This window comes from Urocitellus parryii, chromosome 7 (genome assembly GCF_045843805.1).
Source record: "Urocitellus parryii isolate mUroPar1 chromosome 7, mUroPar1.hap1, whole genome shotgun sequence".
Taxonomy (NCBI): Eukaryota; Metazoa; Chordata; class Mammalia; order Rodentia; family Sciuridae; genus Urocitellus; species Urocitellus parryii.
Genome location: NC_135537.1, coordinates 145880985 through 146166388, shown reverse-complemented (window position 1 = coordinate 146166388; position 285404 = coordinate 145880985). Strand labels below are relative to the sequence as shown.

General features: G+C 43.6%; 8 protein-coding genes, 2 long non-coding RNA genes, 1 other non-coding gene and 1 pseudogene across 18 annotated transcripts; 5 read left to right on the top strand and 7 right to left on the bottom strand.

The window, feature by feature from the left end:
* Nucleotides 1–9673: 9673 nt before the first annotated feature.
* Nucleotides 9674–19876, bottom strand: LOC144255811 (uncharacterized). The gene is made up of 5 exons (XR_013343949.1): nt 19734–19876; nt 18715–18905; nt 18056–18106; nt 11442–16956; nt 9674–9993 (listed from the first exon to the last, which is right to left on the bottom strand). It is a non-coding gene; the product is annotated as an uncharacterized LOC144255811 (long non-coding RNA).
* Nucleotides 19877–26036: 6160 nt separating this feature from the next.
* Unc45b (unc-45 myosin chaperone B) lies at nt 26037–70303 on the bottom strand. Of its 4 annotated transcripts, none has more exons than XM_077800751.1 (21): nt 70197–70303; nt 69700–69871; nt 69167–69203; nt 67996–68171; nt 67042–67131; nt 64983–65150; nt 64240–64408; nt 61809–61979; nt 58623–58794; nt 56027–56327; nt 55236–55330; nt 54924–55065; nt 54197–54337; nt 50703–50830; nt 49803–49869; nt 48900–49013; nt 48456–48571; nt 47892–48009; nt 46979–47134; nt 44024–44179; nt 26037–26063 (listed from the first exon to the last, which is right to left on the bottom strand). In XM_077800751.1, exons 2-21 carry the CDS (start codon nt 69865–69867, stop codon nt 26052–26054), a joined length of 2697 nt encoding a protein of 898 aa, XP_077656877.1. In that variant the 5' UTR covers nt 69868–69871; nt 70197–70303; the 3' UTR covers nt 26037–26051. The 4 variants fall into 4 exon arrangements, with proteins under 4 accessions (XP_077656877.1, XP_077656876.1, XP_077656873.1 ...); XM_077800750.1 differs by lacking the exon at nt 26037–26063 and adding an exon at nt 30276–32446; XM_077800747.1 differs by lacking the exon at nt 26037–26063 and having other exon boundaries at nt 41972–44179.
* Trnam-cau (transfer RNA methionine (anticodon CAU)) lies at nt 63151–63223 on the bottom strand. Its single transcript has one exon. It is a non-coding gene; the product is annotated as a tRNA-Met (tRNA).
* A 455-nt stretch (nt 70304–70758) lies between the features above and the next one.
* Nle1 (notchless homolog 1) lies at nt 70759–83362 on the top strand. Of its 2 annotated transcripts, none has more exons than XM_026411887.2 (14): nt 70759–70877; nt 74623–74873; nt 75004–75147; nt 76057–76274; nt 77055–77134; nt 77986–78062; nt 78417–78514; nt 78853–79045; nt 79554–79689; nt 79827–79873; nt 80781–80983; nt 81974–82133; nt 82229–82299; nt 83032–83362. In XM_026411887.2, exons 2-14 carry the CDS (start codon nt 74856–74858, stop codon nt 83042–83044), a joined length of 1458 nt encoding a protein of 485 aa, XP_026267672.2. In that variant the 5' UTR covers nt 70759–70877; nt 74623–74855; the 3' UTR covers nt 83045–83362. The 2 variants fall into 2 exon arrangements, with proteins under 2 accessions (XP_026267672.2, XP_077656807.1); XM_077800681.1 differs by having other exon boundaries at nt 70759–70889.
* Nucleotides 83363–84798: 1436 nt separating this feature from the next.
* Fndc8 (fibronectin type III domain containing 8) lies at nt 84799–91410 on the bottom strand. Its single transcript, XM_026411875.1, has 4 exons — nt 91205–91410; nt 87017–87386; nt 85404–85640; nt 84799–84951 (listed from the first exon to the last, which is right to left on the bottom strand). Exons 1-4 carry the CDS (start codon nt 91408–91410, stop codon nt 84799–84801), a joined length of 966 nt encoding a protein of 321 aa, XP_026267660.1.
* Nucleotides 91411–92883: 1473 nt separating this feature from the next.
* On the top strand, nt 92884–105854 carry Rad51d (RAD51 paralog D). Its single transcript, XM_026411890.2, has 10 exons — nt 92884–93152; nt 93510–93571; nt 93690–93808; nt 98926–99007; nt 99246–99380; nt 99898–99993; nt 101118–101208; nt 101318–101388; nt 104677–104844; nt 105006–105854. Exons 1-10 carry the CDS (start codon nt 93071–93073, stop codon nt 105087–105089), a joined length of 990 nt encoding a protein of 329 aa, XP_026267675.1. The 5' UTR covers nt 92884–93070; the 3' UTR covers nt 105090–105854.
* A 7498-nt stretch (nt 105855–113352) lies between these two features.
* On the top strand, nt 113353–180785 carry Rffl (ring finger and FYVE like domain containing E3 ubiquitin protein ligase). Of its 3 annotated transcripts, none has more exons than XM_026411884.2 (7): nt 113354–113545; nt 163020–163207; nt 167649–168053; nt 171439–171522; nt 172465–172675; nt 173947–173970; nt 176957–180785. In XM_026411884.2, the coding sequence occupies exons 1-7, from the start codon at nt 113356–113358 to the stop codon at nt 177136–177138; spliced, it is 1284 nt and encodes a 427-aa protein (XP_026267669.2). In that variant the 5' UTR covers nt 113354–113355; the 3' UTR covers nt 177139–180785. The 3 variants fall into 3 exon arrangements, with proteins under 3 accessions (XP_026267670.2, XP_026267669.2, XP_026267671.1); XM_026411886.2 differs by lacking the exon at nt 113354–113545 and adding an exon at nt 133688–133813; XM_026411885.2 differs by lacking the exon at nt 171439–171522 and having other exon boundaries at nt 113353–113545.
* A 944-nt stretch (nt 180786–181729) lies between these two features.
* Lig3 (DNA ligase 3) lies at nt 181730–203493 on the bottom strand. Of its 2 annotated transcripts, XM_026411878.1 has the most exons (21): nt 203416–203493; nt 202771–202842; nt 201101–201654; nt 198113–198256; nt 195563–195760; nt 194563–194714; nt 193722–193888; nt 193516–193593; nt 192902–193070; nt 191025–191180; nt 189198–189329; nt 188457–188536; nt 187348–187435; nt 186903–186980; nt 186507–186630; nt 185776–185918; nt 185412–185486; nt 184736–184882; nt 184059–184263; nt 183616–183695; nt 181730–182567 (listed from the first exon to the last, which is right to left on the bottom strand). In XM_026411878.1, the coding sequence occupies exons 3-21, from the start codon at nt 201648–201650 to the stop codon at nt 182334–182336; spliced, it is 3000 nt and encodes a 999-aa protein (XP_026267663.1). In that variant the 5' UTR covers nt 201651–201654; nt 202771–202842; nt 203416–203493; the 3' UTR covers nt 181730–182333. The 2 variants fall into 2 exon arrangements, with proteins under 2 accessions (XP_026267663.1, XP_026267662.1); XM_026411877.2 differs by lacking the exon at nt 203416–203493 and having other exon boundaries at nt 202771–203264.
* Nucleotides 203494–203617: 124 nt separating this feature from the next.
* On the top strand, nt 203618–205989 carry LOC113198996 (uncharacterized). The gene is made up of 2 exons (XR_003302911.2): nt 203618–203707; nt 205634–205989. It is a non-coding gene; the product is annotated as an uncharacterized LOC113198996 (long non-coding RNA).
* A 4681-nt stretch (nt 205990–210670) lies between these two features.
* On the bottom strand, nt 210671–212295 carry LOC113198995 (trafficking protein particle complex subunit 4-like; annotated as a pseudogene).
* A 6564-nt stretch (nt 212296–218859) lies between these two features.
* Znf830 (zinc finger protein 830) lies at nt 218860–221086 on the bottom strand. Its single transcript, XM_026411888.2, has one exon. It carries the CDS (start codon nt 221055–221057, stop codon nt 219945–219947), a length of 1113 nt encoding a protein of 370 aa, XP_026267673.2. The 5' UTR covers nt 221058–221086; the 3' UTR covers nt 218860–219944.
* Nucleotides 221087–221223: 137 nt separating this feature from the next.
* Cct6b (chaperonin containing TCP1 subunit 6B) lies at nt 221224–255717 on the top strand. The gene is made up of 14 exons (XM_026411889.2): nt 221224–221360; nt 223310–223373; nt 223911–224045; nt 227524–227697; nt 230676–230779; nt 238469–238579; nt 238711–238870; nt 244531–244613; nt 245538–245634; nt 246577–246724; nt 252876–253009; nt 253730–253832; nt 254563–254635; nt 255143–255717. Exons 1-14 carry the CDS (start codon nt 221224–221226, stop codon nt 255213–255215), a joined length of 1596 nt encoding a protein of 531 aa, XP_026267674.2. The 3' UTR covers nt 255216–255717.
* Nucleotides 255718–285404: the final 29687 nt, after the last annotated feature.

The window sequence follows — 285404 nt, the reverse complement described above, 5'->3', positions numbered from 1 at the left end:
ATGCATTAATGTGGAATCATCTTTAAGGTATATTGTATAGTGAACATGCAACATGCCCAATAATATCCATCTTATGCTTATATATGTTTGTACTTGTGAATGCATTAAGTGTCTTTGGAAGTAAACCTAAAAGACTAGGAAGTGTTTGGGGGAAGTACAAATGGGTGCCAGAGGGAGAAAAAGACACCTTTTGCTTTTTATGAGTTTGGGTTCTGTACCATGTAGTAATTTTGAAGTGATTTTGCTATGTGTATTTTACTTGTTGTAGTGGTTTTATGAATTCCTTTCTCATTTTTTGATCAACCTGAATCCTTGGATAAACCCTTCAATGTCATAATGTTATATAGTTCTGTGTTGGGAATGAAGTGTGTCAAAATTTGAAAAAAAAATGGAAAATGCAATCATATCATAATAAATCTTTACCATATAGAATTTATAAATGCTGTTTTCATATTGGCTTCAAACTATTTAAAAAAAATAAAAGTCATAAAACATTGCATCTTAAATGAGATTCCACTTCCTTCTTTCACATCCAATTTCTCTCCTCTTCCCTCCGGGAAGAGGTCTATATGACTTTGGTAGATTCCTTTTACATCATTTGTTAGCAGTTTACACACTAAGGTGGTGCATCAGATCACACCAATTACCATCAGAAAGATCTGAAGATGGAAGGCAAGTTTCTTGGAGTTCAAGTGACTGTGACGTTTGGTTTCTATGGCAACAATATAAATTATAAAGATTCTTGGACTTTTTCTGAGAGCTCTAAGAAACAAATCCAGTGAAAAACAAATTGAGATCAAAGGTGCAACTATCCAGCTGAGAACTTCCATGGAACCAGAATGCCTTGGTGTCAGTCTTGAAGGAACCCCTCATCTCCTCTAGTCGCAGGGCAGATAGGGCTGAGGACCAAGCCAAGGACCTGAATGTAAATCCTGCTGTGTTTTATGTCAATTAAATTTACAATACCAGGTCACTAACTCCAAGGGAAGGACACTGATGTGGAAGCAGTGGGACCTTGAGGCCTGGAATAAGGACATTTGGGCAGATGCTGAGAACTTTTGTTCCTTGAACATCTTTAAATAGGAAGCCACACTTGTGCCTAAGGGGAATGGCCTTCCATTGACTGAGTGACTCTACATTTAGGCCAGATGTCTCATAGCCTGGTGTTGATCCTCCTCAGAACTCAGAGCCTTACCTCATAATTAGAGTTAGACCCTGGGGACTGGAGGTATATAGCTCAGTGGTAGAGTGCACGCATAGCATGCCCAGGGTCCCAGGTTCAATCCCCAGCAGACATAAGGAAAGTTAGATCCCAAGTAGCCGAGATGCAGAAGCAAAAGCCATCTGCAAGGAGGTAGTCTGTACATTAGTCTGTACATTCCCCTTGTTGCCCTGGGGAACAAGCATGGCAATGTGTACTAAAGACCTTAAATGAGGGAGGGTTCAATCAAGGCTTGGTCTGGCTAAAATCACTGGCACTCAGCTGGGATTCAGTGAGTTGTCTTGGGAGTGTTAACATCTTTCTAGGTTTGGCTAATAGAGGCCTGGTCTCACCTCAGACTGTGTAGTTAATACATTTTTTTTTTTTCAGAGTAGAAATTAGAAGTTTATTAAAGGACAGCAGAAAAGACTTCTCCCGGAGGAAGAAGGGGACCCAGAAGGTGGAATCCATAGTTAATACATTTGAAAGCCCTAAATTCCTTGGTACTTGGTAGAGCCTCACTACTCAAAATGCAGCCTGTGGACCAGCAGCATCTGCATCACTAGGAGAGACGTTCAATTGCAGCATCTCAAGGCAAAATCCAGACCTTCTTCTCCTTTTTAAATGTTTTTAGTTATTGACGGATCTTTTATTTATTTATCTGTTTATTCATTTAGTTAGTTATATGCAGTGCTGAGGATTAATCCCAGGGCCTCACCCACAACAGGCAAGCACTCCACCACCAGATGTTCTGGATCAGAATGTTAATAAGATTGCTATATAATTCATATGCACATTACACATTAGAATTCGAGAAGCATTGTTTCAGAAGAAGGAACCCCAAACTCAGTGAGATTGCTGAAATGGGGCAGCTATGTGTTACTTTCTTTGGGACTACGCACTATCCATAATGCCTGAGTGATCCCAGGATACCACTGCTCCGGAACAATTCAGACATGTATTGGTGAGGAGGCCTCTAGCTGGGCTGGGGAGGCTAGTGAGAGGCAGTTTCTAAATTTCCTCCACATGTTCACTGGCATTTTTATCCTCGTTACCTTAAAATGTATACTACCATATGTAGGATGGGCTTTTTATTATCACTTTGGTCCAAATGATTAGGCCTTGGCCAATAGCCTAGGCTTCTACGGACTAAAGGAAAGTTCCATAGCCGACTGCTGCCTAGGGTGACTAAGATAGATAAGAAGTCCCTCTGTAGAGCTCTGTTTTAATCCCAGCTTTGTGCTATACAGCTGAGCTTTCTTTGCCATCAGAGTTGATTGGTGTACCCAACAGAAAGTAACTCCACCTGAAAGACCCTAAAATAGGGGAAATCCTTTCCCGTGTACATGCAGTTACTGTTGCTGTGTGAGACCTGGAGGGGAGGACTTCTCTTTACCTTCCTCTGGTCACCCAGCCTAGCTTGAGGATCTAGAAGTAAAAGAGAAAAAAAATTTTTGAATTTTCACATAATAGTTGTGGCATTGGAACTGTGCCTGCAAGCCAACCCCTGATGGTGAGGCTGCCCTGAAAGGACCCATGCAGGTGGGTCCCTAGATGGTGCCCTTCTGTCTGGGCCTCAGGTGCTTTCTGGGAAAGGAGCAACCACCTAAATTTATGGAGAACATTGAAGAGTATCATTCAAAACAGGTATCAATCTGATAGAAATCAGAGACAGAAAGATTCTCAAAGAATAATGATTTTGTTGTAGGGGCTGGGTGTGGTGGTGCATACCTGTAATCCCAGCAGCTCAGGAGGCTGAGGCAGGCGGATCATGAGTTCAAAGTCAGCCTCAGCAAAAGCGAGTTGCTAAGTAACTCAGTGAAACCCTCTCTCTAAATACAAAATAACGTTGGGGATGTGGCTCAGTGGTCAAGTGTCCCTGAGTTCAATGCCTGGTACCAAAAAGAAAAAAGAAAAATAGCATTTATTTGGGAATAACAAAGTATAGCAGTGGGAGTACTTTCACCATGGCAAACTATGGGCATCTTCAAGGAGGTTGAGGGAAGGTGAAGTTTTTAAATACAAAATGAGGATTATATCTAACATTTTGAAATAATAATCTTTGATCACAAATGATTAATAACAAGACAGCTCCAGTCTGAGGTGGCACAGATGGTAGCTGAGCAGGCATCCTGGCAGAAGTACTTTTCGAATGAGGTTGTGGTGGCCTCGTCAGGTCTCAGGTTCTGGCAGAGTCTTCTGAGGTGGTTACTACCAGGCAAACATGCCTAAGAAGTCTTCCTTCAAAATCTCCCAGCTGCATTTACTTTTTGTTTCTGTTGTTAGGGTTGACACAAGTGACGCCATTTTGACTCGGTCAAATTTGATATTTCCCCCACCCAGGTGTTCACCAGGTTAACAGCATGGATCCAGGAAAGGCTGCACCTAGCCAGCCCTTCTCAAGAGTGCATATCAGTCACCCGGAGAGATCTTGTTGCGATGCAGATTCTGAGTCCATAGATTTGGGATCCAACCATTTTTAGGGGAGAGGAACTGTTCCTCACAGTGGGGTATGCAGCCCAGCAGCTGCTGCATTACCTGAAATAATTTCCCACACCTATAATAGAAAGAAGAACTGCTTTTCAAACAGTCATGGGTCAACCAATGGGGGACCAAACTGCAGGAGGTCTAGTTCTAGTCATGGTGCTTTCTGTGTGTTCCAAAGCTGTCACAGAGGGCAGCCTAAAGTTTCAAGCTAAGGACGTATCCACCATCATCTGGAGCACAGCTTTCTTGTACTCAGAGTGACAATTCCATGTCCTCACGCAGACCCTTGCAGCCGTGTCCACAGTCAGTCCTATGTACTCAGAATACTATTACTCTGGGAAAGGATTTAGGCTGCACCTATGCACCCAGAAATTGAATTCAGTTGTCTTCTCTGGCTCCTAAAATTATAGTACACATCACAGTGTCTAGTGCTCCTGCAGGAATCCAAGAGCCCACAGCTACAAGGATCCCATGGGGACTCAGAACACAAGTCCTGACAGAACAACCCCTAGCCTCAGGACTTCCCTAAGCAGAATTTTGATCAGCTCCTGCCTTGGCGTCACCTCAAAATGCCTAGGTCTGGATCCTAGTTCCTTTTGAATGATTCTGACCCATGCAGGTAGGACATCTGCCCCCACCCTCTTGCCGAGCATCCTAGTCCTCTCTGTCCCAGTGTTCCCCAGGCCTTCACAGCCCAGAGTGTCAGTGGAAGCTACCATTGCACATACAGATTCCTGGGCTGGAGAGGAAACCTCTGGAAGCTACAGACCTGATGGAAGGCATTTTCCCATTCTCCCAGTGTCTGGCAAATTCAGAACCTGACCAGACCCTGGTGGGAGAAGGGGGGGCTCTGAGGAGGGCCAAGGAGCTGGGACAATTTCCTGAGCACTTAATCTCCTTTGTCCCAACACACCACCTGTTGGAATCTTGGGAGCAGAGAGGCAATCTTATCCCTGGGGCACTGGGGGTGTTCCTAATGATGCCAGCCCAAAGGCTCGCTACAGAGGCACATAGAGGCCAATACTATGGCATCGGTTTTTGCAAAAAGAATGAGGCTTATTGTGAGGTCAGCCAGCAAGAAGTCAGAGCAGTAAGTTCAGATCTGCCTCTGGGATCAGTTGGGATTAGTGGGATTTATAGAAAGGGAGAAGGTGTTTGTTGGCTGGGTGGCGAGAAGGGGAAATGTTAGAGTTTTGGGCACAGGCCTAGCTGGTCATCCTGCCTCTTCACAGGTTGTATATTTCTTTTCCAGTCATTGGCTGCTGGGGCTGGCTTTTCTGCATAGGTCCAATTTTGAAAAGCTGGTTATAAATTTTCTTTAAGTGGATTCTGGAAAAACAACTTACACACTCTGTTACTTAGGAAATATATGTTAGGGTTTCTTCTGGCCTTAGACGCCTTCACTTTCATCCTATGGCCCTAGTGAAACCCGGGGCAGGATTCTGTGTAGCTCAGGTCACATGAAGCCAACAGTCTCACTGGACCAAATACCACAGCCTCCCTGGTCTTCTCCAGGTACTTAGAAGAGAATTTCCTTTTTTTTTTAAGGAGTAAAATATATTCTTTAATTTAGGGTTAAGATAAATTGAGCAAAGTTGATGTGTAAAGAGCTTACAGAGACCCCACTCCTGTCTGGAACTTGTTGCCCCATGGGGACCATAGTCCTTCCTTGAGTGACAGAGGGGACACTGCCATCCCTGCCCAGGAATTAGTACCAATGTGTGTCCTGAAGCTCAGATTTATGCCTCCGCCCAGCTTGCAGCCTGCCCCAGATGAAGTCTGTGGGATCCCATGGATTCAGCAAAGAGAGGATTCCAATTATGAGAAGCCTGAGAGGAAGTGGCTGCTGGGATTTGAATTTGGAGAAGAAACTGTCTTGGTTCTTCTCTGCCTTGCTCCTGACCATGGAGACCTGTGACTAAGTTCCTCTTCTTCGAGAAGATTCTCCTTGCCTCAGTGCCCTGCCGACCTGCCCACCTGTGCATGCTGCCAGGCTGGCTCTGTCCAAAGGCCAAGGCTGAAGATAGTTAGGGGGACTGATGGGCTGTAGCAGTTCAAAATGTGGATGCCAATGCCTACCAAGGACTAGCTCCCCCTCTCCTTTCCACTCTCCTCCTGAGGCCAACCTGAGCCCTCAGGAGCATTTCTTTTTTCTACATTTTGTTACATCACCAGATTCCCTCCAAGTTATGTGAACAGATTTAAACAGATGTCAAAGTGATATTGATTTAGTATGGATTCGTACTAATGAACCCTTCATACTGCCCAACCTGCATCCCTAAAATATCCACCAGCCTTACAAAAAAGTGGTTAGCACTTTTGAAACTGCTCTGGAACAGAAAAGGGAAGTAGCTCTTTATTCTAATGCCCTGCATGTCACTTGGCATGAAGTGCTTTTCTGCCTCTAGTGAGAAAATCATATCATGTTCTTCCTTTACTCTATTGAGGTGGGGGATCACATTGATTTTCACATATTAAACCTTTCATTCTAGGATAAATGTATGTATGTTTTCCCCCCTTGATAGAATTATGTATAGCATTACTGGCACAAATTATAAAAAACACATTTGCTACACTGCACTTGATTTGATAATGTTTAGTGAAGAATTTTGCACCCATGTTTATTAGACTGGCCTAATGTTCATGTGAAATAAGGAATGTCCTTTTTCAGTACCCTGGGAAATTTTATGTAAGAATGAAATTATTTGCTCCTTAGACGTTTGATAAAACTTGCTGGTGAAACCATTTGAGCCTAATGATTTCTGTGTGAAGAGATTTTTAAGTTCACATTGGAAGTATGGTCTAGAACTGGGGACCCACATTCTGGAATCCTGTTATCACCCCACATTTCCAAAAGGGAGTGTATGCCTGGGCAGAACATGGGCTCCTTCCTACCTGGGTTGACCAAGCTTCTCCACTGGTGCCTGTTCCTCCTGCTGATAACAAGCTGACACAGAGTCCTGGAGATAGCAGAGTTGTTCACAAACACTAGCAGAAACATGGTGGTTCACAGGAGTAAAGACACATTCCAAATGTAAATGTTCTTTCCCTATTCATAAAGCTTCTGCTACTTTCACCACTCATGGACTCATAGGATGCCTTGTTTATTGCCATAAAACTTTAGCTCCAAATACGAGACTCTTCTTACTGGAATGGTACACCAAGATGCAGGTCGCTAGGGTTGACAAGGGACTCCAGGAGAGTGGGGAGTTGAAGTTCCAAACCTCAGTGCTTGTGTTCCAAAGAAAGAAAAATTACAGACAGACTCAAAAAGCCATGCAGAAGAGCTTCATTATAAGTAAAAGTAGAGTAAGGCTCAAACAAAGAGCACTCCTGAGAGAGTGGGTCCTCTCCCAGCCGAGAACGACAAATGGAACAGTGCTGTCTCCAAATGGATTGGTGCTTTAGGGCTGCCCAGAGAACTGGGGCCCACCTTCAGCACTATTTGCCAATCAGGGTTCAACTCCTTCATGTCAGGTGGTAGAGTTTTGGGCCCTAGTTGGTCCTTTCCAGAACTGTCATGGTGTCCACCTAGGGAGCAGAGTGTTATTTACAAGTCAATCCTATGTTAATGTGAGAATTGGGACACCTGTGGCCATCAATTCTAGCTTTACAATGACCTCAACTGACCCTGTCAAGAGTTAAGAAATTCTTATTTGGCTCCTTTTGTTCTCTTTATTTGTATACTTGTTGTTTTCCTGCATTATCTGAGTACCCACTTGCCTTAAAATTAATTTAAAGAAAACCTTAAAAGTAACTTAAGGAAAACCCATGACCTTGCCATGATATTGGTTTGCATTTCATTTCTCACTACTCACTGCTACTTAACATCTCCCACCCTTTGAAACTGGCAGGCTGCATGGCAGATGAACAGGAGTGCCCCTGCCTTCCACAGGGACCACACAGGAAAGCAGGTAGAGGGTGGGGCAGTCACATAGGCAGATTTGGCAGGGTGCCCCACTCCTCAGCTATAGACCAGCCAGACTTAGTTAAACTTCATAAATTTCATCACTGATCTTCAACAGCCCCATGGCACATTGGGCCAATATTCTCACAGATGAGAGATTAAAGCAGAGCACAGCAGTCAAGGTGCCCCAACATGAGAAAGTAAGGGGACAGGAATGCAGGTCCCACCCCCCCTGGGTCAGGGCTCCTATCTACTGGGTGTCAAAGAACCAGGCACACATGGGCACTTCCCTGGTCAGGCACCACGCTGTGGCTTCACCAGACTAAGGTTCTAATGGAGTTGGTGTCTGCTGCAAAGCTTTAATTCAACATGTTAGCTTTAACAACAGGAAAGCATAAATTCTAACCACCAAAATATCCCCTTTACTAACAATGTTACTGTACAAAATTCTGATTTTTTTTCAGATTTAAAAAAAATGTAATCACATCATTAAATATTATTACAGCATAATATTAGAAACAACCCCAAATGCAAACATGACATTCAATTTCTCACAAAACATGTTTATTCAGATGTATCATTTCTATATCTTTCAGGGTATATCATCGCAATTCAATATATGTATACAAGTTTCATCATGCAACACTGAATCTGCCCCCCCCAGGAGGTCACTATAGTGTAATCTCCCTTTAGTTTTTTGTGATTAATATCTTTGGATAGAATTCATACTGTGGCAGAGTGAGAGAAACTGAGTGTCCTTCAAGAATGGGGACATTCTAGCATTTCAAGCAGGTATTGATGTAGGACAGAGGAGGCTGGACACTTGAGAAATGTGCAGGAACAAGGTTTATTTAAGCTGGTGTAATCCAGAGGGGCTAATGCCAAAAAATCCCTGGACCCCAGGAATGGAAGTTCTCTGGGATTTCTATTCAGTGAGTGGTTACACAACACAATGTTGTTAACACAATAGTTACTTTTTATTCCATGTTTTTAGATTGGACAGAGGTTTCACAATAAGAAAAGAGAAAGAGTAACTTTTGTACATCAACAAGCTTGATTGCAGACATAACTTTTGTTTTTTTAGTTGTAGATGGGCACAATACCTTATTTTATTTTTATGTGGTGTAAGAATCAAACCCAGTGCCTCACACCTGCTAGGTAAGTGTTCTACCACTGAGCCACAACCCCAGCCCTGCAGACCTAACTTTTACAAGAAAGAGAAACCTGACCTTTACAATAAAGAGGAGCTAAACTACAATGAGCTCTCTAGAAATCCTGATGACTTAAAAAAAAAATCTTGTTTACTAGGAGAAAGGCTTATATATTACAATTAAGGTGGGGATATCTTGGACACTACATCATTTGGAGTATTTGTGATACATCGTTACCCCCTCTGATGCTCATTATTTAACCCTTTAAATCAAAAAACATCATCTTCTAGGCTTAAAATTTTATATAATGCCATAATCTTAATTTCTCCCTCCGTGTTTCCCTCCCCCCACCTCTCTCTGTCTGTATCTCTCTCTCTCTCTCTCTCTCTCTCTCTCTCTCTCTCTCTCTCTCTCTAACAGCTGCTTCTGTAGTTGACCCAATGTTTCATTGTAAAGGGGAGACAAACATGAAAGCATTAAACAATAGCATAATCCATACTATGTCAATTAAACTTTTGAATCCACCAAGAATAGAAAAACCATCCTCCAAATAGTGAGCTTGGTTCCCAAGCCTTAATGCCCTTTCAATTTAATTAATAAGTTTAAATTTTATATAAGAAAAGTGTACATATTTTATGACCATTAAAGTGTCTAAATTCCTTTTAAGACTTAGACCTTTATGAATTTTTTTTCAATTAGTTATATATAACAGCAGAATGCATTTTGACTATTAAACACAAATGGAGGCAACTTTTCATTTCTCTGGTTAGACACAATGCACAGTCACCCCATTCCTGCAATCATACATGTACATAGATTAATAGAATCCACCTCATTCCACCATCCTTCCCACTCCCATATCCCCTCCCCTCCCACACACCCCTCTGGCAATCCAAAGTCCCTCCAATCTTCCCTTGCCCCCCCCCATTATGGGTTAGCTGTGTGTCTGGTTGTTGTCAGTCCTGTAGGAAAGACCAAGGAGAGGACTGTGTATATGACAGAAGGAAGGGGTGGCAATGCACCACAGTATGAGAGCCCTCTTACAGGATGAAACAGTCCATTCGACCTGTTGCTTAGTTTATTTTCTTCCTTTCATTGATCAGCCAGCCCTCAAGTGGCTGAAGCAGGGCTGCTGTTTCCTCAACTTTGGTGTGTGCAGGCTAGCCAGCTTCCAGAGTGACCAGAGCAGGGCTGGTGTCCTTCTGATCCTCAAGCTTCTCTGGTGTTTCCTTCTTCCTGATGGTCAGCTGAAGGGGAGCAAAAGAATGTATATGAGATTCTATTTCAGACAGTCTAAAAACAAACCAAAAAGAACAAAATATTATGTAATACACTATGTATATGTGTGTGAGTATATATATGTGTATGTGTGTGTGTGTGTGTGTGTGTGTGTGTATAATATAATCCTGGAAGATTTGAACCACATAGATTTATCTCAATGTAACTTTAAACAAATTTGAAAACAGCTTTTAATTCCATGAGCCTGACCCAACATTTCATGCTTCGGTTTATGATCTTCCATATATTATTATTTCATCAAAAAACATGATGTAAATTTCAACTCCCTACCTCACAGGTCAGTTGTCATCCAAAGGTGCACTTCTAGGTGTGTCACTTTTAGTCTGACAATATATTTCTGCATGGAAATATTGCTGAATGCCTACCTGACTCCCAAGGAGAGGTAATGCAGAACAACTTGATTTGCCCATGGTTTATTGTCAGGAGCTGCCTTGGATGCGGACTCCTTTAAGTCCTGATGCACCGGGTTCTGAACAATTATTGCATTCAGTCTGGCAGGGCAGCGCCAGGTTGCAGTAATGTGGGCATCACCCCAGCTCAGATAACAGGGCATGGCTCCAGGTATAGGCATCACCCACTGGGGTTGAGTTACACTCATCTGTTCCCTTGTATTCCGACTCCTTTGCCCTTTTTGGGATAAAATGTTCTATGGAAACTCCCCTTATGTGTCTCCTATGTAAGAATAAAGAATTCCAGTGGCTCTATGTCTTTCCATGGGCCTTTACATTCACAGAGCCACCCCCAGATTATTGAAAAGGTACTTCTGTGTGGTTGTGTGCCTTCTTTGTCATTTTCTTAAGTTATTGGAATTGTCAGATTTATGAACCACACATTAGGTCTCCAGCTATGACACATGGTGATAGCTTATCATCCTCACCATCTTTGTTTTACCAGATGCAAAACCAAGGTTGTACCTAGTTCTGGACCCTGGACAAGGTCTCCGAGTTAAAAGGGATGTGAATTCAGCTCTACCAACTCTGATGCCTTTGCCTCTCCCCACACTACCCTTTGCAAGACAAAACTAGGTAACTTATTTTTCCTTTCTTGATAAGCTCATGGAAGAAGCCAATGTCAGGCTATGTTTGGTAGATCTAGGAGGGTATTTTCCCAAGAGGGGGCTTTTCCCCAAGTCCAGGTTGGTGGAGTCTGTCCAGTCTGGCTCATACCACTGCCCAGAGCCCAAGAGCCCAGATGGCTTTCTCTGGAATCCAGAGTCCCCTTCAGAGAGGAGTGTGAGGGTGAGAGCAGCCAGAGATCCCTCTCCAGCTTGCCCCACAGGGTCAAAGTCCAGAGGAGGCCAGTAGCTCCACCCCTGCCCCCTCACCAGCAGGCTGGACCCACCTAGCCCCGCCCACTGCCTGCTCTGAGGACTGCAACCTTTGTTTAAAGTACTCACTTGTTTTCCTTGGATGAGTTCCCTGAGTTAGCACAACTCCTGCTCAAGGGCCCAGAAGGACTGGTGGGTGGTCCTGGGGGAGGAAAGGCAGGCAGCAAGCAGTGGGCACTGATGAGGCGACTGGGATGGAGACTGCCGAACTTCCCAGCTTCTGTGGTCTTGGGCAGCACAGCAGCATCTTTGGGATGGAGTCACTGGAGAGGCATCATGGAGTGGGTAGCATCTGGTGGCAACAGCAGCAACATGTAGCTGCTTCAGGCGTAGGGCATCAGGTAAGGGAGGTCCAGAGTTGAGAGTTGGCGTGGGGGTGGCAACAGCTGAGGTGTTGGCATCCAGCTGCAGTTTGGGAGATCCCTTGCTGCATACTCACAGTGGCGGTGGCAGCAGAAGAGTCCAGAAGCAGCTGTGGTGACAACAGAGGGATGTTGCCATGATCATTTCTGTCCTGCAGTGCCACAGGAGTCTGGCTGCAGTGGGTGAAGTGGGCATCCAGTGCCGAGTATCGCTGTCTTGCATCCATGATGGAGTCTGGTGGTGGCGGCAGCAACATGCTGCTTCATCCGGGATCCGGCATGGGGCACTGGAGTCAGGCATCATGGCGGGGGGTGAAGGGCATTGACGTTGAGCCCTTGGTGGGCACCATCACAGTCCAGCTGGGGTTTGAGGGTTTGGTTGCTGGACTGTGGCGGAGGCACCAGTAGAGTCCGGAAGCGGGGCTGAGGACACAGAGGCGTCCTGTGGTGAGCATCTTCATCTTGCTGGGGTATCAGGAATCCTGCTGCAGTGGCATCTGGTGACCATGTGGGGAGTCCAGTGGCTACAGTGAAGAGCTCCAGGCTGGTGGCAACAGCGAGGGCGCAGGGCAGTGAGCGTCAGAGTGGAAGGGCGATGAGAGGCTGGAATGGCCTCTGCAGTGGCTGCTCCAGGCCCTGGGTCTTGGTCCAGGCTGAGCGGCCTGTTCAGGAAGCAGCAGGTGGGAGGTGGCAATACCCAGGCAGCTGCTGAGGACCTTAGGCTGCCCACACCGGCCTCGCCTGGCACTGGCCATGAGCCCACTGGGTGGCTGCTCGCCCCATCCCCGATGTGGCCTCTGCAGGAGAACTAGGTCATCTGCCAGGTGGGGCAGCCATGGGAGGGGACCCCCAGCTTCCCAAGAGACATCCCACCTGGGCTGTGGGGAGAGAGAGCAGAGGAACTAGGACCTCTTCATCCTCAAAGTGCATTTCTGATTGGAAGCGTTTCCTCTCAGAACTGGAACACGACAAGGATGCCCTCTCTCACCTTCTACTCTGCATAGTCCCTGAAACTCTAGCCAGAGTTTAAACTATACTGCTGTCTAAACTCCACTACAGCTTAGACTGCACGACAGAGCTGTAGATGAAAGAAATTAAAGGGATAGGAATAGGGGAAGAAGAACTCAAACTATCCCTATTGGCTGATGACGTGATTCTACACATAGAGGATGCAAAAAAACTCCACCAGAAAACTTCTAATATTAACAAATTCAGCAGTGTCACAGGATATGAAATCAATATCCATAAATCAAATGCATTTCTATATATTAGTGATGAACCCTCTGAAAGGAAAACTATCCCATTCACAATAGCCTCAAAAATGAAATATTTGGGGATAAATTTAACAAAAGAGATGAAAGACCTATACAATGAAAACTAAAGAAATTGAAAAGAGTTTCAAGATGGCGGACCAGAGGGAAGCAGCATCTGTGTTGCTTTGTGATCCAGATCTCTCCTTGTAGGAATTCTGCATCTCTGAGAGTGTTAGAGGCCCCTGTACAGCTTCTCTCTACAGAAATGACCAGCGGTGTGACCCAGCGCAGGGCTCCGAGCCACAGTGTTCAAGCAGGACCCAAAGCCAAAGTTCCAGTTCACTTAAGACGTGGCCAGAGCCTTAGCAGAACCACCTACCAACACATCTGCAGACCGCTGAGACTCCGCTCCCCTCCCACGCAAGTCACTCAGGCTACCTCCCCACAGCACAAGGCCATCGGTTCCCCTGACATCACCAGACACACCAGCTCTGGAAGCACACCTACTACATCTTGGAAAGCATTCCTCACCATTTTGGGTGGGCGTGGCTATCGGAGCAGTCGCCTTTTGAGCAGGTACCTGATTTCCAATTCCTCCCTCATGGAATAAATATTGTCAAAATGGCCACACTACCAAAAGCCTTATACAGATTTAATGCGATTCCAATTAAAATCCCAATAACATTCCTCATAGAAATAGAAAAAGTAATCATGAAATTTATTTGGAAAAATGGACACAGAGAAATCCTTATTGACAAAGCAATCCTTAGCAAGAAGAGTGAAGTAGGAGACATCACAATAGCAATCCTTAAACTATACTGCAGATCTGTAGTAACAAAAACGGCATGCTATTGGCACCAAAACAGACATGTAGACCAATGGTACAAAATACAAGGTACAGAGAAAAACTCACATAAATGTAGTTATCTCATTCTTGACAAAGGTGCCAAAAACATACATTAGCTAAATGATAGCCTCTTCAACAAATGGTGCTGGGGAAACTGTAAATCCATATGTAGCAGACTGAAATTAAACCACGATCTCTCACCTTGCACAAAACTCAAAGTAGATCAAGGACCTAGGAATTAGACCAGAGACCCTGTACTTAATAGAAGAAAAAGCAGGCCCAAATTCATGTTGGATTGGGTCTTGACTTCCTTAACAAGACTCGTAAAGAGCAAGAAATAAAGAATAATGGAATGAATTCAAACTTAAAAACTTCTTCTCAGCAAAGGAAACAATAATATGAAGAGAGAGCTCACATAGTGGGAGAACATCTTTACTACACGCACATTAGATAAAAGACTAATTTCCCGGATATATAAAAAAAACTCAAAAACTTCAACACCCAAAGAATAAATATCCCAATCAATAAATGGGCTAAGGAAATGAACAGACACTTCACAGAAGAAGATACACAGTCGATCAACAAATATATGAAAATATGTTCAACTTCACCAGAAATTAGAGAAATGCAAATCAAAACTACTCTAAGACCATCTTACTCCAGCCAGAATGGCAGTTAACAAGAATACAGCAACAATAAGCGTTGGTGAGGATGTGGGTGGAAGAGGTATACTCATACATTGCTAGTGGCATTGCAAATTGGTGCAACCACTCTGGAAAGCAGTATGGAGCTTCCTCAAAAAACATGCAATGGAACCTCCATTTGACCCAGCAATTCCACTCCTCAGTCTATACTCAAAAGACTTAAAATTAGCATACTAGAGTGATGCAGCCACATCAATGTTTATAGCAGCTCAAGTCACAGTAGGTAAACTGTGGAACCAACCTAGAAGTCCTTCAAGAGCTAAATCGATAAAGAAAATGTGGTATATGTACACAATGGAATCTTAGCTTTAAAAGAGAATAAAATTATGACACTTGCAGGTAAGTGGATGGAATTGGAGAATATTATGTAAGTGAAATAAGCTAATCCCCAAAAACAACAGGCTGAATGTTCTCCCTGATAAGTGGATCCTGATCCATAATGGAGGGGGCAAGGGAAGAATGGAGGTACTTGGGGCAAAGGGGAAGGATAGGAGGGACGGGAATGGAGTAGGAAAGAGGGTGGAATGAGACAGATATCATTTCCCTAGGTACACGCAGGACTGCACATATGGTGCAGCTCTACCTCGTGTTCTACCAGAGAAATGAAAAGCTGTGCTCCATTTCTGTACAATGAACCAAAGTGAATTCTGCTGTTATGTACAACTAATTAGAGCTAATTAATTAATTTTTTTAAAGTACATTTCTGTGTCTAAGGGCAGCAGAAGATCAAGACCAAGGGTGGCACGTCTTGGGGTTCCCTCTGCCATCTCTGCCCTCCACCCTTGTCCCGCCCCAGGGATGCGCTTTGAGGGGGAAGATTCGTAGCCCCACCCCCCACTGCCTCTGTTCTCAGTGGCCACAGCCCAGGGCAGATGTGGCTGGGGAGGGTGGGTGTCCTCTCCAAAGGCTGCCCCCGCTGGCAGCGGGCCTACTCCCCCGCAGAGGCCGCAACCCAGGGAGGGGCAGGGCAAACCCGGGGTGGGGCGAGCAGCCGCCCGGTGGGCTCAAGGCGGGTGCCAGGCGCCGCCTGCGTGGGCACCATAAGGTCCTCAGAGGCTGTGTGGGCACCACTGCCTGCCGCGTCCTGCATCCTGAGCAGACAGGCCCTGCCAGGAGCAAGACCAGTGGCCTGGGACAGCCACAGCACAGGGCATCCCAGCCTCTGTCGCCCTCTGACTCTGAGGCCCGCTACCCTACGCTGTCGCCGTCGCCACAGCCAGGGCTCCACACTGTGGCCACTGGAGTCCCGACCTGGCCACCAGATATGCTGCCAACACCTCCACTGCACTGGAAGCAGAATCCCACCACTGCCCCTGGATGAGGATGCTCCTATTTGGACTCCACTTTCCCTGCAGCCACCGATTCACCTGGACTCCACAAAGTGCTTCAGGGTGCCTGGGCTCCATGACCAACGCCCTGCCCGCACATGGATGCCGCTGGTTGCTGGGATCCTCCAATGTGGAACCCTAATATGGAACCTTGAGGATGGCTGCTGTTCGCTTCCACCCTGCACCTGGACTCCTCCACAGGTGCGGCCTACACCTCCAGGCTTGGGGAGGGTGTGGGCACCCCATTTTATCTGTGCCATCTGATCATCCTGCCAGGGGATTAATTCACTCATTGGCTTTAGCTCTCATAACAGGATCATTTCCCCTCTAAACCCTCCTGCATTATTGTCTCACCCATGAGCTTTTAGTCGACACTGAGAAACTCAGCCATATCACATCTTCATCAGATAGCTTAAAAGATCTTCTTCATGACTTGCTGTAGCTTCTACATCAGCACTTGCTGCTTCACCTTGCACTTGTCTTATATGGACATGGGCCTCTTGCCTCGAACATCATGAACCAAATTCTGGCACCTTCAGACTTCTTCTGGAGCTTTCTCCCTTCTCTTGGCATCAGAAAATCTAATGTTGTGGCCTTATCTGGATGCAGTTTTGGCTTAAGGGAACGTGCCTCATTTCATCTGTTCTCCAGACTATGAAAACTTTATCCCTCCCTATCAGCTGTTTTGCTTTCTTATCATTCACATATGCCCTGGAGCAGCACTTTCATTTTCTTCATGAACATTTCCCTTGCATTCTCATTGGGACTAACTATTCAAGAGGCAGCTTTTTTTGTTGTTGTTCTTTTCTTTTCTTTCTTTTTAAAATAGTTTTAGATCAACAGCATGCCTTTCTTAGGTGGGTTTTTTTTTTTTTTTTTTGTAGTTCTAGGGATTGAACTCAGTGCCTCATACCTTCTAGGCAAGCACTCTGCCACTGAGCTACAGCCCAGCCCAAGGCACAGCTTTCTATTTGGAATGCAAAACATGGGACTCTTCCTTGTATTTCAACTGTTCAGTCCATTACAGACTTATTATCTGGTCTAACTTCAATATTGTTTCTTAGGGAATAAGAAGAAGGTGAGACATGATCTGTGGAGCAATAAGAAGACACATATTAAGTTTGCTGTCTTATATGAACAGGGTTTGTAGTGTCACATGACATCTAACCTAGTTAACGTCACAGAACACAGTAGGGAAAAAAATGCCCTGAAACCCTCACCACCTTTAGGCAGTCATCTCTGCTCCATGCACAGGGGACTCTATCACCTCCTCTAAGATGGCCTGTGTGTGTCCTCCCCACAGGACCCATGTGCTCTAAGGGGGCTCCATCTTCAGCTACTCAGTGCTGGGGGTGGCACAGCCTGGTGAATGGATGGAGCACTATTGTGTCAACATAAATGTTTGTTACTAAAATACTTACAATGCCATCCCAGACATTTAAAACAAGCACCATCACAAAAAATAAAATAGACACTTTTAGTGGGAGGAGGAGGATCGCTGTGGTGGGGCATCTGGCACAATGCGCAGGTGCTCACATGTGGGAGGTGCCCTCAAGGACTTTAGAACTAGGGCAGCGAGAAAACATTCTAGGAGAAGTGGAGGCTTCTGGTCCAATTCCTTCTTGACCCCCTGCCTCTGGCATTTGTGTGTGTGTGAATTTTATGTAGCTGCCCGGGAAGGTGGCTGACTTTGAAAGAATGGGATGGCAGCGTGGGTCACCACCTGTACCAACTGGAAGATAATGTTGTAAAGGGCCTCTCCTTCAGCTAGAACCTCCCAAGGCCCCCTGCATGGGGGGCTTCCCAGAGAGTGTCCAAGCAGGTCCCAAGCAGCAGAGCAAAGGGGGCAAAACTGTGAGGCACATGTGTGGGTAGGATTCTCCCCTTCACTTGCTGTCCAGTCTCTATCCAAAAAAGCATGGGCCATCCAGGCTGGGATTGGCTGTGCTGGAGAGGGATCCTCACAGGGCCTGGCTCTGAGGCTCCAGCCACGCCTCTCTCTTCCTTGGGTACCCAGAATCCCACCACAGCTTGCTTTGTTCCTTCTACAGAGTAAGCCCCAGACCTCTGTCCTCTGCTGGGAAACAACAGGGTAGACCCTGAGGTCTGCCCAGCCATCCTCGACAACAGCCCCCCAAGTGACCACTCTCGAGACAGGAGCCCTCCCTCTTGGCCCAAAGACCACTCACTTCTTGTCTTGAAGGTACTCCTCCTCAACATCTGGCTGGAGGCGTCCATACCTAGAGAAGACCAGGAGGCTGTGACCTCTAATATCCTGTGTCCCTCATCTCTCGAGATGCCTGGTGGACTTTACTAACTTACTGACAATAACGGGAGCTCAGGAGGGCTGGGAGAGTTTGTCTGCACTGATTCCTAAATGATAGGCCAAGTGCCTGCCAAAGGTAGGTGCTTCATATATATTTGAGCCATGAATGAACCCAACCACCTGCTGCCTGGCTACCTCAGGGCCAGGACCCTCTCAGTTGACCCCAGGGGTCCCTGTTCTGTCTACATGCAGGTTGGAACCCTCCCAGATGCAACCCACAGACTCCTTCCCAAATGTGGAAACTGCTTTTCCTGAGGACTCAGAAGAGTGAGGCAGAGAACTTCCTCTCAGGGAGGGTCAGGCCCCCAGGGGAAGGCCAGAGCCATCGCCATCCTGTGTCCCAGGACCACTCTGAGGCAAACACTCCTAGGGCTCATCCTACTTGGATTTCTAAACACCCAGGCAGAGTTCTCTGAAAAACCCTACATTCCACAGAGCTGACAGAGGTTCAGAGTGATGCCCAGCATTCCCAACACCAGGCCAGGAGATGGCCATGGGCCAGGGCTTGGAGGTGATACACACCTTTTACACAGCAGCTCCAGAGCCTTCTGGGTACTGGCCAAATCTTAGTACAAATACAAAACCCCATGGACATAGGGGGTGTTCCCCTGTTGCAGTGCAGGCACCAGGCCTTCCTCGAGCTCCCAGAGAAGTGCTGTGAGGGTTTCCACAAGATAGGACACATCCACTGATGAACCTTGGTCATCTTCTCCCTAGGATGGGCAATCAACGAGGGACAGTTCAACAGGAAAACGGTAGCCATTTACAAAAGGAATCACTGCCATACAGTCAAAACAAAATATTTTCCCTCCATCACACACACACACACACAAACCTGGTGAGATCTGGCACTTTCGAAAGGGGAATCTGAATGTGGGTTAAACTATGGACACCTGTGGTGCCCTGTCCTGTCTCACTTCTGGTCTCCTTGGGAAAAATTGCCAGAGTCATTGGGACACAGCACTGACCCAGAACCTCCACACTCAGGAAAAGCCCTGAGGCTTAAGCACCCACAGATCTGTAGACAACAAGAACTCATGGCTCTGGGCTTGCTGTCTCAACACCAGTGAGCAGACTGGGACTGTTTGTGGACTGTGGGTGCCTAGCTACCAGGGTTCCAAGTTCTGTGAGTTCCATGGCCAAGGAAGTGAGGTCACTGTCTCAGGAAGTCCTTTCCTGAGTCCCTTTCTCACACAAGATGGTTCCAATGGCCCACTGGGCTGCAGTCTTCCCATGACATAGGCACAGGTGGACCCAGTTACACCAACACACCCTGGATCAGGCCCTCAGACAGGCCCGGGTGTAGCCAGCTCCCTTGGTTTGGGGAGACAGAGCTTGGTTGAGACCCTTCCCCTTCTTGTGGGTATGTGTGTGGCCCTGAGGAAGTTATTGTGCCTTGCAGGGCGTCCATAGCTTCTCAACATGTTCCCCAGGGGTCATTTTAACATCTGCTTTAGAGGTTGTCATGCGTCTCTAATGCAGAAACATACAGAGTACATGACATAGGAAGGTAAGGGACAAAGGATGACATGCAACTTTACCATGATCTGAGTCCCACAGTGACAGAGGGAAAGTCAGCTCCTCTCTTGGCCATGGTCCCACTCTGCACCACTGGAGGGTTATTTTCAGAGACAGCCTCCCCTTTGCCATAGAATTCTAATTCCTGTGGGAAATCAAATGGCCCCAATGTCTCTTCTGATAGTGTGATGGGGCACACTACAGGGGATTTCAAACACCACAGCATCCTGTGCCCAAAGCCTGCAGCTCCCTCCTCTCTCAGGGGATCCACATCAGCATCTGGTTTCTAAGAAACAGAAATCAACAAGCCTCATGGGGTATCACTTCCAAGTTTGAGTCACGGGAAGTCTAACTTAGTCTGGCTCCACAGGCCCACAGCAGAGGGCACTGCTGAAATTCCAGAGGTTTGTGGGGAAAGTTGGTGGGGCAGCAGGCAGAGACCCAAGGACCCCATGAAATGGCAAGGAGCTGGCATTTCTGTGCCTCCATTTCTACACGCCTCCCATAGGTGAAAATGCTTGGGCTAAAAAATTCACTGATGCACAAAACATATAAGAAGCAAGGATGATGTGGAGTGGCCAAGAATTTGTTCCATAGCATGGCCACGACCACGGGAACGGACTTCTCTTTCTCCATGTCTTTAGGGAAAAGCGAAGCCACTTCCTTTTGTTTTGTGTGCAATTTAAAGCAACAGTTTCCTCCTATTCTTCCAACTAAACCTTGGAGGCAAGATCCCAGTAGGATGAACAAGAAGCATCTCAGAGGCAATAGTACTCAATAGCTGAGGCTACTGGAGCAGAGAGAAGGACAGACAATTCAGCTTTGAGGTCTGGAAAGGGAATAGGAGACCAGTCCCTGCAGGGGACACTCACTAACCTAATGCATGTTCACTGATCACCCTGTGCTCACTTTGAATGGAACACGAGGAGCTGATGTCTTTCCATCTCCTAAGGAACTTCCAGATTTAGCTAGCCATCCCAGGAGACTCAGGACCATCGTCCTTGTGCACACAGAGCTAAGTGGCTGCTCATTACCTTCCCACCAAAGGTGAGAGGGAGGTGATGCTAAGTTCTTTGAACTGATACTGAATTTTAAAATATTTTAATTGTATATGCTCTCCTGAAAATACCAATGAATTCATCAGCTTCAAATTACTATAAGAAAGAACTAAAGGGGAGAAGATATGTTAAGCAAGAATTCAACTTCCAAATGACCTAAATGCACTTGCAGCTTCTGTGCTATTTCCTGTTGCTTATAATACACAGCAGGTTTCATATGTGCTGATGGTGCCTTACAGGCTCCTGGCCTAACAGGAGAGGCTTTCCTCACACCACAGCAGCTTCACCAAGCATCTGGATTTACACAGCTGCAAATTTTGAAAAGTAACTCTAAATGATATCTCTCAAGATAAAGATGTCTGCTCAAAAACAAATATTAAAACTAGATAAAATTCTACTAGAATACAAAAATGTAGAAACTAAGATGACATAACAAAATATTTATTAAACTCTAAGCATGTTATTTATTGACCCCCAAACAAATATTCCTATAGCATTTCTAAAAGACATCATCCTTATTCTTCCTTGAATTGCTTCTATCCATCAGAAAGATGTCACTTCTTAAGGCTGGTTGATTTATTCCCTTCAAATGTGAATCTATTCAAATGGAAAAGAAATGTCTAAAATAAAAACCCAAATCTCAAAATTCCAAAAAAGTTTATAAGAAGGGAAAATGTCCTCCTTCATTCAATTCACAATGCTGAAAAAAATCCCAATAAAACCAGAAACAGCCTATGAGAAGGTTTCATAAGAATTGCAATTGGCTATACAATGATATACAGAAACCAGCTTTTTCAACACTTGAAAGTTCTCCTCAGCCACATCAGAAGCAACTAAGATATTTATTTACCACCTATTAACTCAATTTCCACAAGGAAAAAAAATACCCATCTTCCTCATGCTAAACATGATACATGAAAGAAATGCAGTGTCAAAGAACAGCTCTCTTTGGTCATCAGCTCTGCGCTTTCCAGTTCACACTGAGGTTGACTTTCATCCTGCCCACGTGGACCAGGACACTTAATTAACACACAGTCAGGGAGCCTGCCCTAGAAGGCTACTACTCCCCAGAGACTAGTACAGGTCTCCTTTGGCTTTCCTGACACTAACAGGTTATGAACATCCTTTCTTCTTAAAGAATAGGCTGATGGGGCTGGGTTTGGGTCAGTGGTAGAGTGCTTGCCTAGCATGTGTGAGGCACTGGGCTCAATCTTCAGCACCACATATAAACAAATAAAGGTCCATTGACAACTAAAAAGCAGTATTAAAAAAAAAGAATAGGCTGGTGAACACAGCACATCAGCTGTTTCATGTGAGGACTGATATCTATTAGTTATTGATCGCTGTCCCATTCCCAGGGTTACCTGCTATTAAAAGGCAAGCTCACTGGGGAAGCACTGAGGAATCCTATCCTAGCCTCCTTCTGAAAACCTCAATTGAACTCCTGCTTCAATCCTAAGCCTGCTGCTTCCCCAAACACAGTCTATTGCATGATTTTACAAAGAGGGGGAACTGATGGAAATCACTGAGGGGCTGGAACACCTGAAGAAGGTCAGCCTGGCAAGTGACTAGGTCCTCTTCTAGTCTGACCTCTTTGGAACAATTTGGAAGAAAATGATTTCTAGACAAGTCACTTGTTAACAAATTTATAGTTTCCTATTTGAAAGCACCACCAACGAAAGCTTTAGTTACCAGTCAAGGTATGCAGTTCATGGGTGTGTCATTATGAGAAGTAACCAAGAAAAGGGTTGTGGCTGAACTCGGACCATAGAGAACCCTTGGTGATCCACAGTGGCATTGGGCAGGGGGAGAGGTAGGGTCAATATGGGTAAATTAAATGCTCAGGACAATATTAAGAAGACTGTTAGATTAATTCAAACTATAATCCCCAGGCCTTTACAATAACAAACCATCCATTTAAGATCCACTCTCCCTCCTCCTGGCCATTTCCTAACAAAAGTACTAAGAGGCTCAGATCTGGCCAAAATGAAAGGCCCAGCAGGGCTTGGAGGCACACACCTGTAGTCCAAGCATTGGGGAGGATGGGACAGGAAAATATGGAGTTCAAAACGAGGCTCAGCAAATTAGAGAGGTCTTAAGCAACTTAGCTAAACTCTGTCTCTAAATAAATATATTTAAAAAAAAAAAAAAAGTCTGAGGATGTGTCTTAGTGGTTAAGAACCCCCAGGTTCAATATCTGGTATAAAAATAAATGAATGAATGACTCATCAAATTTTCAGTCCTCCAGATGGTTCTGTATTTTCAGCAGTGCCCATCAGGAACCATGGCAATAAGGTTACCTTCTAGAAAGCCAATCACATTATATATCCCCACATCCAATACTGCTCAAAAACCTGCTCCCCTGGTTTGGATTCATCTCAATGAAATGCCTGACTGTGCCAGCAATGCTCCTGTGAAATGACTGTGAAGCACTTGACAACTACTACCCTCAAGGTAGGCAAGGCTGGCATCTGGCACCTTTGGATTCAAAGGCTGGAGAGTCCAGGTTCTGGCAGGGACTGCCCTGGCTTACTCTCCCCTGAAAGTGGAGAGCCACAGGGTGGGGTGGGTGAGCTGAGCCAGTGAGGTGCATGGGCTGCAGTCCTCCAGGGACCCTGAGTTGACCTTCACAAGAGAATCACAGAGAACAGGGTGGCTGAATCAGGAAGGCTGGAGGGAGTTTTGGGGTGACTTAAAAATAAATCTCACTATGGGGAAGTGGGGCAAAGAGGAGGTGAGTCAGATGCCCCTGGGCTACCACTGGACAAAGGGGAGTGAGCAGAGGAAGGGTGTGCCACCCTGCCTGCCTCAAGGTCACCTGGGGTTATGGAGCTCAGGCAGAGGCCTTCACAGGCCCACATTCCCAGCTACTAGACCACTGGACCCTGAACCCAGATTCCTGAAGGTGACAGGAGCGGGGGCTCACCTCCTGCCAGGTACCATTCTGTATGTTCCAGCTGATACCAGCAAATCAGGTTTCAAGCTCCAACCAGGTCATCACCCCTTATAGACGCTTCCTAGACTTTTTATACCCCAAGTGAGGACCATGTGGTGCCCCATCCATGTTCTACTAACACCTCTTCTTGTTACTTGTCACAAGAGCCCAAACTGTCATTCAGTCGCTCAGTGTCTCCTGCATGCCAAGTGAGATAGAAAGGCATAAACTAATCCATGTGAAGGAATAGACAGTGGCAACCCGAGGCCAGTTCTCTACAGCAAAGATCCTTGGTCCTCTGAGAGCAAATAACCCAAAACCAGGCCTGACAGGGTAGTAGAGAGTGCAGGGAGGGCTTCGTGGAGGTGGTGATGGCCCAAGGTCTGAAATAGAAGTAGGAATTACTTCTCTGGGCCTCAGTTTCTCCAGCTCTAAAGCAGGGAGATCCTGTGTGTCACCCACCACTGCCCCTACAGAGCCGACCTGGAGTTCAAGTTAAGACAGATGTGGGGACAAGGTGCAGGGAAAGAGCTACATGGAAATGGCCAGCAGCTTTGAGCTTTTTGACTTGTTATGGGTGAGGCAGGGAGGAGGTGAGAGCTGGGAGGTGTGGAATAGGGCCAGTGGAGGCGGTGAGAAGGGAGGATTTGGGGAAGTTCAAGGCACAGACTCAAAGACAGTTGGAGGATGGAGCTGGGAGGGGTGGTGTCTCCCTGCCAGACCTGGCTCTTTCCAAGGTGTGGCCCAACCTTCTTTTCTTTCTGAATCCCGTCCCCCTCCATCCGTGCACCCCCAGCTGCTCACAGGTCATTCCTCTGCCTGACCCACACACTCCCGCTGCCTGGCCTTGCTCATGCAGCCCCCTCACTTGATCCCCTCCAGCTCCTGTTGGTCTCCCCCTCTGGACGAATTCCCCAGCCACACCCATCTCTTCATTCTTCTCTGAGCCCCCCACCCCAACTTGATGGGTCTCTCCCTTCCAAGCTCCGGGCATCAGGCCTCCCCTGCAGGGTTATGCGCACGAGGCTCTGGAGCCAGATTTTCAGAATGCCAGTCCCAGCTCTTTCAGGCAGGACCTTGGCTAACTCATAATTCATGTCCTTTCCCAGAGCCTCACCTTTACCACCAGGGAAATGGGTGATATGATTCCCTCTGTAAATATATGCAGCCTGGTTCATGGAGGTATTGATGCTCCTAGGTGGAATTCAGGGTTCCTGTAAGGGGGCGCCTTTGGGCACTTAAAGGAGTGGCCCTCATGGCTCCAAGAACAGAGTTGTTTTTTGTCCCCTGTAAAGTGACCACTATAGGGATGGTCTAGTTAGTGGCGCTGAATATGTCGGAGCCCCAGTTACCCTGTAAGTGCTGTCTCATGCTTCTCTTTCCTTCACTTGGGGAGGAGATGAACAGAACCCCAAAGACAGATATGAGACCCGGGAGCTAGTTGGGGCTCCCAGGTTCCTTGATTGCATGGGGACCAACTTACAAGTCGAGGTGGCCTTTCTGAAGGTGGTGATGGTTCCCCCCAGGAGAGCTTCAGGGGTTCTGCATGGTCAGGCTTTGGGGGATGGCATGAATTGCACAAACATCAGTGGTTGCTTGCCCTGGTTTGTATTTTCCCTTCCCTCCCTTGGTCCTCATGGTGGTGCTCTGCCTAGGGGCAGGCCCTGGAGCTGTTCTGTCCCAAGCTTGCCCCATGGTGTTCTCTGGTTTTGGGGGTCCCTCTACTTTTTTAGCAGATGCCCATTTCTGCCATGGGAGATGGAAGAACTGGGGACAAATCTGTCCTCCAAGTTGCAATTGAGGCAACTGACACTGGCAGCATTAAGGGGAATGAAACTTGGTTGTCCCATGCTGACTGGGGCTGCCAGTTCTTGGGACAAACACTGTTCGAAATCCCTGGCCTCTGAGTAGCAGCTACAGAGGCTGTTGGACTAGATGCTGCAGTGGGCCTTGCAGCCTGGCTGCCAGCAGAATGTGTACAGATGCTGGCACGGCCCCCACGGTGGGATTTCTATGTCTGTCAGCACCAAGGGCTGAGTGGCTTCGGCTGCCCCAGGCTGGGGGGCCTGCTATGATGGTGGGAATGGAGCTACCCCTGGACCTGGAGCTCCCAGGTGTCCAAACTACTGACAGCTGGTGGTGTGTGTGTGTGGGGGGCCCTCTGGGCTTCTTCCTGTCAGAAACCCCAGGTGGATAGTGGCTTCAGGGGTGAGGGGCTGCTTCCCACGGGGAGCGAGTTTCTGTACCTTTCAAGTTGGCAGACTGAGGAATCAGACCAGAAACTCTGCGTCTAACAGAAGATAAAGTTGGTCCTCATCTTCATCTCGTGGGGGCAGGCCCCAAATCCCTTAATAAGACACCTATAGCACAAGAGTTAAAACCAAGAATCAACAAATGGGAGGAATTCAAACTGAAAAATGTTTTCTCAGCAACAGAAATAATATGCGAGGTGAATAGGGAGCCTACATCCTGGGAACAAATTTTTACCCCTCAAACATCAGATAGAGCTCTGATCTCTAGAGTATACAAAGAACTCAAAAAGTTAAACAACATAAAAGCAGTTAACGCAATCAACAAATGGGTCAAGGACTTGGACAGAAACTTCTCAGAAGAGGATATACAATCAATTAACAAGTACATGAAAAAATGCTCACCATCTCTAGCAGTCAGAGAAATGCAAATTAAAACCACCCTAAGATACCATCTCACTCCAGTCAGAAAGGCAGCCATTATGAAGTCAAACAACAATAAGTGCTGGCAAGGATGGGCGGGGCGGGGGGGGGGTACACTCATACATTGCTGGTGGGACTGCAAATTGGTGCAGCCAATTTGGAAAGCACTATGGAGATTCCTTGGAAAGCTGGGAATGGAACCACCATTTGACCCAGCCATTCCCCTTCTCAGACTATACCCAAAAGACCTAAGAAGAGCATACTACAGGGTCACAGCCACATCAATGTTTATAGCAGCACAATTCACAATAGCTAGGCTGTGGAACCAACCTAGATGCCCTTCAATAGATGAATGGATTAAAAAATGTGGCATGTATACACAATGAACTATTACTCAGCACTAAAAAATAACAAGATCATGGCATTTGCAGGGAAATGGATGGCAAAGAAGGCCCAGTGTGAGAAGGTGGCTGTAGGCAGAGCGGGACAGCCATTGCCAAGGAAGAAGTGCTCATCCATGGGGAATTACGGGTAGGCCACAGAAATGAAAGTTTCCTTTGCTGTCACATCAATAGGGGGACCTCTGAGGCTGCCATCACTTCTGGAACTGGCCTGTTCAGTCACCACTGAGGACCTCAACTGGGAGAAAGAGAAAGCTCTGCAGCATATCAACTGCCTTCTGATGGGTGAGTCCCAGGCCATCTGGGACAGCTGTACCTTGTCCCCCAACCCCAGCCCATGTGTGGGCCCCCTCTACCTGGGGAGGGGCCAAGCCTCTGGCATCAGTGGGCCTCAATCAGACCTTGCCCTACCACCCCAGCACTGCCTCCCCGCCCAATGTGGGTGGGCTCTGCTCTCTCCTCCCAGAGACACCGTCCCACCTCCAAACTTTGTGTCCCCTTCTTCCACAGCCTGCCAACTGCTGCTTGGCCCTTCCTCCCAGGCCCTCTCCCAGCACATTGGCAGGCTTGGCTCTGCAGCCAGTGGCTCCCTTTGGGCCATCCTCATGAACACCATTATGACTTCACAGTCCCCCTTCCCCCACATCTGGGGCCTGCATCTGACTCCAGTAGGAACTTCCTACTCTCTCATTCCTATCCTCCCTACTCCTGCCCTCCTCTCCCATCCTTTCTCTCTATCCAATCTAATGTGACACACTTTTTTTTCTTTTGATCATTACAACATCATATATATATTTTGTATAACAATGAGGTTCTCCTTCCCTCTTCTGTGTAACTCCCCTTCTCCCTCTTTTTCCCTCCCACCTCTCTTCCCTATTTAGTGGTAGTCTTCTTCTCATGCTCTTCCTCCCTATCCCATTTTGAGTCACCCCCCTTATATCAGAGAAGACATTCGGCATTTGTTTTTTAGGGATTGCCTAACTTCACTTAGCATCATCTGCTCTAATGCCATCCATTTGCCTGCAAATGCCATGATCTTGTTATTCTTTAGTGCTGAGTAATATTCCATTGAGTGTACCTTCCCCCCCCCACCCCCAGCATCCTCGCCAGCACTTATTGTTGTTTGACTTCATAATGGCTGCCATCCCTGGGGATGAAGAGTACCCTGGGGCAGCTTGCTGTTGGGTGGGCCTGGAGCCCTCCTCTCCAGGGCTTGGAGACCTCTAGTGGAGCTCTAGGAGCTCCGGTGGCCTTTCTCTTGGAGCAGGAGCTCATACAGAAGGCCCAGGATATCTCAGCTCTGACTTGGGAACTCTGGGTGTGGAGGATTCCCTGCCTGGGCACAAAGGAAGGCAGGCGGCTATGGGCCACCAGGAGCCTGAAGTCCTATTGTGCTTCTCCAGTGATATGGGCTCCCCCTCTGATGTTCTCCATATGCAGGGCCTTCCACTTGCTCGTCCACCCTTGGCCACTGTCTCTAAGGGCACTGAGAACAATCTTCCCTGGGCAAGGCTCTAGGGTATACCATGGTGCTACAAGCTGGCAAGGAGTGGCTCTCTGCTCCTGTGCCATACAAGGCATCTGTTTGCTGAGTGGGTGGTGTAGGCTGCAGGAGTTAGTGAAAGGTGCAGCTGACAGCATCATCTTCAGGAGACCAGGCATGTGGAGGGGGGAGGTAATGTCCAGGTCTCCCAGGATCTGGGACCAGCAGCCAAGAGGCACTTTGCTCAACTGCTGATGTGCAGTTCCAGGATGGCAGCAGGACAACCTGGGAGCTGTACCCCAGGGGCTGGCCAGAGTGGCCAACCACTGTAGGTAAGGTCAGGGGACTCTGTGACTGGACTTCATTCGGGACACTTCTGGCAGGTCCATGCCCATCAGGGCCAGGGCAGGGTTGAGGGACAAAGCTTACCCTGGGAAGTGCCCATGGCAGCGGTAAGGGTCAGGGAAGATGACTGGATTCAGGGATTCCAGAGCTGAGCACAAATGGTCCTTCTTCTGCTGCCAGCGCGGCTTGAGGCGAAAGGGCAATGGCAGACCCGTGGCCAGGACCCAGCTTTTAAAGGCTGAGTAGATGATGCGGGCACGTGCAGAAAACAGTCAACACAGGGTCGCATCACAAAGGGATGCAATGTCTGTGTGCGCACCCCGCCCCCCATGCAGGCGGGATAGGCACATGATCTGTGAACTTGGTGAGTGCCTGGGTCCTGGGGCAACTGTGAAGCGCTGGCACTGGGGCTGCAGAGCCACATCCCGCTGGTCCACCAGCTGACCCAGTGAGGTTGCCCAATCATCTGGGAAGGGTTGTAGACGCTGGGTTTGAGGGTCAGCAGCTATGGCAGTGGCAGGGATCCCTCCTGTTGAGCTGGTGCAGCACCCCCTCATCCCCGCTGCGCTCCTCTCCAGAGGCATCATAATAGCTGCATAAGTGGACTGGAGTCCAGTGGACCTAGGGGGCAAGGACAGTGGAGGGCTGAGCAGCAGAGAGCTGCTCTTGGGGCCCTGGGCAGGTGGGGACTAGGGTACACAAGCAGTGTTCAACTGGCGGTACCTGCACCTCCAGTACAGGGACATGCTGCCCATGCCTCCTGGCGGTGGTGGTGGTGGGGGATGTGGTAATCTCTGACCAAGGGGGCTGTGGCTTGGGCCACAATAAGAGCACCCCAGGTGCCACCAAGGGTGGAGCAGGGCAGAGGGCAGGAGCAGGGAAAGGGCAGGGCAGGGCGGGAGGGGGCAGGGAATCACCCCCAGGCCTCTGAAGGGGGAAGCAATGACAGGTGATAGGCTGTGGGCCAGCACAGGACTGGTCCTGCAGGTGTGCAGCTGTGAGTCTTGCCAGGATCTGGCTCACTGGGCCTGGCACAGGACACTCTGTCCTCCCCTGTGGCAGTGAAAGTGTGAGCTAGCATTTGTGTCTAGTCTTGCTAGGGTCGGGGCAGGCGGTGGAGGGTTTGACCACTAGGAGCTCCTGCAATGGCAGGAATCCCTCCACCCGTGTCCTGCCCCAGAGCTGTCTGAGGGCTGTCTTCTGATCTGCAGGGGCCTGGCCAGACACAAGGGGAACTGCTGGGCAGCAAATTTCTGGGCTGAGCAGTTTCTGCAGGTGGTGGCAGCTTTGGTATCCAGGCCTGTGTGTCTTCTTGCACTTCCTCTGGGAACACTGGAGGGGACAGTCGCCGAAAATCCAGCATCTCCCTGGCTTCAGCAGGGCAGGCTGGGAGGGACAAGTACCCTGTGTACACAGTGTTTTCTCTCCATATGGAAGCCGGAAAATCCCACTGTGTGTTCACACAATCTGGTTTTATTCATGTTTGGGCTGCTTTCTTTGAATTTTGGTATCAACATTCTCCAGGTTTTTTTTTTTTAACCTCTAAATTTTCTTTTTATCTAAAAAAGTCAGGTGTAAATATATATATATAATTCAAAGCCAAGCACAAAGTTTAGTACAGCGTTGGGTAAACACAAAATGTATGTCACCAGACACAACACAGACTCATTTTTATATACAGTCTTATTTCCGTACAAACAAGCTTGATATTCCCTTTCATATATCAAAGTACAAATCTGAGTCAAAGCCTTGAAAAAGACATAATTCATTGACATTTTGCATTAGTACCCCAGATGGGGGGGAGGGGGGAACCAGAGCGCTCACCCTGAGCCCACTACCCGCATGTAAGTGGCGGAGAGTGCAAGGACCCAGAGCTGCCCCTGCCACTGACACAGTGGGTCCTGGCCATCTCCTAGCACCTTTTTCTATGTGAGATTAACAGGGATTCAGGATGAGATTCAGAACGCTGAGGGTTTGCTCCCAACCACGTTCAGGGCTTCCTCCAGGCTGCCACACCTGACAATTTCCATGGGAGAGCGACACCTTTTCCTGTCTCAAGTCTTTCTTGAGAAGAAGGAACAAGTCCTCAGAGGCTGCTAGGTGGGCCCGACCTGGGTGTCCTCTCCCCTAGAGCACAGACGAGCCCCCCACCCGCAGGTCAGGAAGGAGGGACAGTGAGCAGCTGGTACAGACGCCTCCACACCAGAGGGGCAGACGCCGTGGAAACCCCATTCCTCTGCTAGACTGGCCCTGGCCACCGCACCATTTAACACAGCACAGCAGCAGACGTGAGGCTGCGCGGTCCCCCAAGACAACCTGGCCAGCACCTCCTGATACTGCCTGTCAGCGGGCTCCATGGAACAGCCCTGAGCTCAGGAAAACCCTGCTGGGTGCCAGGACAGGGCTCCACTGCGTCCCTCTAAGGACAGTTTCAAGTGCTCTGGATTCAGGCTGAGCAGCAGACACACCACCAGGCCCCCAGCACAGGTCACCACCATGACTCTCTTAACCTCCAGAAAGAGCAGCTCTGCGAGCTGTGAGAGCCCTGAGACGGCCTGAACTCTGAGCGGCCACTGCCGCCTTCACTAAAGACCAAAACCATCTGCCTCAGCTTCAACCCGACAGCCACAGGGGAAGGCTGTGGTCAGGAGCCACGGGAGTCCTGCAGGCACACTGATCACAGAACTGCTGCCCACCTGGCTGGATGCAGGGTGCTGACTGAGCACGACCCACTCAGCTGAGCCTGAGCCAGAATTTCTGCTGGGGAAGAAAAATACGGGCTGGGAGGCAGGGGAATTGGGTGGTGATGAGGGGCCCGATCCTGCATGCCACAACCCAACCCAGTCTCTGGACTCTGACTAGGAAAGTATACCTTGAATATAACCAGACACAACTTACCCTGTTATTAATAACTAACACTGTCACCTTCAGAAAGCAGAATGACAGGTTTTTTTTAAGAAGGGAGCCCCACCCCATAGCTTAGCTGAGCAGTTAGAAAAGTTTTTCCCTCCTCCATTCTTCTTTCAAAAAAGACATGTTACCTCTGAACTCATCCTGCAGCTGAGGGAACTAAAGGACTAATCTCCGTCTGTGATTAGAAGACAGAAAATGGAAGCCAGAAAATCCAGATTGGATCATTTTTTCTGCACCTATTCTGAAGGTCAGGATAATGGGCTGAAGTTCTTTCTATTTTGAAAAATGAATTGTGTGGTAGGTAGGATCCCAGAAACTTGGCTCACGGTGTGATTGTTACCTCCTGTTGCCAGGGGGCAAAATTGTGACATATGCAGTCAAGAGGAGAAATGAAGAATGTCCATGCGCTTCTGCCCCTTTCAATGCTTTATTCACTCAAATTACTCAATATAATTTCACTCTGTAGGTTCTTAATCAAGAAAACGACAATCCTTAATACTAGGCACTGCGATAGACATAATCCATTCACGGTAAACAATTCTAGAATAATTAATTCACAGCAAACAATTCTAGATTAATTCTAAGCACTGCAAAACACACTTAATCATGACAGGCTTATGACAGACATTCCCTCTGCATGCAAGTTCAAAAGTCTCAAGCCTTACGCTTTATGTCCAGCAGATGCAAACTCACTTAGACCGCGGTGACCAAGTACAGAACCAAGGCAGGCTTTTCCTGGTGTGGAGTCGAAGACTGGTTGAGCAGAGTGTCATAGGGAGAAGCTACGACTCTCACCAAGGTCCAGGTAGAGTTTCAGAGCAGTGAGGATCACGCAGAGAATCAGGAAATGATGACAAGTGTTGGGATGTCAGTCCAGATCTTCATCAGGCTCTAGCTCAAGTGCATCCTTGTTTCAGCTGGCTGAATCCCTATTTATCAGTTCTATTATTTATACTGAATTTGGGGGCTTTTGACCCCACTTTCAGTCTTGATCAGCTACCACCAGATTTCTCCATGACATCATTTACTCTGGGGTCAGAAACATCTGGTCTGATGGTCTCTATCCTGATCTTCTTGCCTTTCCCTCGGGACGGCCTGCCAGAGGCTTCACTCTGTTTATCAGGGTGAGGGGAAGTAACTTGTTTGAGGCCATACTGGAGGGCTCTGTGGGTGTGCCTGGTGAGACTGCAGGTTTCAAACTGGAGTTTTTAAAATGAAGTTGCTTAGGCTCAGGCCTAAGTCCATCCTAATACCTCCAAAAGATTTCATGTGTATCAACTGCAAGGAAATCTATCACCTTGGCATTCAGATGTATTCATTGGGGTTTGGATTTTAATAGATTACTGCATTAATGTTTTCTATTTCTTTTCTTTCTCCTTCTCCTACCCCCTTCCTCTTCCTCTTTCTTCTTCTTTTCTTTGGTACCAGGAATTAGACTTGGGGGCACTTAACCACTGAGCCACATCCCCAGCCCTTTTTATTTCTTATTTTCATACAGAGCCTTGCTAAGTTGTTTAGGGTCTTGTTAAGTTGCTGAGGCTGGCTTTTGAATTTGCAATCTTCCTTCCTCAGCCTCCCAAGTCCCTGGGATTACAGACATGTGCTACTCCACCCAGATCTATTTCTTCTTTGATAATAAATGGTCTCTACCACTTACATCTTCAACTTTCTTGGCAAAAAAGCCTACACCTAAGTCAGTTTCTCTGGGGCGGGGGTTATAGTTCAATGGTGGAGCATTTGCCTAGCATGCATGGGGCCCTGGTTCCAATCCTAGTGCCAAAAAAAAAAAAAAAAAAAAAATCAAGTTCCTTCTCTGCTTTTTCTTTTTTCCCTGATCTTCACCTCTCAAGTCCTCACTGCCTCAATTGCTCCTTGATGCTTTTAAATTTTGCCTACAGATTAAATTTTGCCTACTTTTCTATATATTTTTTTCTCTTGGAAAAAATATATAGAGAGACCCTCATTGTTATACAAAATTACATATAAGAGGAAATGAGGGGAAAGGGAAAAAAAACAAGGGAGAGAAATGAATTACAGTAGATGGGGTAGAGAGAGGTGATGGGAGGGGAGGGGAGGGGAGAGGGGATAGTAGAGGATAGGAAAAGCAACAGAATACAACAGACACTAGTATGGCAGTTTGTAAAAACGTGGATATGTACTTGATATGATTCTGCAATCTGTATACAGGGTAAAAATGGGAGTTCATAACCCACTTGAATCAAATGTATGAAATATGATATATCAAGAGCTTTGTAATGTTTTGAACAACTAATAATAATAAATATATATATATGTAGAAATATATATATATATATATATATATATATATATATAGTCTGCAACAGCTATGATACTAGTGTTAGAAACAGAAGTTGTTTTCCATTCACTTTTTTAAAAATTTTTTTCTTACTTGTTGATAGATCTTTATTTTATTTATTTATATGTGGTGCTGAGAATCGAACCCAGTGCCTCACACATGCCAGGCAAGTGGCTACCACTGAGCCACAGCTCCAGCCCTGCCATTCACTTTTAACAAACAGGAAGACAAAGGGGAAAAGAGGTTCAGTTCAATTCTTACAAAATATAATTTTGGAGATATAAAATTTAAAATTCCTTGCTCCTCAAATGTGAAGGATGAATATTATATAGGTAAGTTCTCTGACAATAATGTATTTCAATTAGAAAGTAATGAAAACAATACTGACTTTCTCCAGTGTTTGAAATTTAAGAAGCATACCTCAGATGTACTCATGGGTTTGCTCTAAGGAAAATGGTTAGGAAGTTGGCACACACTGTCTGCTCCTTGATGTTTTTTTAGTGAGATACCACAATAATAGATGATCCCAAGCTAGCATTGGTCTATTTGTAAGCATAGGCGAAAAGAAAGAAAATTGCTAGGAAGGGTGCGCTTACCTGTGTCCTGCAAAGAAAAATGACTGAGTCCAGGTTGGAAAAGCCAATGGCTTCTGTAACTAAGGAGTGGGAAGTAAAGGCAGTTTCTTACAATGGGTTTTGTTTGTTTGTTGTAGTACTGAGGATTAAATCCAGGGCTTGCTAGGTAAGTGCTCCACACTGAGCTACATCCCCAGTCCATTTTATTTTATTTTATTGCTTTACTTTATTATATTGTATTTTATTCTATTGTTTTGTTTTAGGTATTTTTGCGTTGTTTTGTTTTATTGTATTTATTTAGTTTATATTTTATTTTATTCATTTTTTTATTTTATTTTATTTTATTTTTTTTTTTTTTTCTTTTTTTTTTTTTTATTGGTCGTTCATAACATTACATAGTTCTTAATACATCATATTACACGGTTTGATTCACGTGGATTATGAACTCCCCCTTTTACCCCGTATACAAATTGCTGTATCACATCAGTTTCCCTTCCATTGATTGACATATTGCCTTTCTAGTGTCTGATGTATTCTGATGTCTGTCCTATTCTCTACTATCCCCCCTCCCCTCCCCTCCCCTCCCCTCCCCTCCCCTCCCCTTTTCTCTCTCTACCCCTTCTACTGTAAATCATTTCTTCCATTTGTATTATCTTGTCTTACCCCTCCTTTCCTCTTGTATGACATTTTGTATATCCCTGAGGATCGCCTTCCATTTCCATGCAATTTCCCTTCTCACTCCCTTTCCCTCCCACCTCTCATCCCTGTTTAATGTAAATCTTCTTCTCAAGCTCTTCGTCCCTACCCTGTCCTTGTTTACTCCCCTTATATCAAAGGAGTCATTTGGTATTTGTTTTTTAAAGATTGACTAGCTTCACTTAGCATAATCTGCTCTAATGCCATCCATTTCCCTCCAAATTCTATGATTTTGTCATTTTTTAATGCAGAATAATACTCCATAGTATATAAATGCCACATTTTTTTTATCCATTCATCTATTGAAGGGCATCTAGGCTGGTTCCACAGTCTTGCTATCGTGAATTGAGCTGCTATGAACATCGATGTAGCAGTGTCCCTGTAGCATGCTCTTGTTAGGGCTTTAGGGAATAGACCGAGAAGGGGAATAGCTGGGTCGAATGGTGGTTCCATTCCCAGCTTTCCGAGAAATCTCCATACTGCTTTCCAAATTGGCTGCACCAATTTGCAGTCCCACCAGCAATGAACAAGAGTGCCCTTTTCCCCGCATCCTCTCCAGCACTTATTGTTGTTTGACTTCCTAATGGCTGCCAGTCTTACTGGAGTGAGATGGTATCTTAGGGTAGTTTTGATTTGCATTTCTCTGACTGCTAGCGATGGTGAGCATTTTTTCATGTACTTGTTGATTGATTGTATGTCCTCCTCTGAGAAGTGTCTGTTCAGGTCCTTGGCCCATTTATTGATTGGGTTATTTGTTATCTTATTGTCTAATTTTTTGAGTTCTTTGTATATTCTGGTTATTAGGGCTCTATCTGAAGTGTGTGGAGTAAAGATTTGTTCCCAGGATGTAGGCTCCCTGTTTATCTCTCTTATTGTTTCTTTTGCTGAGAAAAAACTTTTTAGTTTGAGTAAGTCCCATTTGTTGATTCTAGTTGTTAACTCTAGCGCTATGGGTGTCCTATTGAGGAATTTGGAGCCCGATCCCACAGCGTGTAGATCATAACCAACTTTTTCTTCTATCAGATGCCATGTCTCTGATTTAATATCAAGCTCCTTGATCCATTTTGAGTTAACTTTTGTGCACGGCGAGAGATAGGGATTCAGATTCATTTTGGTGCAAATGGATTTCCAATTTTCCCAGCACCATTTGTTGAAGATGCTATCCTTCCTCCATTGCATGCTTTTAGCCCCTTTATCAAAAATAAGATAGTTGTAGTTTTGTGGATTGGTTACTGTGTCCTCTATTCTGTACCATTGGTCCACCCGCCTGTTTTGGTACCAGTACCATGCTGTTTTTGTTACTATTGCTCTGTAGTATAGTTTGAAGTCTGGTATCGCTATACCGCCTGATTCACACTTCCTGCTTAGTATTGTTTTTGCTATTCTGGGTCTTTTATTATTCCATATGAATTTCATGATTCTTTTATCGATTTCTATAAGATATGCTGTTGGGATTTTGATTGGCATTGCATTGAACTTATATAGGACTTTTGGTAATATCGCCATTTTGATGATGTTAGTTCTGCCTATCCATGAGCAGGGTATATTTTTCCATCTTCTAAGGTCTTCTTCTATGTCTTTCTTTAGGGTTCTGTAATTTTCATTGTATAAATCTTTCACCTCTTTTGTTAGGCTGATTCCCAAGTATTTTATTTTTTGGGGGGATATTGTGAATGGAGTAGTTGTCCTCATTTCCATTTCAGAGGATTTGTCGCTCATATACAGGAATGCCTTTGATTTATGCGTGTTGATCTTATATCCTGCCACTTTGCTGAATTCATTTATTAGCTCTAATAGCTTCTTTGTGGACCCTTTTGGGTCTGCTAGGTATAGAATCATATCATCTGCAAATAGTGATAATTTAAGTTCTTCTTTTCCTATTTTTATGCCTTTAATTTCTTTCGTCTGCCTAATTGCTCTGGCCAGTGTTTCGAGGACTATGTTGAACAGAAGTGGCGAGAGAGGGCATCCCTGTCTTGTACCAGATCTTAGAGGGAATGCCTTCAATTTTTCTCCATTCAGAATGATGCTGGCCTGTGGCTTATCATAGATTGCTTTTACAATGTTGAGGTATGATCCAGTTATCCCTAATTTTTCTAGAGTTTTGAACATAAAGGGATGCTGTACTTTGTCGAAAGCTTTTTCTGCATCTATCGAGATGATCATATGGTTCTTGTTTTTAAGTCTATTGATGTGGTGGATAACATTTATTGATTTCCGTATATTGAACCAACCTTGCATACCAGGGATGAATCCTACTTGATCATGGTGTATAATTTTTTTGATATGTATTTGAATCCGATTCGCCAGAATTTTATTGAGGATTTTTGCATCAAGGTTCATTAGAGATATTGGTCTGTAGTTTTCTTTCTTTGAAGTGTCTTTGTCTGGTTTCGGAATCAGGGTGATGTTGGCCTCGTAGAATGAATTTGGAAGTTCTCCCTCTTTTTCTATTTCCTGAAATAGCTTGAAAAGTATTGGTGTTAGTTCCTCTTTAAAGGTTTTGTAAAACTCTGCTGTATACCCATCCGGTCCTGGGCTTTTCTTAGTTGGTAGTCTTTTGATGGTTTCTTCTATTTCCTCTATTGTTATTGGTCTGTTTAGGTTGTCTATATCCTCCTGGCTCAATCTGGGCAGATCATAAGACTCAAGGAATTTATCTATGCCTTCACTATCTTCTATTTTATTGGAGTATAAGGATTCAAAGTACTTTCTTATTATCTTCTGTATTTCTGAAGTGTCTGTTGTGATATTGCCTTTTTCATCCCGTATGCTAGTAATTTGGGTTCTCTCTCTTCTTCTCTTCGTTAGCATGGCTAAGGGTCTGTCAATTTTATTTATTTTTTCAAAGAACCAGCTTTTAGTTTTGTCAATTTTTTCAATTGTTTCTTTTGTTTCAATTTCATTAATTTCAGCTCTGATTTTAATTATTTCTTGCCTTCTACTTCTTTTGCTGTTGTTTTGCTCTTCTTTTTCTAGGATTTTGAGATGAAGTATGAGATCATTTATTTGTTGGTTTTTTCTTTTTTTGAGGAATGAACTCCAAGCAATGAATTTTCCTCTTAGAACTGCTTTCAATGTGTCCCATAGATTCCGATATGTTGTGTCTGTGTTTTCATTTAACTCTAGGAATTTTTTAATTTCCTCTTTGATGTCTTCTAAAACCCATTGATCACTCAGCAACCTATTGTTCATTCTCCAGGTGATGCTTGATTTTTCCTTTCTTCTTTTATCATTGATTTTCAGTTTCATTCCATTATGATCAGACAAGATGCATGGTATTATCTCTACCTCTTTGTATTGTCTAAGAGTTGCCCTGTGACATAGTATATGGTCTATTTTTGAGAAGGTTCCATGTGCTGCTGAGAAAAAAGTGTAGCAACTTGATGTTGGGTGGTATAGTCTATATATGTCAATTAAGTCTAGGTTGTTAATTGTGTTATTGAGTTCTATAGTTTCCTTATTTAACTTTTGTTTGGAAGACCTGTCCAGTGGTGAGAGAGGTGTGTTGAAGTCTCCCATGATTATTGTATGGTGGTCTATTAGACTCTTGAACTTGAGAAGAGTTTGCTTGATAAACACGGCTGCACCATTATTTGGGGCATATATATTTATGATTGTTATGTCTTGTTGGTGTATGGTTCCCTTGAGCAGTATGAAGTGTCCTTCTTTATCCCTTTTGATTAGCTTTGGCTTGAAATCTATTTTATTAGATATGAGTATGGACACTCCTGCTTGTTTCCGTGGTCCATATGAGTGATATGATTTTTCCCAACCTTTCACCTTCAGTCTATGTACATCTTTTCTTATCAAATGCGTCTCCTGTAGACAGCATATTGTTGGGTCTTGTTTTGTGATCCATTCTACTAGCCTGTGTCTCTTAATTGGTGAGTTTAAGCCATTAACATTTAGGGTTATTATTGAGATATGGTTTGTTCTTCTATCCATATTTGTTTATTGATGTTACTATACCTGATTTGTTATCCTCTTTGACTACTTTCCCCCCTTTACTGTCCTACCTCCCATTGTTGGTTATCAACGTTATTTTCCATTTCCTCTTCCTGTAATGTTTTGCCAAGGATTTTTTGAAGAGATGGTTTTCTAGCTGCGAATTCTTTTAACTTTTGTTTATCATGGAAGGTTTTCATTTCATCTTCTAATCTGAAGCTTAATTTCGCCGGATACACGATTCTTGGTTGGAATCCATTTTCTTTAAGCGTTTGAAATATGTTATTCCAGGATCTTCTAGCTTTTAGAGTCTGTGTTGAGAGATCAGCTGTTATCCTGATTGGTTTACCCCTAAATGTAATCTGCTTCCTTTCCCTTGTAGCTTTTAAAATTCTCTCCTTATTCTGTATGTTGGACATCTTCATTATAATGTGTCTAGGTGTGGATCTCTTATGATTTTGCACATTCGGCGTCCTGTAGGCTTCTAGGATTTGGGATTCTGTCTCATTCTTCAAGTCTGGGAAGTTTTCTTGTATTATTTCACTGAATAGATTGCTTAATCCTTTGGATTGGAGCTCTGTGCCTTCCTGTATCCCAATGACTCTTAAGTTTGGTCTTTTGATATTATCCCATAGCTCTTGAATGTTCTGCTCATGGTTTCTTAGTAGACTTGCTGAGCTATCTATGTTCTTTTCAAGTTGAAATATTCTGTCTTCATTGTCTGATGTTCTATCTTCTAAGTGATCAACTCTGCTGGTAGTATTCTCAATTGAGTTTTTAAGTTGGTTTATTGATTCCTGCATCTCTAGTATTTCTATTTGTTTGTTTTTTATTACCTCTATCTCCCTGTGAAATTGATCTTTTATTTCCTGGATTTGCTTGTCAATATGATCTTTCATTGTCTGATTTTGCTGTCTCATGTCTTCCTTGAGACTCCAGATCATCTGAAGCATGTATGTCCTGTGCTCTCTATCTGACATTCCATCTGTTGCAGCTATTACCTCTTCTAAAGTTGAGTTGACCTGCATTGCCTGTGGTCCTTTCTTTCCTTGTCGTTTCATACTGCTGGCGTTTCTTTCTGCTTGGTGAAATTGTTGTGTCTTTGATATTTTCCCCCTCTATTTAATTATATTGCTCTTGTATAGTTGAAAAATCACCCTTTCAGGGCAGGTAGTGGCTGTGATCCTCCTCCAATTAGTGTGATACTGGGGAGGAGAGATATTAGAAGGGGAGGGAAGAAGTCACTAAAGAGAATGAGTGTAGGCAGGTAGAATTCAAGGAAGGTGGAATAGGAAAATTGAAAGAAGTGAGAAGACAAAAGAAAAAAAAAGTGAAAAGAAAGAAAGAAGAAACGAAAAAAAATAAAAATTTAAAACCAACAAAAAAAAAAGAAAAAAAAAATTTTATTATGATAGTAAAAAAATGGAAATTAAAGTTTAAAAAATAATAGTAATACTAATAAAATAAAAAGAATTTAAAAAAATTGAAACCATTAATAGGAACGTTAAAGAACAGCAACTACATCAACAACAAAAAGTGAAAATAAAAAAAAAATACTAATAATAATCATTAAAAAAAATAATAATAATAATAAATGCAGTCATATAGCTCGATTAACTTCTCATCCAGTTGGTGTAGCTATGCCCACTGGGCCAGGCTTCTCTTCTTTATAGGTGGGAACCAATCACTGTGCCTCAGCTCTTCTTCCCAGACTGTGTGGGTCTCTAATCCTGAGTGCCTAGGGCCTTCTCTTGTGGTTCCTCAAGCCAGGCCCCGCTCACCTGTGACACTCACCACAATACTGACTACACGCCAGGTCTGCTGCTCCTGGGAGCCCTGTTTTCATGGGTGCCTGGGCACACCCTTTCTGTTTGCCTCCCTCAGACCCTAAGTTTGTAGGGCTTGGGGCTGAGGGCCCCCAGCGAATTTGTTTGCCCTCAGGTAGCAGCAACTCCCCTGATAGCTGGTGCAAGGGACCTGTTGTCAGCACTGGTGATAGCAATAGCTGGGAGTCCTGCGCCGCTAGTCCTGCGTCACTCCTGATTCCCTGGGTCTGGCTGTGGTGCTTAGTTGGCTTTTACCTCTTTGAGTTCAGGCGGGCCGACTAGTTATTTCAGTGGGATCATTAGTGTTGAGTCCATGAAGCAGGCGAACCTGAGCTAGAATGCAGCCAATTCGGGCTCGGTGTGTTCTGAGAAGGCTAGACCGTTCGCCCGGGGTCCACTTCAGCTCAACCGTGCCTAGTGGTCCTGAGCGAACAGTATTTTGACAGTTTACTTCTCCCTATGCCCGTGCAGCTGAAGGGGTTAGAGACTTGATCTCTCCGCGTCCGCCGCCATGTTGGATCATTTAGATTTTAAATTGTCACTCATCTTATCAGCTGTTCCATTTTACTCGGTTAAGAGTCTGTTCTAAGGTGCTCCGCGGAAAGCGGTGGCGGCAGCGGCGGTGGCTACAGCGGCGGCGGTGGTGGTGGCGGCAAAGCTGTGGCCTTCGGGACCCCCGTGGAGGGGGTGCGGGCTGGGGGAGGGGAGGCAGCGCCTCGGGGCCCGCGCGGGCCGGGTACTGGGCACGCGAGAGAGCGGGTGGGGTGGGGGAAAGAGATTGAGATCTAGATTTAGGGAGTGAGCGTGGGAGGAGAGATGGCGGGGGAGAAGCGAAGCGGAGAGGCGGAGAGGGGAGTGAGAAGGGGCCCAGGGAGCCCGGCAGCTCGGGGGCTGCAGCCTTACTGCTCGAGCTGAAGTCGTGGCGGATTCACTCCATCTAGGCCCTTTTCTTGACACGGTGCTGAATCCTTGTCGACAGATGTCCTTTGATGATCTTTACTTCTTCTTTTAAGAAGCAGCAACATACGCTGCGGCGGCGGTGGCGCAGAGCACAGAGCGGCTCACTCATTCCCAGCCGCCATCTTCTTCCCCTTTATTTTATTTTATTATTGAGACAAGTTCTCACTAATTTCCCCAGGCTGGCCTCAAATTTGTAATTCCCCTGCCTCGGACTTCTTACTTCTTACTTCTTACTCACTGGGATTACAGGTGTGCACCAACACCAGGCAGGTAATAATCTCACAAAAGTGAAAATGAATAAGACTTTGGCCCTATCTCTGAGAGATTTTTCTAAAGTACTTAATACACCCACTCAGTCCTAAATGTGGGGAAAGGAGAAGATATACAGGTCAAATCACACCATTTATTACTAAAAAATGTTGTATATATTTTCAAAAGGACCACACCTCAGTGACTGCCATTCTCTGTCAGAATAAGAAGGAGAAGACGAGAATGGTTTCTGCTGTGCAAGCTCACGTAAGCGCTGGGGAAGGTGTACGTGAGGGTTGTTAGTACAGAGAAGATCTGAAGGCTCAGTTCTCCTGATGTTTGTACCTGTTCTCTAGGAGGTGAATCATGTTAAAATTTGACCCAATCCTAATGGTGCAACTTTCCAGCAATCTGTGTCTTTTTCAGGTGATTTTCCAAAGATGTGTATAATTATATTTATTGTACCAAAATAATTCTAATTTTCATCAAGAGCCATAAATCTCAATGCCCTACCTTCTACCCAATGCTGATTATCAGAAACGTTGGCCTTTCAATAAATGTGGATGGAACTGGGACCTACTGGAGCGCAGCACTCCATCACAGAGGTCTCAGCCATGCTGGGAAGGCAATATTCATAGAGAAAGTCACATCTACAAGCACCCTGCTTGTGTCATTCTTCTGTGCCTAGGCCTGACATTAAGAGCACGTTCTTTGATCATAACATTCTTCTGTGGTGACACTTCTCTTCCATTCTTTAGGAACCCTGATCCATCCATGTCAATTGGACAGGAATGAAACTCCTTTTCATCCCAGACTCATTGATATGACCTGAGCCTGGCAATGAGCAGTCACCCCTGCATAGGATTGGCTCACGGACGGAAATACAACCCAAGCTGGACATCCTACTCGTTGCTGGGAATTTTGCTGGGTTACTGAAAATGGTCCTTTTCTTCTCTACTGTAGTGAACCATAACAACTATGTAAGTCTGGAGCTGCTGGAGACTTAGTATTCCTCCTGCACGAAGAGAGCCTCACAGAGAATGAGGTCAAACCCCAGAGGAAATCAAGACAAGATATGGGGTGGGGAGATGAAAGGGAGAAAAAGACCCCCCCCCAGAGAATAATATTGGTGACAACTTTGAACCACTGGATCTAACAACCATGTCAGGCCTTTCCTTGGGCGGCCAAGATAAATTTAATTTTTGCTTAAAGTATGTTGAGTTTTATTTATATTCACTGTGTCCATCTTGCTTGGAAGACTTTGCCAAGCAAATCTCAAGGATGATGCCCCTGTGCCCGACATAAACTACACTTCCATCAACGTGGGGTGAAGGGAAGGGGAACAGGGCTGGGACAGGGCACTGCAGGTGAAAAAGCACTTCTGGAAAGCCTGATCCAACAGTGTGGGGAGAGGGTATGAAAACCAGCACAAGCCAGAATCCAAATACAACAGCATTAATCCTCATAGTCACACGTCTGTTAGTTCCTACCTACTGCACAATTCATTTTCCAAAATAGAACTTCAGCCCATTATCCTGACCTTCAGAATGGGTACAGAAAAAAATTATCCAATCTGTCTTCTAATTACAGATGGAGATTATTCCAGGAACTTCTACATCATGACACACGTAAGGAGGCAGGGAGCAAGAGAGCCAGAAACACCCAAACTTTCTTAGGACAAGTGGGAACAACTCAGAAAACAAACATTTTCCACTATGTTGAAAATTAATTGTCACTGCTATGATCCACAAATGAACTGACACTCTGGGAGTACCCAGCGCAGGACTTGACACAATACAGAACAAGCCTCAGCACCCCTGGGGCCCTTGTCTATGACACTGGCTTAATGAAGCCATAATCCATGCACTTGATGAGACACTCCCTGGCTGTCTGAACCACAGCCGCCTTCTTCTCGTCCGGCTCCTGTTTGCCTACCACGGTCAGTATCTCCAGCAGCTCACTCTCCACCAACTTCTTGGCCAGTTCAGCATCGGCTGCCAGCAGGTTGTAGGCGATGACCAGGCCCCGGTGTTGGACTGACAGCTGGTCATGCAGGCAAAGCCGCTGCAGGATCTCCAACCACTGGGATGTCTGGAGAGGGCCGAAAAGGAGAGGAAGGAGTCAAGGAATCAGGAGGGAGACAGAGAGAGGAGATTTGGGGACAAGATAAGTAGAAAGCATTGGCCACACTTACAGCCAAGTAACTAAGCTATGGCCACATATCTGGAAATATAGAGGATTAACATCCTCCATCTATTCACATCTTAAGCAACTTGAGAGTAAAGAGATAGGCCCACTGCATGTCTGAGCACAATGGGGATGTGGAGTGTTCAGAAATGAGAATTCTTGGGCTGGGGATATAGCTCCGTTGGTAAAGGGCTTGCCTTCCAAGCACAAGGCCCTGGGTTCAATTCCTAGCACCACAAAAAAAAAAAAAAAAGAAAAGAAAAGAAAGAAAGTAAAGAAATCAGATTTCTCACTCTGGGTTCATGGGCAATGCCTGCTTCTGCCAAGCCAAGTGCCTTTCACACTACAGCTCCATGCAGGGAGGCATGGCTTTGCCTAGAATCAACACCAGAGTCTGAAGTGAATCCTCTCCTCCATTCTTCCTCAATCCACCATCCACAGAAATGAAGATGTCCAATTACTGTGCATGGGGGAGCAGGGCTCTAGGTCACTCTGATCACCCTAGGAGACAGTGATAAAGCTGAGAGTAGAACCAGGAGACTGACTCCTTTAGCCTTCAATAGACACACCCCAGGCAGCAGAGCAAAATAGGCATCGCATTGGCATGGGTTCTGCAGTCAGAGAACCAGTGTTCCCATCCTAGCTCAGCATTTATACCATCTACATGGCCTTGGTTAGGCTATTCACCCTCTCTAAGCTTCAGGAGCCTCCCCTGTCTTCTGCTCCACCTTCCTCTAGTAATGAGTAATGAGATGATTCATGGAAAGAGCTTAGCATGGGGGCTCAACAAGCCCTGGTGACCTGACACCAATCCAGAGGTTTTCCCCTGGGCTCCCTCATGCCTTCATCCACCCTTCGTCTGCAGGGATCCCTGCCTGCATGTGCTGCTCTCAGATAGGGAGATGGAGGCAGAGAGAGGAAAAGACAAGTACTGCCTTTCAGGCTTCTAAGCACATTTTTTGACACACTACACTAGGTCTTCTGCCCCAGGAAAGAAAATGAAAACCATCTAACTGTGGAAGGTTCAAGGACCGTTTCTATGCTGATGAACATCTTCTAATGGGTCCCTCTGGAATGTCACTGGGTGACCAGGGGAAAGGATGACAGAAATTCAATCAGGATCCCAGGCAGGAGGATCTGCAGCCTGGCTTCCCTGGGCACAGCCCAGCTGCTGTGAGACCATAGAGATGCCCAGCATTCAAAAGGCCCCAGAGTTGTACCAAAGATGGGCCTGGGAAGTCTCATGAGTCTCCCAGCATGTCCATGATGGGACAAGAAGATGGCCAAGAATACTGAGACCCTCGAGAAGAATGAAGAAGTGCCAGGGGTAGACTGGCAATCCCGAAGGACTCCAGTCCTTCCTAACTAATTGTGCTCTTGGGCTCGTTACGTTCTGTACCTCAGTTTCCTCGTCCAGAAATTAAAGGTAATAATAATACTCACTTCACAGAGTTGTTGGGAGGAATAAATGATGCATCTATGTAAAGGTCAGAGTGACACCTGGCATACAGTAAGTGCCAGGAAACAGACAGCATTCATGGGTATTCCACAGGTGTTCCAGCAGAAGCTTCTCTAATGCAATGGCTTTGAAGTGTGGTCCACAGACCAGAAGCTTCCCAACCCAATCAACTGAATCAGAACACCTGGGGAAACTGTTTTCACAAGCTCTCCAGGTGATTTTGACACACATTACAGTTTTGAGAGGTTTGCTGTAGGGAAAGAGTCTGAAACCCAAAGACCATGCCAATGAGCTACCTCCAGCAGAGAACCTCTGGTGCCACGAGAGCTTAAGCCCTTTAGAACAGAGAGAAACACACACACACACACACACACACACACACCTGCACCCATGCACGCACACACATACACACATACCTTAAATCATCTATTTGAAACACCTGCCTCACCCAGACGTGAGTACACTTGACATGAGACGTTCACGTTTTTCACCACCAGTGGGCCTGAGTGCACAGGCTCAGTTTGGCCAAACAAGGAGAGCTGCATTTTGCACCCATCTTTATGTCCACATCAATCCCATCACACCTGCTGTGGTGGCCCCACTCCCATCTTAGGAGCTGCTCATCATAGCCACTGTGGGGAAGCCTTTTCACCAAACCATAAGCTCCCTGCAGCAGCCCAACCACTCCCACGCTTCTCTGGGGAGCTCAGGAGCCCAGCAGCAGTGAGCATTGCTGGTATTATTGTGATTTTTTTTTTTTCAGTACTGGGGATCTAACCCAGGGCCTTGCACATGCTGAGTGAGTGCTCTACGCTGAGCTATATCCCCAGTCCATTTATTTTTATTAATTTGGAGACAGAGTCTTACAAAGTTGCCAGTGCTGACCTTGAACTTGTAATCATCCTGCTGAGGCAGCAGGCTGAGGCCTCCTGGGTCACTGGGATTCTAGGTGTGCACCATGGTGCCCAGCTGTATTGTTGTGTTCTTAAGTAATGAGTTGTATATACCATGGAAGATAATGGATGAAACACAGAGGGGATTTAAGCCAGCACACTCAGGAGGTGCACATAATGACCAGAAGAAGCCAAGGGATACAGACCTCCTCTCCTAAGGCAGGAGGAATAGAAATGGGGACTGGCAGGGATTGCCCTGTGGAATGGCCTCCCCAGAGGATCATCTGGGACAGCGTGGGGAGATTCTCTGGTGCATGCCCAGCCTCTTCCTGTCCCAGGACCCACACTCACCACTTGGGTCATCTTGATGCACAGTTTCTTGTGTGCTGCCGTCAGCATGGCCAGGGCTCCAGCGGCCGCATTCTGCACCTTGTCATCATCTTCCCCACAGAGCAGGACCACCAGCTTCAGCCGGTCATTCCCATCCGCCAGGAACCTCTCCTGAACCTGTGGGAGGCAGCTGCAGGGTTCAGAGACAAATGCCCCCCACCTGCGCCTCCTGGGGTGAGGCAGAGGAAGAGGGAAGGGGGCTTGCATCTGAAGTTCTCTGACCCAGGATCCCTGGGAGTTTTCCTCCTCCTTCCATCAGCTTGCCCATGCCACCTCCCCCTGGAAGCCTTCCCTGATTGGTTGGGTGAAATTCCTCCAATTAAAAGGTCAAAGAGAATAAGGGATCCCCCACACACACCCAGCAGGCTGCACCACCTCTGCATTCAACTTGGCACCAGCAAAAGAGGCAGGCAGGACTGCTGGAGGGGCTGATGCCCAAGGAACCTGCTTCATTTCCCCTTGGGAAAGCTTGCAATGATTCTCCCGAGGACTGGGCCTTCCAGGTTTGCTACACAATGAAGTCCCATGTCTAGCCTCTCTGTATGGCTAATAGGCCCTGGTTTCATATCCTGCTTTGTTATAATGATATTCAGGACTAAGAAGACTGGGAAAATAGTACCTTGCACCTCATCCCGCACAAGCTTTGGAGTCAAAAACCCAGCCTGGAATAACAGGATGTTGTGAACATGTTTTTCTCAGGGTGTCTACAGGGAGAGGGGCTGTAATGTAGGAAAGATTTAGATATTCCTGGGTTCTCTGGTCAAAACGCTAGTTTAGTCCCATCCTAGGAGCCCCTGATCTCACACCAGGCCTGGCTGCTGGCCTGACCCTCCCCGCCTGGGTCTGCCCCCACTGCCCCGAGCCCAGTCCTCACTTCCTTGTTGACCACCATGTTGCACATGCACTCTGTGGCCGCCTGCCGCAGCTGGTCATGATTCTCAAACATGTAGTTCTCGATGTCCGGCAAGGCCTTCTCCTTGAAGATCTTCTGTCTGGGACAAGAGGGTGGAGAAAGAGAGGCCCTGAGTGCTTGGTAGTGAGCATGCGGGGATTTGGCCACACCAGGGCCATTCCTCCATCCTAATGGTGTCCCTCCCACACCATCAGCCAGCTGGGTGGCATGCAACCTGCTGCTCCTGGCTCAAGGAGGGGCACCAGTGGGTATAAACTAAATGGCCTCGCATCCTGGGCACGGCTGCGCCCTGGGAGGAACACACCACCCCACTGGAGATCCCTTTTGCTAGTCCTTGGGCTTCGCACAGTCTCTGTGTGGTCTTTCTGTCCTCCAATGCAAACCCCCTCCCGCTGTGGTTTCTACCCAGTGCCTCTGATGCTGTCATCTGAGCTCAGCAGCTTGAGCACATGACCTGTGAAATTCCAACCCAAATTTCTGGGGCACCTCTCCCCACCCCTGCCCTTTCCACCCCACCCCACTCACCGGAGTTTGTCACTCCGCCCAGACAGGTTTGTGAGGCCCAGGAGAGCCTCGTAGTTCTGCAGCCCGTCCCTCTGCGTGTCCAGGAGACCCACAAGGGGCCGCACCACCTCATAGACCTGTGGGGAGGGGTCGCGGATCAGGTGGGGCGAGGGCCACATCTCCCTCCATTCTCTACATTTGTAGGTGGCCAGCCTTAAATTTCCAAAGCACTTTCCTGTGTTGTCGGACCTCATCTGCACAATGATCCTCAGAGGCAGGAATGTTGCCTTTACTTTGCAATATTTCTGAGGAAACAGTCCTGTTTGTCACAGGCACAGCCAGGCCAGGCATCCAGGTGAATCATCACCCGCCCTGAAACAGCACCAGGTCCCTCTCCCAGGTTGGGGTGATGAGAGCAGGAGAGACTCCTCCCTCTGCCCCACCCCACCCATCCCAAATACCCACCCGCTCTCCAGGGAAGGCGATGTCCGGGTTAGAGACAGCCGCGATCTTGGCCAGAGCATGGGCCGCCTTCACCTTGCCCACATCCGTGCCCTCCAAAGCCAGCGGGATCAGGGCCTGCAAGAAGGGGCACAGTCACCTAGGCCACAGATCCAGAGCCCTCTCCCATCTTCCCACCCCAGCTGCTGTCTCTCTGTCCCATCAGAGTTTCACAGAGACTCTGCGACATCATCAGCCCTTGAGCATCATGGAAAACAACTACTCAGCCATAGATGCACTCCCCTGGGTCCCAATCATCAAGGTCTTCAACCCCACTTCTGCCCACCCATCCACAGGTTCCTTCAATTTTTGGAGAAATAATAAATGGATTCCTTACTGTCTAAGCCACACCTAATCATAACAGCAGCCACTTATTGAGCACCTACTGTGAGCTTTGCATGTATTTTATGTAATCCTGGTGACATTCTGAAATGTGAGTGTGTGGGTCCTGCCTCCATTTTACAGAGGAAGAAATTGTGGCTCAGTGAGAGTAAGCATCTGCCCCAGGTTACACAGCAAGACTCAACTCTAGTCTACAGGAAAGTCCACAGTCTCCATCTTTGTACCAGGCTTCCTTCCAATAGCAAGGAAGATAAAGACACTCCAGAGTACATCCATGGCACCAGCCAATCAAGCAGATATTGGTTTGGGGCCATGAGCACAAACAGTGCGAATAACTGAGTTGCCATATTCAAGGAGGTTGGGTTGGGTTAGGGATACAGGATTCTCCAGCCAAGCTAGGGGTACATGAGCACACCCACATAAGTACACATGAACACACACACACACAAACACATGCACAGTCTGTATGCTCCTGTGAAGCAGATCACCTTCTAGGAAAGCAAAGGCTTTATCCTGACCCTTTACCTTGCCACCACCTTGAGCCACAATGGTGCCTCGGTCCTTTGGGTTGTCACAGAGCGCCAGGAACACCCTGCAGGGCCGAGAATAAAGGAGAGCATTTGAACTGCCAGCAGCCTCTCCCATCGCAGACCAGCAGCCAGAGCCCAGGAAGCCCCAGGATGGACAGGGAAAGCCCGGAGAGTGCACCCCGTGTGCTCCTGCCCCACAATGCACGATGAGCCACCTTGGGGAGACGCTGTGATGATGTTAAGTGGCACGGAAGAAAGTGAGGCCAAGCAAGGCTGCAAAGAGCCACCCCATTCCTGTTTATGGGCACTGCCAGGGGCTCCTTGGTGCCCCTCGCCACCCAAGAGGAACTCCACCTCCACGGTCTCCTAATTCCCTTGAGCACGGTTCCCTCCTGGGCCTCCATGCTCTAGAGAAATCTCCTCTGTCCTTGGTGTCTCTGCAGATGCTGTTTCCAGGCCTGCAGCCTTTCCCTCCCCCGCATTAGAGTGGCTCCTTTTCTTCCATCAGGGCTCAGCTGTCACCTCCACCAGGCCTTCCTGGTTGCTGAGCCCTGGCCCACCAGTCTGGCTGCTTGGGTGCCATTGTCCATGTCCCCACCCACGGTGCCTCCCCACAGGGCACCTGTTGCACTGGACCTGAACATGCCCAGTAGTCTGTACTTTGTGCCTTTGATTTCTGGGAACAAGGCAACCAGAATGGATACCTTTTGGACACAAGCTTCCACCTGTCACATCTGCCCCATCATGTCATTTTCATTGTTGGTCCCCTTCAGTCTCTAGGACACCCAGTGGCTCACTCAGTCCCTCATGTAGGCCCCCATCATTTCTATCTCCCCGTCCAGCCTCCTGCCCTCCAGTCCCCTCAGGCCCAGCCCCTGGCCCCCTGCAGTGGCACCTGGCCAGCAGCTCCTTGGTCTGGTCAGTGAGGATGGCACTGTCTGCTTTCACCATGCAGGAGAGAGCGGAGATGACACCTGCCTTGAGGAGCCTCTTCACCCGCATGTCCACAAAGTCCTTCTTGTCCTGGGGGATGGGAGAGTCGGCAATGGAGAAGGGGCCTGGGCACCAGGCAGATCTGTGCTGGAACTTCAGATGGTATGTTTCTGACTTCTTAGGGTAGGCTCACTAATGGCCCTCCCAGATGACCACAGCCCAATCCCTAGAACCTGAGAATGGGTAACCTCACATGTCAAAAGGGACTTTGCCAAGATGATCAAGTGAAGGAACTGGGAAAGGGGAGATAATCCTGGATAATGTAGGTAGGCCCCAAATAATCATGATGTAACCACAGCACAGTAAGCTCAGGGTTAATACTAGGAGGTGTGAAAAGAGAAAAAGTTGGAATAATTCAAGGTCACAACCAAAGAATGTAGGTGGCCTCTAGAAGTTGAAAGAGTCAAGGAATAAGATTCTCCCCTAGAGACTCCAGAAGGAGCCAACCCTGCAGACCCCTGGATGTCAGCCCAGGGGGACAGATGCTCTGACTTCCGGCCTCCAGAGCTGTAAGATAACAGATGTGTTTTTCAGGCCACTGTGTTTGTGGCGAGGTGTTAGAGAAGCAAAAGGAAGTAACGGACTTCTCTAGGTTCCCTTTGCCGAAACAACGACCATCAGGTAAGAACTTCTTCTCTGCTTTGCCCAACCTGCTCCCAGCACAGAGCCTGCGGAGCTGATGCTGTAAGAAAGTCAACGTCAAAGACTCAACTCTCTCTTTCTCAGAGGAGTGAAGTGAAAAGGGGATGACCCCAAGCACTGGATGACACATACAGTGACTTTCTTGCAAAAGGTTGGCTTTCCATTGGGGGACGGGGAGGGGGATATAGACAGGAGTAAATGGGGACAGCAGTTGAAGCTGACAGCCATGGAGTGGGCTTTGCTGGAAACCCAAAGTCAACCCCAGGTTGGTCCTCGGAATGGGGATTGGCGGGGAAGAGACAGTCATCATGTGCCACCTCTAGGCACAGGGGACCTTCATAGCAGCAGAACACGCTGTGCACCCTTGCCTGGGTGAAGTGTACCTGCAACTTTTAAAAACAGTTCAGAGAATGGGAGGCCATGTATTGCAAAATACACAAAGTATCTTGTTCTCAAGTCTTTTATATAAAATAGCATAATATTGTCACATAACCAACCCACATCACACCATATGCTTTTAATTTTTCTTGGTGTGTTATAATTATACAGAACAGTGGGATTCACTGTGACACATTCATACATGCACATGGCATAATTTGGTCAATTTAGTTCCCTAGAACCTTCCCTTTCCCTCCCTTCCTTCTTCCTCCTGGTCCCCTTCTTCCCTAACTAGTCTCCCTTCTATTTTCATGAGATTCCCCCCTCTTTTCCTCCTTTTTTTCTCTCTACTTTCCACAAATGAAAGAAAACATATGACCTTTGACAAAATAAGTTTGGCTTATTTTGCTTAACATAATGCTCTCAAGTTCCATCCATTTTCCTGCAAATGACATGATTTTGTTCTTCTTTATGGCTGAAGAAACTCCTTTACATGTATATACATTTTCTTTATCCATTCATCTGTTGACAGACACCTAGGCTGGGGTCCATAACTTGGCTATTGTGAATTGTGTTGCTGTAAACCTGGGTATGCATGTATCCCAAGAGTATGCTGACTTTAAATTTTTTTGATAAATCCCAAGGAGTGTTATCACTGGGTCATATGGTAGTCCTGTTCTTAGCTTTTTAAGGAACATCATACTGATCTTCACAGTGATTGTGCTAATTTACAATCCCACACACAGGGTGAGTGTTCCTCCCCCCCCAAAAAAAATTATTTTTCCAAAATCAGACAAAATGATTACTACATTCTGATTATAACTATAGGAAGAAAAAAATCCCACTATTATGTATATGTTCATTGTGCCAATAAAAATTTAAATAGAGTTTAATTTTTTAAAAAAAGAAAAAAGATGCACAGAAAAACAACAGTCTCTGGTGGGTAGCACAACATACCTAAATGCCAACAGTGGTCACAGGGACACATTATGAGGAGTGGTTATTTTCTCTATTGCACACTTTCGTTGGTTTTGTAGTGGCACCCCCCTCCTCCACAAAAAAAGAATCTTACCTAAGCTTCTCCAGAAATCTTCACCATAATTGATTTTAAGACTATAAGCAAAAGAGTGTCTACAAAAAAGTTCAATGTAGTTAAACTTCCTAATTTCCTGTTGCTCTATTTTACTTGGTGACTGGCCAGGAAGAAATCGGCACTCCACATGCTGGACGTCCCTTTACTAGTTTTTCACAAACATGTATCCAGTATAGTAGTTTGTAGAAATGTGTTTGCAAAGTGTGATTTAAAAAAAAAAAAAAGACAAATTCTTTATCAAGGCCTCTGGCCTTGAGCTGGGCTTCACAGAGTTGTCTACATTTTTGAAATAAGAGAAGTTACCAATTGGGCTCCATGGTAACAGCTGGCAGGGGGAGGGAAGAAAGGGGAGAAGAAGCTCTCCCCTTCTCAGGTGTTGTCGTTGAAGGGTTAACTTGCCCAGAACAGGAAAGAAAAAGCTGCTTTTATGTGAACTTATGCAGTCTGTGAACTTCTGAGCCCCTCCCCTTCCATTCTGGGTATAAAATTCTACAACTACTTGAACTTGGGGTTCAGGGAATTAATTGATTACAGCAAAAGCTGTGCCCTCTGAACCTGGCTGCAGCCAAATAAAACTGTTTCCTGCTATCTTCCTACGACAGTCTTGCAACCTAGGATTATCATTTTGATCATTTTAAAAATCTAAATTATTTTATTGGCTGGGAATATTTTTTCATATGTACTTATATGCAAATAACATGTAAATCATTTTCTTGTATTAGGCTCCCAAGGAGATTTGTGACACCTGGGCTCATGCTGACCCCCCATTCCTCCTCTCAATATTCATCAACACCCATCCCCAAATCCAGATATCCCAGAAAATCAAATCCTTATAAGTCTTGGTAGTATGATATAAATCTGTCTCATATCTATGAAATCAACAACATAAAATCAATCCCCAGGACCTTCCCTTGCCCTCCCCTCCTCCTTCCTCGTGGCCCCCTTCCTCTCCTTACTGGTCTCTCTCCTATTTTCATGAGATCCCACCTACTTTCCCCCTTTTATTCCCTCTCTAGATTCCACATATGAAAACCATGTTCATCAGGGCTCTGTGTCAAATTAAACTCTAAAACTTGTTTTTTCTCCCAAGACAGAAAACAAAGGAAAAGCATGAGCGCCATCTGCTGGACAAACTTACCATTATCATCCTCAGTTGATCAGTATTTTATCCCCAGTCCTCCCAAACACAGTCCACACAGCTGCCTGCACCCCAGGGTTTTCCCATTCCACCTGTTTGGGAGGTCTGGAGACACAGTCCCCCTCCAGGGGCATCCTGTACCCACCTTGGGGTGCTCTTCAGGCACGTGCTGCTTGGAGAACTTGGCCAGCTGCACCAGCTCGGGGATGACCTCCTTGACATCATAGCTGTTGGTGCAGTTCACCAGGGTGGTGGCCACCGAGTACAGAATGGTCTTGTCACTGGTCTTTAGACACCGGGTTAGGGGGAAAGGCAGAAAGGAACTTTGGAACCGGACTCTGCTTCCAAGACAGCTCCCTGACATGGCGGGCAAATTGGTTTGGAAGGAGTGTGGCTGGTGGGGCTCTGCTTGGAGAAGTACAGGTGGCACAGGAGGGGAACCGGCTCTGCTCTTAGAGGGTGGCAGAAGTGCTCCTGAACCCCAGCAGCACCACAACAGTAGGCCAGTGGCTTCTCACCCAGCACCTTGCTTGGTGCCTTTCAAAAGCCCAGCGCACTCACATCCCACTACCTGGAGTGGGCACTTGGGTGGGAGCTGGAGTTCTGCTCTGGCTCTACTGGAAATCCTTCCCGCACTTCCAGAGGGAGTGAAGCACTGCCCCAAGTCCCTCGGGACCTCCTCACTCATGGCCATGGGCAAACATGCCATCTTCCGGTTAATACTCCCTCTGCCAGGAAGGCACGTGGATTCACTTTCAGCCAGGTAAGATGAGAGCCAGAAAGAGGGAAATGGCCAACCAGATTACAGGAGGGCTGGAGGGCCCTGAATCCGGTAGGCCCTGAATCCGGTTGGAGGTCAGGGCCACACTTGCCTTTGCCAGCTCAAACATGGCCTGCAGAGCCGGGATGTCCTGGACGAAGTCGTCCTTCACATCAGCATCCAGGGTGAGGTAGGCCAGGCCCTCCACCGCCCAGCGTCGGGTGCGGGTGTCTATGGCTGCATTGCACAGCCACCTGGAAGTGGGGAGCAAGAGCTGCTGGGGAAGGTGACAGGCTCCAGTAAAGAGTGAAGCGACCTCAGGGTGGTGGAGAGCAGGTGAGGGACCTTTCACCACCCACCAGAGTGCAGCCCAGAGGGCCCTACACAGAAGCCCATGAGGAGGGGCTGGAAATGACCCTCTTACTTGCGACATTGCTTGGCCAGCTTCTCTGTGGACCCTTCAGCAAACTGCCTGAGACCATAGTCTGTGCCCCCTGCAGAGCCGAGCTTGCAGAGGCCCTGTGGAGGGGCAGACACATTCGGGATCAGGGACATGGTTTGGGGACAGGCCTTGCTCTAATAAGTCGCTGTGGCCAGAAAACCTCACAGGTAGTTTGAAAAATCCACATGAGAGGATGGTAACCATGTGCAACTGCAGTGGGCAGCCTAGTTAGGGCACAAAAAACTGCAGGAAAGTCATGTCATATGAGGGACCAATTCAAATGTGTGAAATTTAACCCAAGGAAAATTAAACTCTTGTAGGAAAAAAAAAATCTTCCATATAAAGAAATTCACTACATCAGAGGCAAAGATCAGTTTTTAAAAAAATTATGTGAATAAAATACTGCATCAATGACTCCAATCGTTGGGGTAATTGTTCACAAGATAAAGAAGAAATCCATGGAAGTAATTTCAGTAAAATGAAAATGGAAGAAAGAAAACAGGCTTAACTGCCACACACATGCTGGTTAAAGAAACTGGCTTTTTAGAGTTCATTCTGAAAATGTTTTCTGGAAAAAACTCAGGAGGAAAACATGGCCAGGGTTAAATGCAGGGCCCACCATTCTGAATCTCTGTCCCCATGTCACTCTGCTCTGCAGGGGCCCATAGGGGTGTGGTGTCTCCTCTAGAATGGAGAGCACCCCCATTCTTCCTGGGGTGCTCGGTGCTCAGCACGGTGGCTGGTCCTGGGCAGGTGGTGCCCAGCCTACTCACCACCAGCGTTCGGATCTTGATCTTCTCATTCTTGGTGGTCTTGTAGATGCTTTTGAGCAATGACACACCATTGGTGATGATGAAGGTGGCGCGGCTGAGCTTGGTGGAGGCGTGGATGAGGGCCTCCACGGCCACCAGCTGGTCAGCCTCGCGCTCTGAGCCACACAGTGCCACCATCATCTCCATAACGCCTTTCATTCCCAGTAGCTGATTGCCCAGGTCAAAGGGCCCCTGAAGGATCCCAGACACGGTCTGAATGGCATTCACATTCTTGTCCATGTCCTGGGGGTCAAACTTGCCCCTAAAACAGAGAGTGAGGATTGTCAAGATAACAGGTCCAAGAGGATGGAAAGAGTGAGATGTGGAGGCAGAAAGATTTGGATTGGCATCCTGATTCTACCACTCATATGCTGTGTGACATTGGGCAATTTGCAGAACCTCTCGAGCTTCCGATTCTTGATCTGTAAACTGAGGATAGCAGTGGTTGTACTAAGGAAGCTGCACTGGGTAGAGGGAGGCATCAGGCTGCAATGCAGTCACCACAAAGCCTCAGCCGGGGAAGACTCTGGGGTTGGGACAACCAGTAAAATGATTTTAACCTGGCGTGAGGGACAAGTCAGCAGATGCTGGCTGCCCTGGGAAGGGTGAGACAGTCCTCAGCTGAGGCAGGTCCTACAGACAAGCAAAAGCTGTGGCCTCCAGCCCAGAGTCCACAGCACAGCACAGCATCTGGAGGGACAGATGGCACCCACGGCCACAGGGGGCAGAGGACCTAGCAAGGTGCCCGTGCACTGGGCGGCTTGGCATCACATCTCAGCCCCTTCCTCTGTCAAGTGAGGGGGTGGAACTCAACTTGGGATCTCATGGGGGGCTCTGGAGTGAGCGGGAAAAGCTGAAGCTCTATAGGAAAAGCCAAGGTCACTGTGAGGAGCTCTAGGAGAACCAAAGTCGGGGGTCAGCAGAAGCCATAGGAGAGAGCAGGGGCTGGCAGATCCAGGGGCAGAGAAGCATTTTTGTATTTTAAAGGGTTTTTTAGAAAAATAAATAGGGCTGAGGTTGTGGCTCAGAGATAGAGCACTCACCTAGCAAGCAAGCGTGAGGCACTGGGTTCAATCCTCAGCACCATGTAAAAATAAAATTAAAATAGTGTCCACCTATAATTAAAGAATGAATATTAAAAAAATAGATAATCCAGGCATGGGGGTGAGTGCCTATAATCCCAGCTGCTTGGGAGGCTGAGGCAGAAAGTTCAAGACCAGCCTCAGCGATTTAGCTGTATGGAAATAAATAAAAAAGAAATGAAACGGGCTGGAAATATATAGACTAATGGTAGAGCCCCGCCCCCTGGGTTTCATCTCCAGTACTGCAAAAATAATCATAGTAATAATAATATTTTTAAAATAATTAAAAAGAGAAATATATGTCTGTTCTTCTCCGGCCATTTACAGAAGCAGTTTGCAGACCCTGGGAAGAGAGAAAGGAGAAGCGCAGTAAAGGCAGCGTCTTCGCCACCTGAGCCTCACCTGGCTCAGTCCTGGCTTCCTGACCACACCCCCATGACTGAGCCATAGGTGTGTCCCAGAAATCTGAGCAGTCTACCAGGAAAATCACTGCAACAGTCCAAAGGTCACATGGCAGTAGGAGGAGAAGGGAGAGGACACATAAGGACAGACGGAGACCCAGACAGAGCATCTGAGATGAGGGAGCAGCAGGGAGAAGACCCAGCACACTCGACTTCAGAGGGCCTGACCCTGCCTCGTCTCTAAAGCCGCCCATTCTTAAAGTCTCCTCAGAGCCGGTCTTCCACCTGACAGCCCATGGGTGTTCCTCCCAACCACAGGAGACTGAGGTGGATTTAAAATATGCCCAGTGTTTTGTTGTTTTCAGTGCTGAGGATTGAACCCAAGGCCTCATGCATGCTAGGTAGGCCGCCCTACCATGGAGCCACGTCCCCAGCCCATGTCCAGAAATATACTGACACCCCTCCCTTCCAAAGGTGGAATGTAATTCTCTTCCCTTAACCCATCTTGTGGCATTATCCCAGACATAGAATACCTATGAAAACTTTAAGATAGTATATAATACCATTATGCAATATATAATATTAATATTATAATGTCACAATTATGATATTTATTAATATAATCTAGATATAAGCTGTAGATAGTGATTTCCACCTATTTTAATTCACCTGTATCAATTTTGTGGCGAGATCTGCAGAATCGACAACCTGGGACTGAATCTGGGTCAAGGCCAGATTGAGCACTTGCTCCTAATGACTAGAACGTTCGAGTGATGGTGTGCGTCTGCTGAAGCTGGTGTGTGAGAGACACTGCTCTCCTCCCTGCTCTACCCTGGATCATCACTCAGGGAAGCAGCTGCCACGGTGAGAACTCTTCTGCAGCTTGTGGAGAAGTCCACATGGGGAGGAAGTGAGGCCTCCCACCAATAGGCAGCACCAGCATGCCAATCAGGTGAGTGCGCCATCTTGGAAGTCCAGTCAAGCCTTTGGATGGCTGCAGCCCAGGCCAACATACGATTGTAACTTCAAGAGAGACCCTGAGCCAGAACACCCCCACACACACAGGAGACTCACGTGATATACTCCTCACAGATCTTTCGGAAATGATCCCGCTCTGGATCACATCGCAGGTCATCGTATAGCTTGTTAATGAGGATGGAGGCCAGCATGCGGGTGTTGTCGGTCAGGGGCAGGCAGGAGGGCAGATCTGGAACCTGCCCCACTACCTTCAGAATCTTCCTCAGGCCTGCAGGGGGACAGGGGCAAGAGTGAGATTCCTGCTGGGCTCTGTCCTCAGGAACACACCCCTGACTAAGCAATGTCCTGTCTCTGGCTTCACTCCAACCCTGTCTTTAGACAGGAGAGCCTAGGGCATTGGAGTGGGGACAAGAGACCCAGGTCCTCCACCTGGCTCTGCCCCTACCTTGAGTGATCTACCATTCTCTGTGGGCCTCCATTTTCACCTTTTCAAAATCATGATGAGTTGATCTCAGAGGACTCTACCAGTGCTAACATTCTGTGAGTAGACATGCAGTCTTCCTCGCATACTATTTTATCTTCTCTTTTCTCTAGGCCACAGTTTCTAAAATTGTGAAAATGGACATAATACTACCTACCTTATAGAGCTTGAGGACTCAATAAGAAAATAATAAGTAGAAATAGCCTGGTGCCCATCTGAAACATAATTGTCACTCAATAAAGTCCATTATGAATTTAGGCAATAATAAATATATTTCTTATTATTATCATCTTTGGGTGGTTTTTTTTTTTTGTACCAGGGATTGATCTTAAAAGTACTCAATCACTGAGCCACATCCCCAGCCCTATTTTGTATTTTATTTTGTATTTTATTTACTCACTGAGTTGCTTAGCACCTCACTGTTGCTGAAGCTGGCTTGGAACTCGTGACACCCCTGTCTCAGCCTCCCAAGCTGCTGGAAATACAGGTGTGCATCACTGTGCCCACTGGGTAGAGATTCTTAAGTGACTTCCTCCATCAGACTAGTTTAATAGTCACGTAGTTGTGGAATAAGTGAAGGATTAAATGTGTACCATTTAGGTCCTGCCTTCAGAGCAGTATGGAAAGAACATACAACACTAAAGGAAGATATGATACTGGATGGTTACACCACGGATCGGACAGTTAGCTTCAAGAAGACTTGCAAGTTAGTTTGAGCATCTGCTGTATGCCAAAGTGTACCTGATTTTATCCTAACTGTAACCTCCTGGTTAGGAATCATTATTCCCATCTTTCAGAGCAGAAAGTCAAGAGAATCCAAGGCAGTCGCCCAAAATCAAGGAGCTGGCAAGAGACAGAGAGAGGACACTCTCCCTGCGATCTCTGATGTCAAACAGTATCCCCGCCTTTAACCAATAGGCTATGCTGCCTCTGGGACAACAAACAGCTTGATCCCAGGGTCAGGCTTCAGAGGTGGCTGGGAGTTGGCCAGCCCTTGGGTGGTACATGAATGTGGAAAGAACACACAGGGTAAATATGGGAAGTATGAAACTCTGAGTGTTAAGAAGGAATTTAAACGCTTAGCTGCAATTTTGTGCTCTGTGTATTTTATCTCTTTAAGGAAAACTTCAGTTTCATCCCCATTACTCCTCTTGGCTCTTCACATCTGATGTGAGCTGGGTGTTCTGCAGTTCAACTTGGACACTCTCTACCTGGGGTTAACACTGACCCAGAGGCTGAGGGCTCAGGCCTACGATCTGCCTCCACTTCAGATGCTGTTCCGGGTTTCCCACAACTTACTTCTGTGCAAACTGGCTACAAATAATGTCTCCTACAGTCTCCTCCCTAAGTTCTAAAACTTACTAGAAGAGCTCACAGAAATCAGGAAAATAATTTGCCTACTATATTTTCAGTTTTATTATGAAAGCTGCAATCAGGAAGAGCCAGATGGAAGACACACACAGGGGGAGGTCTGGGGAAGGGGTATGGCACCCCCCCAGCCCTCTCCAGGGGCACTATCCTCCCAGCACCTCCAAGTCTTCGCCAAGCCGGAATCTCTCAGAACCCTTCAGTTAGAGCCTTTTATATGGAGACTCCATGATGTAGACATGATCAATCAAGACACTGGCCATCAGTGATTAACTCCACCTCTGGCCCTCTCCCCTCACCTTGAAGAGGTCAGAGGTGGGATAGGGGTTGAGGAATGGGACAGAAAGTCCCAAGCCTCTAATCACACAGTTGGCTCCCCTGGCAACCTGTGCTCCTTGTCCTGAGTCTATCCAGATCTCAAGCCACTAGCCATCTCATTAGCACAAGAGGACACTTATCACTTTGAAGATTCTAACTGGTTTAGGAAACAGGTGCAGATGCCTGTTTATTTATAACATATATTTATTATGTCACAACCAAACTCAAAAAAAAAAAGTGCTTGGCAGGACTGAAAGGGGCCCAAAGAAGCAACCCAACCTGGCTCCCAAAGACACCTGCTCCACTTCCCGTCACCTCCCCAATCTCATCTCCTGGCTTCCATCCTGCCTGGGCCTTGAGCACCTCATTCCCCTTCTATTAGAACCCCAAACACCTCCTTGACAGTCTTCACCCCTCCCCTGGCCAAGAGCTCACTTCAGGTTTGATCTAAGGGAAGCTTTGCTCCGCCCCAGTTGGCATTACACATGGAGCTCAACGCTGCAGCTTTGAATTAGGGTATCAGAATTTTTAAATCCACTGTATTGTAACCTGAATGCTATTCATTCTGGTGCTCTTCAATAAAAGAACAGAATTAAAAAACATTGCTCCCCACCTTGCCCCACCCTACAAACCATGTGGTTGACCCTAGATCCCAGTGCAGAGAGAAGTGACTGCTGATGTCCCACTTAAATATATGCAGAGAAGACCAGAACTGGGGGAAAACAGCATAGAGGGCCAGCCTCAAGCACTACAGCGACTTGTGATCTGTAAGGTCTAAGCAATTGCATGTGCTCTTCACTGAGATCTATGAAAATCAAACGAGACAAGTGTAATATTGAAAGATAAATTTCACCCCCAGAGAGGTTGACTTGAACCTTTTAGAACCAGGCCTACTCTCTAGGTCATAAAACCCGTGAGAGAATGAGAGCAGATTAGAAAGCCACAGGTATGATTCCTGAGCAATTAAAGAAGCCGGTTAAGGGGAGAAGTGAACCTGGATCTGATGAATTTAGTCACCATCTGCTAGAAAACCTCTCCTGCTTTCTGCTCCATGCCAGGTGCTCTGGTGTTTACCCAAAAGGCCATGTGAGCCCCAGACCCTCCCATCTCCTCACCATTGTCCACCACATAGATGGTGCGAGAGTTGTCATGAATGGCGAGGTCCTTCCTGGGAACATTCTTATTGAGCAGGTTCAGCGCCTGGTCCCTGCCCTGACCAGACACCTTCTTACTGACCAGCATGTCAAGCAGGTGACTGGTGATCTGCTTCAGGTCCTTCTTGGTGTCTGAGGAACAAGAGGATAGAGGTCAATAGCAAGGAGTAGAATGTCTCAGATCGTATCAGGAATGGTAGAAGCTTCTAGAAGGACTCTGGGGATATTAAATCCACTGCTTTCTGGATGTGTGAATGTCCCAGGAGACTATAATGTTGTCTATATCACCCCCAAAAAATATAAAGAAATCCCTCGTCAACACCCCCAGGGTTCTTAGCCACTCTGAACATTGTTTTCCACAACAGCCCTTAAGTAGCTCAGGTTCTTAGAGAGTTCTTCACTTCCTGGCAATGACTGGCAGAGATCCAGGGGCACCGTATATAGTTGTTAATAGAGTGATTTAATAAAATGCTTTCTAGAAAGGAAATTTATAGTCCTTACAGGCGTTGGACTCCCCCCTCCCAGACTCAGATGTCCTGGGAGCCTGAATTCCAGCTTCGGCCTGTGATGCCAGGACTTCCCTGCCCACTGTGGACGTTAAAAGGCAAATGCGGAGCCAGGCATGGTGGTGCACACACCTGTAATCCCAGTGACTGGAGAGGCTGAGGCAGGAGGATCCCAAGTTCAAGGCCAACCTCAGCAACTTAGCAAGGCCCAAGTAACAGTGAGATCTTATCTTAAAAAATAAAAAAGGGACTGGGGATGTGGCTCAAGTGGTATCGTGCTCGCCTAGCATGCGAGAGGCACTGGGTTCGATTCTCAGCACCACATAAAAATAAAATAAAGATATTGTGTTCACCTGAAACTAAAAAATAAATATAAAAAAAATAAAATAAAAATAAAAAGGGCTGTAATGTAGATCAGTGGTAGCTTTACCTGAGTTTAAATCCCAATTCAAAAAAAAAAGGAATTTTAAATGGTATGCAATATTAATATAATACTAAAGGAAGATAAAATCATGAAACTATACAAAGCAGAATTCCAATTTTGTTAAATAGATATTTATAAGAATTTTTATATTTATATGGATAGAAACAGGACAGACACATACGGTGATGATAATAGTGGTTACTGAATGAGTAACAGGTATTTTTTTCTCATCCTTACATATTTCTATATTTCCCCAAGTTTCTCTAATAAGCCTCTTTTAAATTGGGATAAAATATACATAACATAAAACTTACTATTTTAAGTGTACTCTTCAGTAGTCATATTTGTATGTGTGTGTATATGTGTGTGGGGGGGGGGATGCTGGGGATCAAACCCAGGGCCTTGTGCATATGAGGCAAGAACTCTACCAACTGAGCTATATCCCCAGCCCACTCCAGTGCCATCTTTTATACTCACATTGTTGGGCAAATGCAATTATTCATCCACAGAAAGTTTTTCACCTGACAAAACCGAAACTTTTATATTCATTAAACAATGACTCCCTGTTGCCCCTTCCCTAGTCCCTCCAACCAACTTTCGACTTCCTGTCTATGAATTTGACTCCAGGAGGTACATCTTGTAACTGGATTCACATGGTATTTGCCCTTTTGCAACTGGCTTATTTCAATTAGTATAATGCCTTCATGGTTCCTCTGTGTTGTAGCATGTCACAGCTGACTTCCTTGTTAAGGTTGAATAATATTCCATGGCATGTGTTTGTCATATTTTGCTTCTCTAGTCATCTACAAGAGAGATTTTTTTTTAAGTGATACTAGAAATTGAACCCTGGGATGCTCTACCACTGAGCCAAATCCCCAGCCCTTTCTATTATTCTTTATTTTAAGAAAGGATCTTGCTACATTGCTGAAGCTGATCTCAAACTTGCAATTCTCCTGCCTCCACCTCCTGAGTTGCTGGGATTACAGGCGTACACCATCATGCTCTGTTGACACTTGTTTTTATTTTCCACCTTTTTGGTTACTGTAAATACTGTTGTTATGCCTCTCATGCTTTTATAATCAGAAAACACATATAAAAATAAAACCAGGGCCAAGCAACTTAGTAAGATCTTATTTTAAAAAATAAAAAGGGCGTGGAGGCAGATCTGTGACCCCAGCCATTCAAGATGCTGAGGCAGGAGAATTGCAAGTTCAAGGCCAGCCTCATCAATGTAGCAAGGCTTTAATTAATCAACTAAGAGAGATCCTGTCTCAAAATTTAAAAAAAATGAAAAGGACTGTGGATGTAGATCAGCGGTAAAGTGCCCTGGTTCAATCCCCAGTACCAATAAATAAATAGATAAATTAATAAATAACCAGGCCACCTCCACACACAGGAAATGCTCAGTCTGGTGACGGACTATCCCTTTGAAACCACTTAGACCAAAGAGAACATCTCCTACCTAGAACCAGGGCCTCTTCCTTCCCTCGATGCTCCCGCTTGTCCTCCCCAGACAGGGAGTCAATGATGGCCTGGAGCAGGTTGCAGACGGCCAGAGCCATCTCCTCGTTCTCCACAGACATGAGGCCACAGATCCGGTCTATGCCAACTGCGTGCAGAATCGCTGTGGCCTAGACCCCCAACAAGAACCACAGTCAGCTGCACCATCTGTCCTTCCCGGCTACCATGCACATGAGGGGGTGGGTAAGATCCACTCCCATCCCACTCCATGCCATAGGGAAACGAGCACAGGCAGCCACGCTTTCATGAGACTCACAGCCTGGGAAACCTCTTTCCAGAGGTTAAGAAGGGCACCCCCCAAAACAGCAGGCCCATACCACACAGGGATATAGAGCCCTTGCAACAAAGCAAGACCATATTGAGATGTGGTGTGAGTGTAAAATACACATTGGGTTCAAAGACAGTATTTAAAAGTCTGAACTAGCCTACCCTTGCCTTCAGCTCCTTCATTTGAATCACTCCTGATACCTTTGTTTTATGAAACCCTTTTCCAGCTCAATCGGAAAAGGCCTGAAACACTCTTTTGAAACAGGAACCATACAACCAAGGTTGGCTGACAGGAAAATGCTCTAGAATTTTTATCAGGTTCCCTTTATGCCAGTCATAGCCCTGGGCATGTGTCACCCTCCATGTCCCTGTACTGGCAGCCATCTGCCCTGGGCACACCAGTCCCAGAGTCCTCACCCTCGCTCGGTGGCCACTGCACATGCCTGACAGAGTCCGCACTGCAGCCAGCACCAGCTCAGGCCGCTTAGTGTCCAGGAGCTGCAGCAGCAGGGCCACTCCATTGTTCTGGAAGATCCTCTCAGCCCCTGCGTCCTCCCTGCCCAGCACAATGAGGTTGTTGGCAGCCTGAGGGAAGAAAGAGACAGGGAGGGTCAAGAGGAAGGGATGATTGCTGAGGCTTTGTTCAGGGGCCAAGTACAGGGCTTGGTGCCAGCAGTGGGTCTCAGAACATTGTATTCTCTTATAACCCTGCTCCTGGAAACACCACCCAAAAACAAAAGTCCAAAGAAGTCAGGGTAGGTTGTGGCTCAGTGGTAGAATGCCTGCCTAGCATGTGTGAGGCAATGGGTTCGATTCTCAGCACTGCATATAAATAAATGAATAAAATAAAGGTTCATCAACATCCAAAACAAAAAAAGTCAACGTAACCTGCATAAACGCCAACTTGAGAAATATATTGCAGCCATTAAAGTTATAGATAAGTTTTGGGAATATAGCTCAGTGGTCGAGCTATATTAGCATACACAAGGCCCTGTCTATGATGCCCAGCTCTAGAAGAGAGGGGACCCACAAAATGAAAACAAAAACCAATCTGGGCGTGATTGCACACACCTGTAATCCCAGTGAATCAGGAGGCAGAGGCAGGAGGATTTTGGCTTCAAAGTCAGCCTCAGCATCTCAGTGAGGCTCTAAGCAACTTAGCAAGACCCTGTATCTAAATAAAATACCTTTTTAAAAAGGGGCTGGGAATGTGGTTCAGGAGTTAAGCACCCTTAGGTTCAATCCCTAATACAAAAAAAAAAAAAAAAAAGGAACCAAAGCAAGAAAAACACTTAATAAAATTATAGATAAAAATGATTCCAAGGGCTGGGATTGTAGCTCAGAGCACTTGGCTGGCATGTGTGGGGCACTGGGTTTGGTCCTCAGCACCACATCAAAATTAAATAAATAAAAATGGGGGTATTGTGTCCATATGCAATTAAAAATATATATATATACATATTTTTTTTTTAAAAAAAGACTCCAAGCTGGTTGTGGTGATGCACACGTGTAATTCCAGTTACTCAAGAGGTCAAAGAGGATCACAAATTCAAGGCCAGCTTGCACATCTTAAAGAGACCCCCTCTCCAATAAAATAAAAAGATCCACAGATGTAACTCAGTGGTAGAGAACCCCTGAGTTCAATCTCCAATACAGGGGGGGGGGGGGAATATTTGCATATCATGTGGATACTCTGACTATAAAACTAACATCTCCCACCCCCAGGCACTGTCTATCAAGTTCTTGAATGTGGAACATTCAAATGTTCAATTTCTTTTTTCCAAAGGAGGAATAGAAGGGAACATGAAAAAAATACTGCACCACTTTTGGTTAAGATGTATCAGTACATATTTTTTTATTTTTATGTTTAGATGTTGATGAACCTCTATTTTATTCATTTATTTATATGTGGTGCTGAGAATTGAACCCAGAGCCTCACACATGCTAGGCAAGTGCTCTACCACAGAGCCACAAACCCAGCCTCCGTACCAGTACATATTTTAATGTTTCAGAATGACTTTCAATATTTCTAAATGAAATAAAATATCATTTGATTTTCTCATTGTTTCTCAGTTCTGAAATTACAGTGAGGCAAGTGAGGCATTACCCTTGGGTGCAAAATTTAAAGAGGCACCCCAAAGCTAGTAATCCAGGTAAATAATATGTTGTGTTATGTTCTTGAAAATCAAAATCAATGCCAAAAAAAAAAAAAAATCTCTGATGAATAAAATATCAGAATCTTAAAGACAGGATCTAACCCTGCTGCATGACTCTCCATACTGATTCACTCTGTTTAAGGCACTGTTTTCTAACGTGCTTGACTTTAGGCTAATTTTCCCCGTTCTTCAAGGACCAGCGCTCTCACTCCTTTACTACTGAACAGCCTTTAAGTGCAGAGATCCTGAGAAACCCAGCAGCCTGAGCCGCGGGTCCGAGAGCGCCCTCTGCTGACTGACTGGCACCGCCTGTCACTCACCTTTTCCAGCTTATCAGCATCACTGTTTTGGTCCAAGAGGATCTCAAACATGTTCTGTACCCTGGAGTCTGTGGAGAACTGAACGCGGAGCTGAAGAGAGAGGAGGTATTTATGAGGGAGGCAGAATTGGGTCACATTATTTCGATCTATTCGTCTCAGTAAATATTAGAATTTTACTCTGGAAATAAGCCAATCCCCAAAAACCAAAAGGCCAAATGTTTTCTCTGACATGCTGGTGCTAACTCAGAATAAAGGAACGGGGTGGGGAGGTGCGGGGGAGAGGAAGTATTCTGAATTAGACAAAGGGGAATGAAGGGAATGGAGGGGGAATGGGAAAAGGAAAGATAATAGAATGAATCGGACATTACTATCCTATGCGCATATATGATCACATGACCAATGTAATTCTACATCATGTACAATCAGAAGAATGAGAAGCTATACTCAGTATATGTACGTCAAAATACATTTTACCATCATGCGTAACTAATAAGAACAAATTTTAAAAAGTTTATTTTGGGCCCTGGCACATTCATTTATTCATTCAACAAAAGTTAACTGAATAACAACTGTGTGCCAGCCACTGTTCTAGAAGTTGGGGATACAATGATGAACAAAGTCTTTGCCCCTTAATGCTCACAATCTATTTCCATTCTTTAGCCCATTTGGTCATCATAATAGTCTTGGAAGAGAAGGAAACAACAGCCCAACTTTAGAATAAACAATTCCCTTAGATATTTAAATGCTAAGTGATCATAGTTTTTTTTAAAAGCTTCCATCTGGAGTTCAGAAGACCCTTGTTCTAGCCCTGGCTGTCTTGTGTCCTCAGACAGCATCACAATACGCACAGGTGCCCCTTGCTGTCTCCAGCTCAAAGCATGGAGGTAGGGCTGGCTCTGTCCTGAGGTCCTGCTTCCCTCGTACCCCAGGTTTAAGGGAAGAGGTAAGGGCTACCTTCTCCTGGATGCTGGTGTTGAGCCTCCTCAGCGTCTCCTGGAAGTTCTGGTTTCGTGGCTCAAGGGTGGCACAGCGCTGCACATCCTTGAAGGCCTGGTCCAACTTTCCCAGGTGCTCTAGTGCCTGGCATCGCCGATACAGAGCCTTGATGTCTGAGGAGTTGATGTCGATGGCTAGAGAGAGGAGAGGGCAGAGTCTCAGGACACCAGCTGCGGACCACTTCTTCCACCCCAGCCCCAAATGCAGAATCCTGTCTTCCTTGGAGGTTATCCACCCATGTGGACTATCTGTCCCATACCATCTTTTTGTTAGGGAGACAGTAAGATCCACAGAGTCTTAAGACTGGAAGAGAGCTTTAGAGTCATCTCACTCAGGTCTTGATGCTCCAGTCTCCTCAGGGTTCGTCTGATTGGCGGTTGCATATCTCCTGCAACTGGGAGCTCCCTCCTTCTCAAGACAGCCAGGCAGCTCTGTTAGAGAACCCTTCCCTCTTCCTACCCAAAATGTACTCCCTTTAACTTTGTCCTTTTATCCTAAGTCTGGCTCTGGAACCCCTGAGATGAAATCCAACACTGGTTCCTTGTGACAACCTTTAGGTGTTTGAAGGCAGCCTGTCTGTCCACCTGGGAGTTGCCTTCCTGGGGCTAAATATTGCTGCTTCCTTCAATTGTTTCCGGTTGGTTCCCTCTTTCCCTTTGTGCGTGTGAATGTATGTATGTTTGAGTGTATTACTGGAGATTGAATCCAGGGGTGCTCTACCCCTGAGCTACACCCCCAGATCTTTTTTTGTTTTCTTCTCTTTCTTTCTTTCTTTCTTTCTTTTTTTTTTTTTTTTTTGATACCAGGTAATGAACTCAGGTGCACTCGACCACTGAGCCACATCCCCAACCCTGTTTTGAATCATATTTAGAGACAGGGTCTCACTGAGTTGCTTTGTGCCTCAGCAATGGCTTTGAACTCGTAATCCTCCTGCCTCAGCCTCCCAAGCCGCTGGGATTACAGATGTGCGCAACCATGCCTGACTAGTTCTATCACTTCTGAACTCACTCTAGACTATCACTGTTTCTTCAAGGAAAAAAAAAAAAAAAGAAAAAAAAAAGTGTAACCAAATCAAAACCCAGTACAGACCATGCTGAGAGAGGCAGAGTCAGGGGTGGGAGGGACTCACCTCTTGAGGCATCTGAAGCTGCTTGGACGTAGCTCTCCTGAGAAATGGGGGAGGGGAAGGAGACAATTGATAGGGACCCAAGACAAAGACCACCAGAGAGTGTCCTGGCAGAGACAGAAGAAGGTTTGCTGGGCAGCCCCAGGTATGGGAAAGTGGACAGGGTTTGGCAGGATGCAGACTCGAATTTGAATCTGGATTCTGTGACCACCTGGGAGAGCTAGGACAAATTCATGAAGCCCCCTGAGTCCTGAGTTTCATGTCTGCAACGGGAGACGACAGCAACAGCTACCTCAGAGGGCTGTTCTCAAGTCTCCATGAAATTGCATCTGAGAAGCCCCTGGCGTTAGGCTGATCGTGAATTGGGTGAAAGTCTCTCTCCAGAGAATTGGGTTGGGCAGTTAGAGTTACCCTTCTCCACCCCGCGGTGTCCAGGTGAGATGGCCAATTCCTATCAGGAAAGGGACTATCCTCCAGCCCTGCCTCCCAGCCCCAAGACCCCCCAGCCCAGCTCCCACCCCAGACTCTGCACAGACCATCTTCAGGCCACAGGCTGCCCGATTCCGATAGAGCGTGGCCAGCAGAGACTTGTCCTTGGTCAGCTTCAGGGCCTGGCTGTAGCTCTTCGTCGCCGCCTTGTAATCCTGGCACTGGAAGTGCCGGTTCCCCTCCTCCTTCAGCTGTGCCGCTTCCACCTCGGCCATCTGTCTGGACAGGGGCAGCTCTATCTGGTCAGTCCCTCACTCCTGACCCAGGGCAGGGCTCTTGGCCTGAGGTCCAGGGCCCCAGGTCACCACCAGGGTGGAGGGCGGGCATTCTGCATGGAAGGGGCCTACCCGAGCACCCGCAAAATAATCACCCCTGAAGGACATTATAACATTTGCTCAGAGCCTGACCCCTTGAGAGGGTATCTGAGTCCCAGTGCCTCTCAGTCCAGTTGGGTGAAGCCAAGGGCTAAAGGCCTGCACCGTCATCTGCCAGCAGGCCTGAGTGTTCCCAGCACTCTCTCCCTGGAGTCTCCCGGGCAGCTCACCCTCTCAGCAGGCCACTTGCTCCTGGGATGCTGCTCTGGAGTTCTGCCCACCTCGGCCAACAGCTTCGGTCTGCCCCTCCCAGCCCTGACCCAGGAGACTTTATCACTCCAGCCAGTGGCTTCAGACCATATTTGGACACAGGGGCAGGTGTCCCTGGAGTCTGTCATTGATACTCAGGGTCCACCCCCTCCCCAGACTGGACAGTCATGACCACGTGGAGGTGCTGACTGTCCTCTGCCCCTTGAGCATCAGACTCAGGGGCAGTCCTGGGAGCCTCAGACACTCGTACCACAAAGAACAAGAGAAAGATCCAGAAAGGATGGGAACCCCCCAGCAGACCCCCTCCCCAGGCACAGCCGTAATGCCCCATCTCCACCTCCTTCCCAGATAAACATCCTCCCCCTCTCTACCACCGCCACTGCTATTTTGGGAGCAGAGTGACAGCTGAGGGGCTGATGGACTTGGACACAGAGCAGCTGCCCAGGTCCCTGACCAACTGGAGACTTCCAGAAATGCCTTTCTGGCGGGAGGGGGAGGGCAGACTGGAGGAAAGTTCCTTTTCCTCTTCCACTTTTACTTATTGCAACACCTCCACCTGGCTCTCCTGCGTTCACCTGTTGAAATGTCCTCGATTTGCAGAAAGAGGAGCCTGACCTACCAGCTAGGTGTCGTGTGCCCGGGTAACTATTTGGGTGTGAATGTTTTCACCCGTCCCTCCACTATGTCCTGGGAACATATTCAGCCTACCTCTCTGGTCAGATTGGGAGCTCCCTGAGGGCTCTGTTTCTTCCCCATGAGACTGAAATCAAGGGCCAGGGCTGGATCAGAATGCAAATTCCCTGAGACCAAGAACTATGACTCCCTCAGCCCAGGTCACAGGGAATTCTCCCAGGACAAGAGGAGGCTCCTCAGCAGAAGCAGGCTTCTGGAGACAAGCTGCATCCACCATCGCAGAGGGGGAGATCCTGGGGCTCAACTGTTATTCCTTCACTCGGGGAGGGCTGCCAAGGCAAATTTACTTAGATGTTCCCACTTGGACTGAGAATCTTTCTGCCCTCCCAAGCCCCCAAACTGGGGCTGAGCGCTCGCTTCTGGAGGGAAGGGACAGCAGCTCAAAAAGATTGCAAACCCCCCACCCAACCAGAGAGACAGGCAGAGTCACGTCCTCTGCATGGGCGAATGGGCATTGTCTGCCGGGCTGTGCTCTCACATCCCTATTCCACCCTCACCTCCCATAATTTTCCAACTTGCCCAAAAGACACTGAAGAAAAAAGATAGGTGGAATCACCCATGTCAGATCCTGCTCCTCATCCTGTGACCTTGGACACTTAGACACAGCTAAGTGTGCCTTGGACAGGCTCTACTTCCCTGCTAAACATGAGGCTCAACCCCACTCCATGGTTGATTTATTTTTTATTATTATTATTATTATTATTTGTGTGTGTGTGGTGGTGGGGATCAAACCCAAGGCCTTGTGCATTCGAGGAAAGCACTCTACCAACTGAGCTATATCCCCAGGCCCTGATTTTGGTTTTGTCCTCAGTTTTGTTTTTGTTGTGATAAAGGGTCTCACTGTGTTGCTCAGCTGGCTTAGAACTCCTGGGCTCCAGTGATCTTCCTGCTTCAGCCTCCCAAGTACAAGTGTGTGCCACTGCGCCCAGCTTAACATGTATTTGTTGAATGAACAAATGAATGGATGGATGAATCCCCTGCCTTCTTGGTATTCTAAGCCCTGGACCCCCTTTGTGGGGCAAACAATGAGGTAATACGATAAGGAGCTTGCCATTGGCAGAGAACTTTGGTTCTGTGATTTTAGGGCTAAGGGACCCTAAATTCAAATCCTGATCAGTAATTTATTCTTCAAGCATTTCCTATGTGCCAGGAACTGTGGATGGTAAGGGAAGCAGAGAACACTCACAAGGGCAAGGATTTGTGCCACTTATTCTCTTACATATTCCCAGTGTCTATAACAATGTGTGGTACATACTAAGTGCTCAGTGGTATTTATTAAATTAATTAGTGAAGTAATTCCATGGAACTCTGATTTCTTTCTCTTTATTTATTTATTTATTTATTGGTACTGGGGATTAACCCAGGGGTGCTCTACCACTAAACTACATCCCCAGCCCTTTTAATTTTTTTTGTTTTATTTTGAGACAGGGTCTTGCTAAGTTGCTAAGGCTGGCCTCAAACTTGTGATCCTTCTGCCTCGGTCTCCTGAGTTGTTAGGAGTACCCCACCATGTCCAGCTGGATCTGTGATTTCTAAATGTGAGGAATACTAAGATGTTTTCAAAAAACGCAAAACAGGCCAGGTTTGGCAGCTCACGCCCATAATCCCAGCAACTTAAGGTAGGAAAAGGTAGGAGGATCACAAGTTCAAAGCCAGTCTCAGCAATTTAGCAAGGCCCTGAGCAACTTAGCAAGACCCTGTCTTAAAATAAAACATAAAAAGGGCTGGGAATGCGGCTCAATAGTTAAGCACCCCTGGGTTCAATGCCTAATACCAAATAAATAAATAAAATAAAAATGCTAAACAGGGAACTATGATGTTTCAGAGAAGGTTTTCCTGAATAAGTGATAAATTAGTTTAATGCATGTAGAGTTCTAAGAACAAGGTCTGGCAGAGAATACATGCTCAATACATTTGCTGGATGGATAAATGATTGAATATTTAAGGCCAGACCTGAAGAATGAGGAACTGTCTCTGTATTAGTCTACTCAGACAGCCATAACAGAATACCACCATCTGGGAGGCCCAAACAGAAGACATTGATTTTTCTCACAGCTGTGGGCTTGAGAAGCCTATGTTCAAGGTGCCACCTGGGTTGGACTCTGGTGAGGCCTCTCTCCTCTGCTTGCAGACAGTCGTCTTCTTGGATTCTTTAGTGCTTCCATGTCCTCGAATGTTTGCGCAGGAAGAGACGGCGGCGCCCGATTTGCAGCGGCTGCTAGTGGGGAGAGGTGGAGAGACCAGGGATGGAGGGTAGAGTGCGTGTTCTGGACTCTCTTCTCTTCTTATAGGCACCAGTTCAATCTGACTCGGGCCCTGCCCTTATGACCTCACTTAACCTTTATTTCCTCCCTAGAGAGCCTATGTTTTTTGACACATGCATTTCAAAGGACACAATTCTGTCCATAATATTCACAGACAGGAAAAATAAAAATAACCTGCAACTACAAGAGCACTAGTACAGGAAGAGCCATGCTTTGGACAAGTTCAGAAACAAGACAGAAGGCTCTGATCTTAGAGGGGGGTGGCTGAGACAGTGAGGCTGTGTGGGCCATAAGGAGTGTGGTTCGTTCCTGCATGTAAGGGGAACATTGAAGGGTTTGGGATGAAGAGTCAGTAATAGAGCAGCTTTTTGGTTTGAAAGATGGCCCTGGCTGCAGCAGGGAAGGGATAGAGATGGGGAGGCAGGTCCAGAGGCTGTGGTGGTAGTCCACGCCGGAAGCAATGGTGAGCTGGGTACAGTGGTGCATTCCTATAATTCCAGCAGCTCAGGAAAATGAGGCAGCAGGATCGAAGGTTCAATGCCAGCCTCAGCAACTTAGAATCTGAGCAACTCAGCAAGACCCTGTCTATAAATAAATTATACAAAGGGCTGGGATATGGGTAGGGGTAAAGTGTTCAGGGGTTCAATCCTCAGTACCAAAAAAAGAAAGAAAGAAGTGAAGGTGTGTTACTCAGTGTGGCAGGGTGGCTGGAGTGAATAAGGTTGTGAGGCAGAAGTGACTTAGGAGTTTGAGACTGCCAGAGGAGCCAGGGACAGGAGAGTGGCTGGAGAAGACCCCAAGTGACCCAATAAGAGAGCTCATGTTCATTATTCTTTGCTTAGAAATGTAAGAGAAAAGGGATGTTGTGAAGATTAAATGAGTTATATATATAAAGCACTTTGAACAATGCCTGACACAGTGTTATCATTACTGTCATTATTATTGCTGTACAGCGCTGGTAACTGTAGATGGTTTGCGCCCCCATCCCCACCCCCCACCTCACCCCCCACCCCACCCCCAATTCTTTGCAGTGCTGGAGATCAAACTCGGGGCCTCATGGTGTGCGAGGCAGGTCACTCCACCACTGAGCTACATCCCAGCCCTTTTTATTTTTTATTTCGAGTATGGATCTAGCTAAGTGCCCAAGGCTAGCCCCTAACTGTCATCCTCCTGCCTCAGCCTTTCAAGTAGTTGGAATTATAGGTTTGCACCATCATGTCCAGCTGAGATTATTTGCTTTTGTGCTCATCAATTATTACTTGACTCCATCCATTTTTAAAAAGAATAATAGTTTCTGACTTCGTAAGCCACCCCTGCCAGGTGCGCTGACTGGAACTCAGCCCACTCAGCCTCTGCCGTTTTCTGTCTCTGTGATTTGGAGGTAAGTCACTAACTTCCCAACTCCTCGGTTTGCTCATTTATAAAATAGGGCAAGAATCCCTGTCGCGAAGAGTCTAAAAAGGTTGACTATACCCAGGAAGGCACCGCGGGGACAAATATGGAAAGGCTGTTGATCAGAGGAAGTCCAGAGCCCCGGCTAGGAAGGGCCCGACTCTTCTCCTCCGAACCCCAGAGGGCGCTGTGGCCGTCGGCGGCCACGCGCGGCACCGCGGCGGCGCTCTGTCCCTGCCGGAATCTTTCTCCTCCACGTGGGGACGCAGGATGGCGGCCGCAGTGGTGGTGGGTGTGCTCAGATGGGGCGGGGGCTCCGTGGCTCGGCGCCGGGCGGGGTCCCCGAGGCCGGTGGGAGGCCAAGCCGGGGCCAGCGATCGGGCTGCGAAGCTCACCGACACCCCGCTTGTTCGCGCAGGACGAGACGGCGGCGCCGGATGTGCAGCGGCTGCTAGTGCAGTTCCAGGATGAGGGCGGGCAGCTGCTGGGCTCCCCGTTCGACGTGCCCGTGGACATCACTCCCGACAAGCTGCAGCTGGTGTGCAACGCGCTGCTGGCGCAGGTGAGCGGCCCGGCTTCTCCTCCCCAGGGTGGGCCCAGTGGAGGACCAGGAGATCGAGGATCTGGGGTTCAGGGGCCCCTCCGCTAGCCGACAGTGGATGGCCTGCCTTGCGAGAGGCCCCACCCGCCTCCGCGTGAGGGCAGAAGGTGGGATCCGTGTGAAAGCGCTTTACCCCTTTCACATCGTGTTCACCTGCGCAGAGGCTGCATTTTGAACGCGTTGGGTGCCAAATCTCCTTGATTCCATGTCACAGTCCCTTTAAGAAGGGACATATTAATATCCCCAGGTGATAGATATGGAATTGGAATGCAAGTCTGAACCAGTGTTCAGACTCAAACCCAGTGTTCTTAACCTTTCAATCAGTGTTTATGAAGTGCTGCTCTCTGTTGGGGTGGGGTGGTGCCTAAAAATGCAGCTCTTGGCCCCTATCCCACTTACTAAACCAGACCAGGCAAACAGTCCGCATTTTAAATCAGCTTTTCAGATGCTTCTTAACACAGGTATAGACTAGTGGGATTGTTTGGAAGATACCAAATAATGCTATGAGGTGACCCTAACCCTGAATCTTGCTGTTCTTTTTGCAGAACACCAGATAACCTGAATTAATCACTAGCAATAGGACATTGAACTAATTATTTAGTTGCTCTGAGCCTATTTTTTTAATCCATCAAGTGAGGATAGTAATGTCATTTCCCAGGGTGGTTGTGATATGCAGATTATGTGAATGTCCTAAGATTGCTCTTCAAGGATTAAAACATCCTGCTCTATGGGGACTGATAGGGGTATCCCAAGCAGAGTGGCTGTAAAGAAGGCAACCTCACCTCCCACCGCTCACTGGGGAGTGTCCAGGACAGAGGTAGACCCTGTATGTCCTGCATAGTAGAGTTGCCCTTCACCATTGTTTTGCAGGAGGATCCCCTGCCCCTGGCTTTCTTTGTCCATGATGCTGAAATCACCTCCTCGCTGGGGAAGACACTGGAGTCCCAGGCAGTGGAGACAGAGAAGATCCTAGACATCATCTACCAGCCACAGGCCATCTTCAGGGTCCGAGCCGTGACCCGCTGCACCAGCTCCTTGGAGGGTCACAGTGAAGCAGTCATTTCTGTGGCCTTTAGCCCCACAGGAAAGTAAGGATAGCTGTAGAATTGTGGTTGGGGTCTGGGGATGCCGTCTCTAACTGGGGTGGGGAGAGTGCCCCAGAGTTAAGATTGGTGTTGCCTACCATAGACTTGAGCTCTGCACCCAGTTTGCAAGAAAGGGACTTCCCTATTGAGGTCTGTTTTCCAAGGGCTAAGGATACCTGCCTTGGAAGAGTCTTTCATGGACCTGATGTCAGAGCATGAGAGCTTCAGGTTCATCCCTTCTGAGCTATGTGACTTGAATGAGTCCCTTCACCTTTCTGAATTCATTTATTTCCCCTGAAACTGGGATTCATTTCTTCTCAGAGCCCTCTAAGGATATGAAAAGCTTCCAAAGCTAGTTACAGCCAGGTGTAATGGCTTATGCCTTTAATCCTAGCAATGTTGGAGGCTGAGGCAGGAAAATTGCACGTTCAAGGCCAGCCTCAGCAACTGAGACACTGCTCAAAATTTTAAAAAGGGCTTGGAATGTAGCTCAATAGTAGAATGCTCACCTAGCATGCTCAAGGCCCCGGGTTTGACCCCCAGCACTGGGAACGGGGGAAGAAAAGGCAGGTTATCACTGTGGTCCTTCCTATCAGGAAGGAGGTAAAGTGGCCTCCTGGGGTTTTCTCCCAAATGGCATCATTGCCATATTTCTCCTCCTCAGGGAGAGGAAGGAGTCCTATCCCAGATTTTGTTCACAAATGGTTGGATAGACAACAGAAATGCACATGTGCAGCATCTGGGGTGCACTGCCACAGTCAAGGGGCCTCTTCTCTTCCGCAGGTACTTGGCCAGTGGCTCCGGAGACACCACTGTGCGCTTCTGGGATCTCAGCACAGAGACACCACATTTCACATGCAAGGGTCAGTATATATGTAGCCACTTGGGGTCTTAAGGTGGCTGACTTTCCAGCTCTTTTTAGTTTGTGGGGAAGCTCAGAGCCAGTGCTAACCCCCCTACCATTTCTAGTTCCCTCTTCCTAGATAGAGACTGTGTCCTTGAGACTAGCCAGCCACTTAAAACAGGTAGAGACTGGACCAAAATCAACATGACCTTGTGGAGAGGAGCTGACTACCCCTTAGCAAGGAGAGCCTGGCTTAAATCCAACCTCTGCCATAGTTTTCTTAGACTTTAGCATACATCAGAATCACCTTCAGGGCTTGTCAAAATACAGATTGCTGAGTTTTTGTTTTGGTAGATCTGGGGTAAGGCCTGTGAATTTGCATTTCCAACAAGTTCCAGATGATGCTGGTGGTGCTAGTCTGGGAACCACACTAGGAGAGTGAGTGCTGTACCATATACTAGGATGATTTTATATGATTTTTATATGTTATATGCTAGGAATATACTGGGATGGTTTTATAGGTTGCAGGTCATGCTGCATGCCTAAGCTTCTGTCTTCACATCTGGAAAAGGATAATTCTTGTCTTGCTCCCTATATTAGAATTAAAAGGGATGTTGTGTGTGGAAACCCTTTATACCACGTGTCCCATAAGGAATTATTAGAAAGTGATGGTATGATATGCGCAGCAATATGCACAGCTCCAGCACTTGGGCTGCGTTCTCCCTCAGCCTAGGATCCTCGTCTCCCCTTTTCTTGGCATTGGTTTTTTGGGCAGTTGGTTTAGGAGTGCTTGCAGTGTGCTGTGCATTGTTAGGCACTGAGGATGAAGATGGATGTGGGCCCTCCTTTCTGTCTCCCTTGCTTTCTTAGGACACAGACACTGGGTCCTTAGCATATCCTGGTCCCCAGATGGCAAGAAGCTAGCCTCAGGCTGCAAGAATGGCCAGGTAGGTGGTGTCAAGATAACTAAGCAGCCAGGTGTGGTGAGGTAGTCCACACCTGTAATCCTAGCAGCTTTGGGAGACTGAGGCAGAAGTATCACAAGTTCAAGGCCAGCCTCAGCAACTTAGTGAGATCTTGCCTCAAAAAACAAAAAGGGCTGGGGATGTATCTCAGTAGTAAAGCACCCCTGGGTTAAATTTCCAGTACAAAAAAAAAAGAAAACAAAAACTAAGGACTTAGGGCCAGTTCAGAATAGGGTCCTGGGATTTTCAGGAAGGGTTAGGTGTAGGGGTAGTAAGTAACCAGGGGACCTTTGGGATAGGTTGGAAAGGATTATTCATTGAGTTTCTGTTCTTCAGATTCTCCTCTGGGACCCAAGCACAGGGAAGCAGGTGGGCAGGACCCTTGCCGGCCACAGCAAGTGGATTACGGGCTTGAGCTGGGAGCCCCTCCATGCGTAAGTGACACTAACTGAGCTGGGACAAATTAGCCAGGATCAAAGCTACCCCCTTTCCTGTTTGATGCAGAGACACTTTCCTGAAGGGTGTGATGGGCATCTGGACGTCAGTAACAGCTTGACAGGGGGTGGAGCCTCTAGATCTAGACCCACCTTGCCACTTGCAAGGAGTCTGCTCGTGGTTGGGCTTGGGAACTGTCTTGCAGAACAGCCAGATCTTGGGGTCAGGAAGCTATCAGGAGATTGTCCCTGGCCTTTGAGTTGGGAATGGGAGGTGCTATGGGCAGAACGGCATTGCCAGGTCAGAAATAAGAGCCCATTTCCCTTCCCCTTGGTAGGAACCCTGAGTGCCGCTACGTGGCCAGCAGCTCCAAGGATGGCAGTGTGCGGGTCTGGGACACAACTGCAGGCCGCTGTGAGCGAATCCTCACTGGGCACACGCAGTCAGTCACCTGTCTCCGGTGGGGAGGAGATGGGCTTCTGTACTCTGCTTCCCAGGACCGTACCATCAAAGTCTGGAGGGCCCATGATGTAAGAACTGAGAGGGTACAGAAGCCATTCTGGCAAATTTGGGGGCACACAGTGCTGGAACTGGGAGCACACTTGGCCTCAGCAAGTCCAGCGTTTCCTGAATGTGCTGAGAGTCCAGTCAGGAGGGTGCTGCTGCAACAAGGGGCCCTGAGGTTGGTGCTGCTTTATTATGGGGATTCCAGCACCTCCTTTCCCCCCATTAGCCTAGTCTAGCTCTGGAAAGTCCTTCTGTGGGAAGCCTGGTTAGCTTTTTAAAACCTACTGTATCCCAAAGCTATTTGACTGGAGCCCTTTTATTCTGGTGGACTTCTCTTCCATGAAACAGGCCAGTCCTCTCATTTCATATATAAACAGAAACTTGAGCCCATGGGTGGTTTGATTAAGATCATAGTAAATGGGTGCTGAAGTCTCAGGGTCCTGATTCCTATCCCATGCTGGTCTCTTGGGGCTGATCTTCCAAGGTAGAAGTGTGTTATATGTGTGTCTGATCCATCTCCCTCCACCCTAGGGTGTGCTGTGCCGGACTCTTCAAGGCCATGGCCACTGGGTGAATACCATGGCACTCAGCACTGACTATGCCCTGCGCACAGGAGCCTTTGAGCCTGCCGAGGCCACAGTTAATGCCCAAGACCTGCAGGGGTCCTGTGAGTGAGAGGAGGAGGGGAGAGGGCTGCCGGAGAAGGAGCCAGTTCTCCAGCATCATGGGGATGTTGCTGTTTGTACTGGATTTTCTAATCAGCCTTGCTCCCCATCTTCTTTCTCCTGTGGTACCTGGACACAGTGCAGGAGCTGAAGGAAAGGGCCCTGAGCCGGTACAACCTCGTGCGGGTGAGTGTGTGCCAGCCACGTGCTTCCCCAGCTCTGTGTATTTTTCTCAGCTGGTCACTGAAACACTCTCTCAGACACTAGGGCCTCTGTTCCCTTCTAGTCTCTTCTATCCCCAGTTCACAGAGTACCTATTCTGAAAAGTTGTTTTTTTGTTCATTTCTTTGAGATAAGGGCTCGCCAGGTTGCACAGGCCAGCTTTGAATTTGCAATCTTCCTGCTTCAGTCTCCGTTCTGGATAGCTGGGAATAGAACTGCACCACTGAAAACCTGTTCTTAATAATCCTCATTTGTGATCCTTAAATGTTTAATGACTGGGGATCATTTTATTTTGTGTGTGTGTGTTTAAGGGCCACATTCACATGGTCTAAGGTTCAAAGTTTATAAAAAGGTATTTTGTAAAACATCACTCATCTCTTGCACAGCCAACCATTCCTTATGGAAGTATCCATTGCTACCAGTGTCTTGTATCTGATTTATATATATATATACACACACACACACACACACACACACACACATACATACACACACACATATATGTGTGTGTGTGTGTGTATATATATATATATATTTAGTTGTAGGTGGACAAATACCTTCATGTGGTGCTAAGAATCGAACCCAGTGCCTCACACTGCGAGGCAACTGCTCTACTGCTGAGCCACAACCCCAGCCCGTTCCTCTTTTTAATATACCAATCTGTACCTGCTTTGTCATATAATTTTATATCATAGAAATGATTCCGTGAACATACAGGATTTCATTTTCCTTTTGGGTGAATTGACTTGCCTGGAGTCACGTGTGAACAAGTAGCCTCATTGCTCCTAGTTAGCCCTAGCCTGTGTCCCTGGTGTGTGCTGTCAGTGTCTGACCGTATCCAATATGGTGTACTTTCTGCCCCCCTCCCCAGGGCCAGGGCCCAGAGAGGCTGGTGTCTGGCTCAGACGACTTCACCTTATTCCTGTGGTCCCCAGCAGAGGACAAGAAGCCCCTCGCACGGATGACGGGACACCAAGCCCTCATCAACCAGGTGCTCTTTTCTCCTGACTCCCGCATTGTGGCCAGTGCCTCCTTCGACAAGTCCATCAAGCTGTGGGACGGCAGGACTGGCAGGTGAGTTGGGGGGCAGTGTGCCGCTGGACGCAGTGGCTATAGAAGGTGCTTGATGTTGCCTCAGCAATTGTCTAGATTTCTGTGTTTCTGCCTCTTTTTCAGTATTGTTACAAGGATCAATGAGATAGTATATTTGGGACCAGCACTAAGTAGGCACTAAAAATGCTAGATCCCTTCACATCAAAGTAAAGAAATGACCTTAGAGCTTGCCAGAGGGCCAAGGGTGTGGCAGCCCTCGAGAAAGTGGAACCCTAGGTAGGACTGTGGTGCAGTCGTTATGTTGCCCTCAAAGTGTGATACCTGGGCCAGTGGCATTGGCGTCTCCTGGGAGCATAATGGAAAATGCAGACTCATCAGGTGATACTGCTGCCAGTTAAAAGTGTCAGAAGCTGTAGTGTAAGGGGTTATAATGTCTTGGGGTTAATTAGGTCAGAGGCAAGGCAAAGACATGCATCAGGGACAGGAAAAAGGGGAACCCTTGTTGGGGCTGAAGGGAAACTGAGTGTCAGTTGTTGTGTATTTTCACACAACACCTCTGGGTAATAAGTTGTTTAATTCCTTTTTCAAATAAACTGAGTCTCAGGCCTAATGGCTTGTCCAAACTGTCACAGATAGACTATATTGACTTGAAAGTTCCAGGTGGGCCTGGCCCACAGTTACTCCAGGCCACCTGTCAGCGAGCAGCTGCTATGCTGGGGGATGTCAGGCAGATGGGCTAGGCAGGTGGCCACACTGATTCTAAGGCACTCGAAGCCATGCAGGTAGGAAGCCTGGCACCAGACACCCCAGAGCAATTCATTTAGGGAAGTTTTACAAAATAGTAATGACCGGCAATGATTAAAATGGCCTGGCACGGAGGCCAGGCAGCACAGTTCTGTAAAAATTCCCAGGTAATTCTAGCAGACAGCCAAGGCTGAGAACCACTGCTGTGGGAATGGGGGGCACTTCATACCTGTTTCATAATCTCCATCATTATCTTCCCTGGCCCAGGTACCTGGCTTCCCTGCGTGGCCATGTGGCTGCTGTTTATCAGATTGCATGGTCAGCTGACAGCCGCTTGCTGGTCAGTGGTAGCAGTGACAGCACCCTGAAGGTGTGGGACGTGAAGGCCCAGAAGCTGGCCACAGACCTGCCAGGCCATGCTGATGAGGTGGGCTGACACTGCAGGCAGGAGGGGGCTGGGATTGCACCCTAGCCCTTCTCCCCTCACCGTTCCACTGTCCTTCCCCTCCTCTTCATGTTTAGGTTTATGCTGTTGACTGGAGTCCAGATGGCCAGAGAGTGGCAAGTGGCGGGAAGGACAAGTGCCTCCGGATGTGAGTGTGGGGAGGTGGTGTTTGAGGTGTTCCTCTTACCCTTGAGTGGGTTAGTCCCTCTTTGCATTCTTTCCCTTGTGGCATGGCATTCTCAGGGACCATTCTGGTACTCAGAGTTTGCGGTGGTGTGTAAAGCCAGGTCCTCAGTGGGCACGTGGAGGGCTGCAGGACTTAGGGAATTTGTGAAGCCCTGACAGCACTCAGGCTGCTTTCTAGCAGTGTGTGCAGGTCGCCAGCACAAGGCACTCAATCTTTGTTAGAGTCCTGAGACCTGAGTGCAGATCCTGGTTCTGCTTTTTGGTGTGAAATCACAGGAAACTTAATCTGGTTCTTGGGAATTTTTGAACCTTCATAGAGGATCACGGAGGAGGACAAACACACTCTGACACTGAAGCACTTGCAAAGGATTGTCACTGGTAGTGGGCATCAGAGTCCAGGTCCCAGGTGGAGTCCTGGCTGAGGCAGGCAGGGGACACATAGCCTGGGTTTGCATGGCTAGAGGAGGTACAGTGCCAGGTTTTGATGACTCTCAGGTCATCAAAAGATCATCCCGGGCTGGGGTTGTGGTTCAGTGGTAGAGCGCTCGCCTCACACATGCAAGGCCCTGGGTTTGATCCTAGCACCACATACAAATAATAAAGTTTAAAAAAAAAAAAAAAAAGATCATCCCCCACAGTGGGCTCCTGGGATTGTGCAGAGGCATCCCAGCCTGATTCCTTCTCTTCCCCACAGATGGAGGAGATGAAGTCTCACAGTTCTGACTCCCACCTGAACTTGGCTTCTGCCTGCTGCCTGCCCTGCCAGAGAACAAAGACCAGGATGGGAGTGCACACCCCCTCCTCACCAGCAGAGGCCTCCTGTCCTTGACAGACCCTGGTGGGGTCTCCCCACGGGTCCTTTGCCTGCTCTAGGCACTCTTAGGTCCCTTGCTGGTGCTGGCAGCAGTGGAGAGGCCAGGCTGTATATGAGGCCTCCGTTGTTACCCCCGCCTCTTTTTCCAAGTGTCAGCTATGTTCAGGGTCAGACCCCAGATTCTATGGCCAAATAAATAATTTATATATTGTGTGTTCAGGTTACAGTTCCTTGTCCTAGAATCCTAGGGCTCAGCCGTGAACCGTGCTAAATCTCTGACCCCCTTCCTTGTTCTGGGTGATAGCAAAACCATTCTGACCAGGAATTGCCCCTCCTCTCCCCCATGCATAAGGGAGAGGCCAGTGTGACCGTGGCCAGAGGACAGGTTAAAGCAGTGCTGTCCATGGCAGGCACTGGCCACATGTGTCTGTGTGCACTGGCCAGGGTAGAGTACAGCTAGAAAACAGATGCCTCTTGCTTCTCCTGCAGCAATTGTGTTCTGTGCCTCAGAAGGCCATGGGCAAGCGGGAGGACTCCCTCTCTGACAGGGTGGCAGTGGGGCCATACTGTGAACACTCTTAACATTTGTGGGCATGGGTGTTAGGATGACTGCCCTGTGAGAACCTTCAAATATGAAAGGAATCCCCACCAAGACCTCCTTAGGCCCTTGACGAAGACCTTGCCCTGCATGCATCCCGCCTCCATTTCTAATACCTCATTCCACCCCACCCCACCCTCACCCCCGTCCCAGCCCTGCCTGTGCTTTTGAGACTGCACAGCACCTTACTGGATCTCAGCCTGCACCTTGCACATCTCTCCCTCGGCATGAGGGCAGAAAGAGCTGCCAGTTGCTGCGCTCCTTCCTAGTGCAGGTACTTGTTCTGCTGTGCTCCAAGTAATCCTGCACCTGTATCTGAAAGGTTCTCTGTTCCTCATACTTTTAATGAGCTACCGAGTCCAGGAAGCTTACAGGATTTGCCCCTGCCCTCACATCAAATAAGGGGAAGAGCCATGGTTCAATCAGACCCTGCTCCAAAGCCGGTGTTCTTTGCACTGTGTCCCTCCAGAGCTCAAATCTAGCACATGGTCCATGGGCTGCCACCGCACCTGTCCAGGGTCACTCTCTGTGAAGATGTTTTAGTCTTTGAGTACCAGTCCTCCCTCCTCCCCCACCACAGGCAGTGGCAGAACCAAACCGCAAGGGATGGTGGTCCTGTTTTCCACCTCCCCCCCAACCTATCTGGATTCTTGCTCCTAACAAAAGCTTGAGGGTGGGTGGCAGCTAGCCCAGCTGAGGCTATCTGCAGCATGAAGAAAAACTTAGGGGTGCTGGATGACCTGCAGTTCTTTAATGAGGAATCTGGACCCAGCCCAGATCTGGGGAAGGAGGGAGCCTAGCAGCTGTGGGCAGTGGCTGAGCCTGGCCTGGCTTAGCTCAGACTGAGATGTCTCCAGGTGAATGGGGCTCCCCTAGGCTTGGCCATGGCCCAGGGGTAGGGTTCCAGTACCACTGCCTCCAGGCCCTGGCCGGCAGGGTAGTCAGTGGTTCTCTGGCATGGTGATGGTGGTACGGTACATCTCATGGTCTGGTTCCTAAGGGCCCTGGGCTGAGGCTGATCCCCAGTGAGGGGTGTCCGGGGCCCTCTACTAGTAAGGAAATAGGTATTCCAAATCCTCCAGCCTCCGCATGTCCTCCAGCCCAATGGACACAGTTCTCCGCTGGGGTTCCTTGCGCTGCACAGTGATCTGGATGGGATTGTTCTCAGGAAAGCTGTTAAAGTCACTGGCCACAGTTGCAAACTAAAGTGAAACAAGAAAGTCCCTTAGATTCCTTCCCAGACCCAAGCCTGGCTTCCTCTCTCTGCTCCCTTTTTGCCTGCTAAGTGTGATCTTAGCCTCATCCAACCCAGTCACAACATACGACACAGGTCCAAAGAGGTCTGACACCAAGGTGTACCTCCCCAGCTGTCAGACCTCCCCTGGACCCATGCCCACCCCAGGCCTTCCCTCCTTCCTGCAGTTCCTGGACTAAGTTAAGGAATCCAAAACCAAAGGCTTTGGAGAAGGAACATTGTGGTGAATGCATTCATTTGCATTCCTAGCAGGCTTAATCCTGACAGCTCCCAGAAGAACACACTCTGGCATTTTTTCCAGACAGAAGAAAAACTAGCAAGGACATTGGGGTGGGGGGTGGGGGGGCCAACCTCCACAGCCCTGGTTCCAGCCCCCAGACCCCTCTTCCCAGGGCTCACTTTGTATGGCTTGCACCATTTCCCCACCCCAGCCGTGTTGGCTGCACGGACGGTGAGGCAGTAACTCGTGTTAGGCTTCAGCTCCATCAGCTTGACGGTGGTGCCCAAGATCTTATTGAAGATCCAGGGACGATTCTTTGCCTTGGGTGGCTCTTCGTCTTTTTTCTTGCTCACCTCCTGTAAAAGGACCTGGTAGAAACTGACCTGCTGCTTGCCCAAAGTATAGGTCCAGGAAATCTAGGGGAAAGAAAACCCGAAGCTCCCTTAGACCTGGCCTGAGCTTCTGTGGATCAGAAGTCTTCTTTCCATCCCCAGTTCCTGCTGGAGTTCAGGCAGGTCTGAAGGAAGGTGTGAGAAACACAACACTGCATGTGGCCCTACAGCATGGGCCACTCTCCCTGGGCAGCCTCACCCACCTTATTCCATATTTCTAGACTGTCTGTATGAGTTGAGAGAGACCTCAGAAATCATCTTGTCCACCTCTTGCATTGCAGGTGGCATTACAGATCCAGAGATGGCAAATTACTGGCCCATGGTCACATAGTAATTAAATGACAGCCAAGGTTCAAACCCATTGCTCCAGAACCCATACCCTCCACTACAGCAATGGTTGCAAGCCTAGGTCGGCATCTCGTGGAGTTTGCTAATACTTCACGTTCCAGAGCCTGCTGTCTCCTTTCTGGTCTCCCATTTCCAATTTCTTCATCTAGGCCAGTGGTTCTTAAACTTAGGTGTGCATTAGAATACCCTGGAGGACTTATTATAACAAACTGCTGGCCTTCATCCCCACTGTTACTGGTTCAGTAGGCCACACTGGTTCTGATTCAAGTGAAGATGAGAATTTAAATTTCTGTCAAATCACCGCATGAGGCTGAGGCTAGCCACACTTTGAAAAACGCTGCTGTAGGCCATGAGACTTCCAGACTTATCTTCTAAATTGCTTACAGAAAAATATATAAACTAGCCTAATGTTGGAGAACCTCCAGAAAATGAGCCCATGCTCATTTCCCCCACCGTTGCACTCCATTTTTCCTGCACACTCCAGGACAGTGCTGCTTGGCTTGTGGTCCGTGAACTGCAGCATCAGCATCGCCTGGGATTTGTCAGCGGTGCAGATTCCCAGGCCCCTCCCAGCCCCTGTAGGGATGAGACCAGAATCTTGGTTTTGATAAGTTGATAGTGCTCTGTAGGAACACCGGTGAGAAGCCCTGACTTAGGAGCTGGGATCAACGAAAGCAGCTGCCCATTCCTCCCATACTTTCCTACCTACAGCCTTTGCTTGGGTTAGTCCCTCTGTGGAATGCCTCTTCTCCACCTCAAGCTCTACCTCCCAGCCCGAGTGTTACCAAAAGCCACCAAGCTTATTCCTGCAGCTGGAAGTAATGTTTCTTTCCCTCTGAATTTCTGGTGGCACTTGATCTGAATCTTCCCTACAGTCCTGAACCCCTTCTGCCTTTCACTGAAGTTCTATACAGACAAGCCCCTCCCTTGCTCCCTAAACCATGAACTTGAGGTCAGGACACAGGTGGTAGGCAGCTTCCCAATCCACACGGAGCTGAACTCAGCACCAGCATAGCAAGCCTCTGCCACAGGCATGGACTCAGAGAACGTACCACGGCTGTGGAATCGCTGACCGTGTGTTCACAGATGAAAGGGGCCTCCGGCAGGTTCATGATCACAGAGGATTCCGAACGTGTTGAGGAGGTGTCTGTGTCCAGGGCGGGGTTGTCAAGGTCCAACAGGCCGCCAGGAGCCATTTGAGTCTTAGATGCATGGGGGCAGAGGGCCAGGTCCCCCTTTTCTGGGTTCTTGACCAGTGAGGAGAAGCTGAGTTTGTTCAGCTCACCCTCCAGCATTCCTGCAAAGAAGCTGCTGTTGGGCTGGGTCACAGCCAGTTTGACGGGGTTCAAGGAACTGGATGAGATGGGGGTTATGCTGGTGTCATCAGAGCTGTATTCAGATTCTTCCACTGTCAGAGGCTTCCTAGAGCAAGAGGGAGACAGGTGAGTCAGATGAAGGAAGCCAGTGCATCCAGCCTGAGGGCCTGCCTTACCAACATCCCAGCTACTTCTGAACACCTGGGAATACCCTCACTGCAGCAGTGCACCAGATCCAGTTTCTTTCACTAAAAATGTCTGGCCCCCCATTTGGGATGCAATAGGGAAAGCTGCATCTTTAATAAGATCTTTAACTCGATACAGTCAGGCACACCTGTAATAGCAGCCACTCCGGAGGCTGAGGCAGGAGAATTGCAAATTCAAGGCCAACCTCAGTAACTTAGTGAGCTCCCCTATCTCAAAATAACAGGACTGAGGATATAGCTCAGTGTTTAAGTGCCCCTGAGTTTAATCCCTAGATTGAAACAAACAAACAAACAAAAAAAAGATATTTAGAGGATTCTCATGCAGGTGTTGTGAAAACCACAATTTGAGAAACTGCTAAAACTTGAAGTCCTCCCTTCAAAGTGAGGACAAGAACCCCAGAGAATGACGACAGCGATCTACTGGAGTGGGGAAAAATCCACAAATATCTAATAAAAAATAGAGTTTCGGTGGGTGTAGTGGCACAGGCCTGCAATACTAGTGGCTTGGGAGGCTAAGGCAGGAACATCACAAGTTCAAAGCCAGCCTCAGCAACACAGTGAAGCCCTGAGCAACTTAGCGAGACCCTGTGTCAAATTTAAAAATAAGCTGAGCGTGGTGGCACATGCCTGTGATCCCAGCAGCTCAGAAAGCTTAAGCAGGAGGATCCCAAGTTAGCAAAAGTAAGGTGCCTAAGCGGATCAGTGAGGCCCTGTCTCTAAAGAAAACACAAAATAAGGCTGGGGATGTGGCTCAGTAGTCGAGTACCCCTGAGATCAATCCCTGGTACTCCCCCCCCCCCGCCAAAAAAAAGGAGGAAAAATAATAATTAAAAGTAAAATGGGCTAGGAAGGTGAATCAGTGGTTAAACAACTCTGGATTCAATCCCTGGTACCAAAAAAAAAAAAGTTTTAATAGTATTTATCTAATATTGTTTAATATTCAAAGTAATTTACATTTAGTAACATCTAATGATATTTATCATGTAAAATTAAGTCTAGATTATGTTCAATACACATTGATTGAATGCTCAAAAGCGTTCTCTATTATGATTTTTTTTAAATCATGGAGTATTGCTGTGTACGGTGGTGCATGCCTGTAACCTCAGCAACTTGAGGCAGGAGAATCACAAGTTCAAAGCCAACCTCAGCAACTTAGCAAGACACTGAATAGCTTAGCCAGATCCTGTCTCAAAATAAAAAGAGCAGATGATATAGCTCAGTGGTAAATTACCTCTAGGCTCAGTACTCAGTATCAGAAAAAGAAAAAGGAATATTTTAGATATATACAATAAATAACATATTGAACTTTCATTTACCCCTCACCCAGCCTCAGAAATAAAACCTGCAGCATTTTGCCTTGTCTATAGCTCAGTGGTAGAGAGCTCCCATGTGCAAGTCCTGGGTTTGATCCCTAGCACCACAATAAGCAAATAAAACTATCAGAATTATTAAAGCCCCCAGATGCTTCCCCCTTACCACACTCATATTCCCATTGTAGAGTACATTTTAAAAGTTTTCTATTATTTACTACATGCCTTTATGGGTCTATCACATACAGATATTATCCCTCAGCAAGATCTATTAATTTTCATGTTTTTCAGCTTTATGTAGATTAAACATACTATTCAGAACATATCTGCAGCTTTTTTTTTTCACTCAATGTTCTGTTTTGATTCATGTCTTTTGATACATGCAGCTCCGCTTCAGTCATTTTAACTTTTATGGTTTTCCATAACATGGACATTTGTATCATTGACAGTTTTTTGCTATTACTAAACAACCAACTTTATATACGATTCAGTTTTCTACTAAAAAAGGGCACCAATCCAAAAACTTTGGCTTTCAAATATTTCTTTTTACCTTAACCCAAAGTAAAAAAAAAAATACATATTAAATGGCTACTTAGTATACATACACATAACTAAAACGTTTCACAGAGCTGTGTGATGTGCTCTGGAATCCCTGGTTGCATTTGAATTCATTTTTATCATACTGGTCTCCACCAACTAGAATGACTTTCGGAGCTGTTAATGGGTCAGAACTCACAGTTTATGTGTCCTTGACTCCAGGTCAGTCTCCTACTTGATGGAGATTGATTGGCCATATTTTTCCTCCCCAAGCTCCAATTTATCAACCCCCTGAGAAACTGTGATTAGGCCAACACCCTCACCCTTTCTATTTCTTGATAAACATTTGGAATAAATGATTCCCCCCAACAAGGTAGGCTGAAGAGTCTAGATGCGATATCATTTATATTTCAGATTGTCCTAATATGTATTTCAGATTCATTTATTGGAAATGCTGGTGGTAACATGAACAGAGAAGGCCCACTAAGGTGTCAGTCTGGATGTGTCCTCTTTTCACAACAGTCTAGCTGGATGGGTGTTAGCCCCATTTTACATCTGAGAGCCCAAGTGTCTCTGATATTAATGAACTTATCTGAAGCCATATATCTAAGTTGTAGAGTGTGGATTTCAACTCAACCCAAGACCTTTTTCCACTACACCATTAATTTTCTCCAAGCATTGGGTACTTTAACCAGATCTTACTTACAGGACCTTAGGAAATGGATACCGCATCCCTCCCATATCATCAAGACCAACTACATAGTGTGTGCAAATTGAAGAGTGGAGCCCCTCGTCCGAAAAATTACTAAGGATTTTTAGACAGTGACAGCAAAGCATTGAACTAAGTACAACCCTCTTCTGAAGTGGGGCTGCATGTGACTTGATAGGTCATATCCATGAAACTGCCTTGCTTACAGTTCCCTTAGCCCACATCACCCTGCGCCATGCCCTTCCCTGGAGATTCTGCTCAAATACCACTTTCTCCAAGAAGCCTCCCCTTCTCTGCACCCTCTCCCAAGAGGGTGATACCTTTGGTTCCTCTAGGTGTCCTATCCTAGCACCAGACAGTGCTGTATCATTCTCATTATTGTCTGAGGCTCCTGCACTCTCCCCACCCTGCCACATATTAAGCTAGCTGCTCCTTGAATGCAGGGAATTCTGCCCTACATTCCCAGAACTTAATATTGGGCCAGACATCCTGCCAGCAGAAAGAGTTTTGAGGCATGAAGTAGAGGAAAATCAGACTCTGAGAGTAATAGTGAACCTCAATGGAAGGAAGGAAGGCTATGGGGAGTATCATCAGGCAGATGAAGGCATCAGAGGGGGAAGATTAGGCCATGGGGTGCATGCAGGGGGGAGGCAGGGGAAGGGTAAGGACTCTATGCAGACAAAGCAGGATGAGAAGGACCATCAACAAAACTCTTGTCTAATCCAGGAAGGCCTCATGGAGGGGGCAGCCCACATGCTCTGAGAACAGACTTGGGGGCAGAGGAACACACAGACAGGTCCAAGCTGCACACATGCTCTTCCCTGAGAGTCCAAGGAGGGTTGAGACAGGTCAAGGAAGTCAGGTTTCTTCACATCTCTCTTCCCATCCGCATCTCCAGCCTTAGAAAGAAGGGAAAGGCCGAGCACGGTGGCGCACACCTGTAACCCCAGTGGGTCAGGAGACTGAGGCAGGAGGATTGAGAGTTCAAAGCCAGCCTCAGCAACTTGGCGAGGCCCTAGGCAAATCAGCAAGACCCTGTCTCTAAATAAAATACAAAAAAAAGGGCTGGGGATATGGCTCAGTGATTAAGTGCCCCTGGGTTAAATCCCCAGGACCAAAAAAAAAAAAAAAAAAAGAAGGGAGGACCATACTGGTATCTTACATGAGATTGTTATCTGACTCCAAGAAGTTAGCCAAACTGCCTTTTGAAGAAAGTGGGAGTCCTTTGGTAGCAACAGCCCTGTTCATAAAATTGGGGTTTGGAAAAGGCTTCGGTAGTTGATCGAGCGCATTCATCACGTTGAGGTTTTCCTTCTTCAGTAGGGCTTCCTCCCCATCCCCCACTTTAAAAAGTGTCTCTGATGCCATCTGGTTTGGGGGAACCACAGCCATCAGTATGCAGGATAGCCCAGCTAATAGGAAGTAGAGAGAAACTGGAGGACAGTAGGCCCACCCTTAGTTTGAGTGGGATGGGGCTGCAGTGAGCTGACTTCACAATCATCACGGAGTGTAACAATTAGGGGCCAGCCTTGCCCTTGATCTGAGGCTCTCACTACAGCTGGCCAGACCTAGAGCCTGCGTCAGGAGTGGGGTAGTTAGGAACAAAGCTCTCTAACACACCGTAGTCACAGTAGCCCTGGCCTCTGAGAACCTCAATGTGTTTAACACCTGTGCCTTTCAGAGCTGCTGTGGAAGGAGAAAAAGGATGGTGAGAGAAAGGCACTTGGGCACAGGAGGAGGCAGCACCCAGGAGGGCCACCAGGGTGGGAGACTTTGCCTATAGGTGCTGAGGCCCGATCTATATCCTGACACACAGGCCAAGCAGGATGTTGCATAGGCACTAGGAAAGCCCAGGTGCTTTCTAAGAGCTTAGAACTCGCGCATAACCTGGTTTTACTGCCAGAAGTCCAAACGTGCTACACCCTCACTTTCAAGTGACTTGGCGTTGAGTGACAATGGTAGCCATTGCAGAGGGATTCCAAAACAAAGCCAGACATTAGCTCCACTCTCAAGAAAACCACCTCTACAGAAGGAAAACATTTCTGTCACTTCTGGGGGCAGGGGGCAGGGCTCTTAGAAACAGCACTGGCTTTGCATCTAGATGTACACTTAGTGTGAGTCCAGCCCTGTACCAACTAGCTGTGTATAACCTTTGCTAAGTGACTTTTCTGAGCCTCAGTTTCCTCACCTATAAAATGTGGATACAAATAACACCTCCCTCATAGATTTGTGAAACTGTTTTATTTCTTCCAGTGGATGTGGCAGACCAAAGGCCATTTCAAAATACCAAATTATATTTTTGTGTCTCATATGTACTTGAGGTTACACAGACAACCCACCCCTTCCACCCCCACACACACAGGAAAGAATTTTGGGAAAATACAGAGAAGCAGGTGACTTCGATGCACTTTGCTGCATCTTAGCACCTGTTATGTAATCTGTAAGGATCTGATTGATGTCTTTGATTCCTTTTCCTTGTCAGTCTCCCTCAATCATATGTAAACTCCTTGAGGGGATGGGATTGTCTACTTTGCTTAACTTTGTGTCCCCAGCGTTTGAAACAGAAGCTGGCGTTCAACCTTCTTTAGAAGGTTGGCGTGTGTGTTGGGGAAAAAGTTGGGAGCCGAATGCAGCTGAATGTGGGAGGCTCCTAGCGCCCAGAGTCGAGTGGCAGGCAGAGTCCCGCTGCTCATGGGAGCAGGAACCGGGCGCCCGAGTCCGGCTAGGTTCGCCGCCGTGGATCTGCCCGTGCTGCCAGCAGATGGCGCTGTAGGCCAAGCTCACGTCGCGCGCGAGCCCGGAATCCGGAAGCGAAGGAGAGCCGGCCCGGGGCGCCGGGAGTCCCAGGCGATCCTCGAGGGCCGGTGGGCCTCCCCCTGCTTTCCTGCTGCCTTGCCTCCTCCTTGCAGTCGGCGCGCCAGGGCCCTCTCCCGAAAGCGGATGCGAAGCGGCGTCTGGAGAGGGTCCCGCGGTACCCACGTGACGAACAGTGCCGGAGCTCGTCGGACCGTCCCCGGCCTGCAGGGACATGGGCGTGCTCAGAGCTGGACTGTGCCCGGGCCTCACCCAGGAGATGGTCCAGCTTCTGAAGAGCCGCGGCATCAAGACAGGTGACCGTGTGGGCGCGTGTCCGGCAGCCGCGCGCCCAGCACACAGCCTGGGCACAGCCTCGGGACCCGCGTCCCCTGCCATACCCGCGTCCCCTGCCATACCCGCAGGGGGTGCTGCCCTCTCACTGAAGGGCCACTCCCCAGACACTTCTGGAAAGGTTGGGAGTGCGGGAGCCAAACCCGGGCCCCGGGGAGGAGCCCTACTGTGTGCCAGGCCCAATGGCTGAGACTTCACGCAGGCCTCCTGAGACTGCCTGCGCGGAGGCAGAGTGCACCCCGGAATCACAGAGCAGGGAAACCAACGCGGGAAGCCCGGGCTGCCCGGGCGACAATCACCTGCCCGTGTTTTGTTTATAGTGGTGGACCTGGCTGCGGCAGACCTGGAGGAGGTAGCTCAGAAGTGTAGCTTGTCATACAAGGTGAGCTCGAGATCTCCACGCCCCTTAAGCCTCGGGAGCAGTGAGTTCCAGTGAGGACCTGGGAAGCCCCGTGGGTGGCTCGGTACTGAGTGGTCTGAGTGCCTACCCCTTTTGGCAGGCCCTGGTTGCCCTGAGGCGGGTGTTGCTGGCTCAGTTCTCAGCTTTCCCCTCCAATGGCGCAGATCTCTACGAGGAAATGAAGACCTCCACTGCCATCCTGTCCACCGGCATTGGAAGGTTTGTACATGTATTTGGATAAAAAAGCGAGAGATAGAAGAACGTTCAGTGCTTGGATCAAGAGAGAGCAGGGTTTTTGAAGGCTGGAGTGGGAGCAGTATATAGACAGATGTGAAGGAGAGGCATTGGGACTTCTGAGTTCTTTTATCTTAGAACAAGGTTATAGGGTTTCTCAGCCTTAACACTATTGATACTCTAGAACAGGTAATTATTGATTGGGGTGGGGGCTGTGCTGTGCTTTGGAATATGTCTAGCAGTATGCCTGACCTCTACCCACCAGATGCCAGTAGTACCTCCCCTCCCTGCAGTTGTGACAATCAAAAATGTCTCCAGACATGGCTAAATGTCCCTTGCGTGGAAAATTACCCCTGGTAAGAACTGCTGTCAAACAATACAAGATGTCTGCAGTATCAGCTGGGCACAGTGGCCCAGGTTTGTAATCCCAGCTACTTGGGAGGCAGAGGTGGAAGATTCACAAGTTCAAAGCCAGCTGGGCAAGTTAGAGATTGTTAGTTCCCCTTGCATTAGCCTAAGAAGAGCAAGTAGCAGAGATAAGGCTCAAGTCCACGGGTATCTGACCCAGAACCTGGTGCCTTTGCCACACTCTGCAGTCATAGAGAACAGGGGAACTCACCAGAAGGAGCAGTTACATTGTGCCATGTCTTTTAGGTTAGGAAAGACTTGGAAGACAACAGGCGCTTTCTGGCCAAGTAAGTCTGACCTCTCTTCTGGCCTGTTTGTGCAGAGCTTGATGAATAGCTCTGCCACCACAAAGGCCTTTGGATTGGTCTGGCCGGCCCTTACTGTTTCCATAACACATTCTGTTGGCAAGGTTCATACAGCATGGTGCTTGCTCTCACTGGTTTGGGGTATGAGTTTGTAATCCAAACTAGTGGGTGCCAGACACATGCAGAGAATACATATGCGAGTGAGGCAAGGCTCCTGCTCTTAGGAGTATGGCGTATAGTGTGTATAGGAGGAAAACATGAATAGAAGACATGTGGATGCACACAGGGAAGCAGTCCCACGGAGGGAGTGATTAACAGGAAGCAGATTGGCCTCTGGGCTTCAGAAGCTTTTAAACCAACATACACAGAGGGAGCAGTCAAATGGCAAGCTGATAGGTTACTAGCAGGTGCAGATCAGAGTGCTGGAAGACCCTGGAGAAGCAGGGTCTTGGCCTTGAGGAATAGATGGACTTTCCCCGAGTGCTTAGCAATTCCTGATACATTATGTCATTTGTTCTTCACAACCACTATTGAGTGAGTGCATTGCCTTTAAAATCATCATTTTAACTGGGCTCGGTGATGCACATCAGTAATCCCAGCTACTTGGGAGGCTGAGGCAGGAAAATTTGCAAGCTCAAAGTCAGCCTGGCAACTTAGGGAGACCCTGTTTCAAAATAAAAAGGGGTGTAGCTCTGTGGAAAAGAGCACCTGGGTTTAATACCCTGTACCCCCCCCCAAAAAAAAATCATTTTCTTGATGAATAAATTGTGACTCGGGTTAAATGATTTGCTGAAGATCTTACTTTACCAGACTGGGCACTTGATGTCCTGTCTAACAGCCTAACTGATCTGCTGTATTGCCTTCTTCGAGGTGGGAGGGCATTGTGAAAGTAGAGTTCCAGGCAGTGGGGTAGAGCTGTGCAGGGTAGATGAACTGAGAAAGATCAAGCAGGGGTCTGGTGGTGCCGATGCAGGGTGTATGAGTCTGATCCAGGACAAGTGAGATTTGGCAACATACTGAAGAAGAATTATACTAACAGGTAGGATACAGATATGAAGAATCAAAGGTGACCTCCTCCCAGTGCACCGTGGGCAGTTAATGGACATAACTTTAAAACTTGGCTGCGGGGAGGGAATTCTTATGTCAGAAGTTTGAGAAATGCCTGATTGATTCCAGTTAAGCAGGTTTCTTTGTTGTAAGTGTTCTCAGAGCCTTTGTGCTGTGGGCAGTGTGAATCTTGGCAGAGTAATAGAGAAGGTAATGTACCTTGGAAAAACTAGATTCATCAGAGAGAAGGTGGTTCCATTCAAGCAAGAGCTTTGTCTGTTCATCTCTGTACCCCCTCATTTTATAATAAGGCCTTCAGGAAATATGAGGGATTCAGGTGATGTTTGAATGAATAATTGAAAGAGTGATTGAAAGGTAATTCAGAGGAAAAGATAGAGGATAAACCCCAGCAATCACTGGCATTCTAGGCAGTGGTGGCCAGGGGTTCTTTTTCATGCTGCTGTGCTGCTAGAGGGATATGGAATATATTGGTAGGAAGGTCCTCTACATAATTGGAGGAAACATGGAAAGGAACACAGGTGGATTTGGGAATAGCTCATGTAGGCTGAACAAGGCAACCAAGGATGTGGTTGGTTCTTGACTAGAGTTAAGCCCACTGATTGAATCCTGGCTGCACATTAGAATTGCCTGCGTGACTCAAAAAGAAACTCATGCTTAGGTCTCACTTCTACAAATTCTAACTTAATTGATCTAAGCCAGTGATTCCTAAACTTGTCTGTGCATTAGAATCCCCTGGGGAACTTATCAACATCCCAAAGCACAAGCCTCCCCCGAGACCAGTAGGATTCCCTGGGGGTGGGACCCAGGCATCAGTGTTTTTTATTTTTGTTTTTGAAACTCCCACCTGACTCTAGTGGGCGGATAAGTTTGAGGAACTGCTGATAGAGGCATCTTTTTAAAAACTTCCCTGGAGCCAGGTGTGGTGGCACACAATGTAGTCCCAGTGATTTGGAAGGCTGAGGCAGGAGGATGACAAGTTTGAGGCCAGCCTCAGAAATTTAGCATGGCCCTAAAGCAACTTTAGCAAATGTCTTGCTAAAGTGGGACAATTACAAAAGTGCTGCCTGGCATGTCAAAAAACAAAAAAGGGCTGGGCGTGTAGCTCAGTGGTTAAGTGCCCATATTCAATCCCCTGTTATCCGCCTCTACCAAAAGAAGAATGCAAACAACCAATAATGAAAAAAAAAAAAAAAAAAAAAAACCCCGGGCTGGGGATATAGCTCACTTGGTAGAGTGCTTGCCTAGCATGTGCATGGCCCTGGGTTCAATTCCCAGCACCACCAAAAAAAAAAAAAAAAAAAACCACAACATAACACTTCCCTGGAAGATAAGTGTGGTGGTATGCCCCTGTAGTCCCAGCTACCCCAGAGGCTTAGGTAGTAAGATGCTTGAGCCCCCAACTTTGAGACCCGTAAGCAACATGGCAAGACCCCATCTCAAACAAAAACAAAACCTTTCCCTATAATGAGAAGGATTGAGAATGACTAGTAAAATGCATCAAAATCACCTGGAGTTCTTATTGAAACCTAGATGTGGGTCCACTGCCAGAATATTTGATCAGTAGGTCAAGATAGGGGAAACGGGATCTTGCATTTCTAGCCATTCTGGAGTGTGGCAGATACTGCTGATCTGGTGACCACACTGGAATAAAACTGGAGCTTCCCAGATCTTAGTGGGAGGGATGGGGTCCAGGAGTGGTGGAGCTTGGATGTGTATTAAACAGGTGATTGTTAAACAGAGACGGTGTGAGCACAGTTATTCCAAGAAGCCATAAGGCTGGAGTGTTAACCAGAGGTTTTGACTGGCAGGAACCTTCGGTCCCTGGGTTTGAAATAGATGGGACAATTACTAGAGTGCTGCCTGACACGTTGCAGGTTGCAGGTCGCAGGTAGGTCATGGGAAGTCTTTAAGAACCATTTTCAGAGGCCTGGAGTCTGTGAAGATGATTGCAGCATCAGAAAAGTGATGCATGTGGTACAGGCTGTGACTCAGATGAAGCTTCAGCCCCATACCAGGCAGGGCAAGTAGGGTGATCTGTTTTATGGTGGTTGAGGGACAGAACCTGGCTTGGGAATTGTCTGCTTCTTAAAGTTTATCCTAAGGCTTGCAGAGCCTGAGTGTTGACTATACAGGAACTAAATAAAATAATAGCCTTGTTCTATTATCATTTCTCTAGTAACCTTTATTGTGTGCCTCTCAGGTCTGGGGCATGTGCTAATGTTGGTGATGCAGCAGGCACAAGGCCTGGTCCTTGCCCCAGGGTGCTCTTACCAGAAGAGGGAGACAGACAAACAAGCAGATAATTACAAACTCCTAGAGCAAATAATGGAGTTCAGCAAGGTTTCGGAGTACAACATCACATAAAAATCAATTGTGTTTATTTATATTCTCAATGAACATGTGGAAACTGAAATTAAAAACAATATCATTTAGAGTTGCACCAAAGAAAATGAAATACTTAGGTATGAGTCAAAAGATTGTGTAGGATTTGCCTGTGAGAAATTAAAAATTGAGGATGAGAGAGATAAAAAATGAATGACTCAAGTTGGGGTTGTGGCTCAGGTAGAGCACTTGCCTGGTATGTGTGGGGCACTGGGTCCAATTCTCAGCACCACATATAAGTAAATAAAATGGAGATCCATCGCCAACTAAAAAAAATTTTTCTTTAATTATTTTGACAAAGATACAGAAGCAAGAAGGAAAGATAGCCTTTTAAACAAATTATACTAGAGCTATTGGACATAAAAAATCTAAATTTCATACTTGATATAAAAATTGACTAAAAATGAGCCAGGCATGGTGGCAGACACCTGTAATCCCAGTGACTCGGGAGGCTGAGGCAGGAGGATTATGAGTTCAAAGCCAGACTCAGCAACTTAGTGAGGCTCTAAGCAACCTAGCAAGACCCCATCTAAATAAAAAGGGCTGTGGATGTGGTTCCTTGATTAAGCATCCTTGGGTTCAGTCCCTGGTACCAAAAAAGAAAAAAGGGGGGAAAAAAAGACTAAAGATGGATTATGAATTTAAATGTAAAACATAAATTTATTTAGCTTTTAGAAAAATCTTGGGGATCTGAGGCTAGGCAAAAGCCTTAGACTTGACACTAGGAGTATAATCCATTAAAAAAATTCACACAGCACTGTCAAAAAAAATGATAAATTGGACCTAATAAAAATTAAAAGCTTTTGCTCTGCTAGAGAGAGGAGCTCCTAGCCAGAGATGACTGGGACATCTCTGAACAGAACCAGTGCTTGGAAGGAAGGTCTTTTCTTCTCTTTTTTTCCCCCCCAACCTCATGATTGATTTCTCTTCTGCCATCAGCTTGGACAAACTGCTTGATGCTGGTCTGTATACAGGAGAAGTGACTGAAATTGTAGGAGGCCCAGGTAGTGGCAAAACCCAGGTATGTGTGAGGCAGTAGCCAGGAAGACTGGTAGAGGTGGGTGCCTAGTCCTGGATCTGTGTGGAGCTTCCACCAGTGTCTTTATGGGTTCAGGAGTCAAAAGAGGCAAGATGGGTGATGAGAGGTGGGCTTGGACTTAGGTGGTTTGTGCCTCCGAAATCTGGACAAAATGAGCTTTGTTTCTAGACCTTCCCTCTCTGAGGGCTCAGGTTCACCTGATGGCCCATTCTCTCTTAAGGTATGTCTTTGTGTGGCTGCAAATGTGGCCCATGGCCTGCAGCAAAACGTCCTATACATTGATTCTAATGGAGGGCTGACAGCTTCCCGCCTCCTCCAGCTACTTCAGCCTAGGACCCAGGATGAAGAGGAACAGGTAAGGGGCAGGACGGTTGGGTTCCTGTGAGACTCTTGACTAGAAGACCCTATTGTCCCTTACACTGCAAAAATGTGGGCTATTTCAGTGAACAGTCACTTCTTGCTTTGAAATTTGAGGTTCTGTTGATACTTCCTATGTCCCCCAAGCTTGCCCTGTTAGTGTCATCTTCCCAGCTTGCATGCCACTGGGACAGTTCTTCCAGGAATCCCTCCCAGCTCCTTGCATATTCTAATCAGAGCTGGCAATCACCCAACATCTGTTTCCAGCCCATTTCTTGCCCATGGCAGATATCATCAATCAGTTGTATCTCTTTCCCACCAAGTTGCAAATATGTTATAGTTCAATACCCAGGCAGATCTAGCCCCTTGGACAAAACCCAGTTGCCATTCTGGACCTGAGTGTTTGTGTCTGAGTGCCTCTTCCCCTTCTCAGCCTTATAATTCCTCTTCATCACCTTCCTCAGCCCCCTGATCCATCTATCCCAAGCCTCTACATTTCTCTCCCATCCCTACAGGCAAGAGCTCTCCAGAGGATCCAGGTGGTGCATGCATTTGACATCTTTCAGATGCTGGATGTGCTGCAGGACCTCCGAGGCACTGTGACCCAACAGGTGAGGCTTCTGTCCTGCCCTTCCCTGCTTTACTCAGCTCTCCAGGTGCCGTCTGTATGTGGGCAGGTATCCTATTACAGACTCTCTTTGGGAATGCATATGTACAATCTGATGACGTCAGCTGTGTGTGCCACTCCCAAAGTGGAATTCCTTAGTATTTATTTCATATGCCTTATTGTTTACATATTCCCCATCCCTGCTAAACAGTAATTTCCTTGAATACAAGGATTATGTTGTATTCGTCTCTTCATCTCTGCATTCCTCACTAAAACCAATTAGGAATGATTTCAGCTGCAAGTAATAGAGATTGTTTGACAGACTTGAACTTTGAGGACATCTAATTATCTCACATGAGTTATGGAGGTTGGCCACTCCAGAACATCAGGGCACGAGGCTGTGTTTCTGATTCTCTTGTTCATCCCCTCATGATTGCTAAGTGGCTGCTATACCCTCAAGTGTCTTCTCTTCACACATCCACATCCACATTCAGGCCAGTGTTGTAGAAACAGAATCAGAATATAAGAATAAGGGAGAAGAGAAAGGAATCCTGGAACACAACCTAGGCCCAAGGAACCAGGAGGATGTTAATGCTTGTGGTTTGAAAGATGGCATCAGAGCTCTTCTTAAAGAGCTGTCTTTATTTGGAACCACTTTAGCTATGGGAAAGGAGGCTTTGGAGGAATGATCTAGAAAGAGGCAATAAAATAAAGAGAAAGCAAACTCTTCAATGAAAGAAGTTGGGAATTTGGGGTGGAAGTGAGTAGGAGAGAGATGAGGAGTGAGTCAAAAAAGGAGAAGGTCCTAAGAGGATGGTTGGTGGGAGACAGGATGTGAGAGAACCCAGAGCTGACCACAGTCCTCTGAATGGGAATTTATGAAGGAGCATTTGCCACATCCTGTGATTTAAACCCCCTCTGCCCACCCAAGTCTTCAGTGAAGTCTGTTAGGCACCCAGCTGGGTCGGGGAAAGCGTTGCTGGAATTCTGTGATGCCCGTGCAGCTTACTTGGAATGGAGAGCTTGTTTCTGACTAGCTTCTGATGGATGTGCAAGCTTGTCCTGCAACGGGTGCCCTGCCCAAGAGGCCACTGGTTCATAGTGGCTGCTTCCCCCAAATCCCTCCAGGTGAGGTGTTCTTCGGGGACTGTGAAGGTGGTGATTGTGGACTCGGTCACTGCAGTGGTCTCCCCACTTCTGGGAGGTCAGCAGAGAGATGGTGAGTGCTGTGGCAGAGCTTGAGGGGAGCGGACGGACCCTCATCTCCTGACTCTGGAGTCTGGCCCCGGGCCAGCCCTATCCCTTGTCCTCTGCTTCTCCTCCCTCAGGCTTGGCCTTGATGATGCAGCTGGCCCGAGAGCTGAAGACCCTGGCCCGGGAGCTCAGCATGGCAGTGGTGGTGAGGAAGAGGCTCAGCCTACAAACTTAATTTCCAGTTACAGCTAACTCTTCATTTCCCTTAAATGGCAGCTCTGAACCCAGAGTAAACCCTTTAGGAAAGGGATATAGCCCAATTTCCCCAGGTCAGCTGGAGCTCTGGACTGAAAGGGAAGAAACTGAACCATTAGTAGCCAGGAGGATTAGGAACCAATTTGTTTTTCTTTTTCTTTTTTTAAGTCATGTTTATTGAGGTATAATTTACATAGAGTAGCTCTTCCTTGTTTGAAGTTTGACTAATAAATACAGTTGTATCCAATCTTGTTATCCTACCCAAAGGTCCCTTGATCCCGGACAACCTCGTAATTTTTCTGTCCCTATGGTTTTCCCTTCTCCAGTTTTTCCTATAAATGGATCATTTTGTTGTTAAAGTAACTTTTTCTGCTTAGGAAGTAGTTTGTTTTTTGTTTTCATTCTTTCTTCCTTTCATTTTTTTTTTATTATTACTGGGAATTGATCTCAGGGGCACTCTACCACTGAGGCACATCCCATCCTTTTTCTGTTTTATTTATTTATTTATTTCGAGATTAGGGTCTTGCTAAGTTATTGAGGCTGGCCTCAAACTTGCCATCCTTCTGCCTCAGCCTCCCAGGTCACTGGTATTACAGGCATACACCATTATGCCTGGCTAGAAGCAGTTTTTAAAGTCTTCATGCTTCTCATAGGAAGATTTAAAAAGTAATTAAATATAAAATTCAAACTTGTAATCAATCTCCATATCCACAGAAACTTAATTATATTTTATCTCCATAAAATCTTTTTTCTTTGCATATATATTTATACTTTTTTGGGGGGTGAGGGGGTTTCCAGGAATTGAATTCAGGGGCATTCAACCACTGAGCCACATCCCCAGCCCAATTGTGTATTTTATTAGAGAGAGGGTCTCATTAAGTTGCTGAGCACCTCACCCTTGCCGAGGCTGGCTTTGAACTCACGATCTTCCTGTCTCAGCCTCCCAAGCTGCTGGGATTACAGGTGTGCATTGCTGCTCCCGGCTATAGTTATACTTTTAACTAACCTTCTAACTAAAGTAAACTTGTTTAAGAAACCATAAAAAATAACCATTTCAGTCCATCTCCCTTGTTCTTACATAGATCTTTAAGACTGGCATTTTTAGCAGGTTTTTCTTTTTCTTTTTTTTTTTGAGATGGATTCTCACTGTGGTGGCCTTCAACTCACATTCTTCCTAGGAGCTATGCATGTTTTTCCCAGTTTTTAAAATTATGTTAAGATAAGTGGTATAAAATACATTTGTAATGTACCCTTATCACTGTCCATCTCCATGGCTGTTTTCATCTTATAAAACTGAAATTCTGTGCCCATGAAAAATAACTCATGGGCCAGGCACGGTGGCACACACCTGTAATCCCAGTGGCTTGGGAGGCTGAGGCAAGAAGGTCGCAAGTTCCAGGCTAGCCTCAGCCACTTAGCGAGGCCCTAAGCAACCTAGTGATACCCTGTCTCTAAATAAAATTTTTAAAAAGCCTGAGGATATGGCTCAGTGGTTAAGCACCTCTGTGTTCAATCTACAGTACCCCCCCACCAAATAAATAAATAAATGTCTAGAGGCAATATTTCCACATTTTGTGGAAGGTTATACTAATTTGTATTCTCACTGGCAGTGTAGAAGGATCTGTTTTCCTATCCTTTTATTCAAGTACAAGTTCTTGGGGCCTTGCTTTCCTGGCTTTTGGATGTCTGTAAGCACCTTCTGTGTGCCAGACTCCGGAATAGGCAGTAGGGATTCAGTGATGAACAAGCCCTAGCCTCTAGGGGCTATCACACTTGCATGCCTCTATGGGAGCCGATCCACCAGATTAGGACTCCTATTCAAAAACTTGTGCTGTGCATGCCTATAATCCCAGTGACTCGGGAGGCTAAGGAAGGAGGATTGCAAGTTTGAGGCCAGCCTCAGCAATTTAGTGAGGCCCTAAGCAACTTATTGAGATCCTATCTCAAAATAAAAAATGCTGGACCCCCCTTATTAAAATATTTTATTTTATTTATATTTGTTTTTTTATGTGGTACTGAGGATAGAACCCAGGGCCTCAAACATATTATGCAAGCGCCACAACCCCCGCCCCATGTCTAGCCCTTTTTAAATTTTATTGTGAGATAAGGTCTCATTAAGTTGTCTAGGCTAGGCTGGAACTTCTGATCCTCCTGCCTCAGCCTCACAAGTAACTGGGATTACAGATGTGGACCACTACCCCTTGTTTTCATATCAGTCCTTTTAGCTATTCTTTCATGTTATTCGAAAATATTTCTGAGGTCACATTTTAAAGGCTTGATGGTTAATGATAAGAAAGGTATGATCTAGCATGTAAATATTTGCTTATGATCCCACTTAGATATAAATGAATAATATCAAGACTATTATAAATAGTTCTGTGAATAAACAGGGTTTCTGTCCCCCATCAGAGCACACGTGACCAATACAGGCCAAACTATTATTTCCCGAACATATACAAATACATTTATACTTTGCTTTGGGCCGCAGAAACTGTAGTTGAGGTGAAAAGTCAGTTTTAAAACAGGAATTCAACAGCTTTTTCATGCTTGCATTGTGCTTGTAACTTTCTTGTTCATGTGTCTGTTTAGTCAGTCACAGATCATTGTACATCCAGTATTTGAATCATCTTGTATGAATTCGGGTATGAAATATATTTGCACATTAACTTAAAAAAAAAGGGGCTGGAAATGTGATGTGACTCAGTGATTAAGTGCCCCTGGTATCAAACCAGACGACTCTCTCAGGGCAGGGGGCATAGCTCAGTGGTAGAATGCTTGCCTAGCATGCCTGATGCCCTGGATTCAATACCCAGTACCACCAAAAAAAAAAAAAAAAAAAAAAAAAAAGAACTCCTCTTGCCCCCATAAACACACAGGTATATTACAAAGGGCTGGGTGGACATGGTCTCTGGATGCCCATTTGCTGGGTTGGGGATATAGTGGCTGCAAGCCCACCAGTAACTTCCCTATGGGAAAGTGTGACTAGCACTGCTTTTTCCCAAACAGGTGCCACATTGCCTTCTAGTTGGGGGTTAGGCTTGAGGCTTTAAGGTTTTAGCAGAGAGAGCTGGGTCCAGGTCAGGAGCCCTATGATCTAGTCCCAGACCTGCCATGAAGTTATAGAGCCTTGGGGGAGTCACCTGTCTACACCAGGCCTCACTTTTCCCATCTGTAAATTGAAGCAGTAGGAGCAGATGTCCTCTGTACTAGCATTATGGATCTATAAGCCTTTCTGCAGGTGACCAACCACATGACCCGGGACAGGGACAGTGGTAAGTTCAAACCTGCTCTTGGACGTTCCTGGAGCTTTGTGCCCAGCACCCGAATTCTTCTGGACATCATTGAGGGTACAGGAGCATCAGGCAGCAGCCAGCGCACAGTGTGTCTGACCAAGTCTCCACGTCAGGTGAGCCAGCCCCAAGGGAGCGCCAGTGATCTTGGGCCCTGGAGGGAGGTTTCCATGCCCACAAGTGTCTTACTGAATTCTCTGATGCTGAAACTGTGGAATAGGTCTACCCACATGGGTTGCTTAACTCAACTTACCCTTCCCTCTGTCTCTTCTTCCAGCCAACAGGGTTCCAGGAAGTGGTGGACATTGGGACCTGGGAGACTCCAGAGCAGAGCCCAGTGTTTCAGGGAGAGCAGACATGACTGATGCTGTTGATTGGGACAGGAGGAGGCATCACAGTCCCCTACCTTTCCTTCTTAGTAATGTTGCTTTTACTGCCAGCCTGCACCTGGGACTGCAGAAGTTCTCAGACTGGCCCGAAGAACCGGCTCAATTTCCTGAGCTTCAATCTCTATGGAGGCTCTTAGAGCCAAAGGCCAAGAGGAAGCTGCCATGGAGGATGCACAGGTCCATGCTGGTGCCACATTTCCTCCCTTTGCATCCGCTTTCTATATTTCCAATGGAAGCTGAGTTCACCCTGGACATCACTGCAGAGGCCATACTAGTAAATGGAAGAATACTCCTGTGTATCACCATCAGATCTTGTGCTCAGTCCTAGCACAATGATGGGGCCAGAGAGCCACTAGCTTGCCTCCCTCTCTTCCTCTTTTGTTTGCCTCTGTTTTTCCATCTGTAGGATGGGCTTCCTTTCCCCTCAGCTGCCTCTGAGTTACTGGATGGAAATAACCTCATAAATGCAAAAATAATTCTTCATCTAGGTCCTGCTCTTAAAAGTATATGTAAAAGACAATTCCCTGAGCTCCAGAACCACCCCCCCAAGGTTGTTTTTCAGTTTCTCCCAGTAAAGTCCCCAAAGAATGATTATTCCTTTGCTCCTGCTGATTTGGTTTCACACACCTGCATGCATCACCATGACTAGAATGTGAGCTTGCTGCTGTCCCAGGGATATAATTTAACAAGAAGGAAGGCAATGACCTGCTCCTGGTGAATCCAGCCACTTGTTTAATATGCATGGTGCCCTGTGGGGCCCTTCCACAGTATAGAGTAACCAGAGGTGCTGAACCGTGGCCTTGCCCACAAACAGACAGGAGAATTTGCACAATAAATACAGCCAGCTGAGAAAATTGATGCTAGTGTAAATAATACATGGCAAACCTAGTCCTTTATGCAGAAATTCATTGCTGGTGGTTCCAAGATGCAATATAATTACACCTCTTCCTGCCAGCTGTACCACAGTCTTGTTCCTTAGTGTATGAAATAAAGCCGCCCCCCCCTCATCTGATACCACTACCGTGGCCATTCGTCTGAGAGCTATAACCCTGTCTGGGAGGGGAGGATCATGCCAGGGGAAGGAAAACAAAAGGTGAAGTAGAGAAATGATCAGGATTGTGTACTCATCACATTTTTTTTAAAGGTTACTCTTCTTGATTAGAGAACCTGTTGTGTAATCAGTTGTATCCTGGGTGCAGGAAAAGTGGGTCAGAGTTACACTTAGAAGATACAACATTTATGGGTGATGACTGAAATGGGTAGTAACAAGCACGGAGGATGAGCAATGAGCAGCAGGCTTGCACAGGGGTGTCTGAGTGAGGACAGGATTGGTGAGTCTAAACCCTGATTCTTGATCCCACAGAAGACCCTAGGACAAAATCAATCTTCAGAATCTACACCATTTTGGTTGGCACTTTCCTGGAGTCATACTAAGAAGCACTGCATTAAGCTAGGAATGGCATAGCTCTGCCCTTCATGGTACCATTTGGGCATCCAGAACCCACGGCAGATATCATCAGCCATCACAGCCACTCTTTTCTGTAGAACTTGGAGTACTTTGCAGTTTTTCCTCAGTGCAGCACTACAGACAGATGCTACTTGTCAGTTCAAGGTGGCCTGGTTGCCCCCTCTGTCCTGGGCAGACTTGTCCTGTTCCCTGTGTGAGTTTAGGTACTTCCTACCTGACTGAGAACCCTCGAAAAGTGCAGTTTGAGGGGCATATAAAGATCACCTGGCCCATCGTGTCATTTATAAAAGAACTTGGGGCTTAAAGGAAAAGTGGCAGTCCCAGGGCAGAACAAGGGCTTGCAGAACAAGGGCTTGCAGAACAAGGACTCTTAGTTCCTAGGTCAGGACTGTTGCTATCCCCACGGGGCCTTGCAGTTTCCAGCCTCGTAGTTGTGTTTCTGCTGGGGCATGGCTGCAGCTGAGCTGCACAGCCTTTGCCCAGGTGCTCACACTAGCCATGGGAGAGTGTTCTATTCCTGGCTACTCCAGACCACCAGGCAGCATTGCTGCAGGCACCTGGGTGGCCTGCTTTATCCCTTTGGCTCTTGTTCCTAGACCAGGCCTTTGTCTTGCCTGCATGCTGCTCCACTCTCCATCCTGGCTGTACCACACTGCAGGCTCTTAAAAGGCCTCCAGCAAGTGGGTTCTCCTGCCAGGGAGTCTTTTGTTCCCTTGGCTTATGTGCATGCCTTTGCCTGTCCCTCACAGTGCCTGATGCATACCCATCCTGACATCCTCCCTTATGTCCCAATCATGGGCTAGATTTTCATAATAGCTCCCCTGTACTAGTCACCTGTACTTTCTGTTCATGTGTCTGCCCAGGAGCCCAAGCTCCACTCCAAGAGCTCCCTGTCAATTTTTCTCTTATTTTTCCATTTTATGGGTGCTTGTGAAATGAGTGGGATTGAACACATTTTAAAGATGGCCAAGGAGGAATGCAGGAATGTCTTCTGGATCTAAGTAGTCATTAAGTTCCCATAGTCACTTTTTACAGCCCTCTACAGGAGACTGGTATGTCCTTTATTTGAAATAAGATGGAATTAATGTTAAGTTCCTACTGTGTGCTAGCACTGATGGCATGGCACTTGAACTAAAGACTGTCAGGCAGAAGTCCCCTGCCTACCACCTCTTTTTGGTGCTGGGGATTAAATTCTCATGCATGCTAGGCAAGTGCTCTCCCACTGAACTAACATCCCACTCCTCTGTGTATTATTGAGGCCAGTTGGCACTGCAAGTTTTAAAACCTGGCTTAAAGATGCATCAACAAGGTCACTCATCTCTGATAATGTGAAGTCCAGGATTGGTAGCAGAGGGCCTTTCTGCTCTGTTCTTGTTTTGTATTTTGTCTTAAAGCTTGTTGCCCTCATCAAAAGAACTTGCCCTCTGGATTGATACCGCTCTGAGCATCAATCCAGGTATGACAAAATCTACAAGCAGGAAAGGGATCACCTACTTTTGTCCTTTGAAGAACAAGGAAAATGCAGAAGTTCCTTCTAACCAAAGCTGACTTACTCTGTATCTGATCAGTCAAATTGCTTCATACACCCATGTCTAATTCAGTAACTGGCAGAGGAAGTGGGGCTGCTGTGATTGGTTGAGATCAGCCAGGAAATAGCCCTGGAGCTGGGGCTGGGGGTGGGTTTTCCTGAAGCAAATGCTGTGGTCTACTGGAAAGGGGGGAGAGTGTAGAGGAATCAGACATTGGGTGGGCCTGCCATAGTCTAGAGGGCAAGTTCATCCAGGCTCCCTTATGTTTGTTCAGGCCCTGTACTCATGGTGACATTAGAACAGCTGTGTGACACAGGGAATCTTTCTATCTTACAGATGGTAAATGAGAGCTCCGTGAGGTAAAGCCAATAAGTGATAGCACAGGACTCCAAACTTGAATCTATCTGATGCCTAACCCACTTCTTCCCAATTTCACATTGCCTTCAGCTATAAATATGCAAGTGTTTTAACAAAATTCTTTTTCATATTTTGCCATGGTAGCAGCAAAGGCTGCATATATCCCAACCTCTTTCAGCTTAGCTCACCATAAAACTCTGGATCAGAGATCTACTTTATCAGCTTTTTCTGATTTTCCCTAGGGAAGAGAGTGACAAACACTCAGAGAAGGCAGATATCATTAGTATTAAAGAGAAGTGGAGGTTTAGGGGGAAATAAAGCTGAATAAAAAACAATGGGGCTTTGCATCCCTGAGACATGAGCCAGGAGGAGATAAGGGATTTAGATGCATATCCCTCTAGGTTTTTGCCGTGTTCTAACATGGAACTGTCTGGGTAGAGTTACAACTGCAATTTTGTGTGTGGAAAATGGGCATTAGAGGAGGCTCTTGTGGTACTGAGGGTTAAATCCAGGGCCTCATTCATGCTAGGTAAGCAGTCTACCACTGAGCTGTATCCCCAGCCCCTCGCCCTTTATTTTCTTTTTAGAGTTAGGTATATAATGAATCAAAGGGGACCCTGGGGGCTGAGGATGAAGCTCTGTGGTAGAGTACTTGCCTAGCATGTTTAAGGCCTTTGGTTCAATTCTCAACACAGCAGGACAAATTAAAAAAAAAAAGTTTTCTGAATGCTTTTCAACATTTTTTCTTATCTACTGCACTGGTTAGATTAACTTCCAGTATTCTGTAGGTAGAAGCAACAATAGCCATCATCCTTGTCTTGTTCCTGACTTTAGAAGGCCCTTTCCAATATTTTATCATTGAGTTAGAACTTGGAGGGTAGTTGGCTCTGGTAGAATTCTTGCCCAGCATGCATGAGGCCCTGGGTTCCCTCCCTGGCACCATACCACCCCCCAACCCCCCTACCCCCATAAAACTAAACAAAACCCAAACACCTCTAGTGTTTCTCACCAATCTTGGAACAGGTGCTTTAGCTGCAGCACATATGGACTCCTTGAGTAACGCTCAAGTCCCTTTTCTTCCCTGGCATCTTTTATTTATGAGCACAGTGAGGGGCACAGGGGTACAGGGGATTGAGCCCAGGGGCACTTAACCACTGACCCACATCCCCAGTCCCTTTTTTGTATTTTATTTAGAGACAGAGTCTCACTTAGTTGCTTAGGGCCTCGTTAAATTGCTAAGGCTGGCTTTGAATTCACAACCCTCCTGCCTTAGCCTCCTGACCAGCTAGGATTACAGGCATGTGCCACCGTGCCGTGCCCAGCTTCCCTGGATCCTTCATAGTCTCTGGACATTATAGCCTCAGTTTATGTTTGTTTTACCAGAAGACAAAGGACCAGTGCTGAAAAGGATACAAAGTCAAGGAACATTTTTTTTTTTCTTTTTTGGTAATGGGAATTAAACCCAGGGGTGCTTTACTACTAAGCAACATCCCCAACCTTTTTTAAAATTTTGAGACTGTCTCATTCAGTTTCTGAGGGTCTCACTAAAGTGTTGAGGCTGGCCTTGAACTTGGCAGTCCTTCTGCCTCAGACTCCTGAGTCACTGGGATTATTGGTGTGTGCCACCATGCCCAGCTAAGGAGCAGGATTTTTAACATTTCAACTAAGTTGGTCTTAGCTCTGATATTTACTTGTTTTATGACAGTGGATGAGTGACATGGACTTTTGAAGACAGTTTCATCCACTGAGGAATGGGAAAAGTAATGCCTATTTCATAGACTTGTTTTAGGGTCATGTATCATAGGTAATATCATATTACCAGGTGTATCATAGGCACTCAATCTTGTATCATTGGGAGGCTCATGATGCCTTAGAGATACTGGTGAGAGCTTCTGTCCAGGAAGGGCAGCTTCATGGTGGTGTGACTGGTGCAGTCATCTTGGACACCTTGCTCAGAAGGGCCCAGCCCTTAGTTTAAATCTGTGTTATGGCCATCTTGTAATTTTGAATTTCTGACCAAGGGTTCTCATTTTATACTGTGCTTGCAAACAATGTGGCCAGTCTTTTTTCAGGAATGGCTTCAGTTTGGATCCTTCTTTTTGGGAGCTCTACTACCACTGATTTCCTAGGGAATAACTCCCTTAGAATTAATACATAATTTACCCATAAATAAATTAGGGCTAGCATCCTGTGTATGTTTAAGTGTTCCATTCTGGCATAACCTCTTCAGCCTGTCTCAGAAAGGAATACTTTGTATTTTACAGAATATATGAGGTCCTGAGAAATTCCACTGGGGTGCCTAGTGAAGTAGAACGATGATACAGGATTTAGGAATCAGGGAAAGATCTAGGTTCAAAACCCTGCTAAGCCCTTCCTGGCTGAGTTCCTTGGACAAGATAATGTCTCTGTCCTACTGGTAAAATCTATGTTGCAGGGGAATTACATTTTCCTTATTGGTAAAATATATATCTCAGGGGAATTAAACAGGTAATTCATGTAAAATGACCTTTCAGCAGAGAATCTGGCACATAGTAGGTGTTCAATCACTATTAATTTTTCCAGTTCTTTCCAGAACTAACAAAAATCAGGGAACTAGGACTTATAAGCCTTTTTGCTACTAATAAAAGAAATAATAAGATTTATTTTTTTACTACTGTTTGGGGAAAGGCATGTGCTTCATAAATATGTATTGGAAAGTACTTAGCAAATGAGTAGAAATAATAAAAATATGTCAAAGTAAACAGCTCCTATAAATATGTCACTTGGTAGACAAATTAGTGTTTTATTACTACTAAATACTATTGCTCACCGAAAAGGATTTCAGATTACTTGCACAATGGGTACATTATGGAGTGCCTCTGTGGAAAGGCACGATAAAGATGAAAAATAGTGATGGTGATAATGCCTAAGGTGGAGAAAAGAGGAGTATGGGTAAATGCAGCTCCGAGGCCTCATCGCTTCAATGATATGCACATTATTTAGCAGTATTCCAATGATTTAGCCATAATATGGACCAGAGGGCCCAGAGAAAGATTTCCATGGGATGTCATGAATCCAGACTCCAAATTACTGGGTCCAATTAGTGGATTAAATGCACTCCCTTTCAGAACTCAGCACTCAGTTTATAAACCAAGTTTACAAAAAGGATATCCCTGACTGTCATTTTACCCTTATTTTGGACTTATTATATTTTCTCTGGGTATGATTCATATGCAGAGAAGAGGTGTTGTGGAGAACACTACACCTCTGTCACTGCTCAGGAATCCATTTCAGAAACAAGAGAGGATGGACAATGTCGGCATCTCAAGGGAAAAGGAACCAGAGAGGGAAAAGAGGGACTTTATTCTCTTTTTGTGGGGAAGAATAAACCTCTGGAAAGAAACAGAGAAGACAGGGAATTGCATCAAGGAAAGTTACAAAAATAGCCAGGTAGGAAAAAATATGGGCACATTTAATTTAGGTATAGAAAACTTCTAGATCTTTCTGTGCATTCCAGGTGAAGGAAAAGAAGTGGTTTCACATTCCAGCTTATCTGTATGGTTTTGGGTAAATTACTTAATATGATAACATGAAATAATAGCACTCAGTTTACTTTTTTTTTTTTTTGCACTGGGAGTTGAACGCAGGGATGCTTTACCACTGAGCAACATCTCCAGCCCCTTTTATTTTTTATTTTGAGAAAGGGTCTCACTAGTTGCCCAAATTGGTTTCGAATTTGCAATTCTGCCTCAGCCCATGGAGTAGCTGGGATTGCATATAAGAGCCACCACGCTGGGTTTCCTGGGCTGTTTTGAGGATTGGAAATAAAGATATTTATAAAATGATAAAGCCTGATGTATATTTATTTTTATATCAATTTTTCTTATGATATTCCTTATTTTAAAATACAAGGAGCTGGGGATATAGTTTAGAAATGGCAAGGCTCTGGGTTTGATCCCCAACACAACAAAAATAAATAAAAAAATGAATAAATAAATACAAGGAAATTGTGTCATTAGACATCAGGCAAAAGAAGGATTAGCATTTATTTATTTTCATACCTAGGCATCTTTTTAGCTCAGGTTGGCTAAGGACCCCCTATGCTATCCTCGTGCATTATAGTTTACTAAATGCTAGGGCATCAGGTCATTTAATTCGCAGGGCAACCTGCATTCCTGGGATGGGGAAGAGTTCAGAAAGGTTAAGTGCCTTGCTGAAGGTACTCAGCGGATGAATGGCCCAGGTGGTTCCTTGGCGGGGTCATCTGCAGTCTACCACAGCCTTTCTCAGCAGTTTCCCAACCTTCCTAAGGCGAAAGCACTAATCCCAGGGGTTTAGACTGGGAGATGCTACAGGAGGGAGGTGCCAGAGCGCGAGCGGACAAGGACGGGTCCTGATGTCCCAGAGCTCGGGATTCCCACATCTCCCAGCTGTGGGACCTCGACCGGGCCGGGTTTCTTCCGCGGGGGACTGGGGAATCATCGCCCGCCCCAAAGCACTGGGTGCGGAACGCCAAGCTACCGAAGTGAGGCCACTTCCAAACTCTATGAAACGAATTCAAAGAAGTTAAGGGACTCGCTCAAGGTCATCACACCGGGGCTAGGCCCAGCCGAGACTCAGACCCTGACCCTTCGCTCGGGCGTCAGACTTGTGCGGCTCAGGTAACAAGGCGCCCCAGACGCCCTGCTTTCTGCGCACCCAAGCTTCACCGGCTCCTGCCGGCCCCGCCTGCCGAGCCTCGGCTCCGCCAGGGGGCGCGCGCGGAGAGCGCGCTCTAGCCGCCGCGCGCCTCGCTCCTCTCTATGGTGGAGCGGCAGGGCGGAGGCGCGCTCCCGGGCGGGGGCGGGGCGATCCGGGGGCGGAGCCGCGCGAGGGGCGGGAGCGGCCGCGCCGAGCCGCCAGGGGATGGGTTGGGGGGGGCGACTTCCTGGGGCCGCCCGTGAGGATGTCGCGACCGCCCCCCTGTGCCCCTCAGCCCCGGAGACGCCGCCTCGGCGAAGCCCGCACCCCCCCTGTCTGAGGTGTCTGGGCCCGGATCCGGCCTCTCCCCTCCCCTCCTTAACCCAGGTGCGGGCCGGGCAGGCGGCCGCGGCAGGTGAGGAGGCGGCGGCGGCGCTGGGGTCCGCGGGACGCAGGGCCTGGGGTGGGGTCTGGCGGGAGGACGGGGGCCGCTCCTTGGCCTCCGGTACCCTAGAGTGTGGGCTGGGGTCGCCTCCTCCGTGTGGGGCGCGGCCTGGGGCTCTCCCTGCCCTGCAGGGATGGGGAAGCACCTTCATCGCTGGAAGTCTCTGCGTTCGGGGTAGCTCACACCTGTCCCATTGAAAGTGCCCTCAAAGCATTTCACCCCCGGGGACGGTGTGTCCTCCGCTTTACCCAAGCGCCTTAGAGACTGGCAGGTCCAGCTGGTTTGTGGGGCAGGACGCCTCTTTGTAAGGCAGAGGAAACTGAGGCAGGTTTGCGGCGGCCTGCTCTCCCCTCTATAAGAGCTAGCTTGTCCCCTCCCTAGTTGAGGAGCCCCGAGGGCTGCTTGGATGAAGGAGGAGGCTGAAGGAGAGAGGCTTGGAGTTTGGAGGTATGATGGAGAAGTTTGGGAATGCAACTCTTATCCCACAGGGTCCGCAGTTCCTTCTCCTGGGAGTCGTCCTCTCCAGGATGTGTGAAAGGTCGCCACTGTGCGGCACTGGGCAAGGCAGAGAGGGAAGTGGGGCCTCTCTCCAGCTGGCTGCCCGGGAGACATTTGACTAGGCATGGGGAAGTCTGGCTGGACCAGGGGAGCCCAGAGCCTCCGCGGATCTGCCTGCTCAGAGCTTGATTTTAGGCTGGCAGAAGAGACAACAGCATATTTTCTTCTTGTTGGTCTGTCATTTGTTATAGGGGGGAAACCCGTGTAGTCAAGGAAGAGTGCCTGGTGCACGCCTGTAATCTCAGCTGCTTAGGAGGCAGAGGCAGGAGGATGGCAAGTTTGAGGCCAGTCTCAGCAGCTTAGTGAGACCTTGTCTCAAATTAAAAAAATTAAAAGGGCTGAGAATGTACCTCAGTGATAAAGTGACCCTGGGTTCAATCTCCAGAACCAAAAAAACCCCCCAAAACAAAAAGTACCACACTCTTCCCAGTCTACTACAGGAACGAATTATTGTTAGCTTGGAAATAGGGCTTTGCCCATAACTGTCACTTTGCACCCTGGTTACAGGGCAGAGTGACAGATGAACAAACATTGTAGGGTGCATATAGCATTTTAAGAAAGCAGTAAGTTCCTTTACATCCTTTGGACTGGTGGTTTAAAGAGCAGAGATTTCCTGTTACCACTGTTACTACAACTGAGAGCCCTGTAGTTCTCTCAGTGATGGTTAGTGTATTGAAACGAAGGCAAGGCTGTTCATGTATTGTACCATTTTTCTAGGAACTCAAATAGTCAGGGGACATGGGCCTAGGCAGAGTTTGTATACAGAGATCTAGAACTGAAAGCTGGCCATATTTCTTTTTCTGGTAAGGGGATTTCAGGTTTGACAACTTTACCCTTTTCCCTGATTGCATTCTCTTTCACATTCAAGGAAACATATGATGAAAAGCATTTCGTAAATTTTATTGCATATTTCTTAATTCCGGACTTCAGAGTACAATTCATAAGTTAGGGTTTATTTAGAGGTATTATTTTCTTAAGTTTGAAAATGTTTGTATATTGGGCATAACAGTTGCAGATTGATGTGTCAGGACTAATAACTTGATTGTGCATGAATATATGTCATTTAGGATATACACACATTTTAATGTCTACCTAATTATGAAGAACAGCTCATTAAAACTTCTCATATTGATCAGCTGTTATCCTGTTTACATTGGGATCGAGGATTGTAAATCTTCTAAATTGACCACTTTAGCCAACTGTTAAAATAATGAGCACAAAGAGAGAGCTGTTCTCAGAAAGCTCAACAATTTGTTTTCAAACTTTCTCTTGGCCCAGTCAGTTGACATAACTCTGCCTAGTGCCATTTAATAAGAATACTGTTCCTATTAGTGCAAAAGGCATTTTCATTGACCAGTGTGTAAGATGAGGAAACATCAACAAAAACAAAGAAAAGGACACCTTTTCTTTTCTAATTACATGTGCACTGTGATGTTTAATACAGCCAGCCACTCCTGTCTGTATTGGTGTCACCCAGTACTTTGTGAAAACACCTACAGAAACTTAAGGAATGTTGGACTAATTCCACCTTGATTTTTATTCTTGTAATAGAATTTTTAATACTGTTGCTGTTTTAATGACAGAGACTTTTATACCAAACTTGTACTGACAGTAATGTTTATGTTTGGAGAGCACAAGATTTAACCTCTGTACTTTGGAAATTCATAACCTCTGCAATACAGAGTTAAGGTGTAATTTAGAGTTTAACGAGAACAGATGGTTTAGATTGCCTTTGGTGAAGTCTCAAGGGAAGAGCTGTTTTGTTTTTATTATTGTTGTTTGGTAATGACTACTAGTTTGGTGTAGTTACTGATTGATGGTGGTTATTGTTATTATTGTGGTACTGGGGATCTAACCCAGGGCCTCCTTCATAAATGAACACATTCTACCACTGAGAGATATCTGCAGCTCCATGTTTGGTTACTGGTTATTGACAATGTTATTTGATGTTTGTATAAAAAAGATTTTTCAATTATAAGGACAGTTTTTTCATATACAAACACACAGTCTCCCATTCTTAAATAGAGAAAAGTTCTGATATAGGGAAAAGTTCATTTTATTTTGTGACCTTATAGTCCTAGAGTTTTAAAATCCTAAAAATAGTTGAGCCCTTAGTAGAATATCCTTTTATATCTCAGATAAAAGCCATCTCAGGTAAGTAATCATTGGCCTCAGGTGTAAATATACCTCCTTTCTTCCTGCTCCCAGGATTTAACAGCTGCCACGGTTGGGACATCGGTCTTATCTAATCCTGTTATGCCAGTCTAAACCCATGATCCTTTCTCTTCATTAGATTGTCATGAAGTTCTTCCTTTACTTTTCTTATTCAGCCTGAATATCCCACATTTTTGATGCATTTGAGTCTGATTACATCTGAAGTGGAGCTAAGCAGTTAAGAATACTACATGTACTACATGTTTTAAAACATTTTCTTCTTTTAAAGCAAGCATAAAACCTTTCTTCTGGGAGAGGACCAGCTCTTTAAATCTGATAGTAAAAAAGAGCTGGTTTTTCCAGCTTTCTACCAATAGGAAGTCTTCATTTACTTTTTCTTACTTTCTGGTTTTGCCAGTGCACCAACTAGTCACTAGTAGTGAATTATGACCCAGTGGCATAGGAGGATCCTGAAGTTTCCTGATTCATCAAAGGAGGGTCACATTGTATTTAGAGCAGCTTTAGATTTTTAGCTTTTATTGCAAGGAGTTACCTAAGGCCAGCCACTCCTTGCAAGATTCTCTACCTGGCATTTTGGAATTGAGTCACCCAGGCGTTCTTTTAAAATGCAGATTTCCCAGCCCCACCTCCTGGACATTTTGGTTGAGTAGGTAAGTGATGAACAGGAATCTCTATTTAAAAAACTTCCCTCACATTATTTCCAAAAAGCTCCTCGTGCTTTTGATATGCAGCCTAATTTGGGAACTGTTGCATTTTCTTTTTAACTGTATTTCCTGTGCAACAAGCCTTATGGAACTTTGAAAATTGGGGTTCACTTCTGTTTTTTAAAATTATTGAAATTGTATGCTCTGAAACTCTTTTTAAATTGGTAGTTCCTCTAATAGCATCATGCTGTCCATGACGTTTGATTTGCTAGAATAACCTATTTCCTAGTCCTGACAAATAACAAAGAGCTTTTATAACTTTTATGTTAATTGCTTTACAGCAAAGCACCTCTGCTGTATTATCTGTCAGGAGTCATGAGGGAGAGTTTCTGGTGAAAGTAGCTTTCTTTATCTCATGAGTGGACAAATGAGTGATAATGTGGAAACAACTGGAGGTCTGAATTGGTAGCCGAATCTAGTTTTGATCAATGATGGGAGATGCCTGGGAATTCTCTATGTAAGAATTTAAAATAAGCCAACCAAATGAAGAAAAATATGCATACTAAAGTTAAGATAGCAGATGTTTTTCGTACATTGTAGGCCACTCAGTTTCTCTTCCACTTTTTCTGTAGGATTTTTATTTTGTAGGTTTAAGATGTCTTTCTAAATCTAGCCTTTATATCTCTTTCCAGGAATATCTACTCAGCTCTTGTAGAAAGTGTACTAGAGTAGAAAGTGAACTAGAGAATATGGGTAAGAAAAATGAGTCATAGGACAATTAGCAATGTTTAAATTTTTTTTTTTCAGAATGAGTGGAGTGTTGGCACGTGCCCAGAGTTACTATCTGCAAGAATAAATTAATAACGTTATCCAAATTCTGCTGTATGTATTTGGATGGTAGCCCAAGAGCTCTGATTAGGCTATAAGGCTTTGAGGGTGGTCCTATTAAGTAGTACCTGACATCCATTTTTTATCTTCCTTTCTCCCTTTTTGGTCTTCTTTTTTATTCTTTCCTTCTGTGTCTCTCTCTTTCAAGGTGTCCTTCCTGACTTGCCAATCACGCCATAATAATATAGGCTGGGCCCCTAGAACTTGAGGCTAAAAGAGGTTGCTGGTTGCTAACACCTGTCTTCCAGCTAAATGAATAGGCTCTTTTGTGTGCAGGATGTTAAAGAAGCTGATTAGTACAATACTGGCTTTAAGGGCCTAATAATGATACAGCATGTGTAAATCATGGAGTGATTTAAAGCCATTTTAAAAATTAGTTTCTTTATACCGTTTATTTATTTTTTATATTGGATTGTCGAATTTTTGCACCTAAACTATGAATCTGTTTATTGCCTAAACAGACTAATTTCTGTCATATTGATTGGGAATCATTTATATTCTAAAGAAGTTTCTACCCTTAAGGGCCTTTGTATTGTTCGGTAAATGTCTAGTGTGTAATACAATTAAAGTTTTGTTCACTGTGCTGCTGACATAATTAGTTTAATTTCTTCTCCTTTATATATTCCTGTTGGCAGCTGGAAAATTAAAATACTAGATGTTGCATAAAAGTGCTTTTTTGAGGGGTGATTTTACTGTCAGTTGAATGGACTTAGGCCCCAGGGTACATTTTTTAAGATGTCTTATTCAACTTTCCTGTAATAGTCTCTTTCTTTCTATAGAATTAATATATTAAGCCACATAATTGGCTGTTTAAGCATTCAGAAGAGACAATGTTTGGCCTTTTACCCCTCGATTATATTTTTTCCTCCATCTCTTTTGAGGAAATGTGTGTAATTTTTGGCAACTCCTAAGTACATTGCAGTTCCATGAGCAAGTGAACTTTTGCAAAGACTGGAGAATGGGGTGGTTTTCTCTGATAAGCTGTATTATTTAATTCCCTCCCCAAATGGTTGGTCTTTTTTTGGTAGATCATAGCATTTACAAACCTGATATGAAAGTAGAAAGGCTGTGATACTTGGTAAATCCTTTCATAATTTTTCTGTATGTTTCATAAAAATGACTTTAGTCTTCAGCAGCGGAACTTGTTCTCAAGGAGACTTTACATTTAATTATTCTAATCTCCACTTAATTTCCTACAGGATTCTTGGAGGGCTTCTCAGCAGGCTGCTACTTTCATGGTTATGACCTATACAATTTTTTTAAAAAATATTTATGTTAAGGTTACTAACCTTTTTTTTTTTTTTTCTTTTTTAAATGAAAGTGACCTTGGTCTGGTAATAATATCTCCTTGGTGCTCTCCATGAAGAAGTACAGGCAAAACCTCCCAGCTCTCTCCGAAACTGTTTTCAACTGCTACTCTACATGTGCTTGAGCACATTTGCATTTTTTATTTTGTTGAGCTGGTGTTACTTTACTTTTTAAAGCTGCTTCTCTCTGCAGCTACAGACAGGTTGGTTAAGCCTTAGTCTCCTAGTTTAACATTCACATAGCTTTTCTAAAATTACAACCAAAGATAGGGAATAATCAGGGATCTCCAGCACAGCCATTTGTTACTAGTTTTAAGAGTAGGGAAAGCCCACCCCCACTTGAACTACTAGGAGCCAGTATAATTTGCTGAAACATTTTAACAGTATCCATCCTCTTTAAAGAAATGCTGCCTAGTCATTCTGAAATTTACCGGAAGTTAGGCCAACTGGAGGCTCTGCTGGCACAGGCTTCTGAGTGGTTAAATGCAATTCATTAGTAATCAGCACCATTGTTTATTTGCAACTGCTGGATTATGTTAAAAGATTCCAAAGGAAAAAAGTATTTTCTTAAGTAAATGGAATGTCCTCCGCTTCCACCCCACCTCCTTCTTTTACTCTTCTTTTACATTGCTTTACAAAATCTCTTGAGTCTTGGTACTTACAACACAGACTTGGTGGCACATGGATTAATATATTTTATCCTAAAACGTATAGGAAAGCATGTGTCTGCCACTGTATTTTTCTGCAAATCTTCTCATGCTTTTTCACTTTCATAATAATTAATATTTCTGTTTTAGAAATAACCAAGCTTGTGTTTTCTCTCTCTCTCTCTCTCTCTCTCTCTTTCTCTTTTTAATTTTAGTTGTAGATGGACATAGTACCTTTATTTTAATGTGGTGCTGAGGATGGAACCCAGTGTCTCACACATGCTAGACAAGTGCTCTACCATTGAGCTACAACCCCAGCTCCTTTGTCCTCTTTTGGCTTCCCATCTTCTAGGTCTTGGGTCAGTGGGTACATAGCCAATTGCCATTAGATTGGATTATTACTATATTTAACCATGCTAATTATTATTTTACACAGTGTGGAAGATCAACTAATGCATACTCTTTATTTGAAAATTCTGAACAAAGGGGTGCTCTAATTTGGGGAAAGAGGACAGTGTTTACTAGGGGGATAGCAAGGGCGATCTACTGAAGTTTAGCTAGTTTGAGGATTATTTAGTCAAAGGCAGAATTGTTTTTGAAAATAAGCAGTCATTGTTTGGGCAAATGGAAAGGACTAAAATTATATGCAAAGGGGGATAAAAAGGAATAATTTGAGGGATAAGTAATTTCCCAGTCCACAATGGAAGATTCTTAAGTCTTTCAGGTGTTACCATTTTGACCCCAAACTGGGTCCTTTTTCCCTCTGAATTGTGAAACCTGTAACATGACAGCACAAATTGAGCCTGGAAGGTAGTTTATTTCTAGCCAAGCAGGAAGAGGGGCTCCACAGATTAGTTTCTCAATCTATTGGGGGTTGGGAGGTTATAGATAAAGGATAGAAAATAATAATAAGGGGAGGAATATTCAGGTGTTTTCTGAGAATAGGTGGAGATTATTCTGGAATTCAGGGGCCACTTCTCTTCCCTCCTTTTATGGTTCTTTTCAATCTTTGTCCACTTCACTGAGTGAAGTTAGAGGTTGTTTGTTGTCACTCTGGAGCCATTTTAGAGCTAATTGGTTTTTTCTAGCCCACCTGAAGAGGGACTTCTGACCTTCGAGCACCTTGTTCTCAGAGATAATCAAGAGAGGCTGGAAATGTAGCTCAGTGGTACAGTGCTTGCTGGCATGAGCAAGGTTCTGGGTGCCATCCCACCTGCACTGAAAAAGTAATATTAGAGTGGAACAGAAACTAAGCTATTTCTGTGTTTTGGGTTAAGATTAGATTCAGGTACCATTCTTGGTCATTTCATCATATACCATGGAAGAGTTTACATAATCATTCTAGACAGAGCTGAAGTGTACCTTAGCCAGTGTTTACCGAGTGGGGGAGGAGAGGGCTGTATCAGAATATTCCTGGAGAGCTTGACAAAGGGCCTTCTGCCTTCCCAGTCCACCCTTGGCCATGTGGTTGGACTGAGTCCTCCAGATGACACTGAACCATCATCCTCAGTGTTTTTCAACTCTTGGGACTGTTGTAGACCGACAGCTTAAGGAATAGTGACTGTGAACCCACCGATTAATGGGGAACATAAAAATGAAAGTAGTTCTATTTCTCTTCCAGATGGTCTTTATCAGATTCCTAAATTGCATTTACTTGTTAAAATATTTTATAGAGAATACCAGCATATCTCTTGTATTACCAAAATTAATATTAAGAATAAAAATATGTTGACAATTATATCTAATTTGATTTTTATATGCGATTTAGGCTACAGTGTTATTTGTGAAAATGCTTGCAAATAGCAGTCTGAAATATTTTTTTTCTCAATTTTTATTTTTAGAAATAACACACAGATAAACCTCTAGGTTTGGGGGATATTAACTCGGTGGCAGAGCTCTTGCTCACCATGTGGGAAACCTGAGTTTGATCCCAGCACCTCAAAAAGCCCTCTAGTTTTGTTTGGAAAGGATTAGCACAAAATTCAAGAGTTCTGAACATGATGTCAAGAAAGCAGTTTTTGATGCCATAGTATGTAATTCAGTGTTGATGTGTGTTTTAGTATTATTTGGTCTTCTCAGTCAAGCATCACTTTCTTTTTTTGGTATGGGGGATTGAACCCAGGAACATTCAACCACTGAGCCATATCCCCTGCCCTTAAAAAAAAAAAAAAATAGTTTTTAGTTGTAGTTGGACACAATATCTTTATTTTATTCATTTATTTTTATGTGGTGCTGAGGATGGAACCTAGGGTCTTGCACGTGCCAGGCGCTGGGCCACAACCCCAGCCCCTCCTCTGCCCTTTTTTATTTTGAGACAGAGTCTTAGGGCCATGCTAAGTTAATGAAGTTAGCCTGGAACCTGTGATCCTCCTGTCTCCTGAGTCACTGGGGAATGTGCCAGCACACCCAACTGAGGCACTTTGGTTTCTATTTGTTTTCCAGAGGTCTTTTATAAGTAGTCTAGGAAGAAGCATTATTAATTTATGTCTGTGACATCAAAACTCTTGTTGATTTGGGGCTAGGGGAGAAAATAATTTCTCCATGCATGTTTTTCATCCTGGTTTGATTGCTTGGTTGGATGAAATGTCAAACTTGATAGATTATTGGAGTGTTATTTTGGTAGTTAAACAATAATGAAGCTGTTTGGACATTTGCAGGGAACACTGCTTCCTGTGTCTGGACTTTGCACCAGAGAAAGTTTCAATTGTCCAGAAGCAATGCTGGTTAGAAAATGCAGCTTCTGTGGCTCCTAACACAGCTGTCTAAACCCCTGGCTATATTGGGGCCTTTGGACAAGCATTGTTTAACACTTCTGGAAACAATTTATGTTTCTGATCACAACAATTTCTATGGTTCTTCCCTAAATAGATTAGGAAACTAGAAGGGGGAGAAAGGCATTGGGTGTATCTAGGTTATTTAAGTCAAGTGTTTTTTTCTTTAAGCATTTCTACAATAAACCCTCTCATACCAAAGAAGGGGCTGTTTATGGACTGTTGTTGGCCCCTGGGGCCTTTTTTTCCTAGTTAATGACTAGTCAGTGGGAGAGCTTGTGGTCAGATCCGTGCCAGCCTGTAGAGGGCTTTGGTTACCATAACCTTGATTAGGAAAGAGGGGTGGGGCACGAGTGAGGGCACAGATGTTTTTGAAAGTCTCTGCCTGCCACAAGAAATCTTGAATTTTCACTGGTGAAAATTCAGTGGTAAATGTTATAAAATTGTCTTTAAACAGTCCCCTTTGCTATTGAAATAATATGTTGGCCACAGGAGCTTGGGCAGTGTTGGGCATGCTCAGCAGGATTTACTTTACTCATTCCATTGGGTAAAATGAGACTTTTTTTCTGAACGAAATTGTGAGCATTCTTTAGTAGGAGTTAGGGGAAGGCACAGTCTTGTATAAAAGTAAGAGAATTTTGTGTAAGACTCTTCAAGACTGACATTTCTTTTGCTATGTGATATTTCTCTGTGTATCCTTTACCTCTATAAACAGTATGAATACAATGGACTGGGACTGTGGCTCAGTGGTAGAAAGCTTACCCAGCATGCACAAGGCCCTAGATTCAATCTATGGTACCTTGTACATACAGTACTAATATTATTGTGTGCTTTTTGTGTGCCAGGGGTTTATACTGTATTAACCCATTAAATTCTCTCAACAACCTAATGATTGTTAATGTAGGTACTATTATTTGTGTTCCACAGATGTGAAAATGTTAAAGAGCAGGCCTAAGGCAGTACAGCATTGAAACCCAAAAGTCCTTCTATTAAAGGCTCAGCTCTCAGTCATGAGGCTACAGTTGCCTCCTGCTCCATCTTCTCATCTCATAGGATTTTTTTTGGAGGAGGTCTTTATGAATAAGTTCTTTTTTATATAATATAGGCTTAAAGCTATGCTTTTACATGAGCCTCCTTATGTGGAATGGGATTTTAAAATATTACCAATATTGGTTTCTTACACTAGTTCTGTTAGTTCTGAAGAATTGTTTTGCAGTTTATTCATAATTCTAAAATTATAAATGTATTTGATACATAAGCCAGCCACCTTTAAAATCATATCTGACTATCTAAAGCTTTGGGTTAGAGAATAGTTCATTGGTATTTTGTTTTCATTTTTCTGAGTACCAGTGTTGTGCCTTCCTGTTTGTCAACAGGCCTTCCTGAGGAATCAATGACTGTAAGATCCATAGTGTTAGTGACCCACAGGACCTCATGTTGTAAGGGATGTTAGTGGAATAAATGGTGCTAGACCATTTTCAGTAGGAAGCCCTGATCAGTATAGAAAGTAAAACTTGGCTATCTGCGCATACCACAGTCCTTGAAGGGCATTATGGGTTTATTGCCACTTTGGAACTATTAGAAATAAAGCCATTGTGAATGGTTTGTGTACAGGTGAGTGTATGGTCACAAGTTTTAATTTCCCTGGGTTAAGTGTCAGGAATGTAGTTCCTGGGTCTATGGTAAGTGCATGTTTTTAGATTTCTCAAGAAATTAACAAAGTCTTTTTGAGTGGCTGTACTATTTTACAGTCCCACCAGCAATGGATGAGATCTGGTTTCTTTGTATTCTCACTTTTGGTATTGTTATTTTTAAGTTTTTATCTGTTCTAATGGGTTATATTTTGGGGTTGGCCAACAAAGGTGGATTTTGAGTGTGGTTCTGCCTCTGCAGTGTGGCCAGGGGTCTGTTATCTTGCTTTTTAGCCCAGGGGCTTCCTGGAGAGTAGGGGCTAAGTCTATACCCAGTAGTACCTAGCATAGCACTGCAGACAGCACAGTTATGCCAGTAAGCTGTGATTTCCTGCTTTGCATGTCTTAATTCCTTACAAATTTGCAACCATGACCATAGCGTCTTGTTCAGATTATTTTATTTGTCAAGTGGTCTTTGGAACCTTATTCCTGACAATATTGATAGCTTACACTGCTCATTTAAAAATACTAAAATAGACTATCTCTGGGGATGGCTCACATTCTCCCTGGAAGGAATATTCCTTGCTTTACCCCAGAGGCATCTCTCTTGAGATTGCCCCCATTCTCCCTTGAATTTGTATCTGTTTCCTAAATAAACCTCTGTCTAGGTCTTTGGGGGAAAAATACCAAGATAGCACAAGAATGTACATATGTAGCAAAAGCTAAACCTTCATCTGTCCCAGAAGTAACTACTATTAAATTTTTAAAAAAATATTTTTTGTAGTTGTTATAGACTTAAGCAAGTGCTCTACCTCTGAGCCCCAGCCCCAGCTAGACTTTTAATTTTGTATTTCTGCTTGTGTCATGTATGTGTAAATATGCATGTCAGTGTGCATATCTATCATATATATGTATATAAATGTATATTCCTCACCTATTCACAGTGCTTTTTTTTCCCTAAAAGTTTATTGTGGGAAATTTTCCATGTGAATTTTAAAATTTTATTTGATTTATTTGTTTAATTGGAGGGAGCGGGACCAGGGATTGAACTCAGGATCACTCGACCACTGAGCCACATCCTTAGCCCTATTTTTTTGTTTGTTCTATTTAGTTATAAATGACAGTAGAATGCATTTATTAAAAATATTTATTTTTTTAGTTGGACACAATATCTTTTTTCTTTTTTTTTTTTGATGCTGGGGATCAAACCCAGGGCCTTGTGCATGCAAGGCAAGCACTCTACCAACTGAGCTATATCCCCAGCCCCACAATACCTTTATTTATCCATTTTTATGTGATGCTGAGGATCGAACTCAGGTCCTTGAACCCAGGTCCTTGAACGTGCTAAGCAAGCGCTCTACTGCTGAGCCTCAACCCCAGCCCCAGTAGAATACATTTTGACACAATGTACACAAATGGAGCATAACTTTTCATTCTTCTGGCTATACATGATGCTGAGGCACACCAATAGTGTAATCATCCAGGTATATAGGTAATAATGTCTGTCTCATTCTACCATTCTTCCCATCTCCAACACCCCATCTCTCCCATCACTCCCTTCTGCACAATCCAGAGTTCCTCCATTCTTCCTCCCGGCTCTCCCACTGTGGATCAGTATCCACTTAACAGAGAAAACATTTGGCCTTTGGTTTTTTGGGATTGGCTTATTTCACTTAGCATGATATTCTCTCTTATATTTATTTTTTTAGTAATAGATGGACACAATATCTTTATTTTGTTTTTATGTGGTGCTGAGGATCAAACCCAGTGCCTCATGCATGGTAGGTGAGCGCTCTACCTCTGAGCCACAACCCCAGCCCATCATGATATTCTCTAGTTCAATCCATTTACCTGCAAATGCCATAATTTCATTTTTCTTTAAGGCTGAGTAATATTCCATTGTGTATATGTACCACATTTTCTTTATCCATTTATCTGTAAAAGGCACCTAGGTGGATTCCATAGTTTAGCTGTTGTGAATTGAGCTACTATAAACATTGATGTGGCTGTGTCATTGTAGTATGCTGATTTTAAGACCTTTGGATATAAACTGAGGAGTGAAATAGCTAGATCAAAGGGTGGCTCCATTCCCACTGCTTTCCAGAGTGGTTGCACCAATTTGCAGTCCCACCATCAGTGTATGAGTATACCTTTCCCCCCATATCCTCAATAACATTTATTATTGCTTGCATTTTTTTTTTTTTTGGTGGTGGTGCTGGGGATTGAATCTAGGGCCTTGTGCATTATGGTTCTTCCCTTTAACCATTGTGGTTTGTTCTTTTAGAAAAGGGATGTGTGAAGTATCTCTTATTATTTTTTTTTGTTAATTTGAATTTTAAATTTATTTTTTAACTTTTACATAAAAACATAAAAGTTGTACATATGTATAGGATGCCATGTGAGTTTTCAACATACTGTGTAATGTTTAAATCAGCTTAAATATGTCTGTCTTCTTGCTAGGCCTGGTGGTAAGCTTCTGTAATCCAAGCAACTGGGGAGACTGAGGCAGGAGGATTGCTAGTTTGAGGCTAGCCTCAGTAACTTAGACCCTGCCTCAAAATAAAAAATTACAAAATGGACTGGCAATGTAACTCAATAGCAAAGTGCCCCTGTTCAATCCCCAGTATAAATAAATAAATAAATACATACATACATACATATAAACATACTTTTTTTTTTAAAGAGAGAATTTTTTTGTAATATTTATTTTTTAGTTTTTGGCAGACACAACGTCTTTTGTTTGTATGTGGTGCTGAGGATGGAACCCGGGCCACACACATGCCAGGCGAGCACACTACTGCTTGAGCCACATCCCCAGCCCAAGAATTTTTTAATATTTATTTTTTAGTTTTCCGTGGACACATCTTTATTTTATTTTTATGTGGTGCTGAGGATCGAACCCAGTTCCCCACGCATGCCAGGCGAGCTCATTACCGCTTGAGCCACATCCCCAGCCCCAATTACCATTTCTTTGTGGTGAAAACATTCAAACTCTTTTATTCCAGCTTCTGAAATACACAGTACAGTATGGCATGGTGGTGCACGCTTGTAATCCCTGCCACTCTGACCTAGGGTTCACTAAGTTACTGAAGTAGAGGAGGATCGCAAGTTTGAGGCCAGCTTTAGAAATTTAGTGAGACCCTGTCAAAATAAGATTTTAAAAGGACCTGGGAGAGCATTTGCTTAGCATGTGTGAGGCTCTGGGTTTGAACTCCAATACTGCAAAACACACACAGTACAATCTCATTATCTGTAGTCACCCTACTTGCAATCAAATAGCAAAATCTCTTTAGTCCTATCTCTTCCTCCTCTTTTTCTTCTCTTTCTCCTCCTCCTTCGTTTTTTACCTCCCTGGTTCCAGGCGTGCTTTATCAATGAGCTATATCTCTAGTCCTTGATCTTTTAAATTTTTAAAATTTTGAGATAGAGGCTGGGGTTGTGGCTCAGTGGTAGAGTGCTCGCCTAGCACATGCAAGGCCCTGGGTTCAATCCTCAGCATCACATATTGTATCCAACTACAACTAAACGTAAATATTTAAAAAAAAAATCTGACATAGGGTTCACTAAGTTACTGAGGCTGGCCTCGAACTTGCAGTTCTCCTACCTCAGCCTCCCTAGTGGCTGGGATTATGTGTACTACTGTGCCTGGCTCTCTTCTTTCTTTCTTTTTTTTTTTTTTTTTTTAGTTTAGATGGACACATTTTCTTTATTTATTTTTATGTGGTGCTGAGGATCGAACCTAGTGCCTCACACGTGCAAGGCAAGTGCTCTACCACTGAGCTATAGCCCCAGCCCTGGCTTTCTTATTTCTAACAAACTATACTTGAGTACCCAGTGATCATCCTCTCTCTCCGTATCTCTCTCCTTCTCTCTCTACCCTTGAAAGACTTGAAAAAAAAAATGTTTTATTCCTTGTTACATGGGTTTGGGATGAAGTAAGTCTGTAACTTTATTTGCAAGTAGATCAGTAGAATTCTGGATGTTGAAATGTGTTCATCCGCTTTGTCATACATACTGAGTCTGAGGTTATGAAGTGATCTCTTGCAGAATCAGGGAGCAAACAGGTGTTGTGAGCACAGTGGTCTCTAGAGAATGTGCAGGCCTTTGGGTATTTGTCTACTCATCAGCTGCTTAGTCAGATGGAGTGTTTTCTTAAGTGCTACTGAAATGCATAGTTCAGTCTTTATTTTGAATTCTCTCCTTCTATTGTCTTTCTCTCTTTCATTACTTTAATTACCTTGATGGGACATTCAAGTTCTGCAGTCTTATCCTTTTATTTCCATAGCCTACAGAAGTCAGTTTGAAGATGAACTGTGGGTGAACAGGTAATCTTCTCTACTTGGCTAGAAATCACCCTTCACAATGTTGACAAAGGCCCCCTAGATTTGGGGGATGAGACAAAGGTAACTTAATCCTATGACATTTTTAGTGGAAATCAGGGTGAACGTTTGGAATGTTTGACTTATTGGAAGCAAGGCATGTGTGTAAAAAGGAGGAGAAGAATCCAGAGGTATATAGTAAAGAATTATTAAGAATTCAGGAAAACTTCAAAGCTGAATTACAGAATCTTTATTCTGAGAGGAAGGTGACTGGGGCAGGTAAGTAATAGGACACGAGCCTACGTCACTTCATTTGAAGCTGTTAACAGTTGTTTAGGTGATGGAGTTTGATGATGGGGGCCTTTTCCCTGCCCTTTCTCTGTATTAGCAGCTCAGGAAGAAAACTAAGAAATAGCCTTGGGTAGAAAATTACACCCATCAGGGCTGGGAATGTGGCTCAGGCGGTAGCACGCTCGTCTGGCATGCGTGCGGCCCGGGTTCAATCCTCAGCACCACATACCAACAAAGATGTTGTGTCCGCCTAGAACTAAAAAAAATACATATTAAAAATTCTCTCTCTTAAAAATAAATAAATAAATAAAAATTAAAAAAAAAAAAAGAAAATTACACCCATCAAATAGTTCCAAGATTTCCCTTGCCAGTTTTCTGAAATAAATAGCAAGATAGCAATTTGATCACATCGCTGACTTCCTTTCTCTCAGCCTTGTCATTGGGTCTTCAGACTCTTGTCTTGACAGTTTTGGATTTCTCCCTTTCCTGCCTGTTTGCTGCTTTTTCAATTATTGACATACAGGAACCTACTATTTCATTGTGCCTGAGGTAGGCAATCGATAGGCTCTTGATATTGGATACCTTTCTTGAGATATGAAGTATTATACCATAGTGGATAATAAAGTGCTCACAATTACATTATAGAACAGATTCTGGTAACTGTACCAGCGGGGAAAGACTTGGTTGGCATACCATCATGCCACTTGGGGGTTGTTTTGCAGCAGAGTGCTGTGAAGCAGGTTGAGCATCGCCAGTTCCCGTATCTGAACGTGGAAGTGGCTCGTTAAAGATTAAAGGGACTGCCTGGTCCTTCTGGCCCCAAGATGGAATGATCTCTGCCATGGCGACAGCCTTTGTCTCCCAGGAGAGGCCATTTTATACAGCAGGTTTGTGCTTCCAAACGTTACAGTGAGCCTGTGCTGGCTGATGCTGTGGTGATAAGTTGACATTTGGGCACTCTCGAGACACATGAGCTATAGAGCATCCATGGTTTGAATTTCTGGCAAAACTGCCTCATCAGGAAGTCAAAAGCCTCAACTTTCAACCTGTACCTTTGGGGGAGGTTTTTGCCTTTGTTTCATTTGACTGTTCTGTTGAGTCAAGTGAACTTTTTCACAGCTATAAAAATTCCATTAAGCCCCTTGTATTGCATCCCAGGTATGAAAATGTCTCTGTGTAACAAGATTGTGGGTGACAGCTGAAGTCCTTAATAGTAGTTAGGATAATTGCCTCTGGAGACTTGAAGAAAATAATGGTCCAACCAACAAAATAACAGTTCAATTATTATATTCTTTGTGGTTCTTGTGGGTGAGGGGACTGATGTCTAGGACCTGCTCAGTGTGACTACTGTTCTGCTTTGGTGGTCTTTGGGAAAAAAAGTGATTTTGCCCTGAGTAGCACTTAGGGAAAATAGCTGTCACCTATCTCTCAAAGTACACCCCAAGGCTCTTTTCTGCATCAGAATCCTGTGTGGGGGAGAGACACTTATTTAAAATTCAGATTCTGGGGTCTCCTTGCACTTCTGTTAATTCAGAGCATCTAAAGGACTGAGATGGTAAGCGATCATTTTCACTAAGCACCCTTTTGATTTCTAAGTACCCCTACAGTTGATTTTTGACTATCCTAAAATTTACTTCATTTTTCGTGTTTAAATTTTTATGATTTATTAGATGATAGATGTTTGGTTGGCACCCATATTATTTTTCTTAAATAGTAGGTACTTCAGTTTAAAAAAAAAAAAAAAAGGTAATATGATTCCTGAACACAAAAGATTAGATTTTGGCAGTGTCTTTAATTAGCAATAGTGTGAGACAGCCACTGATTCCTGGAAATTTAGATTTACTAATTAACTTTCTTGATCAGAAAAAGGAAGTGGACTTAAGATTAATTTTGATAAAAAGAAGAAATGCTCAGTATCATTTAAGATGCAGGGGGTGGAAAGTAGACAGAAGGTATGGAGAGGAAAGAATATAAAGGAGAAAAGATTTCTTTTCACCACTTTCACTGTGATATTTGAGTTTTCTTGACGTGATGGAAAACATTTGTTGGACTTTGATGTGTGCTTATTACTAGTCATTCTCAAACTGAATCAGATTGTAAAGCTCAGTGGAAGCCAAGAAGTAGAATGACAGGAGCTCTTGATTTACTTGAAATCTGTTAATTAGGTACAATTTTACTATCAGAAAATATTATCAATATAGATTTCTACATTCCAACATAAAAATAAAACTGCATACAATTTGTAAAAAATTGTAGATCCATTCTTTTAGTTGATCTATGTTTTTTGTACATTTCTATTTGTTGTTTGTTAACACATGATAGAAGACAAGAACCAGTAATAAAGTAGTATGTAAACAATAAAAATTGTGAAAATTTACTGAATTTTAAATAACAGAGTCATATTTGAATATATCCTTGTTGTTTAAGAAAAGTTCAAATACCAGGAAAGCTAAACACGGCTCCTTGATCCTTGTCCCCATTGCAGTTCCGCCTGGTTGTGTTATCCTCTGTTCTTTTTGTATATTTGTTAATTTTCTGAGGATTTGAAAGTTACAGAATCCTGAGAAATGAATACTTCTTTTTGACACTTGCTTATTGTTTATAATGCTAAGATCTATCAGAGGAAAAAATAAATGTGGGCTATAAATGATTTTACATTTTTCTATTCAAGTAAAACAGTGGGTGTGGATACATACAAATTTTATGTGTGGTGAAATTTTATGTACGTGGCATGTGTGTGTACCCGCGTGCCACTTATTTATAAATAAATAACGTAGGGCTAGGAATGTAGTAGCTCAGTGGTAGAGTTTATACTACCAAACCCTATTAATAATTTTGGGTATAAATTACTTGAGTTTAAATTTTTTTTTCTTTTTAGTTGTAGATGGACACAATATCTTTATTTAATTTATTTTTATGTGGCGCCGAGGATTGAACCCAGTGTCGCACACATGCAAGGCAGGCACTCTATCATTGAGCTACAGCCCCAACCCTAAAATAATGTTTTGAAAGAACTTAATCACATACTGCAGTTATTTTTCTTATTTTTACATAATCTCATATTCTCATTATTTTCATATAACCTCATAAAACTTGAATCGTCTGAAGCCATAGTTCAAATTTAGTGTCTTTCATAAGCTCCAGATGTGTATCTTCAGCCTTTCCGGTCTAAAAGAAGGAACTAGGATGGAGTATGGCTGTATTTTGGGGAAACTGATAAAAACTATCAGAATTCCAGAGCTTCAGAGGCTCTCCTCACCTGCTGAATGGTATTTGTCTTATCAGTTATGGAGTTCTGATGCTTCTGGTTCTTGATTGCTTTCCTCCTATTTCATATTACTTCTTGGACACTCTACAATCTGGATATTCTCTCCCTTATTTAGAGTTCACTAATGTTGAATGGGCCAGAAGCTTTTCTAACAATACCATGTTTTTTCCAAATGAGGTTCTGTATTTGTATCCTAAGAGTTGTTTCATATTAGAATGTTTGTGACTTATCATCAACTACAGAAATATTTTTAAAAGTGTGGTTCACGAGATAATTGTTGTCAGCTGCTATAAAGATGCTTTTATCATTTGAAAAGGACTAATTAACACACTGAAGACAAAGTTTCTTTAAACAGCCATTTTCTGAATAGGAAGCACTGAAGTTGAGGGGAAAAAGGGGGGGAAACATTTTATAATATTTTATAAAAGCCCAGAGTGGTTATCCTACTTGAATAATGTAGTTAAGGAGAATTCTGTGAGTTGGATAAAAGACTTTTTTTTTTTTAAACTTAGTCCCGTGAAAAGGAATGAAAGTATCTGCTTGAACATTTTAATTAACCTAACATTTATTGAATGACAAGTTGGCTTGGCAGCTACATCCAGAGTTCATGTCCTGTGAGACCTACTGTGAAAGACAAGAAGGCTAGGTACAGCAGCCTCAAATGCCCTGGCTAAGAAATAGCTGATGGGACATGGAACTCTTGCATTTTTTAAACAGGGGACAGAAGGATATGATATGAACTTTACTTTTTCTCCTTTCAAGTTAAAACAACAAGGACTTGATCTTTTGTTTTCTTTGCATAACACCAGTGCTAGTTCCAACCTATCGGGCAAATTCAATAATAATGATGAGTCAGTCATTCTAGGATTAATTTTTTAATAAGTAGGCTAATAAATAAGAATTGACATACATTTAGGGATTTTTCTCTTAAGAGCAAGTTGGTTAAGTGATTTTCACAGCCTCCTATATTTTATTTTAGCACAGAGAATGTGGCAGCTAATTAAAAAAAAGGAAGAATCCTGCTGTAGTTCTGTCTTAATGAGAGAGTCGAGTTGTCTAAGGAAACAGAAACCAGAGCAGGCCTAGATGGAAAAAAGAATAGTGAGCCTGGGTAGAGCTGACAAAAATTCACCCTAATGACTTGACCAGCAAGTGGTGAAATGACTGGGCCATTTCCTCTGAAGCCACCAGCCCAGGTGATTCAGTTTGTAAATGCAGAGTGACTTCTTTACCTTCCTAGGGAACTCTTTAGAGCTGTGAACCTCCCACCTGCGGCAATCTTGCTGTGCCCAGTTCAAGGCTGTGTTCAGATGAAATTTCAGAAACGGCCTTGGAGGCTTTCTTTCATAGTAAGGGCTCCAGGAGCTTCCGAGTTACTACCAGCAGTAGGGGAATGAGGTTTACCTCTCCCCAATAATCAGCCCTTGATTGTTTTAAATCAGTGGGGTGCCTTTTCTTTTCTAGGTTGCAGTTGATTGCAGTTGGCTCAGGCTGAGTTGTTTGGGTAATAGGAGTTTTGCCTAGCGTGAGTCAGCACTGCCCTGGGTAAACTGCCTGCTCTGTTGCAATCTTGCTTACCAAAGATACGTCCCCAGGCGGCACCATTCACTCTGCCTGAAAGCTGCTGCTGTTGGTTCCTGAGATGATCTCATCTGAACATGGCTCCAGCAACCTCGGTGGCAGGAATTGGAGGCAGCTTGCTGTGTGCCGTGGCAGTATTTTGAAACAGGAAAAATCAGGTAACCCTAGATTGTTTTCTCGGTTTCCTTAAGTTAGACTAAACTGGGGGAAGAAACTGAGGAAGTCCTTAGTCTTCAGAAGTGAGTCAATGCTTTATCAATTTGGGTGTGTTAAAGTTAGCCCTTCAAACTCCTTGAAGGGGTCCTTGAGAGGAAACATTTCCTTTCATTTGGGATCTGGATGTGGTTTTAGGACTCATTAGAACATTGTTTATGTAAGCCTTTGAGAAACCATGTTAGGTTTGCAACTTCATCCATCTTTTGCTCTTATTTTAAAACTTTTTTTCTGTTATTTTTGTATCTTGTGAGAAACAGTTTGGTCAGACTAAACCATTGTGAATAGAAGAGAGGTACACATTTGAGTACCTTCCTCCTAACTGTGAATGTTGAATTGATGGAATACTGAACTGTGTTACCTGTGAGTATGTGCCCATCTTCCTTTGTGAGGGATTGTGAAGAGCCTCCCCTTATATTCTGTTCAGGTTCCTGCCCTTTTCCCTCCTGTTTTCACCTTTAAACTCTTCAGCTAGAGTCAAAACTCTCATATCTTTGAGGCACTCGTCCGTATAGTTACTCGAAGTGGTCTGTGTAATCTCACCTTTGCACCTGTGGGCCTTCTCTGAAACATCTTTCCCCAGCGACCCTGGCCAGCTGGTTTCTGCCTAGAAGTCACTTCCACAAAGCTGCTGCTTATTTACCGGGTCTGTTGAGTACCAGGAGAATCTGGTTTTTACTTCAGGCACAGGGTAGGGATGCTGGGAATGAGGGTTTGTTTTAGAATTGTATTCATCGGTACTCTGCACATATTAGGTTCTCAGTAAGGACGGAGAGAGGAAGAGCTCCTCTCTTTCTCAATGAGCTTTTTGTCCTTTTTGTTTCCACCATGAGCACCCTACTGTGGCTTTTCTGCAGATCATCAGTGAACTAATTATCAAACCATTGTCCCTGTTTCAGCCTCCATCTTAATTTCTGCCTAGCATTTAACACTGTTGAACTATTTTACCTCACCAGTCCTTTTCATTTTTCCTCTCCTGAGTTTCCAGTGTCCTTCTGTTATTTTTTCTCATTCTCTTTTGATAATCCAGCGAATGTTGAGATGCTCTAAGTCTTTGCCCTTCTTCTTCCCTCCAAGAATCTCAAAGATGCCCATAACTTCAGCTACCCCTAGTATGTTTTAGTAGCCCAGTGATCCCTCTTATCCATCTGGATTCTTTTTTTTTTTTTAGAGAGAGAGAGAGAGAGAGAGAATTTTTAATATTTATTTATTTATTTTTTAGTTCTCGGCGGACACAATATCTTTGTTGGTATGTGGTGCTGAGGATCGAACCCGGGCCGCACGCATTCCAGGCGAGCGCGCTACCGCTTGAGCCACATCCCCAGCCCCTCCATCTGGATTCTTATTGCCAACTGGGCAATCTCAACAAGCTTTGTCCAATCTGACAACTATCAGGGTGTTCAAAAGGCATCTTAAATTCAGCATGCACACACCTGAATGCATTTTCTCACCTGCTGCCTCACATGCTCTGTGTATATTGCTGTAGGTTTGAACTCTTAATTATATCTACCGAGTCTTCCTGTTCGCTCTTTTTATGTTCACATCCTCTAAATATGATAAACCCATGATTGCTAAACCTTGTTGATATTGGTTTGATGTGTGGCTTTTCTTCATCTTCACTGTCATTGCTTCAGTTTACCTGAGATCAAAAAACTGGACATTTTGTTTAAACAGCTCAGTGGCTTAAAATTTTTGTGAACATTTTGTCAGGCCCTGTACTCTTCAAAGATCACAGAGACTGCCGTTCTCCAAGATCTTATAGACCAAAGATTTCACATTTTATTTATTTTGCCTCCAGGAATTTGATGTTTGCAACTCTTGGTTCAGACTCTTATCAAATGTACTTTGGTTACTCCACTTTAAATCTTTCTCTGCTCCTATCTTCTTCATATTGTTGCCCAAGTTATCTTCCTAAAGGCCAAATCTAATCTTTACTCTTGTCTTTTCAGGATGCCATTGGTTCTCAGTTTTCTGTGTAGCTTTATTTGTAAAACGCTTTAAATTTGACCCTGTCCTGCCAGTCACTGTTCTCTCCTTCTCTCAGCCAATGCTCTCCTCTCTGTCTTCACTAAACTTCTCTTATCCCATTCCTAGATATCTCTTCAGCACTCCATTCCTTTTCCTAACGGTCTCCCTTTCTCTGATTGAGAAATTCTTATCCCCTAGAAGTCATAGTTAATATATTAAGTGAGCTCCGACCTCCCAAGTATAGTTATTCTGCCTGATTTGACTCCAACAGCATTGTCTCTTTTGCTTTAGATTGTTGAGTTCCTTGACTGAATTTGGTTCTGAGTGTGGAGACTGGCACCATCAGAAACAGTGTCTGAAGTGGGTTACCAAGGTCAAACCACTGTTCTAGGTTTTGAAAGGTTGAAAAATTCATATACTCTGCTTAAACAGATGGTTTTGGCTCCCGTTGGTGACTTTGAGCCCATGGCTACCTATTCAGTATGTGTTTTAGTCAGCTTTTTAAATACTATGACTCAAAGATCTGATCAGAACCATTTTAGGAGAGGAGAAGTTTATGTAGGGGCTCACAGTTTCAGAGGTCTCAATCCACAGACAGCAGACTCCTTTCCTCAGCCTCAGGGCTGGAGGTCAGGCAGAACATCATGGCAGAAGAGTGTGGCAGAGGGAAGCAGCTCATATTATTATCAGAAAGCAGAGAGATACTCCACTTGCCACTCAATTAATCCTATCAGGTGATTAATTCACTGATTGGGTTAAGGCTCTTATAACCCAGTCATTTCATCTCTGAACATTTTTGCATTGTCTCACATGCAAAAAGGCTTTTGGGGGACACTTCACATCCAAACCATAACAGTGTGTGTTACCTGAAACCCTCAGGTAACAATTTTAAGTTAGTGTGAAGATTTAAGGGACTTGCTGAAGTCTTATCCTAACATTTTTATAGTGCTTTACAAAAATTATTTCCATATATTATGTTGGGGTAGGCTTTATTATCCCTATTTTACCAGTGTCTAATTCTATTTAGAAGCATATGTTGAGGTAAGACTCAGGAAAGAATGTATTCTTGCAATGCATTATATAACCAGTTGGATTCTTTGTAGTTAAATACACCCTATCTGGTTCTACATAAATTGGACCTTTGCTGAAGAGGCAAGTGCTACAGATCTTGCCTTTTACAAGGCCACCTTATTATCAAGGTAGATGAAGGAGGTACCAGAGTTTATCTGACCTATGGAAAGGCCCCAGTTATGATTAGAGACCTTGATTGAAATTAATGGTGTGCCTACTCCAACCTCTCAGGCTTTTCTCTCCCTTCTTTTTTATCCCTTTTTTCCCCTCTTAAGTTGACAGTGCTAAGGATTGAATCTTGGGCCTCAAGTACTACTCAAGTGCTCTACCACTGAGTCATACTCCTGTCTCATTGGACTTCTATTGTACTTACAATATTTGGAATATGTAAAAACTGACTGCTGTTCTGCAGTGGCACATCAGCTTGATGAGTGAAGGGAATCAGAATGAAAAAAAAAGTAAATTGTTAAGAGCAGAAAAGGGCTCATAGCAATTCTAGTGAGTGATTAAGTTTGTAGAACACTTAATAACTTTTGGGGTGCTGCCATATTTGGGACTATGTGAAATGAGATTATAAAAAGATGAACCATTGGGGCTAGGAAATAATCTCTGTTAGAAACATTTTGACACTCAATTTTGGTTCTTTTATAGTTGAGAGGATAATCAAAGATGATTAAAAGGTTGGGAAATAGGCCCTATCAGTGTAAGTTTAAAAGAGGAGAAAGATTTTAGCCTAGAGAAGAAGCTAAGGGATAGCTTGATTATCATTTTCAAGCATGAGAATGGTTGCCAGAGGGATTTTGATTAATTATTCTTCATCAACTTCAAAGATGTAAGAAGAAATGGGCTTAAATTGAAGGAGGAGTAATTTTGATGAATATAAGGAAGATGTTTTTGGTCATCAAAGTTAGGAAACATTTGAATGCTAGAGAGAGTTTTGAATTTCTGACAGTTACAGTTATCTAGTAAAAAAATTACCCAAAAGTGTGGGTGCGTGCATGTACATGCTAGGAAAGTGCTCTACATCCCCAGCCCCAGAAGTTTTTGTTGGAGTAAAATGACAACCATTTTGTTTTTCATGATTCTGTGGGTTACTAGTTCAGGGAAGGAGGACACATTGCTTTCCTCCAAGTGATGATGATTGGACTGGAGGATTCAGTCCACGGCTTCACTCATATGTTTGGGGCCTTGATGCTAGCTTTTGGCGGGGACTTCTTGGTTCTCCATGTAGTCTGTCTCTTTCATGGCCTCCCATTGTTTATTAATCTAGATCAGGCTCCTTGTACATAGTGACTGGGCCATAATGGAAGCTGCAGGGTCTTTTTCTAGTCTGGGAGCCATTCATTATCACTTCTGAACCATTCTTTGGTCAAAGTTGGTCACAAGTATAGCCCAGATTCAAGAGGTGGGGCCATGAACTTTACCTCTGTAAGGGTAGAACGTTTAAGTCACCCCACAAAAGGACTTGGTTGTCCTTTTGGGACAAATTATGGTTGGGATTATTGCTGCTAATTTTAGAAACTATTTGCCACACTGGCCATAGAGATTTTTCATGAGAGAATAATCATATATGTCTTTTGAATGGGCCATTGGGCATATGATTTGCAAATTTGGCTGCATATCAGAGTCATGTGGGAGCTTTTTACAATCTTAGATTCCTAGGCACCAGACATGTGACTCAGCATCTCCTGGGGCTTTTGGCTCATGAGAGACACTCTCTGTCCTTTCTCTCAGGTAACCACCAGTGAAATGAGTATGGAGGTGGGGGACAGGTCCAGATAGATATGTTATGTATGACAGAAATGGTAGGTGCCTTAAAAAGGCCTGCTGGTCTCCTGCTTTCAGGACTTGGTTGATCCCTCTGCTTGGCCTGTTCTTCCCTCCAGGCTGCCTATTAGAAGTCATATCTCTCTCAGTCAGCACATCATCAGAGCAGTGTTTCTTTTTGGTTCCAGTGATTGAACCCAGGGCATTTAACCACTGAGCCATAGCCCAGCCCTTTTTTTTGAGACAGGGTTTCACTGAGTTGCTTAGGGCCTTGCTGAGTTGCTGAGGCTGGTCTCAAACTTGCAATCCTCCTGCCTCCCAGACTCCTGAGTTGCTGGGATTACAGGTGTGTACCCCTGTGCTTGGTTGAGTAGTGTTTCTTGATGCCTCACTTTTTTTCTCATGGTTCCTAATGATTTTTCTTCATAGCCTTTTTTAGTCTATAATTAAATATTTGTGTTATTGACTCACATATAATCGACAAAAGTATGTCTGCTTTGCTTTCCTGTATCTTTGCCTCAAAAAAGGTACTCGGTATTTGTTGAATGAATGAAGTGGTATTTGAATTTACTTTCAAAGAGTGATTAGAGTTTTGGACAGACAGAGCAAATGAATGAGGAATTCAGTGTTTTGAACTGGAAAGTGGGAATCATATTGCTCATATACTTTCAGAAGATGGGAGGAACTGGTTTTGAAAAAGTGTCTGGTTTTGAGTACACTTGGTATTGCTAAAGTTGAGGGGTGAATATCTAGCAGGCATTTAGAAATAAGGTACTGAAACTGAAGGGAGAGACTGATGCCAGAGATTTAGATTTGGGAGTTACCTGACTGAATACTAAGAAATCTATTCTTCCAGCAAATAAAGTGTTCCCTCACTGTGTGCCAGACAATTATGTTATAGGGAAGGTGAACCAAAGGCTGACTGACTTAAGGAGCCCTCCTTCTGATAGGAACCACAAGTGTGAGGCCTTGAGGATAATAAATACCTTTTTTCTTTTTTTTTTTTTTTTGAGGAATAATAAAAACATGACAGAAGACTGAGTGAGGTCAAAGAGAGGGAGAGCGGTGTGAAGTAAGTGGTGAGGCAGGGGAGGCCACATCATGTGGAGCTTTTGTGGACCATATAGGAAGCCTAGTATTTACTCAAAAGAATGATAGACTTTTGAAACCATAGAAAACTTTGAAACAGGAAAGTAACAAGCAGAAATTTATTTTTTAAAATAAAAGTTTATCATAGCTACTGTCTTGAGGATAGAGAGTGGCAAAGGAGGAACCAATGAAGAAGTGCTTACTTTCCTTCTTAAAAGATGGAGGCAGATAGGTTAGGGTATGGCAGTGGACATAGAATAGATGATGGATATATTTAAAGACTAAAACCAGTAAAATTCACTAGAGAAGGAAAGGAAGAGTAGGGAGACAAAACCCTAGAGCATATTTAGGGAGCAAAAGGAGAAGCCAGGAAAGGAGGACAGGGAGAAAGATTGGTCCTTGAAGTCAAAGGATAGTCCAACTACTGCATTTTCTGTGGAAGACAGAAGAAGGATCCAGTAAGAGATTCAGGAAGAAATGTCAGTAGGTCATCATCATGAGGAGGAGGTCATGAAGTTTGAGGACTTAGGAAAAGCTATGCATTTCTCCATCTGTTCATTGGTGACCTGGAGAAGAGTTTCTGTAGAGTGAAGTGGAGTTAATGAATGAGTGTATGAAGAGGAAGTGAAGGCAGAGTGCCAGCTGCTTTCTTAGAGACTGGGAATGAAGTAAAAGGGACACAACAGAGCTTACTTTGCATAAACTTGTACAAAGAGGCCTGAGTGTGAAGGTTAGCTTTTAAAAACCAGGGCGCCAACATTTACTTAAGCAGCTCTCTATGCTTGTCACTGTGCTAGATGCTGTACCCAGTCTATTCTATTTACTTTTTGTCTTTAAAAAATTTGCAAAATAAGCCAGGCATGGTGGCTCATGCCTGTAATCCTAGCTTCTCGGGAGGCTAAGGCAGGAAGATTACCAGTTCAAAGCTAACCTCAGCAACAGTGAGGTGCTAAACAACTCAGTGAAACCCTGTCTCTAAATAAAGTACAAAATAGGACTCGGGATGTGGCTCAGTGATCCAGTGCCCCTGAGTTCAATCCCTCATACCCCCTCACCCCCCCAAAAAAGTCTGCAAAATAGTTCTGTACTATTTTACTAAACAGTATATAATTTCCAAATTTTAGGGATGCATAAGGCTTTCCTTTGGGGTAGAAAAAGGAAATATTAGAACTCAAGTTTTTCTACAGCTTTACCTTACCCTTTGAAATTCCTTTTTAGTTTATGATTTAGATAGAACATAGTATATTTGTATAGGAGTACATGTCCAATTGCTGTTAAATATACAGTTCTGTTTTGTTTTGCTGCTGATCAAAAATGGAGGACTTTACTGAGGGATTTTTTAAAATATAGGGAGAGAAAATGAGGCAGAGGGTAGAGTGGAAAGTGAACTAGCCTGTAGTCTGTCTACACACCTCTCATCCTACTTTATAGATAAGAAACAGGACTAGAGGGCTGGAGATGTGGCTCAGCGGTAGCGCGCTCGCCTGGCATGCGTGCGGCCCGGGTTCGATCCTCAGCACCACATACCAACGAAGATGTTGTGTCCGCCGAGAACTAAAAAATAAATATTAAAAAAAAAAAATTCTCTCTCTCTCTCTCTCTCTCCCTCTCTCCCTCTCTCCTCTCTCACTCTCTCTTTAAAAAAAAAAAAAAAAAGAAACAGGACTAGAAATTTTTAATTTACCTGAGATCACACAACTAATTAAGTGATACAATTAGAATTTGACTCCAGGTCTGTTTCACTCAAAAAATTTACCACCTTACCCTTTTCCTTCTTCATTTTCTTAAATGCTTTCTTATATTTTTCCATTTAATTCTCAATGATTCTGTAAGAAACATTAAAATACCCATTTTGCAATTGAGGAATCTGAGGCACAGACAAAATGATTACTATTCTATGGCACCAGTTGGACTTCTGATTTGTTCTTTTTTCACTTTACCATAGTGCTTCTCAAAAGTAGGTGGAATCAGGGGGCTGGGGTTGTAGCTCAGAAGTAGAGTGCTGGCCTAGCATATGTGAGGCACTGGGTTCAGTCCTCAGCACCACATGAAAATAAATAAAGGTATTGTGTCCACCTACAACTTAAAAAAAAAAAAAAAAAAGAAAAAGTAGATGGAATCAGATTGAATTGGTAAAATGAGGGGATTTCTAGTTTTATGACACAGAAGGATGAAAGAGGAGAATATAGTGGTTGGAGGTTACTTAGAGTAGAACATCGTATTAGTTCCCATTTGGGCCACTTAATCTGTTGTTAAGCGTTTGCATGAATGAAAAGACTATGAGCTCTGACTCTAGGCCTCATACTCCCTAACCCTGCATAGAATTGCTCTTTGAAAAGTTCTATGGGACATCAACCAGAGATGGATAAAAGTTTTTCAGAGCTAGTGATGGCTTGCCCCCAATTATATAATTTACTTGAGAACCCAGTTAAATAAAGTTTCTGAATTTTCTGTAATATGCAGGAATATAAAGGTGGGAGGAGTGGAGAAGAGTTCAGTAATCTGAAAAAGTTCAGAGAGTTCAGTGCAGGAATGGTGGATTGCAGTGGATTGTGTTGTTAAATGAAAGTTGTGTTTGAAATTTGTTCTTGTAATAAATATTTATTGTATTTCGGTTTGCTGAAAGGTATAGTGGAATATGGAGGGGAAGGAATGCAAAAATGTGTAAGATGAAATCTTTGACCTCTAGAAGGTTAGAGAGGGAGAGGTGGAGGATGGAGGAGTATGGGAAAGAATACAAACTAGGGGAGTGGCATTTAGGTGGGGCTGGCTAGAGGGATGCCAAACGAGGTTCTCAGGAGGACTCCTCAGTTTTGGTCAGTATGTTCTAGGTTTGTTCTTGGGTTATATATAAAATGTATTTTGTTGGGTGACTGGGAATGATGAGTCTTGGAGGCAGCATTGCATTTGGGGTTGAGTGATTGAGCTCAGAACAGAATACAAATTTATTATTTTATTTATTTATTTATTTTTTTTATTGTTGGTTCAAAACATTACATAGTACTTGATATATCATATTTCACACTTTGATTCAAGTGGGTTATGAACTCCCATTTTTACCCCGTATACAGATTGCAGAATCACATCAGTTACACTTCCATTGATTTACATATTGCCATACTAGTGTCTGTTGTATTCTGCTGCCTTTCCTATCCTCTACTATCCCCCCTCCCCTCCCCCTCCCCTCCCCTCCCCTCTTCTCTCTCTACCCCCTCTACTGTAATTCATTTCTCCCCCTTGTATTATTTTTCCCTTTCCCCTCACTTCCTCTTGTATGTAATTTTGTATAACCCTGAGGGTCTCCTTCCATTTCCATGCAATTTCCCTTCTCTCTCCCTTTCCCTCCCACCTCTCATCCCTGTTTAATGTTAATCTTCTTCTCATGCTCTTCGTCCCTACTCTGTTCTTAGTTACTCTCCTTATATCAAAGAAGACATTTGGCATTTGTTTTTTAGGGATTGGCTAGCTTCACTTAGCATAATCTGCTCTAATGCCATCCATTTCCCTCCAAATTCTATGATTTTGTCATTTTTTAATGCAGAGTAATACTCCATTGTGTATAAATGCCACATTTTTTTTTATCCATTCGTCTATTGAAGGGCATCTAGGTTGCTTCCACAGTCTTGCTATTGTGAATTGTGCTGCTATGAACATCGATGTAGCAGTGTCCCTGTAGCATACTCTTTTTAGGTCTTTAGGGAATAGACCGAGAAGCGAAATAGCTGGGTCAAATGGTGGTTTCCATTCCCAGCTTTCCAAGAAATCTCCATACTGCTTTCCAAATTGGCTGCATCAATTTGCAGTCCCACCAACAATTTACAAGTGTACCCTTTTCCCCACATCCTCGCCAGCACTTGTTGTTGTTTGACTTCATAATGGCTGCCAATCTTACTGGAGTGAGATGGTATCTTAGGGTGGTTTTGATTTGCATTTCTCTGACTGCTAGCGATGGTGAGCATTTTTTCATGTACTTGTTGATTGATTGTATGTCCTCCTCTGAGAAGTGTCTGTTCAGGTCCTTGGCCCATTTGTTGATTGGGTTATTTGTTATCTTATTGTCTAATTTTTTGAGTTCTTTGTATACTCTGGATATTAGGGCTCTATCTGAAGTGTGAGGAGTAAAGATTTGTTCCCTATTTACCTCTCTTATTGTTTCTTTTGCTGAGAAAAAACTTTTTAGTTTGAGTAAGTCCCATTTGTTGATTCTAGTTATTAACTCTTGTGCTATGGGTGTCCTATTGAGGAATTTGGAGCCCGACCCCACAGTATGTAGATCATAGCCAACTTTTTCTTCTATCAGATGCCGTGTCTCTGATTTGATATCAAGCTCCTTGATCCATTTTGAGTTAACTTTTGTGCATGGCGAGAGAAAGGGATTCAGTTTCATTTTGTTGCATATGGATTTCCAGTTTTCCCAGCACCATTTGTTGAAGATGCTATCCTTCCTCCATTGCATGCTTTTAGACCCTTTATCAAATATAAGATAGTTGTAGTTTTGTGGATTGGTTTCTGTGTCCTCTATTCTGTACCATTGGTCCACCTGCCTGTTTTGGTACCAGTACCATGCTGTTTTTGTTACTATTGCTCTGTAGTATAGCTTGAAGTCTGGTATCATCGCTATACCACCTGATTCACACTTCCTGCTTAGCATTGTTTTTGCTATTTTGGGTCTTTTATTTTTCCATATGAATTTCATGATTGCTTTCTCTATTTCTACAAGAAATGCCGTTGGGATTTTGATTGGCATTGTATTAAACCTATAGAGAACTTTTGGTAATATCGCCATTTTGATGATGTTAGTTCTGCCTATCCATGAACAGGGTATATTTTTCCATCTTCTAAGATCATTTTCTATTTCTCTCTTTAGGGTTCTGTAGTTTTCATTGTATAAGTCTTTCACCTCTTTTGTTAGGTTGATTCCCAAGTATTTTATTTTTTTTTGAGGATATTGTGAATAGAGTGGTTGTCCTCATTTGCCAATTTATTATTTTAAAGTGAAAATTTCCTTTCCTGTTAACAGGATTCTAGGGTTTGCTAGGATATTGCTCTTTGATATCAAGAGATCTGGGAAATCAAATTTAATAACATTAAGCTTGCTTGGTAAGCATGGATTAATAAAATAAGATGATTTGTGGGGCAGTTACAAAAAAGCTCAGATTATTGATTGCTTACTATATGCTGGGTATTATAAGTATTTTGGGTACAGTAGAACATTTAATTTTCGCAGTGACCCTCCTGAAAAGTAGGCTCAATCATTCTTAACTTACAAGTGAGGAAACTAAGCCTCTGTTCAAACTGGTAAGAGGCTGAACCAAGATTTGAACCAAGTTCCTGTCTAAGAGCTCATACTCCTAGTTATCACTATGTGCTATTTTGCTGTTTCCATTTAAGTTTCATGAAATAAACTTGTTCTACTCCAGAGATAATGATGTGCCACCTAACTCTAGTATTTCTTTGCCTCGGGCAGTTCCAGAGTCCAAAGGTGCACCACGGCTTTTTCCTAGATTTTTTACAAAGTTTTTGGTGACTACTCTTTGATATAGTGACATTCTTTGCTTAAATGTATTAATACTGTTATTCAAGCCTTTTTGTTTTTTCTTTTAGTTTGATCGTCTTTTCTCTTTAGAGAGACTTTATGTATCTGCACATGTTAATTTTATGTTGATTTCATTATCATTTTCGGTCAAGTGTTTTTGTTTTTTTAAATACTGTGGATTGACCTCAGGGGCTCTCTACTACTGAGCTACATCATCTCTAGCCCTTTGTATTTTTTGAGACAAGGTCTCCCTAAGTTGCCATGACTGGCCTATAACAGGTGATCCTTCTGCCTCAGGTGTGAGCCACTGTGCCAGTTACGGGCCAAGTTTTTTTTTTTTTTTTTTTAGTTTCTTCTATCATGTTAGCTTCTCCCACTCCTCTTCCACTGGATTAAAATTCAGATTCTTAGGCTGGTTTCTGAATTCTCTCTGGCTCCAGTCCAGCTCTCTGATTTAGCTATGACTCTCTGAATTGCTAGCAATTATTAATACCCTCCCTCCCTTGATGTTTGCCTATGTCTCAAATCAAATCCAGTTACTCATTGTACTTAGACATCCTTGATTTCCTCCTTGGGTGCCTTTGTTTCCGTTTTGCTTTTGTCTTACAGTTCATTCTTGGTATGAAGCCTCCATTGTCTGATCCATTACTGGGAGTAATCATATCCTCAGAGTCTTGTAACAGAGGATTCTACTTACTCTGCCTTTATAGCACAGTACACTTTCTGCCATGCATTTCAATGGTTTGTGTACTTGCCTTTATTTCTCCTACCAGACCATAACCTCACTGAGTAAGAATTGTGTGTTGACCTTTGTATTTGCCCTGGTGTATATAGTTCAGTTTCCTTCACATAGTAGGCGTTCAGTATTTGTCAGATGAATGAAGGATGGATGAACAGAATTTCAGATTTAAATTTCTGTGATTTAGATTTTCCCTCTTTTTCTTTCTCTCTCATTCCCTTTTCCTTGTTTTCTATTAAACTTGCTATGTTTTCCCATGCACTGACTCACTGCACTTCTTTCCTCCCCTTTCTTTACCCAGATTTTGCCTCATTCTTTCCCCATTAACAGCCACTGTGTGGGTGTGCCACGTGTTGCTGGTCAGATCTCCTGTACCTTTCTCTTCTCCCTGTGAATCATATGACTAGCGTGGGAATTGATGATTACAGTAAGACCTTAATAAAAAGACCATGTATGAAGCACAGCCCTTATGGTTTGTTAGTATATTGCTTCCAAGTGGGGAATTTTCTGATTCTGTGTTTCAAGGGAAAGGGGGAAAAAATTCTTGCATAGTAGATAAAGGCATATAATATTTGCATTGTGGGATGTCAGAGGCATCTATTTGACCAGAGAAATAATTCAGGAAGCTATAGTAGCTTCCACTGTTAATATTGAATCCTGAAATTTTTTCTACAGCTGGAAAAAACATTAGAGGTTAGTGTAGTCCAACCTTCCTCTTCCAGAGGAAACAGGCAATATGACTTGTCCATAAAAGCTGGGATATTTGTTGATGAGTGTTTATTCCTAATACTGAATGTGGCTGGAAAACCACCAGCTCTTTGAGAGCAGTGGAAGTTAGGCTTAAATAAGTGAGAGGCTTCAGCCTTGAAGCTGCTGAGGGCCGCAGAAATACCAAGAGCAAACTGTTAGCAGGGTAGCTGGTAGATTTGGGCTAGTGCATACCAGGAGGACCCTTTGAAGATTCTCAGTTTCTCCCTTCTGGGGTTTGTTCAGTGATGACCAGCTGATAGAAATCTATTCCTTCTGCATTTGAAAAGGGGCCAGTATTTAATTATAAAAGCATTTTCCAACTTTTTGCTCCTTTTCCCAGCCCTTGTATTCCAAATTTTATTTCAGACTTCATTTCCTTATTTCAGCACTGTTTATATTTGTTTTCCCCCACTTTGGGTGGTGTCGGTAATTGAACCAGTGGTGCGCTGAGCTGTGTTCACAGCCCTTTGATTTTTTTTTTTTTTTTTTTTTGAGACAAGAGTCTTGCTAGATTGTCTAAGCTGGCCTCATCTCCTGCTTCGGCCTCCTGAGTGGCTAGGATTAGAGTCAGGCTTGTGTTAAGTTTTTATTGTTTACTTTAGGACAAATGTCAGTATGAAATATGGGAGATCCAGAAAGTGTCTTAGAGGCTCGTGCTTGTTTTTGATGTTTGTTAGGCGAATCTTTTACCTAATTTGTAGAGTAATGGATTTTATTATCAATTGAAATACCATCCAGTAAGCCATTTGTCAGCACATATGAATAGGTTACCTGTTTGTCGAAGATCTAACACTGTTGGCCTAGGAGCAGTGGTGTAAAGAGATCAGACAGCCCCAAACAGGAAGTCCAGTGCAAACCAGGATGTGCTTTTCTTTTTTTTTTTTAAAATATTTATTTATTTATGTATTTTTAGTTTTAGGTGGATACATTAGTTTGTTTTTATGTTGTGCAGAGGATCTAACCCAGTGCCTCATACATGCTAGGGGAGCACTCTACCACTGAGCCACCACCCCAGCCCCAAGGATATGCTTTTCCTTACTGTAACTTGTGTGCCTGTGTTTTGAAACTTGCTGTGGTTAAAAAAGTCAGGCTGTTAATATTGGTGCTTGACTGAATAAATCTGTTTTTGGTTTGTGAAGAAACTAACATAATAGTCCTTTATGACCTTTGCCTTGATGCATGTGCACATCTTAATTCTAGGGACCAGGTTATTCTTTCTTCCTGGGGCATGGTTGTTTTTCCCAGCTTACACCATACTCATGTGGTTTATGAACTGGAAGCAGAAAATTGACTGCTGGTCTGTTACTTTGGGTAGGTGTAGGACTCAATCTGTGCTTAGCTATTTATTCTTTTTAATAACAATAGGAAATTTTAGCCTGCAATTCACCAGCCTTTTAAATAATAGTTTAATTTTGTTAGGTTCCAGGATTTCTAGCACACTTTTTTGAGTGTTTTCTGACCATGGTAGTTTACAAATTACTTTACAAATTACAGAATGGGGGTTGTGAAGGTTTTATTAATCTTTGAATTGAAAATTTCATTGAATACTGGAGGCTGCATCAAATGCTAGCTGCTCAGTTGGCAAGTCTCTGGAGAAGCGGTTAAATAAGTAATTTGTTTAGGGTCACTCTGTTGGTAAACAATCTCAGAGACTTTTGTTTTTCCAAATTCTCGTTGCTTTTTATTTTGAAATCTGCTTTATTACCTTCATTAGGAGACTAGGTTGGCTAAGGGATAACCACCTGCAGGGAGTCACCTTGGGATCTTGGCGGATTATTGCAGTCCTGTGAGTTTATTTCTAAACTGGTTCATTCTCTGGTCTCTAACCATACTTGCTGCAGGTATAGGTCTTGATAATGTTTTTTGTGCGTTTCATATCCCAGCCATATCACAAAGAAGATTGCCTATCCTTCCAGTTTGTAAATCCAGGAGCAAAGGGATAAAGAAAAATGGGTGAAAAAAAGGCACATCTGATCAGCAGGGATGGTCTGGGGACTTTGCAAGTGAAAATAGCAAGAAACTATTTGATATTTACATGAGTGTTTTTTCCTTGAATCTATGGAGAAGTGGTAAAAATATACAATATTTTACACTTTGTTGTGGGACAGAGGCAAAGAGGAAAACTGAAGCCCAAATTAAGCATAGGTTTTCTTTGCAAGGAGAGAATACAAAGGTTTGTTGTGGTTTTGGTGGCATTCTATGAAATTGAAATCCATTTATTTCTGCTTCTTGGGATAAATATTGGGCATATTACATCCTGGCAGGAGCATAAAATGTTCAGGAAGTCAGCATTATTTTTCAGATTGAGATTAAATATCGAACCAAGCTAAAGGCCTGTGGGAGGAGGTGGTACTTCATCTGAATTCATCCTCCATTTATCACAGAATCCCATTTTGGCCTCAGTGCAGTGTGAGCAGTTATGGTGCACCAGGTGGGGGCCAAAGGTGTACAGTCCATTCTTTGGATGTGGCGGGGAAGAAGGGTTGAGGAGCTATGGGAGAAATTCTGAATTGTGTTGACTGCCTGGGAGGTGGATGACAAACTGAAACTCGTTAGTAGTGAGGTAGACTTGGGAGGAAATTCTATGAGGAGGATAAACCACTTCTCACCACTTCTAAGAGACATTCTTCAAGGGAATATAAGTTTGTGTGTGTGTGTGTGTGTGTGTGTGTGTGTGTAATTTTGAGCTAATGGGAAAGGCCTGGGATCAGTCATTTAGTTCTTGGAGGATGGTTGGAGAACCAAATTGAATATGATTAAAAATATTGGTGTGTTTAAAGAAAAAAGGTACAGATAGAGCAGGTAAATTTGAAGAACCTTAAAAAGTACTTTCTTTTAAAATTATTTATAGTTAACTTGTATTGAACACTTGTTAAGTCTTAGACTATGGGGTAAATACTTGACATGCAGTATTTTTAAAAAAATTTATTTCTTTTTATGTGGTGCTAAAAATCGAACCCACTGCCTCATACATCCAAGCAAGCACTGTACCACTGAGACACAACCCCAGGATGCAGTATTTTATTCTTTAAAAAAAAATTTTATTTTTTAGCTTTTAGGTGGATACAGTCTCTTTATTTTTTTATGTGGTGCTGAGGATCGAACCCAGTGCCTCAGATGTGCTAGGCAAGTGCTCTACTACTTGAGCCACAACTCCAGCCCAGTATTTTATTCTTTTCAGTTATAATTGAAATATAACAGGTTCTATTGTTTTAAGAAAATTTAAGTTATACTGAGGTTTAGTAAACACTAGGATTTAGAGTCCTATTCATTCTTCATTACAGTGTTTGACCTCGTTAACTTTTGTGCAGTTCATTTTGGAAAGGCAGATTGCTTAACTTTGATCCTACTTGATCCTGGTCCTGAAGTGCTACTTTTTCCCAGGGCACGGGAAGGCTAAACCCTCTGCTGTAGTCTCTGGCAGTGGCTGCTTTTTAAAAAAATCCTAGTTGCCCATTAGTCACTGTGATATTATCTTGTGAAAGTAGCTTCTTCAGGCAGAAGGTTCTGACAGGCATGTTTGATGCATCCTTTTTCCTGCACAGGACTACTGGGGGGATCAGAGTCTCTGTTCTCAAAGAGTTTTGTTATCCGTTTTGATGGAAAGAATATTCTAATAGAAAAAGGACTCTATGGTAATTAAACTGCAGGTTTGTTTATTCTGTTTTCAGCATTGGTAGGAGATTTTACTCGAACTGCTTTCTTTCCTGATTGACTTTGCCCTTTGGGATAGAATGCCTGGGCTGAAATAAATGTGTAGGTTTCTCTGCTGCAGTGTTCAATCTGTCATCTTTCCTAAATGCCACACTAAGAAGCAGCCATTTAATTGGTCAGACCCCGGGGATGATATTTTGGCACAACTCCATTGGTTAGAATTACTTTTCCCTGAACTTCATAGCAGATGCTGAGCTCCCTCTGCAGATATTTGTCATGGACTAGTTGAAACCAGGGAGTTTCCAAGAACATTTATAACTTGTGATTATTATGTATGTTTTTCAGTTGTTTACAGCAGTCCCCACTTCAGGAAAAGAGCTCACTTACTGCTAGTAGAAAGTGTAGTCTCTTTCCTTTTCCTTTATTTATAATGTTATTTTAACACTTCATGCTCCAAGGCCTCTGGTATCGTATTTCTTATATCCTTTGGTTGCTTCTCCCTCTGTCTTGGTGAGTCAGGAATGACAGATAGGCTAAGCTCCACCCTGACCTGGTGTATTTAGTAGGGTTGGTTTCTGTGATTTCTAGCATTTCTTTTCTCTGATGTTTTCATATTCATTTATATTCTTTGTGATTCCCATCACAGTGTCAGGACAATATGATTGGGAAGGCATTGAAACCAGCTGTGCCTTTTGATGCAAGAAAGGGATGGAAGAAGTGATGGCCAGTTCTTTCTAGGCTTTTCCTTTCTGGTTTTCTACTGTTGTAATAACTGACAACTTTAACATTTTTTCTGTTACATTTTAGGCCAAACTTGCCATTCTTTTATTGTTATCCAGTAATCTTAGCAGACATTTTCAAAATTATTGTCAGTATGCCTGAAGTGGGCATGTTACATACTGTTAGGTCTTTACTTAAAGGCGTTGCTATGGTTATATGTATTTTAAACCCTTAGTTTGCTAATCATTTTAGAATCATATTGTGGAGTTTTCAAGCATGAATTTCTGCCCCTCCACCCCCACTCTTCACTCTATTGCTGTTACCTTTATTTAGTTCAGTGAATACATGGTGATTATACTTAGCTGTCATTAAGGCTGAGAATAAATACTCATTCTTGTTTCCTATTTCACCTTCCACAGTGTAACTCTAGGAGAAAAATATTTCAAAAAGAATATATAGATCATTAGCTATGGTTAGATGTAGTGCTGCTAGAATGCTCATCCCCCAGACTGTAATCACCGTGAGAGATGTAGCACTTGCTAGTTGTTGGTCCTCCTGGATTTGCAGTAGTGTTGGCAGAGCATAGTGCTGAGCTGATACTCCAGGGAGTGAATTAGAGTTACAGGGAGATGTGTGGGATGCTATGAGAGCACATATGGGTCAGAGAAGGTCTCCTTGAGCTAGTGCTCCAGGATGAGTATACTTGAAGGGGATTCCTAAGGCCAAAATAAGCTTGGCATCTGAGGTACTGAAAGAATGGGGTATAGCTCAATGTAAGGCAGGGAAACTAAGGCCCTGAGTGCTGAAGATTTACTTTCCTTGTAATTTAGTAGTTACTCTCAGTACAGTTGAGACAATTTTTAAAAGACCCCTTCTTGGCTGGGGAGGTGATTAATTCAGTGGTAGAGCACTTACCCTTGAGTATGCACAAGGCCTGGGTTTGATCTCCAGCAAAGCAAAAAAACAAACTATAAAAACCTACACAACTAGATTAAAGATGGGCAAGAATAGAAACTGAGATGGATCTTAGCTAAGAAGTTGAAAATTGGCTTATTAATTAATTAATTAATTAATTTTGGTACCAGGGATTAAACTCAGAGGCACTTACCACTGAGCCACATCCCAGCCCATTTCTGTATTTTATTTAGAGACAGGGTCTCACTGAGTTGCTTTGTGCCTCACTTTTTGCTGAGGCTGGCTTTGAACTTGTGATCCTCCTGCCTCAGCCTCCTGAGCCACTGGGATTACAGGTGTGTACCACTGTGCCCTGCTTATCCTTAAGTTGTAGAAAGAGAAATGCAGATGATCCACAGATGTATAAATGAAAATTTTAGCTTTCTAAGGATGGTTTTTCTGTTTATTACACTATTATACTTTTTTTTATTCTTTTCAGTACTTGGGGATTGAGCCCATGGGCACTCTACCACTGAACTCCATCCCCAGTCTTTTTTTTTTTTCCATTTTGAAATAGGGATAAGTTGCTGAGGCTGGCCTTGAACTTGTGATCCTCCTGCTTTAGCTTCACAAATCGGAGGGATTACAGTTATCTAGTGCACTTTATAAAGTGCTCAAGTGTGGAATGCTTGGCTTGGTGAGTAGCTACCCCTTTTTGGTGTCTTTAGAAGTGGGGAGGAACTAGTATTAAATACTTGCTCCCTGTAAGCAAGCCATATTAGGTGATTTTCATTATCTTCTCTCACAGCAAAGCCCTTGAATTACTATTGCTAATTGTGGGCAGTATGGAAAGTGCAAGTAGCTTACTCTTTCTATATGATCCCCAAATAGTCAAAGACCTTGTACTCACAATCTTCAACCTCTAGCTTTGTGACTCTGATCCAGTTAATAAACCTCAGGGCCCCAAGTCAGTGTTCACAAAATAAGCATTTTAATTCTGATTTTTGTAGGATTATTATGTTAAATGAGATGTTAGATGCAGACATAACTCATTTGGCATATATTAGATGTTTTGGAGTGTTTTCACTTTGTTCTTACAAAATAAAATTTTCTAGGATCATCTGAAAAGAGAAGTTTAAGGAACCTTAAATATGAATAGCTCCTCTAATTTTCCCTTTGCTGCTTGAAGGAACAGCACAGAAGATTATCTCACTCCTACAGATTCAGTACTTTATATTAAAATATAATTTGAGGAGTGGATAAGAGGAGCCCCTAGGCCTAGTGTCTTTAAAGTCACTGACATTGATGTTCATGGAGGTTCTGGAAGCTGGCTTGGAGAGAGGCAGACATTAATTCATATTAACTTCGGGCCTTATTAGAATGCCTGCATTTTCGTCACTGTCCTCTCTTTAATGGAAGGTTGAAAAACCCAGTAAAAGTATGATCATCTCTGTACTCAGCACCTCTTACAGAAGATGTGCTGCCAGGTGTAGGGAAGTCTATTCCTGTTATTCTGAAGCTCAGAGAGAGAACTCATTCAATTTGTCTCACTCAGCATGAAAGCCAGGATTTAAGGTAAAGTCTGACTGGTTCTAAAACCAAAGTAAAACATGTTTGGGAACAACTTTTCACCTCCAAACTGTTTTGTCTTCTAAAAATTTATCCTTCAAATAAAATTCTTATCTAGGAAATATGTACTATCCATTACCCACATCCATAGGACTGCCTTGGAGAATGGAAGACATCTGTTAGGATTTAAAGTCCTTGGAAGTGTTTTCCTCTGCTGAGTTCCAGCCTTGTGAAACATGCTTTGTTTATGTCTGGCCCAGGTACCACTTCAGCAGGGCTGTTTATTTTGATTGAGCTTTGGGTTCTAAAGTTCCACTGTCCACTTGTCTCTTCTGTGACTTAGGTGTTCTGAATTCTTTATTCCTAAATAAATATTTCAGAAAGAATCTCAGTATCAGAGAGAACATGCTACATTGTCCCACACCCAGCCAATGAGACCAGTTGGTAATATGGTTCACTCTGCAGGTTGCTTACTTACAAGTACAACAGTAGTCACCCTATTTTATGCTTATTGTATTGTCACCAGCATTTTAAATCTTCCCCAATTGGGGTGGCCACTGAAGGTGGGTTTACTGGAAAATTCTAGTTGCAACTCTGAGATTCTGTTTTAAATTTAACAGTGTCAAGGGAGTTCAAGTTTCTTGCCTGACCAACTTATTTTTAAAGGCAGACAGCCTTCCAAGTTGAGAGATGATTTTAAATTTCAGGTGAGTTCTCCAGAAACAGATGATTCTATATCATGTAGGTGGCATGAGCTTTTTTTTTTTTTTGGTACTTGGGATTGAATTTTTTTTTTTTTTTTTTTTTTGGTACAGGGCCACTCTACCACTGAACTACACCTTGAGTCCTTTATTTTTATCTTGAGATAGAGCCTTGTTAAGTTGCCCAGACTAACCTCAAATTTGTGATCCTCCTAGCTCAGCCTCAGAAGTCACTGGGATTATGGGTGTGTGTCATCATGCGCAGCATGTCATCACCTTTGTCAGGGCCCTTCTCACCCTCCCCCCACCTCCTAGTGCCTTGGGTGGTAGGAAACAAGCTCTTCGTGACCAGAGAGAGACTGTGGGCTTTCCAGTCGAGTCACTTTTAAATATATGGGCTGTTGCCATTTTAAAATTATAACTTGTGGTTTAATAATTTTTTGATGTACTATTTATCAAATGTTTACTAATGTTGAAGTATTTTGAGTTATTTCTTATTCTTACAGTTATCCTCCTAGATGGGTATAGAGATGAGGTGAGGTATATGTATATATTCTACACACACACACACACACACACACACACACACGTATATAGGTGAGGAAACAGATGCAAAAAGTTAGGTAACCTAAGGTTAGCTGCCCTTCATTTTTCATTAAGAATTTTCCCTTCTTACAGTCATTTTATAACTATATTGAGAAAATGCTTTTGATCCCAAGGAAAGAACTAGTACTTGAATGTTCTCAGACCTTAGTCTGTTCATTCCACAAATTATTTGGGTGCTTACAATAAAGTGGCACTGGGCTGGTTGCCCCAGGTTTTTTTTTTTTTTTTTTTTTTTTTTTAAATGATGATGATAAACAAGGTTCTTGCCCTGGGAGGTAGACTGTGAGCCAAAAATATGATTACAGATTATGATAGTTCTGAAGGAAAGCAACAGACATGAGCAAGTATGTGGAACTGGAGAGGACTTCCCAAGAGACGTGGTGCTTGAGTTGAGATCAGAGCATGGGAAGGCGCAGTAGAGGCAGGAAAGAAAGCATAGAGACCCACCCACAGCTTGAGGAGCTGAAGATTCACTATGGCTGGAAGCTTTGTGAGAAAAGGAGCACAGCAAAGTCTTAACCATGTGAAGAGTGGGGCTTTTCATTCTAAAATGCAACAGGGCTCTATTAAAGAACTGCAAGTATCTATGTGGGAAGGAAGGGAGAACTGGAGAGCAAAAGGAATTGAAGCTACTTAAGAGACTATTCTTTCCTCCTAGAAGCCACTCTAGAGTCTGGAAATGTAGTAGGACACAAAGTCCCTGCTCTCAGGGAGTTTCTAGTCTAGTAAGAAAAGGCAGTTAGCAAGCAAGTGGATAATACCAGCTAGTACCAAGTGTTTGCAATACATGAGATTAGAAAGTGACATTGAAGCTGAGGGTTGGATGACAAGAAGGAGCTAAGCAGGTAGAGTTCTGGGGAAAATAGTCCAGGCAGAAAGAATAACAGCAAACCCAAAGGACCTAAGGAATGAAACATAAGTAAGTAGCAGATGAAACATGAGTTAGCCCACTGTCACGGTGGGGAGATGAAAAGAGGAATCCAAATCTGGAGCTTTAGAAAGGTATGGAAAGCCACCTGAGGTGGAATGTGGGCACCCAGGGCAGTTGCCAACATTTGAGGACAGAGTTGGAAGACCCAAGTTGATGGTATTCATTTACACTTCTATCAGCAATGTTTGAGTTCTAGCTGCCCTACATCCTTACCATTGCTTGCTGGAATCTCTCTTCTTTTCACCCATTTTTATGGGTGGTGGTAACGCATACTGGATGTAATTTGTATTTGTCTTATGATAAGGAAGAGTTTTTAAAACACAGCAGATCCTGGAACATGCCTGTATGCTGATAGGAAAGCTCTAGTAGAGCCGGAGAGCCAGATCCCAGAGGGGGATGGGTTGCAGGGTAGACAGATGACTTCTTTTTTTTGGTACTAAGGGGAATGAACCCAGGGGTGCTTAACCACTGAGCCATATCCCCAACCTTTTTTATTTTGAGACAGGGTCTCACTAAGGTACCCAGGGCCTTGCTAAATTGCTGAAGCTGGCTTTGAACTTATGATCCTCCTACCTCACCCTCCTGAGTCATAGGTGTGTGCCACCATGCCTGGTTAACTTTTTTTTCTTTTTTTAAATCAAAGTATTTCCCTTGTAGCCTATTTAGCATAGATTTCAGGGTCTATGGGACCTAAGTTTAGATCTTAGCTTGGCTAACTTCTGGCTGTGACATTTAACAAGTTCTTTAAGCCTTGGCTTTACCTGAAAGCAAGAACTAATCAACCTTGTCAGAATCACATGAGAACACTAGGTAAAGGACCTAGCTCAGTGCCTGGCAGATAAGAAGCATTCTTCTAGTGAATACTTTCTCCTTCTCAAAATATGTAATTACTTATCAGTTATTTCAGGGAGGCTTAGCTAAGCCATATTGATAGGCCTTTCACAGCGTTTCTGTTCAAAGCCTTTGCAATTATACTTTAATTGCTTTTTAAGGATAATATACAAGATGAAGCTAAGCCCATTCTGAATTAATGATCTGTAAGGTGGGATACTTTCCTTTATATACTTATAGCATAGATGCTTTTAAACATTCCAGAAATACATTAGTGACAATAAATAGGTGTGCCATCCTCAATAAACTGGTGATGATTCTGTAAGATTTGCTGTACAGCCATTTCTGACTTTACATGTCAAAGAATATTTCTTTGAGGTTTGGGGGCATTTTAGTTAGTTATTTTTCAGGGATTTTGGTATAGTCTTACATGCTGTGTTTACCGTACGTCTGTTAGTTCCAGGATTTAGCTGACTTTGCATCTGTGTAACACCTTTTGTTTGCAGAACTACTTTTGTGCACAGGGTTGAACAGATTGTATAAAAATTTGGGGACTTTATTGCCTTAGTTTTTGATGGTTAGAAAGGTGGTTTGGAGTTACATTGCAAACTAGGACGACCCTTCTATTCTCTTCTCCCTTTCTTAGGAAAGCCAGTAACAGCCACTGATCCACTTTAAATTATTGGCCATGGGCAGGTGAACAAGTAGAGAAGTGTTTTAAAATTATTTAGGGATCTGGGACTTAATAGGAAGCAATCACATTATCTACCCTCTTGCCTCTAACTGAACCTGCCTGCAAGAGGTCATTTATCTTACTCTGTTATTAAGTATAATTTTCCCATTTAGCAGGGCTAAGTCTCCCAAGAAATACCAGCATACCTATCAGATCGTCAAAATCCTATGTACTGGCTAGCCATTCTTGCCTCTCAACACAGGGTTCTTCCACAAGGAATAGTAAATTTTTCTTATCTCCCCCACCCCCCACCCCGCATCTGATCCTACAACTCCTATCTTTCTCCCATTAGGCAGAGTGGAAGAGGAGAACTTGAAATTTCAGACAAGGACAGCAGGAGAGCAGTCAAACTGTTCTTGAGGATTAAATTACCAAGTCCATCTTTTCAGAAGAGGGGGAAGAAAGCCTGGGAAGGAATTTTCAAGCACTCAGTGAAGACATGATACTGATTTTCTTTTAAGATCAGGAAGAGCTTTGCAGGTCAGAGAGTGAAGTTTTTCAAAGTGTAGCACTTACCACACCTCACTATTGTCTCCACTTCAGTCCTTTAGCTACATCAGATGCTGTGTGCATGTCTATTTAGTGCTGAAGGGTGAAAAGAATATTCCCAAGAAAAAAATGTTTAGCTTGCGTGTCACTGTCTACATTACAGCCTCCTGTGCCCTGAAATTATCCTGAATGCAGTTGTTATTTAGGCTTAGAGCTTGCCAGTTTGGCAGGAGAGTACTTGTATATGATCACATTAGCAAATGTTTCTTTTTTGGTATTCAAATATCTGTCAAAAATAATAAAATCCTTGTCTACTGACTTCAGTGACCATGTTCTATTAGACCTAGGTGGTCTGAGGTATTTTTAGCACTGAGACTCTTGACATTAGCCTCCTTCTTCCTGTAGTCATCCCCTTTCCCACATATACATACCTAGATTAAGAGACTTTGTTCTCCACCCGAACATGGGACCTTTGGGATCACAGAAAGGCAAATTTCATGTCTTCTTTTTTAAAATATTGTTTAGTTATCAATGGGTGTTTATTTTATTTATTTATATGTGGTGCTGAGAATCAAACCCAGTGCCTCACACATGCTAGGCAAACATTCTACCACTGAGCCGTAAACCCTGCCCCCAGGTTTCACGTCTTCTCACAGAACCCAGTAACCAGATATCTGGACAGGCTGATGGATTTTTTTTTTTTTTTTTTTTTGGCGGCGGGGGTGGGGGTGGTGGTGCCATCAGGATGGCACAGTGAAGCTACAGTATCTTTCTGGGGCTACAGACCTCTTGGGTAAGATCTTGTCCAATTGCTTTTTGTATCCTTGATGTTGGTGCTTCCCAAGTGCTTGCTAAAGCATGTGGATTTCAATAACATACAGCCTTCAGGTTGCCCCCACCCTACTGTTTGTGCTTTACCAAGTGTGTCTGCTCATTTTGTGGCAGAGCTTTTACTTCTTAGGAAAATTACAATGTGTACATTCCTTATGTAGAAGAAACATCTTTTCTTTCTTCTTCTTGTCTTTTTTTTTTTTTTGGTGTGGATCAAACCCAGGGCCTTGTGCTTGCTAGGAGAGAGCTCTGCCACTGAACTATAACCAAAAGAGTTTATTTTCTTCTATAGCTAAGTGTATTTCCTCTTTCCTTTTTATTTCATTCTTTTATCTTTCTGTTGCTAATGCTGTGAACTTCTCTTTGGTTTCATCTGCCTTTACCTCTCTGCTCCTCTCTGGTGAAAGAGGTAACCCTTCTCCTGCCCAAGAGTAGTCTACCTCTTAGTCTAATCACCTGATTGCTTTTCTTCCTTCTCTTGGCCCTTTAGCCCTTCATTGATTCCCAGCTTCCCTTCTTTACAGTCTCTTTGTCTTGTGGGTTTCCTCTGCAGTCTCTGAATATGTCTACATTTATCTTGGTGATCCTCAGTGCTCTTTAGTTAACTGCCTTCTCTCATGATCAAGTTTCTTGAAAGAATAATTTATTTTTAGAATCTTGCAAGTCTCACTTCTCATTTCCTTTCCAGTCTGTGGTTATCAGTTGGTTTTCTTTTCTTTTTGCTACTGGGAAGTGAATGCAGGGGTGCTCTATTAGTGAGCTACATACCCAGTCTATTTTATTTAATTTATTTTTTGTTGGGAGCTGTTACTTGGGATTGAATTCGGGGGCACTCAACCACTGAGCCACATCCCCAGCCCTATTTCATATTTTATTTGGAGACGGGGCCTCACTGAGTTGCTTTTCCTAAGGCTGGCTTTAAACTCGCGATCCTTCTGCCTTAGCCTCCTGAGCTGCTGGGAGGGCGCCTCTCACACTCCCAGTCCATTTTATTTTATTTTTTAGTTTTTTTTATTTTATTTTTGAGTTATAGTTGGACACAATACCTCAGCTCATCATCTCAGCCTTGCACCTGCTGTCCTCCACACAACAGATGCCTCCTCCTGAGAGCATTATCCCAGTAAATAAATTCACTGGTTTTCTTGTTGTGAATTAAGAGACCCTTGCATTTGTCCTGTACTCCTTTTTCTCTCCTTTTCCTATTTCATTCAATTAATTGACACATCCTGCTAATTCTGTCAGAGATCTGTCTGTCCCTTTCTTTTAAGTTTGCATTCTCATATCTTGCCTGTACTACTCTAGCAGTTTCCTGCTCCTAACCTTCTCCTTGCTGATCTGTCCTCTACACTGACTAGTACTATACGTGCACTCTCATGTGCAAATAACATCATAAAACCTCGCTGCCTAAAGACCCCAGCTGTGTCCCATTACATATAAGGTAAAGACCAGATTCCTTACCTTGGAATATGAGGTCTTCCCTGTTTATTTAACTTGTGTGCCCTTATCTATCCCACCCCATCTTACTCCCACCCTTGACCAACCAAGCATTTTGTAGTTTCTCTAATGACATGGTGCATGCCTTTTTTTTTTTTTTTCTTACAAGTTTCTTCTATTCCTTACTTCCTGGTAAATTCCTGCCTATTCTCACATCAAGATGTGGTACCTCACTTGAGAAGTCTCTCTGGTCTTGCCTCTGCCCCTATAGAGCTATCCTTCCATCATTGTAGCCCTCCACCCTCAGGTATAAGCTTTCCTTAAAAAGCAGGGACCACCCTGAAATTTCAATTTTTGGTTTTGCAGTTTTAATTCTCTGACCCAGCTATGGGCTTCTTGAGCGTAGGTACTAATTAAGCCTTACTCACCTAACACTGGGAAGGGTAGGTAGTTTGCTTCAGTAAAGGTTACAGGCATATGTGAATGTGAAGAGCTTTTAGTAAAAATTGGTGAATCACCTACAATCTTGTTCCCTTTCAGGAGACAAGCCCAGAAAGCCAAGAGATAATTGTGGTGAAACCTCAAGATTTACTTTATATCTTACCTTCCCAGATAAGTTGTAATTAAAGGAATCCTTATAATGCAGATAGCAACAACTAATGTTTATTTAGTGCTTTATGTCCTGTGGAATGTCCAGAGGAGAAACATGAAGTAGGGAAGGGTGCAGCCTACTAGAGGAAGACTACAGCCCGTGAGCAGTGAAGCAGGGCTTGGGCCCCAGACCTTCTGATTCCAGAGCCTGTGTTCTTATCATTACACGCTGTCTCCAATGTGTCTACCAACATGTGATTTAAAGAATTAACAAAGTTCCTTTTTTCAGAGGGATACTCTCCTCCATTGTCCTCATTCTCTTGTCAACAAAGAGTTCATTTACTTTATCACACACACAGGCACACACAGTGTGATGAACTTTTTGCTTCATTATTCCCTGTGAACTCGTAATTTCAAGGAAGGCAGATGAGGTCTTTGTCTTCTGGGAACTTAGAATCTTCAGACAAGCAATACTGAATCTGAGAGAAATGTTTTTGATGTGCAGGAAATTGAATGAGTATGTGGTTAGTGAAGATTTAAATATTGTATGTGACTCATTTGTTCAGCAGTCCTTGTTGAGCCACCTGTCTAAGAACTGTAAGACTGTTACATTCCCTTTTCTCATAAGGGTTGCAGGCAAGTAGTCATAGACAGGTATTAATAAGACATGTCTACCAAAGAGAATGACTTGTATTGCAGGTGTATTGAGGCCTAAGGTTAACCTGGGGACCTAGAGGTTACTTCCTCTAACTGGCCTTGTTCTTTCTTCTACAAATCGACCAAGGGGTGCCTCCTAGTTCCTTCCAGCTTATCATGTCTTTTACTATGAAGGTGCCTTTGTTAAAACCATGAGTCAGGCAACAGAACATAAAGTATCATTATTTTATGTGAACTAATTATTCAATAATAAAGCTAAATGTTTCATTTATTATCTCTGTAAGCAAAGAGTTCAGGCTCAGAATGTCCATAATGACTGTCTTCCTCTGCTGTGGAAAACACCCATAAGTCACAGCTATGCTTCGTATTCTAGTGGGCTCTCTTAGTATCTTTATAGGTGATCTGATATTTGAGAGATTAGATTCTCTTTTTGATCATAAAAATCATCAATCCTCTTGCCCCCAGTACCAGTATTTGATGTGTAAAGCAGGAATAATAATCCAAAACTTCTTAAACCCTCAGAGGCACTGATTCAGCAAGGAAGCAAACATTCGTTGAACATCTGCTTCAGGCACAGGGCTGGTAGGGTACAGTACAAATGGGAATGAGAAGTAGTCCCTGCCCTTAAAGAATTTATGACTTCGGGGTAGAGAAGAAATTACCTGTGTAAGAAACTGTTATAAGTGCTGTCCTAGTAGTTTACCTGGAATTAGGGGCACATATGTAAGAGTAGCTGGTTTTATAGACTGGCAAGAGGGGAAATGAGAGGACAACATGGCGTAAGGAAGAGGACCTGAGATTTAGAGTCAGAAAACCTAGGGTTTTAGAATCTAAGCACTCTACTCAGATTAGCTTTCTCTCTGATTTAGCTCTCTGTATTTGATTCTTTGGGCCTGAGTTGCTTTATCTATGTATTTTTTTCATTTTCTTTTTGTTACCCAGGGATTGAAAGCCACTGAGCCATATCTCCTGCCCCCAACCCTTTATTTTTTTCTTGAGACATGGTCTCACTAAGTTGCTTAGGGCCTCGATAAGTTGCTGAGGCTGGCTTTGAACTTAGATCCTTTTGCCTCAGCCTCCCAACCTGTTGAAATTACAGGCATGTGCCACTGCATCATGTTTTTTTTTTTTTTTTTTTTTTTGAGACAGGGTCTTGCTGTTTCCCAGGCTGTTCTGGGTTCAAGCAGTCCTCCTCTCTCAGCCTCCTAAGTAGCTGGGACTAGAGAGGTATGTGCCACCATGCCCTTGCCTCATGTACATAATAGGAATTAACAGTAGAGCTGAGTATAGTGGCATACACCTATAATCCCACTTACCTGGGAGGCTGAGGCAGAAGGATCACAAGTTCAAGGCCAATCTCAGCAATTTAGCAAGGCTCTGAGCAACAGTAAGATCCTGTCTCCAAATAAAAAATGCCAGGGAAGTGGCTTAGTGGTTAAGCATGCCTGGGTTCAATTCCTGGGACACATCCTCCCTTCTACTTGGAAGGTGTGGTTCCAGCGTCCCTGCTCACCTGCACTCTTGGGGATGGAATCTGCAGTACTGGTGTGTCTTAACCTGGACCTTTCCTCTCTTCCTCCCTTGCACCAGATTTTATCATGTGGGCAACCTGCTGCAACTGGTTCTGCCTGGATGGACAGCCTGAGGAGGTCCCACCAGCCCCCGGAGCCAGGACACAAGCCTATTCCAACCCTGGGTACAGCTCCTTCCCATCCCCAACAGGCTTGGAACCAAGCTGCAAGGCCTGTGGGGCCCACTTTGCAAACACAGCCAGGAAGGTGAGTGCTGCCTTCTCAGTCTGCTCTGTCCACAGCCTTAGGACCACAGGCAAGGCCATTGGCCTTGCTCTGAATGCCTGCCACCTGACCTCTACTAATGTGGTGCTAGGGACCCTGGCCCATCCCTTTTTTAAGGATGTTCAAGAACGACTACTGAAGTAAAAGCCAAGCATCTCAGCATAGATTTGGAACCAATTGACTTGAATTCAGATAACAGCTTTGTCAATTACTAATTGTATGACTTAACCTCTCTTGAGATTCAGTTTCCCCTTCTGTGAAGTGGGGATGACAATGGTAGCCATGTCCTAGAGTTAGAATAAAATAAGCTATGAAGAGCCCCCCAGCATGATGCTCGGAATATAACAGGTCCCAGTGTTGTTTGCTCCATTAGCTGCGATTGTACAAGGCCTGACTGCAGGTTAACCTGTTCTTTTTATCAAAGGCAATGTCAAGGATGTCTCAGGTGCATCCAGACCATAGTAGACAGAGGCTGGAGCTTGTTTACTGTAACAGATTTTCTTTTGAAATGCTTGGGAGCCGTGCTTCCCAGATCATCGAGCAGGAAATGGAATCATTGGCTGTGTGAAGGTGTGGGTGTGGGCTGTCCCTTTTCCAGTGCCCAGCAGTAACAAGTTTTTTCTTCTGCAGAATGAGAGATTTGCAGCCCAGAGAGGGTGATAGGATATGAAGTTAAAATGGTGGTAATGGGAAATTGAGAGAAATATTATTTTTGAAACCACCCAGTGTATGTAAGAGTTAGTTTTAAGATTTAGATTTTTAATTTCCTTTAGATTTTTAGGTGTGTTTTTAAATTTAGATTGTTGGTTTCATTTAATCCTCATAGTAACTATATATACGTTTTGGAGTCCACCAAGTCTCATATTATATATGATAAACTAAGGCTTACAGTTGAAAATATTAAAACTGTACCTGTCAACTTTCTGACAAATAGCCAAAGAAAAAAAACACACACACACACAAAAAAAAACTTTTTTCTTTATTTAGCCAGTGCCCAAGAGCACATGACTATTAAGTGGCAGAGCTGATTCCAACACAGGTCCTGGATTCCAAAGCTCCCTCTCAGGAGACATTTAGCATGAGTTGATGATAAGTGACAGACCTCTGCTAGGGAAACAGACAAATAGAGGCCATCCCTGCTCACCAGGGAGCTTGCAATTGGACAGGGAAGTTGGGGCAACAAATACCACACAATGAGACCTGCCAGAGAAAAGCCACTATGGCAAGAAAAGCTTTGTGGGGGGAGACGAATCCCAATTTGGATGATGAAAAATGATTATTGGTAAGTTGTTTTCTTGCTGCAAAAGTACAAATTAATTTTGTGCAATTCACAATGAATTTTGTGGATAGTAAAGATGTTTTTTCCTACAAGAATTTTTCATTTGTAATTTCATGCTTAAGTGGATCAGCATTCTTATCTTAAGTGCTTGGCATTTAATAGCCAGAGGCTTTTAAAATGTCTTTTCTAGAAGTGGTTGAATTGCATTGATTACATAGATCCTGGTGTCTTTTTTTTTTTCCCCCCCATTACGGTCAGTATTTTCTGCATGCCTATTGGGTGCAAAGTATAGATAACATTTAGGACTTTTTAAGAAAATATAATTAAGAAGAACTCCCTGCATTCCCCAATTCCCAGTCTTTGAAAGAAGTGGCAGGCTGTAATTTTTTCATAAGCCATTTATCCCATCAGCATATAACACTTGCCTATAGTTAGCAATGGCCCTGGCAATTTTGGATTGTGTTTTGGCACCCAGCCTCTTTAGTTGTACCATTTTGAAGAGGAGGGAGAAGTTGTGCTTGGAAACACGGGAGTGGTATACATATCTCAAGAGTGGAAAGAAGTGGTTCTTAGGTGTTGGGAAGAGCTGAGATGAGGCAGAAGGGAAAGAGAATAAAAGATGACTCTGTACCTTTAGCTTTATGTGAATTATCATATAATGTCCCAGTGGTCCTTAGACTGGTAGAGTGAAAAAGTGAGCCTGAGCAGTGCCAGGAAACACAGGCAAGGAGGGGATAGAGAAGGGAAGCAGATTGATTGTTGAGGATGAGAAAGCAAAGTACCCTACTTGGTATCCCTGAAGGGTAGTGCCTACCTGAGGTGTCACTGCCAGCTCTTGATGCTGGGTGTCTGAATGTACTCTGGGTATTTCTGCAGGCATGTTGCTGTCCCTCATTCATCTTTCCCGCTACCTTGTTAATTGACTGGTTTGAACCATTTGCTAGAATTTACATATAGGGATTCCTTTGCTGTTCTGCCCACATTGGTTTATAGCTTTTTTCCCCCTCTGCCTTTGCTCTCTCTGCCACCACACTCAACTCTGGGAATTTAGCCTTGAGCGCTATCCTCCTCCTCTAGAGTATTGAGCAGATGTTCACTTACTTCAGAGTCCCTGGTGGCAGGGGTACAAAGAAGCCAAGTTGCTCTCTTTCCATTTTGATCTTTCATCCAACAAGCCACACACATTTGAAGAATAGAATTCTTTGGATCTGGCTGATTGAGCCACATAGGCTATATAATTGTGTCAAGCTAGAGCTTGTCAGACTGCACTGACTTAAGTAATGTTCATGTCAGGACCACAGCTTTAAGACATTGACGCCTCTTCATTTCACTGTCAGCCATCCTAAACATTCCATTTTAACATGGGAAAATTTTAGATATGAATGAACCCCAAATACTCCACCTGTGTGACTGCTGGTCCTGTAAGAACATTATGATGTTAGCACAGCCATGTGTTCTTTTCTGCCACTCTCTGCAGTTCATCGTCTGGTTATAACTGTGGGGAGAATGAAGGAGCTGGTGTGTGTCCTTTTGCAATACCTTCTAAGTCTTAATAGCCCAAACTGGATGATTAATATGTCCTTTTCCCTTTATGGTAGGAATGATGCTTACACAAACACTAGCTGCAGCTGCCTTAACTATGTGGACTAGCTTCAGCCCCACATAAGGTTCCTATGACCTTGATTATGAGATTCTTAAGTCTCTTGGGCATTCTTACATGGGTTGCATAGCTTCCTATATTTAGAAAAGAGGAAGCAGAAACATGCAGGTTAATGCTTAAGTCATCACAGAATGAAAGTGTTTAACTTCTTTAGAGGATCAGTGAGGGCGCCCAAGAGGACAAACCCAGGGTGCTGGGAGGGAATTTCCTCTCCTGGGAGGGTGACCTGCCCTTGGCTGGAACTGAGCTCAGCCAGGTGTCACTGTGCTGGCGCAGCCTGCAGCTTGAGCAGCAAGGCTTTGCTTCCTGTGGGTCCAGCAAACTCTGGCGTGCTGTTTGTGGTTGTGGGAGGAGCTGCCCCCAGGCCGTGCCAGTTTGTTTGTCAGGTGCTGTCGCCAAGACACTCTGTGTTTTCACAAAGGAGAGTGCCCTAGTGTCTGGGGCCTCTCATTGTATCTAAATATTTGTCTTGGAAGTGACCTTATACACCACCTATCTCCCAGCACTCTGAGTGGCCTTGCTAGATTAGTGGAAGCTGGCACCAGCCTCTGGATGGGGCGCTGGCTTGGGTGTTTGGAGGTGGAAAGCCAGGCTCATGACTCAGTACTGCTGGCTGTCTGGATGGTTCTGAGTGTGGCAGCAGGGCAGGGTGAGAGGGACATAATCATGGGCACTGGACTCAGACCCCAACTGTGAACCTCAGCCCTGCCTTTCCTGCCTAACCTTGAACAGAATACTCAGTTTCCCTTCTTGTTGCTTTGCAAATCACGAAAGAACCCTGATACCTACTTTGCGGGGTGCTTTGAGAATTCAGTGACAAGCTAGGTATAGCTCTAGCACATAATAGCACCTCCATAAATTGAATTAATACTAATTGACAGTAGCAACACCTGCCACCTTAACTTTCACACATTTACCTTCTTTCCTTAGCAATAAAGTAGAAAGAATGACAGTTTAGGACTTGAATCCTGGCTTTTATCATTAGCCAATATTTCCTAGAAATGATAACTAAAATCACTAGCACTTATTGGAAACTCATTACATGTCAGATATACTTAAATGCAATAAGTTCTGATATTACCCCATTTTATAGATGTGGAAACTAAGTGCCAGAGAGGCAAAGTTATATACCCAAGGTGATAATCATGAAAAATGGGGAAGGAGGTTTAATAAAAATGCAGAGTATTTGAATTCCAAAGGTGGTAGTTTTAATTAAAAGCTTCAGGTACCCTGTCAGTAAAACTAATTAAGAAGCTTTAAATAAAATTCTAAATGCCAAGTGTCCTGTACATGAATACATAGATATATACAGGTATCTTTGAGTGGCTTTTCATCTGGGTTCTGCAAAGTAGCTTGTGCCCTTGGATATAGGAGACAGCTTGTAACAAAGTGACTTGAAGGATCCTGCCAGGTGTGGTGGTCCTGCCAGATCTGTCTTATTGCCTCAAGCTGACACATTTTCCTCTGCCTCTTGTTCTAAGCAGCAGACCTGTTTGGACTGTAAGAAAAATTTCTGCATGACCTGTTCAAGCCAAGAGGGGAATGGGCCCCGCCTCTGCCTTCTCTGCCAACGGTTCCGAGCCACAGCCTTTCAGCGGGAAGAGCTCATGAAGATGAAGGTGAAGGACCTGAGGGACTACCTCAGCCTCCATGACATCTCTACTGAAATGTGCCGGGAGAAAGAAGAGCTGGTATTCTTGGTGCTTGGCCAGCAGCCTGTAATCTCCGAGGAGGACAGGACTCATGTCCCAACCTTGTCCCCGGACTTTCCTGAGCAGCAGGCCTTCCTGACCCAGCCTCATGCCAGCACAGTACCTCCTACCTCACCCAGCCTCCCTTCTTCACCTACACAAGCCACCTCTGTTCCTCCTGCTCAGGAAAGTCAGCAGGTATGAGCCCGTATATGGTCCTGCCTCTCTGTTTACTGATGCAGGAAATATTGATTTCTGGACATCAGACTTGTGTTTGGGGTTTCTTCAGGGATGATGTGCATGGCACCATGTTTTGTGGTTTTTGTTTTTAATAGATATTATCCTAGTCAGACATTTAAAAAAATCATTGTTCCACAGATATTTTGAAGAACTATTCATTAGTTCACCATTAGCTCTGTAAATTTAGTTCTATTCATATTTGCGCTCCAATTTACCTTTGGTCTTCTATAGCCAGATTGGGGACTCATTCCATGGTAACCATCACAAGGCATATAGGAGAAAAGGACTCTAAGCAGGGAAGGAGGAGTTTCCTTGCTACTTTCCTGGTCACTGTGGTGTCCTTATCTCATGGGCCTGGAAATGGTAAGTTAAGGGTAGCACATTGACTGAACTGTGAGCTGGGCATGGGGAGTGCAGAAATGAGTGATCTCTATCCTCAACCAGCCCCTGAAAGAGAGAGGAGGATAGACCAATTCTTGGATTCTAGTGCAGCCAGTGGACTTAATTAATCCTAGTGTTAGGAGTAGTGGTGTCACACAGATCTACAGAAGTACTTTAGTGACCCTGATATCTATATGGGCAGTGGGAGATCAGGACTTAAATCTGGCTTCCACATTCTTTTTTTTTTTTTTGGCTGGGGATTGCTAGGTATTGAACCTAGGGTCTTGTGTTTGCTAAGCATGCACTCTATCACTGAAGTATCTCCCAGCCCCCTATCCACTTTTGTTCCTGACTCCTTGGTCACCTTGGAAAAACTTGCAACAATGACATGGGATCAGCAATCCCAATCCCCTTTTGATTTTGCCAGGATGGAGGAAGGCTTGAGTAGTGTGAAACCATGTCTAAAGAGCTTTGAGCTTCAGGACTGGTATGGTGCTAGCACTGTCCTTTCTCACATGTGACATAAAGTTGCCTCTTGTTATGATCACCTCCTTTGCCAAGACTGGGCACTCTTATTCAGCTCTTGACAGGCACTGAGGCATAAAGGCCAATGTGATCGCATAATTTAACTGCAGTAAAATCGTTTAACTCTCTAGTTGGCTTGAGCATGTTTTTCTCCCCAGCTGGACTTTAACTCTTTCCAAAGCTTTTGGTATGCTAGACAGGTTTCACCTCTTGCAATATGTTCCTCTTTTTACTCAGGTTTTGGAGCACTTCTCTCTGTTTAAGGGAAACAAGGAGAGGAACTTGAGGAATTATTTTTTTAGCGAGGGTGGGGAGTTACTGGGGATTGAACCCATGGGTATTTAACCACTGAGCCACATCTCCATTTTTTATTTTTTATTTTGAGACAGGGTCTTGCTGAGTTGCTTAGGGCCTCACTAGGTTGCTGAGACTGGCTTTGAACTTCAGATCCTCATGTCTCAGCCTCTTGAGTAGCTGGAATTACAGGTGACACCACTACACCCAGCTTCAGGTGGATATCTATTTTTTTATTTTTTAAAATTTTATTTTATTTTTATTTTTTGATATCAGGAATTGAAACCCAGGGGCACTCAACCACTGAACAAATCCCCAGAGTTAGTTACTTTGGTAGATTTTTTAATGAAATATTATAAGGTTTTTGTCATTAACCAGAAATTTCCAGATGGCATCCACAGGTCACAACTGCATACTGGTTGTTATTGAGTACTTTTCCAGAGGACCTGAGTGTCAACTCACTTTCCTTGTCCTGATGAAGTCTACATTCTACATTTAGCAAGCAGGGCAGACAGGCATGGCCAAGTTAGGCACCCTATGCAAGGCTATTAGTTGAGTCTACAAGTGAGCTGTGCTCAGAATGCAAATCTTCTCATATTATTTGCTCCACTAGGGTTCTGTCCTTTACATTTAGTGCCGTAGTGACAGTTGCTAGGGAAGGAAAAGTCTGCAATAAACAGTGGACAGATATGAGTCGTGGATTTTGATTTAGCCAGTGGGCAACGTGGCAATACAGGAGCATGCTTTGTGGCATGAGGTCCAGTTTCTCTTTCTAGGAAACAAAGGACATACAAAAGCTGTCCACCAAGGAACAGGCTAGACTCTGAAACAGACTCAAGAGAATGATGGACACCATGTCTACATAAGTTAAGAGAGCTGGAGATGTAGCCAGGCATGGTAGCACACACCTGTAAATGCAGTGGCTGAGGCAGGAGGATCGAAGTTCAAAGCCAGCCTCAGCAACTTAGTAAGGTGCAAAGCAACTCAGTGAGACCCTGTCTCTAAATAAAATACAAAGTAGGACTGGGAATGTGGCTCAGTGGCCAAGTGCCCCTGAATTCAGTACCCAGAAAAAGAAAACTGGAGCTGTGGATGTTGTTTGGGATTCATCCCTATACACATGTAGGTTCTTATCGTCACCTGGCATATTGAATTGTTTTCATTTCCACAGTAGTTTGACTCTTTTGATAAGTGGCTAGGCCAGTGGGTGAATTTGGTTTCCCAAATTTTCCCTTTGTTGGTACTCTGAGGGTCTGATTGAAAGGCTCTGAGCTCATACCAGACCCATTTCCTGGAAGCAGCAGGGAGTGAAGAGGATCTAGTTAGGGATTTGTGGTATAAATAGTGATGGAACAGAAAGCTCAGAGCTGTAACTACTGTTTGGCAAACCCTCCCCTAGAGTAGCACCTAGGAGGCTCTTTTTGGGGAGCTAGAATTCTGAGTATTATGAAACTCTGCAAGCCTAGGCATTTGTCTTCTGTAGTCTTAGGTTGGTAGATTTGTAGATTCATTAAACGATGTTTGAACAGGTTTTGAGACACTCTTAGTATGCCCTGCTGGTTGAAGCACATTTTGAAGATGCGAGAGCAGTGACCAGGCTGGAGACAAGGACTAGAGTGGTGAGGATCTAGGCACTGTTCCCTCAGGTTCCATTGAGGAAGCCAGGGAGATTTAGTATGAAGGAGGAAGAGATTTTATGAGCCGTTTGGAAAAACAGTGGCCATTGTTCTGAGGGACAGAACAAGGGGCATTGGGTGAAAGTTGTGGAGAGGGAAATTTTGGATCAGTGTCAGGAGCAAACTTGGTGGTAGGGAGAGAGCAGTTCAGCAGTGGGATGGACACAGTGATTATGTTCAGGCTGATAGTAAATTGTGAGTGGGGGCCATTGCCATCTTGGTCGTGGGTAGAATTCACTAACACATTCTTATTCTGGAGGGCAGCTGTGTGTCTACAGAAATCTGTATAGTTTTCTCTGAGTGACAGGTTTGGTGTAGAGAACAGGCATTTGTGACACTGTTGTGGGAAGTTTGGTCTCTGGGGGATATGGGAATACATTTTGGACATGTGAGCTGGAAAGAGTCTCATGCTATGCAAATTTCCTGGACATCTCTGTGGATGTGATGGCACCTTTCTCTTCCCACAGGCCAATGGCCATGTGTCTCAGGACCAAGAGGAGCCTGTCTACCTGGAGAGCACAGCCAGAGCACCTACCGAGGATGAGACCCAGGTGGGGCCTCTACTCCGGTCTGCACCTTTGCCTTTGCTCTTTCACTGGTATTCTTGGGATGCTCTTAAGAGCCTTTTAGCCGACTCCGAGGTGGAGAGAGAAGAAACCAGTCTGTGATATGATGGTCCTCAGGTTTTGTTCTCAGGGGAGTTTAGTGCTAGCATTCCATATGAACCTTTGGTGCTGTCAGTATGTGAGTAAGCAGGGATGAGGTCACAGTGGAGACTGGAGCCTTGTGGCCCATTATGTTCCCGGTCTTTTGACTTTCTAAGAGCTGCCAGAGGGTAGGCTATAGGTGCTACTGTAAAAACCTAGTTGTTCTTTTCTTTTGCGTTCTCACACAGTAGCCATTGTCAGGAGGAGAGGGTCAGATAATGAGGAGTTAAGGCCAAGGCCAGTCCAGACAGCACAGCTGTCAGGGCCAAGAACCATGATTGAGGATGTGTATGGCCTCTTCCAGAGGCAAGCAGTTCTCTCCCAGGCAGAGAGACAGGCGAGCACCATGCTTGGGGGTTTCATGCGCTGCCACATTTGATCTTCATACGAACCTTGTATGGTAGCACTGCTTTATCTATTTTGTGGAGGGGCATACAGGCCCAGAGGAGAGAAGCAGCTTGCCAGGAATTATTTAACATTTAGATAGCAGAGGGGTCAGATCAGAATTAGGGCCGTCTGACTCAAGACCGTGCTCCCTGTATATGTTATACTTCATAGTTGTTTTGTGGCTACCTGCACCTGGGCACAGATCTGTGAGTCAGGAAGAGACTCTAGTTCAGTTTGCAGTGCAAAGGCCCATCCCAGGCATTCCTTTGTCTCTGTTGTTCCTACTCTTCTTGAGGTCCATCACCAAAATGCAGTGCAATGAGTGAGTTGGGGTCCTTGAAGAAAGGTGCTTGGAGGAAGTAAGAGCTGAACCCCTCCATCTCATCTTTGCCATTTCAGTCCATTGACTCTGAGGACAGCTTTGTCCCAGGCCGGCGGGCCTCTCTGTCTGACCTGACCCACCTGGAAGACATTGAAGGCCTGACGGTGCGGCAGCTGAAAGAGATCCTGGCTCGAAACTTTGTCAACTACAAGGGCTGCTGTGAGAAGTGGGAGCTGATGGAGAGAGTGACACGGCTGTACAAGGATCAGAAAGGACTCCAGCACTTGGGTGAGGGCTGTCTGGGTGGCAGCTACACAGAGCTCTAGGGTGTTTGCTATCACCCCAAAACATGATGGCATGACCTGATTCAGTTGCATGCTTTTAAGCTGAGGAGGAAGGCCACTTAAATTTGTACCATCTAATCATAGCTGTCACCTGTGGTTAAGTGCCAAGACTTGGTTCATATTGTACACACTTGTTTCATCCTCAAAGCAACCTGAGCAGGGAGGGGGATTATTGGCATTACCCCCTTATTGTGGAGCTCAGGTTTGAATGGAGGATTTTCTAGTCTAAGCCCATGCCTTTCCTGCCATACGTTGCCTCCTCCATACTCACCCCTACTCCAGCAACACATGCATATTTGGGAGATTAGGAAGTGAATCTCAGCAACCACAGTGGGAGAACATATCTGTTCTGCCAGCACTTGGGCCATACCTTTTGTTCATTTCCCAAAGCATTTGACATGACATCATTTTCAGGAGTTATCTAGTACAATATCTTAGTATGTGGTTGAGTCTGGGGAAATATTTAATGCCACACTGATTTCATGGTAGGTATTTTTTTAATACCTACCTACAGAAGAGAAAGGTGTTTGGCTGTTTTGAAGTCAATATTTCCCCCCAATTTTTCACCATCAAACCCTCACCTTCCTTCCCATTCCCAGCTGATACAGTTCCTACAGAGCTTTATTTGATTCCTTGCATAACAGTGGTTGAAGCCAGATGTCAGGCTCTCTTCTAATAAATTCAAATGGCAAAAATTCATCAGAGTTAAGAGACATCTAAGTACTCACCTGGTTGCAGACTGAGACCTACTGACATGGTGTCTCAGTTTTCTCTGAGATTCTCTCAAGTCTCCCTAGAGTTGCAAGGACCTGGGGAGTAGAATAATGACTGCATGTGAGAACTTTATCCAGAACCCATGACTGAATGAAACAGCCAGATTCTTGGTTCTTTTTTTTTTTTTTTTTTTTACTTGAATGCTGAATTCAAAGGCAATAGGAAAGGATGCGGCATATTTAGAGTGTCCTTCAGGGGGTTTTGCTCCTGCAGACTAATGGAGGACCTTCTTCTAAGAGTAGAGCAGATGCACCAGCAGGAGCTCTGTGGGAGTTCTCAGCATGCAGTGAAGGAGGAGGGCAAGTGTCTGTGCAGACTTTTGACAGGCCTGGTTCCCAGCAGGGAAGTGGCTAGAGTCAGAAATGACATGAGGGTGGTGGGCGACTTCCCTTGTGCCATCACACCATCACATATTTAGACATCTTTCTCTTTCCTTTTCAGTGTGTGGTGCTGAGGACCAAAACGGTATGTAGTTGTTTCTTTTTGGAAATGGGCTTAGGCTCCTACTGATTCTGTCCTCCTCCCATCTTCAACCCTAATCCCTTTTGACATTCTTAAAAATTATGAGCATATGGGTTTCCAAAGAGAGGGTGTGTGGAAATTCACTGGGGTTTCTCAGCATCTTTAGAAATGCTCATCCTCCTGTCCTCTGGGAAGAAAGCAGAGTGACAGTGTGCCCAGGGGCAGATTGATCTTCACAGCTCTGGGCTGCCTTTTTGCCACAGTCCTGCTCAGTTTGTTTTTTCCTAATTCTGTGTTTCCACTCAGTTGTGGTCTAGGTGGGAAAGTCACTTGAGATGTGTACCAGCTTCTGGTACCAACCAAAGAGAAAGGGTGGTGAACTGAAGGAGCTATTTGTATGGGGCTGGGCAGTAGTCAGCTGCTGTGGAAAGAGCAGGATTGGAGTCACCTGGAGTGCTCTCTGAGCACAAGGTGCATCTCCCACCTCAACTGCTGTAACCCACCGGTGTGTTGAGGTCCACCAGTGGTAGGGCTCCAGGATACACTCTTGACAATCCAGGAAGTATTCTAAACTGTGTTACATCATTTTGAAAGCCTCAAAATGAGTTGTGAGTTCCTTCCCAAGAAAACAGTCTCAGAGTAGTGTTGTGGTCTGCAAAGCATTTTAAACCTTTTTCAGAGCACTGCCCAAATTTGTTAATTAGTAAAATGGCCTTTTGCTCAGAATGGAGCAGGGAGTTGAGCTTTTCTGTTTCCTGAACTGTCTGGAGGCTGGGTTCGTCCCTCACTTGGTGCCTGCCTTTTTTTTTTCCCCCTGTTCCCTGGGAGAATGCTGAGGACTGGGTTGATGAATTTATTGTTGCTCCTGAAAAAAGGAAAAAGTAACTGAAGTTCTACAAAGTGATCCTGTAGATCTTGAGATTTGTAGGCCTTCCAAACCTTCCCTGTTAGGGCAACAGCCCCTCAAGAGAAATAAATAGGTTTTACTCCCATTCACAGCTACCTACCTCCTAGGGGAGATCTTTCTTGACTTTATGACTTGTTCAGAGAAGAGAAAAAGAAACTTTAGAAGCAATAGATTGAGAGACTGCCCCTGTGGAATGGTGAAGCCCCATATAACAGTGACTGGTATGAAACTACTTCTCTGTTTATGGTGACCCAGTTCAGGTGCAGTTTAAGACATGCTAGAAATAGCCGGAGTTTTGAACATGAAGATTTTTTTGTTTATGCAGCTGAACTAGTATACTGGACATGCTTACCATATCCTACCACTGGCACAAGGCAGTTAGCATTTGCTGAGAACTCTGTGCACTGGGCAGTTAATACTGTCTCAGTAGTCTCTACCCACAGAGCACTTATCCAGAAGGCTATACTGGCAATGAGCAGCTGTGGGACCCGCCTGCCTGGGTTTGAATCTTGGCTCATCCAGTTAGTAGCTGTGTGCTCTTGGGCAGTCACTTAACTCTAGCCTCAGTTGCCTTATGTATAAAATGAGAAAAGTAAGTTTACCTACTTCATAGTTCCTGTGAGGATTCAGTGGGTTAATACATGCAAAGTTCTTTGGAGCCTGTTGCACATTAGACATTTGGTCAAGGTGAGCTTCTTCGATTCCCTTGGGAGACATTTTTTTATAAGACATTTCGAGAATATCTACTGAGTGACTTGTGATTTGGGGTTTCAAAGATGAATACGAAGCCTCAGCACATAGCAAATGCTAAGTATATGATTGTGGAAATTGAGTATGTTAAATTAAATCTACTTAAGTCTCCTTGGGGGAGACTGATAAGTAGGCAAACCAAAAATAGAATACAATGTGAATAGCAGTCAGGGGGCCAGAAGAAAATTTTGTGGGACTGGCACAGAGTGGGGAGTGGTAAACTGCTGAGCTCCTGCATCAGGAATTCTCCTCAGAAAGCTAGTTTATGGGATAGCACAGGAGGCCCCCATGATCTTTAACTTCCTTAAATTGGGAATGTGTTTATAGGTAAGCCTCATGGTTCCTAATGCACCATTCATTACAATTCTGCTTATGTCTAAACTTCCTGAACCAGTTTTGTCTTTTTTTTAAAGAGAGAGAGAGAGAGAGAGAGAATGCGAGTGCACTAGAGAGAGAAGAAAGAGAGAGCAAGGGAGAGCGAAAGCAAGGGAGGGAGACAGAGAGAGAGAGAGCAAGAGAGGGGGCTCCGGCAGGAGGGAGTTTTTTTTTTTTTTTTAGAGAGTGAGAGAGGAGAGAGAGAGAATTTTTAATATTTATTTTTAGTTCTCGGTGGACACAACATCTTTGTTGGTATGTGGTGCTGAGGATCGAACCCTGGCCGCACGCATGCCAGGCGAGCGCGCTACCGCTTGAGCCACATCCCCAGCCCCCCAGTTTTGTCTTTTCTGCATATTCTACCTCAGGAGCTAATGAGTCCAAGTACCCCTCACTCACCATATTACACCCTCAGTTGTCTCATTTTGTAGGGTGGGGGATACCAGGGATTGAACTCAGAGTCACTTGACCACTAAGTCACATCCCTAGACCTGTTTTGCATTTTATTTAGAGACAGTGTCTCACTGAGTTGCTTAGTGCCTCACTTTTGCTGAAGCTGGCTTTGAATTTGTGATCCTCCTATCTCAGCCTCCTGAGCTAATGGGGTTACAGGCATGTGCCACCAGCCCGGCTTATCTAATTTCTTTTAAGCTTTGAGGACTTTGCCCTAGTTTCCATGCTCTGGCTGTATTTTTTCCACAGTACTATCTTCAAATCTATAGTCTTGGGAGGAGGTATGGATTAAACAAGCAACTGGGATTAGTTGCTAAGTTTTCTGGAAGGAGCTCTATTTTGAGGGAAGTGTGTGAATTTGGGGGATTTCATTTTGCCAATTTTCTCCCACCTCTGTCCTCTGACTTCCCAAACACACTGAAATAATTTCTGAGACAATCTGAGACAATGGATACTCTGTTCACTTTTTCCTCTGCCCATTTCCTGCACTGTGTGTTTGTACAGGGGGAGCAATGCCGTCTGGACTGGAGGAGAACCTGTGTAAGATCTGCATGGACTCACCCATTGACTGTGTTCTGCTGGAGTGTGGCCACATGGTAACCTGTACCAAATGTGGCAAGCGCATGAATGAATGTCCCATCTGCCGGCAATATGTGATCCGAGCTGTTCACGTCTTCCGGTCCTAAGGGCTGGCACCGGCTTCTTCAGTGCCTTACAGGGATATAGCCCAGGGTATCTGGGCTCAGGGTTGGTCAGCTTGCAGAGGGGCAGGCTAACAGGAAATTTTGTAGTGTTCCCAAGACCAGGGCAAGCAAAGATGCCATGTTATACCTCGGCATGCTTGTCTTGCCATAGGGGTGCACCTCTTGGCTGGCAGAGCCCCCGAGGCCAGTGGGAACTGGTACAAATCACATGGGTGAGTGCCTGCATTAGTGATCTTGGGTGATGGTAGTAACTGATGAACAGAGGACTTTCCAGAACTTGGACCATGTCTTCCTTCCTGAGAACCTAGACACATTTTCACCCTTCCTCCTGTATCCCACCAGTCAGAAGTCCTCCTAGATCCAGCACATTTGGATTTAAACTTCTGGTCTCTCTGGCTTTCTGTGCTTTAACATACCTGTCTTTTGCTATACTGCCTAAAATCCGTTTGTTTCTTTGGACCAAAAATGTGTTAGTTTATGTGGTTAAGACCAACAGTGGTACTTAGGACAGAATTTGGATCAGTAAACTTACCTCTGGTGAGAAAATTCTATAGGAAAATGTTATAGAAAATTTTCGATTTGTGAAGTCACTTCCTTAAGGGTTGGGATTGGGAGCTATCAATCTCCTAACCTGATCTAGGGAGCCAACAAAACATCTGACTCCCAAACAGCTGGGAAATCTAGTCTAGTCTTTGTGTGCAAGGGATGGTGCATGGATACTCTATTGCTTCCTCTTTGGGGGCTTGACCTTGCAACATCCTGAACTTCAGATTATGAGGAAGGGGACGCATTTGGTGGAGGCAGTGGCTTTCTTCTTAACTTTGGCTTCTGATCCTCTTCCTACAGACAGGACTGTTAACCATTTCAATGAAATTTCTCCCTTTCCCACTGAGGTTTTAAACTTGGTCTCACCCAAGGCATAGACAGGCTCAGGCAAAGATCGTTGCTCTCCTCTAGCCAGACTTCTCATGAAGTTCCTGGAAAAATACATGTAAGAGCACCTAACTAAACAGCTGGAAGTCCCTGCTTTAATTTCCTTTCTCATTCTGTAGATTTGGGAACAGCATTATCTGGACCATTTATGAAGGGCCATGTAATGAGTAGGTAATGTTTTTGAGCCCTCCGACTGTTTTTTATACCCCTGAATGAGCTGGAGAAGCACAAAAGAGCACAGAACACGCCTGCTGTCAGAACTGTGTGCGCCCATTACCAACAGATAAAACACACTCGGAATACCCAAGGGCCTTGGCAGAATCTCCCCTCTCCCAATATGCTGCAGCTGAGGTCCGAGACTAGAACCAATCAATTGTGATTCTGGAAGGCAGAGGAAAACTTCTAAGGGGACCTATTATCTTAGAAAGTTTTTTTTATCATCAACCACTAAACACCTTAAGAGGTGTAGTTGGCAATGTTATTCTGGGCCACTCGACTCAACCTTATACCAAGTCAGAATAATCGGGCCACAGTTGGCATCAGATTTTCCTGTCAAGACTCTGCCTTTCACCTTTCTGCTGAATAGTTAGTACTGTAGTTTATAATGCCTACCAGTTTATCAAAGGGATTGATTCAGCTTCCTCAATTCCACTGTGAAACAGATCTGTGTATGCAACTCAGTTAGATCTAGCAATAACTTCAAGGCTCTCCCTCCTTTCTCTGCTGAGGCCTCATCTCCCCTACCTCCCAACTTTCCTCCTAGATAGACAGGAACTGAAAATAACATACTGGTGGCTGGTTGGTGACCTCAGTAAGAATTGGAACTGGTGCCACTCAGTTTTAAAAATAAGAACTTGCCTTTAAATCTCATCTTTTGGTGAAGGTTTCCATTGGGGAAAAAAGATGTCAAACAACCGATTTGTTTTTGTATTGTCTTTATTATTACACCAAATAAAAGTTGGGAATTCTAAGATCCCATTCCAGTTCATATTTAACCCAGGTAGAAAACCTGCTATTTTATCCTTGAGCCTCCCCTTTTGTCCCTCATGGATCCTTGGTCTTAATTATCACAGCAACATCTAATTCCTCTAGTTATTCTGTGGATTTTGCTGTGATTGCTGAGATTTCAGTCAAGACTTGTTTTAAAAGACTTGGACAGCTGACTGGTTCATAATACCTTGGAATAGTTGGATCCAAACTAATAAGAATAAGCTGTACAGGAATTAGTGCTCAATATATATTGTATAAATTTGTTGAAATCTCTTGGATGTGAATGTTACTTCAAGTGGCTTATATTAAGATTCTCAGACTCACTTGGGTGTTAAAGCAAACCCAAATGTGTATTTTTTGTTACAGAGCTCTGCTTTATAATTTTGTAATAAAGTTTCAACATAGATGCCTGTTGGATCTGGTGTGAGGATGCCAGAGGTCTGCTAGATTATTGACAAACTGATAAACTACAGGTAAATCCAAGGCTATGTGCACAAGGTATGCTCTTGAGAGATTATTTTTTGAAATGTTGGGCCATGGGACCTTGGTCAGTATCCCTGCTCAGAAGCAGTATGTGGAAGAGGCCATAAAACAGCTGGGAAAGGAGAAGAAGCTGTGGTAGGGAAAGGATGAATCCCTAGACTAAACGTGAAGAAGCACCAAATGAGTTCAGATATTTACAGTAATCTAGTTAGTATTGCTAAGCATTCAAGATCTAGGTAGAAAGGAATTGAGGACAGCCAGTGTAGCCAGTAAAAGTCTTCAGGTTACCCTGGCAGGTGTATGGTAGCTTTTGGGTACAGTCGTGGTATGGCTGAAACGGCTCAGAAAAGATGGGCCCAGCTTCAAGGGTAGACTGTGTGTGCATAGTCCTGCACATTCTTTCCTAACCAACTGCCCAGGGGGAGGAGAGTGCAGCCCTTGGGAGAGTAGGGTGATGTGGATACATGTCCTGTGGTTGAAGACAGAAGAGGAGGGAGACTGGCTCAGAGGAAGGTTTGAGGCTGAGGCACATCATTTGGTAACAGTGCTGTGGACGGTACCCAGTGGTGACTTCTACCTGTTGCCAGCCAGCAGCATCTAAAGAACAGCTGAAAAGGGGGCAGGTGGCCAGTGGCCTGGGGAGGTTTAACATGGTGATGATTAGGGTCAGGTAGAAATAAAGGATATAAGATTGTATATACAGTTTAATCTGTGCAGCAACGAAAAAGATGCACCCAAGACTGGAAGGAAACATACAAAAGACTGATGAAGGTAAATTGAAGCTGATATCCAGGAAGGCAGAGAAGGGTCAAGGGCTGAGCTTGTGGCTAAGATCATGGCCTGTGGCTGGGAGGCTGCCCCGAGGATGAAAAGTCAGTGCCTTTGGCAGAACTCGGAGGGAAGCTTTGTTCTGTCCTTGCCCACTTGCTTGGCCTGAGGCTGGAAATCTATGCAGGCCATTGCTCAGAGCAGCAGCTTTGTGTCCATAGGACAGACTAGGGTGTCTTAGTCCCAATACTGAAGCCAGACTGAAGGGTGCCAGTTCAAAAACATGAGGTGTCCTTTCCTAGCAAGGACAGCACCTGCACCACCTCCCTGCCTTCCAGGTGGAAATCAAGGTCACATCCAAGCTGGCCTGTAAGAGGCCTGACTGGCAGCCTCCCATACCTTAGCTGAGTACATGGGGCAGGGGGGTGTGGCCCTCTATCTTACAAGTTCAGATGCTCATGTGTTTAAAAGGGTAAATCCAATTCAGGAGGTAGACAAACAAGCCTGCTAATGCAATAAGGAAAAAGAGCTCATTCTCATGAGGTGGCAAGACTGAGACAGAAGCCACACAGAATATATAACCACACAGAATCCTGATAAGCCTGCAGTCAGAGCAAGGAGAGTTTAAACAGGCAGGCATAGTTGTGGGTTCTGCAGTTAAAAGCCCTCCTGGCCACACAAACCAAAGGTGACATTCCCAACTCTACATATTGTGTGCCACATTCTGACATGTATCTAAGGTCACTGACAGCCACCCTGTGATTTAGGAGCAATGAATTTCCCCATTCTATAGGAATTGGTGCTCAGATGGTTAACTTGCTAAGGTTATAGCTATTAAATTTCAGGACTGTCTATACCTGTCCATTGTGGTGGTCACTACTGACTTGTGGCCATTTGAATTAAAAGAACTTCAGTTCCTAAGTTATGCTAGCCACTTTTTTTGGAGGGTGGGTACTGGGGATTGAACTCAGATGCTTTACCACTGAGCCACATCATGACCCTTATTATTTTTTGAGACAAGGTCTCACTAAGTTAGGACCTCACTGAGTTAAGGCTGGCCTTGAACTTGTGATTCTCCTGCCTTAGCCTTCCGAGTCACTAGGATTTTAGGTGTGCACCACTGCACCCAACACTTGTCACATTTCAAATGTTCAACAATCATACGTAGATTCAGAGGATATTTCCATTTTATCCATTGCTGCAAAAACAGCTACTGGTACCACTCTTCTATACAAACTGTTTTCCTTTTGTTCTTCAAACAAATCAGTCACAGGTGGCACAGGAGCTGGCAGGTCTTTGTAAGCAGGGCATGTAGACTTGTACTGAGGTGTGGATTTGTATTCTTAAAAGGCATTTATTTCCAGATTTTGAGGAGGCAGGTTGATCTTTTTGGAGCCTCTATAACCCCACCCTAGTAGCCCAAATAACCTCCCTCTCCCCATACACAGGCCTCATTTCCATCCAATCCTAGTCCCTCCCCTGTAATAGAGAACACGGAGAATAAAGTCATCAAAATTAATTTTGTTCTCTTTCAAAAGATAGTTAAGTTTTGCCAAATGTAAGATGCATTTCTTGGGGTGGTCTTTTAAATACAGCTTTAAAGGAATGGAAGTAAAATGAGGCAGCGAGAAGTCTGCCGCCAGCTTTAGTAGCCCAGCTTCACTCCTTGACCACTAAGGAAACTAAGGGAATGGTGGGGGAAGGACAGATGCTGCAGGATGTTTCATTTATAAAAATAACTCAGCTTTTTGAAGAAAACAAAAATGACAAAGCCAGCACCCAGATTTGAGATCTGCTTAAACAGCAAGAGAAACTGACTTGTGCCCACAGCAAATAATTCCTGCTCCAGAAGAGACCATGAAGACTTGGCAGATTTTGGAAGACTGCTGCCTGAAGACGAAAGGACAACCCCCTGTTCCTCCACCTACCTGCCTCCAGGCTAAGGCTGGTAGAGTAGTGTGGTAAGGGAGCAGATGTCCCAAGGGGGCAGGAAGACCTGAGTCCTAGCAGGGAGCTACCAGCCTCCGTTTTCGTATACATGCCCAAATCCACTCTGGGGAGACCAGCTGGGCCTCAGGGTTCTTGTCCCTGCTACCCAGCACGTGTGTGGCTGAGGCAATGTCAAATTCCTGCACTAGGTCCCCATCAAATGCCACAAAGTAGCGTCTGAGACGGCTGAAGTCTGGGGTGGAGGGTGGCAAGTGGAGCCGCACCCCAGTGAAGATGTCCAGCAGCACCTGCAAACACAGAGGGGTCAGGGAGGGGTTGGCGTGGCGTGCAGGTGGGTCTTTACCCAGTTTAGTATAATACAGTTCACTTAGGACAAGAGCCAGAGATGGAGGAAGCCTAGAGTTTAGGACTTAAGTAGAAAGTGCGTCCTGGAGAAAAGACACTGGTGTCAATCCCCCCCCATCCTCCAGTCACTCTGGATGACACAGGCCTGACATTCCTCCCTTCCCTGTCAGGTGGTGATGAGGAGGAGATGGGTTCCAACATTTGGGACCTAGATATGGGAAAAGGATGTGTCTCCAGGAGCCAACCAGTGGCTGTGACTCAATGACCTCCCCTTAAGATCACAGTCCACTGCACAGGTGGGTAGACTGCAGGGTCAGTAGTCTTGCTCATTACTATGCATAGGTTCAAGGGCTTCAAGGAAGGGAGAAGGAAATGGTTTCTACTAGTCTGCTGGGAACTGGGTTCAGGCTATGAGTTGTCAAGACTTCTGTGCTTCTCTTGGGTGGGGCACAATCATTCTAGGGATTAGCTTTACTTCTCCCTCCACCCCTTGGGCCAGCAGTTCCTCAGGGTTGAGCCAGTGCTAACCCAGCTCCTGGCCTCAGCAGGCGAGGCGCTCAACAGATGTTGCCAAACAAGACTGACAGCATAAAGGGAAAAGTCATCAAAGCAGTGCACTCTCCCTCCTTGCTGGCTGGACCTGCTCCCCCAACCACAGACTCACACGCTGCACCCCACACCCAGACTGGGCTTTCTCCCCTTTAATGTAAATTTGACTGGGGACTGGCAGCTGGGCTCTATCTCCTGCCTGCTGGCACAGCTCTCCTTCCTCTCTGCCGGCTGGCTGGCCGCCTCTGCAAGGTAACAAGAGGGCACAGGGTGGAGTAGCAGCACGCTGGCCTGCCTGAGGGAGGAGCAGCTGTGGGAGGGGAAGGACTTAACAAGCCTCCCCCAACTCCTCTGCTCATCTTTCAAAGTTCATGTGCACAAGGCTGGAAACGCTGGGCCCTGGGCCAAACTGGCCTGCCTCTGCATTGTCATTGCACTCACCTTTGCTTGGTATGGCATCTCATCAGTAGCTTTCCTCTTCTCCCCAACTTTCACTGAAGACTTTGTGGTAGGCTTATTGCCTGCAGGACAAAGTTGTGGATGAGAATTAGGAGAGGAAGAACTGCTGATCATGGTTCCTAAAGTTGGGCCAGATCCTTCCCCTGCCATGAGCATGGGTGAGAGGGAAGAGTTATCAGCCCAACGCTTTAGCTCAAAAGTGGCTTAGTCCCCAGTCACACCAGCTCTCTGGTGCACTATCATTCAGGTTTGCTGAGCTGATAAGGGGTGCCTAGTAGAGCAGCTTCTGATCCATGGCTGGACACACACCAGGAATGTGGTCATTGTCAGCGCAGTGGATACATGATCACATGTTCTCAGAGCTGGAATGTGAGATTGGGTCCCTGCCCCTATGCCCCCCAGACCCCCTTCTTTATCCTGGCTACCTTTGCTGTTGGGGATCCTCAGCTTCCCTTCAGCCTTCTGGGCACTGGGAAACGGTTTGTTGGGGGAGGCTCTGGGGACCTTGCGGGATGCAGCAGACCCAGAAGTGCCCTCGTTCTCGCCATTGCTGCCTCCTGTAGTGGAGCTTCCCTCATCTCCAGCCACCACAGTGAAGTCGGCCTTCTCCTTGGACAGCTGATACAGTTCCTGAGAAGGAGAAGGTCAGGTGCTATCACTCCCTTCCCCAGACATGCCTCAGAGGGTGCTGTGTGGTCTGTTTTAGGCACGCGTGGCTGGGGAAACAGGTGAGAAAGACAAAGAGCAAGGAGAAAAGGAGGTGGCTTCCTTGGTGCTTTTCCAACATGGAGCCTTCATCCGAGTAACTGGTGCAAATCCCTGTTCTCTTGACTCCAGCTCTTAATCAGCAAAGGACTTGGGCAAGGCCTCATGAGGCAGCTAGACCAAAGGCCTTTCAGGGGATCCTGAAGAAAGTGAGACCGTCTACCTGGAGCTGGTGGGAAGGGCCCTCATGCCAGTTTGATCTCCCTTTACTTGCCCTCCTTGCTATATCAGTGGAATAGGGTCAAGAGGAAGACAGGACATGTCAATAGGCCAGATGCCCAAGGTTCTAAGACTGAGATGGGGTTGGAGGACAAATATGCAGCCTGAGAGCTGGCACCTTGAGTTGGGGGAGGTTAGTGGCAGATTTCCAGTCCTTGTCATCTCGGATTCGGGTACAGCGGGGAAATCGGATGGATATCCCATCAGCGGTGTGAGCCTCAGATTTGGAGAATTCTGCCCCTGTGATCTCCCATACAGCAGCTTTCTGTCAAGAGCAAGGCAGAAAGGTCAGGTCATCTCTAGTTGAGAAGGAAACACCTCCCATCAGCCAGAAGCAAAACAGAATGAGTCAAAACACAGAGGCTCTGGCTTGCAGCTAGGAGACCTGGGTGCTAGTCCTGCCTCTTCTGTGAATCCATTATTTAGAAATTAGGCCAGGGCTGGGGATGTGGCTCAAGCTGTAGCGCGCTCGCCTGGCATGCGTGCGGCCCGGGTTCGATCCTCAGCACCACATACAAACAAAGATGTTGTGTCCACCGAAAACTAGAGATTAGGCCAGGTCCCATTAGAACAGACCCTCTGTGACAGGGGGTGGGTATTCTATTATCTTCTCCACTGAAGACAATTCCTCAGCGGTGGCCAGTCATCCCTAGGCTTCTCACTTGGCTGAATAATCCAGATCCCCATCTCAAGGTGACTTTCTGTGAGGTTTGGATAACTTCTCTGTGGCCCTAGAGAACTAACTTGCAAACTGATTCTGTAGGCTAGAAGACCCCAAGCCACTGGGCTGATACCTTTGGGTCTGGAACGATGAAGTCAGGATAGTAGATCTTGTTTATCTTCAGCCAGGAGGGTATTTTGCTGGGATCCTGGAGGAAGAAAGATGCTGTTCTGGGCTGTTCCTAAGCTGCAACAAGGCTTAAACCCCTCTTTTGGTAATGAAATTGTGAGATGTGACCAACTCCTCACCCATGTAATCCTCCCTGCTCAAAGGGAGTGAGGCCTCCAGGACATGCAGGCCACTGTCTACAAGGCGGGCACTCCAAACAGCACTCTCCTTACTGGGGAGGAGATAAATGATATCTGCAGTCCTCAAAGCGCAGCGTCTGCCTCATAACAGCCCATCAGAAGCCAGGATCAACAGGGTCCCTTGCTCACCTTGCTGATCTTCACCATGTCCAGTTCCTTCTGTAGGCGGGCAAGGGTTGCATCGTCATGGCCTCCTGCACACTTGGTGACTGTGCACCACTTCTGGCTGCTAGGGTCATAGCAACCCATGAGGAAGATCGACATCATGCCACCTGCAGGGTAAGGGCAGGGAATATGGGCTGAGTGTGAATAGCAGAAAACCACCTCTGCCAACCCCACAAGTCCCATGAGAGGCAACCTTGTGGAGAGGAAGCAGTCCCCTTGGCATCAGGGTGCCAGAGTTCACCTCTTCTTAGCTGTGTAATTGAACCCAGGGCCCTGAGTTTCCTAGGCAAGTGTTCCACCATTGAGCTACCTGCTCTAAGTTAGTGATTTTTCAATCTGTATGAACTCAAATTTCCTCTATAAAAAGTTAGGGGTAATCACACCCAACTTGCTGGGCCCTAGCGAACTGAATAGTGCCTGTCATACAGTAAATCACCTAAAAAGTATTAATCCCTTAGAAGCCAGCTTCCTTCCAGTTAGGAGATTTTCCCTGAAAAGGAAAAACTGGCCCTGATGAAATAGCTTGTGGTAAGCCTCCTTGTGCCAGGACAGCTCAGGGGATTCTTGCTAGAGTTCACTGTGCCAAGTCCATAGCTCCCAGGCCCATGCTGGCAGATCAAGCCAGGAAAAAGGCCAGCCTCTCTGACATGGCACTTTCCAAGAGTACCACTACAGGGACCAGCAGCCACCCTGACCTTTGCTTCCTTGTCCATAGAAGGCCCCAAGAACCACCAGGTCAGCTGTATCAGCCATGGCCCCCTCATTCAAATAGTCTTTCTTCACTTTCAGCCAGTGCCGCTTTCCAGGCTCATATGTACCCTGAAGGGACACGAAAGAGAACACAAAGTACAATGGAAACTCCCTGAGGCAGGGGTTTAGCTCTTCACTGCTGCATACCAGCCCACACCGGAAGGGCCCTGGACTCCAGGCTCCTCAGGAGATGTATAAAACCCATTCTCCTAATCCAGAACACACCTGTCAAGCCCCAGAAAGGATCCCCCTCAGCTTCCACCCCCACCTCTTCAGATGGCACTGCCATCTGTCCAGGACAGGAAAGGCTCAAGGGAAAGCAACAGGTGTGATGACCTTACCTTCACATCCTTCAGCACCAGCCCTTCCAAGCCCTCCCGGATCACCCGGTTTATCATGTCAGCCAAGTCTGAAGCTTTCTGAGGGACAGCAGGAGAGATGTTGAAGATGGTGTGAGAAGGGGATGGCACAGGAGTGCATCGACGGCATGCTAGTCGAGTACCCACTGGAAACGCCCTAACTTGAATACTAGGGACAAGTGATTTGTAAACCAGGGAGACTCTCAACCAGAGAACGGCAGTGGCTTGGAGGCACAGGGTGCTTACCTAGGAAGGACTTCCATGCCCTGTCCTCCTGGGTAACGAACAGACAACAGACACAAAGGCAAACACATCAGCCACCCCCAGAAGGACAAGTAAGACTCAGTCTGTCACACTTGTTGTGCAAGGGGTTCTGTGTCCTGCTTTTAAGCCACATGACCCTGTCTAGAGTAGGTTCTTCACTTACTGTGACTTGCTTCATTTCTGAGAACATGATCCGGTTGGGAATTTCAACCATGTTGTCATGAAGAAACTTCCGCCGCTCACACAGAGGCCTAAAGGGGACAGGAAAGCTGAAGGAGGGATCTTCCCACCCCTAGCAGCCGTTCTGAGGAGGGAAGGAGCACAATGCTAAAACTGCTGCTGCATGAGAGGGTCTGACGTGAACTAAAGCCCTCATGTGTGACAGTTCTGCTGCCATAAGCTGCAGGGCTCCATCCTGACCGAAGATGGACAACTGTGAGCAGGGGTATGGAGCCAGTTAGCCAGTTCATAGCTGTAGTTCCTGTTTCTACTTTATGGAGCCAAGGGAGATCTGGCCTCTAGCCCAGATTATATAAAATATGGTCTCATTTGAAAAATGACTCCCACTTGGGTATTTTTTTGCCTTGCTTCACCCTAACCCCAAGGCTGGCAGGTCCTTGGGTCAGCAGGCTGTCGGGCCTCAGGATGCTGGTTTCTTGGGCCCAAGCCTTTAAAGGCAGCTAAGTCAGGACTGCTAGCTCTTCCCAAGACAGTCCCACCCACAGCCAACCCTACCATCAATAGGGAGTTTCCTACTGTCAGTCTCTCCTGAAATCAAAACCTCTGAGCAGAAAAGCACTTGCATTATGCCCTGAGGGGTGTCACTGGAGAATAAACTGAAACCCTGCTATATTCACCATCTCTGTCTCTCAACAGTCCATCTTGCTTTAGCAGACTGAGATTTCTTTGGGATTTGGGTTTCCTCTGAGATTTAAGCTTACAGAGGTAAGTCTTCCTTACAATGGATGGGGAATTGATTTGTAACAACTATGCTACCTCTCAGTTCCCTCCTGCTCTTGCCCCTACCAAGCTCATGGATACAAAGGCACATATGCTAGCCACTTCCTATCCCCTCCTTCCCAATGAACCCCCTACATTCTTACCTAGGAAATTAAAATAGGTTCCTGGGTTTAAGGATACTAGCCAGGCCTCGGGGTATACTTTAGTAACAGAGTACATGCTTAGCATGCACAAGAAACTGTGTTAGATCCTCAGCACCAAACAAACAAACAAACAAACAAACAAACAAAAAAACTAAATCAGTCAACTCACCTGTCCATCAAGCTGACATCATTAAAGTAGATACAATCAAAAACAAACAGGCAGACATTAGCATCTTGGAAAGCAGCTTTCTGTAAAGACAAAAAGAGGGCATAAAAAATGGGGAGATGGGGAGTACCAATCCACTTCTGAAGGCTTCCTGAAGCACCTGATAATTCTATTTCTGCCCAGAAGAACCTGGGCCATAAGGGCAAACAGCAGATGGGGATCACTATAGTTGGGATTGTAAATGTTCACCAGAAGCTCATGTGATAAAGGCTTGGTCCCAGGAAGGTATTAGTAAGAGACAGTAGAATTTTGTGGGAGGTGCTTTGATCATTGTGGGTATGTCCCCAAGGGGGATCATGGGACTCTGGCCCCTTCTTCTTTCTTTGTTCCCTGGCTTGTGATCCATGTGGTTTTGCTCTACCATGAAGAGGTCCAAAGCAATGGACTCCTCAGATCTTGGCCTGGAACCTCAGGAACAATGAGCCAAAATAAAAGTTTTCTCTTTATAAATTAGCTCAAGTATTTTATTACAGTTATGGAAAGCTGAATGACAGAACTGAATGAAAATCAATTACAAATTAGCTCCTAATAGTCTTTTTATGGAGTAAGAAATACTAAACCTAAGACTAAATAAATTCAGAACACGGTTCAGAAGCAAAAAATAAGCCCTATGCTAAGTAACTTATTACTCCCTTTGGAGACAGACAGCACATGCATTTTTGCACAAATGACTTAACCCAGTACCTTGTGCACTCCTAGGGTCCCAAAGGGCAGTGGTTTGCCTGTCTTGTTGTCAATTAGGAGCACCTCAGAGTCCAAAATCATGCTGTGGCCTCCAGGAAAAGCCTTGGGGATGTAGTCCTTAAAATGGGCCACCTGGAAGTGGAAAAGTATCTTTGATGAGGGATGAACAGGCGGCAAAACCCCGAAGCCAAGCCATAGAGATCAAAGCCAGAGCAACAACATGCTCTGTGCAAAACAGCTAATGTGCAAAACTGTCAGCCACCTGGACAAGATGTGGCTGCTTTAGTACCTCTGTCCAGACCCGGCAGAAGTCAGCCCATGCTGACACTGTCTATGGGCTGTAGAGAAGGCTCAGATTTGGAAGAAACAAAATGAGCATTTTGGGGAGGAGGTGGAGGTAGACAAATGTGGGGGGTGGGGGAGGAAAGAAAAACAGGTGGGCAGAGATTAGAGCCTATTTTAGAAGACAGATGGTTATTAGGCTTAGAATTGGGATGGGGAGAATAGACTGGTTAGAAAGAAATGAACTCCCTCCAGAGCAGGAAGGAAAATGTGAGCAGAATCTTCCCTAAGTAGGAGCTCTACTCCCAGAGCCATCTAGAGATTAAGAGAGTATGCCTGGAATTGGATTTGTCTTGATAAAGGCAGAACCTTAATCTTCAACAACTCTAGTCAGAGAGAAGTGCCATCAGAACTCAAGGTATTTTCTGTCAAGTGATAACAGCAATGAGAACCTGAAAGCACATCTCTGGCTCTACTCCCCACCTGGGCAGGGCACATGGCTGCCCCTACCCAGAATGCTTGGAGCAGGATCAGGAAAGGCTTGCCCATCTGTCCCACTCCCTGTCAATAATCCGCCCTTTAAGAACCCACAACACAGGAAAAGCAAAGGATGAGTGAATCTGGTATGGGAAAGGGCTGGAAAGAGATGCTCAGTTGTCTTCCTGGGTCACATGAGGTGTCCATCTTACACCAACCTCACCAGGGCACTTCCTGAGCACCTGCACAGAGTCCCACAGGACATGTGACCCTGTACTAAAGTGTCACATGAGGCCACTGCTCAGCTTTCCTTTCAAACACCTAAAACAAGTAGCCTGACTGCTTGGTTCCAGTGCTCCAGCAGGAAGGCAGGGCTAAAGGGAGTACACGGAGTGTAGAACGCATCCCCTTGACCCCTGGGGGCTCTGGAAAACTGAGTCAAAGCTTGAAAGAAGAGGGTAGCAAGGTCAGGTCACTCCAGCTGCTTTTCCCTAGAGACACCTACAATGACTTGCCCCTAGGAACTGAAAAGGGCTCAGGAATGAGATTTTATCGCCTCCCCCAATTAGGGCAGGCATCTGGGCTCCCAGCTGTCCCCATGGTATTGTGATTATAGCAGAATGTAAGCTTCATGAAGGCCAAAGCTTTTATCTGCTTTTTTGTCACTGATATTTGCATACTAACTACAATAATACAGATGCATTTGGTAAATATTTGTTGAAAGAATGAATGTTATACATGAACTTTAATTTAGCTTGAAGCACACAGGATTCAAAAAAATGCAAAAGACTTGCACAGCCACTGAGCAAATAAGCTCTATATCACAACATCATGGGAGAGAGTTATCACTGTCCCAGGAAGCTCTGTCTTGACTAACCAATGTCTGGACTCTGGCTGTCCCTGCTGAGCAGTCCTTCATTATTGAGACTCCAAAAATGAATTTATCCACTCATTAAACAAACAAAAAGTCTTTATTGTGAACTCTAGCTGGGAGACTATGGAAAGCTGGCCTTGAGATTCTTAGCAGCAGGAAAGGAAAAGACAGTCCCAACAGAAAGCGATCAATACCTTGTGAGGCAGGACGGGCTTGAGACTGCGGCTAAAGTAGCTGAAGTAGTCCCCATTCTTATGCACCTGGACTCGCTCGCCATCATACTTGATCTCAGAGAACATGCCGTTGGGACACTTCTTCATTGCATACTCGATGGACTTGCAGGCCTCAGCCTTGGGGTGGGAAAAACAAAGCCTGGAGATTTTCAATGATGTACAGCTTAGGAAGACAGCCAGAGAGCCCAGAATAGGGCTGTCAGCCAGGATCTGGGTTCTGGGACTGACTGTCCATGGTGCACGCTCAGGGCAAGGACAGAGCTGAGAATAAAAAAGGCTGGGCAGGGGCTGGGATTGTGGCTCAGTGGCACAGTGCTCACTTAGCATGTGCAGGGCCCTGGGTTCGATCCTCAGCACCACATAAAAATAAATGAATGGAATAAAGGTTTGTGTCCAACTACAACTTAAAAAAAAAATAAGAATAAAGAAAGGAACAATACTTATTCTATAGAACTGTTTAAAAAAATGTATTCTGAGCATCAAATCATTACCAGCATTGACACAGGAGCTTGCGTTTTGAGGAAGATGAATGCCATTTATTGCAGACAAAATTCCGCTGAAATAATATTTTTTTAAATCAATAATTGAGGCTCCTGCAGGGCCTCTAGCTTGTTAATACATCAGTTATCTCAGCACAGGAGGCAGGCAGAGGTCAGAGTAGAGACTGTAGGTGCCAATGAGGCTGGCAGGGTGATAGTGATCAGGGATCCCTAGTACAGGACCATCCAGACAGAGGTGTGCTTACTCTCACACCTGTACCAGCCTAACCCAAACAACAGTTACTGTTTTGGGGATTCTTATCAGGTCACATACATAATCTCACTTCATCTTTGATGTGGCATCTTACATGATAGATAGCATTTTCATTTTATGGATGAGAAAATTAAAGGTCAAAGAGGTTAAGTAGTCATTTAAGGTTACACAGCTAGTACACAGCAGGAGTGAGATTTTAATTTAGGCTCAACTCCAAAGCTTGTGTGTTCAGCCACTAAGCTATATAACTCATGCCATTCTTCAAATGACAGGCTGTACAACACACTCCAGAAGAATTCCTATAGAAGTCAAAAGGCCACTACTTCAGGTGACTGGGGGTCCCTGTGGAGATGTCACTGTTGGAGTGCCAGCTGTTCCACACTCCTAGTAGGGAGAGGACATTTCTTTATTCCAAACAAAGAATTCTAAGGCAAAATTTCAAAATAACACATAAGAAAGTTCCCAAAAAAGCACCATACACTGCTGGAAGACCCAAAGGGCCTCGTGGTAGGCATGGCAGCATTCGCGGGGTCCTGCTGCACAGGAAAACCAATGCCACAGAGGAGATCCCCATTCTCAGGATAGGAGCAAATGTGCAAGCTGATCTTTGTGGGAGTTAGTCTTTCTTCCTTAAGCTTCCTCTCCCTTCCCAAGTTACCCTATCATAGGGAGCCTGGTTCTGCTGCCTACTCCAAGCCACCCCGCATCAGGTCAAAGGACCTCCTCAGGGTTCCTGAACACAGCCCCATGTTCAAGTATGACAGATAAGCTATTTTAGATAGGTGCTTCAAGTCTCACATGTAATTCCCACAAAGAAACTAAAAGACTAAGAAACTAAAAGACTAAGAAACTCGCTGAACACTCCACAGCTGCTTGGTAGTAGAGTGGGAACTGGGTTCTGGCCAGTACACCCCATCACCTGTCTCCTCCTGTGTCTTCACTTCTAGAGAGCAACACTCTACTGTCTCTCCTCTCTTCCTTCCCCAAATCCTCTCACCCTGCAACCAGTCTCAACAGTCATCCCTACCAGATCCCACCCCAAGGGATGTGCAACGTGCACAGCAGGGCAGGGCAACACTCCTCACCAGCATGGGCTGCACAGGCGTCATCAGCGAGGCCTGGACACTCAGAGCCCGTCTCTGTCCTGGATCCTTCTCCACCTCCTGCTCATTGCGAAGGACCCGCTCCACTACATCCTGCAGGTTGCGTGAAGCTTTGAAGGCTTCATAGGCATTGGGGTCGAGGGCATCTAACCTGTCAAGGGAGTAAGGAACCAAGACGTCTGCATTTGACACTATGGCTTTGGATAGCAGTCTGTTCTCAGAGGGGAGAGACCCTCATCTGTCAATATGCAGTTGTGTTCAAGTATCTTGAGGATTCACAGTAGGAGAAAAATCTGACAATTCAGTCTTTTGAGACCTTTATCTATCAGGATGCAGTCTTAGCAGAAGAGGGGGCTGGAATGGGCAAAAGCTGCATTCTGTGCTTACTAAACATGCTCCATACTTTCAATCAAAACAACTCTTGCAAAAGGTATTGTTACCTCCACTTCACATAAGAAAATGGAGGTGGAGACAGGATTAAGTAACCTAGGAGGCAACAAAGTGGAATGAGGATTCAAATCCAGAGGAGGACTCCAGAGTCCTGATACCAGCTGGGAACAAAGGAAGCTTAGGCTGTCCCAGGAGACGATACTTACACATGTTTTGCACCTGAGTTCATCTTCAGATCATGTTTGATCAACCTGATGATGCACTTAAGGTCATTGGCCGTACACCTAAGGGAATGAGGCCTATTCAGTTTGATCTCTGAAGAGCTCTGCACCCCAAACCTTTTTTCCCAAGTAACTCCCTCTCCCTGAGCTCATCCCCATTGGGTCTGACTTGCTTGGGGCAGCTCCCCCACCTGGAGGCGATGTCCTGCAGGGCCTGCTGCTGCTCATCCTCCTTGGTGAGCTTCGAGAGCCGCAAGAGGAATTCATCCACTTCCTGGATGGTGAGGAGGCTCTTGGCAGCTGGAGGGAAAGACTTGCTCTGCTCAAAGAAGACTCTGATCGTCTCTGACACGTCACCCTGTCTCCAAAAACCAAAATGCCACTGCTACAACCCCAGGGTGGCCAGGTGTATCCCCTAAAACCTCAGGACTAAAGAGGAGTCAAGAAATTTCACAGTTCCTGTCCCCAACTCAACATATTTACTTCACTTCTCAGAGACTATCTCATCAACAGTTCTAAAAGGGGTGCATCTCTCCACATAAAATATGCCCACCTGGCTTAGCTGAGAAGAGAGCACTATTCCAAGCCCAGTCAACTTGATTCCTGCTATGAATTTGAGCTAAGAGGTAAATGCAGTCATCATATAGTGAGGATTCTTGGAAGTTTACATATGTGAACTGGCGGCTGGGGCTGGAGTCACGAACAGATCAATGATGAATGATAAGCCCGTGGGGGAAGAAAGCAAAAAGAGTCCAGAATGAGGGCCCCACAAGAGACAGAGCACAGTCTCAAGTCCTGACTTCTGAGATAAGGCCTTTTGTGGCTAAGCAGTGGTATGGGTTCAGTCCTCAGAAACTTATGACATTAACAGCTGCAGCCTCACATTCAGCTTCCCCTGTACCGGAAGCTTGCTCAAATAGATTTCAGTTTCCTAAAACAGTATGTGCCTAACCATTTAAAAAAAAAATGGCTGCAGGTGCCTGGCTTGGTGAACCCCACCTGGAATGCAGTCTCCCTCCCCCTCCCTCTGACCTGCTCCAGGTCCCGTGCCATATCATCTGGGTTACAGTTAAAAATGCGGCTGAAAAGCTTCACAATCTGCTTATCATTCAAGTTGTAAACACTCTTAATGACACCCGGCAGCAGCAGCTTCACTGTTAGGTACACATCACCCCGGAAACCATCTGGAGAGAAAAAAAGGAACCCTTCTTGAGAAATAGAGCTTAAAACAATGGATGAACTCAAGGAAGCAGAGGTTTAAAAAGAAATATCACTGTGCTCCCACAGTACCCTGTGCAGATCACTAGTTCAGAGGCCAGAATTCAGTGGTTGGCTGTTTTTGCACCTGTCCCATCTTTAGCTCCTGGATGAATTCTCACAGGGAAGAGCCATGACTTTGACTTCATGTCCCCAGTGACGAGCACACTTACAGAAGCTCAGTGACATGAATGTTACATGAATGAAAGAAACAGAGTTGGAAGATTCTATTCCAAGCTGTGCACGTAGTTCACAAAAACTTAAATATGCAGGATAGTAAATTTTCCTACTGGTTGAATGAGATGAATTTTTCTGCCTTCCTAGGGACAGGATAAGAGCAGAAGAAGAAAGATGCCACAGTCTCTGAAAATTGGCTACAAAATTTGAGGGGTCTGGTGGCAAATGCAAATGTGAGGTCCGTTGTTCAAAACTGTTAAAGATTTTTTTTTTTTTTTGTACTGGGGAATTGAGTTCAGGGGTACTTGACCACTGAGCAACATCCCCAGCCCATTTTTGTATTTTATTTAGAGACAGGGTCTCACTGAGTTGCTTAGTGCCTTGCTTTTGCTGAAACTGGCTTTGAACTTGCAGCCTCCCAATCCCTGGGATTACAGGTATGCACCACTGCACCTAGCCAAACTTTTAGGAATTTTAAGACAGTAATAACAGAGTACTAAACCAAGCATGGGACCCTGTGCAATGACTTGTATGGCAGAGCCAGCCAAGGCTCTGAGCTTTCCAGGGAAAAGCCCATTCAGGATGCTCCTGGCCCCACCTCCTGCTGAGCCTTTCCGCAAGAAGTCCTGGATGATCTGGGTCTTCGTGTTGTAGCTAGGATTATCAGCCACCATGGCACACAGCTTCCTGAACTCCCGTAGCAGACAATCCTTGTGCTTGGGGTCACATTTGCTTGAGGACAGACTTGTCTTGCGGGTGGGGCTTGAGGGGGCTTGATTAGAGTTGTTGGGCTTGGCTGTTGAAGAAACAACAAAGATGATTCATTTTGCCTTTCTGGGAAAGGAGGAAACTCACAGGTATTCTGTTGGTGCTTTATACACAGTTTCACTCAGTCCCTTCAAAGAGCTCCCTGGGGTAGACATCACTGTATCCACTAAAGGTCATTTCCCCAAATCTCAGAGCTATTAATGGTCAAGGAGCAATGGCACCCTCCCTCCGGAGCTGTGAATGCTTCAGAGAGGAACACAGGCTGTGCCAAGACTGACCAGGAGGATCTCATCAACTGTAAAGCCGAAAAAAGAAAAGATGGGGGCTGGGGATGTGGCTCAAGCCGTAGCGCGCTCGCCTGGCATGCATGCGGCCCGAGTTCGATCCTCAGCACCACATACAAACAAAGATGTTGTGTCCACCGATAACTAAAAAAAATAAATATTAAAAAAAATTCTTTCTCTCTCTCCTTACACTCTCTCTTTAAAAATAAATTCACATTAAAAAAAAAAAAAAAAAAAGAAAAGCTGGGTTGAGAAAGGGGGAAGAAATCAAGTGACTTGTTAGTCAATGTGAAGTTACTGCTCTCATAGATTATCAGAGCTGGAAGGAACCTTCAAGATTATCTAGTGCAAATCCTTAGTGATGAGAGGACCCAGGCCCAAGAAGAGCAGATGACTTCCAGGATCTCCTACCTCCATGGTGGCAGAGCCAGGACAAGGATGCCACCAAGAAAGTCGGGTCCCAGTGGTGTACTCCCAACATTCCCTCCCCTCACCACTCCAGCCCGTTCTTTCTGTTTGTCAAATTAAAAGGTTGCTTATGAGTAGGACTTTCCTCCAGATACCTAAAAATAATACTGAACAACTCTTTAGTGATTCCTTCTCACTTCCTTGTGCTCATTTACAAAGCAAAAGCAAGGCCATCAGCAAGCTGTCTGCTGACATAAGCTTCTTGTCTGGGCTTGTAAATTATAAATCTGTCATTGTCTCTGACCCGGACTCTAAATCGGATTTTAGAGAACAAAATCTCAAAAGCATTGATGTTCAGCAAGGTTGCAAGCATAAGGACACCCCATTCCTCTCAACTCCTTCCAAATTCAAAAAAAAAAAAAAAAAAAACAAACAGGGCCCTTCCAGGTTCATGTTGTCCTTATCTTCACCTGGATTCTTCTCTATTTCTGTCTTTGGCCTAGTACAAATCTAAGGTTTTAAAATACTAAAAATCCTACAGTTAGGCACCATTTTTACAACGTTATCTCTTATAGTCCTCAGGAGAACACTGGAGTAGATCAGGCAGATGCTGCCACTCTCAATTCACAGAAGCTCAGATAGGTAAAGACTCGCTCAGGGCTTCACGCTAAAGACTTGCTCAGAGCTCCAAGCTGTCAAGCAACAGGGCTGGAACCAGGCTCCAACACTCCAGCTTCAGGTCCAGGCTTCTTTTAATCACATCAAGCCTCTTTTAATTCCCAAAGAGCTTTATTATTTTCTCTGAGTCAATTACAAGAATGTCTCAAAACAATAAAAAAAGTATAGGATTTGAGTGAAAGAACACTGGGACTACAGCCAGACTTCAATGCACATACTCTATCATGAACCTAAACTTCAGCTTTCTCGTTCATAAAGTAGGCCTTATAAGAACATTTCCTACAATTAACTGAAGACGAGATAAAAGCCCCTAGGCCAAAGCTACCTGTTTTTGAAGGCCAACAAACAATCCTGATCTTCTCATTCTAGCAAGATCTTCCTGAATCCTTGGTCCAGGAAACAGTACTTCTATGTTATATAAAGAAACCACATGTATGTGATTATATGTGTATATAGGGTAAAGAGAAAGAAAAAAAATAAACACTTTACTGTTCACCTGTCCTGCTATAATCCAACCCTTGTGAGATGGGATTTGAATACAGAGCCCTCTGATTCCAAAGAGCACATGCCTCCTGACGAGGCTGCAGCTTCCAAACAGAAGCTAATACCCTTAGATCCTTTGTTCCTTCTCCCTCGTACTACAAACATTTCAACCCTTTGACAAAGAGATGTAAGAAATAAGAGAAATTAAGGGATATGGTCTGTACAGGGTATCTCCCTTCTTCTACCATACTTTCCTCTCCAGTTCAGGCAAGTTTAGGAAGATAATTTCTCAAAGTCTTTTCATTACAAAAATATAAGGAAGTAAAGGGGCAGGTTATAAAAATCTGCCTGAACCAGGAAGTAACTTCACATAGAAAAAGTTTTAACAAAACAAACCTCTTCCTGACACAAGAGATTAAAGTATACAAAGACAGGCCACACACGTGGAGCCCCAAGGGAAGCAAATTATTGAGACAAAAAAGCAAAATTTTCAACAAGTCAAATAAGAGGACCTTAACTTATCTTACCTGAAAAGCCAGAAAACTTTCGGGGATTGGTGTTGGTGACAAGTGACGCTCCTTTCCCTGGGGATGCCACCTGGCCAGTTGTTGTCAACTTAGCTTGCACAACAGCTTTCTTCTTTGGTGTGCCTGCTGCCTTAGAAGACAGATCTATAGAACGCCCCCCAAAAAAAGAAAAATATCCTCCAGTGAAAAGTCTCATAAAAATTCCAAATTATTAACTTCTTTTAGAGGCTTGCTTGGTAAGCCACTCCCATGAGCCCCAACATGGCCTAGTGGCAGGCAGGTCTTCTTGAATGGAGGTGGTAAGATACCAGGTGAAGGGAAAGGAAAGGGAGAGGATTCTGGGGACAAAAGACCCACTTAACCATTTACCTCTATGAGTAACTTAATTTTTTGTGTGTGTGTGTGGTGCTGGGGATTGAACCCAGGGTCTTATGCAAGTGAGGTAAGCCCTCTACCAACTCAGCTATATCCCCAGTCCAGAGTAACTTAAAATTTTCATCAACTTTCTTCACCTCTTATCCCACATATAATAATCTTCAGAACTAAGAGGACTTGAGAGAATCAACAGTTGCATTTTTTTTTTTTAAATGAACCCAGGGCCCTGTGCATGCAAGGCAAGCATTCAACCAACTGAGCTATATCCCCAGCCAAGCAGTTGCATTTTGATAGATAAAATTGGGGGATAGCTCCATAGAATAGCCCCAATTTACAGATGAATAAAAAAGTACAATGAAGACAGATCAGAGCATGCTGGTTTGGCATAGGAAGGAAATTTCCAGCTGTTGGCTCATCTGAGGTCAGCTGATGGTTTACCTGTGTTTCGTTTCTTCTAAATGAGAGATGGGTAAAGGTAACAAAGGCTGAGGCCAATGGCTGACACAGGACAGAGTGGATGGGGAACTTGAGAATGAAGCATGTGGGAAACAGTTTCCTCTCCTATAAGTCCTTTATTTTTCCTCTCAAAAAGGATAGATTCTCTTTTTAAAGCCATTTACAAGTCTCCCTACAGCAACAAGAACTGTGATTAACTGAAGATATGAATATTAAACTGGGCAGAGTGACACAGACCTGCAATCTCAGCAATTTAGGAGGCTGAGGCAGGAGCACACCAAGTTTGAGATCAGCCTGGGTAACTTAGCGAGAACCTGTCTTAATATTTAAAAAAAAGGGGAATGGGGTGGGGCCAGGGGTGTAACTCAGTGTTAAGAATACCAATGGGTTCAATACCCAGTACTGCCCAAAAAAAAAAAAAAAAAAAAAGGATCACTTTACAGATGCTGAAAATCAAAGAGGACTGACTAATTGAACTTGAAAGTACTGGTGTAAGATTTCTAAATATGCAATATGCAAATATGCATGAATGTGTGTACATGTGAATAGGCACATGTATCTATAAATACCTGTGTGTTTACGTGTATGTACACATAGGTATTTTCTAGCTCTATCTGTCCCAAAGGCTTAAAAGCTAAGCTACCCCATGATGATGAGAACATGTAGCATCCAGATTTTTGTGTATGGGAGGTACCGGGGATTGAACCCAGGGGTGCTCTACCACTGAGGCACATCCCCAAACCTCTTTGCCAGGCAGAGCTCTACCACTGAGCTACATCCCCAGTGCCCTTAACCTAGTTTTTTTTTTTTTTTTTTTTGAGAGTGAGGGGGGGGAGAGAGAGAGAGAGAGAGAGAGAGAGAGAGAGAGAGAGAATTTTTAATATTTATTTATTTTTTTTTTAGTTCTCGGCGGACGCAACATCTTTGTTGGTATGTGGTGCTGAGGATCGAACCCGGGCCGCACGCATGCCAGGCAAGCGCGCCACCGCTGAGCCACATCTCCAGCCCCACTTAACCTAGTTTTTAAATTTTGAGACAGGGCTCATTAAATTGCCAAGTCTGGCCTCAAACTCCTGCATCAGTCTCCCATGTTGATGGGATTACAGGTGTGAGCTACCATACCCAGCTTTAGATTTGAGTTTCTAATATCATTCTCCACTAACAGGAACCTGGACTCAAGAGAAACGGCATAAGATACACACAAGATTCTGTGACTGGGGTAGGGCACACACAAGAGAAGACTAAGGGTTTCTTATTATGCTGAGAATGAAATATTTAAAACAAGTAAAAAGAAAAAAACATAAAGGTGAACAGGATACAGAAAGCAGCTGGAAGGGGCTGTTAAGTGGCAAAATTAAGTACAGCAATGAATTATAAGTCACAGGGAAAAAATATTATGGTCCTGGAAGATAATATTTCTGTTCTTAAGATACATGAACTAAAATATTTAAAAGTGTGGCAGCACCTGCCTGTAATCCCAGCAATTTAGGAGGCTGAGGAAGGAGGATCACCAATTTCATGTCAGCCTCAGCAATTTACTTGTCTCATAAATACATCCAACTCAGTGGTAGAGCATCCCTGCCTGCAATCTCCATAACCACACACACACACACAAAGGTAAAAGGTCATGATGTATGCAACTTACTTAAATGGCTGGGGGTGGGGGTGGATAAAAACTAAAAAATGTGCATGTGTAAAGAGAGGACATGAACACAAATGATAAAGGAAATAAACTCAGCAGTAGGTAAACCTGGTTACAGAGGGAAAGTGTTCTTTGCACTATTTTTATTCTTATACTCTTGTGAGTTTGAAATTATTTTCAAATAAAATGTTTAAAAGCTTAAAGAAAAAAAGGAACAAAAAAAAGGGCTTGCTGGGGGTGGTGGCACACACCTGTAATCCCAGCAGCTTGGTAGGCTGAGGCAGGAGGATCTCAGTTCAAAGCCAGCCTCAGCCAAAAGCAAGGCACAAAGCAACTCAGTGAGACTGTCTCTAAATAGCATACAAAACAGAGCTGGGGATGTGGCTCAGTGGTTGAGTGCCCTTGAGTTCAATCCACAGTACCCCTCTCGAAGGAAAACAAAAAAAATGGGCTCTCCTCCCCTCCCTTTTTCCATTAGCCCCAGTGTGATGAGAAAGCCCTACTCCTTATCCCACCTGCAATGTGCTGGGTGATCTGTTCCTTCTCGTTGTCTTCCAGCTCTTCCCAGCCTTCCAGCTCTGTGAGGTCTTCAATTTTTTTTGTGGTGGCCCGAGCCCGCTCCAGCTTCTCAAACATGCACTTAATATGGTACCATTCTTTCATGTCACCCCCAGACTCGGAGAAGGGATTGGGCACCACCTTGCCTATGCGGCACACGCCCTTCACAATCTTCTCCTTGCATTTTTTGCAGCCGGCTGTGCTGCGCTTGGCGTAGTCCACACAGAACCGTTGCTCGGCCATCTCACAGGGGCTACTGCAGAGTCCCACATGCGACTCTGGCAAGAAAACAAGGCAGGTGGCACGTGGTCTTAGATGGGCTCCCTGGAATGACAGAACAGGCTTTCTTCGCTGGAGGAGGCAACGCCCACGTAGCAGATCTGTTTCCAAGCACTGGCTGAATTTCCTTATGTCAGGCCAGTGATATTGTTCTCGGAACAGGCACAGTTCTCTTCGGCCAAGTGCACACAAGTTTTTTGGGAAGAGGATCTTAAAGGCCAAAGTCATATAGCTACATGAAAGGACAGGAGACAACAAAATGTGAGATGTAAACGAGAAGCCAGGCTTCTAATTTCCCAAAGACCACAATCTCATACAGTCCATGCTGACTAATCACTTTCCAAAGGATTAAAGACTCATTGCCTAAGTGAAGCAGAGTTCCAGTACGGGAAAATCCAGTTTCCAAAAAGGTGTTCAATTATCTAATGTACATAAATACATCTAGTAAATCACAATGAAGAGAATCTAAATAACAAATTTTTTTTTCTCAGGCCATCAACAATCTGATACTCATAATGGATGATGACCTTTAAGCATTACAAAATCCTTAAGTTTCTTTTTAATCACCAAGAAAAATGAAATAATGTTCATGAAGTTTTAATTAGAAGTGTAACACATATGCCATCCCCAGAAAACAAAACCACTATATAGATTCGTGATCTAAACAGAAGCCCTCGTTTGAGAGGCTAAGAATTTAGCAGAGCCTAGAACCAGACGGTTCAGGTTCAAATCCTAGCTAAGCCACTTATTAGCTGTGTGTTCTTGGTGGATTACTTAACCTCTCTGTAGCTGTTTTCTTATTTACAAAACATGTCTAATAATAGTAACTAAATCAAGGGGTTTCTGTTCCAAGACTAAAGCCTTTAGAATAGGGCACACAGCAAGGACTCAATAATGTTGGCTCCTACTAGTCAGTGCAGCAGTTAGTTAATCTTTAAACTGAGGATCCCTATGTGCAATTAACCTGTTAAATTCAGCAACTTGAATCAGGGAATGCTGCAGCAACTAGATGGTCAGAATGGAATGAACTGATAAGTCAAGCCATGTGGTTTATCAACTGTGATTCATTCAGACCTTTTTATATTTGTACTTAAATAACTTTATTGTTCTAATTTTAAATACACTGGGAATTATTTTCAGTCTGCACAGTGCTATGAAGTGAAATTACTACTGCATTATAATAAAAGCGGGCCTTACAGCAGTGCAACACGGTGCAGAGAAAAGCAGGTGGACTGAGGAATCAGGGATGGGAGGGCCAGTGCGTCCAGCTTAGAACTGTTACCCTGGCGGAATCTCTGAACTTCTGAGTCTTAGTTTTCTTACTTCTAAAACGGAAAATAAGACCTACCTCGAAGGGTGGTTGGGGAAATTACAAAGAATCCATGGACGGGCTGATGGTAATGGTGGAGTTCTGAACTCTCTGAAAATGCATACAAAATATGTATATTTGACAATGTACGTTTTTGGAGCGAGAACATCAGTAAGTTTCGTGAGATTCACAAAGAACTGCATAACCCCCTGAAGTTGAAGAACCGTCGCGGAGGTGAGCAAGGCCAGGAGGCTCACAAGAGCAGCTCAGGAAAGCTGGACCTCCACGCGATCCTTACAAGAGCAGCCCGCGGCCCCCAGGGGAAGCAAAGGAGAATAATGAAAGGGCCCGATCTGGAACCGGATCGGAGCGCCGAGGCCTGGCCGCAGCCGCCGTCCCGGGGCCTCTGAGGAGCTCTCCGGGCAGGACGGCCGCCGGCCGCGAGAGGCTCCCAAATCCATCCAGGCGCGGGCAGTGGGCGGCCCCTGGGGGTCCCGGGGCGCCGCGGGCTCCCGTGGGCTCCCGGGGGGCCGCCACGTCACGGAGGGTGTGCCCCCAGGCTCCGCAGGCGGGCGGGCGGGGGAGGAGCCGGTGGCGGCTCCCGGGCCGCACTGCGCTGGGGCCCCGGCTCTGGCCCCGGCCCGCTTCCCTCCCCACAGCGCGCCCAGCCGCGCCGCCCCTCACCTGCCTCCCCGGCTCCAGCGACCACCACTCGCCTCCGGACCCGGCGCCCACAGGCCGCAGGCAGCCCACTGGCGGTTGGAGAGCCTGTCTCTTTAAATACGGGTCCTTGAGCTGGCGGCAGTACGCAGGCGCAACGACCGAGGCCGTAGCTACGTGACCCGGCCCCGCCCCCGGTCCCGCCACGTGCTTGGTGTGGATTCGGCTCGGTCGGGTTGGTGATGAGTGGAGGTAGTGGGATCCCCAGCCCCGCGAGGACGCCCCCAGATTGCCAGGGATCGTCTAGTCCTTAAAGGTACTGGTTGAGAAACTGTACTGCAGTGAACTTGGCAAAGGTGGCGTCATCCAGGCTTTTTCCGTATTTCCTCTGTGCGGTGTCACGCCCTGCCACTGTGCAGTAACTTCCTGGATTGAAAAGAGACACCGGATAGGTGGAAGGTAGCTGTCGTGTGAAGAAGCAGTGGGGGAGAGTAGCCCTTTGGTTAGGTATGGTTCAAAGTGTATTTTTTTTTAAATATCTTTTAGTTGTCAATGGATCTTTATTATTTTTTAGTCTATATGTGATGCTGAGAATCGAACCCAGTGCCTCACACTCTACCACTAAGCTACAACCCCAGCCCTCAAAGTGTACTTTCACTTCTAAACCTCAAGTCCGCTTTATGACAGCTTGACTTGGCTATTTTTACAAAAGAGCGACAGAGAAGGCAAGTAACCTTGTTCAGGGTCCAGAAAGGGCAAACAGCTGGATCTTATTACATAAACAAAGAACGGATATCTAAGGGAATTCTTTATTTTTTCTCTTTTTGGTAGTGGTCGTTGAACCCAGGGGCTTCCTACAATTGAGCTATACCCCAACCTTTTTAATTTTTTAAGACAGGGGGTCTCATTAAGTTGATGGGACTGACATCCAGCTTGTGATCCTCCTGCCTCAACCTCCCAAGTCTCTGGGATTATTGGCATGCACCACCACCCAAGAGGATTCTTTGCTTTGTGACAGTTTGACCTTCATTCTGTAGGGGAAGGTGAATCATGAATGAACCTAGGGAATACTAATTACTGTTAGTCGGAAGTGACTGAGGCAAGGGAACCAAATAGAAGGCTATGTGGGGGGGTGGGCAGAATTGCAATGTATGCAGTCAAGAGGAGAAATTAAGAATGTACATGAGCTTCTGCCCTTTTCAGTGCTTTATTCACTCAGACTACTCAATACAATTTCACTCTATAGGTTCTTAAACAAGAAAACAACAATCCTTAATGCTAGGCACTGCAATAGACATAATCAATTCACAGCAAACAATTCTAGATTAATTTTAAGCACTGCAAAACACTTAATCATGATAGGCTAGTCATTTCCTCTGCATGCTAAGTTCAAAAATCTCAAGCCTTAGGCTTTATGTCCAGCTGATGCACACTCACTTTGGCCCGGGGTGACTAGCTTTGGAACCAAGGCAGGCTGTTCCTGGCATGGAATGGACGACTAGTTGAGGAGAGGGTTGTAGGGAGAAGTTGTGGCTCTCACCAGGGTCCAGACCAGGCAGTAGAGTTTGAGAGTGGGTGAGGATCAGGAAACCACGTCAGTTGATGGGATGTTAGGTCCTCACCAGGCTTTCCAGCTCGAGTGCATTCTTGTTTCAGCTGGCTGAATCCCTGTTCATCAGCTCTATTATTTATACTAAATTCTGGGACTTTTGACCCCCCTTTCAGTCCACTGGAATTTTTCATGACATCATTTACCCTGGGGTCAGAAACATCTGGTCTGGTGGTGGTCTCCACCCTGATCCTCTCTCGCCTTTCCCTATCTGGCAAGGTCAGCCTGCCAGGGGCTTCACCAGGGTGAGGGGAAGTAACTTGTTTGAGGTCTTACTGGAGGGCTCTGTGGGTGTGCCTGGTGAGACTGCTGGCTTTAAACTGGAGTTTTTAAAATGGAGTTGCTTAGGCTCAGGCCTAAGGTCATCCTCCCAAAGGCCCTTGTGGTATTACATGTGAGAGATGAGAGTGTCCTGATGAAGTGCTCATATATCTGTTATGAAATAAGGATGACTTGAGTGACCTTATAGAGGCCATCACCTGAACTAAAAAATTAAGAAAGGAGGAGGAAGTTCATCCAATAAAGGGATCAGTTTTGTTTTGGGTGTGTTAAATTTGGTTAACCAAGGCTAATGTAGATTCCAGTGTATAAATTGGACTAAAGCTTCTCTGTCTTTTCTATGATATGTGGCAGAATAAGAGTCTTCAGAATTGGAAGGCCCCGGAGGCTTACATCCTAACTCCAGTGATCCTGAACGTCTCTACCACTGCATTGACTACATTTTGATTTGAAACACTTAACTGGTATCCATCTTTTCCCCTAATCCTGTGCTGTCCAGTACTGTAATAATGACTAGCCACGTATGGCTTTTGAACACTTGAAATGTGGCTAATGCAACTTGAGAGAGGCTATTAAGTGAAAGCTACACACCAATAAATAAATACCCCCGCCCAAGAATGTCAGATCTCACTAATAATATCTGTATGCTAATTACATGTTGAAATAATTTTTGAAATGTTGGGTTAAATAAAATATATTATTAAAATTAATCTCAGCTGTTTTACTTTTTTTGACAATGTGGCAACTAGAAAATATGAAACTGCATGCACTATTTTCCTATTAGATGGCAAAGCCCTACATTTAAAACCTATTTGCAGAGGGTGGCATCTGTGCCTTGTGCTTCTTTTTAGCCTCCCTGATGGTGCCGGGCACATAGTACACAGAAAGTAAAAAGATCCCTTACAAGGATGTTTATTAAGTTGTGTCTTTGACAATAATTACAGACTTGGCTTCTTATTATTGTTTTGCTTCATTAGAGCTCCATGGCACCCCAATGATCTCTGACTCAGGTCCCCTCCTATGAAATGGAACTAGGTGTGAAGGCTGGCAATTGAATCTCTTTAGAAAGATGGGAACTGGCTGGGTGTGGTGGCACATGCCTGAAATCCCAGCAGCTTGGGAGGCTGAGACAGGAGGATCGTGAGTTCAAAGCTAGCCTCAGCAACTGCGAGGCGCTAAGCAACTCAGTGAGACCCTGTCTCTAAATAAAATACAAAATAGGGCTGGGGATGTGGCTCAGTGGTCTAGTACCCCTGAGTTCAATCCCTGGTACTAAAAAAAAGAAAAGGTGGGAATTGCTCTCCCAAGGAGAATGTCAAGTGTGGTGGGGAAAACAACTTTATAGCTTTGTAGTTACAGATTCACATTCTACCTCAACTTGTGTGACCTTCATCTGTCTTGTTCTCTGGGCCTTTAGTTTTCTTGATGAAGTGGCGATAGTTTTACATTTTACATTTAGGTCTGTATTCCATTTTGAGTTAATTTTTAGGAAGAGTGTATAGTCTGTTATTTTGATTCTTTTCTTTTTTTCTTTTTTGCATGTGTATGCCTATGTTATTCAAGCACCATTTTTGAAGTTGAGGGTACCTGAGAGATTAAACTCAGGGCCACCCAGCCACTGAGCCACATCCCCAGCCCTATTTTGTATTTTAGAGACAGGGTCTCACTGAGTTGCTCAGCACTTCACCATTGCTGAGGCTGGCTTTGAACTCGGGATTCTCCAGTCTCAGCCTCCTGAGCTGCTGCGTGTGCCACCACACATGGCTACAAACACCAATTTTTGAAAAACTTATATGCTTTTTTGTTCCTTTGTCAAAGATCATTTTAGTATATTTATGGGTCTACTTCTGGGATCTGTTTTTTTTTTTTTTTTAATGTATTTTGGTGAGGTTTTTTGGTACTGGGAATTGAACCCAGGGGTGCTTAACCCCTGAGTTACATCCCCAGCCCTTTTTATTTTGAGACAAGGTTTTACTCAGTTGCTTAGGACCTCAATAAATTGTCCAGGCTGGCCTTGAACGTTGTGATCTTCCTGCCTCTGCTTGCCAAGTTGCTGGGATCACAGCACTACTGCACCCAGCTTGGGCTCTGTTTTTTTCCTCCCACTGATCTATTTGTTTCATCAGTACCACAGTATTTTGATCACTTCAGCTTTATAATAAATCTTTATATCAGGTGGTGTTGGTCTACCAACATTGTTATTCTTCAATGTTATGTTGACTATTAAGGGTCTTTTACTTCAAATAAACTATATAATCATTTCATAAAGCTAATATTCACAAATAACTTACTGGGATTTTTCTTGTGATTGCACTGAATCCTCAGCTCAAGTGAGGAAGAACTGATATCTTGACAGTTTTGTATTGAATCTCCTATTTATAAACATTGAATATCTCCGTTTATTTTGTTCTTTGATTTCTTCAAAGTTTTGTAGTATTCTTTATATAGATCTTGTACATATTTTGCTAGATTTATACTTAAATATTTCATTTTGGGTAGAGTGAAATAAGGATAAAATAACTTTTGTGATTGTTTATGACAATTAAATGAGATGACAATACTGACTTGCAAACTGTTTAGCCCGTAGAGGTATTACAGTAAATGTACATTCTCCTCCACCTTCCAGCCTGGGTACATTCGTCCCACTCAGAGTTTACTCTCTTTTGTGGATTAATCAGTCAAGTGTTCATTGAATGCCTACTCTGTATTGGGCACAATTCTCCAACCTGGAATACAGCAAACATTCCTACCCTGATGAAGCTAACAGGCTAGTGTGGGACATAGCAAACAAATTAGGAAAGTACATAGGCTGTAAGGTATGGATGGGTACTGAGCAGAAGAAGGGAGCTAAAGAGGATCAGAGGTGTGGGACAATGAGGGGAGAGTTGCAGTTTTAAATAAAGATCAGGAAGGATTCACCAACTAAGAAGAGTATTAATGAAAAAAACTGGGAGTGGGGCTGGGGATGTGGCTCAAGCGGTAGCGTGCTCGCCTGGCATGCGTGCGGCCCGGGTTCGATCCTCAGCACCACATACCAACAAAGATGTTGTGTCCGCCGAAAACTAAAAAATAAATATTAAAAATTCTCTCTCTCTCCTCTCTCACTCTCTCTAAAAAAAAAAAAAAAAGAAAAAAACTAGGAGTGGTGGTACATGCCTGTAATACCAGCAACTTGGGAAGCTGAGGCAGGAGCATCACAAGTTTGAAACCAACCTCAGCAATATTTATCTCAAAATAAAGAATAAAAAGGCACAAATGGTGATAGTTTTCCTTTTTACATTTAGGTCTGTGTATACTTTGGGTACAATCAGTGACTCGAAAAATTATGCTCTGTGTAATATGAAATGAGTTACATTCTGCCATCATGTATAACGAATTAGAGTAAATAAATAATTTAATTTAAAAAAGAATAAAAAGGATAGGGTATGTAGCTCAGTGGTAGAGTGAGCCTGGGTCTAATCCCCAGTACAAAAAAAAAAAAAAAAAAAAGTGAATGAAAGTGAGAGCCATATGGAGATCTAGGGTAGAGGGAGTATCAAGGAAAGACTTAGAAGGCCAGAATGTGCTTATTACATTGGGAGAACAACTAAAGTGGCTCAAGTTAAGGATGAGGTCAACAAAGAGACAGCTCCTGCAGAGGCCTAAACCATTATAAAAACACTAGCTTTTAGTCCAGGTGAAATGGGAAGCTAATGGACTGCACTGCACCGATAAATGATATGATCTGGCTTAGTAACACTATCACTCTGGCTGCTGTATCCAGAAATCGGGAGATGAGTTAGGTAACTACTGTGAAAAATGAGGACAGCTTTGGGAGAAATGAGGGCAGCTTTGGTGGCAGGAGTGAAAGTAGTGAGAAATAACTGAGGCTTATGGACCCATACTAGGGGGTCAGGGGTGTCCTGGAACCCACTGAATTTTTATACAAATGTGTACATATGCATTTTGGAGGGGAAAACTTCTATTGGAATCTCAAAGCAAAACTATGGTGGTGAATAATCAGGATACCCCATGCCTATTTCTAGCTATTCAAAAATCACAGGGCAGGGGATAGAGCTCCTTTGGCAGAGTGCCTGCCTTGCATGCACAAGGCCCTCAGTTCAATCCCCAGCACCACAAAAAACAAAATGAAACAAAAATCCATGATCAGCTCCTTTCTTCAGACCATAGTCATAAGTCCTCCAGGGCATTGATCTTGTTTGTGTCTCAGAGCTAACACCATTCTTAAGACTATCATTCCTGACTTCCAGTTTAGATTCGTTAGAGTTAAGAAGAAATAAAAATCACAGGGAGATGGGTAGATTCTCTATATTTTCTATGCTAGAAGCTGGAAGCTGGGAAGCCACAGGCAGGAATAGGGGAAAGGTTTCTTACCTTCCTAGAGAGGATAGGCACTCGTGAAGTTAGTTTCCTCTCAGTGAATTCCCTTCTTTAATAAGCTCTGCTCTATGAATCACATAAATCTCAGCAGTGAAAGCCAATTTTATGGTTTGGTTTGCTTAATAGTCGCACAATTAAAGTAAGTTGTAAAAAATGGTGGTGGTGTTTACCAGGATAAATATTTAAAAGGGAACAGCTGTAGGAGGATATAATAATTAAAATCAGTCCCTGGTTTTTCATCTTAGTACAGGCTGCAGAGGTTGGTTCTTAATCAGAGGTGTTTCCTGGCCTCTCCTTTGAAAACCTTGTGCTACAGCTGCCAGGCTCAGGTAGGAAGGAGCAAAGCTTTGGGAGTAGCTGTGCATGGCAGAGCTGGGAGGGGGCACAGTTTGGGGGCAGGACTGAGAGGAGAGTTAAGGTGTGGGGAAGATGGTGTTGTCACTTTCCTTGAGCTCCTGAATTGGGTTTTCTAGTGTGAAGAAGAAAGTTAATGCTTTTCAGAGGACAATGTGGTTTTTATAAAGAGTTGAGCCTATTTGGGAAGCAAATTTCAGTTCTGTATCCTGCATAGGACACAGAGCTGGTTGACAGGTAGTATTGGTGATTGTCAGTTTTCCAGCTTTGGTTTTGGGGGCAGAGGTTGAAGACAGCTTTTTTTCTCTTAAGATAGCTTTTTTTTTTTTTTTTTTTTTTTAAGAAACTAGGGATTGAACCTAGGGGTGCTTTACCATGAGCTACATCCTCATCACCCCCAACCCCTTTTTTTTTGGAATCAAAGGGATTTATGGGTCTACCTTTTCCATAAATAAATCCATACAGAGTTGGGAATTAGGACCATGTTATATACAGAAAGGAAGACAGCATGGCATTCAGGCTCAGGGATAGTACACATCATCAGGTGTGGCATCCTCCCAAGTACACTCAAGGCTCCTGGGATCCCCATTGGAATGGAAACAGTAGAACTCATGCTGCAGGATCTATCAGAATTTGGGGGTCCCAGGAAGGTTTAGCCTATGATCCAGTTCCAAAAGTCCCAGGCTTCTCTGCCACCTCCAAAGCTAGCTTCAGGTTCTGATCAAACAGCTCACCCCTGATGCACACTTCCAGGGAGTAGAATGGATTATTGAGGGCAAAATCTCAGTAAATTTCATAAATTTTTCAAAGAACAGAATCTATTCCAGTTTGCCCAGGTTCTGCCACAACCTTGATCCCTGTCAGTGTCTAGAAGAAGTGCAGTTTGAATGTGCCTGAGCTTCCCTGTTCAGGAGACAGCTGGGAGCTAGTGGCAAGGAGCAAGTGGAATATGGAGGCCAGCATGAGCTTCTCTGATTGGAGGTGGGGCCAGGTTGACCAAATTGAAGAGACACCAGCTAATTAGCAGGGTGCTCCAGCACCTCTTTTTCATTGGCCATGTACTGCCCTTCATGTCCACACCTCTGAAGGCCAGCACTGTTTGGCCCATGTTAGGAAGATTTGACAAAGGCAAGGCCATTTTGAAACATATCCTTCATCTTAGAACAAGAGTCACCTCACAATCATTGTGAGTCAGCTTGACCTTCAACCTCAGGCAATACTTGATCATCATGCAAAGAAAGGAAATTGCTATCTGGGACTGGAATTCTGAAAACACCTGGTTTGACATGGAACAGTGACCACCTCAAATAATGGAGTTGACCATAAGGACCCTTCCCTTCCCTGACAACCCCCTCCCAACAGCCTAACCACAAAAATTCACCCACTCCCTCATCCGTCTATAACTACCCCAGGCTGTAAGCAGAAGAAGGGGCTCAGTCTCTGGGCCCCCTCTGCAGGTTTGTCCCTCATAAACCTGTTACTGTTGAGCTGCCTCTCCTCTCTCTTGATTTCCTTCATTTCTTTCCTTACAGCCCACCTGGATGCTGTCTTGCTGTCTGAAGGCAACCAGCACATGCTCTTGTGTAGCTCGATAGCAGATCCAGAGGGTACCTGAATGTAGCACAGCCCGTGGCTAGCAGTTGTCCAGTTGGTAAATCAGGCCACCAGCTTTGTTCATCTCATACATGCTAAAAATCACCATTGCAACAGGTGCTGCTCAAGAACTCGGATCCAGCCTCCTCTCCATGTCCCCACAACCCCCATCCCTTTTCATTTTTTGAGACAGGCTCAGTTGCTAAGGCTGGTCTCAACTTGTGATCCTCCTGCCTCAGCTTTCCAAATCGCTGGGATTACAGGTGTGCGCCACCACGCCCTTTCTGCCACTCTGACCCCTTTCTTATTCCAAAACCCCTTTCCTTCTCTCTCTTTTGTTGGGCAGTCCTGCCCACGCCCTCTGGCTCAAGGCTACTGACCCCTGGGCAGCTCTTTGTGTCTCCCTCACCTGCCTACACTTGGCCTTGATATCACCCACTGGGAGGATCCTTAGGGAGTGCCCAGACAGCGTAATACTCAGGCTCTTAGTATAACCTGGACAGGTGGCTATTGCATACAAAGTAAGTGGCCAGAAGTGGGACTCCAGCCTTAGGCATTTTCTTTTTTCAGAGTCTTTTCCTTAAGCAAATATGGTGTTCTCAAAACCAGGTTGACCTAAGGTTGCCTTGTTAAAAAGTGGTTTGGGGCTGGGGATGTGGCTCAAGCGGTAATGCGCTCACCTGGCATGCGCGGGGCGCTGGGTTCGATCCTCATCACCACATAAAAATAAAACAAAGATGTTGTGTCCACCGAAAACCGAAAAATAAATATCAAAAAAATAAATAAATAAAAAGTGGTTGTATTGGTCCATTTTCCATTATTATAATGAAATACCTGAAGCTGGGTAACTTTATAAAGAAGGGAGGTTTACTTAGCTCACAGTTCTGGAGTTCAAAGGCATGGTCCGGGGAATAGCTTGGCTTTGGGAAGGATGGCATTACAGGAGCACGTGCAGAAGTGAGAGACCACATTGCAGAACAGAAAGCCAGAGAATGACTCAGGGTTCAGGCTCAGGCTTTTATAATAGCTTATCTTCAAAGAACTAACACAGGGGTTCCATAAGAACTACCTTAGTCCCTTCTCAGGGTAGGCCTCAGTGACCTGAGGACTCCCACCAAGCCTTACCTCCCATCATCACCACATTGAAGACCAAAGTCTCAACCTTTGGGGGACAAAGCATATCTGAATCATAGCAGTGGTGGATCATGGGCACTGTGTAATGATTGTTCCTCACTGGAGTGTCTGGGAACTGAAGTTACCATTCTTCCTCCCATCAGAGGACAAAGGAGTAAACTTTATTGTTGTTGAGATGGAGTTAAGGCAGGATAAGAGTGCATGGAGAGAAACAGTGTGGTTAAGAAACTTTTAAAAATATGGCTTCCTGGGCTGGGGATGTGGCTCAAGCGGTAGCGCGCTCGCCTGGCATGCGTGCGGCCCGGGTTTGATCCTCAGCACCACATACCAACAAAGTTATTGTGTCCGCCGAGAACTAAAAAATAAATATTAAAAAAAAATATGGCTTCCTAGCCCAGCCACGGTTTCTGAGAAGCACTGAGTTCCCTTAAACTTTAGCAACTTGCTAAGGGAAACAACTTCCTTTTTTTGCCCCCAGTACCAGGGGATTGAACCCAGGGCTTTGCACATGCTAGGCAAGCACCTTACCAGAGTTACATCCCCAGTCCTTTTTTTTTTTGAGAGAGGGTTTCACTAAATTCCCCTAGCTGGCCTTGAACTTTCTATCTTCCTGCCTTAGCCTCCCAAGTAGCTGTGATTATAGGCATTATATGCTACCATGCCTGGCTTCTGTAATTTTAATTCTTGCTATTTTGGAGATCATCTTCCATTTTATACATTTCATTTTTACATATAGAAAGATGTCTCTAGGGGCTGGGGATGTGGCTCAAGCGGTAGCGCGCTTGCCTGGCATGCGCGGGGCGCTGGGTTCGATCCTCAGCACTACATAAAAATATAATAAAGATGTTGTGTCCACCGAAAACTAAAAAATAAATATTAAACAGTTCTCTCTCTCTCTCTAAAAAAAAAGTAGCGATTAAAAAAAAAAAAAAAGGAAAGAAAGATGTCTCTGGGAAGCTGGGAAGCTGGGGATATAGCTCAATGGTGGAGCAAGAGGCCCTGAGTTTGATTCCTAGTACTGCAAACAAACAAAAAGCTATAACTGGGAATTAAGCTACATCTACTCTTTTAGCAATTAATTTGCTAAGTGAACTTGGACAAATCATAGACATCTAGAATAATCATTAGGTAGTAAAAGTTGCTTTACTTCTCTGGGGTATGTTGAGACTTCAAAACTAAAGTGAAGAAAAAAGTATTCTCACTATGCAAACACATTAATATTAAATAATAAGGATGCATGGTGATAGTGGGAAGTATAGGAGCTTTTGGATTGTTTCCTTTAGCAAGTTGCTTCACTTCTTAGCCTCAGTTTTCTCATCTGTAAAATGAAGAGATGTACTTTACAGATTGTTGTGAGATTAGAGATGGCATAGGTCAAGCCTTAGCATAAGGCCAGACACATGGTAGATATCTCACAAATGGTAGCTATTATTAATAATCTGACCACCAGGCTTGCTTGATTGAAATTGCCTTACAATTTACAAAACAACTGACAACTAGCACACACACAGGGAGAACAATGCCAGGTGCAGAAACACACACTTGTAATTCCTGGGATTCAGGAGGCTGAGGCAGAAGGATTGTAAATTCAAGGTCAGCCTGAGCAACTCAGCAAGACCCTGTCTCAAATTAAAAAAAAAAAAAAAAAAAGATTGGGGGTGTGTCTCAATGGTAGGGTGCCCCGAGGCTCAATCCCCATTATGGTGTAGTGGGGTAGGAGGAAGAAAAAGAAAATAATCAACCACCCAGTGTGGTCCTTACCATTCCCTAAAGGTGACTGCTGACTCCCCAGTGTGCACAAATCCTGCCAAATGCTGTTAGCAAAATGGTGGTGCAGCCAGATGGAACTCGGTTCCTCCTCTGAGATGGAGAGTGCTTTAGTGAAGGATGGCTGAGTGCAGATTCACTGGAATGGCTTTGACTGCCAAGTGATGGAAGGAGGGAGCCAAATGCAATGGGAAGGCTGAGAGCAGCTGGGAGGCAGTGTGTACTTGCCGACTCTTTGATCTTTCCCTGCTTCTGAAACATTTTATTCCTCTATTCTCCACTTAAGAGTCCTCTAGGCAATCAGGGCTGCCCACAGATCTCGCTGACATATGGACATCCCCTTTTGCTTGTTTGGTGTCAGGAGGAATTCCTATTAGCTGCTAACTGCGGAGGTGGCCCACTGCACTCTAGAGGTTGTTGTGTAAACCTCCTTGAGCTGCTCATGTGCTCAGAACAGGTAAAGATTTCATGTGTCAAGCAAGTAAGGGAGACACAGAGCGGGAAGAGGCTTCTTAAACACAAGCCTCTTTTATTTTGGTTGCCACTTCTGTGAGTCAGGTTGGTCTTCTCACTACTTTACCAAGCAACATCCAGCTATGTGGGTATTATTCATTCAACAGATATTTATTGAGCCCCATTATGTGCCTGCAATAATTTTAGGTTGTGACCAGGACAGACAAGCTCCCTGTCCTTGTGGAGTTTACATTCTTGTGGGGAAAGACATTAACTCGTGTACAAATAAGCTAATTTAAGATAGTAAACAGTTTAATGAACTTATAATATGGTAGTGACAGGAGGTGGGGGATGACTGTTTATCTCAGAAAGGGACATTGAGACAAAGACCGTCATGCTACCTGAAGTCAAGTTCCAAGTAGAGAAGGACATTGACACAAGATCCGAAATGGCACTTCAGAGGACTAGAAAGCTAGCCAATGAGAATAAAGAGGAAGATTACAGCAGATCCATTTGGAGAGGCAGCACAAAGTGAGGGCCACAGAGCACCTTCAGCCCACATGGTGTTTTTGAGATTTCACTAAAAACAAAAACATTCTTGACTTGCAATTTCTTTGAAAATTAAAAAAACAACAAACTTAGCCATATTCTGGGATGGGAACATTTGCTTCAAAATAGAACAATTATGTTCTGTCTTCTTCTGTCCTCAATGGGGCTATTATCAATTTGGAAATGATATTTACCAATCCTGGAGTACCATGTAGGTTTAATGAAGGATTGATTTTTTTTCCTTCTCAGTAATGGAAGCATATGATGACTTGGAGTGACTTAATTTGGGTTCTTAAAACAATCCTAATTTGTCAAAAGATTGTTGCTAAAGGTGGGAGGACAGGGCAATAATGAATGAGGCAAGTGACTAGGGCCAGTGGAGACAGAAATGGACAGATTCTGTATATATTTCAGTGGTAGAGCTGACAGATTTGGGGGATAAAAAGGAATGGATGACTTTAAGGGTTTGCCTTGAGCATCTGGGTGGGTAGTGGCATCATTTTTCTGAGTCAGAGGACTAGAGAGAATAGTTTGGGAAAGAAAATCAAAGCTGTTTGTGGTTTACTAAATTAAGAAAAACTATTAAACATCTGAGTGGAATGTTAGATAGGCAGTTAAATGATCCAGGAGGTTAGGAGAAGATCACTTTGGGGAGAAAACTGGGAGTCTTCAGTACATAGGTGATACCTGCACTCATGGAAATGGATGAGATCACTGACGGTGGAAATGTAGGTAGAAAATAGAATGTAGTCAGTTCTGGGATCTTTTTTCCTATTTAGATTTAAATCTTCTAAATTCCTGAGGACACACAGGCTAATAAAACATTTAGTATTAAAAACAATCTGGTTGGAGCTAGGCTTGGTGGCACAAGCCTCCTGCCCCAGATTTGGGAAGCTGGGGTAGGAGGACTCCAAGTTTGAGGCCAGCCTCAGCAAATTCAACAAGGATTCACCACGGCACTAATGATGGTCAGGGCACTGGGATCAAATTTTGAGGACTTTTTCTAAAAGCCCTAGGTGGGGTTCAAATGCATAGTAACACTCAGCTGATATTCCTTAAGGCCTTCTTTGTGTAACAATTAAGGACTCAACATTCACTGGGTGTACCTGTTGATCCCAGCATTGCAGGAGGCTGAGATAGGGGGAATGAAAGTTCAAGGTCAGCCTGAGTAATTCTGTGAGACTTGTCTCATAAATAAAACTTTAAAAAGGACTAAAGAGGGGCTGAGAATGTAGCTCAAGCAGTAGTGCGCTCGCCTGGTATGCGTGCGGCCAGGGTTCGATCCTCGGCACCACATACAAACAAAGATGTTGTATCCGCCAAAAACTAAAAAATAAATATTAAAAATTCTCTCTCTCTTTAAAAAAAAAAAAAAAAAAAAAAGGACTGGAGATGTCGCTCAGTGACAAAGCATCCCTTGGTTCAATGCCCCCATGGGGGTGGGGGACAGCATCTAAGGATAAAACGTTAACTTAGAGAGAAAGTCTAAATTCTTTATAGATGTCATTGAAGGCCTTTCCACATTGTTCACAAACTACATTTCCAGTGCTAACTCTCACTGTTGCCAGGAATGAACCCTCTGCTCCAGTTATATCAGTCTGCTTATTACCTCCCGTTTTATTTTTTTCACTTGGATAACATTCTCTTTAATCTGTGCTGTCACAAAATGGCTAAATACTTGAAAAGTGGCCATTCTAAACTGTGATTGCTGATAACACTCAGATTTTAGAAAACAAGCAAAGAGGGATTCCCAACTCTGGGGCCCCTTCTCTTTGAAGAAGTCTCTCTTTTGCAGTAAACCCACTTTTTGCTTGGAAAAAAAAAAAAGAAAAAAGAAAAGAAAGAAAAGTAACATTAGTAACCTTTAAATACTGATTACATATTGAAATGTTAATTTTTGAGAGAGAGAGAATTTTTTAATATTTATTTTTTAGTTTTCTGCAGACACAACATCTTTGTTTGTATGTGGTGCTGAGGATCAAACCCAGGCTGCATGCACGCCAGGCGAGCGCACTACGGCTTAAGCCACATCCCCAGCCCCGAATGTTAATATTTTTGATAAATCAAATAAATTATTAAATCTAAATCCACTTGTTTCTTTTTAAATTGGCTATTGTAAAAATTAAAATATATGTGGCTTGCATTATTTATTGGGTATTACTCTATTAATTAACCAAGGTAGAAGTGGGCTCACAATTCAACCCATTTTTGTACTTCTTTCATGCTGAAATAATAAAAGTGATGAATGAGGGCTGAGGTTGTGGCTCATCTGCAGAGCATTCGCCTTGCATGTGTGAGGTTTGATCCTCAGCACCACATAAAAGTAATAAGTGAAATAAAGGTATTGTGTCCAAATACAACTAAAGTGATGAATGACAGAAAAGTCTAAGTGTGGGTTCATAGATTTGAGGCAGGTGTACCCTTAGACAAACTGAAAGTGCTATCACTGACCAACTGGCAGCTCAAGAAAGCAAAGATTTTTTGTGCCAGAGATGGAAAGAGTACTAATAACTTGTGCTTCTGCTCAACAAGTGTTAGACAACAACTTCTAGGCATCTACACTAATAAAAAAATCTATCCTTTGAATCCATCTTTCTCTCTTCTTCTACATCTAGTCACTAAAACAACTCTTCTTGTAAATTTCTTTTAAGAATTATTTTTTCAGTCCATATCTAATCAGTCTTAGTTATTACCTTGCTTTTGAAGATGCATTATTCAAGTAGTCTCCCAGCTTCTTTCTTCCATGTTCATTTCATTCTATATACTGCAACTAGAATGACATCTGATATTTCTTTGCAGATTAATTCTTTGCTTAAAATACCTCCATTGATTTCCACATTGCCAACAGGAAGAATTATTTAGAATTCAAGGCTTTGCAAACTTTCTTCGTACTTCTATCTATAAAATCTTCGCTTTAGGGAAGCTCATATATTGAGTTAATATATGTAAAGCACTTAGAATCCTGCCTGGCCTGTGCTAAGAACTGTTAAGTCTTACATATTATTTGAATATGCTGTCTGAGTATGCATTTCTGACTCCAGAACACTAATTCCCTTTTCCTGTTTAAATACCAAATCTCCAAAGGAAGGAATAACTAAATCTATTAAAGATCAACAAGGGTAATTGTTACTATTAGGAAAACTTAAAAAACTTTAAATGTCCTCTCCATAATTAACAAAACCCATAAAAATGAATCCTAATTTATCACAAAATCAAAATTCAGACTGGATAAGATGGAAATAAAGGTAATAAGTATTTCTTTCATTCAAGAAACAGGAAATTTATGGAATGTTTTAGCGCAAAAGTAATTCTGAAAACAACATAAATGGATTCTAGATTAAGGGCACTCTCCAATTTTGGCATATTATTAGAATAACTTAGGAACTTCAAAATACAGCTGTCTCTGCTGGGGTTAGAGTGTTTTGTCTAATAGGCACTAGATTTGATCCCTACTCATGCAGAAAGAAGAAGAAGAAAAATAGTTGTCTGGACTCCATCCCAACCAGGTTTACTCAGATATTTGACTTTCTTTCATTCTTTTTTTTTTTTTTTTTTTAAGCTTTATAGGTGATTCATGTGTACACTTTTAAAAGTATCAAAGGTGATTCTCATATACATCCACATATGACAATGACTGGTCTAATCAAAGGGAAAGTTTGCTTTAAGAAGGTGGAACATGTTTGGTATACATTTTTCTCAATGTTCTTCTAAAATTTTTTTGAAAATAGAATATCCAGAGAACTGAGTAACCCAGAATAACTTTTGTGTTTGAGTAGTGAGCTTAAAACAAGACAAAATAAAAAATTCCAACCTTTTGATATAGGATTCAGAAAAATATATACATCTCAAATAGCAGAGTACTCATGTAAACACTTGTCTGTTTATCAGACTTATATCAACTTATAAATTTCAAAATAATTACGTAGGTAAATATATATTTAACTGTACACAATATTTACAACTTACAGATTTTCAACTCAAAAGTAAACACTTAAGCCTTAAAATGTATGAAAGAGTTGGCACTTTGTTATATAACACTTCAAAAATTTCAAAAGCAACTTTACCTCAAAAATACATTACACCAACCTTCCAAAGTGCTACTGTTCCTGGCTCATTTTATCTCAAAAATGGACACGAGTATCCAAATCTCTAGGAAAGGAGTAACAGATGTATTGTTATACTGAAAGCATTTTTACTGCTGAAAAAAACTTTACAATAGCTACAACAATAGTGGAGCAAGCCTATAGAATCCCAGCTACTCCGCAGGTTGAGGCAGGAGGATCTCCAAGTTCGAGGCCAGTCTGGGCAAGTCAGGGAGACCCTGTCTCAAATTAAAAAAAAAAGGGGGGGGGCAGGGAGCTGGGGCTGGGACTTAACTGTAGAGCTTCACCGGATCCAATTCCCAGTAAGGTAAGAAACAAAACCACAAGAAACCTTATAACAAAGCCCCTTTCACCCTCCAATCCTGAGATAACAAATCCTGTAGTTCTCCCTCATCGTCGCTGTCAGCATTCTCCTCTTCCTTTTTTTGCAGTTCTTTTATAGTCAAAACCTCTTTAAGTTTATTTTTAATCTCATCCTGGCGATTCCGCAGCTTTTCCACCCGACGGTAACATTCTATCTGCTCATCAATCTCCCCAATCTGGCGGTCCAACCGTCCCTCCTCATCCTCTTCAGCGACTATAGCTTCGGAAATAGTGTTGACCTGCCTCATGGCTTTTTGAAATTCGTCCCACTCTTTGTCCATTTGGTCCTTTGGAGCATCAACCTTTCGTACCTTTGCATCTACTTCAGGGTCGTCAAAAAATCCTTCTGGTAATGCTTCCGCGGTATTCTCTCTCCTTTCCACCACTTTTTCATGTATTTCTGCTTTCTCAATTGACCCTGAATGAGGAATTAAGGGGGCCTTGGGAGGATTGGTATTAAAGGAATCGTTTGGTAGCACACTACTTGTTGCTTCCCGCGAGGAAGAAAGTGAGTGTTCTTTGCCGTGTGTGCTAGGCGGCAGCTTGCTATCCCCTCTTTTTCCTTCTCCGCCTCCCTCCTCTTCCTCCTCCTCCTCCTCCTCATCTTCATAATCAGGGAGTAAACCGAGTCCCGAAGGTTTACTGGGTGTCGATCTAGCGGACTCTTTTCCTGTTTTGTCAAAGTTGGTGGACAAAGCGGACGTGGAGGGCTGTACCTGAGGAACCCAGGCCTTCGCTCTCTTGGCGTCTTGATTATCGGCATCCGACGCTTTCCTCTTGACGGAAAGAGACGCAGCGTTTGCAGATGGACCCTGGGCGGCTCCCTTCGCACCTTTCAGCTCGGCCACTTTCTCTCGGTGCTGCTTTCCCAAGACGTGAGTCTGCCACAGGAGCTCGCTCTTTACCGGGGTGTTACAAAGGGCACAGCTCAACTGCCCCAAGCGGTTGTACTTCGCGAACGGAGATTCTATCCTTTTCCGGTTAGTGCTCAGACGCTGCTTCTCCTTCATCAATCGTCTGAGTTCTTCTTGATTTACTACTCGCTTCCCGGCCGGAGGCCGAGCGGAGGCGGAGGACGCCATTTTTGCGACTAGATCCCTGGCGATTCTGGCTTCCGTCCCGGCGAGGCTTGATTGCGTCACTTCCTGATGTAGCGACGATTGGTCACAGCGCAGGAGAGGGCGTGGCGCCAGAATTTTACCTCAGAACCAGCTAGAAGGCTGTTTTTCCCCGCTCAACCGTTAGGCTATGGCAGCGATCAAAGCTATAAACTCCAAGGCTGAGGTGGCGCGGGCCCAGGCGGCCTTGGCTGTCAACATATGCGCCGCCCGAGGGTTGCAGGATGTGCTGCGGACCAACTTGGGTCCTAAGGGCACCATGAAAATGTGAGACGGCGGTTAGGACACCAGGCGGTTTTGGGGTGATGGGACGTCCTCTGATGCATAAGTTCCGCGAAGACACTGGAGCGATCAACTTGTAGGCCTGGCTCCCTTTTTGTCATTTCTGCCCTGAGAATATCTCTAGCCTGGTGGTCAGGAGGAGAAAAGCCTCCCCCGAGGAAAGAGCCCCCCCCCCCCCAGTGAAGCCGTGACACCCGCTCTCCCATTTTCGTTAAGGTTTCTGAGGGATTAGAGAGCCAGTTCATTTGTCTCATTGTAAATGGAAGGCGTTTAACACCTCTTTCTTCCTTCCTCGCGTGCTGGGGATCGAACCCAGAGCTTGGTGTACCTAGGCAAATCCTGTCACCGAGTTACATCTTCAGCCCCAACTCCTCTGCTTTTTAAAACTGTATGCCCTTAATCTGTAAATTCGACTCCACCCCCCACTGCCAGCCCTGCTTCGTGGTGCAGGGGTCTTGTGCATGCTTGGCACAGGCTCTATCACGGAGCTAAATTTTTAGCCCCAGGATAGATAGACTTTTTGCATGGCAAGCAATGTGTTGTCATGGAAAGGGTACAGGATTTGGAGCCAGGCAGGCATAGGTTCAAATCCAAATTAATCTTCTAGCTCTGAGTACTTAGGCAAGTTCCTTGAATGCTCTGTGCCTATAATTGTTCATTATTTTAGTATTTATTTAGCACCATTTTTTTTTCTTTACACAAGTGGAGAAGAGACTGGTGAGAGCAAAAGGGTATAAGAGAAACATCCTGACAGCAAGGAGAAAACTAATATTAATAGTAGAAGAAGGCACTTATGCACTAGATGCTGGGAAAACAGATGACAAAGATAGTTTTAGTTCTTAAGGAAATCTGGTAGAGACAGATGTGCTAATTATATATAGATGCATATGATTATACTGAGGAAAGGGACTAATTACTGATGGCAGAAGGAAAAGCCTCTCAAATAACAGATGATGGGGCTGGGGTTGTGGCTCAAGTGGTAGCACGTCTGCCTAGCATGCGTGAGGCACTGGGTTGGATCCTCAGCATCACATAAAAATAAAATAAAGGTATTGTGTCCACCTAAAACTAAAATAAATAAATATTTTAAAAAGATAACAGATGATGTTTGATCATAGTCTTGAAAGAAGAATGAGTTCACCAGTTGGAGAAGGGAGTACAAGTCCTCCTAAGTAGAATAATTTCAGGAATAAGAAAGCCCAACAATGTAAACATAACAAACAAAACAAAAACAATTTAAGGGGAAGTAAAAGACTTGGTTTGTAGGTAGGTGGTAGATGAGGAAGAAAGATAGACAAGCCAGATTGGGAAAGGTCAAGTTTGTCATTGCTAAATTAGTTTGGATTTTACCTTGAAGGTGATGGAGAGCATACAAATTACTGAGGGATTTTTGAGTCACATTGCCTTTTAGAAAAATAAATGTATAGCATGGAAGGTAAATTCAAATTTGGAGGTAATCAGGATTCTGTTTAAGCAGTCCAGGGTAGAATGATAATGACAGTGGAAATGGGGAGGGGGGTTATGACTCAGAGATATTTAGATCGTAGAATTGACAGAGCTTGGTGATCTAGCTTGGTGATGAATGAAGGGAACTAAGTTGAAGGAGTGAATGATTGATGACATTTACCAAAAATAAAAACCTGCAGGAAAGTTTGCAAACAAGTGCTTTGTTTCTCATACTCTTTGACCCAAGTTTCTAAATACTCAAGTACTCTCTGAATATTCCATTTGTTCTGAATTCACCATAAGTTCATCTTGGGAGAAAGGATCCTGTGAGCAGCAAGTGGTGATAGTTACTGTGGTATTCCCCCATGGCATAATGGAGTTTTCAAAGCCCTGTTTCCTTTATTAAGGAAAGTGGAACGACAAGTGCTAGGAATGTTGTGTTTGACTCTTGACATGTGAAGTTAATATTATTACTGTTCTTTGAACAGGCTTGTTTCTGGTGCCGGTGACATCAAACTCACCAAAGATGGCAATGTACTGCTTCATGAGATGGTGAGCTGATGCTGTTGACTTTAATAAACCTTAATAAGCCTCAAGTAAGAACATGGTACAGTTTGTATACATTTAAGCCAAGGCTGTCAGCTAAATACTGCAGTCTTGAGGTATGCCTGTTGGATTAAACCTCAATAATTTTTTTTTTTTGCTGTTTCAAGCAATAACTTAGGGATATTTACAAATTAATAACAAACTTAAGGCACTGTGTTATATTCTTTGTAATCATGGAAGAATGAAAATTCCTTTGCAATTTTCATAAATATTCATCTTTGAGATTGAAGGATTTAATCTTCTTTTGTAAATATCATTGCATTCTGAAAAAAGGAGTGTTGTAAAATGTTCAAACCTCATTAGTTCTCAATTTTTAAATTTTGGACTTGACATTTACTAAGTATTTGATAATATAAAACTTGTAAACTTGTAGGATCAAGCTTATTTCATTTCTTAATTATACTGTTGACCCTTAGGTTATCTTTTGTGGCCTTCTCTATCTCATTCCCCTTTCTTTTTAAACCTGTTGCTTACTTTTTCCAGCAAATTCAACACCCAACAGCTTCCTTGATAGCAAAAGTTGCAACAGCACAGGATGACATCACAGGAGATGGTACTACTTCAAATGTTCTAATTATTGGAGAGCTATTAAAACAAGCTGATGTTTACATTTCTGAGGTATTACTATTTCACAGAATTCACTATTTTGAATGAAGTTTTTAAAAAATAAAATGGTTTAATTTTAGAGAGGGTACTGGTTAATTTTAATCAAGATATTCTTGGATAATTATAAATGGAAATAGCAATGAACTTCACCCCCCAATAAATAAATGCCTTTTATTGGAATAATATGCCTCTTTTAAAAATGAAATGGTTAAGATCTATAGAAAGATAAAAAATTACCCATGTACCCAGGAGTAATAGCTTAAGAAAGAAAATGCCACTAATAAAAGTTGAAACCAAATTACACACCTTTAAAAAAATAACTGGAGGGAAAACCTTATTGAAAGTTTCCCATCTTGTGAATTTACCTACCTTTTTAGATTTATTTTCCTTTATAAACCATCTATTCAGATTCCTCCATTAAGTAGTCTCAGAAACATCATGCACATTTCTAGCTCTGTGTCTTTGTTTGATCTCTATTCTTTTCTTAGTATTACCTACCTGTTTCCTATAATTATTTGAATTTTTTCTCTTATTCAGAGACCTTTCAGCAAAGCATTACCCAGTTAAAGTGCTGAAATTATTGCTTCTTTGTGTTTTATTCAGTATTGAGAATTGTCTATTAATTCAGTACCTGCAACTTATCTCAGTTAGGATGCTTTGGCCGGTAAGCAGTAGAAATTAACTAAAACTCACTTAAACAATGAAGAAATTATTAAGCTCCCATAATAGAACATTAAGAGATAAGGACGGGGGGCTGGGGATGTGGCTCAAGCGGTAGCGAGCTCGCCTGGCATGCGTGCAGCCCAGGTTCGATCCTCAGCACCACATATAAATAAAGATATTGTGTATGCCGAAAACTGAAAAAATATTAAAAAAAAAAAAGAGATAAGGACGGATCCAAGTTGAGTTGATTAAAAAGTTTATTCAGTCATCAAGAACCTGGGACCTTTCTGTCTCTTAGCTCTTCCATTCATGGTACTGTTTCATCCTAAGGCTTGTTTTTATCTTGAGTGTAAGACTGTCAGAGGAAATCAGGGTTACTTGCTTCTTGGTAATACTCAATAGGGGACACAACTTCTTTTTTTGTGGTTGGGCCAACTTTAGTCTTATGCTCATTCTAAACCAATAACCATTTTAAGGGGAATTGACTTAAATTAATCAGGATCCACTCCTTGACCTGGGAAGAGGGACACCCAAACAATATAAGGTTTGGTTTATTTGAGAGATTGGTAGATAATGACATAATAATGAAACTGGCAGTTGGTGATAGAGCTAGGCACAGGATATGGCAGAAACACTGATTAGGAAAGGATTTCCTAAACTAAACTGTTGTAGTCAGAAAGCAACTCACTGGAGGAAGTAAGTCCTGAGCTAAATTTTAGGATGGAATGAGCCAGATGAAAGAGTAAGGAGCAAGGAGAATGGCATTCCAGACAGAAGGAACAACATAGCGTTTTATAGAGCAGCCAGCAGTTTGGTATTGCTGGAGTTTATAATGATTTGGATGGTAGCAGAGAAGAGGCTGGAGGAGGTGGGAGCCAGATCACAGAGGGTGGTATGTTAACCAGGAAACTTGCACTTTATTCTGATTTGAATAGACTAAACATGTCAACATAGTAACATCTGATGTGGTCATATTGGCATTTTTAATGTTTGGGGACAATTTTAAGGGAGTCATGACAAGAGAGGTTCTAGTAGTCCAGATGAGCAATTGTGATGTCCTGGACTGAGGAAATTTTTGAAAATGGTAATAGCGAGGCTCTAGAGTCAAGTCTCTTGGGTTTAAATCCTGGCTCCACTTTTATAAAAAAATGTTTATTGGTACACTGTAGTTTTACATGTTAGTGGGATTTGCTATTACATATTCATTCACACACGCATACATGTAATTTGGTCAATTTCATTCCCTGGTACATTGCTCCACTTAACTAATTTGCTAATCTTAGGCAAATTACATTATTCCCTTAAAATTTGGTCACTCACCTGTGTGTAGTGGGAGTAATAAATATCCACTTCATACTGTTGTTGAGAGAGTTAAACTAATTAATTCATGTAAAGCTCTTAGGATAGTGCCCAGCACAAATGTTCAATTAAATGTCAACTTTTAAATATTATAGGAGTGACATAAAGGAATCGTGGGAATAAATTAGAAATTGTACCAGCCTTCACAAAATTTATTAACTATTTTTTTAAAAAATATTTTTGTTATAGATGGACGCAATACCTTTATTTATTTATTTTATATGTGGTGCTGAGGATCAAATCTGGTGCCTTACACATGCTATAGACAGGTGTTCTACTACTGAGCTGCAACCCCAGCCCCTATTTATTATTTTTCAGAGTAAATAATACGGTTTAAAATTGTTTTGTCAGAATTTCAGATCTACAGAAAAGTTGCAAGAATGTTAACAAAGAATTCTTATATATGTTTTACCCATATTCTCTAATTGTTATAATTTCTCCATTCTTGGCCTTGCTCTGAGATATTATATATATATATATATATATATATATATATATATATATATATATATATATAATATCACACACACACATATATATATATAATTTTGTATATATAATTATATATAACATTATAATAGAGGAAATCATATATATCACTGTACATATCATACATATCATATTGTACTATATATCAGAGGAAATAATATATATCATTGTATGTATCTTTTTCTAAATGATTTGAGAATAAGCTGCAGATATGATCTATTTCAGAATTAGTCGGTGTACATTTTTATAATCAAGGATTCTCTTATATAACCACAGTGTAATTACATAAAACAGGAAATTAATATTAACATTGACTCATTCAAGTAGTACCATTATCTAATCTGCAGATTTTATTCAAATTTCACCACTGCTTCCAATAGTGACCTTTATAGAAAAAGAAAATCTAGGATCATGCATTGCATTCGGTTGTCATGTTCCTTTAGTCTCTTGTAAGCTGAAATAATTCTTGAGCTTCCTTTTATGCTTCATGACATTGCTACTTTTAAGGAATATAGGCCAGTTATTTTATACAAAGTCCCTTAATTGGATTTGTCTCTTTCCTCACAACTATACTCAGGTTATTAATTTTTGGCAGGAAAATCACAGAAGTACTGTTGTGCTCTTCTGAATGCATCCTATCAGAAGGCGCATGATGTCTGTCTATCTCATTACTGTGATGTTAACTTTGATCACTGGGTGAAGGTGTTGTTAGCACTTTTTTCTAAATGCTTAGCATTAAAAGGAGCCTTTTTTGTTATTGCTATTGTTGGAGCTCATTTAGAAGGGCACCACATGACAATGTAGTCATAATTTTTGGAAATAGAAAGAGCGACTTTATCTTTTATAAATTGCTCATTTACATTTAGTGGCATTAATGTGGCTGACATTACTTTTTTGGAATATATTAATAAGAGAGGATAGTTACTTTTGACTTTCAATGATTTACTTCATAATTTTAAATTTCATGTTGATGTAATAGGGCCTGCACCCTAGAATAATAGCAGAAGGATTTGAAGCTGCAAAGATAAAAGCACTTGATGTTTTGGAGGAAGTTAAAGTAAAAAAGGAGATGAAAAGAGAAATCCTCTTAGATGTGGCTAGAACATCTCTACGGACGAAAGTTCATGCAGAACTGGCTAATGTGTTAACAGAGGTATGTGATTAAACTTTTTGTATTAAGAATGAGTCTAGCCTAACACATGATGATATTTTCTTTTTCCTAGAAGACAGCCAAGATTTGCATGTGATTCTTTTGAATGTACAACAAAATAAGGAGATAAACACTTACAGGCTTATGTATAGACATTAATTGGTCAGAATAGTTTTCCAAAAGTGAAAGTTGGGAGGGAGTTGGCCTCCTGTAGATTATCTCCTATGGGTAGTATACTAGTCTAAACCTAGAGGTCCATATTTTGTTATATGGAGTGATACATGAGGAAGTTGTTTTTGCAGTGTGCCTTGTAGTTAAGGTTACTACTTTTACAAAGCATGATTGAGCTGATATATAATATTTACATTTGGGAAATGTGTGTTTGTTTTCTTTTCTTCTAAAGGAGGAGCATATGTAATATACAGACAAGATTGGTTGGATATTTTAAGAAGGCTTTTATCAGGTGGTTATCATTTGATGACATCATTATTGTTCCCCAGCTTTGCAGTTTCTAAAACTTGACAGTATTAAATGTATCAGAAATGATGAATTCATAGTAACCAAACTCATATTTGTATCTCCAAAAGAAAATGGTGCTTCTGCACAGCAAAGGAAATACAAAGCAGAATGCTATCTTACTAATTTGAGAAATACAAATGCCAAATGGACTGAAACACCTGAGTTGCCTCTGCTTAATTCTCCTTCCCAATAGGAAAAGTGTGGGAAATTGGATTAAAATCAGACAATTTCTTGCTGAGCAGAGTCAGAAGAAGCAGCTACATTTTCTGCTGTTGGAATACTCAAGTGGTTCAAGATCTATGCTATTTAGGGCAGTCATTTTCCTTCTTTCTTTTTTCCTCTTTCCACATTTTTATTGGTGCATTATAGTTGTATAAATGATGGAATTTATTGTTACATATTCGTACATGCACACAATATAATTATATAATTGGCCAATATCACTCCCCAGCACTTCTTCCTTCCTCCTTTCCTCCCACCTTCCTCTCATCCCTTCTTCCCTTTCCTCTATTGATCTCCCTTTGATTTTCATGAGATCCCCGCCCCCATCTTTTTCTTTTTCCTCTCTAGCTTCCACATATGAGAGAAAACATGATCCTTGACTTCAGTTTAACCTATGTTGCTTTATGAAACAGTGTCTAGTTTCATTCATTTTCCTGCAAATGATATAATTTCATTTTTCTTTATGGCTGAATAAAACTCCATTAGTATATTTCCACATTTTCTTTATTCATACATCTGTTGATGGACACTGTAGCTGTTGTGAATTGTGCTGCTCTACACATGGGTATGCATGTCTCACTATAGTATGCTGACTTTAATTCTTTAGGGTAAATACTAAGGAGTTGTATAGTTGGGTCATGTGGTACTTCCATGCCTAGTTTTTTTGAGGAAACTCCATACTGATTTTCATAGTGATTGTAATAATTTACAATCCCATTAACAGTGGAAAAGTATTCATTTTTCTCCACATCCTCTCCTTCATTTATTATTATTTGTATTCTTGATGACTGCCATTCTGACTGGCAAAAGATGAAATCTCAGTGGAGTTTTGATTTCCATTTCCCTAATTGCTAATGATGTTGAACATTTTTTCATATATTTGTTGATCATTTGTATTTCTTATTTTGAGAAGTGTTTGTTTAATTCATTTACCCATTTATTAATTGGGTTATTTCGGGGGGAGATTGTTAAGTTTTTGAGTTTTTAAATATATTCTAGGGCTGGGGATGTGGCTCAAGGGGTGGCGCACTCGCCTGGCATGCGCAGGGTGCTGAGTTTGATCCTCAACACCACATAAAAATAAAATAAAGATATTGTGTCCACCTCAAACTAAAAAATAAATGTTTTAAAAATATATTCTAGATATTAATTCTCTGTCAGAGGAGTAGCTAGCAAAGATTTTCAGTCATTCTAGAAGTTCTCTCTTCTCATTCTTAATAGTTTCCTTTGCTGTGCAGAAGCACCATTTTCTTTTGGAGATATAAAACCACTTATGTTCTTACTACTCAGTGACCTTTGTCTTATTCTCTAGTAAGTGCCACAATTAAGTATTATGTTACTGCAGGTAAAATTTTCTAAGATATAGTGGGTTTTTTGTTTTATTTTAGGGTGGTTATACCTTAGCTCTTAATTTTCATAATTAGTTTTTTTTCATATTATTTTCTGAGCTAACCATAATATATGTTGTGTTTTGGAGCTGGGGTTGTGGCTGAGTGGTAGAGTGCTTGCCTAGCGTGTGTGAGGCCCTGGGTTCGATCCTCAGCAGCACCTAAAAATAAATAAAATAAAGTATTGGGTCCAGCTACAGCTAAAAAAATAAATATTTTTTTAAAAAGATATGTTGTGTTCTGCTTTTAAAATTGCACAGCCCTGGGGAAATATAGCAAAATAAATGAGACAAGTTTTCCTGGCATGTCAATTTTACTTTACTATTTGGGTGGAAGCATTATTTTCACATTGAAATAAATGTGTGGCATGACCTGGAAACTTTTCATGGAAAAACATGAGACTGAAAAATGACATGTTATTATAGGCAGCAAATTTGAGCTCTTAGATTGCATTTCCTCCTTTTCTATTAAGGTACCCTTTGGTGGAAGAGGTTATATAGTGTTAGTGAGGCAGAAATAGCAGAAATTGACATTAACAGAGACCTGAATTCTAGTCCTGGCTCTGCTACTATTATTTTAAAACTGTAATTTCTTAGGTTTTCTCAGTTTTCTTATCTATGTAATAAAGGATTTGGACCTGATGATCTGTGTAGTTCCTTTAGACTCTAAAGTATCCATGGATATTATTTTTTGTCAGTGTCTACAATAAAGTGCTATTTGTTGGCTTTGCCTTATATTTTGAAACCTGAGAAGCCCTTTCTGTGTTTGGTGATTGATTCTGGGGGCCAGGGTTTTTTTTTTTTTTTTTTAATAGTCCAAATAACCAACTATCCTCATTCACTTCTCTTTCAGGCTGTGGTGGATTCCGTATTGGCTGTTAGAAGACCAGGTTATCCTATTGATCTCTTCATGGTGGAAATAGTGGAGATGAAGCATAAAGCAGGAACAGATACACAGTAAATTTTGACAATACATAGGTTTAGAATATTTGATTTTCTTCAAATATTCTTTCATTAATTTCACTAGTTGTTTTACCTCAACAGTAGTCTATTCATTCAACATGCATTAACTGGTTTATGCCTTTCACTACCATGAGCCAGTTACTTTTTACTTTGATAATTATTTTGAAGAAGTCTGGTTATTCGTCTTGCACATTTTTTGTGGAAAGAGTCTTGATTATTCATGCAGTTTTCTTGGGACAAGTTAGGGGTTTTTCTACTTCTTTTTTAACCACTTTATTAAGTAATATTTTTCCAGTAATTCATCCATTTTGTCTAAATCTTTAAATATTTGACATAAATGTTCATAAAAATCCTAATTGCAAGATCTATAATGATATCCTTATTTTTCCTGGTGTTGTTTTATTTTTCCTTTTTGATAATTTTTTCCAGAGATTGGTTTGGGTTTTGCTTCATAGTATCTTTCTCCTTATTATTTAATTTCTTTTACTTTTTTGGAGAGATTTTCTTCTTCTATACTGTGTATTTTTTCCTCCCTGCCCCTTCTTTCTTTCTTTCTTTTTTTTTTTTTTTTGAGACAGTGTCTCACTATGTTTTCCAGTCTGGTCCAGAACTCCTGGGCTCAGTAATTTCTTCTGCCTCATCCTTCTGAGTAGCTGGGACTTCAGGTGCTTGCCACTGTACCCAGTTCTTGCTTTTCTTTTATTGAGATAGCTACTTAGGTTATTAATTTTCAGCTTTCTATTCTTATAATGTAGTATTTAAGGTGTTAAATTGTCCTGAAAATATTACTTAGCTGCATTCCTTAAATTTTGAAGTGTGGTTTTATAATTTTTATTCTGTTTAAAATATTTTCTAATGTCCATGAGGTGTGTGTGTGTGTGTGTGTGTGTGTGTGTGTGTGTATGTGTTTCAGTATTGGGGACTGAACACAGGGCTTTGCATGTACTCTACCATTGAGCTACATCTCCAGCCTTCTTTTTAATTTGATTTGGAGACAGGGTCTCATAAAGTTGCTTAGACTGACCTCAAATTCTCTATCCTCCTGCCTCAGCCTCTTGAGTAGCTGGGATTACAGGCTTGAACCATTGCATCTGGCACTATGATTCTTAATTTCAAAATATTAGGGACATTTTTTAAAATTGATTTCTAGATTAACTATATTATGGTGAGAAACTATGTTCTATGAGATTTCACTGCTTTTGAGGGGGCAGGGGTACTAAGGATTGAACTCAGGGGCACTCAACCACTGAGCCACATCCCCAGCCCTATTTTGTATTTTATTTAGAGACAGGGTCTCACTGAGTTGCTTAGTACCTCACTGTTGCTGAGGCTGGCTTTGAACTGTCGATACTCCTGTTTCAGCCTCCCGAGCTGCTGGGATTACAAACATTTGCCACTGTCCAATTTCATTGCTTTGAAATTTGTTTGACTATGCATTATGGCTAAGTTTATAAATAGTCAATTTTTGTTAATATTACATGTACTTAAAAAAATGTATGCTGCAGTTGTTAGGTACAAGTTTATGTATGTCCAGTTAGATCAAGGGAATCAAGTTTGTTAATACTTCCATTTAGACCTTCTTATCCTTATTGGTATTTATCTGCTTATTCTGTCAATTACTGAAAGACATATGTTAGTATCTTTCAATGTTACTGTAGATTTGTTTGTATTTTTAGTTTTTTAAAATTTTTTGGTTGTTGTAGAGGGAGATGATATCTTATGTTTTTATTTTTATGTGGTGCTGAGGATTAAAACCAATGCCTCACACATGCTAGGCAAGCTCTCTACCACTGAGCTACAACCCCAACCCTGTATTTTTAGTTTTGACTGTTTTGCTTTATATATTTTGAGACTTGTCTTGGCTTGGGAATGTTACTCAGTAGTATAATACTTGCCTAGTATGTGTGAGGCCCTGGGTTTGATCCCTGGCCAAAAGTACCAAACCAAAACAAAAGACTGTCTTATTAGCTGCATACAGTTTTTAAAGCATTATATTTTTGCAGTGCATTGAACATTTTTAACAATATGAAGTGACCATCTTCTCTCTAGTAATGGCTTAAAAGTATAATTTATCTGATATTGATATAGCTGTCACACCAGCTTTTTTTAAATTAGTATTTGCCTGTCATTTTTAATGTTTTGCTTTCAATCTTTCTCTGTTATATTCTACATGATTTTTTACAATTTTTACTTCTTATAATGATGTGATATAATACAGTGTCTACATGATGAGATGAAGAGAAATGAATGATTTAGGCATTGTGATGTAGTGTTAAGCTACATATAAGCTACCATACCTTCTGATGATACTTAAGAAGGAGGATCATCTTCTTCTGGTAGATCATAGAGCCATGACAATATCAATGGTCAGTGATCCTTGACAACTAAAAGAACTCTTGCTGAAATTTTTTGGAAGAACATTATAATCAAAAGTTGTTGTTTCTTTCTTTTTGTCTCATCAAGGTGGTGCTTCGGAAGCTAATAATTCAGTGACCATATAAGTAGCTTTAATGTTGCATTCCAGCTGAGGACTGTCTTCCATAATTTTGTCCTTTAATGTCTGTGCCATTTAACATACTGGCAAATTTGGGTAATGTCCACATTGGTGATTCTGCTTCCCTTTCTCCTCCTCCTTCTTCCTCCTCTACTTTTTCTTCCTCATCACCCTCCTCTTCCTCTTCACTTCTTCCTCTTCCTCCTCTTCCTCCACTTTCTCCTTCTCATTGTCCAGGCTGGCCTCATCCTCCTCAGTAGCTGAAACTACAGGCATGGCCACCACATCTGACTCTTCCTCTTTCTTTGTAGATGACTCAACAAACTTCTTTGTCTTCCTCTTTCTTTGTAGATGACTCAACAAACTCTTCTAATCCCTCATTTGTTAATGCTAAACAGTGGTTGACAGCAGGTATCTGAGGCCATGGGTAATTGAAACTGAGGAAAATGAAACTTCAGATAAGGGGACTATTGTACTTCACTTCTGCTTAAAGTTCATTCTGTATAGATTTCCTTTAGTGAAAGTTTGCTGGAGGCGTATTGTTAGTTTTTTTTTTTTTTTTTCCAGAAAATGCCTTTATTTCATCTTCATTCTTTGTATTTTACTTTTTTGTATATCGAACTAGATTCACAGGTACAGATGGTCCCTAACAGTTCAACTTATGATTTTTAAAATTTATAATGCTGTGAAAGTGATATGAATTCAGTGAACATTTAGGAGAGTAAAGGACCAATACTCTACAGTGTACTGTGGAGTAAACTATAATGTTGAGAAGGTTGGGAAAAGTAAATGTCATTTTTGTCTTACAATGATTTCAACTTTTATGATTTTATTGAGATAAAACTTTGTTGTAAGTTGAGGAGCATTTTCATTGAGCTGATTGAAGGATTGTTATACTGTATTCTGACTTCCATGATTGTTCTTAAGAAATTAGCAGTTTTTAATGAAATTTTTAATTGCCTAGATGATGCAGAGATATTTCTCTTTGGTATTCTACACTTTTACTATGATGTGCGTACATGTGAATTTCTTTTTGTTTATTCTGCTTGGTATTTTCTGGGCTTCTTGAGTTTATGAATTGATGTATTTTATTTGGTTCACATCCATTACCTCCTGAAATATTTATTCTGCCCTGTTACCTGTTATTTTTCTTCAGTTAAACATATGCTTGATGTTCTTACTCTGTCTTCCATTTACTTTCTTTCTTTTGTGTTACATTACATATCCAGTAGTTGGCTAATTTGTAGTTATTTATTTTGTAGTGACTTATTCAATTATTTTCTGTTGAGCAGTGGCTAATCTTTAAATCAATCTTTTGATTAGGAGAAATTTTAGATGAAGTATAATCACTGAAAAGTAACACAATGAAAAGTGTTCCCATCATAATGGTATAGCTTGATGAATTTTATAATATATCTGTATAATTAGGATTCATAAAAGAAACAGATCTCCAAGAACCTTCCCTTGGTATGTTCCCTTTCAGCCTTTATTTGTCAAGAGTAACCTGAATTTCTGTGACATAGATTAATATTACTTGTTTTATACTTGTCTAAGGGGAATCATAAAGCAAGTGCTTTTTTGTATCTGACTTTTTTTTATTCAGTATTGTTTTCACTCATCTGAACTGTTCCATGTTCATTCTCATTTCTCTGTAGTATTTTATTGTTACTCTTGCAATCCATTCATTCTGCTATTGATGAGTAGTTAGGGAGTTTTCAATTTTGACCTTTATGAGTAGTGCTTCTGTAAACATTATAGCATCCTTTTGTTAGACATGTGGATGCGTGTCTGTTGCTCCCTTGGGGGAAAAAAATGTTTTGTTTTGTTTTTTTGAGCCGAGGTCTTGCTTTGTTACCCAGGTTAATCTTGAACTCATGAACTCAAGTGATCCTCCAGCTTGCGCTTTCTGAGTGTTGGAATTGTAGGCATGTGCCATTATGCCTAGCTTGTTTGTAAAAAATTTAACGGTGGTGTGTACATGTGTGTATTTCTTTTTGTACTTACTTATAGAAGTTATACTTTGTTCTTCCTTGAATCTGCTTGTCACTTTCTTATGATTTTCCCTGGAGATCTTTCCAAAATTACCTTTAAATAAACTCCTTAAAGCATAGAATTTATATCTGATAATATCTTAAATTTTGGTTTGTTTCAGGTGTTAATTATATTTTTCTAGTTCTTGCTCATCATGCTTTGTTTCCATATGTGCCATTCATTGCACTTGAAAGAAGTATTTTTAAAAATAATTTCAGAGGCTGGGAGCAGTGGTTCATGCTTTTAATCCCAGCAGCTCGAAGGCTGAGACAGGAGGATCTCTGGTTCAAAGCCAGCCTCAGCAATGGCGAGGCACTAAGCAAGTCAGTGAGACTCTGTCTCTAAATAAAATACAAAACAGGGCTGGGGATGTGGCTCAATTGTTGAGTGCCACTGAGTTCAATCCCCAGTACCAAAAAAAGAAAGAAAGAATTTGAGACCTAGGATGAAGGTGCCTTTCTGGAGAGAGGATTTGCATTCGCTTATGTCGGGAGCCCAGGGACTACTTAAAATTTACAGCTTGAGACTTTTTTGGCATATTCATTTGATATGAATTCTTAATGCCAGTTCATGTGAAGACTGATTATTTCTAGCTCATCCTTCTGTATGACCCTGAGTATGTAGCCTTTTGGGATCTAAGCTCAATGTGAAGATCTCTTATTAGACTTACCACTTTGGATGATCACTGGGCTTTTAATTTTGTCCTATTTTTATTGTGAAGTTATTGGAACTAAAGTTTATATTTGTCTGGCATGTCAAATAACTTTAGAATAAAAATACCTGCAGTTCCTGTTTTGTTTTTAGTTTTGGTCTTGTAATCTACTATCTTGTACATGTTCATTGTTGTTAAGTTTTGGTTTATAATACAGCATTATTTAGTATTTGGTCATAGGGTTGGTCCAAATTAGCCTACTGTTACTGAAGATAGCAAGTTCTTGATTTATATTTCAGAAGGATATCTGTAGTTGTGTGGAGAATACACTTTAGAGCAAGTTGGAAGGTGGCGGAGAGGAAGAAACAGGAGAGCAATTAGGAATTTGTTAATATAGTTCAGGTTAAAAATGAAAATGGTTTAGATCAGGGCATATTTTAGAAGGAAGAGGCAATAGGATTTGGCAATGGTTCTGCGTGGAATGAGATAGAAATAAAAGTCAAGGGGTTTTTGCATGATCAGCTGGAAAAGTAGATACACTATATCTTGGGATGGAGAAGAGTGAGAGGAACAAGTTTGAGGAAATAAATGAATTCATTTTGGGGAATGTTATGTTTGAGATGCCTGTTAAATATCCTGTGGAGATGTTGAGTAGGTAGTTGGTGTGATGTTTGGAATTCAGGATTGGACTGGAAATATGTATTTGAGAATCATCAATATATAGATGACTTAAAGCCATGAGAGTAAATGAGATCACCTGGGAGGTGAATAAAAATAGAGAAAAGAGGAAATTTAAAGATTGAGGCTTGGGAATTCTAATGCCCAGAGTTTGAAAAGATGAAGATTCATAAAGGAGGCTGAGAAGCAGTGGTCACTGAAGTGGGATACCCAAGAGAGTAGTGCCCCAGAAACCAAAAGCAGAAAGTGTATTAAGGAGAGAAAGAGCAGCTTTGTTGTATGTTGCTGAAAGTTTAAGTATATTGTTATAAACTGAAAATTGATTGTTATATTTGGAAAACAGTTTTTGGTTTCTTTAATGAGAGCTGTTTCTAAAGAGGTAGAGATGAAAGTCAGATTGAAGGTGGGCTCGAGAGAGAATAGAGTTCGGGAAGAAGTGGAAATGCAAATGTGGACCAACCAGAGGAGTTTAGCTTCAAAGTGGAGCAAAGAAATAGAAGAAAATACTGGAATGGAGCTCATGGAGAAGTTTTTGTTTTGTTTTATAGATGGGCTTTATCATAGCAAATTTGTATGCTGATAAGGATGTTCTGATAGGAAAGAAGAATTGATATAGGAGACAATGCCGGAACAGAGAGGGGAATAGAGTTCAGTAAATAAGCAGAGAGATTAACCTTACAGAGGAGGATGAATACTTCATTCATAGCAGTAGGATTGCTAAAGGTAGTGACGGAACAATGTTTCTGTTTTCTCAAAGAAACAAGATCACTTGATGAGAGTGATGAGACAGGAAGCATGAAGGTGGCTTAAAAAGTGGAGAACATTGAATGTTTAGTTTCTTCCTAAATAAAACATCTTCTCACTCAGGAGTTGTAGTAATCTAGTTGTATTAAACATTTGAAAACTTCCTTATAAGTACTTTGAATTATTTAAAAATAATTTCTTTAAGGTGGGACAAATATTGGTTTTCTAAAAGATTCTTAAGTAGAAATGCCATCCCCTAAGTGTGTGTAAATCAGTTTTACAAGTTATAAAGATGTATACTTTAGAAAGAATATTTGGCAAACAGAAAAAAAGTGCCCCACTAAATTCCTACCATGAAAGCCTAGGGGGTTATATTTTTCCTTTTTAATGTCAAGATCCTTATTTCTTTATAAGTATAGTTACATTCATGCTTTAAATGCAAATTGTCATTCAGTGATTATCAACTATCCTGTAAATATTTTTCCACTTTATTATTATTTTGGTGCTGGGGACTGAATCTATGGATCCTTTACCACTGAGCTACATCCCCAGCCATTTTAAGTTTTTATTTTGAGATAGGTTCTCTCTGTGTTGCCCAAGCTGGCCTCAAACTTGGGATCCTCCTGCTTCAGCCTCCTGAGTTACTGGGATTAAGGTGTGCATCACTATGCCCAACTCTGTTACATAGTATTTGTGACCATCAAATAGTTGGGTCATTATTTGCTGAGCAATATACTATTGTTAGATATTTAGGTTAACAGTTTTAGTTGTTTCATGTAATTATTTTGAACAGATTTTTCCTAAGAGCTTCATTTTATACCTTCCTTTCATTACTTGATCAGTGGTGTCATGTTTTTGAGCTGTAGAATTTAGAGAATAATTCTGGTTTGACTTTTCATTGTGAGTTCACAGTCATACTATGTTAAAATAGATTCTCTTTTCTGATTTTACTAATTACATGTTAGATTTTGAAATTTTCACAAAGAAACAATGTGCGCCTTGGCTGTTTTGTTATAAATTTGAGTATAATTTATGTCAAATTTTAGAGTGTATATTCAAAGTAAGAAACTGCATATTTTAATAGGTTGATCCGAGGATTAGTTTTGGATCATGGTGCCCGTCATCCAGATATGAAGAAGCAAGTAAGAGATGCATTTATTCTTACTTGCAATGTGTCACTAGAATATGAAAAAACGTAAGTGATAATTTCTCTTTATAAATTTTTAAACTGTTTTTTCTAAAAGTGTTTTAAAATCTCTTCCCTCCTAGATTTCTTCTGTTTCCTTCTTTCCCTCTGTCTTTATCTTGTTTTTATTAATCTTTTAGAGAGGTGAACTCTGGTTTCTTTTACAAGACTGCAGAAGAGAAAGAGAAATTGGTAAAAGCTGAAAGGAAATTTATTGAAGATAGAGTACAAAAAATAATAGACCTGAAAGAGAAAGTCTGTTCTGAGACCAATAAAGGATTTGTTGTCATTAATCAAAAGGTGAGAAAAAAACATTTAGATTTTAATTATTTGTAAGTTTTTTTCAGTATTTCTCAAAGTGTGCTTTATGGACCCTGAGGGTTCCAAGGACCCTTACAGGGACTCTGATGTTAAAACTATTTTCATATTAATAATCCTTTCACATTGTGCTGATATTTACAATGATGGTGCAAAAGCAATGGTAGATAAAACTGCCAGCACCTTAGTACAAATGAAGGCAGCAGCCCCAACCATCCTGGCAGTCCTCATCGTCTTTATGCCACACCACCACACACTTTCAGAAAAAAGAAAGACAGTTTCATTTATGAATGTTTTGATCAAACGGTAACACTAGTAAGTTTTATTAAATTTTGATCCTTAATGCATTCTTTTATAAATCTTGTGTGATAAAATATGAAATACACAAATAGAACTTCTACTAAAATACCAAAATGGGATGGCTGTCTTGAAGTAAACCCTTGAATGATTGATCTGTGAGCTAAACTAGTTACTTTTATTCATTTTTACTTGAAAGAATGACTGATAGACAAACTATATATTATTTAGATTTGGGTATTTGGAAGATTTTTCTGAGAAATGAATGAAGCAGTTTTATCATTTCAAGGAAAATACCTGACAGTGTTTGTTGCCAGTGGTAACATATGAGTCTAATGTAGTTAATCAATATATTTTTTTAATATTTATTTTATAGTTGGAAACAATACCTTTATTTCTTTTTTTTAATTTTTTTTATTGTTGGTTGTTCAAAACATTACATAGTTCTTGATATATCATATTTCACACTTTGATTCAAGTGGGTTATGAACTCCCATTTTTACCCCATATACAGATTGCAGATTCACATCAGTTACACTTCCATTGATTTACATATTGACATACTCAAGTCTGTTGTATTCTGCTGCCTTTCCTATCCTCTACTATCCCCCCTCCCCTCCCCTCCCCTCTCCTCTTCTCTCTCTACCCCCTCTACTGTAATTCATTCCTCCCCCTTGTATTATTTTTCCCTTTCCCCTCACTTCCTCTTGTATGTAATTTTGTATAACCCTGTGGGTCTCCTTCCATTTCCATGCAATTTCCCTTCTCTCTCCCTTTCCCTCCCACCTCTCATCCTTGTTTAATGTTAGTCTTCTTCTCGTGCTCTTCTTCCCTATTCTGTTCTTAGTTACTCTCCTTATATCTTTTTTTTTTTTTAAAGAGAGAGTGAGAGAGGGGAGAGAGAGAGAGAGAGAGAGAGAGAGAGAGAGAGAGAATTTTTAATATTTATTTTTTAGTTCTCGGCGGACACAACATCTTTGTTGGTATGTGGTGCTGAGGATCGAACCCGGGACGCACGCATGCCAGGCGAGCGCGCTACCGCTTGAGCCACATCCCCAGCCCTACTCTCCTTATATCAAAGAAGACATTTGGCATTTGTTTTTTAGGGCTTGGCTAGCTTCACTTAGCATAATCTGCTCTAATGCCATCCATTTCCCTCCAAATTCTATGATTTTGTCATTTTTTAATGCAGAGTAATACTCCATTGTGTATAAATGCCACATTTTTTTTTATCCATTCGTCTATTGAAGGGCATCTAGGTTGCTTCCACAGTCTTGCTATTGTGAATTGTGCTGCTATGAACATCGATGTAGCAGTGTCCCTGTAGCATGCTCTTTTTAGGTCTTTAGGGAATAGACCAAGAAGGGCAATAGCTGGGTCAAATGGTGGTTCCCTTCCCAGCTTTCCAAGAAATCTCCATACTGCTTTCCAAATTGGCTGCACCAATTTGCAGTCCCACCAACAATGTACAAGTGTACCCTTTTCCCCACATCCTCGCCAGCACTTGTTGTTGTTTGACTTCATAATGGCTGCCAATCTTACTGGGGTGAGATGGTATCTTAGGGTGGTTTTGATTTGCATTTCTCTGACTGCTAGAGATGGTGAGAATTTTTCCATGTACTTGTTGGATTGATTGTATGTCCTCCTCTGAGAAGTGTCTGTTCAGGTCCTTGGCCCATTTGTTGATTGGGTTATTTGTTATCTTATTGTCTAATTTTTTGAGTTCTTTATATACTCTGGATATTAGGGCTCTATCTGAAGTGTGAGGAGTAAAGATTTGTTCCCAGGATGTAGGCTCCCTATTTACCTCTCTTATTGTTTCTTTTGCTGAGAAAAAACTTTTTAGTTTGAGTAGGTCCCATTTGTTGATTCTAGATGTTAACTCTGTGCTATGGGTGTCCTATTGAGGAATTTGGAACCAGACCCCACAGTATGTAGGTCATAACCTACTTTTTCTTCTATCAGATGCCGTGTCTCTGATTTGATATCAAGCTCCTTGATCCATTTTGAGTTAACTTTTGTGCATGGCGAGAGAAAGGGATTCAGTTTCATTTTGTTGCATATGGATTTCCAGTTTTCCCAGCACCATTTGTTGAAGATGCTATCCTTCCTCCATTGCATGCTTTTAGCCCCTTTATCAAATATAAGATAGTTGTAGTTTTGTGGATTGGTTTCTGTGTCCTCTATTCTGTACCATTGGTCCACCCGCCTGTTTTGGTACCAGTACCATGCTGTTTTTGTTACTATTGCTCTGTAGTATAGTTTGAAGTCTGGTATCGCTATACCACCTGATTCACACTTCCTTCTTAGCATTGTTTTTGCTATTCTGGGTCTTTTATTTTTCCAAATGAATTTCATGATTGCTTTCTCTATTTCTACAAGAAATGCTGTTGGGATTTTGATTGGCATTGCATTAAACCTATAGAGAACTTTTGGTAATATCGCCATTTTGATGATGTTAGTTCTGCCTATCCATGAACAGGGTATATTTTTCCATCTTCTAAGATCATTTTCTAGTTCTCTCTTTAGGGTTCTGTAGTTTTCATTGTATAAGTCTTTCACCTCTTTTGTTAGGTTGATTCCCAAGTATTTTATTATTTTTGAGGATATTGTGAATGGAGTGGTTGTCCTCATTTCCATTTCAGAGGATTTGTCGCTGATATACAGGAATGCCTTTGATTTATGCGTGTTGATTTTATATCCTGCCACTTTGCTGAATTCATTTATTAGCTCTAATAGTTTCTTTGTAGACCCTTTTGGGTCTGCTAGGTATAGAATCATGTCATCTGCAAATAGTGATAATTTAAGTTCTTCTTTTCCTATTTTTATGGCTTTAATTTCTTTCGTCTAATTGCTCTGGCCAATGTTTCGAGAACTATGTTGAACAGAAGTGGTGAGAGAGGGCATCCCTGTCTTGTTCCAGATTTTAGAGGGAATGCCTTCAATTTTTCTCCATTCAGAATGATGCTAGCCTGAGGCTTAGCATAGATTGCTTTTACAATGTTGAGGTATGTTCCTGTTATCCCTAGTTTTTCTAGAGTTTTGAACGTAAAGGGATGCTGTACTTTCTCGAATGCTTTTTCCGCATCTATCGAGATCATCATATGGTTCTTATTTTTAAGTCTATTGATGTGGTGAATAACATTTATTGATTTCCGTATATTGAACCAGCCTTGCATCCCAGGGATGAATCCTACTTGATCATGGTGCACGATCTTTTTGATGTGTTTTTGTATCCGACAATACCTTTATTTCACTCATTCATTTTTTACGTGGTACTGAGGATCGAACCCAGGGTCCTGCACACACGAGACGAGTGCTCTACCGCTGAGCCACAACCCCAGCCCCAAGTTAATCAATATTTAATAAATGACTAAACATGCAGGATTTTTCAAAATCACACATAGATAAATAATGCATTTTAAAGTATAAGACCAATGTTTGAGCATAGTGATGCAGGCCTGTAATTCCAGTGACTTAGGAGACTTGAGGCAGAAGGATTGCAAATTTGAGGCCAGCCTTGGCAACATAGTGAGACTGTGTCTCAAAATAAAAATTAAAAAGATTGGGGATGTAGCTTTGAGGGAGAACACCTGTGGGTTCAATATCCCATATCAAAAAAAAAAAAAGACCAATGGATTTTAATGTGAGAGAGTCTGAAAAGTTTATTCATAGTGGTTCCTTTATTCCATATTGAAACCAAATTTTCAGATACTATTACATGTTGAGTTTTGGTATACATGTTGTTTTAGTTCGTTTTTTCACTGCTGTGACCAAAATACCTGACAAGAACAATTAGAGGAAGAAAAGTTTATTTGGGGCCTCATAGTTTCAGAGGTCTCTGTTTATAGATGGCCCATTCTATTCCTCAGGGCCTGAGATGAGGCACAACATCATAGCAGATGATTATGGTGGAGGAAAGCAGCTCAGGACCTCACACCAGGAAGCAGAGAGAAACTCAATTCACCAGATAAGAAAAATGTACCTCAAAAGAAGACCCCCAATGACCCACTTCCTCTAGCCACACTCTACCTGCGTTCACTTACCACTTAGTTAATCCCCTAATCAATTCAGCTCTAAACACTTGCATTGTGTCATATGTGAGCTTTTGGGGGATATCTCACATCTAAACTATAACACATACAGTATCAGAGAAGAATACCCAGTTGTCTGAAAAGGCTTTTAGGGATTGAACCCAAGGGCATATAAGTACTGAGCCATATTCCCATCTCCATCCCCTTTTATTTATTGATTGATTGATTGAGACAAGGTCTCACTAAGTTGCTTAGAGCCTCACTAAATTACTAAGGGCTTCCCTATTTTGCTGATATTGGCCTTAAACTTGTGATCCTCCTGCCTCAACCTCTTGAGTCATTAGGATAACAGGCATGTGCAGCTGAAAAGTCTTTAAAAATATTTCTACACCCAGCTGAAAAGTCTTATAATTTCTCTTTCCAATTTTTATCTATGTGGGGCCAGAGTTCTTTATGTATCTGAACCAAAACAGCATATTATACCAAACCGAATGCAGAAACAAATATGAGAATCTACCTGTCTTTTATTTAGACAGACATTAAAGAGATTTGCAAAAATGTAAATCATTCTCATGTAAATCATTTTGGAAAGTATAGTAAATTTTTATTAAAAAGTATTATTTATGTTAACATAAAATAGATATATTATTTTAATGGTTAACAAATATTTTTAAATTTCTTAATTTTAACATTTATAATAAGATAAACAGATATAGCTCATATAAACAAAAGCTCTTTGGGTTCTTAATTTTTAAGAGTATAGGCCTGGGGATGTGGCTCAAGCGGTAGCGCGCTCACCTGGCATGCGTGCGGCCCAGGTTCGATCCTCAGCACCGAATACAAACAAAGATGTTGTGTCCGCAGAGAGCTAAAAAATAAATATTAAAATTCTCTCTTTCTCTCTCTCTCTCTGTTTAAAATAAAAAATTCTCTCTCTCTCCCTATCTCTAAAAAAAAAAAAAAAAAAAAAAACCAGGCTCCTTGCTGAGGACAACAGGGCCTTGTTGTACCTTCATGCAGTCACCGGAGCCCACCACTTGCAGGATAAAGCCCAAGTTCACAGCTGCTTGTTCAAAGGCCCTTTGACCTCTGAGGAGCCTTCCTTCTTGGCCACCTTTCCTGCTTTCCTCACCTCATTAAAAAAAAAAAAATAAGAGTATAAAATGATACTGAGATCAAAAAGTTTGAGAAATGCTCGTTTAAAATATGTTTATGCCTAGGAGAGTAGCTCAGTGATAGAGTGCTTGCCTAGCATGGGTTTGATATACAGCACAGAAAAAAGTTTACAATTTTTGTGTTATTTAATTATAGGGAATTGATCCATTTTCCTTAGATGTTCTTGCAAAACATGGAATAGTAGCTCTTCGTAGAGCCAAAAGAAGAAATATGGAAAGGTAAGCTTGTGCATTGTACATCTCAACTTCTTTAAACAAACTGAAGTTATTCCATGTTTAATCCTTTTAGTTTATAAGTAAACATTGTTGAACAAAATAGTAGTGCATGAATTCCAAATTTTGTTCTTAATTCTAATAAACAGTTGAAATTGTAAAATTAGGGTCAAGTACAAGGAAGGTTTTCATATTTTTAAGAGAGATTTTAAAAACAATGCAATGTAATGGGATGTGATCTCACTTACATGTGGAGTCTAATAATGTTGCAGTCATAGAAGTAGAGAGAAAATAGTAACAAAGGCACACACCTGTAATCCTAGCAACTCAGGAGTTTAAAGTAGAAGAATTTCAAGTTCGAGGCCAATCTCAGCGACTTAGTGAGGTCTTAAGCAACTTAGTGAGACCTGTTTCAAAATAAAGAATTGAAAGGGCTGGGGATGGTAACTCAGTGATAAAGCACCACCCCTGGATTAAATCCCCAGTATGGTAGGGTGGGGTAGATAGAAGAATGGTAGTTTACCAGAGGCTGGGAAGTTTGGGGGTTTAGAAGATATAGGTCAAAGTATACAAATTTCTGTTAGGAAGAATAAATTCAAGGATCTTGTACAACATAGTGACTGTAGTTAATAATATACGTATTATTGAAAATGCTAAGACTAGATTTTTAAGTGTTGTCACCATAAAATGATAACTATGAAAGTTAATGCATCTGTTAATTAGCTAGATTTAGCCATTTTGCTGTGTGTATGTGTATAAAATTTCAAAATATCATGTTGTATGTTTTAAATATATTTATTTGTCAACTAAAAAGTAAAAAACTGCCCCAAATAATATAACACAGCAACTATATAGTCTTCTATGTTAGAACCTTTCATCTTTAAGAAGTTAGCCTTTATGTTTTCCATAACCAAAACTATGTAATTTCAGACTCTCTCTTGCTTGTGGTGGAGTGGCTGTGAATTCTCTTGAAGACCTAAATGCAGAATGCTTGGGACATGCTGGTCTTGTATATGAGTACACACTAGTGAGTATTTTTGTGAATAATTGTTATAGGGCTGGGGTTGTAGCTCAATGGTGGAGCGCTTGCCTAGCATGTGTGAGGCACTGGGTTCAATCCTCAGCACCAATAAATAAGTAAAATAAAGGTATTGTGTCCATCTACCACTAAAATAATATTTAAAAATAGTTGTTATAAAGTGAATACTAAGGGCTGGGGATGTGGCTCAAGCTGTAGCGCGCTCGCCTGGCATGCGTGCGACCCGGGTTCGATCCTCAGCACCACATACCAACAAAGATGTTGTGTCTGCCGAGAACTAAAAAATAAATATTAAAAATTCTCTTTCTCTCTCCTCTCTCACTCTCTCTTTAAAAAAAAATAAAGTGAATACTAAGCCTTTTTAAAAAATACTAACTTTTTAATTCATATTTTGCATTTTGAAATCTGACGATTCCATAGGACAGACTTTGCAGTTTATTTACCTAAATATTTTTAAGAGTTTAAATACAATTTATTTATTTATTTATTTATTTTTGCGGGGGTACTGTGAATTAAACTCAGGGGTACTCGACCACTGAACCACATTCCCAGCCCTGTTTTGTATTTTATTTAGAGATAGGTTCTCACACAGTTGTTTAGTGCCTCGCAGTTGCTAAGACTGGCTTTGAACTTGCGGTTCTCCTGTCTCAGCCTCCAAGCTCCTGGGATTACAGGCGTGTGCCACCGTGCTCAGCCACAACTTACTTTTAAATATATTTTTAGTTATGCTTAAGAAAAATTCACATGAAGAATAGATTCTAATATAAAATAAGTCTTGATTTCATAGTGACATTGAATATTAAAGTTATATCTGTGTGTGTGTCAGGGGGAGGGGGGTGCTGAGGATGGAACCTAGGGTCTCACACATGCTCCACAAGCATTCTACCCCTGAGCTACATCCCCAGCCTGAAATTCTGTGTCATTCTTTAGGGTGAAGAAAAGTTCACTTTTATTGAGGACTGTGTTAACCCTCGCTCTGTCACCTTGTTGGTCAAAGGACCAAATAAGCATACTCTTACACAAATCAAGGATGCCCTAAGAGATGGACTTCGTGCTGTCAAAAATGCCATTGAAGATGGTAAGGTCTTTTTGTGATGGATATGGACCTCACATATTTTTTAATTAGTAGTAAATCTGTCATGATATATGTGGTATTTTAAAAGAAAAGAGTTGTTACTATTTTTTCATTTCACTTTGGAAATTGTTTGGGTTGTAAATATTTTTACAATTTTTACAATATTTTTGTGTTGTTTGGGTTGTAAATATTTTTCCTGCTGGGCACAGTGGTGCATGCCTGTAATCCCAGCAGCTCAGGAGGCTGAGGCAGGAGGATCTTGAGTTCAAAGCCAGCCTCAGCAAAAGTGAGGTGCTAAGCCACTCAGTGAGACCCTGTCTCTAAAAAAAAATACAAAATAGGGCTGGGGATGTGGCTCAGTGGTTGAGTGCCCCTGAGTTCAATCCCCAGTATGCAACGCCCCCCCCAAAAAAACCCACAGATTTTTCCTTTGAAATATTCTTAATATTCTGCTGTCCTCCCTAATTAGTTTATGAAATGAAAAAGTACTTGACTTAATGATATAATGTCACTATTTTTAGAAGTCTAATTGTATTTTATTAATTTTTTTGTAGTTGTAGCTGGAAAGTATGCCTTTATTTATTTTTATGTGATGCTGAGAATCAAACCCAGTGCCTCACACATGCTAGGCAAGTGCTCTGCCACTGACCTACAGCCCCAGCCTTAGAAGTTTATTTTTAAAAGCATGAAAATTTTTATAGTTAGAATTCATTCTGTTACTTCAGATGTGGTATTATTTTATGAAAAAATTAGGAAGGAATATTAGCATTTATTATTTATTAATAATTTATAACCAACTTTCTTCTGAAAAGGATTTGGGGTAGATAACTTTATTTAAAGTAGGATGATAGGCACATGAAAAGATGTTCAACATCACCAGTCATTAGGGAGATGAAAATCAAAACCACAAAGAGGTACTCTTTCTCAACCTCTAAGATGGGTATAATAAAAAAGCTGGACAAGATTGTGTTGACAGAATGTAGAGAAACTGGAAACTGAATGCATTGCTAATGGAAAGTGTTGGAAGATATGTAGTTCCTCAAAAAACTAAACATGTAGTTACTGACCGAACAAGTCTTAGGGATATATGAAAACATGTTCACACAAAAACTCCCACACAAATGTTCATGGCAGAATTATTCAAAATAGCTAAACATGGAAACAATCCAAATGTGCATTGGCTGATAAATGAATAAAAAATGTGGTAATTTCATGATAAGAGTATTATAAAGTACTGATATATATTACAACATGGATGAACCTTGAAAACATTGCTAGGTCAAAGAATCCAGATACAAAAGTCCTCCTATATGCTTTCATTTATGTGAAATGTCCAAGAAAGACAAATGCATATAGACAAAAAGGAGATTAATGATTGCTAAGGACTGGGAAGGGGAGAAGAGTGATTGCTAACGGGCACAGGGATTTTTTTTGGGGGGGGAGGGATGCTGAAATGTTCTGAAATTAGTGGTGATGATTGCAGTCTTTTTTTTTTTTTAATATTTTTTAGTTGTCAATGGACCTTTATTTTATTTATTTATATGTGGTGCTGAGAAACGAACCCAGTACCTCACACATGCTAGGCAAATGCTTTACCATTGAGCCACCACCCCAGCCTGATTGCAATGTCATATATATATATATATATATATATATATATATATATATATATATATATTTTTTTTTTTTTTTTTGGCACCAGGGATTGAACTCAAGGGCACTTAACAACTGAGCCACATCCCCAGCCCTTTTTTTGTATTTTATTTAGAGACAGGGTCTCACTGAGTTGCTTTGGGCCTTGCTAAGTTGGTGAGGCTGTGATCTTCTGCCTCAGCTTACTATGCCGCTGGGATTTAGGCATGCGCCACCACGCCCGGCAATATATTTTTTAAAATACTGAAAAGTACACTCTAAGAGGTTGAATTTTATGGCATGTAAGAAAGATAAGAAACATAAATAATGGTTAGATTTGTTTGATAAGCAGAAACAGATATGAAATAATGTAAAATTAAAGTTTAAGTGGAAAGTTAGAACCTAGAGAAAAGAATATAAATAATAGCAAATATAATAATGTTAATATTTAACCACTATGAATCACTATTAATATTTAAGTTCCCAGAATATACATAGATTTCATTACTAAAAAAAGAGAAAATATATTAGTTCCTAATTGGAAATAATATAGGGCTTTATATATGGGTCACTGGCTGCTTTTTATAGTCAGAAAAATTTTGTTGCTATTTTGGGGATTGAACCTAGGGGCACTTTAGCACTGAGCTACATCTATAACCCTTTTTATTATTTTAGTTTAAGACAGGGTCTTACTAAGTTGCTCAGGCTGACTTCAAATGTGGAGATACTTCTGCTTTAGCCTCCCAAGTCACTAGGATTACAGGCATGCACCAGCATACCCAATTTTTGTAGTTACTTTTGATAGACTCTTGAAGCCTTTGGTAGTTACATTCAATTCTTAGAATTTAGAATACATAGATGGATGAATAAACTAGTATTTTTCTTTATCACTTCAACCACTTATTTTTTAAAGAATTTTATTAAGATATAATTGACATAAGGTATCGCACATATTTAAAGTGAACACCCCTGATCATCATCTCAATTGAGATAATAAACATATCCATCACCCCAAAAAGGTTCCTCAGTGCCTATTGATAATTCCTCCCTCTGCTTCTCCCCATGCCACCCCATCTCCAGGCATTCACTGGTCTGCTTTCTGTCATTACAGATGAATTTGCCTTCTGTAATACTTTATATGAATGCAATAATATAGTATGTTCTCTTGTTTTATTTATTTTTAAATTTTTTTTTTTAGTTGTTGACAGACCTTTATTTTATTCATTTATTTATATGCGGTGCTGAGAATCTAACCCAGTGCCTTACATATGCAAGGCAGGTGCTCTACCATTGAGACACAACCCCAGCCCCTGTTCTTTTGTTTTATTATAGCTTCTGTTTTAAAATATTTTTTTTAGATGTTGATGGGCCTTAATTTTATTCATTTATTTATATGCGGTGCTGAGAATCGAACCCAGTGCCTCACACATGCTAGGCAAATGATCTACCACTGAGCTATAACCCCAGCCCTTAGTATAACTTCTTTGATACTGATTAATTATTTTGAAATATTTTATCTTTCTGTAATTGATTCTGTTTTATTGTTAAATAGGATTCCTTTGTGTGAATATACTATAATTTATCCATTCACCTGTTAATGGAATTTAGTTAGTTCCAGTTCTTGGCTATTACAAATATAGCTGCGATGAATAAGTCTTTTACGGATATGTGTGTTCATTTTTCTTGGATAAATGCCTAGGAATCCAATGGCTATGATAGGTATTTATTTAATTTTTTAGAAATTGACAAACTGTTTTGTAACCTTTACATTACACCCATCATCATTGTATGAACATTCCTGTTATTCTCATCAATACTTGATATGATAGGCTGTTTTGGCCTTTTGAATATTAAGCAAACAAACAAATTAGGGTTTTAATGTGCATTTCCCAATGATTATTGATGTTGAACATCTTTTTATGTGCTTGTTATCCATGTATCCTTTATAAGGTTTCTGTTCTATTTTTTGTCCTTTTTGAAAATTAGATTGTTTTCTTATTGTTGAGTTTAAAAGTTCTTTTATGTTATAGATTCAAGTACTTTGTCAGATATATGATCTGTAGAGTTTTATCCTTCTCTTCCCATAGCTTGTTATTCTCTAAAGAGTGTGTTTCAAACGGAAGTTCTTAATTTTGAGGAGGTCTAAGATCAGTTTTCTTTCTTTCACAGATTATACTTGTGGTGTGGTATCTAAGAAATATTTACCTAACCTAGGGTCACAAAATTTCTCTTATTTTTTTCTTTTTAAAGTGTTATTGTCTTAAGGTTTACATTTGGTCTTTGCTTACTTGCTTGCTTGATTTCTTTCTTTCTTTCATGGTGCTTCATGGGAGAGCAGCACGTCACAGCCAAATACTTTTATTATAACATTAAATGACTAAAACTGCTTATTCTGTAAACATACCGGTTTTCTGTGTCTTCAGTTCATCTTAATCTATTTAGTTCCCAGCATCTTTTGAAAGCCTCTTTTGAATGTGGAGTTATTCATTTCAGAGAATAGCTCTGCTGCCTTCCTAATGGCAGTGGGGAAGGTGTTTAACAGACACTGCTTTGTAGCAGAGATCCGTGGCTGCCTTTCTTTTTTTTTTTTTTTTTAAAGAGAGAGAGAGAGAGAGAGAGAGAGAGAGAGAGAGAGAGAGAGAGAGAGAGAGAGAATTTTTAATATTTATTTTTTAGTTCTCGGCGGACACAACATCTTTGTTGGTATGTGGTGCTGAGGATCGAACCCGGGCCGCACGCATACCAGGCGAGCGCGCTACCGCTTGAGCCACATCCCCAGCCCTGCCTTTCTTTTTTAAACATTTATTTTTTAGTTGTAGTTGGACACAATACCTTTATTTTATTTATTTATTGTTACATGGTGCTAGGATGGAACCCAGGGCCTTGCATGTGCTAGGCGAGTGCTCTACCGCTGAGCCCGAACCCCAGCCCTCCATGGCTGCCTTTTGATGACAAATTGTCAGTCTTCATCAGGACTAAAATATTATCAATCAATCTATCTATCTATCGATCTATCCATCTATCTATGTCGGAGTGGCCTTCATTTCAGAGGTGTCAGTCCTAGGTGGCCAACTCCATTGCTGTGGGCCAGAGATGAGGCACAGCACATTGTGGTGGAAGGGTATGGTAGAGGAAAGCAGTTCAGGACACGACAATCAGGAAGCAATAGGTCTGTGATTCATTTCAAGTTAATTTTTGTATATAGTTCAGGATATGGATCCATGCTCATTTTTTTCACGTATAAGTGTTAAATTGTTTTAGCCCCATTTCTTGAAAAGAACATGTTTCACCACAAGATTCCCTTTGCATCTTTATTAAAAATCAGTTGTCCAGCTGGGTGAGGTGATCTGTAATCCCAGTGACTGGGGAGGTTGAGGTAGGGGGATCTGGAGTTAGAGGCCTCAAAGTAAAAAAAAAAATACAAAAAGGCTTGGGATGTGGCTTAGTGGTTAAGTGCCACCCACATGAGGAACTTGTACACTTTTCCTACAGGTGATTATATCTAAGGATATTTGATCAAAGAAGAATATTCTGACCTCCAGGTACAGAGTAGTCGCCAAGAAACTTGGTTGCCATAGATTTGATCTCCAAAAATATTTTTAAACATTTTCCAAATCAACAAAATTTTAACAGTGGTTCATCTACTTAGGATGCCACCCCACTGCTGCCCCCCAAATCTGGCCACATCACCTATATTATGGATGTATTTTCACAAGACTAATAGTGAATTACTTTTATATTTGGTGTTAAACTCCTGAGAGGTGAGGATTGCCCACAGTTCCTCTGAATGTGAATTTCTTTGTTGTCCATAAAGAAATCCTTACCTGTGCCTCACTTATTGACTCATCCTGCCATTTTTTTCTGTGACAAATGTTAAGAGTATGGATGGCTCCAAGCTGAAGTATCCCTCTGGAGACAACGGTAGTTTGGGTTCTGCTCTAATGCAAAAAACAAATACTTCATTGAGTCTCAAGAATTTCAATCCCAAAACTCTGCCCAAAGTATCTTCGCCTAAAAAGTTTTCAAATCAGATATTATAATTACCTGCTACTATAAATTATGAATAGCTACCTTTTCCATGAAGTCATAGAAGAATAAGGTGAAAGTGAAAAAAAAATCTACAATTTATTTGCCAGAAAATAAAAAATGAAATTAGATGTTTATAGCCATTTATCTATACCATGCTTAATTATTATTTTTTAAAAATATTAGTTATTGATGGACCTTTATTTTATTTATTTATATATGGTGCTTAGAATCAAATCCAGTGCTCACCCATGCTAGACAAGTGCTCTACCAGTAAGCTACAACTCCAGCGCTACCCTGCTTAATTATTTAACCTCATAATGCTTTGTAGGACAACTAATTGCTCAGCTGTGTGATTTATTTGACTTCTATATATACTTAAAAATATTGTAGGGGTAGGCAAGGTAATAGATCATGTTTGCATGGCTGATTGCGTTTTCCTCTTCCTCTCTTTTCCTATATGGTGTATCTTGCCAATCATTTTTTCCTTGGATAGGTTGTGTGGTTCCAGGGGCTGGTGCAGTTGAAGTGGCAATAGCTGAAGCTCTTGTTAAGCACAAGCACAGTGTAAAGGGAAGAGCTCGTCTTGGAGTCCAAGCTTTTGCTGATGCCTTACTCATTATTCCCAAGGTACAACCATTCTACTGGCCAAATAATAACTGGTTAGATCTAAAGATGTTTAATTGCATATTGTCCATACTGTTGAACAGTTAGCAGAGGAGAAAGACAGGTACTGATTTGTAAATCCTCACACAGTTTTATATATTTTACAACTCAAGCAGGGAAACTTTTGGGATAATAGCTCAGATCCTTTTAGGAGTTTCATGAAATAGCCTGATTATATTCTTGGTAGCTTTATCAGCCATTTGTTGGGGACCACCTTGACATGAACCTGTTTTGGAGTGCGGGTGTCTCTCTCTGTGTTACCACAGGTCATGGCTGTCCTCCTGAAGATGAGGGGCAAAAAGGGGCTGCAAATATGCTTTCTTTGGCAAGTGGCTAGGAGAAATTGAGGGACATGTGGCTAGCGGACTAGAGAAAGAATACTATTCTCATTTTTTCCACATTTAAAAGAATTTTTCAAGAAAGGAAATTAATGGGATGAGGGAACTCGAGTGTCCTCAGAATTTAGTATGAGGTGCATAGGGGAAATGCTTAAATAAATAAAAACACTACTAAATAGACAATATTTTGATGTATTTTAAGGATGGAATTCTCCAAAAGGAAATGATTACTGTATTGTGGATATATTTTCAAAAGACTAATAGTGAATTACTTTTATATTTGGTGTTAAAATATATATGTAAAGGTATTTAACACATGTATTTATTATTATTTTTATTCATAAAGGTTCTGGCTCAGAATTCTGGTTATGACTTGCAGGAAACACTAGTAAAAATTCAGGCTGAGCATTCAGAATCAAAGCAACTGGTTGGCATAGATTTGAATACAGGTAAGAAACTGAAGAAAAATTAATTGCTTAATAAAGAAAGAAGATATTCTTCATTGATCCAGATCTTATAGTAAGGGTGGGTGTTTGGGTGAATTTATTACTTAAATATTGGATGCCTCTAGTTTACTTTTAGATCTCTTAAAACATCCAGAGTCATGAGGTTGTACTGTTTAAATCTAGGAAACTGGATGAGGTCACCTTGGGGGTAAGTGCAGAAAAAGAAGAGAAGAATAATGGATTGAACCTTTGAGTACTCCAACATTAAGAGCTCAGGGAAAAGGAACCATTAGTACAAAAGAAAGAAAAATAGGAGAGTGTGGTGTCCTGGAGGACAAAATACAAGAGGGTGTTATCAGCTGTGTTAAATTCTGCTGCTGGATGAGGCCTGGAAATTGACCACTGGATTTAACATCATGGAGGTCATTGATGACTCGGACAAAAGTAGTATTAAATATTGTTAGACTATACCAATCAACACTGATTGATTACAGCATAGTATTTAAATGTTTTATTTGAAGCTGGGGTTGTAGCTCGGTGGTAGAGCACTTGCATATCACTTGCCTATACTGAACCATGAGCAAGGCTCTGAGTTCAATCCCCAGCACTGTTTTTTTAAAAAAAGAATAATATATATATATATATATATATATATATATATATATATATATATATATATATATAGTGTGTGTGTGTGTGTGTGTGTGTGTGTGTGTGTATGTTTACTTTGCAGGGGAGTCAATGGTACCAGCAGATACAGGAGTTTGGGATAATTATTGTGTGAAAAAACAACTTCTTCACTCTTGGTAAGTTGGTAGTAACATAAAGAGAAGTATCATTAAGTGTATAATTGATAACATTAAAATATTTCTATTATTTTTGTGACCATAAAGTGGAAAAATTGTCAAGCATTTGAGAAGGTATGACCCAGTTATTAAAACTAGCTTCTATAATTTTACATTCCCTTTTATATTTTGGTTGTAGCAGTATTAGCTGTAGGAAAGGTTAATCTCACTTTCTGAGGGGGAAAGGAAAGAGCAAACTTCTCTGAAATAGTACCATCTGCATTGTTTGGAAAATCAAACCATGTGCTTAACAATAAGCCTAGTTTTTCAGGAATATAAATCAGTCTTCCACCTTATCAGCGAAGGAGTTGAATTGTGATAACAAAGCATGATTTGTATTTATAATAGCTTTGCCTTGTAAAATCTCACACTAACATAATTGAAGGAAAAAGTGCTTCATAGCTGCAGGTTTCTGGGGAAGGATAAGCACAGGGTAGAGGCTTTACTCACTCTCATCTCTTCCCTTAGCACAGTGATTGCCACCAACATTCTCCTGGTTGATGAAATTATGCGAGCTGGGATGTCTTCTCTCAAAGGGTGATGAAATGAAACCCAACTCTTCTGGAAGACAATTCAGGGCATCTGACATTCAACTGTTGTGGGATAGCATGGGCCATTCTTAATTTTTACAAAATAAATGTAGCTTATATATTATGGTTTAAATTGTCTCAAAGATCGTCAAGTTATAAAGAGCCCAAGAAATGTTTTCACAGTAAAAGGATATAATGGAAATATTATTTCAGAGTCCTAACTCCTTACTCTGTGTTTTGTAAGCTATTGCAATTTTTATAAAATAGAATTTATTATGATTGTTAGATATTTTGGGATAACTTTTAATTATTCAAATATGCAGCACAGGTTTTAGAATCTAAATAAATTCCCCATTTATCAGAGGGTATAAAGGTAGTAAGACAAACTGTTTTACTGTCTTGAAAGTCCTTCAGTAAATTCTTGTTGCCACTCTTTCCTTTTATAAATATAGCATCACTTTATGGATTGCATTGATTTACATTACCTGGTATTTATTTAATATCTTATATTTTACCTGGCTCTTTTGTGTATTTGATTTTATGGGTGATCAACAACTTAGGTTACTGTGGTAATTCAGATCTGAATATATAATGAAGTACTTTCACCTGAAAAGGTGGATATTGTTAGCATCAATTCTTTAAAATAATTGTTTTGGGCTTTGAATGCCACTATTTTTTGTTCTTTTTAGTTGTGCATGACAGTAGAATGTATTTTGACATATTACACATATATTGAGTATAATAACTTCCCATTCTTTTTTTAAGTTATTTTTTAGTTGTTCATGGACCTTTATTATTTATTTATTTATATGTGGTATTGAGAATCAAACCCAGTGTCTCACACATTCTAGGCAAGCGCTGTACAACTGAGCCACAACCTCAGCCCATAACTTCCCATTCTTGTAGTTGTACATGACGTGGAGTTACACTGATCATGTATTCATATATGAACATAGGAAAGTTATGTCTGATTCACTCTACTATCTTTCCTCCCATCCCCCTCCCTTCCCTTCATTCCCCTTATATAGGATTACAGTAATATTTTTCATGCTCCAATCTCGAGAATTAATCTATTATACTTTTTAATTGTTATTAAGTTCCTTTTGGTTAACTTTTCATGGGTCTAAGGGATTAAAATATGGTAGGTACATTAATGGATCTTTGATCTATTTGTGCATGTAGGTTTCCCCTAGTTTAACACCTATAATTTTATAGTCATTTTTTTTCACTTGAAATGTTGTCAATATCTTTCCAAGTCAATAATTACACTTCTGAACTGTCTTACGTGGCATTTCATTGTATGGTTTCACTTCAATTTATTTTGAAAATAAATCAAACAATATCCAATTTATATTATAAATTTTATGTTTATAAATAATATAATTCTATTTTTAACTTTTTTTATTATAAACAAAGATCTCCTTTTTAAACCTTATGCCTTATTCTGTAGTATAGGACTTTTAAAATGGACATACCATGCATTTTGCTGGACCTTTTCTATGTAAAATGTTTAAATTAGGAAATATTTAAAATGTAGAAAAAGGAGAGCAAATAATAAACACTTTGTACCCTTTACCTAGCTTTAATCAATAGTAACATTTTGCCATGTTTGTTTTTGATTTTCTTTTTAAGAAATTGAAGTGTGAATGTTAATTAAAGCATCATCTTTAACCACTCATACCCCATCATTTGCTTTTCCTATCCTTTACCCCTAGAGATAATCTTTGACCCCTGTGCATTTTTTTTTGTTTTTAATATATGTGCAAATATCTGGGACAGTGTAAAATATTCTTTTTTGGCTTGAAAAGTGTAAGTAGTTATCCTGTAGATATGGTTTTGCTGCTTTTATTTTCCACTTAATTCCACTAGGGGTTAAACCCGGGGCACTCTACCACTGAGTTATATCCCCAGCTCTTTTTATTTTTAATTTTGAGACAAGGTCTCACTGAGTTGCTGAGGCTAGTTTGAACTCACAATCCTCCTGCTTCAGCCTCCCTAGTACCTGGGATTACAGGCATGTATGTGCCTGGCTTGTGTTTTCTTATTCAGTATTTTAGTTCCATTTTGTTTTTAAATTCCCTAAATTAGTCTTATAATAATAATTATTGTTTTATAAAGTCAGTTCCTATTGGGTTTTTCATGTTTATTAATTTCTTTGTTCAATAGTACCTTTCGTGCAACTATTTTCTTCTTTTGGGGCTCACTTTCTGCTTTTGTCAGCTTTTTCGCTGCTGTGACTAGAAAACCTGACAAGAACAATTTTAGCAGAGGACAAGTTTACTTGGGGGCTCATGGTTTCAGAGGTCTCAGTCCATAGACAGCCAGCCCCATTCCTTGGGGTTCAAGGTGCCGCAGGACATCAGGGAGGAACAGTGTAGTGGATGGAAACATGATGATCAGGAAGGGGGAGAGAAACTCCACTGAGCAGATAACAAAATGAATACCCCAGAGGCACGCCCCCCAGTGACCCACCTCCTCCAGCCATACCCTACCTGCCTTCCGTTACCACTCAGTTCATCCCCAATAGGGGTTAATTCACTGATTGGGTTAAGGCTCTCATAATCCAGTCATTTCTCCTCTAAATCCTCTTGCATTGTCTCACACATGAGCTCTTGGGGGAATCCTCACAACCAAAATATAACACTTTATTTTTCACTTTCTCTAGATATATACATTATATATCTTACATATATATGTAAGATAAATATTATTATAAAAAGATAACATAATATATAATATATATATTATATATACATATATATGATACACATATTTGTGTGTGTGTAAGTATATATATATATACTTACACACACACACACACACACACACACACATACATACACCCTCACGTATGTATCTTTAATCCTTCTTGTGTAGGTCTGTTTCCCTCAAAAAATTCTTTATTGTGCCTTACTATTTTCATTGCTAATTTACCTGCGCAGAGAATTCTGAGTTCTGTTGTTTTTTTCTCAGCACTTTTCAAAAATTAGTCCATTGTTTTCTGCACTCTCATTGGCAATTTATAAAGTATAGCACTTACTTTTACCCTTTTTTAAAAAAACTTCAGGTATTATAATTTCATCATCCACACTTGAGCATGGTGTAGACCTAGGGTTTCAATTTCATATAGCATCCCTGAGTAGAGCACATTTTCTGCTTTCGGTTCTTTTGAATATATGCCCACAAGTGGAATTGATGGATCATATGGTAATTTCTGTTTTTAATATTGGTGGGAATTATCACACATTTTACCCACCAGCAATATACAAGGATTCAATTTCTGTTCATCTCCACTGTTATCTTTTTTCTTTTAGCAAACATTTTTATTTATTTATTTTTTTACTGGTACATATCACTTTATTTTTTCTTCTTTATATATGACAGAGGAATGCATTATGATTTTTATTATACATCTAGAGCACAATTTTTCATATCTCCTGTTGTATACGAAGTATATTCACACCAATTTATATCTTCATACCTGTACTTTGGATAATAATGATCATCACATCCAACCGCCATTAATTACCCCATGCCCCCTCCCTTCCCCTCCCACCCCTCTGCCCTATCTATCATCTATTCCTCCCATGCTCCCTCTCCCTAGCCCACTGTGAATCAGCCTCCTTATATCAAAGAAAACATTCGGCATTTGGATTTTTGGGATTGGCTAACTTTACTCAGCATTATCTTCTCTAACTGTTGTTATCTTTTGATAATGGCCACCTAAGAGGTGTGGAATGGTATCTCATTGTGGGTCATATATGTTCTCCAGCATTTTTGTTTGTAAATTAGGGCAAGGTAGAAAGTGGTCCACATTAGGAAGTCTGCAATGTGCTAGAACTGCCAGACCTATCTATGCAAATTGTTTGATTTTTCTGTCTTTTGGAGAGTATCCAACTTGTAAGTCCATAAAAATTTATGACAGTTCCCTTAAAAATAAAAAAGACTTTATCCTTAGATTGTTTCATAAATCTCCTGGTTTCAGTTAAAATGTCATGAACCAAAAATCGTTATCCCCCGTCTGCCATTCTCTTAACTGTTTGTTACCTTTTTTTTTTTTAACAGTCCTTTCTGTAACAATAACTATTACTTTTCAGTCACTTTATTGGTGCCATCACTATTGCTTTATGTTTTGATCTTGTCTCATAGTCATATAACACTGCTCTCCTAGCCTCCCACAGTACCACTGCTATCCCAGGGGTTTGGCTCTTGAACATAATTCAGTTTAATATCTGTAGGTATTAAGGCCTCGTAACAATCCATTCACTCTTCCTTTACAGCTGCCTATATAATTGTCAAAGAGATCTAGGGAACAAGGATACAATCATTAAGGGCATCCCCAGTGACTCTCTTAATAGTCTTGCTTTCCTTATTCTATTCTAGATAGAGGTCTTTAGGATTACCAACGAGGAAATCAAATGCCCCATCAATTACATTTAATTTTCAATCATACCTTTCCTGGTCAGATGTTTGGCTATACAGATGGTCCCTTCCATAAAATGTTCAACCTAGGAGTTTTTGACTTTTAAGATTGTGTAAAAGTGAAATGCATTCAGTAGCAACAGTACTTCAGATTTTAATTTTTGATCTTATCCCAGGCTGACAATAGTCAGTGTGATGCTCTCTGGTTGCTGGACAGCAGCAGGGATCCACAGCTCCCTACCAGCCATACAATCACGAGGGCAAATAATCCGTACTTCACAATGTACTGCATTGCTAAGCTAGGACGTTTGGTGTATCTGGTGTATTCAGTGCATTTTGACTTATGATATTTTCAACTTATGATGAGTTCATCAGGATGTGACCCATTGTAAGTCAAGAAACATCTGTATAGCAAAGGGATAGAGATGGGAAACTGGAAGATCAGTTTTGTTTGACTTTAGTAGAAAACATATACTGCTAAGTGACTTATAATATGGAGTTGATCACACATTCCTGATTATCCTGCTCTTTAATTATTTCATAAATATTAGCCTTTCTTGAAAGAGGAAACTTGGGGACCTGGGTTGGGATTCTACTTAGGGATGTTGTGGTCAAGGACAGAGAGAAGGGAAGTACCAGGTGGGGTGCTGGCATTTCCCTAGAACCCACAGATGGTAAGGAATGGTTTTCCCATTGGCCTGACTCGCCAAGACCTTCTCCATGCTCAGCAGAGTCCTTGCCAGTACAGAACTGAGCTGATGACAGTCTTGATGAGCAATGACCACAGTTTGCTTTCTTCTGAGACTCTTAATGTTTTCCAATTGCTTAGTCCAAGAATCAGCTGGTGTAGCCCTATGTCTGTTCACTGCCTGGGCCAGGAAGGAGCCAAATGTCTTGTTGGACAAATAGCCTGTGGGCCTAAATCTGGCTCCTGTCCATGCCTTGGAAATAAATCTATATGCAGAGGTTAGGGAAGGTTTGGGCCATATGCTTGCCTAGCATGTATTTCACGAAAGCTCAAGATAAAGTAAGGCTCTGAAAGCAGTGAGCTTAAAGGGATCTTTCCTGTTGCCTCCTTCTATAGCTCTGGAGATATATATATATATATATATATATATATATATATATATATATAGACAGCATTTTTTAGCAAGAGTGCTGTTTATTACCATGGCTCATTGTGCTTGACTGTTAGGAGGTTTTACATCCTGGTGTCCAGGCGTTAAGGCCAATAGTAACTCCCATTTTTTGAGACAGCAAAAAAGGCCTCTGTATTTCTACATGTCTTCTGGAGGATGCTAACTACTGAAGGGAATTTTGTTTAGAGGCTTACCCATTTGTGTATCATTGTTTGGATTACTTGTTCTTTTTTGTTGTTGTTTGTTTTGTGTTTTGTCTTCACTAAACTTCAATCTCAAAAGTACTCTTTTAAAAAAATTTTTTTCGTTGTACATAAACACAATACCTTAGTTTAATTTAATTAATTTATTTGTGGTGCTGGGGATTGAACCAGGGCTTTGTGCATGTGAGGCAAGCACAGGTAAAAAAAAGAGTACTTTTGAGCTGTATCCCCAGCCCAAAAGTACTATTTTTTTACCTTATTCACTAATCCAGATCAGGGAAGGTGAGGGACTATTCTATGAGGAGGCCAGTGCCGGAAACCTCCTCTGTCTTGGGGGGTTGTCTTTGTGGTGTGGTTGTGCTGGTGGCTTAGAATGCCAGCTCTGGGAACACAGTGTGTGAGACATGGGATCCTTTTCCATCTCTGCCGTGGATTCATTGTGCAACCTTGGCCAGTTATTGCGCCTCAGTTTCCTCCTCCCCTTTCTTTAAAGAAAGCTAATAACCTATCTATCTTAGATTGTTGTGAGAATAAGTTGGTATGTGTAAACTGCATCACAGTGCTTGATCTCTTCTTTGTGCTTAACTGTTGAGCTGTTATTGTTTTTATTATCATTAATTGTGTGCATCAGAGGAGGGTTGGCTGTGCGGTTTTTAATATATAAATAACAAAGTTAGCTAGTGACAACAACTCTGCTGGCTCTGGCTGTAGCAGTGAAGAAGTGTTTTTGGAGGCAGAACAGGATGCAGCTGACTGGAAGCAGCCTGGAGAGCGTGCCAGGGGTGTGCCAAATGAGTGTTCGCTTTGCTGCGTTCCCCTTTGGCATTCTCCCAACCTGTGCCCCAGAATCGTGACTGACTGGTAAAACTCCTGTAGCGCTGGGGGGCTTCATGTTGCTGAAAGACCACAGGCCCTTAAAGTCATTTTCTCTACAGTGCAGGGAAAAGATTTGCCTATGCACTGTATGACATAAACTGAGAGCCCTTTTCTGTCATTCCAAATTAAACTTTCTAGAGAAGCAGGGTTAACCTTTACACAGACACGTGGGAAAGGCAAGGGAATGTTTCAAGTTATCAAGTACATCCTTGCTTGGTGTCTGGAAACTTGGATTTGGGAAGTGTTCCTATTGCCCTCATAAGAATATCTCATTGTGTCGAAACTGTTAAACAGTTTATGCCGAACACCTATTTTCCTTTTGGGCGTTTGGAATTTGGGTACATGTAGGGCATAATGTGAATCGATGCTAATAAGATCCTGGGTACTATCTCTTAATAGAGTTTAACTGGTAACAACATTTCAACATGTCCCAGTTTATTGCTGGAAGAACTAAGAACATTCTGACTCTACTGAGAGGACCCTCGGAAGCTTGTATTAAGTTTCCTCTGGGCTCATCCCATGTGCCTTTTCCTTTGCTGATTTTCTATTGTATTATTTCTGAAACAAACAACAGCCATGAATGTGACCCTGTGCTGAATCCTGAGTCTTCCTAGTGAAACATTGAACCTGAGGGTGGTTTAATGATTAGTATGATTAGTATTCTTGATATCACAGGAATATTGCATAACAATATCTGAGCAAAAATCATAAATAAAATATCAAACCAAATCCAATATTCATATAAAGATTATACACTATGACCAAGTGGGATTTATCCCAAGAATGCAAGGTTGGTTTATGTCTAAAATGTTCAAAATCAATTAATATAATATACCACACTAATAGAATAAAGGATGAAGATCACAAATTGTCCCAATATATACACCAAAAAAAATGACAAAATTCATGATAAAAACTCAATATAGATAGTTTTCTTTCTCAATCTGATGAAAAGGCATCCAGAGAAAACTAAAGGAAGTACCACCGTATGTAAGGACAAAAGCCTGAAAGCCTTCCACCCAAGATCGGGACCAAAGATGCTCAATTCAACATGGCACTAGAGGTCTTAGCTAGTGTCTCCAGGCAAGAAAGGAACTAAACCTGTTTTTAGACAACACGAGAGCTAGTCTTTAGAAATTACAAGGAATTCATAAATACAGGTATTCCTGTGAAAGTACATCATCAAGTTTGCATGATAATTAATTCATAGGTCTTCTGGGCCCCTTGAAAAGAATCTGGCAACTTGGAACTTGGAGGCAGAGAGGATGTTAAATGGGAAATGAACAGTCTGCCTCCTGAGAGTACATAGAGATGGGGGAAGGTCATCTGCTGTGATGTGCATTTCTAAGGCAAGCAGGGGACATAGCAGTTGTCAGCTGCTTTAAACCCCACTGCAGTGCCTGTGCCCACATGAATCCTGAGACTGAATTTTCCATAGGCTTCTTACCAAAGGGGTGGGAGGGTCATGGATTTGGGAACCAGAAAGACTCAAGTTTGAATTCTGTTACTTCTCTCAACATGTCAGCCTCAAGTTCCAAGTGGGATGATGGTAAAACAATTGTATTAGTTTCTGACATACATTTGCTCTGGAGGCTAAGTCAGGAAGCTCGCAAGTTTGAGGCCAGCCTCAGCAGTTTAGTGAGGCCCTAAGCAACTTAGTGAGATCCTGTCTCAAAATAAAAAAAAAGAAAAGAGGCTGGGGACTTAGCTCACTGGTAAAGCACCCCTGGGTTCAATCCTCAGAACAAAAAATTAAAACAGACCCCCCAAACCCATGCCAGTGACTGAGATCCGGAATAATATTAAAATAAGCAATGCAGAATGTTACTCATTTTCAGAGACACAGAGATCAGGACGTGGGGTTTCCCATCATCTGGGGCCCAGGGCCTTAATTATTTTGTTCCAGGATATGATTTCCGACCTAAAGATTGCTTTTATGATCCATAATGTCTGTGGGGACTTCAGCCATTATCACAGGTGGGGAGCAGGACACAAGGATAAAGGGCCCAACCTCAGCAGTCTTAACTCCTTTTAAGGAGCTTTTCCAGAAGTCCCGCATGGTGACTCCCTCTTGTATTTCATTAGCTAGAATTTGGCCCTATGGCTAGTTAATTGTAATAGAGGCTTTAAAATGTAGTCCTTAGTTAAGTGCATTGGTGATAAAACCAGAGTTCTCATGCTGTGGAGGTAGGGGAGAGTGTCACTGGACAGGTAAAGCACCCACCCTGCTGAGCTGATGGAAAGGAGCAGTGAGTGACGTCATGCCAATCACTGAGCAGAGGCTGATGAAACCCTGCCCCAGCTCACATGCTTCAGCCAGGAGTCAGGGTAAGACAACTGCTCCTTATGCAGCTGTATACAGATTGTGGGTGACACGGGCGCTAACCCAGGGATTCTTCCAAGGCAGTCTCTTTGCCATGTTTGAATACTTAGTGCCTGCCACTCAAGAGCCCATACATGCCTTTTGAATGAATGAAAAAGCACGGGATTTGGAGGTAGGTGAACCTCGTATTTGAAATCTTTTCTCCTCCCTAGTAAGTTTACTTCACCTCTTGAGTCTCAGTATCCTCATGTTCAAATTGGGATAACACCTACTGTACAGAGTCATTGAAAGGACCCACTGGGAAGACGCTGTGTGAACTTCCCGGGCACTGAATGGATAGCACCACCTTTGAATTTTATGGGGAGAAAATAGTAGGACAGGCCACATTCATTCCCTAGGCTTCCCCTGTCACCACTCAGGCTGCTTCTGTTGAGCCAGGTTCCTGCCCCAAGCATCCTACCTAACTACAGGCACAAACTCAGATCAGCCCACCGGGTAGAACCCCAGCCCTGCCACTTCACTGGCTGACTTTTGAAGTTACTTAACTGTTCTGCACCTCTCAGTTTCTTCATCTGTAAAATGGACATCACGATAGTAGCCACCCCATAGGGTTGATGGAAGATGAAGAGATACTATAGTTTTAGGAACAGTGCCTGGTGTAGATTGTACCCACTAATATTATTATTTGTTGCCTTCCTTCTCTCTGCCTGATTTGTCTACATTTCATGGTGCCCCACCCTTTTCACAGAGATTCACATCTCTTTTATGAATAATGAAGTACTTCTTCCTCTGTCCCCATACCACTCAGCCCTCCCTTGCCAACCCACATCTGGGATGCCTCAGTGGATGACAAATAGTTTGGGGCCTCCCTGTCCTCACAGAACCATGGGCAGCCAGAGATCATGGAAATGGGGTTGCTGCTGTGGCAGGAAGTGAGAGATGGCTCCATCCAGGAAGGAGCTCCTGGACCCGCCCCCATCACAGTGGCTTCCGGCTTCCTGCTCTGTCTCTCCCCCTCCCCCACCCCTGCTCACTCTCCAGCCTCATTAGCCTCCCTGTTGTTCCTCCTGCCAAGCTTAATTCTGTGTTGGGGACTTGGCCCTGGCTTTTCCCTCAGCCTAGACAGACCCTTGCATGGCTCAGGCCCTCATTTAATTTAGTTACACTTGAGAGAAAAAAAAATTGCTTCTCCCCCTGACACATTTTCTGTCCTCTGCTTTTTCTTCAGATCACTCATCACTATCTGATATTTAGTGAAATAAAATGCTGGACTAAATAAAATGTTCCTCTCCTTTTCAACCAGACTGCTTCCTATCCCTGGAGGGATCCTCGGTGCCTAGGCAGCCTCTGGCACATAGTGGGAGCTCTGGACTTTAGCTAATGGAGTGAATGGCTGCTTGATACTGACTGAGGGCCACGTTCTCTGGTCTTGTTTCCCATTTTAGAGGGAAGAGCAAAAACTCCAAGGGGTGGGGATAGTCTGAGGCTGGGTTAGGGGAGGGGAGCTGGTTGTCACCTGGTGGGCGTCAGTGGCAAGTATTAGGATTCTGTGTTGATCCCCAGCTTTCTCCTGGCTGACCCCTGTATTCTCCTCTCCTGGCTGACCCATTGTCTGCACCAGTAATTCAAGGTAGTTTCACTTCATTTTCAAAGCAGCTTTAAAGTATCATCTTCTCTTAATTTTCATAATCAAAATCTACTCAGGGAAGCAGAGTGTACCTAAAGACAAATTAAGAGTTGACCACACGTAAAGTGATTTGGGTGTGACTCTGGGAGGTGGTGAGGTCCCCGGCCTGGGCCCCCTCTTGGAAGGGGAGTCTTGGTAGTGTGCCAGCCCTGATGTTGGCCTGCAGAGACTTCATGATCCTTTCAGGCTGGTGGGTGTGAGTCTCCCGTCCTCAACTTCCTCAGAGATATAAATTATATGACTTGCTCAAGTCAGAGATCTGGGGAGAGACAGGCAGAGGACCTCCCAGGGCCAGGTCTGCTTGGCCCTCCAGGACCCTCTGCTCTGTCCAGAGTGGCTTGCCCTTCTGCTTCCTTCCTTTCCCATGTGCTGGGACAGGGCAGAGAACCCAGGGTGTGTGACTCTCCCATCCTCAGAGCTGGCCACACCTGGCAAGGTGCTACCATAAACACCAGGTCCACCCTGAAGGAGACAGGGCTGAAGGGCAGTACCCCTCCCCTGCCCTGGCACCAGCCCCAGTCCAGAGCCTGCCTGGGGCCGCCCCGTCCACCTATCCCCAGCCTCTACATTTTGCTGCAGGATATTAAGGGGCCCCCATCTGCACTATCACGCATTAATTAAAAATGCTACAAACCATCTGTTTGAGGAAGCCAGGGAGGGGGGCTGCCTGCCTGAGGCAGCGTTTTCTCATACTTCTCATACTTCAACTGAAAACTTAATTTTAGAATAAACCCCAGGTCCATAAGCCCTTCTTGCTGTTGCTGGCTGTGATGGTGACAGGGGTGAGTCTGTCAGCCAGAGCTGACAGAGGCTCTGGAGTCAGGGACGTGGTGTTGGCAGAAATCCGGAGGCTGGAGGTAGCCAGCCTGTTAGAAGATGCAGATGCCTGCTGGTGGAGAGGGAGCTGAGACCAAAGCTGGAAGGCAGAGAGACAAGGGCGGAGACGCAGAGGTGGCCCAGCTTAGAGGGATAGGCCTTGGGCCTGGGGAACCTGGAGGCCTGAGCCTTAACTCCACCTCACTGGATGTGGAACTAGGGACACTTCCCCTAGTCTTTGGGATACTGGGGTGGGACATGGGTCTCTGTCCATCTGCAATGGAATGGACCCCCACTGAGGACCCTCTTAGGGAGCAGGTCAGACACCTGGCCTTTATTCTGGCTCTGACTCTGCTTCCTCTGCTCTGGGTCACTTTCCCATTGTTCCTGCCCTGCCTGTCTTCATGGGAATGTTTTAACAGTGTTCAGGGCTGGGTTGTGGCTCAGTGGCAGAGCGCTTGCCTCACACATGTGAGGCACTGGGTTTGATCCTCAGCACCACATAGAAATAAATAAACAAAACAAAGATATTGCGTCCATGTGTAACTAAAAAATATATTAAAAATAAAAAGTGTCCAGGTGCCGCGTCCGGCTAACGGGAACCGAGTCCGGCGAGAGACGTCGAGGTTAAAAAATAAAAAAAAAAAAAAATCACAGGACACCAAGGTTCTTCATCCAGGAGGAGGCATGTGTGCCGTTTATTATCCAAGTTTGTTCCCTTATATACTTTCTATAACTGCAGTGGAAATTTAGCCAAAACAGAGGAGGAATAACACCTGCTACTCTTGGGTTACCGTGACCGTCCCTTATCAGAAAGCTCCGAGAAGGCCAAGATGTTCCCAAAAAGGCACATATGTCTGAGGCAGATAAACATGAAACCGCAAGCCTGCATCACAACCCTGTGAGCTGGCCACTTTGACATGCAGAACAAGAAACTCGGGGCTGAGCCCCAGGGGCCAGGGAAGGCCTGCCACCAGCAAGTCCCCCTCTTTAGTTTTTTGCATGTCAAAGGGAATCAAGTAGCCCCTGTCTTAGGTCGTCCACCGCCCCTGCACTGCTTACCCGTCTCTGGGGAGGCCCCATTCCCCTGGCTTAGGTTGCAGTGCAAGCGTGGAAGTTGCCCGTCACTGGGTACTACAAGATCAGCTCTTGTCCTAGTAAATGAACACTTTTCAGTTAGGATGTCATGGCCAGCAGGACACAACTGCGGATCCCAGTCATAATCTTTGCCAGTGGGATAGCTATGACCAGGGAGCTTTCTGAACGTAAGGGTCTGGGATGACGGCACCAAGTCAGCAGGGTAATTAGGGACCTGGGCAAAAGCAGGCACATAGGAGGGCTGGGTATTGGCTCCTGTCCATCTACATCTCATCTCCGGATGGGTCGTAAGTACACCTCGTGGGCGGAGTCATCCATCTCCAGGCGTTGATAGTGAACCTGTATTGGCTTGGAGGTTAAAATGTTAATCTGGTCCTTAATGAATTGAGTTATCCTATTTGCAACAGTCTGGCATAAGGTCAAGCAGTAGGTATTGTCTGCGATTTCCACTGTATTAAGTATTGCTATAACATTGGTGGTGGGCCCTTGCATTATATAAACCAACTAATGTTAAGAGATATCAGGAATAGAGATGATTAAGATGAAAGACTAAGAGGTAAGAGGGTAGAAAACTCTTTGCCATTTCAAGAAGTGAATAGGGAAAATGCAGTGGTGTTATAGGATGGGTTGCTTATGAAGAGGGAGGAGAAAAAAGTAGAAGTGAAAATTCAAAGAAGAGTGAAAGAGAACAGTCAAATTTGGCTGTTAGCAAAGGAAAAGAGAAAGAGGGAAACATGGAAAGAAGAGTAGTGAACAAGACAGTACAAAACAAAATTGAAATTCACTAATCAAAAACCCTAACCCTCAAAAAGCAGAGCAAGGAAAAAGGTCCCAATGTTGCAATCAAAAGAAGACTCAGTAAGGGCCCCAGGAGGGGAAGAAGGTAGGGCAGGAACCCATTCATCCCAGTCCAAAGAGGGTTCTCAAATAATTCTTTTCTCTAGGTCTTCTTGAAGCTCCTTGATTTTAGTGCGAACTATGCCCGATTTATTGGCATAGAATCAGCACCTTTCTCCCAAAGCCAAGCAAATCCCTCCCTGATTGGTGGTCAGCAGATCTAGGCCTTGCCTATTCTGAAGGACTACTTCTGCCAAAGAGTCAATTTGGTCTTGTAGGTCCCCAATAGTGCCAGATAGGGTCTGCACATCATCTATAAGCTGCTGAGATAGACGGCGGTAAGAATGTATTGCTGTACCCAGTCCAGCTGTTCCTGTGCCCACAGCAGCCATTATCCCCAGTGTGGCGAGTAGCGGTAGAGCCTGTATAACTTGCCTGTGCCTTTTTACTAGGGTGTCTAGACTGGGAATAGGTAAGGGCTCATCCCCAGGGACAATGGTTGTTATATCAGGGAGGAGCAAGGCGAGGACACAGACACCTGTCCAATTTGCAGGGAGTTGGGGGAAGGCAGAGTTCCCACCACACATAAAAACAGTGCCATTAGGGGGGCAGAGGGCTGGAGTGGGTGAGGAATAATTCTTGGTTATTGAGATTGACCGGTTTCCAAAGGAAGTCACTCCAACATCAACATCATAGGTGTTATTTTGCATCATACCCAGGAGACATTCTGTGAAAGTGCCCATAGGTTGGACCTTGAAAGGCAGCCCGGGCTGGCAGGTCTCATCATCAGATATGGTGGCATTGATAGGAACCGCCACGGGCATGACTGCCCCTGTTGTGATGCAGAGCCAGCAGTCACTAGCAAGCGTGGGATCAGAGTTGTTAAGTAAGAAAAGGGTGGTTTTTAAGATATCCCACGTATTGGCATCCAGATCTGGGAGCTGAGACTTAGGCAGCGCCAAGGGGTGGTATATGAGGTCAGGGACCTGTGGTTTCAAGAGCTTGATAACTTGAAGATGTTTAACAGAATCAGTAGGTTCCCCCCCCCCCATCAGAGATCCCTGTAGGGGCTGCAGTGGGCCAACAGAAGGGCTTACTGACTTGACCCTGGCACCCAGCCAACCGGAGTTTAGATTCAACTCCCCCTTGGCCAAAAAGAAACGGAGTGAAGTGAGAAGTCACTCCCACCCCCTCCCCAGACCGGGTCTCGGTCAATCTGGCCTCAAAATACTGTCGTCCCTTGTGTACACAAATCGAGGCCGTCTCATAGCAAGAGACATGAACTGCTGAGGTATAAGTGCAAGTTGTGGAGCAGTTACTGAGGGTTTTTTCCGGACTAGGGGGGGTTAATCTTTGGTTTGTTCATGCATACCCACTTAGGGTGGGTGAAATCCCCCAATTTGTTGATGAACTTCAGCCCAGAGGTAGGCTACTTTGGTTACACAATCAGCCGTCTGAATCCAGCTACTGGGGGCCTGATTCCAAATCCCTTCCCTGCACTCGCAGGGGGTCCCAAAAAGATGTTGATAGATATTACCTGGTGGGGGACCCATTCCTGCATCCACAGGCCTGCATACCAGGACTGTTATAAGGAAGATCCAACCCGCAAAACTCATTCTGTCGCTCCTTTGGAGAAGCGAAAATGGTTGAACCTGAAGTCCCAGGGTCGTCGCTCCTTCCTGAGTCTGCGTCCACCGGTCTAGTGCAGCGTTCCGGGACCCAAATGGGTTTTTCCGTCCCTGGAGGGAAGACACATATAGCTCCTCTCACTCTAGCCAAGAGTGGAGCAGGGGATTGCCACTTTCCTGTAGATAAATCCTTCCACCTTATTTGTGCCTTTTGCATGGTGGGAGAGGAGAAGTGACGCTGCGCCGCTGTACGGCCTTCAGCATCTGTGAGCAAAAAATTTAAAGTGAACAGAGTTATATTTAACAGTGCATGTGGTCCCTGACAACTCTGGTATATTTCTCCCTCTTTTGTTTTTTGCAAATAGGTTTTAAGATGTTGATGGGCCCGTTCTACAATGGCCTGTCCTTGGGGGTTATATGGGATTCCTGTTTTGTGTATAATATCCCACTGTGAGCAAAATTTTTGGAAGGTTTGACTAGTATAAGCTGGGCCATTATCTGTTTTTATGCATTGGGGGGTTCCCATGAAGGAAAAGGTTTTTACATAGTGCTGTATCACATCTTTAGCCTTTTCTTCTGAATGTAAAGTAGCAGAGATAAACCCAGAAAATGTGTCTATACTGACATGTACAAAGGACAACTTTCCAAAACTAGGAATATGAGTTACATCAGTTTGCCAGATGTCATTTGGCTGAAGGCCCCTTGGGTTGACTCCCAGAGAAGGGGAATGGATAAAAGATGCACAAGTAGGGCATAGGGAGACAATTTTTAAAGCTTGATCCCGGGAACATCCTGAGCGGAAGCGTAAGGATTGTGCATTTAGGTGAAATTTATTATGAAGCTGGAGGGCCTTATCATACTCAGTTATTGTATATACATGGTTAGTGGCATGTGTGGCAGCGTCTGCCACGGCGTTGCCCGCCGCCAGAGGGCCTGGAAGCCCAGAATGACTTCTAATGTGACCTATGAAGAGGGGATCTGCCCTAGCCCATATAAGAAGCTGTACTGTCTGTAGTTGGTCCATGATAGTGGATTGTTTTCCAATTTAAGGTGCTGTCTCAATCGCAGAGGCGAGCCTGGCGATATAGAGACTGTCTGTGAAAACATTAAGGGGCACCGAGCTATAGGTCTGTAAGGCCAATGTTAAGGCTGCAACTTCCACCTTTTGGGCTGAGCAATCGGCCACTCTCTTGCGGATGACCTGGGTCCCATCTGAAACGACAGCAAACCCATTTTTGGCCCCGTCAGTGAAGACGGTTTGTGCCCCCAGGAGAGGATCCTTTTTTAGGATCTTTGGGAAAATTATTGGACATGTCTTTAGACTTTCAAGGAGCCTGCTTTTAGGGTAGTGATTGTCAACCTGTCCCATGAAACTACAGAAGAAGAGACACCAGAGATCATGTTCCTGTCTTAATTTAGAAAGAATGTCTTGATTATATGGTAATATGAGAACATCAAAGGTTTTCCCAAACAAGGCATCTCCTAGATATTTTGCTTTCCAAACTAATTGTATTACCAGATCATGGAAAGGTATCAAGACCCGAGAGGGGGATGCAGGTAAGTGAACCCAATAAATAGGACCAGTCTGCCAAAAAACTCCAGTTGGGGTGAGTTTTGACGGCAGAACAATGAATAACAAGGACTGGGAGTAGTCCACCTGCATTACCTGCATCTCTTGTAAGGCTGTCTCTATCAATCTAAGTGCCTTTAAGGCTTCTGGAGTAGGTTTTTGCGGGGAGGTGGGTAAGGGGTCTCCTCTCAAAAGGTCATACAGGGGTTTACGTTAGTAGTTCAATATACTTAATGTTTAATCAACAATGTGAATTTATTTACCAAAATTAATCTTTATCTTAAACAGTAAGAATTATTAGGCAATAAGGATCTTTCTTTAAAGAAATAAACTTACATTTTAATAGGTGTTTATCATGTCAAAATATGGACAAAATTTTAGCTCACATTAGTATAGTTAAATTAGGAAAATAACCTGAAATACCCTTAAATTAATTATAGTCAGTTTAGTATATATAAATCTCTTTTTTAATTGCTCTAACTTTTTACATCATCTGTTTAGATAACAATATAAAAATCTTTTTTACTTAGGAAAATGAATATAAAGACCTTGTTTTACCCAAAGATGATTTCTTTCTTCTTTTTAGGATCCATGTGTGCTTTTTCTTTGTTGAAGCATCTTTTTCTTTTTAATATTTTGGAACAATTTCTGAAAACCTTAGAATCTATAAACAAATTATTATACTTTGATAAGAAACATCAATGAAAATATAGTTAAAACCCTTAGATATTTTGTAGAAATAATTATAATAATTTATTATCTTATGAGTTTAAACAGTAACTTTGAGAATTAGAAACTACTTGATTGTATTTTCACTTAAAAGCAAATTTATAGTAAACACGTTTATCTCAAATATCTGTAACTGAAAAGGCAGAGTATCTGATAAATGTAAATATAAAACATAAATTATGGGCTTCCTGTTGAAGAAAAACAATTAGGCAAATATATATTAACTAATCAATAGGCATGTACTAATTAATTTATAGATTAACAAATATAGGTTATCTAAATATCTAAAAATATATATATTAAGAATAAGAACATAACTTATAATTGTATTAACTTTATGTAACCACGTGGTCTTAAAATATTTGGATCCATTTTAATTTATTTTTAACTAGGAGTGCACTCTTCTATGTGACGTCACTTGATGTAACTGAAATAAGATCCTTGAGTATACATTTTTATTTTTATAGTTAGCAATGAGAATAAGGATTTTTTGGTCATCACAGGAACTTTGCCGGCTTGTTCCTGTGGCGAGCAAATGCATCCTCATAACCTCCAAAATTAAAAGTAAAATATAAAGAAAGCATATTTGATATCTCTCATCAATAGAACATTATTTAGTAACACAACTATAAAGAAAAAGTCAGGTTATTTAACTTAGAACTAGTTTAAATTTAGGACTGTAACATAGAAACCTGTGGAATTAAATTTTGTCTGAAAAAGATATCTTTTGTTAGCATTTACAGGTAGGCATTTTTTAAAAATACAGGCTCTGAGCAGCTCTGGTAGAAATCTGAAACACAGCAGTACAGTTAGTGGCTAGAAGGCGGGACTAGAAGTCCTGTCTGAGTGACTGTGGAAGAACCAATCAGAAGCCCGCAAAAGTGTGGGAGGTGGGACCAGGAAGCTGCTCTTCTGGCCAGGCACCCCATGGTTACCATGGTGATGCAAACAACATGGAGTCTGCTGCCCGTTTTCGGGGCAAAAGTTTCCCAAGTTTTCCTAGTCGATTGCATTTTGTTTGATTTTGTCTGCATTTTTCCCCGCCTGGCCAAGATCTTACTGCAGTAGCAGCTTGTTCTGTCTCTGCGACCTGCGGTTGCAGCTGTACATCCTGCACTTCCTGGCGTTCCCCTGGGGAGTCTACAGATAGAAAGGGGTTGGTCCGTGGGAGGTGACGAAGCCGCCCACTCCCTGGGGCACCATTCCATTCCTGGATTGCCCCGTACACCTTGGCTTCCCGTTTTGAGGGCAGCGGCCAGAACCTGTCCAGTAATATGAGCTCCATCAATATCCTTACAAGCTCGAATCATGTCATCAACACTCTTTGCTCTGGTAGATTTAATGGCATTTTGGCAATAGGAATTTGCATTTTCAAGAGCCAATTGCTTAATGATTGGCATGGCTTGTTCCAAGTTAGGGAATATTTTTCCTGCTATCTGCATCAATCGGGCAATGAAGTCAGAATAAGGCTCAGAGGGTCCTTGAGCAATTTTTGAAATTTTTGTTTCAGCATTTGAAATAGGTAGAGCCTTCCAAGCCTGAACGGCTGCTGTAGCTATCTGAGCATAGACCCCAGAATCATAATTAATTTGCTGATTTATGATAGCATATTGTCCCGAGCCTGTTAACATTTCAAGGTTACGCCGTGGGAAGCCGGCGTCTTGATTGACTCGGGTTAGCTCGAGACACCTCTCTTGATTTTCACTTTTCCACAACAAAAAATCCCCTCCGGACAACACAGCCCTGCAAAGCTGTTGCCAGTCATTAGGTGTCAGCTGATTGGCAGAGAAAGACTCGAAGAGAGTCAATGTAAAGGGGGCATGGGTTCTGTAATTAGTAACTGCCTCCTTTAGTTGTTTAATATCCTTAAAGGCTAAAGGAACATGCACTCTGGCCAGCTGTCCATTGGCATCCAGGTTTTCAATTACTGGAAAAGTTTGGGCCGTCTTAGGCTGCCACTGAACACCCCCCACCTTCTGAGGTTGTCCTCATGCCAATCGGGGTTATAAGGAGGGAGCTCAGCATCGATCGGGGCCATAGGTGCTTTAAATCTTGACTTTTTCAATCGACCCTCCAGTTCCTCTATCTCCCTTTCCAGTTCTTCCTCCTGCCAGCTGTTACCATGGAGCCCAGTTAGTAACTCCCTTATCTTAGAAATGTAGTCAGCACTGTGAAGCCCAGCTCAAGGCCAGAGGCCTTGTTTACATATTTTTGTGGAAAACTAGTAAGGGAGTGTCCAGCGCCTGGAGTGCTGATTTTTTCAGACAGTAGCCAAATAAAACAGAGCAACATGAAAATAGGAAGTTTATCTACATTGAACTTTTGTAGAGATTCTTTTGCTGAAAGTCCTAAAATAAGCCATGGTGAATATTCTGGAGAAGGTCAGTTAAGACTTTTCTGTGGGCCTGGTAGGGAGGGGGAAGATGAGAAGGCAGGGTTGAGAGCAGCTAGGGTGGATCTAAGAATGAAGAAGGAGATGTGAAAGAATAATGGGAAAGGGGTAAGAACTCTGCCATTTGCTCTTCCTGGACCTGATTAAGGGCCTGTTCACATTCAGCAAGCTGCTCCTTAATCTTTACTTTATCAGTTAAAAGAGCATCCTTTACCAATCTCCATAGGGAGAAAGTAGCAATCGGGACTCTATCCGGACCCTGGTCCCTCAACAACTTTTGGATATCCTGCTTTACCAAATCCCAATCACTGTTATTAAGAAAGCCTCCTGTCAGAAACCAAGGACAAGCCTGGGCTATAGCTTCAACGAATTCGGTTGCTGTCTTGGTTTTTATTCCTGTTCCTTGTTTGCTTAACAGTTCTTTAACTTCGTTGGCCAGACGAAGTTTCGCTGTTGAGTTACCCATGGTACGTACCCTGTCTCTTTTAAATTATCTTTATACCAATCCTCCCCCTTCTCCCTTAGAAGGTGAGCCTCGTCCGCTTACCTCTGCTTTCCGGATCTCGGTGGGACCTCCAGATGCCGCGTCCGGCTAACGGGAACCGAGTCCGGCGAGAGACGTCGAGGTTAAAAAATAAAAAAAAAAAAAAATCACAGGACACCAAGGTTCTTCATCCAGGAGGAGGCATGTGTGCCGTTTATTATCCAAGTTTGTTCCCTTATATACTTTCTATAACTGCAGTGGAAATTTAGCCAAAACAGAGGAGGAATAACACCTGCTACTCTTGGGTTACCGTGACCGTCCCTTATCAGAAAGCTCCGAGAAGGCCAAGATGTTCCCAAAAAGGCACATATGTCTGAGGCAGATAAACATGAAACCGCAAGCCTGCATCACAACCCTGTGAGCTGGCCACTTTGACATGCAGAACAAGAAACTCGGGGCTGAGCCCCAGGGGCCAGGGAAGGCCTGCCACCAGCATCCAGGCCACTGTCACTTATGAGACATGAGACAGGAGCACAGGGCAGTGAGATTTCAGTAAAGGCCTGGCCTCCAGATACCCTATCATGAGGGATTTTTTGGAAGCAGGTATGTCAGCTCCTGGGCAACTGAAAGATGGGGTCCTTCTCCCCTCATCTGTACACAAAAGGCCCCCAGGGCTCACTAACTGTGGATTTTCCTGTAGCAAGGCAGGGCAGGACAGGATTATTGTGCCCATTTCCCCATTTTCTAGAGACAGCAATGATGGCCATAAATAGAAGATGACTTCCTCAAGGCCATGGGGTGATTTGACGCAGCCCTGGTGGGAGCAGTCAGGCCTCTGGCACCAAGGCCACTTCGTTTCTGCCCCATTGCGCTGCTGGTCCTGGTCCTTGCCTTCCTCTGGGTCTTGGAGCAGCACCTGGGTGCCAAGCTGGCCCACCTGCAGAGCCTCACGGAGCCCTGTCCTCAGTCATGTGTGCTGGGGGCTGGGTGAATGGGGAGAAGAGAAGGAGGCTGGTCCTCTCTAAGGGGAGCCCTTCTGCCAGCCTCTAAGAATTAGCCATCAGAGCAGCAGAAGCCAGGAGAGCCCTCTAGTGAATCTAGAGGAGTCCAAAGTGCTCATTTTGAAGAAGAGGCACAGAAGGAAGTGGCAGGCCCAAGGTCACACACTTGAAGAGAGCCAAGCCTGGAATCCTCATCCCTGATGCCTGCTTTTTCCTCTTGCCCTGGGCAGGGACCAAGGACATGGGGCTCTGAGCTGCTTAGAATGGGCTTCACATCCAGTCAAGCCAGGCTCTTTCTACCTAATCTCCCCAAATCAATTTGTGAAACTTCCATTAATACCGTCAGGAAATCTGCAAGCTGTTTCAAGCCAGAGCAACACAGTAACTGCAGGTGTCACAACGACCTGGGGGGAGATGGACATTATTGGGATAATTAAAGACTAGCGTGGCCTTGGGCAGTTCTACAAAATTTACCTTTCTTGGCAGCTGGTTTTAGAAGAACCTCAAATTGTGGAAATGGACTCACGTGCCCCAGGCTGGACCAGCCGGCTCTGCCACCTCTCTCATTAACTCTCTGCTCCCCCAGGAGCCTGGTGACTTCCTGGGAGAAGTGCACAGGAAGAGCAGCACAGCAACTTGCTTGGCCAGGTAGGGCAAGGCGGGTCTAAAAGAACGCCCCTGAGCACGCCTTCTCCAGACTCACGCCCGTCACCTGGGCAACCCAGAACTGCAGACTCTGATGTAGAAAGGCCTGGGGTGGCTGAGATGCCACATTTGTTGATAAGATCCCAGGTGACACCCATGCTGTGAATTCTTGAACCACACAGCGAGGAGCAAAGCTGTGGAAATAAGTCCAGAGGTGAGGACAGGAGCTGTGGCCCAGTGCTAATGAAGACTGTGGACTCATCTAGTTTCATCAGAGGGAAAGAAGAGGCCAGTGACCAGGCTGTTTGAAAAGTGCTCCAAGCCAGCCCAACGGGGTGGGGGTGTGTGGGGGGGGCGAGAATTAGACTAGGGATTAAGACAGATAGATGGCTCTGAAGCCAGGTGCCAGGGCATGCCTTTAATCCCAGCAGACTGGGAGGCTAAAGCAGGAGGAAAACCAGCCTCAGTAACTGCAAAGCGCTAAGCAACTCAGTGAGATTCTATCTCTAAATGAAATACAAAATAGGGCTGGGGATGGGGCTCAATGGTTGAGTGCCCCTGAGTTTAATCCTTGGTACCTCCCCCCAAAAAACAAACAGAAGAAAAGACAGATGGCTCTGAAATTCTAGCTGTGTAGTCAGAACCCCATCTCCGGCACTTGGTCCCCAGTGGATGATGAGAATAGTGCCTACTTCTAGAATGGTTGCAAGGATTAAATGAGATCATTCATGTGAAGCATTAGCTCTTAGCTTGTGCTAAATCTTCTAGGTAGGCGTGAGGTATTTTCTGTTTTCAGAGATAGCTTTTTAATGCAGAGGAAAAAATATTTTGAAAGGAATGTTTAATTGATCTAAGTGATGCATTTTGTAATGATCTAGTTCTTCTCTTTTGAAATTGAGCCCCAGGGTTTTTCTTTTTTTTTTTTTTTTTTGGTGCTGGGGATTGAACCCAGGGGCCTTGTGCATGTGAAGCAGGTACTCTACCAACTCAGCTATGTCCCTAGCCCCTAGTTTTTCTTATTCCACATGTCAATCTACTAATTTTAGCAGTCACTTTAAAGGGGCTTTTGGATGGTGTCTGTCCCATTCAAAAACTTGCACATCTTCAAATATTTAAAACACCATTTGATAAATTTAAGGTTTCATTTTTAAGTTCTCTACTTCCTGAGTGATAAACCTTCCCAAGAAGTTAAGAATAATTCTTAGAAATCTTAGAGAACCTTACAGTTAATATGAAGTCAGTATGGCTTTTTTTAAAAACATAAGATCATAAATCTAATTTGATTATTCAATTATATTTCAGATTGGAATTAGAAGCTGATCTGCTGCTGAAATAGGTCCAATTCTCATTCATTACAAATTCTTAGGGCACCAAATATGCCCAGATTCTTTAACATCTAAAAATGTTCATCCTGTGGCTTTAAGTATCTCAAACATTTCCACATTTAAGGATGAAAACCCTTACCCACTGAGGAGATAATTACACTTTCCCAAGTTGTTTTGGGGGGTCATCTTCTCAGACAGTTGCGGTTGCAAAATCTTCAGCGTATCCATCGCAACTTGACAGGATTCCTACGGCGACTTTGATGGCACCCGCTAAGCTCTGTTGGAGCTCTCTCAGGGGCTCTATAAACTAAAGAAGGAGCAGTCTCTCTGTCCTAGCCCTGGCCTCTATTCCTCTGTTATGCAATTCTTCAGGCCAGTCCCAGGTACAGGTGACCTTCTCCGAGGCCACTGCCACTCAGGGCTAGATTTGCCATTCGATGGCTTCTTGTCTCCAGGCTCCGAAGCCTTTGGCTTTGAGGGGACGCTGTGGTTCTGCTTGCTCTTTCCATTTCTCAGAGTGGCACTTCCTGAGATATTAAAACAGTCTCTGTTGGAATTCTGGTGCTCTCTTCTGCTTTAGTTAACTTGTAGTCAAAACTCTCAGGAGCCTGCTCTGATAAACAAATGGTAGCACTGGGAATTCCTGTTACTGACATTGATCGTCTTAAAATGAAGGTGAGGGGATTATTGGAAGGCCCCTGGGAAATCCAGGGGGAAGCCACCAGGTGACCCTCAGGGCTCTTCAGGCTCTGAGAAAGTCTGGCTGCTCCTTTTCTGAGATTTAGGGTGCAGAGGAATTAGCCTCTGCCCAGGCTCAGGTCAGAGACTCTGGGCAAACAGTTTGGCCAGAGACTCAATTTCCTGATCCCTATAGTGGGATTGCAGTATTTTAGTATTTTCCTGGACAGGTTGACAGGGTGGCCTGGTGAGACAGATAGATAGCCTAGCATAGCACCTAGCACATTTTAGGTGCTAAGAAAAGTCAGGTTCTTGTTCCTTCAGTCCATTTTCAAAATAGCAGCTGATCACACACCACACACAAACACACACACACACACACACACACACACACACACACACACACACAACCTAGACATTTATATCTCCATATTATAGGGCAAAAGCAAATCCAAGCCAACAGACCAGACATCTTTCCTTAAAAAACAAATGAACAAACAAAAACAAAACCACCCACATGCAGGTCCACCTTGACTTTGTGGTTGGGTGAGAATTGTCACCCTGAGCACCAGAGTCCTCTCAGCTCAGACCTAGGAAGTTGTGTGCAATGGATTGTGTTCCGGGGTTGGTGGCTGCCTGGCTTCAGGGATTCCTGGCCATCTGTCCTCCATGGGCACCAGGCCTCTTGAACCCCACCTTGGGCCCACTCCACCTTCGATGCCTCCCCAGTGAACCCTTTGCCAGAGGGACAGACTGGCTTCTCTAAGGATGTAGAAAAAAAACATGGTGTCATGGTTTTGGTAGTCACACAAAACTGAGTTGGAACCCCAGCTCTGCCACTCACTGGCTGTGGAGACTCAGACAAGCCACCTGGGTCTCTGCAGAATGGGCACCACAGGACAGTCCCTGCTTCACAGGGATGAGGCATGAGGAAATCTCACTGACGTGTGCAAGAGCACCTGGCCAGCTGTGAGGCCCTGTACGCATGTTCGCTGTAGGGAACGCTGCAGTAGTAGGTGTTATTACTGAAATGGCGTTTTTTTTCTCCCTGGGTCGTTTGCCTGGCAGAGTTGGGGGTGAGCGTGGGTGGGAAACACAAATGCCCCACCCTCTGCAAAGCCTCCACAGGCAAAGTGAAGCCTCCCCTCATATTCCCAGAGGACCCAGCACATTCCCCTATCAGATTGTGTGATGCTCTAATCTAGTTACTGGCTTCCAGTTCAGTTGCCCCCACTACATGGACCCTGGCCTATGTCTCTTATTTCTTCTTGGGGTACCAAGGATTGAACTTGAGGGCACTTGACCACTGAGCCACATCCCAGCCATCTTTTGTGTTTTATTTAGAGACAGGGTCTCATTGAGTTGCTTAGTGCCTCGCTTTTCCTGAGACTGGCTTTGAACTCTTGATCCTCCTGCCTCAGCCTCCCGAGCTGCTAGGATTACAGGCATGTGCCACCGAGCCCAGCTGGTCTGTCTTTCTCCTCTTTCCCTCTCCAGCATACAACATGAGGATCTCACTATGATCACAGGAAGGAGAGCTTCACCCTATCTGCTCAAGAACTGCCAGTGAGCTGCCTTCCCCGAGCCCTCCCATGGCCGCCTCTCTCTGGCTGGCCATCTCTCCCTCCCACTTTATTTGATGTTCAGAACAGGATGTGTGGCTGGTGTTCCAGGCCTGAAGGATTAAACGTGGGGGATGAAGAATGTGTTTTCTTATTGTTTAAGGAAACTGCAGGGGGCAGGGGCAAGGGAGAAAACAATTGAATCTGAAGCAACAATTTATCTTGTGCAAAAGGGACTACAAGGATTCCTGGAAGTCCTGCGGGAGACGCTGACTGCCACCCCTTCCCCAGAGCCCACCTCTCCTTTATTTGGGAGGCGATTAGCCAGGACAGCTGGCAGCACACACCTCAGCCACCCTTCCTGCAGGAGGAGAGGGGGCTTGATGGCCGAATGGGATTCTGGTTCTTCTGGGGACCTCATTATGGGATGCAGGAATGCTTTGCTGGCCCTATTTATGGGCCTTTCTAAACCCCTTCCTGCAGACTTCCTGCTTTGAGATAGGGTCTTGCTACATTGCCCAGGCTGGCCTCCAACTTGCGATCCTCCTGCCTCCACTTCTTGCTCGAGTAGCTGGGATCACAGGCAGGCACCATCACGCCCAGTTACGCTGTGGTTTATAAAGAGACATACAGTTGCCCAAGTGGAGGGAATGCTCACCTTGGCCAGTGATGCCACAAGAGATCTAGGTCCAAATGTGGGCTCTGCCACTTACTTGCTGTGCAAACCCTTGCAACTTGGAACCTCGATTTCCCCTTCTGTAAAAATGAGAAGAAAAATGGTACCTGCCAACTGGGCGGTAGTCAGGAATAATGAACTGCTGTGTGCTGAGGGTGTGGGGAAGTCTGGCATTCAGAAAACACATTGCAAAATGTTGGCTCTTAGTGTGATGATCAGGAACGATGAAGGAGGGTCTTACTTAAGCTGAGCTTTCACTTGGGTACAACTGCTAAGAAAGGAAGAAAGGAAGGGTCCAGTCTCCTCAACCTAAACGCTCTTTCCCAGCTGGAGCAGAGGCACTGTCAAGACTTGCTTCTGGGAAAGCCATTTGCTGTTTCCATTGCTCTACAGGCAACAGGGACAACGTCCAGGTCTCTGCCTGCTCAGGTGCCCCTGCAATCTTGCCTGGCCTCACAGGTTCCTCCTTCTTAAGGGAGGATGACAGGCAATGTGGCTGTTCCCAAGCCCCTCACACGGTTGGAGTCGTCTCCGGATGGGGTCCCACTGATGATGGCAAAATCACTCCTAATAATACGAACAGTGGCAATCACTGAGTTCTTCCTACACCACACACCAGCCACTGTGTTAGGAATTTTATATACACACAGGACACAACAATCTCAGGTCAGCTCCCTGGGTATCCCCATTTTACAAACAAGGAAACTGAGGCCCAGAGAAGGGCCTGTGCCTGGCTGATGATGCTCATGGGTGTGGGGTTTATTATATAGCAATGATATCCTCGTACTTAGGTCCTTTTGCATGTGTGGAAAGGACAGGTTGCTAGAGGTGGGAGTGCTGGGATCAAATTCTACCAAATCCCACCCCCCCACACACAGAAATTGTGTCCATTACCACCTCCACCAGCAGAGCTTGAAGCTTCCTGTTTCCCAACAGAGTATTAGCAAATCTGAAATTTTTTTTCAATGACAGATGAAAAGCCATAGGTAACCTGTTCAGCATTTGTGTTTTCCTGGTTGATGAGATTAGCCACCTGATCACATGTCTGGGAGCCATTTTTATCTCTGGGAATCATCTAAGCGTGTTCTTTGTCCATTTTTAAATGGGATCTTTGTGTTTTCTCATTAACTTGCAGTTCTCCTTTGTTTAAGAAATTAGCCTTATTTATGAAATATGAACTAAGGTGTATTTCCTTGAACTTACCATTTCCCTCCTCATTTTGTTTATAATTGTTTTTCACATTAAGTAAGAAAAAAACAATGATGGAACTGAATTTATCCTTCTTTTTCCTTTTATGGTTTCTGGTTTGTGCCCTACTTAGAAAAGGATTTTGCTCACTTTTAGCTTTCGCTTTCTTTTTTTAAGTACATTTTTGCTTTCATTGTTTATGTTTAAATTTGAGATCCATCTGGAATTTATTTTGGTGTATGCGGTGAGGTAAAGATCTAACTTCGAATTTCCCCCAGATGGCTAGTTCCTCAAATACGAAAAATCTGGAGAGAGGCTGACTTGTTTGGGTCCCTGCAGATCCTCAGGCCCACAATAAGCCTGGAGCGCCCAGAAGCTGCAGCTGAATCACGCCCGGGTCCACAGTGACTTCGGGAGACCCAGCCAGGGGACGGGCAGTGGCTCCAGGAGTTTCTAGGGGTGCAGGCAAATAAAGGGGCTCTGGGAATTAAGCATCCGTCAAGCACAAGGATGGTGAGCCCTTCTGGAGCACTTCCCGCCGCCGCGCTCTCACTGCGCTGCAGGTTTAGCTCGTGGCGTCCTCAGGACACCGCTAGGAACTGTTATTATTCCCAGGTTACAACTAAGGAGCGGAGAGGTCCCCGCCCAGGCTCTCATTGCAGAGTGGGGCTCTGGGGCTCCTCCGCCTTCCACAGCGTGGGAGATGCCACTGCGCGGGGAGCTGGAGCCCAGACCTCAACCAGTTGGGAGCCTCTAGCCCCGCCCTCCCCACCCCAACCTCTGGGACCTCCCGCAGCGGGAGAGGGGCAGCAGGTGGACAAACACGGGGAGGGGGGACAGCGTTAGCATCTCTGGAGATCAATCTTCCCTTTCCCTTTGGATAATAGAATTTTGTTTTGGAAAAGAAGAATAAGAAAAAAAAAAAACCACTCCAAACCTGTTTTTCATAAGACAGATCACAGAAGGGGGATGGGATTTTAATGTTGGGGTATGAGGGTTCTCCAGAGAGAAGCACAGGATGCTTGGGTACATCCCCACATGGCCTGATCATGGGGATTTATTGTAAGGAACTGATTGGTTCATGCAATTATGGAGACAGGCAGGCCCCAGCCTCCTACGCAGGGTGTGTCTGGCAGCTGGAGACCCCGGAAAGCCAGGGGTTTCCTTGCAGTCTGAGTCTGCAGGCTCAGGTTCTCCATCAGGAACCAGGAGAGCCGATGGGATAGTTCCATCAGAAGGCAGCCACCCAGGGAGAGTCCATGTTTTTTTTGGAGTCCAAAGGCAGGAAGGAGCCCAGGTCTCAGTTTGATAGCAGAGAGGCAGATAGGAGGGATTCTCTCTTACTCAGCAGGGACCGGTCAGCTTTTAGGGCTGGCCAGGTCTTCAACTGATGGGACAAGGCCCACCCATGTTAGAACAAAATGCTTTTCTCAGTCCACTGACTTCACTGAAAAGCTCATTCAGAAACAGTCTCACAGAAACATCCAGAGTTATGCCTAATCTAATATCTGAGCACCCTAGGGCCCTGTCAGAGTTGACTTATTAAAATTAAAGATCAGACTCAAAAGGCATAGATTAAAAAAGAGGGTCATTGTTCAATCTCTTCAATTTGCAGATGAGAAAACTGAGGTGTAGAGAGGGGTGAGGTCCCCAGGTGATGGGAAGAATTGGGGTTTCAAATCTGGTCCAGCCTCTTGACACTTCTTAGGGGTTTCCCCTCAGATAAAAACCGCTGGCTGTCAGAGTAGCCACAGGAGGATTTCTAAGACTGGCACAGCTGGTGATGCTCGGGGACTGTAATTGTCTGTTGGAGGCAGAGCTGGTTTTGGGATTCTTGGGGGGTTCTCTCTGAGTTGTGCACACAGAGGTGGCTGTTTCTCCCTCCTCTTACTCTTGCCCAGATAATCTTCCCCAAAATTCAAGAGGGCCCCTGCCCCTGGAGCAAATATGGGGTGGGCACCCCCTCCTCTCATGGGTGGAGGGAGTGGGGGGAGCCCACCCCAAGACACAGTGGGTGGGGGCAGGGCACCTGCCTGGGAGCCGCTCAGCTCAGGAGCCGCAGTTCCTGTTTGGAGATACAAATTGCAGCAAATTCGTCGTCTCTGGAGAGAAATTGCATTTGGCAATTTCGCTGTTTTTCGCGCTTTGATGCTCCCGTCTGTTTAAGGAGAGGGGAGAGGGAACGAAAGGAATCGAACTGGGCCTGATCAGGGGAGAGGAAGGCTGGAAGTGAGTAGGAAGAACAAGCTCTCATTGCTGTGGCCTCAGCTTCTTGCCAAGGTCCTTTTCTGAGCCTCGCTGGGCAGATCTGCACTCCCAGGCTGAGACCCGCTGTGATGTGGGGTCCTCCTCCAGCTCTGGTGTCAGCCGGGCCATGACTGTGTTCACAGAAACAAAAACCTCAGCAGACTTGGACCCAGAGGCTTGTCACTGTCCCTTGCTGGTGGCCTTGCCCATGGTTGGGGCCTTGGGCTAGATGCTAGGGTAAAATGTGGAGCTGGAAAGCTCCAGCCCAGAGATTCTCCTTCCCTGGACTTGGATGAGAGAAGCTGGTGAACACGCCCAGGACAGAAGTCTCCCGGTGCCTGGCCCAGCTGAGGCCCACGGGTTCATGTGATTCTTGCAGCCAGTCTATGAGAGGTGTTCTATTACTTCCTCTCTTTCCTAGATGGGACATCATAGGCACAGAAGGATTAAGTGACTGGCCTAAGGTCACCCAGGAAATTGGTGCAGGAACCCAAACCTCTTGACTCTTGTCCCCAGGTCTCATCTGTGGCCAGTTTAGTGCTAAGACTCCCAGACCCCCCACCCCTCAGGGGAGGATATGGTGGGAAAGTAACCAAGAGTGTTCTGAGCCAAGAATTGTTGGGGTCTATCTGGTTGATCTTGGGGGGCTTCCCGGAGCCGCCAGAATGACCTGA

What these genes read in the sequence shown, in the direction of transcription:
- Cct6b (XM_026411889.2), top strand. Translation starts at nt 221,224, where the DNA reads ATGGCAGCGATCAAAGCTATAAACTCCAAGGCTGAGGTGGCGCGGGCC. An exon ending in TCACTAGAATATGAAAAAAC is followed by an intron (nt 238,580 to 238,710) that starts GTAAGTGATAAT and finishes TTAATCTTTTAG; the next exon opens with AGAGGTGAACTCTGGTTTCT. An exon ending in CAAAAATGCCATTGAAGATG is followed by an intron (nt 246,725 to 252,875) that starts GTAAGGTCTTTT and finishes TTCCTTGGATAG; the next exon opens with GTTGTGTGGTTCCAGGGGCT.
- Rffl (XM_026411884.2), top strand. Translation starts at nt 113,356, where the DNA reads ATGGGTTGGGGGGGGCGACTTCCTGGGGCCGCCCGTGAGGATGTCGCG. An exon ending in TTGCAAACACAGCCAGGAAG is followed by an intron (nt 163,208 to 167,648) that starts GTGAGTGCTGCC and finishes TGTTCTAAGCAG; the next exon opens with CAGACCTGTTTGGACTGTAA. An exon ending in CTGCTCAGGAAAGTCAGCAG is followed by an intron (nt 168,054 to 171,438) that starts GTATGAGCCCGT and finishes CTCTTCCCACAG; the next exon opens with GCCAATGGCCATGTGTCTCA.
- Znf830 (XM_026411888.2), bottom strand. Translation starts at nt 221,057, where the DNA reads ATGGCGTCCTCCGCCTCCGCTCGGCCTCCGGCCGGGAAGCGAGTAGTA.
- Nle1 (XM_026411887.2), top strand. An exon ending in GCCTTTAGCCCCACAGGAAA is followed by an intron (nt 76,275 to 77,054) that starts GTAAGGATAGCT and finishes TCTCTTCCGCAG; the next exon opens with GTACTTGGCCAGTGGCTCCG. An exon ending in TGCCAGGCCATGCTGATGAG is followed by an intron (nt 82,134 to 82,228) that starts GTGGGCTGACAC and finishes CTTCATGTTTAG; the next exon opens with GTTTATGCTGTTGACTGGAG.
- Lig3 (XM_026411877.2), bottom strand. Translation starts at nt 202,934, where the DNA reads ATGCAGTTCTTTGTGAATCTCACGAAACTTACTGATGTTCTCGCTCCA. An exon ending in CTGCAGGACATCGCCTCCAG is followed by an intron (nt 193,594 to 193,721) that starts GTGGGGGAGCTG and finishes TCATTCCCTTAG; the next exon opens with GTGTACGGCCAATGACCTTA. An exon ending in AGCCCGTCCTGCCTCACAAG is followed by an intron (nt 189,330 to 191,024) that starts GTATTGATCGCT and finishes TTCCACTTCCAG; the next exon opens with GTGGCCCATTTTAAGGACTA.
- Unc45b (XM_077800747.1), bottom strand. Translation starts at nt 69,867, where the DNA reads ATGGCCGAGGTGGAAGCGGCACAGCTGAAGGAGGAGGGGAACCGGCAC. An exon ending in ATGCTGATAAGCTGGAAAAG is followed by an intron (nt 65,151 to 67,041) that starts GTGAGTGACAGG and finishes TTCTTCCCTCAG; the next exon opens with GCTGCCAACAACCTCATTGT. An exon ending in TGCCTGAAGAGCACCCCAAG is followed by an intron (nt 50,831 to 54,196) that starts GTGGGTACAGGA and finishes CCCATCCCCCAG; the next exon opens with GACAAGAAGGACTTTGTGGA.
- Rad51d (XM_026411890.2), top strand. Translation starts at nt 93,071, where the DNA reads ATGGGCGTGCTCAGAGCTGGACTGTGCCCGGGCCTCACCCAGGAGATG. An exon ending in GAGCCGCGGCATCAAGACAG is followed by an intron (nt 93,153 to 93,509) that starts GTGACCGTGTGG and finishes TTTTGTTTATAG; the next exon opens with TGGTGGACCTGGCTGCGGCA. An exon ending in AGCTCAGCATGGCAGTGGTG is followed by an intron (nt 101,389 to 104,676) that starts GTGAGGAAGAGG and finishes GCCTTTCTGCAG; the next exon opens with GTGACCAACCACATGACCCG.
- Fndc8 (XM_026411875.1), bottom strand. Translation starts at nt 91,410, where the DNA reads ATGGCATCAGAGACACTTTTTAAAGTGGGGGATGGGGAGGAAGCCCTA. An exon ending in TCAGCGATTCCACAGCCGTG is followed by an intron (nt 85,641 to 87,016) that starts GTACGTTCTCTG and finishes TCTTTCCCCTAG; the next exon opens with ATTTCCTGGACCTATACTTT. An exon ending in AATGGTGCAAGCCATACAAA is followed by an intron (nt 84,952 to 85,403) that starts GTGAGCCCTGGG and finishes GTTTCACTTTAG; the next exon opens with TTTGCAACTGTGGCCAGTGA.